The sequence below is a fragment of the Kogia breviceps genome, chromosome 14, assembly GCF_026419965.1.
Source record: "Kogia breviceps isolate mKogBre1 chromosome 14, mKogBre1 haplotype 1, whole genome shotgun sequence".
Taxonomy (NCBI): domain Eukaryota; kingdom Metazoa; phylum Chordata; class Mammalia; order Artiodactyla; family Physeteridae; genus Kogia; species Kogia breviceps.
Window position 1 is genome coordinate 23,672,348 of NC_081323.1, and position 216,990 is coordinate 23,889,337.

General features: G+C 44.0%; 4 protein-coding genes and 1 non-coding gene across 14 annotated transcripts; 2 read left to right on the top strand and 3 right to left on the bottom strand.

The window, feature by feature from the left end:
* Positions 1 to 7,090: 7,090 nt before the first annotated feature.
* Positions 7,091 to 95,657, top strand: TRPC4AP (transient receptor potential cation channel subfamily C member 4 associated protein). Of its 4 annotated transcripts, none has more exons than XM_067012110.1 (19): positions 7,091 to 7,377; positions 41,456 to 41,584; positions 44,391 to 44,507; positions 47,597 to 47,654; positions 49,621 to 49,676; positions 53,515 to 53,643; positions 62,302 to 62,509; positions 70,774 to 70,959; positions 80,903 to 81,069; positions 83,972 to 84,103; positions 86,462 to 86,520; positions 88,121 to 88,222; positions 89,413 to 89,496; positions 90,555 to 90,645; positions 91,727 to 91,867; positions 92,456 to 92,564; positions 93,188 to 93,300; positions 94,314 to 94,520; positions 94,725 to 95,657. In XM_067012110.1, the coding sequence occupies exons 1-19, from the start codon at positions 7,168 to 7,170 to the stop codon at positions 94,860 to 94,862; spliced, it is 2,436 nt and encodes an 811-aa protein (XP_066868211.1). In that variant the 5' UTR covers positions 7,091 to 7,167; the 3' UTR covers positions 94,863 to 95,657. The 4 variants fall into 4 exon arrangements, with proteins under 4 accessions (XP_066868211.1, XP_066868212.1, XP_058893990.1 ...); XM_067012111.1 differs by having other exon boundaries at positions 7,228 to 7,377; positions 80,927 to 81,069; XM_059038007.2 differs by lacking the exon at positions 7,091 to 7,377 and adding an exon at positions 17,856 to 18,131.
* On the bottom strand, positions 29,432 to 29,560 carry LOC131741905 (small nucleolar RNA SNORA11). Its single transcript, XR_009331260.1, has one exon. It is a non-coding gene; the product is annotated as a small nucleolar RNA SNORA11 (small nucleolar RNA).
* On the bottom strand, positions 91,783 to 119,321 carry MYH7B (myosin heavy chain 7B). Its single transcript, XM_067012112.1, is given in 45 exon segments — positions 91,783 to 93,318; positions 94,389 to 94,484; positions 94,749 to 94,825; positions 95,737 to 95,892; positions 95,969 to 96,106; positions 96,563 to 96,658; positions 96,741 to 96,845; positions 96,937 to 97,107; positions 97,192 to 97,323; positions 97,397 to 97,793; positions 98,238 to 98,353; positions 98,451 to 98,575; positions 98,704 to 99,053; positions 99,179 to 99,375; positions 99,466 to 99,584; positions 99,672 to 99,798; positions 100,471 to 100,860; positions 100,938 to 101,028; positions 101,337 to 101,482; positions 101,569 to 101,745; positions 102,402 to 102,644; positions 103,602 to 103,857; positions 104,643 to 104,779; positions 104,881 to 105,004; positions 106,800 to 106,917; positions 107,122 to 107,209; positions 107,635 to 107,711; positions 107,792 to 107,924; positions 108,017 to 108,196; positions 109,313 to 109,483; positions 109,667 to 109,816; positions 109,909 to 110,027; positions 110,328 to 110,466; positions 110,579 to 110,682; positions 111,312 to 111,410; positions 112,458 to 112,521; positions 112,656 to 112,748; positions 112,898 to 112,918; positions 114,981 to 114,983; positions 115,407 to 115,503; positions 116,574 to 116,601; positions 116,893 to 117,049; positions 117,536 to 117,679; positions 117,844 to 117,950; positions 119,216 to 119,321. Coding segments are annotated over 42 exon segments (5,832 nt in total). The 5' UTR covers positions 119,307 to 119,321; the 3' UTR covers positions 91,783 to 93,318; positions 94,389 to 94,484; positions 94,749 to 94,825; positions 95,737 to 95,880.
* An 18,265-nt stretch (positions 119,322 to 137,586) lies between these two features.
* On the top strand, positions 137,587 to 184,317 carry GSS (glutathione synthetase). 4 transcript variants are annotated; one of them, XM_059039061.2, is made up of 13 exons: positions 137,587 to 137,707; positions 140,541 to 140,675; positions 153,535 to 153,680; positions 155,995 to 156,070; positions 156,370 to 156,509; positions 157,212 to 157,328; positions 160,801 to 160,881; positions 160,979 to 161,056; positions 163,022 to 163,088; positions 165,753 to 165,947; positions 166,434 to 166,515; positions 167,952 to 168,141; positions 184,194 to 184,317. In XM_059039061.2, exons 2-13 carry the CDS (start codon positions 140,547 to 140,549, stop codon positions 184,306 to 184,308), a joined length of 1,416 nt encoding a protein of 471 aa, XP_058895044.1. In that variant the 5' UTR covers positions 137,587 to 137,707; positions 140,541 to 140,546; the 3' UTR covers positions 184,309 to 184,317. The 4 variants fall into 4 exon arrangements, with proteins under 4 accessions (XP_058895044.1, XP_058895045.1, XP_058895041.1 ...); XM_059039062.2 differs by lacking the exon at positions 184,194 to 184,317 and adding an exon at positions 172,733 to 172,997; XM_059039058.2 differs by lacking the exon at positions 184,194 to 184,317 and adding an exon at positions 169,033 to 169,601.
* On the bottom strand, positions 141,989 to 216,101 carry ACSS2 (acyl-CoA synthetase short chain family member 2). Of its 4 annotated transcripts, XM_059039121.2 has the most exons (19): positions 215,822 to 216,094; positions 209,452 to 209,647; positions 183,823 to 183,914; positions 183,501 to 183,604; positions 183,181 to 183,253; positions 182,827 to 182,902; positions 182,550 to 182,664; positions 181,720 to 181,758; positions 177,681 to 177,818; positions 176,196 to 176,366; positions 175,754 to 175,887; positions 175,421 to 175,553; positions 175,283 to 175,339; positions 175,007 to 175,087; positions 173,764 to 173,872; positions 172,231 to 172,299; positions 171,728 to 171,904; positions 171,078 to 171,152; positions 170,055 to 170,937 (listed from the first exon to the last, which is right to left on the bottom strand). In XM_059039121.2, the coding sequence occupies exons 1-19, from the start codon at positions 215,997 to 215,999 to the stop codon at positions 170,810 to 170,812; spliced, it is 2,145 nt and encodes a 714-aa protein (XP_058895104.1). In that variant the 5' UTR covers positions 216,000 to 216,094; the 3' UTR covers positions 170,055 to 170,809. The 4 variants fall into 4 exon arrangements, with proteins under 4 accessions (XP_066869361.1, XP_058895104.1, XP_058895105.1 ...); XM_059039122.2 differs by lacking the exon at positions 181,720 to 181,758 and having other exon boundaries at positions 215,822 to 216,101; XM_067013261.1 differs by lacking the exon at positions 183,501 to 183,604 and having other exon boundaries at positions 215,822 to 216,100.
* Between the last annotated feature and the right edge of the window lie 889 nt (positions 216,102 to 216,990).

The following is a 216,990-nucleotide window of genomic DNA, read 5'->3' on the forward strand; positions in this document are numbered from 1 at the left end:
ATAGCTGACTTACAAAATTACATAAGTTCCAGGTGTACAACATAGTGATTAGATATTTTTATACATTACAAAATGATCACCATGATAAGTCTAGTTACCATCTGTCACCATACAAAGTTATTACAGTATTACTGACTATATTCCCTGTGCTGTACATTACATCCCCGTGACTTATTTATTTTATAACTGGAATTTTGTACCTCTTACTCTCCCTCATGTATTTCATTCTTCCCCCCACCCCACCTCCCCTCTGGCAACCACCAGTTTGTTCTCTGTATCTATGAGTCTATTTCTGTTTTGTTATGTTTGTTCATTTGTTTTTTGTTTTTTGTTTTTTTTTTCGGTACGCAGGCCTCTCACTGTTGTGGCCTCTCCCATTGCGGAGCACAGGCTCCAGACGCGCAGGCTCAGCGGCCATGGCTCACGGGCCCAGCCGCCCCGCGGCATGTGGGATCTTCCCGGACCAGGGCACGAACCCGTGTCCCCTGCATCGGCAGGTGGATTCTCAACCACTGCGCCACCAGGGAAGCCCTGTTTTGTTTTTTTTGTTTCACATATAAGTGAAATCATATGGTATTTGTCTTTCTCTGTCTGACTGACTTCCCTTAACATAATACCATCTAGGTCCATCCATATTTTTACAAAGGGCAAGATTTCATTCTTTTTTGCGGCTGAGTAAATATTCCACTGCGTGTGTGCACATGGGTGTGTGTGTATACACACAAACCATATCTTTTTTTTTTAACATCTTTATTGGAGTAAAATTGCTTTACAATGGTGCGTTAGCTTCTGCTGTACAACACAGTGAATCAGCCATACGTATACACATATCCCCATATCCCCTCCTTCTTGGGTCTCCCTCCCACCCTCCCTATCCCTCCCCTCTAGGTGGTCACAAAGCACCAAGCTGATCTCCCTGTGCTATGCAGCTGCTTCCCACCAGCCATCCATTCTACATTTGGTAGTGTATATATGTCCATGCCACTCTCTCACTTCGTCCAAACCACATCTTTATCCATTCATCTATTGGTGGACATTTAAGTTGCTTTCATATCTTGACTATTGTAAGTAATGCTGCAATGAACATAGGCATGCATAATCTTTTCAAATTAGTGTTTTTGTTTTCTTCACATAAATGCCCAGAAATGGAATCGCTGGATCTTATGGTAGTTCTGTTTTTATTTTTTTGAGGAGTCTCCATACTGTTTTCCACAGTGGCTGCATCAATTTACATTCCCACCAACAGTGCACAGGGGATCCCTTTTCTCCACATCCTTGACCACACTTGTTATTTGTTGTCTTTTTGATGATAGCCATTCTGATAGGTGTGAGGTAATATCTCATTGCGTTTTGATTTGCATTTCCTGATGATTAGTGATGGTGAGTATCTTTTCATGTGTCTGTTGGTTATCTGTATGTCTTCTTTAGAAAAATGTCTATTCAGGTCCTCTTTCCTTTTTCAAAAAATTTATTAATTTATTTATTTTGGCTGCATTGGGTCTTTGTTGCTACACGCGGGCTGTCTCTGGTTGTGGCGAGCAGGGGGTACTCTTTGTTGCGGTGTGTGGGTTTCTCGTTGCGGTGGCTTCTCTTGTTGCAGAGCATGGGCTCTAGGTGCATGAGCTTCAGTAGTTGCAGCATGTGGGCTCAGTGGTTGTGGCTCGCAGGCTCTAGAGCACAGGCTCAGTAGTTGTGGTGCATGGGCTTAGTTGCTCCACAGCATGTGGAGTCTTCCCGGACCAGGGCTCGAACCCGTGTCCCCTGCATTGGCAGGCGGATTCTTAACCACTGTGCCACCAGGGAAGCCCCTCTTTCCATTTTTTAATTGGGTTGTTTGTTTTTGCATTATATTCATTTAATTTTCATGTAATATTGAATACATACAAAAGATTATATATTTCTTTTTTGAATTTTATTTTATTTTTTTATATAGCAGGTTCTTATTAGTTATCTATTTTATACATATTAGTGTATACATGTCAATCCCAATCTCCCAATTCATCCCACCACCACCCCACCCTGCCCCCACTTTCCCCCCTTGGTGTCCATACGTTTGTTCTCTACATCTGTGTCTCTATTTCTGCCTTGCAAATCGGTTCATCTATACCATTTTTCTAGATTCCACATATATGCGTTAATATACAATATTTGTTTTTCTCTTTCTGACTTACTTCACTCTGTATGACAGTCTCTAGGTCCATCCACGTCTCTACAAATGACACAGTTTCATTCCTTTTTATGGCTCAGTAATATTCTGTTATATCTATGTACCACATCTTCTTTACCCACTCATCTTTCGATGGACATTTAGGTTGTTTCATGTCCTGGCTATTGTAAATAGTGCTGCAGTAAACATTGGGGTACATGTGTCTTTTTGAATTACGGTTTTCTCAGGGTATATGCCCAGTAGTGGGATTGCTGGGTCATACAGTAGTTCTGTTTTTAGTTTTTTAAGGAACTTCCATACTGTTCTCCACAGTGGCTGTATCAATTTACATTCCCACCAACAGTGCAAGAGGGTCCCCTTTTCTCCACACCCTCTCCAGCATTTGTTTTTTGTAGATTTTCTGATGATGCCCATTCTAACTGGTGTGAGGTGATACCTCATTGTAGTTTTGATTTGCATTTCTCTAATAATTAGTGATGTTGAGCAGCATTTCATGTGCCTCTTGGCCATGTGTATGTCTTCTTTGGAGAAATGGCTATTTAGGTCTTCTGCCTGTTTTTTGATTGGGTTGTTTGTTTTCTTAATATTGAGCTACATGAGCTGTTTATATATTTTGGAGATTAATCCTTTGTCCATTGATTCGTTTGCAAATATTTTCTCCCATTCTAAGGGTTGTCTTTTCATCTTGTTTATGGTTTCCTTTGCTGTGCAAAAGCTTTTAAGTTTCATTAGGTCCCATTTGTTTATTTTTGTTTTTATTTCCATTACTCAAGGAGGTGGGTCAAAAAAGATCTTGCTGTGATTTATGTCATACAGTGTTCTGCCGATGTTTTCCTCTAAGAGTTTTTATAGTGTCTGCTCTTACATTTAGGTCTTTAATCCGTTTGGAGTGTATTTTTGTGTATGGTGTTAGGGAGTGTTCCAAATTTATTCTTTTACATGTAGCTGCCCAATTTTCCCAGCACCATTTATTGAAGAGACTGTCTTTTCTCCATTGCATATCATTGCCTCCTTTGTTGTAGGTTAGTTGACCATAGGTGCGTGGATTTATCTCTGGGCTTTCTATCCTGTTCCATTGATCTATATTTCTGTTTTTGTGCCAGTACCAGATTGTCATGATTACTGTAGCTTTGTAGTATAGTCTGAAGTCAGGGAGCCTGATTCCTCCAGATCCATTTTTTTCCCTCAAGATTGCTTTGGCTATTCACGGTCTTTTGTGTCTCCATACAAATTTTAAGATTTTTTGTTCGAGTTCTGTAAAAAATGCCACTGGTAATTTGATAGGGATTGCATTGAATCTGTAGATTGCTTTGCGTAGTATACTCATTTTCACAATATTGATTCTTCCAATCCAAGAACATGGTATATCTCTCCATCTGTTTGTGTCATCTTTGATTTCTTTCATCAGTGTTTTATAGTTTTCTGAGTACAGGTCTTTTATCTCCTTAGGTAGGTTTGTTCCTAGGTATTTTATTCTTTTTGTTGCAGTGGTGAATGGGATTGTTTCCTTAATTTTTCTTTCTGATCTTTCATTGTTAGTGTATAGGAATGCAAGAGATTTTTGTGCATTAATTTTGTATTCTGGAACTTTACCAAATTCATTGATTAACTCTAGTAGTTTTCTGGTGGCATCTTTCAGATTCTCTATGTATAGTATCATGTCATCTGCAAACAGTGACATCTCTACTTCTTCTTTTCTGATTTGGATTCCTTTTATTTCTTTTTCTTCTCTGATTGCCGTGGCTAGGACTTCCAAAACTATGTTGAATAATAGTGGCGAGAGTGGACATCCTTGTCTTGTTCCTGATATTAGAGGAAATGCTTTCAGTTTTTCACCATTGAGAATGATGTTTGCTGTGGGTGTGTCATATATGGCCTTTATTATGTTGAGGTAGGTTCCCTCTATGCCCACTTTCTGGAGAGTTTTTATCATAAATTGGTGTTGAATTTTGTCAAAAGCTTTTTCTACATCTGTTGAGATGATCACATGCTTTTTATTCTTTAATTTGTTAATGTGGTTTATCACATTGATTGATGTATGTATATTGAAGAATCCTTGCATCCCTGGGATAAATCCCTCTTGATCATGGTGTATGATCCTTTTAATGTGTTGTTGGATTCTGTTTGCTAGTATTTTGTTGAGGGTTTCTGCATCTATATTCATCAGTGATATTGGTCTGTAATTTTCTTTTTTTGTAGTATCTATGTCTGGTTTTGGTATCAGGGTGATGGTGGCCTTGTAGAATGAGTTTGGGAGTGTTCCTTCCTCTGCAATTTTTTGGAAGAATTCAAGAAGGATGGGTGTTAGCTCTTCTCTAAATGTTAGGATTCACCTGTGAAGCCATGTGGTCTTAGACTTTTGTTTGTTGGAAGATTTTTAATCACAGTTTCAATTTCATTACTTGTGATTGGTCTATTCATATTTTCTGTTTCTTCCTGGTTCAGTCTTGGAACGTTACACTTTTCTAAGAATTTTTCCATTTCTTCCAGGTTGTCCATTTTATTGGCATAGAGTTGCTTGTAGTAGTCTCTTAGGATGCTTTGTATTTCTGCAGTGTCTGTTTTAACTTCTCTTTTTTCATTTCTAATTTTATTGATTTGAGTCCTCTCCTTCTTTTTCTTGATGAGTCTGAATAAAGGTTTATCAGTTTTGTTTATCTTCCCAAAGAACCAGCTTTTAGTTTTATTGATCTTTGCTATTGTTTTCTTTGTTTCTGTTTCATTAATTTCTGCTCTGATCTTTATGATTTCTTTCCTTCCACTAACTTTGGGTTTTGCTTGTTCTTCTTTCTCTAGTTCCTACAGGTGTAAGGTTAGATTGTTTATTTGAGATTTTTCTTGTTTCTTGAGGTAGGATTGTATTGCTATAAACTTCCCTCTGAGAACTGCTTTTGCTACATCCCATAGGTTTTGGATCGTTGTGTTTTTGTTGTCATTTTTCTTTAGATATTTTTGATTTCCTCTTTGATTTCTTCAGTGATCTCTTGGTTATTTAGTAATGTATTGTAAAGCCTCCATGTGTTTGTGATTTTTATGTTTTTTTTCCCTGTAATTTATTTCTGATCTCATAGCGTTGTGGTCAGAAAAGATGCTTGATATAATTTCAGTTTTCTTAAATTTACCATGGCTTGATTTGTGACCCAAGATGTGATCTATCCTGGAGAATGTTCCATGTGTACGTGAGAAGAAAGTGTAATATGCTGTTTTCAGATGGAATGTCCTATAAATATCAATAAATCTATCTGGTCTATTGTGTCATTTAAAGCTTGTGTTTCCTTATTAATTTTCTGTCTGGATGATCTGTCCATTGGTGTAAGTAAGGTGTTAAACTCCCCCACTATTACTGTGTTACTGTCAATTTCCACTTTTATAGCTGTTAGCATTGGCTTATGTATTGAGGTGCTCCTGTGTTGGGTGCATATGTATTTATAATTGTTATATCTTCTTCTTGGATGGATCCCTTGATCATTATGTAGTGTCCTTCCTTGTCTCTTGTAACATTCTTTATTTTAAAGTGTATTTTATCTGATATGAGTATTGCTACCCCAGCTTTCTTTTGATTTCCATTTGCATGGAATATCTTTTTCCATCCCCTCACTTTCAGTCTGTATGTGTCTCTAGGTCTGAAGTGGGTCTCTTGTAGACAGCATATATATGGGTCTTACTTTTGTATCCAGCAAGCCTGTGTCCTTTGGTTGGAGCATTTAATCCATTCACGTTTAAGGTGATTATCGATATGTATGTTCCTATGACCATTTTCTTAATCGTTTTGGGTTTGTTTTTGTAGGTCCTTTTCTTCCCTTGTGTTTCCCACTTAGAGAAGTTCCTTTAGCATTTGTTGTAGAGCTGGTTTGGTGGTGCCGAATTCTCTTAGCTTTTCCTTGTCTGTAAAGCTTTTGATTTCTCCATCGAATCTGAATGAGATCCTTGCTGGGTAGAGTACTCTTGGTTGTAGGTTCCTCCCTTTCATCGATTTAAATATATCGTGCCACTCCCTTCTGGCTTGCAGAGTTTCTGCTGAGAAATCAGCTGTTAACCTTATGGGAGTTCCTTTGTATGTTATTTGTCGTTTTTCCCTTGCTGCTTTTAACAGTTTTTCTTTGTCTTTAATTTTTGTCAGTTTGATAACCTATATGTCTCGGAGTGTTTCTCCTTGGGTTTATCCTGCCTGGGACTCTCTGAGCTTCCTGGACTTGGGTGGCTATTTCCTGTCCCATGTTCCCATTTGCATTATAGGCGTCCCAGAAGGAGAAGAGAGTGAGAAAGGACCTGAGAAAATATTTGTACACATTATAGTGGAAAACTATGTCTTCAAATATTTTTTCAGGTCCTTTCTCTCTCTCTTCTCCTTCTGGGACCCCTATAATGCGAATGTTGGTGTGTTTAATGTTGTCCCAGAGGTCTCTTAGGCTGTCTTCATTTCTTTTCATTCTTTTTCCTTTATTCTGTTCCGTGGCAGTGAATTTTACCATTCTGTCTTCCAGGTCATTTATCCATTCTTCTGCCTCAGATATTCTGCTATTGAATCCTTCTAGTGTATTTTTAAATTTCAGTTATTATATTATTCATGTCTGTTTGCTTGTTCTTTAGTTCTTTAATTCTTCTAGGTCTTTGTTAAACATTTCTTGCATCTTCTCCATCTTTGCCTCCATTCTTTTTCCAGGGTCCTGGGTTATCTTCACTGTCATTATTCTGAATTCTTTTTCTGGAAGGTTGCCTATCTCCACTTCATTTAGTTGTTTTTCTGAGGTTTTATCTTGTTCCTTCTTCTGGTACATAGCCCTCTGCCTTTTCATCTTGTCTATCTTTCTGTGAATGTGGTTTTTGTTTCACAGGCTGCAGGACTGTAGTTCTTCTTGCTTCTGCTGTCTGCCCTCTGGTGGATGAGGCTATCTAAGAGGCTTGTGCAAGCTTCCTGATGGGAGGGACTGGTCGTGGGTAGAGCTGGCTGTTGCTCTGGTGGGCAGAGCTCAGTAAAACTTTAATCCATTTGTCTGCTGATGGGTGGGGCTGAGTTCCCTCCCTGTTGGTTGTTTGGCCTGAGGCGACCCAGCACTGGAGGCTACAGGCTCTTTGGTGGGGTTAATGGTGGACTCTTCGAGGTCTCATGCCAAGAAGTACTTCCCAGAACTTCTGCTGCCAGTGTCCTTGTCCCTGCTGTGAGCCTCAGCCAGCCCCTGCCTCTGCAGGAGACCCCCCAACACTATCAGGTATGTCTGGTTCAGTCTCCTATGGGATCACTGCTCATTCCCCCTGGGTCCTGATGCACACACTACTTTGTGTGTGCCGTCCAGGAGTGGAGTCTCTGTTTCCCCCAGTCCTTTCGAAGTCCTGCAATCAAATCCCCTAGTCTTCCAAGTCTGATTCTCTGGGAATTCCTCCTCCCATTGCCAGACCCCCAGGCTGGGAAGGCTGACATGGGGCTCAGAACCTTCACTCCAGTGGGTGGACTTCTGTGGTATAATTGTTCTCCAGTTTGTGAGTCACCCACCCAGCGGTTATTGGATTTGATTTTATTGTGATTGCGCCCCTCTTACTGTCTGAGTGCAGCTTTTCCTTTGTTTTTGGATGTGGGGTATCTTTTTTGGTGAGTTCCACTGTCTTCCTGTTGATGATTGTTCAGCAGTTAGTTGTGATTCCAGTGCTCTCGCAAGAGGGAGTGAGCGCATGTCCTTCTCTGCCATTTTGAACAAATCTGTTTGTTTTTTTGATGTTCAGTTGTGTGAGTTCTTTGTATCTCTTGGATGTTAACCCCTTATCAGACCTATTGTTTGCAAACATCTTCTCCCATTCAGTAGGCAGCCTTTTTGTTTTGTTGATAGTTTCCTTCTCTGTACAGAAGCTTTTTAGTTTGATGTAGTCCCATTTATTTATTTTTGCTTTTGTTTCCCTTGCCTGAGGAGACATATCCCAAACAAAAATATACTGTTAAAACCAGTATCAGAGATCATACTGCCTATATTTTCTTGTAGGAGTTTTACGGTTTCAGGTCTTATGTGTAAGTCTTTAATCCATTTTGAGTTTCTTTTTGAACATGTTATGACAAAGTTCATTTATTAGTTCTAATAGTTTTTTTGGTGGTATCATTAGGATTTTCTATATATAGATTCTATAGATATATCTTGTCATCTATGAACAGTGACAGTTTTACTTCTTCCTTTCCAACTTGGATTCCTTTTATTTTGTTTTCTTGTCTGATTGCTGTGGCTAGAACTTCCAATACTGTGTTGAATAAAAGTGGCAAGAGTGGGCATCCTTGCCTTGTTCCTTATCTTACAGCAAGTGCTTTCAGCTTTTCATCATTGAGTATGATATTGATGGTAGATTTGTCATATATGGCCTTTATTATGTTGAGATATATGCCTTCTGTACCCACTTTGTTGAGAGTTTTTATCGTAAATGGTTGTTGAATATTTTTTGATAGGCAAGAAGTAGATTTATAATTTAGGATGCTCATAAAGGATACAAGTGGGCAGGCAAGAGGGCTCTGCCCTGAGAACTAAGTGGGCTACATTTTTATAATCAAAGGAAAAGTGGGGAGGGGGAGAAGGCCAACTTCTTCCTCTTCCTTTGTAAAGATGTTGCAGGAAAATGGGGCACAAGAGGATGGTCATGTCTCAGGTCTCAGGCGAGGTCCTGGGACGGGCCATCAGGTGAGAGTCCTTGGCTTCACACAGGAAAGAATTCAAGAGTGAGCCATAGTAAAGTGAAAGCAGAGATACACATTCCATAGACAGAATGCAGTCCATCTCAAAAGGTGAGAGCAGGATTTCCCTGGTGGTGCAGTGGTTAAGAATCTGCCTGCCAATGCAGGGGATGTGGGTTTGAGCCCTGGCCCGGGAAGATCCCACATGCCATGAAGCAACTAAGCCTGCGTGCCACAACTACTGAGCTTGCGCTCTAGAGCCCACGAGCCACAACTACTGAGCCTGCACACCACAACTACTGAAGGCTGCGTGCCTAGAGCCCATGCTTTGCAACAAGAGAAGCCACCACAATGAGAAGTCCACATACTGCAGTGAAGACCCAACACAGCCAAAAATAAATAAATAAATAGATTCATTTTTTTTTTAAAAGTGAGAGCAGCCCTGGGAGAAACAGTCTCCAGAGAGTGTGGGCTGTCTCAGAAGGTGAGAGCAGCCAAATGGATGTTGAATTTTGTCAAAAGCTTTTTCTGCATCTATTGAGATCATCATATCGTTTTTATCATTCAATTTGTTTATGCATCACATTGATTTATGGATATTGAACCATCCTTTCATCCCTGGGATAAATCCCACTTGATCATGGTGTATGATCTTTTTAATATATTGTTGAATTCAGTTTGCTAATATTTTGTTGAGGATTTTTGCATGTTTATCAGTGATATTGGCTTGTAACTTTCTTTCTTTTTTGTGTGTGTCTTTGTCTGGTTTTGGTATCAGGGTGATACTGGCCTAGTAGAATGAGTTTGGAAGCATTCCTTCCTCTTCAGTTTTTTGGAATAGTTTGCAAAGGATAGGTATTAACTCTTCTTTAAATGTTTGGTAGAATTCACCTGTGAAGCCATCTGGTCCTGGAATTTTGTTTGTTGTGAGTTTTTTTTTTTTTTAAATTACTAATTCAATTTCATTACTGATAATCTATCTGTTAATATTTTCTGTTTCATCCTGATTCAGTCTTGGGAGGTTGTATGTTGATAGTTTACATTATGATTCATTCTTGGTGTTGTACATTATATATATGGGTTTTGACAAATGTATAATGATGTGTGTCCACCATTATAGTATCATACAGAGTAGTTTCACTGCCTTAAAAACCCTCTGTGCTCCACCTTTTCATCCCTTCCTCTCTCTAACCCCTGGTAATGACTGACCTTTTTACTGTCTCCATGATTTTGCCTTCCAAAATGTCATACAATATATAGCCTTTTCACATTGGCTTATTTCACTTAGTAACATGCATTTTAGTTTCCTCCATGCCTTTTCATGGTTCAATAGCTCATTTTTAAAAAATACATTGTCTGGATATATCAGTTTATTTAATCATTCACCTACTGAGGATATCTTGGTTGCTTCCAAGTTTGGGCAATTATGAATAAAACTGCTATAAACATCTGTGTGCAGGTTTTTGCGTGGACATAAGTTTTCAGCTCCTGTGGGTAAATACCAAGGAGCATGATTGCTGGATATTATAGTAAGAGTACATTTAGTTTTTTTTAAGAATCCACCAAAGTGTCTTCTAAAGTGGCTGTGCCATTTTGCATTTCTACCAGCACTGAAAGTTCCTGTTGTTCCACATCCTTGTCAGCTTTTGGTTGTCAGTGTTTTGAATTTTGGCCATTCTAAAAGGTGTGTAGTGGTATCTCATTATTTTGGGGGGGGAGGGAGGAGGGAGTTGTTTTGTTTTGTTTTGAGGTATAGTTGATTTACAATGTTGTGCCAATCTCTGCTGTACAGCAAAGTGACTCAGTTATGGTATCTCCTTGTTTTAGTTTGCATTTCCCTGATGACATTTGATGTGAAGCATCTTTTCATATGGTTGTTTGCCATCTGTGTGTCTTCTTTGATGAGGTGTCTGTTAAGTTCTTGGCCCACATTTTAATCAAGTTGTTGGTTTTTTTAAAATTGTTAAGTATTCTTTGTTTATTTTAGAAAACAGTCCTTTATTGTATATGTCTTGCAAATATTTCTCCCAGTCTGTGGCTTGTCTTTTCATTTTCTTGAACTCTCTCTTACTTTCACTGCAATTTATTTGTTGAAGAAACTGGGTTGTTTGTCCTATAGTTTCCCATATTATGGGTTTAGCTAATTGCATCCCTGTGGAATTGATTGTTTAATGTCTCTCTGGTGCTTTTGTTTTGGTAAATTGATATTAAGATCTAGAGGCTTAATCAGAGTCAGATTTTTTTAAAGTTTTCCATGTAGAATATGTCATCCTAAGAGCCATTTAAAAAAATATTTATTTATTTATTTATTTATTTTTGGCTGCATTGGGTCTTCATTGCTGTACGTGGGCTTTCTTACATGTAGCTGTTCAGTTTTCCCAGTACCACTTATTGAAGAGATTTTCTTTTCTCCATTGTATATTCTTGCCTTCTTTGTCATAGGTTACTTGACCATGTAAGTGTGGGTTTATTTATTTCTGGGCTCTCTTTTCTTTTCCATTGATCTATGTCTCTGTTTTTGTGCCAGTACCATACTGTTGATTACTGTAGTTTTGTAGTATAGTCTGAAGTCAGAGAGCATGATTTCTCCAGCTCTGTTCTTCTTTCTCAAGTTTGTTTTGGCTATTTGGGGTCTTTTGTGTTTCCATACAAATTTTAAAATTATTTTTTCTAGTTCCATGAAAAGTGCCATTTTATTTTGATAGGGATTGCATTGAATCTGTAGGTTGCCTTGGGTAGTATGGTCATTTTAACAATATTAATTCTTCCAGTCCAAGAACACATTATATCTTTCCATCTGTGTGTGTTGTCTTCAGTTTCTTTCATCAGTATCTTATGTATAGTTTTCTGCGTACAGGTCTTTTACCTCCTCTGGTAGGTTTATTCCTAGGTATTTTATTCTTTTTGATGTGATGGTTAATGGGACTGTTTCCTTAATTTCTCTCTCTGACAAAATGAAAACACAGCCTACTGAATGGGAGAAGATATTTGCAAATGACATGACTGATAAGGGGTTAATAGCCAACATATATAAACAGCTCATACAACTCAACATCAAGAAAAAAACCAACTCAATTAAAAAATGGCCAGAGGAACTGAGTAGACATTTTTTCCAAAGAGGAAATGCAGATTGCTAAAAGACACATGAAAAGATGCTCAACATCACTCATCATAAGGGAAATGCAAATCAAAACCACAGTGAGATATCACCTCACACCAATGAGAATGGCTGTCATCAAAAGGAACCCAAATAACAAACATTGGCATGGGACTTCCCTGGTGGCACAGTGGTTAATACTCCATGCTCCCAATGCAGGGGGCCCGGGTTCGATCCCTGGTCAGGGAACCAGATCCCACATCGTGCAGCAACTAAGAGTTCACATGCTACAACTAAGGAGCCGGTGAGCTGCAACTAAGGAGCCCACCTGCCTCAACTAAGGCCCTGTGCAACCAAATAAAAATTAAAAAAAAAACAGAAACAAATGTTAGCGAGGATGTAGAGAAAAGGGAACCCTCATACACTGAAAAGACAAACATGAAAGGGACTCTTTTATGAAAGACAGAGAAGATGAGGGGAGTCTTAGAGATTAAAAGACACTAAAGAGACATGGCATTCAAAAGCAATGAGTGATCCTTGATTGAATCCTGGATGTGGGGGGAAGACTCTATGAGACATTTTGGGGGGCAACTGCAGAAAATTGAATGTAAGGTAATATATCAACATTAAATTTTTTGGGTGTGATGGTGTCATTGTTATTAGGAGTATGTCCTTGTTCTTGAATGATAGATACTGAAATATTTGGGGTGTAGTATGATATCTGTAATTTACTTTCAAATGGTTTGGCAAAAAATGTGATATATGTATATATACACATGTAGATAGAGAAGAAATAGATAAAACAATGTTAACAATTGGTGAGTTTAATCAAGGATATATGAGTATTCATCATATTATTCTTTTAACTTTTCTGTAGATTTGAAAATTTCCCCCCCAAAAGCTGAGGGAAAATAAAATATTGCAAATAAGGTGCTTGGCCAACGGTAAATGCTGAAAGAAGGGTGGGTCTTACACAAGTGTATAAGCTCCATGAGAGCAGGGACTTTTGTTTCTTTTATTTAGCACCTACAGTAGTGCCTGGCAGGTGAAATGGTACTCAACAAACATTTTTGAAACAAATCCTTGAGAGATTGTACATTAGAAATGTAATGTGAAAGAATATAACCGTCAAAAATAACACCAAAGGACGATGCATGAACAGCTGTTTCCGTGGTCTGAATATAACTGTGCCAGTTGCTTTGATTAAAATGACTTTTCTATGATTAAAAAATATGATCTAAAAAAATTGCCCCAGAAAATCCATCTGCCCAGTTGAGTTTGGTAACTCATTTACAAGAAGTGATATTCTGTGTAGTATCAGCATGTTTGGTTAAGCCATTTGGGATTATTGTGGGGAAAAAAATTAGCCTATTAAGGAGCTTCAGTTTTTCTAACCCTGACCTAAATTGACATCCACTGGCCTCTTACGGGAGGGGTGCTCTGCCCTCTGGTGGTGAAAGACCCTCATCTGTTTTCTACAGAAAAGGCCAGCAGAACAGAGATGAAGTGGAGAGTACAGAGGTTTCTGGAAACCTATCTCCTTATTTCCTAGTCAGTAGTGACCTTAGAACTGAACTTGATGTGATCATTTTTAACCCAGTGAATAGCCAGCTTTGGGGAATGCCTGGGCCAGGCTGGGCTGAGGAAGTTTCAAATTTAGGAATGTAAAGTGACATTTGTAGTTGGGTCAAAACTGAGGTGGGAAGACTTGTTCCCAGCATGATGAGTGCCAAGGGAAACCTGAAGGGTCATTTGAACTGTAAGGTTTGTCAGGATACTGTCTCCTTGCTGTTACAAGGATGAGAGTATATTCCACCATATGCCTCAGGAAGAGCTCTGGGTGAAATCCTGGGGCTGTGCTTGCCCAGGGAAGGCTGGCTGCTGCACAGACGACTGACCAATGTCCAGCTTTGTGTCCCTGGAATGGATGTTTTTTCCTTTCTTTTTTTAAAAATTAATTAATTTATTTATTTTAGTTTTGGCTGTGTTGGGCCTTCGTTTCTGTGCGAGGGCTTCCTCTAGTTGAGGCGAGCGGGGGCCACTCTTCATCGCGGTGCGCGGGCCTCTCACTGTCGCGGCCTCTCTTGTTGCAGAGCACAGGCTCCAGACGCTCAGGCTCAGTAGTTGTGGCTCGCACAACAACAACAACAACAAAAAAGAATGTGTGGTGAGCACCTTCCTATCCAGTTATAGATATGTAATTTTTAAAATTTACATTTTAAATTATTAAAGTTATCTACGCTTATAATAAAATGAAAGGAATAGTGTAAAAGTTAGAAGAATGAATATTCTTTCCCTCCCTCCTAATTCCACTTCTCAGTGGTAACTGCTTTCAACTATTTTGTGCATAATCCTCCAGGTTTTGTAATGTATATGTAAATTTATATAAGTAGATGATTTTTTTCTTACACAAATGAGATTACATGATACACAGTGGTCTTCCATGAGGGCTTTTTTTTTTTTTGTGGTACGCGGGCTTTTCCCTGTTGAGGCCTCTCCCATTGCGGAGCACAGGCTCCGGACGCGCAGGCTCAGCGGCCATGGCTCACGGGCGTAGCCGCCCCGCGGCATGTGGGATCTTCCCGGACCGGGGCACGAACCCGTGTCCCCTGCATCGGCAGGCGGATTCTCAACCACTGCACCACCAGGGAAGCTCCATGAGCTTTTTTAACTTAACTGTGTCATGAACATCTTCCCATGTCAGTGTGTGTGTGTGTGTGTGTGTGTGTGTGTGTGTGTGTGTGTGTGTGTCCTATTCCTTTCGGTGACTGTGCAGTATTCTGCTGAGTAGATGAAACATGATTCATTTAACTAGTCACCTATTGATGGATATTCAGATTTTTCCAATATTTGATATATAAATATCTCACTGAATATTTTAGTAATACATCTTGGTATACTTGTTTAGCTGTTGCTAAAACATAAATTCCTAGAAGCAGATCAAAGTATATGAATATTTAATTTTATTTGAAATCTTAGTATTTTATTTTGTAAATGATGATGTTCAATGGCTCAAATATTCCATTATATTGAAACACTAGATTTAACTATGATCCTACTTTATTGTTACATTTTTTTCTATTTTTGCTTTCACAAATAATACAGTAGTAAGCATTTTTGCATTAAATCATCATCATATCAAATAATATCATTAGGGAGTAATTATCAAGTCAGAAAGTTTGGATTTCTTTATGACTTAATTCATATTGCTAAAAAATTTCTTTGCAGAAAGATATATCAGTTTATGTTCTCACCATCAACATTCTACTATTAATAAAATTGAGGGTGGGCATTTTTTACACATTTACTGGCCATTTATTTTTCTTTTGTGAATTACCTCTTCCTTTCTACCTATATTTCTATTGGGTTGTTTGGTTTTTTCCTTGATTTTTTAAAAAACATTTATTTATTTATTTATTTTGGCTGCGCCGGGTCTTCATTGCAGCATGCGGGATCTTTTTAGTTGCGGCATGCGGACTCTTAGTTGCCGCATGCGTGCGGGATCTAGTTCCCCGATCAGGAATCGAACCCAGGCCCCCTGCATTGGGAGCCTGGAGTCTTACACACTGGACCACCAGGAACCGTTTACCTTGATTTTTGTAGGTGTTCATGCATCTGTTCATTAATTTTTTTGAACCAATAAACAAATATTTGACCACCTACTATGTATCAAGTACTATTCTACGTGCTGGAGATAAATGCAGCAACGAACAAAGACCAAGATTATCCTCCAGTCAGGGGGAGGGGTGCAAAAAGTAAACAACTATGTCATGTGGAGATAGTGCTATAGAAACAAACAAAGCACGTAATAAGATGGTGAGTTTAAGGAGTGCAGTTTTTATATGGATAGTAGGGAAGATCTCTCCGTGAATAGAAACCTGGAGTTCATGAGGAAGCAAGCCATTCAGAGAGCTTCCTGGGGATAACAACTTCAGGCAGAGGGCGCAGTAAGTCCTTCATACATTCTGGATATTGACTGTTTCCCAGAATATCACTTGCCTTTTATGGTTGTTCATAGTGTCTTGTACAGAAAATTTTAACATTGTTAAGGTCAAACTTGTCAATCTGTTCCTATTCATGACTTCTGGGTTTTATGATTGAGAAGAACTTTTCTATCCTCAAATCGTAAAAGTATTCCCATAGATTAACTTCTCTTTCTTTTTTTTTGTAAATTTATTTATTTATTTTTGGCTGCGTTGGGTATTTGTTGCTGTGCGTGCGGGCTTTCTCTAGTTGCGGCGAGCAGGGGCTACTCTTCTATGCAGTGCATGGGCTTTTCACTGCGGTAGCTTCTCTTGTTGTGGAGCACGGGCTCTAGGTTTGTGGGCCTCAGCACTTGTGACACGTAGGCTCGGCAGTTGTGGCTCATGGGCTCCAGAGCGCAGGCTCAGTAGTTGAGGCGCACAGGCTCAGTTGCTCCACGGCATGTGGGATCTTCCTGGACCAGGGCTCGAACCCGTGTCCCCTGCATTAGCAGGCAGATTCTTAACCACTGTGCCACCAGGGAAGTCCCCACTTGTACTATTTTTATACGTTGGTTTTTAACATCAGATAATTTACATATCATAAATGTATGAGGTATAATTTACATATCATAAAACACCCATTTTGAGTGTGCAATCTAATGATTTTTAGTCAACTTAAGGTTGTATAACTATTACCACAATCCAGCTTTAGAACTATACTTTGATTTTGTTACATATAGCTTTTAGTATGTCTGAGATTCATTTTAGCTTGGTGTAAAGTTTAAGACCTAACTTTTTTTTTTCTTTGCCCATTGATTTGAAATGTCTCCCTTACCACATGCTAAATTTCCATGTACACCTGGACCTGATCCTGGTCTCCATGTTCCAGGGGTCATAAATAGGGTTTTATTTGGCCCATGGAGTTTTTAAAATTGAGTGATTTCACATAAAAACCCAGACTTTTGGCCTTTCTGGAAAAACTAGACAATTCAGCAACAATCTGCAGGAGGTGAGTAGAGACCACTCCTTGTAGATGGGTATGGGGATGGTGACCACAATCACAGTTTGCCAGAAACAGTCCCTTTACACGCCTGCTGTCCCCTTGTAATTAATGGCATCCTTTCATTCTTAAAAGTTCTGGTTTGGGCAGTAAGTTATGGGTCACAATCTCCACCATTCCTTATTGCATCACACCCAGCATTCCTCTTTCATTTATGTTACAAGACCCCCTCCCAGGAAGAAAAAAGGAGAGGAGATGCCACGATCCTGGCACAGAAGTTTGCCAAAAAAATGATTACCTGGGCTCAGAGTAGAACAGAACATACTATCTGGTGGGGAGAAATCAGGACAAGAGTCCTCTGACAGAGAATATGATGTCACAGTTTACCAATCCTTTGCCCTTCCATTATTTCATTTAACATCACAACAACCTACTCGGTTACACAACTTACCCAGTTTGTTGCTGTGCGTCTGTGTATGGATGTGCTGTCTTCCCTGTAACTCGCATTTCAAAACAGGGACCTACTTACTCTGCTCTGCTCACCACTGTTTTCTCAGGGACCATTCGGTGCTGGGCGCAGAGTTGGCCCCAAGGAACTATTTCCTGGCTGAATAGGCTCCCAAGAACTACTGACTGAATGAACTAAAGAGGAAATTGAGCCTCAGAGAGGTCCGTGGCGAGTCAGAGGCAGAAAGAAGCAGGCGGGAAATAGACCAGACAGCCTGATTCCTGGTCTGGAATCCAAGATCTTTTCCTAGCCAGTTGGCTGTAACCTCCCCAAATAGGCAAGAAATGGGAGAATGCACGCGCAGGGACCTGTCTTCGACCTTGGGGGATCTCACTGAAATGCTGGACGGAGGGGCCAGAAGGACAAGTGGCGCAAGAAACGCCACATCGCTCTCTCGCACCTGCCCTCCTGAGAGCAAGACTACATTTCCCAGCAGTCCCCGCGGCGCGCACGGCCCCTGCCACGCGGCTTGCACCTCCGCCGTAGGCCCGCTGGGGGCGCTGCGGCGACCCCTCCGCCGCCCCGTAGGAATCTCCGCGGCCCCGGGGCCGCTTGCTTCCTGTTTGTCGGACGAGGAGACATGGCGGCGGCGCCGGCGGCTGCTGGGTCTGGGGTCGGCCGAGGGCGACGGGCGGCGGCAACTGTGGCGGCTTGGGGCGGATGGGGCGGCCGGCCGCGGCCTGGTAACATTCTGCTGCAGCTGCGGCAGGGCCAGCTGACCGGCCGGGGCCTGGTCCGGGCCGTGCAGGTACGAAGCCGGCCCGGAGGGGCGGGGCGGGGTGGTCCGGGCGGGAGCTGGCGGGGGGCCGGGCAAGAGGCCTTTCCAGGCCGCCGCTGTACGGGCCCGACCCCTCTTGGCTGGCCGCGGGGCCTCCCTGTGGGCTGTCGCGACGCTGTCAGCCGCGGCGGGGCAGTGGGCAGCGGCAGGCTAGCGGCTCCGGGTTAGGGGCCGAGCAGGGCTGGGCTGCATCGGGCATTGATGGCGTGTACGAGTCCTAGGCCCAGCTCCTGGATCCTCCCTTCCTTGCGCCACGTCTGCACGTCTGGAGGACCCTGGGCGAGTTTGCTGTAGCCTCTACGGGCCGCGAGTTTCTTCCCCGTGACTTGGGCGGTGGGTCATCACTGCAAACCCCAAAAGGTTCCCAAGCCATCATAAATGTCATTCTCTCAGAGAGGCCTTTCCTAGACACAACCCTCCCCCTTCTAAAGTGGGTCCCTATTGTTATTCAGTTACAGCCCTGAATTCGTTCCGTTCACATTACTTTCTTAGTCTGTAATTACATATTTCTTTGTTGTCTATCCTTTTCCTCGCCTGTATCCCATGTTAGGCTGAGCTCCAGCGGGTGCAGGGACTATCTGGTTTGCCAGAGTAGAGCGTCATGGTAAAGAGCTAGGGCTCTGGAGTCAGGCCTGGATTCAGAACCCTGCTCTCTCTTGCTTGGGCAAGTTACGTTTCTGTGCCTCAGTTTCCTGATTTGTAAAATGGAGATGATAATTAGTAAACTACACGTTAAGGTGTTGTGGGCATCAAAGACAATTGTGTAAAGCGTTAAATGCATTTCTGGTGCACAGTAAAAAGCTGAAGAGTAATCAGTTAATATGAATGCTATACTGGGTATCTGGCTTATAATAGTGCCCAGTATATGTTTAGTATCTATTTTGAATGAATGAAGGACACTGCTTTAGGGTAAAGCAGTATGAATAAACCTAGGCTGCTCTTTCCTCTACTCCCCCCGCCCCCATGTTCCCAGAACGTACGTTGCAAACACACCTGTAAAGCATTAGCTTAATTTAAGGATAGCTTTTGCATAAAGAAACTTTTAAAGTAAATACAGGAATAGTAATAAAGTGATTGGTGGGAGTGGAGTGGGAATTGGGTAGATGAGGGAGAGAATGAGAGTGAGACTTTTCACAGTATAACTTTATATGTGAACTTAATTTTGAACCACTTCAATATTACTCATATGGTTAAAAGGACAGAATATAAGATAAAAACCAGGTGGTCTGTGTTTGTAAAGGGTTACAGATGAAGAAGCAGTTCTGAGTGAACAGTATTTTCCTGAACATCAGTTAACCATAGATGAGCAACTTTTTTCCCTTTGCATACTTCTCTATCTGCCTTAAGATTCTGGAAATACTTGCTCTATCCTTTAACCCAAAGACCCTTACTGAGCTGGGTATGTAGGGAACTAACTCACCTTTACTGAGCACATATTTTGGATCAAGCATTGTGCAAGGTATACAGTGTCTTTAATTCTCAATCTTTTGAATCAAGTGTCGGGACTCATCTCAACACAGATGAAGAAACTGAGGTTCAGAAAAATTAGGTAATTTGCTCCTAAGCACTCGTCTTGATAATCCTCTATGTTCTGAGGGCAATAGGGAGCCACGGAAGTTCTTTAACTTAATGAATGGGGAAATTTAGTACACTTCATTTGTTTCCAGTGCTGGATGACTTGGAATGGGAGGAGACTGAAGAAGCTCACCAGATAGAAGGTGCTGGAATGTTCTTGAGCCTGGTCTAGTCTGGTTATTGTGGTAATCAGAAGTTGTATACAGACAGGAATGGGAGCTATTTCAGAGGTTGAGATGGATGTACCTTCCCAAAACTATAGTGAAGATAAAGTGGGGAACTTCATCTTTCACATGTGTCCTTTCTTAGTCACTTTCTTTGATCACTTCCTTGCTACACCCCCACGTTGCAGAATAAATTATATCCTCACAAGTATTCCATAGCACAGTAAGCATATCCATTATGGCATGTGGTATACTTGGAAGGACCAGATTAAAATTTTTTTCTTTATGTTTTAAACACATAAAATTTACCTTCTTAATCATTTGTAAGTGTGCAGTCAGTAGTGTCAGGTATTCACATTGTTGTGAAACAGATATCCAGAATTTTTTCATCTCGCAAATCTGAAACTCAACCCATTAAACAACTACTTTTTTCCCCTCCCCCAGCCCTAGTAACCACCATTTACTACTTTCTGTTTCCATGAATTTGATTACTTTAGATACCTCATATAAGTGGAATCATACATTGTCTTTTTGTGCCTGGCTTATTTCACTTAGCATAATATCCTCAAGGTTCATCCATGTTGTAGCATGTAACAGGATTTCCTTGGAAAAGACCAGATTTTGAAGTAAAATGGACCTGGATTGAATCCTAGTTCTGTCACTTATAACTAGGTTATATTATTTAACCTCTCTGAACCTCAGGTGCATTATTTCTAAAATGGCTGTAGTAACATCTGCCTCATAGGGCTGTTAGGAGGAGTGAAATAACATGTCTAAAAAGCTTGGCCAGTGTGTGGCACATAGTAAATGTTCAGTAAATAGTTGCCATCAGCTCATAGCTATCAGAGTGGGCTTCTTGAGAGACTGTGTCTTATTTTTCTTTGTGTCTGCAGAGCCTGAAACAGCGCCAGTCACTTGATCTTCAGGACTCAGGAAATTGTTTGACTTGAAATACTGTATGTGAGGGCTCTGTCCTCCTCCTCGGTCCTGTCTCTTTGTATATCCAAAACAGTCCCATGGCTTTAAGGAGTTCTGGAGTCAGATTACCTAGGTTTGAGTTCCAGCTCTGGTACATACTTGCTATGTGTCTTTGGACAAGTAGCTTAATCTCTTTATGCCTCAGTTTCTTCTTTTTTTTTTTTTTTTTTTTTTTTTTTTTTTTTTTTTTTTTTTTTTTTTTTTTGCGGTACGCGGGCCTCTCGCTGTTGTGGCCTCTCCCGTTGCGGAGCGCAAGCTCAGTGGCCGTGGCTCACGGGCCTAGCTGCTCCGTGGCATGTGAGATCCTCCCGGACCGGGGCACGAACCCATGTCCCCTGCATCGGCAGGCGGACTCTCAACCACTGCGCCACCAGGGAAGCCCTCTTCATTTTTAAAATAGAGATAATCATGGGACCTAACCTGCTAAAGCTGTGGTAAGGACCAAGAGCGTTTATACATATAAAGCACTTAAAATGGTGTCTAAAATATAGTAAGCATGCTATAAAGATTAGCAACTATCGTTTTTAGCAAAACTATATTCTGATAGATCCTAAATCTGTATTTCCATCCTGGTTTCTCTCTTTAGCTCCAGTTGGATATATCCAGATACTTTCTTAGGATCTCCACCTAGGCATCTAATGCTCACTTCAAACTTAATATGGCAAATACAATTCCTGATTCCACTTCCACCAAACTTGATCTTCCTCAAGTCCCAAACGGAACTTGAGAGAAGGCTGGGAGAAGACCCCAGGCCACATGATTTAGAATGGGCCTGTCCTACTTGGATTTTAATGTTCCTTATTTTCATCTCTCCCTTTCAGTTTGACCTCTATCAAGGTAATAAATGCTGGTATGATGCTTTAGCATTTACAGAGCCTGTTCACATTTATCAGCACATTTGATCCCTAAAGCAAATCAGATCTTATAATCCCTTGCTTAAAACCCTCCAGTGGCATCCCATTGCAGTTGGAATCAAATCCAGATTCCTTTCCAGGGGTGCACAAGACTCTGCACGATCAGTAGGAATTGAGGGAAAGGGATAGACTAGGCAGAGCAACTCACACAGGTCGTGACCCACCGCACCTAGAGATATTACTTCAGTTTGGCAATCTGGTGACAGGCTAGGTTATGGCATCCTGTTTTGTTTACCAAATTTCCGGTCATTGCTTCCTTCATGATTTTTGGCATATCTAAATTCTACCTGAGTGTTACTTCATATGTATATTTTTAGATTGACTCTTTTTTTTTTTTTTTTTTTAAATCTCAATTGGCACAATTGTTTTAACCTTGTTCTGAGCATTAGCATTTGAAACCTAGTGGTTCAAGTCAAATACAGTCTTCCTTTGCCTGTCAAGGACAATTTGATATCTAAAACCCCGTAGATAGGATAAATTCTCATTAATTAAAAATATGAATAATATTTAAACAAAGTTTTTATATTTGCAAACCATAAAATTCATTCTTATATTAAAACAAATCCCATTAAAGTAGACACGTGCATTCATTGGTTAATGTTTGTTATCAGAATAATGTAACAGTGTATTTAATCTTCATTAATTAAAGGTATTTAATCTTCATTAATTATTCTTTAAGAAGGGTATTTACTTGCACTTAATACATTTTGAAGCATTAGATATTTTAGGACTAAACAAGTAAGATATACATTTTATGTTTGTGGAATTCAGCCTTTAATTATTTAAAAAGAAAAGCAGTAAAGACAAAAATAAGTCAATGAAAACTGTAAATGTCTGGAAGTGTCACATTCACTAAACAGGTTGACAGCTTTGGCAGCATGATGTAAGAGATTATCACTCCTGTAAACTGTCAAACCACAAGTATTCTGAGAGAAGAAACCCATACAACATCTGCCACAAATTCAACTTTGAAGATGCCTGGATGGTGGCTCTTTTCATCACAGTACTCAGCTGTTCACAAGGAAAACAAAATCCAGATGATTATTTTTATCTTATTTATTTATTTATAAATTTATTTATTTTTGGCTGCATTGGGTCTTTGTTGCTGCATGTGGGCTTTCTCTAGTTGTGGAGAGTGGGGGCTACTCTCCGTTGCGGTGCGCAGGCTTCTCATTGCAGTGGCTTCTCGTTGCGGAGCACAGGTTCTAGGCACGCAGGCTTCAGTAGTTGTGGCACGTGGGCTATAGAGCGCAGGTTCAGTAGTTGTGGTGCACGGGCTTAGTTGCGCCGCAGCATGTGGGATCTTCCTGGACCAGGGCTCGAACCTGTGTCCCCTGCATTGGCAGGCGGATTCTTTTTTAAAAAAATTAAATTAATTAATTAATTAATTTTTATTTTTGGCTGTGTTGGGTCTTCGTTGCTGCGCATGGGCTTTCTCTAGTTGCGGTGAGTGGGGTCTACTCTTTCATGGAGGTTTGCAGGCTTCTCTCATCACAGTGGCTTCTCTTGTTGCGGAGCACGAGCTCTAGGCACACGGGCTTCAGTAGGTGTGGCACACGGTTTCAGAAGTTGTGGCTCGCAGGCTTCAGTAGTTGTGGCTCACGGGCTTAGTTGCTCCACGGCATGTGGGATCTTCCTGGACCAGGGCTCTAACCCATGTCTCCTGCATTGGCAGGCGGATTCTTAACCACCACGGAAGCCCCAAATGTTTATTTTTAAATGAGAGTAAATGCCTTGTGAGACAAACTAGTAGTAGTAAAAGAAATTCCATGTGAAGTTGAATAATTTGAATACGATTTGGAGGATCTCTGGGTATCACGAACCTTATAACAAATAATAGCAGTGCCCCCACTTTTCACCCCCAAGTTCCACCCTCCCCAAGCAACCACTGCCCACACTGTAGCTGTTTTCTTTTGTAGGGGAAGAGTCCAGGAAACAGGAAAGCCAGCATTCTAAATAACATGCTTATAAGGCTATTTCTTGACTTTACAGTTTTAGAGATTATCTATTTTCTTCCTCTTATAGAGATTAGGATTTAATTCACAGCACCCTGTGCCACACATTTGGTCTCCATCATTCTCCTTATGTAGTTATATCAGTTTTGGCTGTTGGTGTTAAGTATTTACATTATGATGATAGTGATGAGATATAATTGTTTATAGCAGAGCCATATAGGATACAACAATTGTATTTGTTGTGTATAATTTGTTTTTCTTAGAGTTAAAAGCTGCCCTTTCTCCCCCTACTTTTTAAATTGAGACACAAATATAGTAGAATTCACCCTTTCAGTGTATAGTTCTACAAGTCTTGACAAGCACACACAGTTGTGTGGCCAGCACTACAGTTAGGATTTAGAAATACCCTTGTAGTAGTCAACCACTTCCCCACTGCCCTCCTTTGGCAACTTCTCATCTGTTTTCTATTCTGTTAATGCCATTTTACTGACTATCATAGAAATGGAATCATTCCATATGTAGCATTTTAAGTCTGGCTTCTTTCAGTAGTATAATCATCCTTATAAAATTTGCTTTTCTTTTTGTTTACTTACAATTTACTCCCAAATTCTAAAACTCCTACTTTTTTTTTTTTAAAAGAAATCCTTGGAACCCTCTGTCCTCCAATTTGGACTAGTTATTTGCTAGAACAGCTGAATTCTTGGGATTTCCCTTCACCAAATTCAGGGCATTTTATTTCTTTTTCTCATGTTTTGGATCTCTGTTTTCTGAATCCTGTTTTCCTTTTTCTTGGGGGAGTACATTCTCTGGTAGCCTCCTAAGAAAGCCTACATGGGAGGTAACTTTTTTTTAAAGCCTGTGTGTCTGAAAATGTCTTTTATTCTTATACTTGAGTATTTAGTTAAGCTGGGTATAGAATTCTAAGTTGGAAGTTATTTTCCCTTAAATTTTTAATGGCATTATATTATTCCATTGTCTTTAAGTATTTGGTGTAGCTGTTGAGAGGTTCTGTTCTGATTCCCTGTCCTTTGTGCATGATCTGTTTTCCCACTCCTCACTCCCTAAGCATTTTTAGGATCATCTCTCTTTCTGGTATTATGAAATTTAACTATGATATGCATTGATGAAAGTCTTTCTTTTTATTCATTGTGGGTATACTTTGTGTAGATATACATTAAAATATATAACAACTATAATAAAGTCATGTCTGTCACCTGACATTAATAACCCCCTCTGCAAAGTGATTGCACTAAGTGTTCTCTTCGGATCTTCCTATCTTTGAAAGACATTTTCTCTCCTGTGAAGTTCAGGCAGTGATTGCTTTGGAGAGCTTCATGGAATAGGTGAGACTTGAGTTGGTTCTGAAGAATGAGTAGAATTTTAACAGTAGCAGAGATATTTCTGACACTAAGAACACCACTGATGGGCTTCCCTGGTGGCGCAGTGGTTGAGAGTCCACCTGCCGATGCAGGGGACACGGGTTCATGCCCTGGTCTGGGAAGATCCCACACGCCACAGAGCAGCTGGGCTGGTGAGCCACGGTGCTGGGCCTGCATGTCCGGAGCCTGTGCTCCGCAATGGGAGAGGCCACAACAGTGAGAGGCCCGTGTAATGCTAAAAGAAAAAGAACACCACTGAGAAAGTCCTCATAACCAGCCATTAGAAGATGGAAGAGAAAGTGAAGTGTTTCTGTGGGACATAGGTGGGAGATAAGTTTAGATATTTGGGAATGGAGTGGGGAGGATAACTGACATTTATTGAGCGTACACAGTTTGTCATTGTGCAGATACTTGGGTTTTTTTTTAAAGTTTATTGTTAAATATTTTACCTACCTAAAGCTGTAATAAGTAATGCCAGTGTGTTACAATAATAAACATGTATCCACGACCAAATTTGAGGAGTTACCAATACGTTTAATGCCCCTTTCATGTCAGGCCCTGCCTTCCAGGGGTGCTTGTTTTGAGGAGATAACATATGCACATGTACAAAAGAGTTACAGAGAAAAGTAAGTCTCCCTTACAAACAGCTCATTACCACCTCTACTAGCACCCTCCAGTTCTACTCCCAGAGGCAGCTATGGTTTTGATTCCTTGTTTATCTAAGCTTAGGAAAGCAAATATTTCTCTATATGTTTGTCCTTACACAAGTGATACTGTACACACTGTTGTGCGTCCAGCTTTTTTCCCTTAAAATATATTTTAGAGATCGTTCCATAATTAGTACATACAAATTATTTTGTTTTAGGTGTTTACAAAACTTTTTGTGTTGAAATATACAAATAAAAATGCACAAAAAAAAACAGCCCAATGCAACTTCCAACATTGCATTTAGTCATACTAGTTTTCATGCTTTATGTAAATAGAATCAAGCTGTGTACTGAGTCTGCCTTCTTTCAGTCAACATTGTGAAATTCATCCGTGATGGGTGAAGCTGTAGTTCATTTTCATTTCTGTATAGCATTCTGTGGTATTAAACTACAGTTCATTCATTGTACTTTTGATGAGTATTTGGGATCTTTCCAGTTTTTGGCTATTGTGAATAATGCTTATGTGAATGTTCTTGTATATGTCTCGATGTATATATGCACAATTTCTTTTGGGTAAATACTTAGAAGTAGAATTGATGAGTTATAGGATATACATAGGTTCAGCACAGCAGCTGTTGCTGAACAGTTTCCCAAGTGGTTGTACTAATTTACAATCCCACCAGCAGTGTATATGAGTTGCTGTTGTTCCATGTTCTCGCTAACCTATGGTGCTGCCAGTCTTCTTAATTTTAGTTATTCTAGTGTGTGAGCAGTAGAATCTCATTATGGTTTTAGTTTGTGTTTCCCTCATGACTCATGAAGTTAAGCACCTTTTCAGAAGTTTACTGGCCATTTGGACATTCTCTCTTGTGGATTACCTGTTCAAATCTTTTGCACATTTTTCTGGTGGGGTTTTTTGTTCTTTTTTTTTTTTTTAATTGATTTGAAGTTCTTTTTATTCGCTGGATATGAGCCCTTTGTGGTGATGTTTTGCAGATATCTTCTCTTATTTGGTGGCTCGCCTTTTTAGTTTCTAAAAAGATCTTTTGATGAACAGAAGTGCTTTATTTTAATACGACTCATTGTATAACTGTTTTCCCTTATGGTTAGTGCTTTTTGTATTCTGTTTAATAAATCTTTGCCTACCCTTGTATTTATCTTCTAGAAGCTTTATTGTTTTGCCTTTTCCATTTAAACATACACTCCACTTGGAATTTATTTTTGGATGTGGTGTGAGCTTTTCAATAGAGATACCAAGTTGACCCATTATTTATTGAAAAGTCTTTTTTGTCCGTCCAGTGCTCTGTAGTGTTTGTTTTCACATCTGTTTCATGTCTGTTCTGTTTCTCTGGCCTGTCCATTTACCCTTACACTGATACCACATTGTCCTATTTTCTGTAACTTTATGTGTGTTGATTTTGGTTATAGAATATTGAATCAGAAGAGTAGCTTCTCCTACTTATCTTCAAGATTTCTTTGGCTCTTCTAGCCCCTTTGCCATTTCCATATACATTTTAGAATGAGCTTGTACATTTTTACAAAATATTTTGATTGGGATTGCCTTCAGTGTATTCAGTACAACACATTCATTCTCTCTCTCCTGCCCTTACTCCTCTTTTTCTCTGATCTGGTCTCCCTTAATCTCTCTTGATAATGTCTTATGTATGTAGTTTTCTATATAGTGGTCTTGCATAACTTTTGTTAGATTTATTCCTTGGCATTTGACATGATTTGATGGTATCGTAAATAGTGTTTTTAAAATTGCGTTTTCTCACTGTAGCTGTAAGATAAAAACAAGAATGATTTTTTTATTGCTTCAGCATTTATATTGCTTTTATATTTTAATACTTTACCTTTAGATTATTTTGGATTGTATATGTATACAGTCATCTGCGAATATCATATCTGCAAATGAAGCTTTTATACTTTCCAATCTTATATCTTTTTTTTTTTCTCTTGCCTAAATGTGCTGTTTGGGATGCTCCAGTACAGTGAATTAAATTGGCATATTCCTGATCTAAGAGGGAGAGCCTTAAACATTTAACCATTAAGTATGATGTTTGCTGAAGATTTTCTGTAGATACTGTTATTAGTTCACTTCTTTTCTGAGTTTGAGTTTATGATGTTGAATTCTATCAGAATGCTTTTTCTGCATCGAGATGTTCATATAATTGTTTTCCTTGTGTTATTAATGTGATGAATTACATTGAGTAAAATTTTCAAATATTAAACCAAATCTGAATTTGATTCAAAATTTCATCCTTTTTGTAGATTGCTAAATTTGATTCACTAATTTTTTTATTAGGATTTTTATCCTTCTGTGTTCATGAGTGAAAGTAGCCTATAATTTTCCTTTCAGTGGGTTTTGGTATCAAATTTATCCTTGCCACTAGACATAGCTTTAGTTGGACCCCACGAATTTTGATCTGTAGTGTTTTCAGTGTCATTTATTTCAGAATACTTTCAGATTTCTACTTGGATTTCTTCTTTGACCTATGCATTTTTTAGAAGAGGTATCTCTTAATTTCCAAACATTAGGGTTTTATAATTATCTTTCTGTTACAGATTTTAGGCTGACTGCACTGCAGTCGGGGAACATAGTCTGTATTTCAATTCATTTAAATATGTTGAAATTTGCTCTATGGCCTAGCAACTGGTCATTTTGTAAACGTTCTGTGTACTTGCAAAGAATGTGTAGCGAGTAGTTATTAGATGTAGTGTCAATTTCTGCAGTGAAGCCATCTGGGATTTTGATAGGAACTGCAATGAATCAATATTGAGGGTATTGCCATATTAGAAATATTAAGTCTTCCAATCTTTGAACGTGGATAACTTTCCATTTATTTAGGCTTTCTTTACTTCTTTAATTTCTTTCAATGGTGTTTTGTAGTTTCATTGTACAAGTCTTGTATCCCTTTTGTTAAATTTATTCATAAGTATTTTATTCTTTTTGATGATGTTATATATAGGATTGCTTTCTCTTTTTTTGAGATTAATTTGTGCTTTTATTTGCCAGTATAAATACAGTAGCCTGCAAATTTTTAATCTAAAAAGTACATTTTATATCACAATCCAACACACACACATATATAATATGTATACATATATAAAAGTGAAACAAAAGTTTTGCCAAAAATGTCTACCCTGCGTGTTAATTCTTTTTAAGAGTTTTTTTTTTTTTTTTTTAACCAAGACTGAACTGCCCTGACACATCATAATCACCAAAGTCCCTAGTTCACCTTAGGGTTCACTATAATGAAGTGAATAGTGTTGCATGTTCTATGGGTTTGGACAAAAGTATGATGACATAAAATCATTATAATGTCATACAGAGTATTTTCACCACTCATAAAAACTTCTGTACTCTGTGTATTCATCTCTCCTCTCCCCGCAAACTCCTGGCAACCATTGATCTTTTTATTGTCTCCATTGTTTTGCCTTTTCCAGAATGACATATAGTTGGAATCTATTTTTCTTTTTTCCTTGAAGAGAGGGGTTCAAAGCCCTAATGCCTATAAGACCACTCATGGCTCACCCACGCATGGAATGGACAGGCTCTAGGTGGCAAACTCCCCCACTAAATACTGTAGATTTCCTTCCAGTACTGAGCCCTGTCCCACTGGTCCTTCCTGGTAGCCACGTAAAAGTGCATGGGGATACATATTGGGTATTTGTTCATAGGAAGGCCACAAGTTTTGTGCCCCTTGTCACAGTGAACCCAGGTTCCTGTTGGGTGTGTTGTAAACACACGAGCCATTTCTTCAGACCCCTGCTCTGAGCACATCCATGGGATTGCTTTCTTATTTTTCACTTTTGGATTCTTCATTGCAGGTGTGTAGAAATTCAGGTGATTTTTGTATATTGATTTTGTATCCTGCAATCTTGCTGAACTCATTTATTAGCTCTAATTGTGTGTGTGTGTGTGTGTGTGTGTGTGTGTGTGTGTGTGTGTGTGTGTAGGGGTTCCTTAGTATATTCTGTATGCAAGGTAATAGCATCTGTAAATACAGTTTTACAAATTCCTTTTCAATCCGCATGCCCTTATTTCTTTTTCTTGCCTTGTTGCTCTGGCTAGAATATAGAGTACAATGTTAAATAGAAGTGGTGAGGATCAACGTCTTTGTCATTTTCTTGATCATTTTGGGAAATCCTTCAGGCTTTCACTTTTTTAAAAAGTAAAGTCCATACTTTATTCAGATTTCCCCAATTTTTCTTTTCTTTTTTTACTTGAAGTATAGTTGGTTTACAATATCATATTGTTTCAGGTGTACAACATAGTGATTCAGTATTTTTATGGATTATACTCTGTTTAAAGTTACTATAAAATAATGGCTATATTTCCCTGTGCTGTACAAAATATCCTTGTTGCTTATTTATTTTATACATAGCAGTTTGTATCTCTTATTGTCCCTCCCCTCTTTCCACTGGTAACCACTAGTTTGTTCTCAGTTCTGTTTTGTTATATTCATTCATTTTATTTTTTCTTTTATTTAAAAAAATTTTTATTGGAGTATAATTGCTTTGCAATGTTGTGTTAGTTTCTGCTGTACCGTGAAGTGAATCAGCTATATGTGTACATATATCCCCTCCCTCTTGGACCTCCCATCCCCACCCCCAAACCCATCCATCTAGGTCATCAGAAAGCTCCGAGCTGAGCTCCGGTGCTATACATCAGGTTCCCACTAGCAATCTGTTTTACACATGATAGTGTATTTATGTCAAACGTAATCTCCCAATTCATCCTACCTCCCCTTCCGCCCCATGTCCATACATCCGTTCTCTAGGTCGGCCCTTCTATTCCTGCCCTGCAAATAGGTTCATCTGTACCATTTACCTAGATTCCATATAGATGTGTTTTTCTCTTTCTGATTTACTTCACTCTGTATGACAGACTCTAGGTCCATCCACATCTCTACAGATGACCCAATTTCATTTCTTTTTATGGCTCAGTAATATTCTGTTACATATATGTACCACATCTTCTTTACCCACTCATCTTTCGATGGACATTTAGGTTGTTTCATGTCCTGGCTATTGTAAATAGTGCTGCAGTAAACATTGGGGTACATGTGTCTTTTTGAATTATGGTTTTCTCAGGGTATATGCCCAGTAGTGGGATTGCTGGGTCATACAGTAGTTCTGTTTTTAGTTTTTTAAGGAACTTCCATACTGTTCTCCACAGTGGCTATATCAATTTACATTCCCACCAATGGTGCAAGAGGGTTCCCTTTCTCCGCACCCTCTCCAGCATTTATTGTTTGTAGATTTTTTGATGATTGCCATTCTGACCAGTGTGAGGTGATACCTCATTGTAGTCTTGATTTGCATTTCTCTAACAGTGATGTTGAGCATCTTTTACTGTGCCTCTTGGCCATCTGTATGCCTTCTTTGCTGAAATGTCTATTTAGGTCTTCTGCCCATTTTTTGATTGGGTTGTTTGGTTTTTTTTTTAATATTGAGCTGCATGAGCTGTTTGTACATTTTGGAGGTTAATCCTTTGTCTGTTGCTTTGTTTGCAAATATTTTCTCCCATTCTGTGAGTTGTCTTTTTGTCTTGTTTATGGTTTCCTTTGCTGTGCAAAAGCTTTTAAGTTTAATTAGGTCCCATTTGCTTATCTTTGTTTTTATTTTCATTACTCTAGGAGGTGGGTCATAAAAGATCTTGCTGTGTTTTACGTCAGTGAGTGTTTTTCCTATGTTTTCCTCTAAGAGTTTTTGTGTTGTTTTTTTTTTTTTTTTTTTTTTTTTGCGGTACGCGGGCCTCTCACTGTTGTGGCCTCTCCCGTTGCAGAGCACATGCTCTGGACCTGCAGGCTCAGCGGCCATGGCTCAAGGGCCTAGCCGCTCCGCGGCATGTGGGATCTTCCCAGACCGGGGCACGAACCTGTGTCCCCTGCATCGGCAGGCAGACTCTCAACCACTGTGCCACCAGGGAAGCCCCCTCTAAGGGTTTTATAGTGTCCAGTCCTACATTTAGCTCTTAATCCATTTTGTGTTTATTTTTGTGTATTAGGGAGTATTCTAATTTCATTCTTTTACATGTAGTTGTCCAGTTTTCCCAGCACCATTTATTGAAGAGGCTGTCTTGTCTCCATTGTATATTCTTGTCTTCTTTGTCATAGATTAGTTGACCATACATGTGTGGGTTTATCTCTGGGCTTTCTATCCTGTACCATTGATCTGTATTTGTTTTTTGTGCCAGTACCATACTGTTTTGATTACTGTAGCTTTGTAGTATAGTCTGAAGTCAGGGAGCCTGATTCCTTCAGCTCCGTTTTCCTTTCTCAAGATTGCTTTGGCTATTCAGGGTCTTTTTTATGTTTCCATACAAATTGTATGATTTTTTTGTCCTAATTCTGTGAAAAATGCCATTGGTAATTTGATAGGGATTGTATTGAATCTGTAGATTCCTTTGGTTAGTATAGTCATTTTCACAATATTGATTCTTCCAATCCAGGAACACGGTATATCTCCCCATTTCTTTATGCCATCTTTGATTTCTTTCATCAGTGTTTTATAGTTTTCTGAGTATAGGTCTTTTTTCTCCTTAGGTAGGTTTATTTCTAGGTATTTTATCTTTTTGTTGCAAGGGTAAATGGGAGTGTTTCCTTAATTTCTCTTTCTGATCTTTTGTTGTTAGTGTATAGGAATGCAAGCAATTTCTGTGCATTAATTTTGTATCCTGCAACCTTACCAAATTCATTGATTAGTTCTAATAGTTTTCTGGTGACATCTTTAGAATTTTCTATGGATGGTATCATGTCATCTGCAAACAGTGACAGTTTTACTTTTTCTTTTCCAATTTGTATTCCTTTTACTTCTTTTTCCTTTCTGATTCCTGTGGCTAGGACTTCCAACTATGTTGAATAATAGTGGCCAGAGTGGACATCCGTGTCTTGTTTCTGATCTTAGAGGAAATGCTTTCAGTTTTTCACCCACACCATCACCAGAATGATGTTTGCTGTGGGTGTGTTGTATATGGCCTTTATTATGTTGAGGTAGGTTCCCTCTGTGCCCACTTTCTGGAGAGTTTTTATCATAAATGGGTGTTGAATTTTGTCAGAATCTTTTTCTGCATCTATTGAGGTGATCATATGCTTTTTTTCTTTAATTTTTAATATGGTATATCACATTGTTTTGCATATGTTGAAGAATCCTTGCATCCTTGGGATAAATCCACTTGATCATGGTGTATGATCTTTTTATATATATATATAAATTTATTTATTTATTGGCTGCGTTGGGTCTTCATTGCTGCATGTGGGCTTTCTCTAGTTGCAGTGAGTGGAGGCTACTCTTAATGCAGTGCATGGGCTTCTGATTCTGGTGGCTTCTCTTGTTACGGAGCATGGGCTCTGGGTTTGTGTGCTTCAGTAGTTGTTGCACTCAGGCTCAGTAGTTGTGGCTCGCAGGCTCTAGAGTGCAGGCTCAGTAGTTGTGGCACGTGGGCTTAGTTGCTCCGCGGCATATGGGATGTTCCCGGACCAGGGCTCAAACCCATGTCCCCTGCATTGGCAGGCAGATTCTTAGCCACTGCGCCACCAGAGAAGTCCCATGTCTGATCTTTTTAATGTGTTGTTGGTTTCTGTTTTCTAGTATTTTGTTGAGGATTCTTGCATCTATGTTCATCAGTGATATTGGTCTGTAATTTTCTTTTTTTGTGTGATATCTTTGTCTGGTTTTGGTATCAGGGTGATGGTGTCCTCATAGAAAGAGTTTGGGAGTATTCCTCCATCTGCAGTTTTTTGGAAGAGTTTGAGATGGATAGGTGTTAACTCTTCTCTAAATGTTTGATAGAATTCACCTCTGGTCCTGAACTTTTGTCCATACTTTATTCAGATTTCCCCAGTTTTTCTTTTTCTTTTTTTAATTGAAGTGTAGTTGATTTACAGTATCATATTGTTTCAGGTGTACAACATAGTGATTCAATATTTTTATGGATTATACTCTGTTTAAAGTTACTATAAAATAATGGCTATATTTCCCTGTTCTGTACAAAATATCCTTGTTGCTTATTTATTTTCTGCATAGTAGTTTGTATCTCTTATTGCCCCTTGCCTCTTTCCACTGGGAACCACTAGTTCACAGTATCTGAGTCTGTTTCTGTTTTGTTATATTCACTCATTTGTTTTATTTTTTAGATTCCACATATGAGTGATAATACACAGTATTTGTCTTTCTCTGTCTGACTTAGTTCACTAAGCATAATACCTTCTAGGTCCTTTCATCCTTTTTTATTGCTGAGTATATTGTATATTGATTTTGTATCCTGTAACTTTGTATTCTGTTGTATATATATACCACATCTTCTTTATCCATTTGTCTGTTGATGGACGCTTAGGTTGCTTCCATATCTTGGCTATTGTAAATAGTGCTGCTATGAACATTGGGATGCATGTTTCTTTTTGAATTAGTGTTTTCGTTTTCCTCAGATATATAGCCAAGAGTGGAATTGTTGTATCATACTGTAATTCTGTTTTCAGTTTTTTGAGGAACCTCTGTACTGTTTTCTGTACTGGCTGAAACAATTTACATTCCCACCAACAGTGTACTAGGGTACCCTTTTCTCCACATCCTCCCCAACATTTGTTATTTGTAGACTTTTTGATGATAGACATTCTAACATGTGTGAACTGATATCTTACTGTGGTTTTGTATTGCATTTCTCTGATGATTAGCAATGTTGAGCATCTTTTCATGTGCCTCTTGGCCGTGTTTATGTCTTCTTTGAAAAAAATGTCCATTTAGGTCTTCCACCCATTTTTAAATCGGGTTATTTATATTTTTCCTCTATTTGTTCTATTAAAATATAGTTGACTTACAATGTTAAGCTAATTTCTGCTAATTTGTGCTAATTGGGTTGTTTGTATTTTGGATTTGAGTTGTATGAACTGTTTAAATATTTTAGATATTAATACCTTATCAGTCATATATTTGCAGATATTTTCTCCCATTCAGTAGGTTCTGCCTTTTCATGTTGTTGATGGTTTCCTTTGCTGTGCAAAGGCTTTTAAGTTTGATCAGGTCCCATTTATTTATTTTTGCTTTTGTTTCTTTTGCCATAGGAGACTGGTACAAAAACATACTGCTATGATTTATGTCAAAGTGTGTTCTGTCTGTGTTCTCTTCTAGGGGTTTTATGGTTTCAAATCTTACATTTAGGTCTTTAATCCATTTGAGTTTATTTTTTATATGGTGTGAGAAAATGTTCAAATTTTTAAAAAATTTATTTTATTGAAGTATAGTTGGTTTACAGTGTTTGTTACAGATTTCATTGTTTATCATGTAGCTGTACAGTTTTCCCAACACCACTTATGGGGAGAGACTGTCTTTTCTTATTGTATATTCTTGTCTCCTTTGTTGTAAATTAATTGACCATAAGTGTGGGGGTTTATTTCTGGACTCTCTATTCTGTTCCACTGATCTGTGAGTCTGCATGTATGTGCCAGGACTGTGCAGTTTTGGTTACTGTAGTTTTGTAATATAGTCTGAAATCAGGGAATGTGTTACCTCCAGCTTTGTTCTTTTTTCCTCAGGATTGCTGTAGGAATACAAGGTCTTTTGTGGCTCCATATAAACTTTAGGAATTTGTTCTAGTTCTGTGAAAAATGCCATGGGTATTTTGATAGGGATTGCATTAAATCTGTAGATTGCTTTGGGTGTATGGACATTTTAACAGTATCATTCTAATCCAAGAACACAGGATATCTTTCCATTTCTATGTATCATCCTTAATTTCCTTCATAAGTGTTTTATAGTTTTCTGAGTATAGGTCTTTTATCTCCTTGGTTAAGTGTATTTCTGGGTATTCTTTTTGGTATGATTTTACGTGGGATTGTTTTATTGTTTTCTCTTTCTGATAGTTCATTATTAGTGTATATAAAAGCAACATATTTCTGTATATTAATCTTATGTTCTGTAACTTTATTGAATTAATTTATTCTAATAATTTTTTGGTGGAAATTTTAGGGTTTTCTATATATGGTGTCATGTCATCTGCAAGTAGTGACAGTTTTACTTCTTTCCTTCCACTGTGGATGCCTTTTATTTCTTTTTCTTGTCTGATTGCTGTGGGTATGGCTTCCAATACTACATTAAATAGAAGTAGCAAGAGTGGCATCCTTGTCTTCTTCCTGATTTTAGAAGAAAATCTTTCAGCTTTTCACTGTTGAGTATGATGTTAGCTGTGGGTTTGTCATAAATGACCTTTATTATGTTGAGATATGTTCTCTGTATACCAACTGACAAGAGTTTTTATCATGAATGTATGTTGAATTTTGTGAAATGCTTTTTCTGTATCTGTTGAGACGATCATGTGATTTTTTTTTTTTTTTTTTTTTGCGCGGTATGCAGGCCTCTCACTGTTGTGGCCTCTCCCGTTGTGGAGCACAGGCTCCGGATGCACAGGCTCAGCGGCCATGGCTCACGGGCCCAGCCGCTCCGCGGCATGTGGGATCTTCCCGGACCGGGGCACGAACCCATATCCCCTGCATTGGCAGGCGGACTCTCAACCACTGCACCACCAGGGCAGCCCCATGTGATTTTTTATTCTTTTGTTAATGTGGTGTATCACTGATTGATTTGTGGATATTGAACCATCCTTACATCTCTGGAATAAATCTCACTTTATCATGATGTATGATCATTTTTATTTATTGTTGAATTCGGTTTGCTAGTATTTTGTTGAGGATTTTTGCATCTATATTCATCAGAAATATTGGCTTGTAGTTTTGTTTTGTAGTGTCTTTGGTTTTGATATCAGGGTAATGGTGGCCTGGTAGAAGGAATTTGGGAGTGTTCCATCCTCTTCAATTTTTTGGAATAGTTTGAGATTAGGTATTATTTCTTATTTATATGTTTGGTAGAATTCTCCTGTGAAGCTGTCTGGTCCTGGACTTTTGTTTGCTGGAAGTTTTTTAAATTTAAAATTCAGTTTCATTCTTAGTGATCAAGCTGTTCAGATTGTCTGTTTCTTCCTGATTCAGTATTGGAAGGTTGTATGTTTCTAAAAATTTGTCCATTTCTTCTAGGTTGTCCAACTTGTTGGCACATAACTGATCATAATATTCGCTTGTGATTTTTTTGTATCTTTGTGATATCAGTTATTTCTCCTCTTTCAATTCTTATTTTGTTTATTTGGGTCCTCTTTCTTTCTCGCTAAAGGCTTAACAGTTTTGTTTTATCTTAAAAAAAAACTAGATCTTGGTTTCATTTATCTTTTCTATTGTTTTTTTGGTTTCTCTTATATATTTCCTATCTGATTTTTATTATCTCCTTCCTTTTGCGACTTTGGGCTTTGTTTGTTCTAATTCCTTTAGATAGTAGGTTAGGTTCTTTATTTGAGATTTTTCTTGTTTCTTGATATAGACCTGTATCACTATAAACTCCCCTCTTAGAACTGCTTTTGCTGCATCTCACAGATTTTAGAACATTATGTTTCCATTTTCATTCTTTAGGTATTTTCTGATTTCCTCTTTGATTTCTTCAGTGACCCATTGATTTTTTGGTAGTTTAGTTTAGTCTCTACCTGTTTTTGTTTTTTCCCCATTTTTCTTCTTGTAATTGGTTTCTAGTTTCATACTGTTGTGGTCAGAAAAAATGCCTGACATAATTATCTATGCACTTAAATTTGTTGAGACTAGTTTTGTGGCCTAGCATGTGGTCTTTCCTGGAGAATGTTCCATGTGCATTTGAAAAGAATGTATGTTCTTTTTTTGGATGGACTGTCCTGTAAATACCTATTAAGTACAACTGGTCTAATGTGTTATTTAAGACCACTGTTTCATTATTGATTTTCTATCTCAGTGATCTGTCCATTGATGTAAGTGGGGTGTTAAATCCCCTACTATTATTGTGTTATCGTCAACTTCTCCTTTTATGTCTGTTAACGTTTGCTTTATGTATTTAGGTGCTTCTGTATTAGGTGAATATATGTAAATGAGTGTTATATTCTCTGTTCTGTTGATTCCTTTACTATTATATAATGCCCTTCTTTTTTTGTTATATACTTTGCTTTAAAGTCTATTTTGTCTGATATGAGTATTCTTTCTTGTTATTTCCATTTGCATGAAATGTCTTTTTCCATCCCCTCACTTTCAGGTGTGTTTTTAGCTCTGAAATGAGTCTTTTATAAGCAGCATATAGATGGGTCTTGGTTTTTTATCCAGTCAGCCACCCTGTGTCTTTTGATTGGAGCATTTAGTCCATTGACATTTAAAATGATTATTGATAGGTATGTACTTACTGCCTTGTTTGTACTTATTGTTACTTTTTTTTAAACGATCAGGGCCTTCTTTCCTTTTTTAAAAAAAATTTATTTTTGGCCACGTTGGGTTGTTGCTGCACTTGGGCTTTTCTCAAGTTGCAGTGAGCAGAGGCTACTCTTTGTTGCAGTGCGCGGGCCCCTGATTGCAGTGGCTTCTCTTGTTTCAGAGCACAGGCTCTAGGCACATGGGCTTCAGTAGTTGTGGTGTGCGTGCTCTAGATCGCAGGCTCAGTAGCTGTGGCGCATGGGCTTAGTTGCTCTGCAGCATGTAGGATCTTCCTGGACCAGGGATTGAACCTGTGTCCCCTGCATTAGCAGGCAGATTCTTAACCACTGCGCCACCAGGGAAGTCCCTATTGTTACTTGTTTTCTGGTTGTTTTTGTAGTTCTCCTCTGTTCTCTTTTTCTTCTTTTAGTTTCTTCCTTTGTGGTTTGACAATTTTCTTTAGTGGCATGCTTGTGTTCCTTTTTCCTCTAGTGTTTGTGTATATTTTAGGTTTTGATTTGTGGTTAATATGAAGGTCATATATGTTGACTTGCAACTGTATTGACTTGTTTTAAACTAATAGTCATGTAAGTTCAAATGCATTCTAAAAGATCTACATTGTTTTACTCCTCTCCCTCACATTTTGTTTTTGATGTCATAGTTTATATCTTAATGTTTATCCCTTTATTGTTTATTATAGTTACAGTTGACTTTACAATTTTTTGTCTTTTAATCTTCATACAGCTTATTTAAGTGGTTGATCCTCAGCCTTTACAATATATTTGCCTTTCAGGCTTTCACCGTTAATTATGATGATAGCTGTGGAATTTTAATTAATGCTCTTTATCAGGTTGATTACATTGATTAGTTTTCGTGTTTGACCCAACCTTGCATTCCTGACATGCATCTTGCTTTGTTGTGTTGTATAATCCTTTTTACATATTGTTGGATTTGGTTTGCTGGCACAGCTGATCCTTGAACAATAAGTTTGAATTCCATGAGTCCACTTATATGTGGATTGTTTTCAATAAATACTTACTGCAGTACTACACGATCTGCAGTTGAATCTGTGGATGTGGAACCGTTGATACAGGGCTGATTGTAAAATTCAACTGTATGGGCAGTTGTCACCCCTAACGCCCATGTTGTTCAAGGATCAGCTATTTTGCTGGGCATTTCTCTGTTTATATTCATCAGAGATATTGTTCTGTAAGTTTTCTTTTAATGTCTTTGGTTTTGGTATCAGGGTAATAGTAGTCTCATAGAATGAGTTGGGACCTGTTCTCTCCTCTTGTTTTACGGAAGAATCTGTGAAGTATTTGCTAATTTCTCTTTAAATGTTCAGTCGAATTTACCAGTGAAGCATCTGGACTTGGGCTTTTCTTTGTGGGTAGTTTCTTTCCTTCCTTACTTGCTCCCTCCCTCCCTTTCTTCCTTTCCTATTAAATTACTAAATTTCATCACTTTAATTGTTGTAGGTATGTCAGATTTTCTGTTTCTTCTTGAGTCAGTTTCTGTTTTTTGTGTCTTTCTGGGAATTTGTATATTTCATCTAAGTTATGTAGTTTGTTGGCATGCAGTTGCTCCTAGTACTTCCTTGTAAACCTTTTTATTTCCTTAAAATTGGTAGTTTTGTCCCCTCTTTCATTCCTGAATATAGTTGAGTCAGTGTGAGTTGGTCACTAACTATTTTCAATATTGTTGGTTTTTCAAAGAACCAAATTTGATTTTGTTGATTTTTCTCTATATCACTTATTTTTGCAGTGATCTTTTTAATTTCCTGTGCTTGCTTTGGGTTTGGTTTATTCCTTTTTTTCTCCTAGTTTCTTATGGTGGAAGATAAGATCATCTGAGATCCTCTCTCCTTTTTAATATAAATGTTTATAACTATAAATTTGTCTGTAAGCACTGCTTTTGCTGAGTCCCATGAAACCATTATCGTCTTCTCTTTCTTTCCTTTCAAGGAAGGGAAAGATGTTTTTTCATAGCTTTGGTGCTTGCCTTGATTTGAGCTTGCTTGAGTATATAAAATTTCTGATAATCATTTAGACCTACGGAAGTGGTAATTTCCTATGGTTCACCCTAATACAAATTACTTTCACAAACATCTCATTACCTCCCATTACCCCTGTATTATCTTATTTTTGCAATCTAAGAAAACAAGCTCAGGAAGAATAATGTGACTTGTTCAAGGTCATAGGACTGATATGCATCCGGATAGGCTAAGATGTTATTGAAGACCTACATGTCCTGTAATAAATTACAGTGAACTTTTGATCTAATTGAGGGACAAGTGTACATGAAAATAATTGACTTCTGACACCTGATTATGCTGTGTTCCCAAAGTAGACACTGTCATATTGATTAATGAACCTGTCATTAGACTAGGCTATTGGTCATGCCTTCACACATTTATTTACTGAGTGTCTGATCTGTGCCTGGCATTTTTTGAGAGAAAGAAGGTGTGCACAATAAACACAGCTTGGTACCTACTCTGAAGGAGCTTGTGGTCTACAGGAGGGGGGGACAAAGGAGCCAGTAATTATGATACAATATGATAAATGTTAGATAAGGCCCCAGACTCTTAGAAAGGAGAGAGGGGAAGGGCTATCAAGGAAATTTTCTGGTTTTTTGGCTTGCATTTAGGAGAAAGAGCTTTCTGGGTAGAAAAAACCGGGAGGAGAAAGAAATTTCTGGGTAGAAAAGACAGGGAGGAGAAAGCTTTCTGGGTAGAAAAGACAGGGAGGAGAAGGAGCTTTCCAGATAGAAAAGACATCCAAAGATGTTCTGTGGCAGTAGAGTTCACCCTTGAACAATACAGGGGGTCGGGGCACTGACCCTCCACAGTTGAAAATTCTTGTATAGCTTTGAGTCGGCCCTCCATACCTGCAGTTTCCCTGTACCTGCGGATTCAACCAATCGTGGATTGTGTAGTACTGTAGTATTTACTATTGAAAAAACTCCCATATATAAGAGGACCCACACAGTTCAAACCTGTGTTTAAGGGTCAACTGTATATGGGTGTGTGTGTAAATAATTACCCCTCTTGCCCTGACCTTAGGTTTATTTTCTCCCTGCACAGGTGGCATACCATATATACAGGTACACAGCTCTGTAGGCAGGGGAAGAGCATGTGCAGAGAGGCACAGAGAGAGAGCATGTACATCTGGAGCCTAGAGCGGGCACTGGGAAAAAGATGAAGCTAGAAAGGAAAGTAGGTGATAGAATAGGAAGGGTGTGTATCACAAGCAAGGAGCTGGACTTTTATCTTGCAGGCTGTTGGGGAACTTCTGAACGTTTCTAGAAAGACCTTTGAATTATTTGTCCTGGGTGGGTTTGGGAGCCAGCTGCTCTCTTTTGCTGTATATGCTAGTAGTTCTTTCCTCACCAGTAAAATTTTCCTCTTTTTTTTTTTTTCTTTTGCCTCACAGTTCACTGAAACTTTTTTGACGGAGAGGGACAAACAGTCCAAATGGAGTGGAATTCCTCAGCTGCTCCTTAAGCTGTATGCAACCAGCCACCTCCACAGTGACTTCATTGAGTGCCAGAACATCCTCAAGGTAACTGTTAGGGAACTTGGAGGGACTGTATTCAGGGTCTCCAGATGATACAAGGTGTCTGTTTTTTTTCCTCTTCTTCCACCTACTTTTTAAAATAGCCTGTTTTTATTGCATAAGCTATAGAAAATTTGGGAAGTTCAGAAAAACTGCAAACAAGAAAATAAAAATTACCAATAATCCCCCACCACCCAGAGATAATCACCATTAAGCTTCCTGTGTATATACTTTTGGGTTTTATTCACATTTGTTTTGTATCATTGCTTGCTTAATTAAGGAGGCCTGTGCCCTGGGATTAGGTTACATTCTTTTTCAACAGGATTTAAAAGATCCCATTTTGCTGAAGGTTCAAGAAGTAGCCTTGTGGCTGTTGATAATTATGACTAGCATATAAAGATGAAGGGACTGGGCCTGGTGGTTGGGAGAGGTATGGAAAGAATGCATAGACATCTAGGACAGTTGTTCTCAATCTTGAGTGTGTATCAGAGTCACCTGGAAGGCTTGTTAAAACACAGAGTGCTGGGCCCTACCGGCAGAGTTTCTGATTTAGTAGGTCAGACTTCAGCATGGGGAGGTGGGTCCAACTTTGAATTTAGATTACTGGCTCTAATGTAGCTAAAACCCATGCAAGTTAACATTTGATCATAATGAAACGATATAATGTTTTTCAGAGGTGAAGTTCTGTTTATTATATCACATAAGAAGTCATTTAAAAATATAATAGGGCCAAAAAGTTTAGTCTGTACCTTTGAGAAGAGATGTTTTGGGACTTCCCTGGTGGTCCAGTGGTAAAGAATCCACCTTTACCACTGGCAGGACGTGGGTTTGATCCCTGGTCAGGGAACTAAGATCCCACATGCTGCAGGGCAACTCAGCCCACTTGTCACAACTACTGAGCTCGTGTGCCTCAACTAGAGAGCCTGTGTGCTGCAAACTACAGGGCCCACGTGCTCTGGAACCCGCATGCCACAACTACAGAGCCCGGGTGCCCTGGAGCCTGTGCAGCACAACTAGAGAAGAGAAAACCCGCACGCCACAACTAGAGAGAAACCTGCACACTGCAACGGAAGATCCCGCCTGCCTCAACAAAGATCCTGCATGCTGCAACTAAGACCTAACACAGCCAGAAATTAATTAATTAATTAATTAATTAATAATAAATCTTTTTAAAAAAAAGAGATGTTTTGTCTATACAACTTTTTTATAAGTTAAAATCATTCCCAAATAAAAGTTTAATTAAAAAAAAGACATTTTGTGTTCTTGATCTTCTCACAGTCTGATTAGGATAGAAATAATTATAGTGTCTTACACTTGTTTGAAAACATTTTGCAAGGAATAATGCATTATTTCATTTGATTCCTGCAAAATCTCTGAGATACGAGGTAGATGAAAGAGGGAAATTAATATTTTGAGTGCTTGCTATGTGATCATTTCTTTATGCACTCAGCAAATACTTATTTGAAATTTACTGTATACCAGGCATATTTAATTTTTATGATAACTCTGTGAGATGGGTGGTATTAGTGTATTAGTCCAAAATACTTTGATTGCAGGTAACAGTAACCCACTCAGATTAGCAAAAAAGATCTTTTATTGTCTCACGTAATCAGAAAGCACAGATGTGAACTGAGGGGCCAAATAGAGTTAGGCTGTCCATTTCTTATCTTGACATCTGTGTGTGGCCTCATGTTCCTCAACAGAAGTAGGGCTGTTGCCTGAGGAAGAGAAAAGGAGATACTGAGCAGGCAAATCCAGATGTCTTCTCCATTCCCTTTTTCACTTGAGAAAACAGACTCAGCATAACCTGCCCAAAGTCACGTGGCTATTATTGCTGTGAGCCCAGATTTGTCTTACTCCTAAAACCAGTTTCCATTGTACCATGTTGCCAGCAGAATTACATTCTAGTTTTATAAATGAGAGAAATGAAACCCAGAGAAAGTAGTTCAGTCACTTACTAATTATGTCATCTTGTACAGCTTTGTGATTTTGTTTTTCACCTGTAAAACTACACTCACTTCACTGAATTGTTTTAAAGATTAAATGGGCTAAAGTATAAAAACCCAGTGCTTGGCATATAATAGGTTATCCATAAGAGAGGGTTCTGCTTTTTCTTGATGTGTGGTACCTGGACCAACATCAGCATCACTTGGAGACTTATTATAAATGCACATTCTCAGGCCCCACCCCAGACCTATTAAATCAGAAACTGCAGGTGGGGCCCAGCAGTCTGGGTTTTAACAAGCCCTTCAGATGATTCTGATGCTCATCACTGTGTGAGAACTACTGCTCTAGCCCACTGTGTTCCATCCTCCCTCGAGGTTCCTGAGAAGGGAGCATAATGAGTAGGGCCCTATTATATTCTTCCTATCCTATCTCCTGTTTCACCCCAAATAGTTCTGCTTTCTTTTGTAAGCACAGACGCAGGAGCCAGGCTTCGTAGGTTTAAGTCCTGACTCTGTCACATACCTTGTATGACATTGACAACTTCTTTGTGTCTCAGTCTCCTTATCTGTAAAATTGGGCAGAGAAATTACTATTATATCATTGGGTTGTGAGGATTAAAGTAGGTAATAGATGAAGTACTTAGAAACATGCCTGGTACATAATAAGCGTTTAATAAGTTAGCTATTACTACTGTTACAACAACTTTTATTATATCAGCTTTTCTGTAAGATTTTTTTTTTTTTTATGGTTCATTGTCTTTGACCTCATGGGAGTTCAAGTTGTGACTAAAATGCAAACTGGTGTTTTGGTGTCTGGTTTGTGTTGGATACTAAACTGAATGTCTTTCTGTATCCTTTTTCACTAGGAAATTTCTCCTCTTCTCTCCATGGAGGCTATGGCATTTGTTACTGAAGAGAGGAAACTTACCCAAGAAACCACTTATCCAAATACTTATATTTTTGATTTGTTTGGAGGTGTTGATGTAAGTTGTTGTTTATTATTACTACTGCTACTTAATGGCTTGGGAATTTAACTCTTGAAATGGGAGGTAGGAAACATTTTAGAATTTATAGCAAACATTTCAGAATTTTCATCTTTTTATGATTTAAAAAAAATTTTTATTGAGTTATAATTTACATACCATACAGTTCACTTGCTTTACTCGTACAATTCAATGATTTTTGGTGTATTTACAGAGTTACAGAGTAACTATCACTACAGGCATAGCTTTTTTTTTTTTGGCCATGTGGGATGTGGGATCTTAGTTCCCCAACCAGGGGTTGAACCCACACCCCCTGCACTGGAAGGTGGAGTCTTAACCGCTGGACCCCCAGAGAAGTCCCCAGAATTTTCATCTTTAGAAGCTCAGTGGTATTCACATGTATTGAAGCACCAAAGCTTTTACACTAGAATAATTGATTTATGTAGATTGATCTGGTGGCACGGTGGTTAGGAATTCGCCTCCCAATGCAGGGAACGCGGGCTTGTTCCCTGGTTAGGGAACTAGATTCCACACACATGCCGCAACTAAGACCCAGCACAACCAAAAATAAATAAATTAATTAAATTTAAAAATATATATATATATATGTGTGTGTGTGTGTGTATATCCCCTTTTTTTTTAAGGTACAAAGTAAAAGGTATGTCTCTCTGGGACTTCCCTAGTGGTCCAGTGGTTAAGAGTCCACATTCCCAGTGCAGGGTGCCCGGGTTCAATCCCTGGTCAGGGAACTAGATCCCGCGTGCTGCAACGAAGATCCCGCATGTGGCAACTAAGAGCCAGTGCGGCCAAATAAATAAATTAAAAAAAAAAAAAAAAGAAAGAAAAGAAAAGGAGATCTGCATAAATTAAATGACTTCAGGGACTAGGATGAACTGGAGAGTGCATGCCTGCTTTTATGGGGAAATGACTTCCATTCCTATTGACCTTTGCCCTCAGGGATGTAGGAAATCTAGATTTTTATGTAGAATCTCCCGCTTTTCAGTAGATGTAGACCACATGAATTATGTCTGTGGGCCAGGTATGATCCATCACTTGGCATTCAGGGACTTTTAATTTATTCATTGACATAGTCCATCCTCTATTTGAAGAGAATTTATTTTAAATATAATAACCTATGTAGATGAATATCTTATACTTTTCTTGGATGACTGTGAAAAGTGGGGCATCTCTTTTCAAAAGCATTTGTGTAGTATGCCTCAAAACTTTAAAGATCATTACTCATTTTGCCCTGTTGTTTCCATTTATGTGAATCTCTCATGAAGACATAAGTCAAAATGAGATAAGGCTTTGTATACAAAGATGCTTAGTGTGGCATTATATATAATAGTTAAAAGTATTCATCAGGAGGAAGGTAGTTCTTGTTTTCTATAAAGTCAGTGGTGTTCTTGTTGATATTCTCTGTTATTTTCTATTCTCTGCTAAATTAGTTTCCATTCTAATCCTTATTACTTTTCTTCTGCTTGCTTTGGGTTTGTGTTGCACCCCTTTTTCCAGTGAACTGAAGTGAAAGATTAGGTTATTGGTTTGAGATAATTCCCTTTTTTTTCTTTTAAGAGAAATTTATTTTTTGCATTTTTATTGAAGTATAGTTGTTGTACAATATAGTGATTCACAATTTTTAAAGGTTATGCTTTGTTTATAGTTATTGTAAAATATTGGCTGTATTCCCCATGTTGTACAGTACATCCTTGTAGGCTATCTTAGACTTACTAGTTTGTACCTCCCACTCCCACCTTTATATTGCCCCTCCCCCACCATTGATAAGCACTAGTTTGTTCTCTGTATCTGTGAGTCTTCTTCTTTTTTGTTATAGTCACTATTTTGTTTTACTTTTTTTGATTCCACATACAAGTGATATACAGGGTTTGTCTTTCTCTGACTTATTTCATTTAGCATAATGTCTTCCAGGTCCATCCATGTTGCTGCAAATGGCAAAATTTCATTCTTTTTATGGCTGAGTAGTATTCCTGTGTGTGTGTGTTCCATGTGTGCTTGAGTAGAATGTATATTCTGCTGTTTCTGGGCAGAATGCTTTATAGCTGTCTGTTAGAGCTTGTTGGTTTATAGTGTTCAAGTCTTCTATATTTTTGGTAATACCTCATTGTCTATCCATTATTGAAAGTGGGGTATTATCCAGCTATTATTTTTGAATTGTCTCCTTCAGTTCTGTCAGCTTTTGCTTCATGTATTTTGAGGTTCTGTTGTTAGATGCATATATGTTTATAATTGTTATATCGTCCTGATAGATCGACCCTTTTATCATTATAAACTGTCCTTTGTTTCAACAGAATGGGTTTTTAAATACATATTTATTGTAAACAGTTTAAACAGAATTATGTGTTGTATTAAAAGAATGTAAAATGAAAAATGAATGCATATACTCCCCAGCCCCCTGTAGAAATCAGTATTAACAGTTTATGGTATATCTTTTGTGATTCGTTTTATAAACTTAATGTTTATAAAAAGAACACAAATATTCTAAAGCAAAAGAGGAATCATAGTGAAGATGTTCTGTAGCTTTTAAAAAATTAAAGCCACGTTGGACCCCAGAGATTAACTAACATTCTTTTTTTTTTTTTTTTTTTTTTTTTTTTTGCGGTACGCAGGCCTCTCACTGTTGTGGCCGCTCCCGCTGCGGAGCACAGGTTCCGGACGCGCAGGCTGAGGGGCCATGGCTCATGGGCCCAGCCGCTCCGCAGTATGTGGGATCCTCCCAGACCAGGGCACGAACCCATGTCCCCTGCATCAGCAGGCGGACTCTCGACCACTGTGCCACCAGGGAAGCCCTAACATTCTTATTTTTAAAAATTAGAGCCAAGGCCATGGAGGGACACTGACTTGCCCGAGTTTACATGGAGAATAGGTGGCTGAGCTGCAACTAGAACCCAGGTTTCCTGACTCTTGGTACAGTGCTCATTTCCCTGAACTTCACTGCCTTCTGCCTGTGTTGGTTGCAAGAGGGTCTTGCAGTACCCTGACGGATATTTGGGCCATGAGTTGTCATGGCAAAGATTGTTTTGTAAGTTGTGCTTTGAATTTTGAAGGTTTTATCCAATTTTTTTTTATAGCTCCTTGTAGAAATTCTTATGAGGCCTACAATCTCTATTCGGGGACAGAAACTGAAAAGTAAGTATACTTATCAGCCACTGGTACTCATTTCCTAACCTGCTGTTATGATGGTAATTCCCAGGAGTTTCTCTTCTTTCCCTTCCTAACTCTTAACAATGAGGACATGCCTTACATTTGGCTGTAGGACACTCTCCGCCCCTAACTAAGCAGCTCTCATTATTTTATACTTGGTAGAAATATGTCTAGTGCTTTAAAAGAAAGAGTGTGAAAACTACTGGGCTAAAAGAATTGCATCTTTGTAGTTTCTAATAGTCCTTGGTTTCAGCTTTTATGTTTTCTTTGCAAATTCTTATTTCTCATATAGTTAATTGAGAGAGTAAGGAAAAGCCTGGTAAGATCATTTGTTTTATTTTTTTAAATTATTGTCTTGTTTTTGTTGTTATAAAAATGATATAAGCTCTTTGTGAAAAGTTCAGTCATTACCAGAATGTGTATGGTAAAAAGTCAAAGTGTTTAGGGTAGCACATTATTTCTTGGACTGGTTGGTAGATATATGGGTATTATTCTATTATTATTCTCTATAACTTACACATGTTGCAAATATTATTTTTAGGTAGTCAGTTGATAATTTTAAAAAATGAGTAAACACACTTACTTTGGCATTAAAAGCCAGAGATCAGTTAACATCTGATGAATGCTCTACTACAAATATCACTTTTTTTTAATTAAAAAAATTTTCCCCCCAACATCAACATGACATACTATGTAAGGTCTTGTTTGTATGTGTAGTAGTAGTTAAGAGGATTCATATTCATCTTTTATGTCACAGCTTTGTATCCTATCTAAATTGGTCTTCATGTCCTCTACCCTCATAGCAGGTAGCATCTTGTAATTACTTGTTGGTGTATTTATTTATTCTCTCTTCCCCCACTAGATTTATAAGTTCCATGAGGCTTTGTCTGTTTTTTTTTTTGCTAACCACTGTATATTCTGTATCTGCTCTAGAGTGGATGCTGAATAAATATTTGATGAATGAGTGAATTCCAGTTCCCTTTGAAAATGAAAGGTCTAGAAGTACTGAGATATACTGATTTGGTGTTCCAGCCCGCTCTGAAGTCATGAGATAAATAAACCAAAAAGCCCCATAGGTTGAAAAGTGGTGATGAGGGATACAGGACATCTGCACTGTCTCAAGATTTATGTCAGATAACCCTTCTGGTCAAGCTAGCTTGGCAGGGCTGCCCACTGGGATCTTGGAGGGAAGCCTAACATTTTAGAGTTTGTGGCAGCATAGGAATGAATGGAAACAGTTTTTAAAAATAAAAGTAATGCCAAACAAAACACTTTATCCATGGTTCATACTCAGTTTTATCATCTCCCAGTTTTGAGGACTTGAAAATTTAGTTTCCTTTTTGTCATACTCTCCTGTTCCTGCTCACAGAGAAGTAACTAGTTCTTTATTAGTACCCAACGTAAATAACAACAGAACAAAACACGTTGAGTCTGTAGTAAAAATGACATCCTTGTTTGCTGCTAGTAGAATTTTCAGTGGAAATTTATAACAACAATCCAATTACTTTGGATTCTCATTATTCTGCTTTTGGAAATGTATCTTAGGGAACCAGTTCAACACAAGCATAAAAGGACTATATGTTATGTTGTTTATTTCTAGTCTATTTAAATAGCAAAATTTTTAAAACCCTGGATATAATTCTAATCAAGCTATAAAGGGAACTTTGCTTACTAAGTGATAACACCACAACAGGTTGAAATTATGAAGACTATGGAACGTAATAAGCATAATGCTATATCAAACCAAAAAGCAGTATGCAAATTGGTTTGTAGGCCCTCATGCGGGCACCATGAAACTCTTTGGTGAATAAGGACTGGAAGGAGGTATGCTAAAAGGAAAATAATCATCTTGGAGGGGATTATAAGGAACAATTCTTTGTTCAAAAATTCAGTTCTGTTACACTGTCTTTCCAATGAGAAAAATAACCGGTTATTCCCCTTTCACTTTCAGTAAGTGATGAAATGTCCAAGGACTGTTTGAGCATCTTGTATAATACCTGTGTCTGTGTAAGTATCCCTGCCATCAGGACCTCATTTTTCTCCCTACCACATCTGCAGTGCTTGAGGAGGGAAGATTTGAATGGGGGTGGTAGACATGACAGCTATCATCAGACATTGGAGAATTGGACTTATATGTGCCTGAGAACCATAACCAACAGGTAGAAATTATGGATGGCAAAATTTCCTATTAATTGAGCCATGGCTGCTTCAGCAGGTACTGAACTCCTCTAGCCCTTGAGGTGTCCAAGCAGAGATGAACAAAAAACTTGTTAAATGGCTACAAGCTTTGAAAGAGTGCCTGTGACCTTTTAGGATTCCTTTAAACCCTATTGTGCCTACTCCTTCGTTTTTATTGTTAGAAAACAAAACAAGAACCAGAAGGACCCACCATGTGTTGATCAGGACACCCAACTAGGTTGATCACTGAGTGGGAAAGAATGGTGAATAAAAGAAGCAATTTGGTGGAAAGAGCATAGCACTTAGTGCTAGAACTTGGTTTGGGGTTCTGGCTCTTGGCTTCATGCTTATTAATTCTCCTCCCTGTGCTTTAGTTTCTTATCTTAGTAGAGTGTAGTTGGTAATCATACATCATAGGGTTGTTGTGGGATTTAAATGAGATGATAGATGTGAAAGCACTTTGTAAAGCAATATACAAATGTTAATTTTTGTAAGACCCAGTACTTGTCTTTTGGGAACATATGTGGTAAACTGTAAAGAGTGAATCAAATACAGCAGAATGAAACAAATGCTGTTGTAGAAGTGAAACCTGTATGCAATGAAAACACAAAGGAACATTTAATTCCATTTCATTTCTTGCCTCATTCAAAAAAAGATTTCGGGCATCATTAGGAGTATGTAAGATCTACCAATATTATAAATTTAGAAGTAGGTATCCAGGAATTGGGCTGAACATAAAATCATCTGTACTGCGGATGGGGTACAAATTTGGGTTTAAGCCGATATCGTATATTAACGCATATATGTGGAACCTAGAAAAATGGTACAGATGAACCGGTTTGCAGGGCAGAAATAGAGACACATGTAGAGAACAAACATATGGACACCACGGGGGGAAAGTGGTGGGTGGGTTGGTGGTGGTGGGATGAATTGGGAGATTGGGATTGACATGTATACACTAATATGTGTAAAATGGATAACTAATAAGAACCTAATGTATAAAAAAATAAAATTCAGAAATTCAATAAATAAATAAATAGAACAGAAGCAATATTGTAACAAATTCAATAAACACTTTAAAAATGGTCCACATCAAAATAAAAGAATAATGCTACTATTAACATTTGTTCATATGCGTAAACTTGACTTAGCTAAGGGATGCCCAGATATCTGGTTAAGCATTTTTTTTCTGGGCGTGTCTGTGAGGGTGTCTCTGGAAGAGATTAGCATTTGAATCAGTAGATGCCCTCACCAATGTGGGTGACCACCATCCAATCCATTGAGACCCTGAATAGAGCAAAAAGGTGGAGGTTGGGCGAATTCACTCTCTGCCGGAGCTGAGACATCTACTTCCCCTGCCCTCAGACTTGGAGTTCCTGGTTCTTGGGCCTTTGGCTCCAACAGGGACTTACACTGTTGGTTCTGATTCTCAGGCCTTCGGTCTCTGACTGAATTTCATCACTAGTTTTCCTGGTTCTCCAACTTGCAGATGGCATATCAAGGGACTTCGCAGCCTCCATTAAAAAAAAAAAAATTGGGGTTTAAGCTTCTTAGCAACCAACACAAATAGGGAAATATGTTTTAACACAAAGTTCAGCATCCATAACATTGCTATGCAACAGAAATATAACACAAAACACTTAGGTTATTTTATTTTACCTTTAGGAATAGCATATTTATTAGTTCAGGATTGATATCTTTTTTTTTTTCTTTTTTTTTTTTTGGCTGCGTTGGGTCTTCATTGCTGTGCATGGGCTTTCTCTAGTTGCGTTGAACAGGGGCTACTCTTCGTTGCGGTGCATGGGCTTCTCATTGCGGTGCCTTCTCGTTGCAGAGCACAGGCTCTAGGCATGTGGGCTTCAGTAGTTGTGGTACGTGAGCTCAGTAGTTGTGGCTCACGGGCTCCAGAATGCAGGCTCAGCAGTTCTGGCGCGTGGGCTTAGTTGCTCCGCGGCATGTGGGATCTTCCTGGACCAGGGCTCGAACCCGTGTCCCCAGCATTGGCAGGCGGATTCTTAACCACTGTGCCACAAGGGAAACCCCAGGATTGATAACTTAAGATAAAAATCAGCATGCACAAAAACCTTGACAACATAAATGATAGGCTGTTTGAATAAAAAGAATTGAAAAGGGATAATGTAAAGCTTTGGACATAACTGTAAACAAACAAATAAGACATTAATGCTGAGTTCCTGAGCAAGGGAGATATGTCTTAGGGACATACAAATGAAAAATAGTTTAGGGGCCTAAACTGTCAGTAAGTTCAAAAGGATTCAGCAAAAACTATTGTCACCAAAAAGGCTAATGCAATCTTAGTGTAATAAACCTGCACTTTTAGTCACTGATTAGGCTATATATGGTATTTTGTGTTTGCTTCTGTGTATCACATTTTTAAAAGTATAAGAATGTATTATACCAATCTCTCGAGAATATTAGAGTATAATATAAAAATACTCCAAAAACAAGTGAAATAATCCATCACACCACCATACTTAGGTTATTTTCAATTTCCTTGTAGCCACGTTTTTTAGAAAGTAAGGAAAGAAGTAAGAAGAAATAGGTGAAGTTAATTTTAATAATGTATTTTATTTAGCACAGTGTGTCAAGAATATTATTCCAAAATGTCATCAATATAAGTAATTATTAATGAGATATAAGTCCTTTTTTTTGTATTAAGTTTTCAAAATCCAGTGTGTTTTTTACTCTCAGAGCACATCTCAGTTCAGACTAGCGACGTTTCAAGTGCTCAGTAGCCACATGTAGCTAGTGGCACAGGTAAGCACAGACAGACCCGTGAGATAAAAATAAGCTAATTGTTCAGGTAGTGCACAATTATTCTTGTAACTAAGGCCAGTAAGAAATTGTTCTTACAAAAAATGATATATGTGTGATATAATGACTCCATCATTGTCAGCTTCCACGTAGTTAATAGTCTTATGAGGCAGTCTTATGAGGCTGTTCGTTAATAATGACACCTAATGTTAATGATGTTCCAGCAAAACACAGTTCAGTTAAAAAAAGGAAGGAAGGGAAAGGAAAGAAAGGGAAGGAAGGAAGGAAAGAAAGGGAAAGAAAAGAAAGAAAAGGAAAGAAAAAGAGAGGGAAAGAGAAAAGGAAAGGAAAAAAAGAAGAAACAAAAACGTAAAGAACATAAGATGATATGGGCCAACTTTGTGCTGATCTGGCTTAAATCCAGGTTAGATGGAAACCTAGGGCTTTTAGAGTTGCAAACACCAGTGCCTCCAAGGATCAGGCAGAAAACAAGAAACGTTTGAAGTTACCTGTTTTGGAGTGGGGACTTGTGCAAATTGTGCCTAACCTGGAGTAAGCATATCCGATCTGAAGACTTAAAGTCAAAATTTAAAAGGTATTGCTGGCCAAATAAAACTTGGCCTACTGGGTGCTGGCTTGTAGCTCTTGATTTAGATACTAGGCAGTTACTAGGTTAAAAAACCTATGGTGGATATTATTTAAAAACTCCTCCCCAGAAAAATACATTTGTACACAGTATTTTATATATAGTTTTAGGGAATTAAGGGCTCAGCTAACAGTTCCTGATGTAGCATGGAATTGCTTTTCCAGTGTCTGGAATGGATATTTTGCCCTTCATATTTTATTTCGGGGTTATAACCTATTCTGCTCTTTCTCTTCTTCTCCCTTGCGATAGACCGAAGGGGTTACAAAGCGTTTGGCAGAAAAGAATGACTTTGTGATCTTCCTGTTTACACTGATGACGAGTAAGAAGACATTCTTACAAACAGCAACCCTCATTGAAGATATTTTGGGTGTTAAAAAGGTGAGCTGTATCCTCTAGCAGGTGAATGACCAGGTGGAGAAGAGTGCCTCAGACAGTTGGATTCTCAAACCTGAATAATGTACAGAACTCTTTTAAAGAAAAACTCCTAGTTTTTCTTGCCATACTCCTAGTGTTAAAATTATTTTTTTGTGTTACTTAAATATATTCACTCGGTTATACTACTTATACTAATAGGTCTTAAATGATTATAAAACCTAAACAAATATATTGAAATCAAGCTAATTATAAAACTCAAAAGCTCAGATTGACTTTGTGAATTTAATGTGTTAGCTAACGGTACTTTGCTGAAATCAAATTGTCCCTCAATCATTATGGTGCAAGACCTTTTTAGCATAGCTCTAATGCTGTATGCTGTATAATAACTCCGTTCTCCTACCACTTTTCTATATTTGAACTGTTGTGAAGCTTTCTTGTGATGATGTTTGACTTTCACTTATTACGTTCACCTCTATTTTTTCTCTTTAGTTTTCAACAGTTAAAGTTTAATTGACACCAACATAGGATAGCAAATACGAGCACTGAAATCCTGCCAGTTGGTCATAGGATGGACATTCAAATGATCCAGAATATGCTTTAAAAAAAAAAACCAAAAATACTATGATTGAAGTGAAAGCACTAAATTAAATAGTTGTCATCGAGAATTCACAGACCGCCCCCCCCCCCAACAGATCTATAGGCATGTTAGAGAATCACTATATTAGATTTTTAGTGTAATGCTTGTTAGGACCTGGCTTACTTCCCCCAGTCCTTGTCCCATGCCTCCATGTTGGTTGCAGGTTTGCAGATTTCTTCCTTGTACTACCGAGGAGGTAGGAGCAGCCTCTTAGATTTTCTGTTGCAGTGAAAAGAGTACCCATGTGCATTGTGGTGACCCCAGCTTTCATTTCTGTGTTTCTGCTGCACTTTCCCCAGGATCTGCTTGTTATTGCCCAGGCAGAAGATGCACAAGTGACCCATTGTCTGTAGGAATACATTGGAGATGTGTGCAGGTCCCAGACAGACCCTTTGTGCCCTTTGATGAAAAGGCTTTGTTATTTTTCCAATACTTGTATGCACCAGTGTGTGAGAAGGGGCTTCCAGGGCAGAAACTCCAGACTTCCTGGCAGTCTTAGCATAAGACTCTAGGATTGCTCCTTCATAACTTTTCCTGCTTGTCCCTCATGCCCTCTCCCTCCCTCTCATACCTTTCTGTGTTGCCAAAAATAGTGATGAGTTCTGCTAGACATTATGGGTAACTTAGTGCAGTTTGAAAGGGGGATAGACACCATAAGAAAGTGGGAACACAAGCCACAAACTGGGAAAAGATATTTGCAACCCATGCAAAAGATTGGTATTCAGAATTTATCATGGAGAATTCCCTGGTGGTCCAGTGGTTGAGACTCCAAGCTTCCACTGCAGGGAGCATGGGTTCGATGCTTGGTCAGGGAACTAAGATCCCACATGTAGTGTGGCACGGCCAACAAACAAACAAAAACAACAACCAAAAAAAACCCCAAAACAACAACCGAATTTATCATGAATTCTTGTGAATCAGCAAGGAAAAGACAAATGGCACAGTAGAAAAATGGGCAATGATAGGAGCAAGCATTTTACAAAGGAGAAACAAATGATCCATAAAAATAAGATGCTTAACTTCACTGATAATCAGAAAAATGCAAATAAGACCACAGTGAGAGAGCTCAAGAATGTGTATCACTGGAAACACTTACATTACTGCTGATACCTTTTTATATCAGCAGAATATATCTATTTTGTTTTCTAGTTGAACGTGGGCATACCCTGTGATCCAGCATCTAAGGAAGCACTGACCTGAGGGCTGAGGCATCAGTATTGTGGCCTGGGTAACCTGTAACCTATGCCCAGGCACACTCGTGGGGAAGCTCAATTCCAGAACAGTGATTCTTAGAAATAAAAACACTAAATTGAAGCCAAGAGAGTGTGAAATGAATTCAGTGGATCTACCAGCTAAATAGAAAAAATCAAAATGTATTGTGTAAGGGTATTGTTTAAGTTTTTGTTTCATATTTATACACATACATTCACCTGTGTATATTTACTGTGTTGTGATGAAAATTTATTTTTTATTCTTGGACATTGTCAGAATGGTTTGGAAGCCACTGCCTTAGAAGAACTTCTGCACATGTGCATCAAGAAACACATAAGAAAGGTTATAGCATTATTGGTTAAGGGCAAAAAACTGAAACCAGGTCTCTGATCCGTCAACAGGAAAATGGATAAATGTCCTCTATTCACACAATGGGATATTATACAATGACTGTTGCTGTAGGCAACAACATAGCTAAATCATAGAAATTATTGGTAGAAGTCAGATGCAGAAGATTGTGTATAGTATATCTTTTTTAAAAATAGATCTTTATTGGAGTATAATTGCTTCATAATACTGTGTTAGTTTTCTGCTGTACACCAGAGTGAATCAGCTATATGCATACATATGTCCCCATATCCCTTCCCTCTTGCGTCTCCCTCCCATCCTCCCTATCCCACCCTCTAGGTCATCGCAAAGCACCGAGCTGATCTCCCTGTGCTATGCTGCTGCTTCCCACTAGCTAATTATTTTACATTCGGTAGTGTATATATGTCGATGCTACCCACTTTGCCCCAGCTTCCCCCTCCCACCCCATGTCCTCAAGTCCATTCTCTATGCCTACATCTTTATTCCTGCCCTGCAACTAAGTTCATCAGTACCATTTTTTTTTAGATTCATTAGCATACTGTATTTGTTTTTCTCTTTCTGACTTACTTCACTCTGTATGACAGACTCTAGGTCCATCCACCTCACTACAAATAACTCAATTTTGTTTCCTTTTATGGCTGAGTAATATTCAGTTGTATATACGTGCCACATCTTCTTTATCCATTCATCTGTCGATGAACATTTAGCTTGGTTCCATGTCTTGGCTATTGTAAATAGTGCTGCAGTGAACATTGTGGTACATGTCTCTTTTTGAATTATGGTTTTCTCAGGATATATGCCCAGTAGTGAGATTGCTGGGTCATACGGTACTTCTATTTTTAGTTTTTTAAGGAACCTCCATACTGTTTTCCATAGTGGTTGTATCAATTTACATTCCCACCAATAGTTGCAGGAGGGTTCCCTTTTCACCACACCCTGTCCAGCATTTATTGTTTCTAGATTTTTTGATAATGACCATTCTGTCTGGCATGAGATGATACCTCACTGTAGTTTTGATTTGCATTTCTCTAATAATTAGTGATGTTAAGCATCTTTTCATGTGCCTTTTGGCCATCTGTATGTCTTCCTTGGTAAAATGTCTGTTTAGGTCTTCCACCCATTTTTTAATTCTGCCCATTTTTTAATTTAATTTTTTAATAATTTAAAATTGCAAATACTTTCTCCTATTCTGAGGGTTGTCTTTTTGTCTTGTTTATGGTTTCCTTTGCTGTGCAAAAGCTTTTAAGTTTAATTAAGTCCCATTTGTTTATTTTTGTTTTTATTTCCATTACTCTAGGAGGTGGGTCAAGAAAGATCTTGCTGTGGTTTATGTCAAAGAGTGTTTTTCCTGTGTTTTCCTCAAAGAGTTTTATAGTGTCTGCTCTTACATTTAAGTCTTTAATCCATTTGGAGTTTATTTTTGTGTATGGTGTTAGGGAGTGTTCGAATTTCTTTCTTTTACATGGACCTGTCCAGTTTTCCCAGCACCATTTATTGAAGGGGCTGTCTTTTCTCCATTGTCTGTTCTTGCCTCCTTGGTCGTAAATTAGGTGACCATAGGTGTGTGGGTTTATCTCTGGGCATTCTGTCCTGTACCACTGATCTGTATTTCTGTTTTTGTGCCAGTACCATACTGTCTTGATTACTGTAGCTTTGTGGTATAGTTTGAAGTCAGGGACCCTGATTCTTTTGTTCTAATTCTGTGAAGAATGCCATTGGTAGTTTGATAGGGAGTGCACTGAATCTGTAGATTGCTTTGGGTAGTATAGTCATTTTCACAATATTGATTCTTCCACTCCAAGAACAATAGTATATTTCTCCATCTGTTTATGTCATCTTTGATTTCTTTCATCAGTGTTTTATAGTTTTCTGAGTACAAGTCTTTCTCCTCCTTAGGCAGGTTTATTCCTAGGTATTTTATTCTTTTTATTGCAGTGGTAAATGGGAGTGTTTCCTTAATTTCTCTTTGTGATTTTTTCATTGTTGGTGTCTAGGAATGCCAGAGATTTCTGTGCATTTATTTTGTATCCTTCAGCCTTACCAGATTCATTGATTAGTTCTAGTAGTCTTCTGGTGGCATCTTTAGGATTTTCTGTGGATAGTGTCATGTCATCTGCAAACAGTGACAGCTTTACTTCTTCTTTTCCAATTTGTATTCCTTTTATTTCTTTTTCTTCTCTGATTGCCATGGCTAGGACTTCCAAAACTATGCTGAATAAGAGTGGTGAGAGTGGACATCCTTGTCTTGTTCCTGATCTTAGTGGAAATGCTTTCAGTTTTTCACCATTGAATATGATCCTTGCTGTGGGTTTGTCATATATGGCTTTTATTTGTTGAGGTAGGTTCCTTCTGTGCCCATTTTCTTGAGAGTTTTTATCATAAATGGGTGTTGAATTTTGTCAAAAACTTTCTGCATCTGTTGAGATGATCATATGGTTTTTATTCTTCAATTTGTTAATATGGTGTATCACATTAATTGATTTGCATATGTTGAAGAATCCTTGCATCCCTGGGATAAATCCCACTTGATCATGGTGTATGATCCTTTTAATGTGCTGTTGGATTCTGTTTGCTAGTATTTTGTTCAGGTCTATAATTTTTGTGTGTGTGATGTCTTTTTCTGGTTTTGGTATCAGGATGATGGTGACTTCATAGAACAAATTTGGGACTGTTTCTCCCTCTCCAATTTTTTGGAAGTATTTGAGAAAGATCAGTGTTAGCTGTTCTCTAAATGTTTGATAGTATTCGCCTGTGAAGCCATCTAGTCCTGGACTTCTGTTTGTTGGAAGATTTTTAATTACGGTTTCAATTTCATTACTTGTCATAGGTCTGTTTATATTTTCTAATTCTTCCTGGTTCAGTCTTGGAAAATTTTACCTTTCCAAGAGTTTGTCCATTTCTATGTGGTTGTCCATTTCATTGGCATATAGTTGTTTGTAGTAGTTTGTAGTAGTCTCTTATAATCCTATTTCTGCAGTGTCAGTTGTTATTTCTCCTTTCCTTTTTCATTTCTAATTTTATTGATTTGCGTCCTCTCCCTTTTTTTCTTTCTTTTTTTTTTTTTTTTTTTTTTTTTTTGCGGTACGCGGGCCTCTGACTGTTGTGGCCTCTTCCACTACAGAGCACAGGCTCTGGACGCGCAGGCTCAGCGGCCATGGCTCACGGGCCCAGCCGCTCCACAGCATGTGGGATCCTCCCGGACCAGGGCACGAACCCGCGTCCCCTGCATAGGCAGGCGGACTCGCAACCACTGTGCCACCAGGGAAGCCCTCCCTTTTTTTCTTGATGAATCTGGCTAAGGGTTTATCAATTTTGTTTATCTTCTCAAAAAAACAGCTTTTTTTTTTTTGGACTGGTCTAAATACATAAATTTATTTTCCCCCTTACCTTCCTTTCTTTGGGAAGAGGAAAAAGGAAACATTACTCTGTCTGCTCAGAGAGCAAGGAGAACAGCAGAACAGGTGAAGGGGGACTGAACTTACTGACTCTTCTACCTGCTTCTGTTCTCTCTCAGCCTGTATGTTGTCCTTATAGGTGAGTGAGAGATGTTAGGATTTCAGCATGCTGCTCCTTAACTGGAATGGGGCAAGAAATGCTTCAGCTGTTTTAATCAGTGACGTTTATTAACATGTTTCAAGTGGCCAAAGTGTGCAGCGAGCACAATACCCAAAGCAATTAGATCATTCCTTTTTAAGACCGAGAAACTTTCTCTTGGTTTGATCTACTCCAAAATACCAAATACACAGATTTTGGAATAAACTCAAATAAATTGTAATTTACTTTCACCCAAATTTACACATCCTCTACCTAAGGACAAAGTCACTGCTCTTCTAAAGATACTGAGGGGAAGTGGAGTAGCTCAAATGAGCCTGTAATTTAAAATCACAACCAGAGAAGAAACACTTCAAGCACAATGGGGACATTCCATTGAAGAGCCACATTCATTTGGAATGTTTGCTTTGAAAACAACTCTTCAGGGGAATAAAGAACCAGCTTTTAGTTTTATTGATCTCTGCTATTGTTTTCTTCGTTTCTATTTCATTTATTTCTGCTCTGGTCTTTATGATTTCTTTCCTTGTACTGACTTTGGGTTTTCTTTGTTCTTCTTTCTCTAGTTGTTTTACGTGTAGGGTTAGATTGTTTATTTGAGATTTTTCTTGTTTCTTGAGGTGAGATTGAATTGCTGTAAACTTCCCTCTTAGAACTGCTTCTGCGGTGTGCCATAGGTTTTGGGTCATCGTGTTTTCATTGTCATTTGTTTCTATGTTTTTGGGGGGTTTTTTGTGGGTTTTTATGCGGTATGCGGGCCTCTCACTGTTGTGGCCTCTCCCGTTGCGGAGCACAGGCTCCGGACGCGCAGGCTCAACGGCCATGGCTTACCGGCCTAGCCACTCTGCGGCATGTGGGATCTTCCCAGACCAGGGCACGAACCCGTGTCCCCTGCATCGGCAGGCAGACTCTCAACCACTGCGCCACCAGGAAGCCCTCTGTGTATTTTTTTTCAATTTCTTCTTTGATTTCTTCAGTGATCTCTTGGTTATTTAGTAGCGCACTGTTTAGCCTCCATATGTATAGTGTATCATTTTTACAAAGCTCAAAAATAGGCAAACTCAAATCATACAAAACTTTTTTAAAATGAAAAAACAATAATAAACAAAATTCAGGATAGTGGTTACCTCTGGCCGAGAGAAAGGGAGATGTAATAGGAAAGGCACACGTAGCTATTCACTTTGTTATGCTTTATAACATATGTTGTATCAAGTGTTAAATAAAAATTAAAATATAACACAAAGAAGTGGGCCTGGAGGGTTGGGGAGACCTGGTTTGCAACCCATACACTAAGTTGTACAGGGCTAAAGGAACAGATGAGCTGAAAGTCCCAGTTTCCAAAAATAACAATAGCTAACATTTGTGTACAGGGAAGGCAAAGGTGGAAGAAGCTGCTCCCAAATACCCCTTCCACAGCCAACCAGAAATAGGAGTGAGATTCACAAGGGCTTCTAGGAATCATTCATTGGTTCAGTACACATTTACTGAGACCTTCACTACCAGGTTCTCTGCACTGAGGCTGTGGAGAGGAGGTAAGACACACTCCTGCCTCAGGGCAGTGTCAGTTTATTTGGGAAGTTAGATGCAGGAACAAATAATTACAAGATCATGTTATATGTGCAGTGATAGAGAAATACCCAATCCAGTGGAAGTTAAGTACATTAGTGGGATGAAGGGTAGCAGGTATTATCAGAGGAATGTAAAGATGTTTCAGAAGGAGAGAAGATCATGTGATGTACAACATTTGTGGATATTAAGGAAGAAAGAAAATGAGAATATAACCAAATAACAAAAAGCATTTCATAAAATTCAGTACTCATTCATGATAAAAGCTAGGAATAGAAAGAAAATTCCTTAACTTGGTATTGGATATCTATTAAAACTTATAGCAAACATCAAACTAAACCTGAAATATTTCTAATAAGGAAAAAGAGAAGGTCTGCTATCACTGACTCTAGATAATTGGTTACATGGGCATGTACACGAGACACCTATAGGAATGTTCATTGCAACACTGTTTAATAGTGAAAAATTATAGTCCACCTAAACATACACATATTTTAAAAGGAGAATGATTGAATAAATTGTGAATTAAAACAATGAGAAATTATTGAAGTAGACTTACTTGTATCAGTGTAGTTGAATCTCATTGTTGACCGTGAAGTATCATTCACACTGTGCATGCAGAACAAAACCATGTATTTTTATTTTTTATTGAGGTATAATTGATTTACAGTATTATATTAGTTCAGGTATTCAAAATAGTGATTCAAAATTTTTATAGATTATTCTCCATTTAAAGTTATAAAATGTTGGCTGTGTTCTGTGCTCTACAATATATCCTTGTAGCTTATTTATGTTATACGTAGTAGTTTGTGAACAATACCATATATTTTTTGTGGAAATATTTGTAAGTGTGAAAACATGTAGAAACAATAAACAGAGTTCAAAATAATGGTTACATCTTGGGGGGGAATGAAGTGAATGCAACTAGGTAGGGATACACAAGGATCTTCAGCTATATTTGAAATATTTTATGTCTTGAAAACATCTATGGCAATTTCTGATTGATAAAACTTGAGTGGTAGGCTTTTTTTTTTTAGGCAAAATGGGGCATATGAGCAAAGGTGGAGAGTAAGAATAGTGGTCCTCAAAGGGTTTAATCCTCAAGCCAATCCTATGAGGTAGATTAGATTAGTCCCATTTGACAGAAGAGCAGACAAAAACTTAGGTTCCATGATTTACCTAGGGTTGTGCAGCTGCGAATTGTGGAGCTGGGGTTTGAACCTAAGTGATCTAGCTACCAAGCCCCATTCTTAGGGGAATGCAAAAGAGCAGCACATTCAATCTCAAATGACTGAGCATGGGGATTGTTTTATTTGTGTCTTTTGTAGGAAATGATCCGACTAGATGAAGTCCCCAATCTGAGTTCCTTAGTATCCAATTTCGATCAGCAGCAGCTTGCTAATTTCTGCCGGATTCTGGCTGTCACCATTTCAGAGATGGATACAGGGAATGATGACAAACATACGCTTCTGGCAAAAAATGCTCAGCAGAAGAAGAGCTTGAGCTTGGGGCCTTCTGCAGCTGAAATCAACCAAGGTAAAGTCTCTAAGTTGTCAGAATTTTGACATTGTAGTTCTGAGGTCCCTTCCTAAATCATCTAGCTCTTTCAGTATTTCTAGAGATTTGATCCATGTGAGGGCTCCTTGGGTCCACTTAGAGTATGTAAAATTTATATCTGTGTATCTCTTCATTATTTGGGGGGACCAAGTCCATAGCCATCAGACTTTTTAATAGATCCAGAACCTTAAAAAGTTAAGAACCATTATTTATCAGAATTAAAATTACATACCTTTTCTTCCACTGAGCCTTTTCTGGGCCTTTATCCTATATGATAGATACAGATATAGATACATGAGATAGATATATGAAATATATAGAGAGAGAGGGAGAGAGAGATACAGTCATACATCAGAGATACTGGGAGCTGGGTACCAGTATCTGCAACACTGCGATAAAGCGCATGTTGCAATAGAGTCACACAAACTTTTTGGTTTCCCAGTGCATATAAAAGTTATGGTTACACTATATCATAGTCTATTATGTGCAATAGCATTACATCTAAAAAAAGTACATACTTTAATTAAAAAATACTTCATTGATTAAAGAGCTACCCATCATGTGAGCCTTCAGAGAGTCATTAAAAAATCCCTTTGCCTCCATGTTGATGGCTGCTGACTCATAAGGGTGGTGGTTGCTGAAGCTTGGGTGGCTGTGGCAATGTCTTAAAATAAGACAACAGTGAAGTCTGCCACATTCATTGACTCCTGCTTTCATGAACGATTTCTCTGTAGCGGGCAATGCTGTTTGATAGCATTTTACCCACAGTAGAACTTCCTTCAAAATTAGAGTCAGTCTTCTCAAACCCTGCTGCTGTTTTATCAATTAAGTTTATATAATATTCTAAATCCTTTGTCATTTCAACAATCTTTTTTTATTGAAGTATAGTTGATTTACAATGTTGTGTTAGTTTCTGCTTTCCAGCAAAGTGATTCAGTTATATATATGTATACATTCTTTTTTAAAGTCTTTTCCTTTATGATTTATCACAGGATATTGAATATAGTTCCCTGTGCTATACAGTAGGACCTTGTTGTTTATCCATCCTGTATATAATAGTTTGCATCTGCTAATCCCCAACTACCGAACCATCCCTCTCCCACTGCCCCTCCCCCTTGATTGTTGATTGCATCAACAGTCTTCCCAGTATCTTTGCCAGGAGTAGATTCTATCTCAAGAAGCCCTTTCTTTGTTCATCCATACTCTTCATCTGTTAAAGTTTTATCATAAGATTGCATCAATTCAGTCCCATCTTCAAGCTCCACTTCTAATTCTGTTTCTCGTCTTGTTTCTACCACATCTGCAGTTACTTCCTCCACTGAAGTCTTGAACCCCTCAAAGGCATCCATGAGGGTTGGAATGAACTTCGTCCAAATTCCTTTAATGTTGATACTTTGACCTCTTGCATGAATCATGAATGTCCTTTATGGCATCTAGAATGGTGAATTCTTTCCAGAAGGTCCTTGTAGGGTTTTTACCCCCATCCTCCTTTCTTGTGACTTTGGGGGAGTTCTCATTTTACTAAATCATAAAATATACATTCTTAAAAACATGAATTTTATTATAACTAAATTATACCTCAAACCTAGTTTAAGTACATGCATACACCTACACTGACAAAAGCTAACGTTTGTTAAGCTCCTGTGTGTGGCAAACATTGAGCTAACTGCTTTACCTAGGAGTGATTTTGTTTAATCCTCCAAGCAGCCCTGTGAAATAGAGATTAGCATCCCCATTGCACAGTTTGGGAAACTGAGGGTCATACAGTTTCAGTAATGGATACCTGTGTGTGCTGAGGCACTAAGTAACTTTCGTCTTTTAGTTTCCCATTTAGGGAATCTGTTCTGGCAGGTTAGTTTTATCCTGTTGGTATCGATTACCTTCATGGACCTGTTTGTAAGCTGACAAGTAAAACCACCATTACCATCATCCTTGGGAAATGAGGTATTCTAGTCAGTTGGGTTTTTAATTAACTGAGGTTTAACCCCAAGCCTAGTTTTCATTGATTTGCAGGATTGAAAAAAAGAAGGCTTTATAAAATGTCAAGGTTCACTTTCGTACCTGTGTGGCTAACCCATGAGTTTATCTACATGTGATGTTAGTTTATAGCTTTTGGGATAAAGCTTTATTAAATGTTGTATTTTAGCACATGTTGTTGTACAGGGTCTAGTCCTTCCTGACTCTCTGCCCATAATTCCTATCTCCTTGTCCCCCCCACTTCACACACATTTTTCTCCAGTCAAATGCCCTAGGAAGACCAAGGTGAACATAATTAAATTACAAGTGGATGAGAAAGATCTTAGTCCTTAGTGTTGTCTATCTTTAATTGAACTCCAGTACTGAATACTTTTATTTTTTTATTCCTATTGGAGTATAGTTGATTTACAGTGTTGTGTTAGTTTCTGCTGTACAGCAAAGTGAATCAGTTATACATATACCCACTTTCTTTTTTTAGATTCTTTTCCCATAAAGGTCATTACAGAGTATTGAGTAGAGTTCCCTGTGCTATACAGTAGGTTCTTATTAGTTATCTATTTTATATATACTAGTGTGTATATGTCAATCCCAAGCTCCCAGTTTATCCCTCCCCCCCATCCCCTTGGTAACCATAAGTTTATTTTCTACATCTGTGACTCTATTACTGTTTTGTAAATAAGTTCACTTGTACCATTTTTTTAGATTCCACATGTAAGCGATATCATATGATATTTGTCTTTCTCTGACTTCACTCAGTATGACAATCTCTAGGTCCATCCATGTCACTGCAAATGGCATTATTTCATTCTTTTGTGTGGCTGAGTAATACTCCATTGTATATATGTACCACATCGTCTTTATCCATCCATCCATCGATGGACATTTGGGTTGCTTCCATGTCCTGGCTGTTGTAAATAGTGCTGCAATGAACATTGGGGTGCATGTGTCTTTTCAAATTATGGTTTTCTCTGGATATATGCCCAGAAGTCGGATTGCTCTATTTTTAGTTTTTTAAGGAAATAGAGGTATGTGTAATAGTCAGCTTTGGCTGTCATAAAAGGATAGCACAGACTGGGTGGCTTAAACAGCAGAAATTAGTTTCTCACAGTTTTGGAGGCTAGAGGTCCAAGATTAAAGTGCCATCAGCAGTGGTTTTTTGTGAGGCCTCTCTTCTTGGCTTGCAGATGGCCACCTTCTCACTGTGTCCTCATATGGCCTTTTCTCTGTACATGCACAAAGAGAGCTCTGGTGTCTCTTCCTCTTATGTAAGGATACCAATTCCTATCAGATTAGGGCCCCAGTCTTATGACCTCATTTAATTACCGCCCTAAAGTCTCTGTCTCCAGATATAGTCATATTGTGGATTAAGGCTTCAGCATATGATTTTTTGGGGGGACACAATTCAATCCATTTTAGTATGGAAAGCTGAAGTGTGTAGGATGTTGCCGAAAAGTTTTTATTTTATTTTTAATAAACTGCAGCTGTGAAATAGTTTTCTTGGCCAGCAAAATGATGTCTTATGCTATCTTCCTGGAGCTTAGATAATAAAAATGTTAGAGAACTTTTTAGGCTTCTCAGAAAGTACCAGTTATCTCTAGTGTTGATTCAGATAAGAACAAATGGATCCATCTGCAGGGGAAAAAAAATCACTCAAAATGTTAGTCAGATGTAGATGAAGCCACAGGCCTGGTAATTATCCATTTACAGGTGACACCAAGCTGATTTACAGAGCATATGAGCTAATTCAGAATCATCTCAGAGAGCCTAAACTGCAACAGGAAAATTTACAGGAGTGTTTGGGAAATACTAATGTTGTAACAAATAAGAGGAGAGAAGAGGTCTGCTTTTGCAGAAATTATTGGAAGTGTGGGTGTTTTAGCTGTCAACCTGTTTAACGTTAACCAACCGTGCATGTGGTAGCTACTGATAAAGCTGTGAGAAGTACAAAGACCGTATGATGCTGAGATGCCAGTCCCCTGAGATTGTGTATAAGTTGGTGAATATAATGGGCCAGTGAGTTTTTCCTGGGGAGAGAATCCAAAACTTCCATCAGCTTTTCAAGAGATGAGTGACTGACAAAAGCTCAGGAATCTCTGGGGTGGAAGTCAGTCTCAGAACCCTGAATACTGGGTAGGTTACATCTGAAGTGCTGTGTTTAGTGTGCAGGGTGTGAAGACTAGGTCTTAGGAACTGCCCTGTGAGGAACAGTTAGAGAAACGGGAGCTATTTACCTGGAGAAAGGAGGTGTGACTAAAAATCCATGTTTTTGAAATTTTCAAAATTAGAAATTTTTAGAAATCCCAACTCTTCATTTATTTAATTTATTTTGGGGGGAAAAATTATAGTTTCTGTTTGTTTGTTTTAAATTCACAAACTACAGAGGAACAGCAGGTGTACGGTAGAAAGTTTGTTCCCATCCCAGTGGTGACCTATTACCAGTTTCTCATTTGTCCCTCCAGGGATACTCTGTACGTGACCAGTTACGGGGGTGGAGGAGGGAAGAAGAGAAGACTGGCTCCTTTCTGTTTGTACTGATGGTGATGTATAATAAGCACCATTCTGCCCCTGGCTCTTTTCACTTAACTTTATCTTGCAAAGCATCCATTCCAGTACATACAGAATTATCTGATTCCTTTTTACAACTGGATAGTATTCTAGTATATGGGCGTAGCATAATTTATTTAACCAGTCCCCTGTTGATGGAAATTTGGTTTACCTCAAGTCTTTTTTCCTACAAATAACAGCCTTACGTGTAGAGTTTAATGTGCTGGATATTTGCCTTTTAAACTTTGACAAATATTAACAGATTTACCTTCCATAGAAATTACTAGTTCATCTTTCCACCCTGTATACCCTTCCCAGTACAGGGCCTATTTAAACTTGATATTTGTCAAACTTGATAAGGAAAAAAATGGTATCTCAAAAAAAAAAAAATCTATCTCAGTATATATATTTTTTAATTGAGGTGAAAGTCACATTTAAAAAGCCATTTAATTCAGTGGTTTATAGTACATGTACAATTTGTGCAGCCACCATCTAGTTCCAAAACATTTTCATCACCCCAAAAGGAAACCCTGTACACATTCAGCAGTTATTCTCCATTACCCCCAACCCCTGGCAACCATCTGCTTTCTTTTTTTTTTTTTTAAATTTATATATTTATTTATGGCTGTGTTGGGTCTTCGTTTCTGTGCAAGGGCTTTCTCTAGTTGTGGCAAGCGGGGGTCACTCTTCATTGCGGTGTGTGGGCCTCTCGTGGAGCACAGGCTGTAGACGCGCAGGCTCAGTAATTGTGGCTCACGGGCCCAGTTGCTCCACGGCATGTGGGATCTTCCCAGACCAGGGCTCAAACCCGTGTCCCCTGCATCGGCAGGCAGATTCTCAACCACTGCGCCATCAGGGAAGCCCCCATCTGCTTTCTGTTGATGGATTTATCTCTTCTGGGTATTTCATATAAATGAGATTTTAAAGATGTGATCTTTTGTATCACATATCATACCTCTTTCACTTGTGATGTTTTTGAGGTTCATCAGTGCTGTTGCATGTCAGTATTTCATTCTTTTTTATGGCTGAATAATATTCTTTATGTGTACGTACCAATTTGTGAAACATTGATGGACATTTGGGTTATTTCCACCTTTTGACTTGTGAATAGTGCTGCTCTGAACACATGCATACACAGGTATTTGAGCACCTGTTTTCACTTCTTTTGGGTGTGAACTTAGGATGGAATTGCTAGGTCATATGGTAATTCTATATTTAACTTTTTGAGGAAAAGTTAATTTCAATGTAGTTGGTTGTTTTTTTAAGATTGTTTTGATTTGGACCATTTTTAAAGTCTTTATTGAACTTGTTACAATATTGCTTCTGTATTATGTTTTGGTTTTTTGGCCATGAGGCACGTGGGATCCCAACTCCCTGACCAGGGATTGAACCGACAACCCCTGCACTGGAAGGCAAAGTCCCAACCACTGGACCACCAGGGAAGTCCCTCAGTGTAGTTTAATTCACCTTTTTTTAATTAATGCAGTCACACATTATTTTATAGTCACTTGCTAATTTATAGAGAATGGAAAGGGGGCTTAAGATGATTTGCCAAGCTCTGTGCTGGGACTAAATTCATATGACTTCATGTAATCCTCCTAACTACTCTGTTTTTATTTATTTTATTTTTAAAGAATTTTCTTTAATGTTGTATTCTTTTAAGGTTTACTTTAAAATTTTTTATTATGGGAAACGTCACACATATAAAAGCAGAGACATATATATGACCCTGTAACGATCCCCATTTACCTGTTACCTACCTTCAACAGTTATCAACTGATGGCCTGTCTTTATCTCTACCCTCATTTACTCCTACCGTCGTCACTTTGGATTATTTTGAAGCATATCCCAGACATTGTAAGATTTCACTTGCATATATTTCAGTGTTTCTATAAGGTAATTACTCTTTAAACCATATTGTACACTCCCAAATTAATACCTTGATATTTTGAAATATCTAGTTAGTTATTAATTTTTGATTAGATGATACATTTACATGATTCAGAAAATCTACAAATTAAAAAAGTTGTTCACTGAAAAGTACCCCTCCCACTGTATTCCCAGTGGTGTTATTCTCTTTGCCTTTGGCAAACCACTGTTTTCTATCCTTAAGAAGATTTAATGCATACACAGGCAAATACGTACAGGCATTAGCTTTATTTAAAGAAGGTTAAATTTTGGAGCCAAGATTTGAACCTGGATTCCCTGCCTTCAAAGTTTATTATATTCTTTATGCTGACCAGAATTTCTGTCTTACTCATCATTGTCAGTAAAATGGGACTGGTGCAAATAGGAGCTGGGTAATTATTCAGTTTCTTTCTTTACCTTAAAAAAAAGAAAAAAGGGCTTCCCTGGTGGCGCAGTGGTTGAGAATCCGCCTGCTGATGCAGGAGACACGGGTTCGTGCCCGGGTCCGGGAAGATCCCACGTGCCGCGGAGCGGCTGGGCCCGTGAGCCATGGCCGCTGAGCCTGCGCGTCTGGAGCCTGTGCTCCGCAACGGGAGAGACCACAACAGTGAGAGGCCCGCGTACCACAAAAAAAAAAAAAAAGAAAGAAAAAAAAAAAGAAAAGGCTTATCTTTTTTTTTCCTGCTAGTATGTGTGTGTTATAGGAAAATCAAACCATAGTTAAGTAGTTTTAAAAGAAGCATTTATATCCTCTTCTACTCAGGAACAGCCACAGTAAATACCTTGGTATATATCCTTCCATTCTTTACCTGTGTATATGTATATCATGTGCATACTTTAAAGAAGAAAACTTGAAAAATTTTAAAGAAAATGGGCTTAAGCCAATACTGTTTAATAATTTACTTCCTTGGGGCTTCCCTGGTGGCACAGTGGTTAAGAATCCGCCTGCCAGTTCAGGGGGCACAGATTTCGATCCCTAGTCCAGTAAGATCCCACATGCCACGGAGCAGCTAAGCCCATGCGCCACAACTACTGAGCCTGTGCTCTAGAGCCTGCGAGCCACAACTGCTGAGCCTGCGTGCCACAACTACTGAATGAAACCCACATGCCTGGAGCCCGTGCTCCACAACTACAACAAGAGAAGCCACTGCAATGAGAAGCCCGTGCACTGCAAGGAAAAGTAGCCCCTACTCACCACAACTAGAGAGAGCCCACGCACAGCAACGAAGACCCAACTCAGCCAAAAAATAAATAAATTTTTATAAAAATCACTAAAATAATAATAATAATAATAATTTACTTCCTTAACTAGTAAATTCAAACATCTTTCTGGAGTTGCTGTATAAAGATGTGTGTGTCATTGTTCTTAGTGTCTTTGTGTTGTATTCCACTGCATGGATGTATCATTTAATCAGTATGCTGTTAATGAACATATAGTTATCTCTATCTTTTTGCTGTTATAGAAGCCACACCAATGAACCTCTCTATACAGATATCTATGTATATATAATTAGTTATTTCTTTATGGTAAATCCCCAGAAATGGACCTCCTAGCTCAGAGACACACAGATTTATGGCATAAAGGTTATTCCAGTTTATATTCCCACCAGTAGATATGAGTCTGTTTCCCTGCACCTGCTAAAATTGAATTTGTTTTTATAACTTTATTATTATTTTACCTTGGGTTGGCATTTCATTTTAAAGGGAAGCTCTGACTAACTGCTGTCAGATTAAGGTGAGAAGCTGGTTGTTTGTTGAGTGATTTAGAGCTGGTATCTGTTTTGACATTTCCTCTTTTGTTCTTTCCTCGACAGCGGCCCTTCTCAGCATCCCTGGCTTTGTCGAGCGGCTTTGCAAGCTGGCAACTCGAAAGGTGTCCGAGTCAACAGGCACAGCCAGCTTCCTTCAGGAGTTGGAGGAGTGGTACACCTGGCTAGACAATGCTTTGGTGCTAGATGCCCTGATGCGAGTGGCTAATGAGGAATCTGAGCACAATCAAGGTACTCGGGATGGGTCTCCTGAGAGGTGGGGAGCGTTCCTGTGGGTTCCTAGAGCCATTCTTGACCTCTTTTCCAAGCAGAATAAGTTGAAATTTGCTCAAAGTAGAATTTCCCTCAGGGCAGTCCTGGATCATGATTGTTAAGACTTTTGATAGCCAGTGACAGGACCTCTTTGAACTCCCTTAAAGCAGACCTGATTTCAGGGACAGGGGCTTTGTTGCAGAACCCAAGGAATCGACTGGAAACATTACCGGAGCATTTCTAGGAACCCAGAGGGTTCTTCCTCTGTTTCCACTTCTTTCTACACGTTTCTTTAGTCTTATCTTTCCTCCATTCTGACAAGTAGGCTGCCTAGTAAATGTGTGGACTCCTAGTCTCATCTCCAGCTCCTTGGTGAACTACTCTGGCCTGTTTTGGGTGAGGTGCTAAACCCAAAGCATTTGACTCTGGGGTCAAATTGTACAAACCCAGGAATTCCCACTGGAATCATGCAGATAAAAGTGAAGGGAGGAGTTTTGTTCCTAGGATGGCAGTGTGTGGAGCTCCGTGGACCTGCTTGGTCAGTGAAACTAAACAAAGCCTGTATACAACAGCAGCAACAACAAACATCCACATAAAGTCTGTGGAAGTTGTTCTCAGAGTGTACAACAAGTGGGGAAACATTTCTTCCAGAAAATCTACTAAAATTTAGTGGGAACATTGAGAGCCTTTGACACTAGAATTTCTGCTTGATGCTGGTTCCACTCTGGACAGGTGTAGCCTAAAAGACAGGACTCCCTCAGCTTCCAAACAAGGAATACAGAATCTCACTGGAAGGGGCAGGCTACCAGCTTTTCTCATCCCTTCCAGCTTTGAGTGGAAGAGGCTAAATTCTTGATAAATATAGCCAAGAGGGCAGGGGCTCCTTTCTCCCTCCCTTCCCCCACCTCCCCTCCTCTTCCCTCCCCTCCCTCCCTCCCTCTTCTCAACTTTCTTGAGATATAATCAACATATAATATTGAGTAAGTTTGAATTGTACAATGTGTTGATTTTATACATTTATATATTGTAGAATGATTACCACTGTAGCAATAGCTAACACCTCTATCCTGTCACATAATTACCATTTCTTTTTTTCTGGTGAGAATATTTAAGATCTGTTTTCTTAGCAACATTCAATTATATGATATAGTATTATTGGCTGTAATCACCATCCTATACACTGGATACCCAGAATTTGTTAATCTTATAACTGCAAGTTTGTGTTCTTTGACCAATAACTCCCCATCCCCCACCCCCACCCCACCACTAGTAACCACCACTCTGTTTTTCTGAGCTTTTTTAGATTCTACATTAAATGATATCATACAGTATTTGTCTTTCTCTGACTTATTTGATTTAGCATAATGCCAGGGGCTCCTTCCCTCCACCCAGCTCCATACTGTACTCATAGTACAGAAGCTCTACTGAGGCCCAGTAGGCCAAGAATTCTATGGCCCTTATTGCCCTTGCCCCAGCTCTCTTGTAGGACAGAGGTTCCACCATGTAGGGAGAGGCAAGCTGAGAAGGCTATAGAGGCTACCTATCCTGCTCAGAGTAATAGCACTGAGATTTTGCCAGGGGGAGAGGTAATACGTAAGAACAGAATGTTGGGAAGTTTGAGCTCAAGGTCATTCTCAGAAACTGTAGATTTTGGTGGTAAGAAAATAAAAGGAGCTCTTTTTAATTGAGAACAAAAAGCCAAACCATATGCCAGCTAGTTCACCAGAGAGAACCAAGGATAGAGGTGGCTAAGAAGAACTTAAAGCTGAGGTCAAAACAAACCTCAGTCTCAAAAACTACCCCTGCCTGAATTTAATTGAATCAGACTTTGGAGCAATTTATGCCTCAAGGCATTGTCAAAAACAGTAGAGCATTCAGCCAGCAGTTAGTGGAGCCTGACAACTGAGTTTCATACTAGATGAGGCAGAAAGTTTAACAGAGATAGCAAGGAAAGAGCCAGACAAAGAGAGCCCTGCTAAAGCACTGTCATCCAGGGACACATGCCCAAGGCTGCGCTCTCTGCCAAATGGCCTCATCAGTCCTCAGAGAAATAGACTTTACTGAAATAGGCTAGCCAGGGCATTAAAACAAATAAACAAGAAAACAACCACAAGCCCTGAAAGAAGAAAGAGGGAAGAGTATCAAGAGTTGCTACAGTATTTACTTAAAATGTCCAGTTTTTAACAAAAATCGAGACATGCAAAGAAACAGGAAAGTATGACCCAAACGTAGGAGAAAGCAGGCAACAGAAATTGCCTGTGAGAGAGCCCACATACCAGAATTAACAAAGACTTCAAAGCAGCCATTATAAATATGGTCAAAGAACTAAAGGAAACTACCCTCAAAGGAGCAGTGATGACAATGTGTCATCAAATAGAGAATATTAATAATGAGATAAGAGGTATAAAAAGCCAAATGGAAGTTCCAGAGATGAAAAATACAATAACTGGAATGAAAAGTTCACTGAGAGAGAGAAAGGAACAGAAAAAAATAGAAATAATAGCTGAAAACTTCCCAAATATGATTAATGTACACATTTGAGAAGTTCAAAGAACTGCAAGTAGAATAAACTCAAAAGATTTACACCCATTCACATCATAATGAAAATGCTGACAGAGAAAATCTGGAAAGTAGCAAGGGAAAAATGACTCATCATGTTCAAGAGTATCCCAGTAAGAATATCAGCTTACTTCTCATCAGAAATGATAGAGGCCAGAAGGGAGTGGGATGACATATTCAAAGTGCTGGGTTAAAACTCAGCCAAGAATTACATCCAATAAAGCCTTCTTTCAAAAATGAAGGTGAAATAAACAGCTTCCTAGATAAACAATAACTTAGGGAATTCACTACTAGCAGACCTGCCTTAGGAGAAATACTGGCTGAAAGCAAGTTACCTCAGCCAGTAATTCAAATTGACACAGCAAAAAAATGGAGCATCAGTGATGGTAATTGTATAATAATAAAAGACAATATATGTGCATATTTCTTCTCCTTAACTAATTTCAAAAGCAATTGTATAAAACTGTGTTTATAGTTACATTGTTGAACCTATAACATATAGAAATGTAATATATTTGACAATAACAGGTCAAAGAAAGTGGGTGGACCCAAAGTTGTATTGGAGTAAGGAAATTGGACAAGGTGGTAACTCGAATTGACAGGAATCAGTGAAGAAAATCAAAATGGTAAATAAGAGGGTCACTATAGCAGACTCTGTAAATATTTACTTGCTCTCCTTTCTTTTCTCAGCTGCTTTAATGGACATAAAATTTTATAAAGTAATAATTATAACAGTGTATTGTGTAACAATGTATACAACGTATTGTACAGTATGTTGTATTGTTTGGCTTTTAGCATATGTAGATGTAGTATGCATAATAGTACAAAAAGGGGGAAGAGGGAACTCTGGGAGCCCTGGAATTAAGGTAATTTATATCTGAAAAAGAGTCTGTCGAGTTAAGATGTATATGGCAGGCAAGCCTTATAGCAACTGCTAAGAAAGTAACTTTAGAAATATAGTGAGAAAGTCATTAAAGGAATTACAGTGTTATACTAGAAAATATTTACTTAATGCAAAAGAAAGTATTAAAGGAAAACTAGAGGAATTTTTAAAAGTGAGCTATATAGAAGACAAAAAGTAAAAGGCAGAAGTAAATCCAACCTTTTCAATAATAACATTAAATGTGAATGGATTAAATAATTCATTCAAAAAACAGACTGTCATATTGGATTTTTTAAAAGATCCAATTATATACAGCCTACAGGATACACACTTTCTATTCAAAGGTAGAAATAGGTTGAAAGTAAACGACAGAAGATGATGTATCATGCAAAGGACAACCATAAGAAAACTGTAGTGGCTGTACTAAGAGTGACTTTAAAACAAAAATGTTATCAGAGATTTTAAAAATAGATTTTATAATAATATAAAAGGGTGAATCTATCCAGATATAACAGCATGTGTATCTAACAACAGAGCCAAAAATAAGTAAATGAAGCAAAACCAACAGATTGAAAGAGAGAAATAGGCAGTTCAACATAATAGTTGGAGACTTTAATAACCCATTTTCAATAGTGGGCAACTATTAGAAGATCAGCAAGGAAATAGAAGACTTGAGCCACACTATAAGCCAACTAGACTAAACTGATACATATATAGAACACTCCACCCAACAACTGTAGAGAACATATTCTTCTCAAGTACACATGGAATGTTCTCCAGGATGAACCATATGCTAGGCCTTAAAAAAAAAAAAAAGAACAACTCAGGAAAGTTAAAAGGATTAAAATTGTACAAAGTATGTACTCCAATCACAAGGGAGAGGTATTAGAAATTAATAGCAGAAAGAAATGTGGGAAATTCACAAATGTGTGGAAATTAAGCAATACATTTGTAAATAACTGATGGTTCAAAGATAAAATCACAAAAGAAACTAGAATATATTTTGAGATGAATGAAAATGAAAGCACAACATACCAAACTTATGGAATGCAGCTAAAGGATGCTTATAAATTTATAGCTGTAAATGCCTACGTTTAAAAAGAGCTCAAAAAATAACCTAACTTTCCACCTTAAATCATTGAAAAAAGAAGAGCAAACTATATTCCCAAAGCAAACAGATGAGAAGAAATAATAGGATTGGATTGGAAATTAATGAAATAGAGAATAGAAAAACAATAGAGAAAATCCACAAAACCAAAAGTTGGTGCTTTGAAAAGGTCAACAAAATTGACAAACCTTTAGCTACACTGACCAAGCAAAAAAGAGACAAGTTCAAATTACTAAAATCAGGAATGAAAGAGGGTATATTATAACCAACCTTACAAAGATTTTTAAAAAGGACTCTAAGAGAATACTATAAACAACTGTATGCCAATAAATTAGATAACCTAGATGAAATGGAAGAATTAGAGGAAAGATACAAACTCCTGCAACTGACTCAAGAAGAAAGAGAAAATCTGAACAGACCTATAACAAGAGATTGCATTAGTGATGAAAAACTACCCCAAAGACAAGCCCTGGCCCAAAAGGCTTCACTGGTTAATTCTACCAGCCATTTAAAGAAGTAACACCAGTACATCACAGACTCTTCCATAAAATATAAGAGGAAAGAACTTTTCTTAACTCATTCTCTGAAGCCATATTACCCTGATATCAAAATGAGACCAAAAGAAAAAAAGGCATCACAAGGAAATTACAGACTAATGTGTCTTACAAGTATAGATGCAAAACTGCTCAACAAAATACTAGCAAACAAAATACAGCAGCAAAAATGGATTATATACCTGATCAAGTGTATATACATAACTAAGTGGGATTTATGCAAGGTTGGCTCAGTATATGAAAAATCAATTTAATATACCATATCAATAGAACAAAGGACAAAAACTACATGATTATTTCAATAGATGCAAAAAAAGCATTTGACAAACTCCATCTTCATGATAAAAACATTCAAACTAGGAATAGAAGGGAATTCCTCAACCTGTTAAAAAGCATCTACAAAAAACCCACAACCAGCATTATACTTAACAGCTGAAGACTGAAAGCTTTTCCCTCACTAAGATCAGAACAAGACAAAGATATCTGCTCTTACCACTTGTATTCAACATTGTACTGGAGGTTCTGGCTAGGTAGTTAGGCAAGAAAAAGAAATAAAAGACGTCCACATTAGGAAGAAGTAAAACTATCTCTAGTCACAGATGATGTGATCTTTTATATAGAAAACCTAAGGATCCACTACAACACTGCTAAACCAATAAACAGGTTCATTCAACACAGTTTCAGGATGGAAGATCAGTATACAAAAATCACTTGTATTTCTATACAGTAGCAATGAACAAACCAAAAATGAAATTAAAGCAATTTCATTTAAAGGAGTATCAAAAAAGAATAATATACTTAGTGATAAATTTAGCAAAGAAATATAAAACTTATACTCTGAATGCAAAGTGCAAAACATCATTGTTACTGAAAGAAAGAAAACCTAAATGAATGTAAAGACAGCTTATGATCATGAGTCAGTATTGTTAAAGTAGCAATATTTCACACCTTGATCTACAGATCTATCTACAGATTGAACATGGTCCCTATCACAATCCCCACTGGCTTTTTGGCAGAAATGGACTAACTGGTCCTAAAATTTATTTGAAAATGCAAGGGGCCCAAAATAGCCAGGACAATCTTGAAGAAGAAGAACAAACATGGAAGACTTACATTTCCTAATTTTTCAACTTAGTACAAAGCTGTAGTAATCAAGACAGTGTGCTACTGGCATAAAGAGAGACATATACAATGAAATAGAATTAAGAGTTCAGAAATAAACTCTCACTTATGTGGTCGGTTGATTTTCAGCAAGAGTGCCAAGACCATTCAGTTGGGGAAACAATAGTCTTTTCAACAAATGATACTGGGACCATTAGCTGTACACATGCAAAAGAATGAAGTTGGACCCCCCTACCTCACATCATATATAAAAATGAACTCAAAAGGATCAAAGACCTAAACGTAAGAGCTAATCCTATAAAACGCTTAGAAGAAAACGGGATAAATCTTTATGACTTTGGATTTGGTGGTGGTTTCTTAGATGACACTAAAGCACAGGCAGCCAAATGAAAAATAGGTAAATTGGACTTCATTAAAATTAAAACCTTTTGTGCTTCAAAAAACACCATCAAGAAAGTGAAAAGCCGTAATGGGAGAACATTTTTGGAGGGTGGGGAACATTTTTGCCAACCATATATCTAATAAGGTACTTGCATCTAGGAGATATAAAGAACTCCTACAGCTCCATAATGAAAAGACAACCCATTTCAAATTATGCGCAAAAGATCTGAATAGACTTTCTCCAAAGAAGATATAAGAATAGTCAGCAAGAACATGAAAACATGCTCAGCATCATTAGCCATCAGGGAAATGCGAATCCAACCCACAGTCAGATACCGCTCCACACCCACTAGGAGATGGAGAAATCAGAACCCTCATTCCCTGTTGGTGGGCATGCAAAATGATGCAGCCACTGTGGAAAACAGTCTGTCAGGTACTCAAAAGGTTAAACATAGTTTCCGTATGACCTAGAAATTCCACTTGTAGGTATATACACAAGAGAAATGAAAACATATGTTTATGCAAAAACTTAGACACGAATGGTTCATAAGAGCAGATTTACTATAGCCAGAATATGGAAACAACTCAAATGTCCATCAACTGATGAATGGATAACAATGTGGTATATATATTGTATGTAATAGAATATTATACAGTAGTTTAAAAAAATGAAATACTGTTACATACTGCAACCTGAATGAACCTTGAAAACATTGTGCTAGAAACAAAAAAACACAAGTTGTATGATTCTATTTTTATAAAATGTCCTGAATAGGCAGTTCCATAGAGACAGAAAGTAGTCTAGTGGATGCCTGGGGCTGTACGGGCTTGGCGGGGAAATGGGGAGTGGCTGCTAATGCGAACAGGATTTCTTTTAAGGGTGATAAACATGCTCTAATATTGATTGTGGAGATGGCTGCACAATTCTGTGACTATATTAAAGGCCAATAAATTGTACGTTTGAAAGGGTTGAATTGTATGGCATGTGAATCATAGCTCAGAGCTGTTTTTTTTTTTTTTTTTAATGAGTGTGCCCCAGGGTACAGTACAGATATATGGAGGGTGGTACCCACTTTAATCAGTATTGTGGAACTGAAGAGATTTGGAGGGAAGCACAGGCCTCTTAAACTAGTTTTTCCGTCCTCATCCTTGGGAATCACCTTGTTACTAAGCTCTGGCCATTGCTTTCAGGACTGTGATTCGTGAAAATATTTATCCCAGAGTTTCTTGTCAGGCCTTTGCAAACCAGGCACCAAAAGTTGGCAGTGACTCGGCACAGTCCAGGCTGCCTGCATCTCTCTTTCTCCACAGACGTTCATTACTGAGGAGGGCTCATGCGCCACCTGCCGCCCCTGCTCCTTCCACAGACGTCCTCTCCCGCAGTCCCCCCCAGACCCCCAAGCTAGGCGATGAGGACGCTGAGGCGCTGGAGACTACACGGCAGGTGTGCAGCAGAGGTGCAGTTCTGCGTGATAGCTCTTCAGATTCTCTTTACAAATCAGTTGACTCTTAAACTGTTCTGGGAGCGGGGCCAAGGAGTCCCAAGACGTAAATTGAGTAATTATGGTTTTCCTCCCAACATGCAAGAAAAGATATGTGAATAGATAGAATTTTCTCAATTAGATTTTTTTCCAGTAAATTTTTCTTAGTCTTTGCTGGCTGTCACTTTCGTTTGCCATTAAGAGCTTGCAGATTAAAAGGAAGAAAACATATAGCAAGCAAGCATTAGCAAAAACTCAGAGTTCGTTTTCTCCTTCTGTTTAACACATACGTGTATGTTGGGTACATGTGCCCTGCATTTTTTAAGCACTTTCAACATATTAAATCATTTAATCTTTGCAACGTTGGTAAGAGATAGGTACTATTGCCATTATTTCTGTTTCACAGATGAGGATGGATACTGAAGCATAGACACATCAACAGACTTCCCCAAAGCCACCCAGCAGTCTGGCTCCGAGTCCTTAACCCCTGTGCTGCACTGCCTCTCTGTCATGCTTCGTTCAGCAGCTGGTCGTCTTTCAGCTTTTATATTAGTGATGTAACATGGCTGGAAAAAATAGTTCTAAGTCTGTAGGGTGGAGTAAGTTAGGTTTTTAGGTCATGATGTCACCATACAGAAATCATAACTACATGTACCTCACCCGAATATTTCTCATGACCACTGCTCTGTACCACATAGACTTTCTGGCCTTTTCAAAAGGCCTCTAGGGCAACAGTTCCAATAGGAGCTTAAAAGGACCTTAGTAGTTACTGATTCATCCTTTTACCTTAAAGATGAGGAAAACTAAGGGGAAGTAAATCCTAAGGTCTCCTGACTCTGACCTTTTAAAATAATAGGGGCCTAAGAGTGAGGCTTCCCAAGAATCAGGTGCTGGGCTTTCTTGTATCCTCCTTCACTCCTCACAGGAACTCTAGCCGACCACTGCAGCACTACTGTTCTTCCTGCTTACAGAGCACTTGAAAGCCTGACGAGGAGGTGACTTGCCCAGGGTCACACAGCCAGCAAGTTGTCGTTCCACAGCCCGCCCTCTGCCTTCATCCCTTTGCTCTGCCCCATTCCCGAGAGTACCCTCCACTGTGGCCTGCGTGACCGAGACTTTTTTGTTAACTGGGTAGTAGAGGAAATGAGATGGTTTACCTAAAGCCCAAAACCCAATGCCTGACACATATTGTGTCCCATGAATATTATGTAGCTTTTGCTGTTGTCGCTAGTAATGAAATTGGGTAAAATGAAAACCTGCTAGTAGATAATATGTTCATCTGTATCACTAGTATCGATTGTGATGCCTCGTCTGCCTTAGGAAACTTTCCATGGCTATTTGAAAAACAGGAGGGGAAAAAAATCTTCAAAAAGCATCCATTTTAGTCCTTCAGCAGTGCCCCCTTGTGGCATCTAAGCAGAGGGACCAAGTACTCGAGAGTCCTTTGTGACCTGAAGAGAATTTGACACAGTTTGCTGCTGGTCATCTGTCTGGGCACTTTTCTCAGGGTGGGCGCAGTGGGTCTGGCGGTGGCAGGAGAAGGGATTTGGGGGCAGGGCATGGATCAGGTTACTGGGTTGGCTGTGTCAGAGTATTTTTGCTGGGTGTTAAAAGCTGATGGGATAGAATTGCAGAGTCCATGTTCCTAAGTTTCTAAGCTTCCCTGATCCCAGTGACCTGGAGAGAGTTTTGTGGCTTTCAAAGTCTCTGTCACGGACTCAGGGCCCAGTCTGATGGCTCTGTTACCTCAGGTCTGTTCAGAGCAGGTTTGAGGGGCAGAAACATGTTTCCTCACGAGCAGTGATTGAACCCTCTTTCCTGGTGGCTGTCTCAGCCTCCATTGTGCTCCCTCCTCCAGGGGCTTCGGAGGAAAATGGCCTGCCTCACACTTCACCTAGGACCCAGCTGCCTCAGTCAATGAAGATCATGCATGAGATCATGTACAAACTGGAAGTGCTCTATGTCCTCTGCGTGTTGCTGATGGGGCGCCAGCGAAACCAGGTGGGCCCTTCCGCCACGTCTCAGAGCAGGAGGAGCCGCGGGCAGACCCTTCCCAGGCACTTGTTAGGCCGCCCCTCACAATACCTCTGTCTCTGCCCAGCAAAGCGAGGGGTTAGCTCCCTTATCCCTGTTTTACACATCAGGAAACCAGTCTGATTCCGGGGCTTATAGTCTTTCCACTGTACCTTGCTGTGGGCATCATTTCTAGACAGAGCATTGGTGCCCCGGGCAGGAGTGGGCGGCTTAGCCATGTTATCTGACCTTGTTAATGTGCAGACTAAAGGGTGGGTGTCTGCCCTGTAGATGCACTGGAGGAGTTGCCAGTCTGATGGGGGCTTGGGGTGGTGGGTCGGAACTGTGTCAAGTTCTGAAAACTAGGCAACTGCGGGGGGGCCCAGCCATGCTGAGGTTCCTTGAACCTTGAAGCAGTTCCAGGAGGGAGGAGCAAGGAGGAGGGGGAGGGCTCTAGAAGTATGCAGCACTCCTCAAGATGCGTAAGTGGCCCACTCGTGCTCCCTACGTATTCTCCTAGGGGTGAAATGAGGCCTGGGGGGAGGGGTGTGCTATGGGAAGGGGGAGCTGGGAGCTCAGCAGTCCTTGAGCACCTTTTTGAGTTAGGGACTGTACTCTCACACAGCCCTCTGTGAGGCGGGTCCCGTTATCACAAGTTTACAAGCGAGGAGCAATTTTAGAGAGGGTAGCAGGGAAAAGACTGGCTGAAAGATGACATTTGGCCCGGCAATGTCCTGAAGAAAGCGAGGAAGCCAGGCATGCTGACCCTCAAGGCAGCCTGCCAGTAGAGGGAGCAGGCCCAGATGGGAAGTAGGCGCGAGCCTGCGTGGTGGGTTGGTGGAACAGTAGGGAAGCTGGGGGATGGACAGGAACCAGCAGCGAGGAGAGGTGGGCTGAGGGGTTGTGCAGGGGCCAGGTCACATTGGGCTTTCATAGGCCATTTAAGGGCTCTTGTGTTTATACTCTGAGTGAAATGGGAAGCCATCCTCTGGCTGCTGTGTGAAAGAGCTCACAGTTGCTAGGACCAGCATGTTTGTGGCAGGAGTGGTGAGAGGTGCTTGCGTTCTGGATCTATTTTGAAGGTAGAACAGGTAAGATTTGATGATAGGTTAGATGTGGACATAAGTGGAGAGAGGAGTTAAAGGTAACTTCCTTACCTCTTTCCAAGCAGGTGGGAGGAATGGTTTGCCGTTTATTGACATGGTTAAGACTGGTGGGTAAGGATTGGAGGGGCAGACGTCTGAAGGGAGGAAGGGGAGGAGTTCAGTTTGAACAAGTTAGGTTTAGATGTCTGTTAGAATTGGCATTTGGCTTACCTGCACCTGGAGTTAGGGGAGAAGAGGGGCCTGGAGGTATAACTTTGGGCGTCATCACCCTGTGGTTGGCATTTAAAACCAGGATGCTGGATGCGATCCTGCCCTGATGTCCACAGCACTGGGGCTCCTTCCTTTAATATAGAATATATTTCTTACAAAAAATATTAGTCACGATGTCTTACCTGTGTTGAGTGCTTTTTATTTTTTGAGGCACTTTCGTAGTCATTCATATTTGAATTTGAGGTTATTTGGTAAGTTACACAGCAGGTGGTGACCTCTACCCCACTTGATGCTTGTGAAAATGAAGATACAAAAAAGGGCCCTGCTCTCAGTCATCTCAGGCATCGTGAGAGCCAAGATTTAAACTCTGCTGCCCTGACTCTTCTTTCTGTCCCCTCACCATGACAGTTCCCTGCTCCCTGAGCCTTCCTATTACCAAGTTTCTGTGAATCATTGTGGTCTTTAGTTAAACTGTGATTACAGCCACTGCTTCCCTGGGAGGGACCATCAGTTGGCCTCAGAACCCTGCCTTCCTGAGAACCAGTGTTACGCTGGTGTGTCCTCATTTGCACAGTCAGCATTAACTGAGTTCCTACTGTGTGCTCTAGGCACTGTGGGGACATGGATTCACAGACCCCGCCTAGACCAGGACAGCAGGGGGAACAGTTTCCCTGGCCAGGTCCCCCAGAAGGCTCCTCCTTGGAGTGACATTATTGTGCACTCGGGCCAGGTTCTCTGACCAGTCTTGGCTAAGTTGAAATCACTGGACTGGAAATGCTCACCAGATGTCATAAGTTCCATCCCTCTGGTGCTAATGAAAATAATCAATACAACAGTCATTTTTTCCAGCGCTTCCTGTAAGTCAGGCCCTGATCTTCCCCACATTACCTCATTCAGCCCTTTCAACAGCTTCATCAGCCCTCATTTTCCATCAAGGGACTCAGGCTTAAAGAAGAATGTTGCCCAGAGTCACAGCACTGTCAAGTTCTGGTCTCCCAAGATAAACACCAGCCTGTGGTGGGCGGGGAATGGACAGGCTTTCAGATCAGAACACCTGAGTTAGGGTGACATTTCCACCCCTGCCTTGGCCACATCAGTCCTGCTAAACTTTCCTTTCCTCTGTAAAATGGGAATTAGTAAGTACTGGTGCTGTGCTCTGCACTAGACATATGTTTTCTGACTTTATCCTTACAACAGCCCTGTAAAGTAGTAATAATTTTGTCTTATGTTATGTAAAAAATTATTTTAATAGATCAGTAGCTCACATAGTTCTGTATTAAAAGGTGTAAATGAGTATAAGTGAAGCCTTTCTCCCCTCTGATCCTGAACATTCAGGGTTCTCCCGTGAAGCATCTGATTTTACCAGTTATTAATTAATGTCTCCTTCTAGAGAGTTTAAAAGTATGTTTGTGCATAGTGGGAGTGGTGGTGAGGGTAGAGTAAGTGTGGCTGTTTTCTTTAAACCTCAGCAATGCTTTCTTCGTCCTGAAGCCTCATGGTACCTACCTGCCCAGGCTTTGATAGACCTTCACAGCACATTTGTCTTAATGCTTTTGCCTTCCTGCCCCATCCAGGTTCACAGAATGATTGCGGAGTTCAAGCTGATCCCCGGGCTGAATAATTTGTTTGACAAACTGATTTGGAGGAAGCATTCAGCATCTGCCCTTGTCCTCCACGGTCACAACCAGAACTGTGACTGTAGCCCGGTGAGCAGGGACCCTGGTGACAGATGGGCTTTACTTGCCAGAAGTAATTGTTTCAAGAACTGCTGTTGGCCCTTTGAAATCTCATTTTTTGAGTGTAGAGCAGAAACTGAAAGTCATAGCCTGTGTAACCCCATAATTGGAAGCCACCTTGGGGAAGGATCTGACCCCCACCCTTCACCTATCCAGAAATCCCTTTTGAGGCCCTCCAGCCAGCCTTCCCTTGTTCACCTCTGGGCAGGACACTCACTTTCCTCCAGAGAGCCACCTTCTCTACTACAGAACAGCAAGTTTTTCCTCATTCTGTTCTCTATCCCATTGTAATTTACATCCACTGATAGTAGGTTTGCCTTCCAGAACCACGCCAGTGGTCTGCCTCCAAAAAGGGCTTTAGGAGGTTTTCTCTTTTTTTAAGGGTCAAGGGCCCACCTTTGCTTGGTCTTTCTCACGGTGCCCTAGAGAGCACTGAACCGGGAGTCAGGAGCCCTGTGTGCCACTCAGCTTTTTGGGATAGCTTGAACAAGTCACTGAATCTCTGAGCCTCTGTTTCTTGCAAAAGAAAGATCATCGGCTATCAGCATGAGGGGGAAAGTGCCACACGGCCACCAGGCCCAGTGACATGGGTCCTCCCTGGTCTCTAAGCTACATTCTGGGGACTTTCCTCAGTGCTGTATCTTCCAGTTTACTGTTTTTCTCCTTGGCTTTGCCAGATTTACATCCATTTGAGTTAATTTCAAGTGAATATATTCTGCATTTCTAGACATTTTGTCTGGATCTTTGTCAAAAGCTACGTGGTCTTTTATTCATTATGTTAATATTTTGTTTTTCTGTTGCATTTTCTGTCTTTAATTTTACCTCTTTAATTATTCATAACATACTTTTTTATGGTCTTTTTTGGATTGCTCATGGGGTGCTACTTGTGTCTGAGTCTTCAGACTCACCTCGGGGAGGAGTGTTGCCTTGTGTTCTGTACTGTTTGTAGAAGTTCACCTTCGGGGGAGGGGGAGCTTGTTTTCCCTGTGAGTACCTGTGTACCCTGGGCCCTGGAAGTAGTCCTATAGAACATTTGGCTTTTGTGTGCCAGGTACTTCAGGGGGCACAGCATCCCAGGGCAAGGTTTCATTTTGAGTGTCTGCCCTCCCACTCTGGTAGTATGAGCCCAGGGTCCTCCTGGGGACCTGGTGGCTCCCCTCTACCACCAGCAGCACCCTGGCAGAGACAGGCTTCTTTGCCAGCTCCCTGGGCTGGTACGTGAGGTTTTTCTAACCCTTTTTTCACCAAATATATACATTCTGCAGGCTTTCCATGGGCCCAAGGTTCTGTCTGGTCCCTGGAGAGCACTGAAACCCAAGCCCTGGCCCGAATAAGTCTCATTTCCACTTCTCCACCCGCCCACAGTTGCCAGCCATCAGTTCTTATGCTCACTGCTCTGAACTCGGTCCTTTTCATTTCTGATTCTAGTGGAACTTTCTTCCTATGAACTTAGCCTCACATTTAAAATAATTTCAGTAATTTTTTAAAATTATCAGTAAATAATTTCACATTTAAAATAATTTCATTTTTTTAAGACTTTAAAAAAAATTAATTTATTTTATTTTTGGCTGCACTGGGTCTTCATTGCTGCCCGCGGGCCTTTCTCTAGTCACGGCGAGCGGGGGCCTGCGGTGCGCGGGCCTCTCACTGTGGTGACCTCCCCCGTTGTGGAGCACGGGCTCTAGGTGCACGGGCTTCAGCAGTTGTGGCTCACGGGCTCTAGAGCGCAGGCTCAGTAGCTGTGGTGCGTGGGCCCGGTTGCCTCGCAGCTTGTGGGATCCTCCTGGACCAGGGCTCGAACCCATGTCCCCTGCATTGTCAGGTGGATTCCCAACCACTGTGCCACCAGGGAAGCCCAATTTCAGTTATTTTTTTATCCAGTATGTTGGGGTGTTTTTTTGTTTTGTTTTGTTTTGTTTGCGGTACGCGGGCCTCTCACTGTTGTGGCCTCTCCCATTGCAGAGCACAGGCTCCGGACGCACAGGCTCAGCGGCCATGGCTCACGGGCCCAGCTGCTCCATGGCATGTGGGATCTTCCCAGACCGGGGCACGAACCCGTGTCCCCTGCATCAGCAGGTGGACTCTCAACCACTGCGCCACCAGGGAAGCCCTGTTGGGGTGTTTTTAATAGGAAGGGTCTACATTAGCTTAATCTGCTGTTGGCCAGATGTGGACAAAGGTTTTTCTGACTAAAAAAAAGTCCTCACTGTGTGCAAGGACAGGGGCTCAGAGAAGCAGAGTGACATCCAGGCTGTCACCAGGGCCTTTTGTTTTCTTTTGGAACATTGTGACTGTGGTTTTAACATCGAGGATGCACATGTATTTTAGGACATCACCTTGAAGATTCAGTTTTTGAGGCTTCTCCAGAGTTTCAGCGACCACCATGAGTAAGTACGAGCTGTCCCTGGGAGGAGAGTTGTTTTGCTGTCTTTTCTTCTCCCTTTGTCTCATCTCTGACCTCGGCTCAGGGGGACCTGGGCGCCGTGAGAGCCACTCTCACCTCAGGACAACCGCATGGGGCTGCACTTCCGTGATCAGCGGTGCCATTTGTGCAGCCCTTCCCCTTCCTTTATGCCAGGTCCCATACTGAGTTTTCCCTTGCCCCACAGGCACCTTGGAAGTGAGTGCGGAAGTTGCTGGCCCATTATTACCCTTGGGGTCAATACAGCTCTCAGCCGTCTGTCCCTCTGAGCCAGGAGCTTGGCTGTTTGCAGGGGCCAGCAGGAACCTCAGATGGCCAAAGTGGGCTGAGTATTGGTGTGTTGAGCAGATGGAATATTCTTCACCTGTACAAGGAGATGTACTCTCCCCCGTTTTCCTTGAAACACACTGCCCTCTTATTTTTACTGTCCAACCTTTGGTGGAGAATGTATTGGAGAATGATTCTCTGCTATAAGGAAAGTGAAGGGGAGGGGTAAATGGCAGCTGACCTTGGCGTTGGTGAGAGCTTGGTGAGCTGGAACACATAGGCAGCCACTGCTCAGCTCTTATCAGCTGTTGGTGTACAGGAAACAAGGCCCAGTGTTGCATAGCTTCTGAGTTTTTCCCCCAAGGAAAGCCAGAAATTAAGATTTATGTGAAAAGTCCTGATTTTTAAGTTCTGGTTTATATTCTTTTGAAATATTGTATAAGCTAATAGGACATGCCTGAGGACACATGTGACCTCAGGGGCCTTCACTTTGTAGCTTTTGTCTGGATCGTGTTGATCATCCTCTTTGAGAGGTTTTCTGTCTAAAGTCCTTAAGCTCCAGCAAGTATGTCAGCCCTGAAAAAGGGCACCAATATGTTCTGGATGTGTCCTTTTTTTCCTGAAGAATTGAGCCCCTAGCTTTCATCAGACTCTTAAATCTGATGGGTCGTGTTCACAGGCTTGGATTTTATATATTCTAAAGCAGTGCAAAAATGTGGGAGCATTTTTCATGGGAGTTACATGATCAGATTCCAGTTATCTGAAGATCATTCTGGGTGCTGTGTGTGGGATTGACTCCTATGGGGAGACCGTTTAGGAAGTTGGTTCTGTCCACATGACTTGGGTGACGAGAGGCCTGGATGTGAAAGGGAAAGGAGGGAGGGAGTGTCACAGCCGACTCAGGCCTCCTGGTGGGAATGCTGCAACAGGGCCAGTCCAGTCTTGAGGAATAAAATGATGAGTTTGATTTGGACATCACTTGAGTTGGAAGTGCCTTTGAGAAATTAAATAGAAATGTTCAGTGGCAAAAGAAAGGCCTAGAGCTGCTAAGGAAAGGGGCCTCATTAGTGGACGTGGCAGGCAGAGGGTGGGCATTGGGGCCAGGGAGACTCCCACAGCCTGAGAGCAGTGGGCTGCGTGCCCTGCCGCAGAATGCTGGCTCGGGGTAAGTGGCGTTGGGGGCGGGTACCCGGGGGCTTCTCGGATTCCCTCCACAGCAGACGGGCAGAAGACTAACCCAGTGTTGCTGCGGCAGCCACAGTTCCTGTCCTTTACCGCCTCCAACGCATTTATTTCAGGAACAAGTATCTACTGCTCAACAACCAAGAGCTGAATGAACTCAGCGCCATCTCTCTCAAGGCCAACATCCCCGAGGTGGAAGCCGTCCTCAACACTGACAGGTCAGCATGGCTGGGGTGCATCTGTGACCCACAGCCCACCCTGGTTTCCTCTGTGTCCCAGGGCTCCCAGATGGGTGCACACAGGTGTGTGTGCTTGTCCTTTCTCACTCACATGTAGCTACAGGGTCTTGAGGGCTCCTGTGTGCCAGGCACTGTCCTCCCATCACCTGCATTATCTCATTGGAGCCCCACAGCAGTCCTTGGAGGGAAGTGCCATCGTCACCTCCACTTTACAGACTGGGGAGCAGGGGCTCGGAGAGGTCACCTACCACAGGTCATATATACTCTGCTCTCTCCCTTGTCACTCAGCTTCATTGACATGCTCCTATCCTGCCCTCTGCCAAGTCCCATTAGCTGGGTTATACTTGCCTCACTTTCTAGAGCAGAGCAGGGAAGTCACAGGCTCACAGGGGTCAGGGCAGGGAGGACTGTATCTAGCAACAGGAGTTGTCATTCTCCAGCCTTTTTTGTTTGTTTGTTTGTTTGTTTTTACTTTTAAAGTAGCAGAAATCTTTGTTCAAATGAAACTGAATATAGTCCCACCCTAACACCTGTAGTGGGTGAATAGTAGAGCTGCTCTATTTGAAGGGGGAGTTTAAGGACCTAGACCTAGGACCTGCCTGCTTGGCCCTCTCTCCCCGATAATGCAACCTGAGTTGTTTCCTCACTTACTGTCTTTGCTTCCTAGACCAGGAAGTGGAGGCCCAGAACCTCAGGTACTTGTCCAAGGCCAGCTGGAGCTGAACCTGGGGCCCAGGGTACTCCCTGCCTCACCCTGTTGGCACCGACTTTGCCCCAACTGCTAGACTCTGTCATGGTATTTCAAACCCACTTTTGTTGTAAGCAGCCCTCTCTCCAGCAGTTCTGAGCCCTGTGTGACTCTGGTTGTGTTTTTGGCCTCTGATCACTTGTCAGTGAGTTTGGGCAGGGAAAGCTGCCCTGAGATGTAGTGAGAATACATTTGGCTATTCAGTTGTGAGACTGCAGGAGTCCTTAGGGTGCTCTGGACCCAGGTAGGGCAGGAGGACATCCTGTAGGTTTGGAAATGTCACCATGTTTTTTTTACCCACCTAACCCAGCAGAGACAGCCAACCCCAGGGCCCCAAGACACAGTCCTTCGGCCAAGTGAAATGTGGCCTGTCAGCCTCTCAGATCTGCCCCCAATATGTTCCTATCTTATTTTATTTCAGGAGTTTGGTGTGTGATGGGAAGAGGGGCTTATTAACTCGTCTGCTGCAGGTCATGAAGAAGGAGCCAGCTGAGTCATCTTTCAGGTAGATCTGGGACACGCACCTGCCACTCCTGAGGGCCCAGGAGCCAAGTGTTTCTTAAGTTGTTAGAATTACCTTCTTTAGTCACCAGCTTCTACCCTGGACATCTGGTTACTGTCAGGGAGAGGGAGTTTGCCATCTCCCTTGTGTTGACTCAGCACGTACTCACTAGCTTCTGCTGCGTGCCACCAGTGTGTTTCAAGAATTGACCAAGCATTCACCAAGCACCTGTTCTGTGCTGGTGCTGGACAGGTCGGGGAGAAATGGGAGCTACAGTCCCTGCCCACATGGAGTTGCCTGGGTTGTGAGAAATAAGCATGAAAAGAAACCTGTGTGGGGGTTGCAGTGTGGAAAGGCTCGGAGCCAGGACCTGCCCCAGGAGCCGTGGGAGCAAAGGAAAGGCTGGTGGGGTGGGTGCGGACAGGGAGGGCACCTCAGTTCCTTAGACTCATCTAAGTTGAGTCTTAAAGGCTGCAGACAGCAGTAGCAGGTGAGGGAGGGTGTGAGCTGTCAATAGGCTCCATCCCCAAGGGTCCCTTGTCAACTCAGCCTGCTTTGTCCTGACGTCCCTTTATGGATCCCAGCTCTGCCCTCCGGGGCCACTCAGTCAACATCAGCCACCTCTTCTCTAGGACAGCCCGTCAGAAGTGAGCTCAGTGGTCTGTCCACACATCTGTCAGGTTCCCTTATGCATTCCCGGCCCCTCGCTTCCATTTCCTCCTGTTCCTCTGAAGGGGTAGAGGCTAGAGTGTGTTTTCACACGTGATTCACAGGGCCAGCCCTTTGATCCTAGATGCTGCCTTCTCCAAGACACAGCTCCTTCCAGACGAACCACATGGAGGACTGTTCCCCCCTGAGCTGTCAGATCCCTGAAGATGGGGACCTTGATGTGTCCCCAATGCCTAGTGTGAGGCCCGATGCCTAGTAGATAGACGTTCAGTAAATGTCTGTTGGATAAATGAAAAGGCAACAGACATCTCCCAGCCCCTTGGTGAATAGAACATGGGCCAGAAGAGGGCAGCCTTAGCCACCTGGGCCAGGGGTCAACATTTGGGTCGCAGGTTTTGGCAAGCCCGGGCTGTGGAGAGTTTCCTCCGAGGGACCACCTCCTATGCAGACCAGATGTTCCTGCTGAAGCGAGGCCTTCTGGAGGTAATAGCCCGGAGGAGCCAGGGTGTCGGGTGTCCCTCTCCCCAGCCCCATGTGTTGCTTTCCTGTCCTGAGACCTAGACAGCTGGCAGAGCAGACCAGATCTCTTTATCGTAAAACGCCAGTGCAGATCGCCCTGGTACTTCCCCTTAGCTGTCAACTCTGGGTTCCCCATGGGTGCCTAATGGGTGATTGAGGGATCTGGGGGTGGCCATGGAGGATTATAGGAGTCTGTAAAGTTGCTCAGCAAGGCCTTTTGACCCTGAGGATATTTTGCTGCTGACTAAAAGTTAATTTCCCTTTATTGAAAAATGACCTCCAGAAAAAGCAAAGTTTACGAAGGGAGGTAGGGCAAAATGTCCAAAGCTACAATTGGTTAAAAAAAAAAAAAAAGGATACAAATAAGAAACTGACCCATGCATTGTTATAAAAATCCATAAGGAAAAGAATTGATCCAAATTGGTATATACAACTTCAAGAAAATAAAAATGAAAAAGGAAACAGTTTAGCTGTCATAGAAAACCTTCTCAAGGAGTTAATAAATTGCTGTATGTTCTTGACAAAAGTTCACTGACTTTAGTGTGAACTTCTTCTTTTGTTAACATAAAGACAAACCATGGGGTCAAAATGTGTCTCGTGTTCTTAAACCCTGTGCTTCACTTGAATGGCTTTGGTGCTCGGGCAGTGGCCAGTGTTATCTCTGGAGACGGCCACCTCCCTGCGAGCTGGAGAGCCTGGCTGTCTTGCAGACACTTTAGCTCGGACTTGGGCAAGCGAGAGAGGTGGTGGCTACATAGCCCAACCTCCCCCACCACCCGACTTCCTGGTGAGGTGTGTCAGGCCCGGCCCTGCCCTGGGAGCCACCAGCGTCCTCAGATGAGAATCTAGACAGGGGAGCAGGTTCCATCAACCTGGATGCTTGCTCGAAGCTAACGCCACGTGGTCTGAGCTATGTGCCAGGGCTGGGGGAGGCCGGCAGTGGGCAGCTTAGATGAGCGCAGCCTGGGGGCAGCAGCCATATGTGCCTGTTGGTCCCTGGGATCAGCCGCCTTCCTGCCTTCACCCTGTCCTCTCCCACCCCCAGCACATCCTCTACTGCATTGTGGACAGTGAGTGCAAGTCGCGGGATGTGCTCCAGAGTTACTTTGACCTCCTGGGGGAGCTGATGAAGTTTAATGTTGATGCATTCAAGAGATTCAATAAATACATCAACACGGATGCAAAGGTAAGTCTAACCCAGGGTTCCGTGGGGATTGCCACATCATCCACAAGTTATGTTGGAGCCCAGTCTTCAGGTGCTGGTCTTAAATTGGAGAGTCCTGAGGAGTCAGTGGGTAGTTGTCAACAAACATTCATTAGCCCTTGCTGTGTGCCGGGCACTGTGCTAGACCCTGGGTACACAGGGATGAAAGTCTCAGCTGCTTGTGGGCAGGTGGGCTTGGAAATGGGTCTGATGCAGTGTGCTGGGTGCCATGATGAGCCCCAGAAGGGCAGGACTGGGCCTGGTGTGTTAGGCTCACAGGATATGTGTGTGGCAGAAACTCAGCTCAGACAAGTTGAAGTAAAAATGACAGTAGACCCTTCAGTGCAAAAAACACTGGACATAGTGTCAGAAGATCTGAGTCGAGCTCTTTTGCTGGGACTGCTTATTAGGTGGTGAGGGCAGGGCACAGGTTTGTCCGAGCTTCATTCTTCCTGTTGGAAACAGCTGGGCCAGGGTACGGGGATACCCACTGCAGTGACTGCACGCCCTAGGCCTTGGCCATCTTCAGCCGAGAGCCCACCACCCCCGTCAGCCCAGCCTCCGCTCCAGTTCCAGGTGTTCCTGAAGCAGATCAACAGCTCGCTGGTGGACTCCAACATGCTGGTGCGCTGCGTCACTCTGTCACTGGACCGATTCGAAAACCAGGTGGACATGAAAGGTAACAAAAAGCCTTAATGCCAAAGTGAATCGGTCCAGTGTGGCTGCAATTGGTGTCAAACGCCCAGCCTCTAGCAAGGAGATAGAAATGTCTGGAAGTAGCTGCACCAAATACCCACGTGGTTGGGGTCAAGGCGGTAGCTCTCGGGGTGATTTTCTTGGCTTTACTTTTATCATCCATGCTTCCTCTGATGAGCATGTGTGACATTTTAATGGCAGGGGAAAAAAAAAAAAAACACTGTTGCCAGCAAAATGCAAAAAACAACACACACCCTTCCTCTCCTGGCCTGGACTTGCCTGGGATGAGAGGCCCCCAGGTTGTGAAGCCTGGGGAGGGCCTCTGGGAGAGGCAGTCCCGAACGTGACCGAAGGAAAAGGTGGAAGCAAACTCCTGGCAGGGGCTCTAGGGAGAACGCAGGCTTTAGCCGGGGTGGCAGAGCAGCTGGAGATTGTTCCTGCTGCAGCCAACCTTTTCTGTAGTTATTTTTGACAGTGGGGGCTCCCAGCTTCAGAGTCAGAGCCCAAGGGGGGCTTGACTAGAAGCCTGGGTGTCAGGCCCCGGGGGCCTGAGCCGTAGACCAGCTTCCACACCTGCTGCTCACACCTCTGCCTCTCTGTCCCTAGTCGCAGAGGTCCTGTCCGAGTGCCGCCTGCTTGCCTACATATCCCAGGTGCCCACACAGATGTCCTTCCTCTTCCGCCTCATCAATATCATCCACGTGCAGACGCTGACCCAGGTGAGAGGCCCTGCAGACCTGCCACAGGGAAAGGGAGATTGGAAGCAGTTACCCTCATCCCAGAGCCACCTTCACCCTGGAAGTGTTGGGTTGGCCAAAAAGTTCGTTTGGTTAATGAATACATTCAGTAAAGTTCTTGGTGAAAATGAAAAATGTGTCTTTTTACTTAAAACTGAACAAACTTTTGGGCCAACCCAATACATCTCCCGAGACCCATACCTTGGTTCCTGGGAACCCCTCCCAGCTATTCTGAGGACTTTTCTCCAATAAGGATCAGTGCCCCATTTTACAGAAGGGGCCTGGGGAGGGAGCAAGGCTCCAAGGTCACAGATGGTTTGGGGCAGAGTCAGGATGGGCACTGAGCTCTGACTCCCAGTCCAGTGCTCTCCGAGCCCAGCCTCCTGTGCAGACTTTGGGGTTGGACCTGATGTTGACTCCCACCTCCTTCAACAGATAGCTGTGCAGCTGACCCTTTTCCGAGCTTCACACCCCTCTTTTCTAAAATGGGGGTAATACTCAGAGGTTGTTCTTTCATTTCTTCATCTAACCTTTACTGAGGTGAGACCCTGGGCTGGGGATGCACAGTGAACGAAACAGTCTGAGACACTTCAGGAAGCTGCCTGTCTAGTGCTGAGTGAAGCGGAGTGGGACACCTGCATCTGATGCGTGCGCCCGCCGCCCCAGGGATCGAAGCTCCTGGGAAGAAGCGATGCCTGAGCTGATTCTGGAGGAAGAGTGGACTCTTAACTAGACTGATGATACCGTCCCCACCGGGCACATCCCAGGGTGGGGATGGTGGGGGGTGGGGTGAGGGACCAGGAAGGCACTTGGGCCAGGATGCCAGCATCGTTCCTCTCCCCAGTCCTCTCATCAGCTTTCTGCAGGGGCAGCGCAGTGCGTGGCCCCTGGACTCCGCCAGGGGCACCGTCCTCCCTGCCCAGTGGCACCCCCGCTCCACCGGGGCCCCTGGGGCTGCCGGCACGTGCGTGACCTGGATGGCCTGGTGCTTGCAGGAGAATGTCAGCTGCCTGAACACCAGCCTGGTGATCCTGATGCTGGCCCGACGGAAAGAGCGGCTGCCCCTGTACCTGCGGCTGCTGCAGCGGATGGAGCACAGCAAGAAGTACCCTGGCTTCCTGCTCAACAACTTCCACAACCTGTTGCGCTTCTGGCAGCAGCATTACCTACACAAGGACAAGGACAGCACCTGCCTGGAGAACGTGAGTGCCCCGCCCCTGAGGGGTGGCGGGTGGGCTGCGGACATGCAGACCCAGGGCCCCTCGGAGGGGCGTCTGGGGTCCCTGGTCCCCGTCTGGACCCTGTGGCCAGCAGCTCTTTGTCCCCTTACCAGGGCCCTCCCCACGGGGTGCTGGGCTTGACCCGGGTCCCACAGGCGCCCGCCCAGCCCCTCTCTCTTTGCCCAGAGCTCCTGCATCAGCTTCTCATACTGGAAAGAGACCGTATCCATCCTGTTGAACCCGGACCGCCAGTCACCCTCTGCCCTTGTCAGCTACATCGAGGAGCCCTACATGGACATAGACAGGGACTTCACCGAGGAGTGATCTTGGTCCAGGCCTCGGGAGGCTGCTGGGCCTGGGCCAGTGCGGGTGAGCGTGGGTACGTGTGCCTCACGCCCTGCCCTGTCCCGTCCCGTCCCCCCACCCTGCCTCCCTGCTGCTCTCCGCCTGCCCCAGGTCTTCAGGTACAGGCTTGGTGGGAGGGAGCGTCTAGAAGCCCTTGGCCCCTGGGTCTGAGGGCCCTGGGTCATTGGGGAGCCTCAGTTCCCTCAAGATCTCCATGACGAGGACAGGGACACTGTGCCCACCCTTCCATCAGAACCCTGGGGTCTCGGCCACCCAGAGGTAAGGGGACTTTTAAAAATAGCTCTGTCTGAGCTCCTGCCCGGTCTCTTGGCTGTCAGTCCTGGGGTGGGGAGGGAGATATGGGCACGCTCCCCCAATCTGTGAGCCAAGCTTGCCCTGGCCTTTGGACCCAGGCAAAGGCTTCTGAGCCCTTGGGCAGGGATGGGGGACACCAGAGAACGCTACCTTCCCCCAAGCCTGCCCATCTGTCCCTCCCTTCCTCCCTCGTTTTCCTTTAGCTCCTCTGGTTCTGTTTGCTCATTGGCCGCTGTGTTCATGGGTTCCCCCAGAAGTGGGAGGGGCCTTCTCTTTCCAACCCTTGGAGCACAGGGAGGCTGTGCCGGGGCCCCCCCGCTCCAGGGCAGCGTCTCCTGCCTGAGCCCACCCCACGCAGGAGCCTGCCTGGGAGCATACCCTCGGCCCCTCCGTGTGTTGCCAATTTATTAACAACAAATAAACCAATTAAATGGAGACTATTAAAGAATTTATTTTAAATGACTGATGTGGACCTGACTTTTGTCCATGAGACCATGTGCTCCCCTCCCCTTCTGAACCCCAAAGAATGAGAAGGTACCTGGTAGGAGCTGCAGACGTGGCGTTTATTCCGGGTGTAGCAGAGCTTGAGGTGGCGAGGCTCCAGCAGGGGTGGATGAAGAGAGGAGGGGACCAGGGTGGGGCAAACAGCGGGTGTCTCTCTTCAGAGCCCAGGGCTCGGGTGTCACTCCTTGTGCTAAGGGGAGAGGGGGTGCCTGGGTGAGCTGCCCCCCACGCGGAGGGCAGGGTGGGTGCCCCACACCACTCCTCACCTTGGGGCCCAGGGCGTCCCGGGTCCACGCCCACAGCTTGTTGGCCTGGGTTTCCGCCATGTCCGCCCGCTCCTCCGTATCATCCAGCTCGTGCTGGGCCTTGCGATACTTGGCCAGGTTAGTGTTGGCCTGCTGCTCCTGGGGGCACAGGCAGGCCTGCTCACCCTTTGGTCACTGAAAGGGTCAGCACCCCCAGAAGGGGCTGGCTTCTCCAGGTCCTCACCTCTGCTCCACCACCACTGCCCGCAGCCCTCCTCCCCCCTCGCCAGTACCCACAGCAGGAAGGAGGGGGTGGAGCCACTCCTTCCAGAGGTGCCCGTGTGCCAGACCTGGCTGGAAGGGGAAGGCGCATGCGGTCCCTTCAGAGACAGAGTTAGGTCTCACGTCTTGCCGGAGCTGTTAGAAACGTGTCTTTCTTCTCGCTGGGCAGTGGGGTCACTGTCCCAACCTACACACAAAGCCAACGCGGGGGAATCCACGGCCCAGCGATGGAGCAGGCCTGACCGGCTGCTGGCATCCCACTTGGCTGCTGAGCCTGGGGCCAGCTGTAGAAGTTGGGTGACCACAGGCATTCTCAGACCCCCATGCACTCACCGCCTCTTCACACTGACGTTTGTAGCTCTTGACCTTGCTCTGCAGCTTGTCCACCAGGTCCTGCATGCGAGCCAGGTTCTTCCTGTCCTCCTCAGCCTGGGCAGGCAAAGGGGATTCAGGTCTTGCCCGAACCAGGCCAGCTCCAGGGCTGCCCCCCTAGGTGGACCTGGTTACCCACCTGGAACGTGAGCTCCTTGACCCGGCGCTCGTGTTTCCGCACCCCCTTGAGGGCCTCGGCGTGCTGCTTCTGTTCTGCTTCGAGCTCAGCCTCCAGCTCCCGCACCTGCCAGCAGCCAGCCGGTGGGCCTGGTGCCCTCAGCCTGCCCTCGGGTGGCCCACCCTGCAGGGCAAGGCACTGGGAGGGCCGCACACACCTTGGCCTCCAGCTTCTGCACCTGCTTCTTCCCACCACGGAGAGCGGCTTGTTCTGCCTCCTCAAGCCGGGCCTGCAGCTCCCGCACCGTCTGCTCCAGCGTCTTCTTCATCCGTTCCAGGCGTGCGCTCGTGTCCTGCTCCTTTTGCAGCTCCTCTGCCATCATGGCTGCCTGTACGGGAGGAGGTGGCGTGGTCGGGGCTGAAAGTCCCTTCGGGCTCTGCTCGGGGCCCCCACGATCCCGGCCCAGCCTCACGTCGGTGATGGCCTTCTTGGCCTTCTCCTCGGCTTCCCGCCTTTCCTGGGCAGCCTCTTCTGCCTCCCCGCTCAGCTGGGCCAAATCCACCTCCACCTCTAACTTCTTCTTCTGGCTCAGGAGGCCTGTGTTCTGAGAGGGGGCAAGGCTTTAGAGTCGGCCTTCAGGCCCCCGCCGCGTGCATCCCTGTGACCCCCGTCCTCACCTGTGAATGCAGGAGGTTGAGGCGCTCGGTGGCCTCCCGCAGCTCCTGTTCAGCCAGCCGCCGGCTGCGCTCGCCCTGCTGCAGGGCGGCCCGCAGCTCCTCCAGCTCCGCGGCCAGCAGGGCGGCCCGCCGCTCCAGGGCCTGTGCCTGCTCATGGAGCTCGGCCGCCAGCCGCTGCTCCTCATCCCGCCCCGCCTGCGCCTCCTCGAGCTGGGCCTGCAGCAGCCGCGTGGCGGCCTGTGCCTCCGTGGCCTGGCGGGTGGCGTGGCCCAGCTGCAGCTCCAAGTCGTTGAGGTCGCCCTCCATCTTCTTCTTGAGCCGCAGCGCCTCGTTGCGGGCCCGAGTCTCTGCATCCAAGGAGGCCTGCAGGGACTCCACTGCCCGCTGGTGGTTGCGCCTGTAGTTAGGAGGGATGAAAGGAAGGGTCGTGGCCTGCGAGGGACCTGCTTACAGACACGCAGGGAACACTGGAGACGTGAAGCCCGTTGGGGAATAAGTGACTGATCTCTCTCCGGTTTCAAGCCCCTTGTGTCTGCCTGCCTGTCGCCCATCAGAGCAATTTCACAGGCAAGAGTGAGGCCCCAGAGCGGACAGACAGGGACTGAACTCTGGCTCTACCCCCACTGTGTAACCTTGGACAAGTCCTCTGGCCTCTCCAAGGTTCACCTCCAAACTGGACGATAGTCCCCACCTGAGAGGGTCGTGGGTATGGGGGCGTTAGGTGTCTGTGCCAGTCCCCCGCACAGTGGGGCTCAGCCAACATCACCTGACCTTCTGCTCTCAGGTGGTTGGGATGGGAGAGGCTGTCGGCCCGGGAAGGAGGGACAGCCCGACCCCGCACCTCAGGCTAGCGCACTCCTCGTCTTTCTCCGCCAGTTTCCGGTCCACCTCAGCCTTGACCTGGGAAAGCTCCAGCTGGATCCGCAGTATCTTGGTCTCCTCCAGCTCCAGGGCCCCCTGGGGTGCAGAGCAGATAGTATGGTGGTGGGGCCGTGAGTGTGTGTTGAGAGGGGAGGCCAGGGAGCAGCGGGTCAGTGTCCACCCCGCCCCTGACCTCGGCCTCCTCCAGCGCGGCCTGGAGCTTGCTCTTCTCCCCTTCCAGTGCCTTCTTGGCTTTCTCCAGCTCCTGGATGCTCTTCCCGCTGAGGCTGACCTGGTCTGTGAGGTCGCTGATCTCCTCTGCAGAGTGGACAGGGCGCTGAGGGGCCACCCCCATGGCTCATGCTCCAACCGCATCACCCTGTGTGACCCTGAGGGACTGACTCCCAGTGACCCCAGAGCGGCTCTGACCCTGGGGTGGGTCGTACCCTGCAGGTTCTTATTCCCCCGCCTGAGAGTCTCCAGGGCCTCAAGAGCCTCCTCGTGGCTGTGCCGCAGCCGGAAGAGCTCCGTGCCCAGGCTGCGGGCCTCCCTCTGGGCCGCTTCCAGCTCCCGCTGCATCTCCTCCTCCTGCCGCCGCCGCTCCTCCAGCGCCCGCTCCAAGTGCCGCAGCTTCTGGTCCAGCGCCGCGGCCGCTGAGGTCACCCGCTCCAGCTCCAGGGTCACGTCCTCCGACTCCGTCTGCAGCTGCAGCTTGGCCTTCTCCAGCGATGAGCACTTGGCATGAGCGGCCTCTACCCCCACCTCTGCCTCCTGCAGCCGCAGTGCCAGCTTCTTTCTAGGCCACGGGAGCAGACAGGATCTGGATGCATAGCTGAGCCCTGCATCTCCCCTCACCCCTGACAGCTCAGAGGTGCAGGCGCCATCCCTGTGTGGTGACGGCCTGGCCAGCAAGGCACTCACTTGGCCTCCTCCAGTTCCTCGGTCCTCTGGATGGCATCTGCCTCGTACTTGCTCCTCCACTGGGCCACCTCGGCGTTGGCCTTGGACAGCAGCCGCTGCAGCTCGGCCTGGGCTTCAGCCTCCTCCTCGTGCTGCTCCCGCAGGAGGTCACAGTCATGCCGCGAAGCCTGCACGGCATGGGCCAGCGTGCTCTTGGCCTGCAGAGAGCCCAGTGACCTCAGCATCGGGCTGGGCCACTGGCCCTGTGCCCACCCTGCCTGCTCTGTGGCAGCCAATGGCTGGCCCACCTTGCTCTCCTCCTCCAGCTGCCGCCGCAGTTCCTCCAGGCTCTGGGTGGCCAAGGCCTTCCCACGGCTCAGCTGGCTAATCAGAGACTCCTTCTCCTCCAGCAGGCGGCTCAGCTCCCCTGCAGGCCAAGGGGTGAGCCAGCAGGTCAGGTGGGTGAGGGGCAGCACCGGGCCCCGCTGTGGCCCAGCCAAGCCCCCGGCCTCACCACTCTCGGTTTGTAGCCGCCTCCGCTGGGTGCTGGCATTTGCCAGTTGCCGCTGCAGCTCCTCCACCTTGATCTTGGCCTCGCTCAGCTGATCTTCATAGGCCCGGCATAGCTTCTCTGCACTGGCCTGGGATCCGGGGTCAGAGATCAGAAAAAGTTTGTGACTCACAGGGCAGGATCTAGGGCTGCCAGTCAGAGACGGGGACCCGGAGTCGGGAACTAGCAGGCTAGACACGTGCCCAGGAATCAAAGGGAAAACAGAACCCCACGTTCAGGGTCGGAGATTCTATTGCTAGACTATGGCTTAAGAGATGAGTGTCAGAGGTGAGAGAGGGCTATACTAGTCCTAAGGCCAGTGGGTCAAGGTGAGGTTAGGATACTAGAGTCTGAAGTCAGCCGGGGACACTGGTCAGAGGTCAGCTGTCAAGCTTAGGTGGTACAAAGGTCAGGGGTCAGGGTTGGGTGCTGGGATTCAGGACAGGAACAGAGTCAGGACAGGTATGAGGTCAGAATTCAGAGGTCAAGGACTGAGAAGTTGGAATTGGATGCTGGGTCAAAAATCCCCTGGAGTCAGGGCACAGAGTTTAGGAGGTAGGGTTTGAGGTCAGGACTGGTGTGGGGTTCAGGCTGGGTGTCAGGTGAATGGATCAGGGGTCCCGATCGGGTGCAGGGCCAGGACTAGTATGGAGTCAGATTGGCAGTGGGTGGTCAGGGGTCAGCTGCTGGAGTCGAAAGGGGTTCAGTCAGGATAGGCTGCTAGAGTCAGGTCAGAGGTCGGGATCAGGAAGGAGGCAGACACCTTGCCGCGGGCCAGAGTCTCCACGCTGGCGCCCAGATGGTCCACCTCCATGCGGAGCTCGCTCTTCTCCTTTTCCAGCTTCTGCCACGCCCGCTGCAGACTGTCCGCCTGCTCGCCCAGCTCTGCCGCGCTCTCCGCCTGCTTGCGCCGCAGTGCAGCCACTGTGGCCTCGTGCCGCAGGGCCGCCTCCTCCAGTTCCCGCCGCAGCCGCCCCAGCTCGGCTTCGCGCTTCCGGCAGCCCTCGCGCCGCGCCGCGGACGCGCCGCCCGCCTCCTCCAGCCGCTCGCTCAGCTCCTCCAGCTCCCGGGCTGCCTCTGCCCGCTGCTTCTCCACGCGGGCCCGGGCCGCTCGCTCGGCCTCCAGCTCCTCTTCCAGTGCCTCCGCCCGAGCCTGGGGATGCGCAGGCGGCAGTGTCACCTCCGAGGGCCTCCGACCCGGGTCTCCGCCCACCCCAGTCCCCCGCACACCTGCAGCTGCTTGATCTTCTTCTGCAGCTGGGCCCCAAGGAGCTGCTCGTCCTCCACTCGAAGGTTCAGCTGACTCAGCTCGGAGTCCTTTCTAGAGGTCACAGGGTGGGCATGAGACGCCCCAGGGCCTATCCACCTGCCCGGGGCCCCTCCATACCCGCCCCCAGCACACTCCCTGACTGGGGCACCTCACCCGGAGCAGCCCTAAGTGACCTCATCCCTGTGTTCCCTCTCAAGCCCCGGCCCTAGATCCTGGCCCTTGGTGACCCCCTACACCCTAGGGTTCAACCTCTGCTGTGATGCAAAACCGACTAGAGTCCAGGGGGGTGAGAAGCGGGGTGCACTTCAGGAAGCCCCTCGTGGCCAGGAGGTCGGGGCTGCAGCCCTCCCCACGCCTACTTCTTGAGCTTCTCCTCCAGCTGCTGCTTGTCCTGGGCAGCGTCTGTCACCGACTCCTGCGTCAGTTTCAGGTCACCCTCGAGCTTGCGTTTGGCCCGCTCTGTGTCCATGCGCAGCTTCTTCTCTTGCTCCAGGGAGCACTCCAGCTGTGGGCAGGACGGGGTGGGTGGGCTCCGCACCATCCCCGCTGTCCCGGCCCCACCGCACAGCCGCTGCCGTGGCCCCGACTTACGTCTTCCACCTGCTGCTCCAGGCGGGCCTTGGCCTTGGCCAGCGCGCTCACACGGTCCTCCTCAGCCTGCAGGTCGCCCAGGGCCTGCTGGTGGGCCTCCTGCAAGGCCTTCCTCTCCTTCGTCAGCCGGGCCACCGACTCGTCCAGCGCCGCCATCTCCTCCATCAGGTTCTTCACCTGTGTCAGGGCCAAGGTCACCACGGGGATGCCTCCCCCGCACTCTGGTCCGAGCGGCCGCCACACCATGTCACAGCAACCGTCCCCTTCGAGCCGGGGAACCTCGGGCGAGTCACTTCATTCTGAACCTCAACTTCCTCATCCTTAAGGGGTGATTATAGCGTCCTCCTCGAGGGATTAATGAGCAAATGCTCACAAAGCCCTGTGCACAGTGTCCAGCCCAGAGTGAGAGATCAACAGACACCAGCTGTTTTGGAGATTCACAGGTGTTTAAGCAGCTGTTTCCCAGTCCTGCCTTCCTCGGGGAGCACCTGTGAGAACCTGAGTAAGCAGCTCACCCTGCTGAGCCCCATTTTCCCCTCCTGTATGAGGAAGTCAATACCCCAAGTCTTTGAACCACCTGGGCTCTTGGGAGGGTTCAATGAGGGAAGGCACCGGGGGGACACGGAGCTGGTGGATGACAATCACGAGCATTTGCTGAGGACCTACTAAGGGCGAGGCCCAGTGGCGAGCGCCAGCACAGGCTAGTTACACACTGAATCCCCACCCGCCCTAATGAGGGAAGTGCTATTAATGGCAGCATTTGACAGATGAGGTAATTGAGGCCCACAGAGAGGAAGACACCTGCCCAGCGCCACAGCCGGCCCGGCCCACACCTTATTCTCCGTGGCTTGCTTCTCCTTCTCGGCCTTGGCCAGCGTCAGCTCCAGGTCATCGACGTCCTTCTTGAGCTCTGTGCACTCATCTTCCAGCTTGCGCCGGCGGGCAGCCAGGTCAGCATTCACCTCCTCCTCGTCCTCTAGCCGCTCGCTCAGCTCCTTCACCTTCGCCTCCAGCTGCACCTTGGACTTGATGAGCAAGTGGCAGCGCTCCTCGGCATCCGCCAGGTTTTCCTGCTCCTGGAGGGGCAAACGGGGAGTGGGGCAGGGTCAAGGCAGCTGAGGGACACCAGGCCAGGCCCCGGAAAGCAAGTTCATGTGTCCCTGCAGAGGCTGGACACGTGCTCAGTTGGGCTCCGGGACCAAGGAATGCCGAAGACCTGCTCTTGGCCCTGAAGGCGTTCAAGTGTGGTGGGATAAGGGCTCAGGTAGAGGGATGGACGGGGCAGCAAGAGGGGAACGTTAGGCGGGCTGGGGGCAACCCAGAGTAAGGCCCAAACAAGGGCTCTAGCAGAGAAGCCAACGGCCAGCTCTGCCCACACTGGGCTGAGGGGGTGGGGAGAGCTCTGCACGGCCACAGAGGGCTCAGGTTCTCTGCCACCACTGTTTCCTCACTACCTGGCTGCATAACGTCTCCTGCTCTAGCAGCTGAGTTTGTGAGCACAGGCCTGTCTGTTCTCCCACCAATGTATCTCCAGAGCTTCCATGGGGCCTGACGCTCAAAAGTATTTGCTGAAGGAAGGAATGGCTCTGTGGACTTGGGGAGGATCCGGACCCTTGATCTCTACCCTCTGGTTGTTACTGTTACCTGCTGCCTGGGTTCCCGTGGCCCTTAACCGGAGAAGGGAGCATGGGGCTGTCTCGGGGATGGAGAAGAGGGGAGAGCTGGGGAGATGGGGCTACACTGTAGCTTCGCAGGAAGCCACCGGGGCACAAGGCGTGGGAGCGTTAGGACACGTGCATAGACTGGATGGGGAGGTTGGGAACATGGGAGGCTGTGCACAGGCCCAGGCCCATGAGCCTCCAGAATCGGAAGAAAGACCCGGGTGAGGCCTGAGCGCCCAGAGCACTCCAGGTCCGCCCTGGCTGGGGATCTGGTTATGGTATTTCCTCGGAGCGGCCTGCGGTTCTCTGAGGCGGGCTGGGGGCCGGGGGGCACCAAGTCGCTGAAGGAAACCCTGCCCCTCCCCTACTCACTGCCTGCAGCTGCAGGGCCAGGTCGTTCTTCTCCTGGGTGACACTGACGTGCGTCTCCTCCAGCTCCCGGTGCTTGGCCTCGGCGGTGGCCAGTGCCCCTCGCAGCCCCCGCAGCTCTGCCCGCAGGGCCGCCAGCTCCTCCTCAGCCTGTGCTGAGCGTAGTAGTGGCTTCATCTTGAAAAAGAGCTTCATCCATGACCAGTTCTTGACGGCGTTGAAGGCGCGGATGTTCCACTGGATGGTGAACAGGGCATCCCTGGGGAGGGGCAGCCACGGGTGGCCAGCAGCTTCAGTGCCGCCCCTTCATAGTGACAGCCCCGATGCTCCCTGAGCACCTACCCTGGGCCGGACATTGCACTGAGCACTTTAGCGTGGGACCTCGTTAACCTTCCCAGCAGCCTCTCAGGTAGGTCTTAATCCTCTGCTTTACAGGCGAGCTTGAGGGTGAGGCCCAAGGTCACACAGGTCTGCCTCCGGGGGCTGGAGCTCCGGAGCCCTGAATGGCCCCTGCAAGTGTCCTGAAGACACCAGGGGCGGTTAAGCCGCTGGGCTCTCATATAAGGTCAGACGGCCTGGGCTCACATCCCAGCCCCCCACCTCCTGCCACAAGCCAGCAGACGGGCTTCCTCTCTGCTCAGACACCCCCTCTAGTGAACAGAGACGATCATGGCACCTACCTCTCAGGACTGTCCTGTACTTTAACCGAGATAACTTCAAATAAAGTATCTTGCCCAGGGCTTGGCACTTAAGAGTCTTGGGAAACACTAGATGCCCTTATTACTACTCCAGACCACACTCTGGGATGGCCTGGAGTACAGGCAGGTTCTCTTACCCCAACTTCTGAGGTGAGGAAGTGGTAGCTGGGGGCTGCGGGGCACAAACCACAGCCTTGCCCCTTGGAAGGCACGCAGGCAGCCACGCGGTGAAATCTGACCCACAGGAGAGTATGACAGGGTTCAGAGAGCCTGGGTTCAGAGGGTTCTGCGAGCTGGGGGACAGTGGCTGTACCCCCGCATCCCCCCACCCCCTTCCAACACCCACCTGCCTCCAAGCAGGCGCTGGTACTCGAGGCGCATGAGGCGGCCCCGGCTCCATGCCTGCAGCAGTGTCAGGACCTTGGCCAGACGCTGGTCACGAAGCTCCTCCAAGACGCCTAGAAGCCCAGCCTTGAAGAACACCTGGGGTGTGGGAGGTAGGAGTAACCCTCAGTCGCCTGCGAGACCCCTGCAGTGTGACTGCCCACATCCGGCCCAGCGCCCTAATTCCCTTGTGCCCTGACCTTGGTGTGGCCAAGCTGGTACTGGGTGTGGTCGATGTCCAGCGAGGCCAGCAGCTTCTCCGTGGCCTTCCTGCTGTCCACGAAGGTGTTGTCCGGGATGGTGCTGGGGTTCAGGATGCGGTACCTGGGGGAGCAGGGACAGGCTGGAGAGGAGGGTGCTGGGCGGGGAGCCGACGACTGAAGAGGCTGGCCCCTCAGAGGCCGGAGCAGAGGCTCCAGAGGGGCACCCCCTGAACAGGCTGGCGGGGGACGGCCTTGTGACACTGGAGGACTGGGCATACTCGGCTTTAAAAGCTTGGGTAGCATTTAAATGCATTCAGTAGTTAAGTTCTTTAAGAGCCTGCAGCATTTACAGAAGGCATACATTTATGTATGCCCCAATCCAGCACTTGTATAATTTTTTAGTTTAAAATTTTTAATAATTTATCATTTTTTTCAGAAGGCCAAAAATAGTAAAGAAGGTGATGTGTTACAGCGTATCACAAACTGAAGAAACATTTGGGAGAGAATTCTAATCAACAAGAGCAAGGGTTCTGGCACATCCACTTCTAAAGGGGACACACTCGCACACGTGTACAGGGCTGTGCGGGTCAGGCTGTCGTGACCACACTGTGAAGGCAAAACCCTAGAAACACAAAAAGGCCCCTTACTAAGGGACTGATGAACAAAGCACGGTTCACTGGATTATGGGATATTTTACTGCCATAACAAAATGGATGCTGCTGCACGTGTCATTACATTTATCCAAAGCCCTAGAATGTACAACACCAGGAGTGAACTGTAATGGAAACTATGGACTCTGGGTGATTAGGATGGGTCAGTGTGTGCTCATCAGCTGTAACAAATGTCCCACTCTGGTGGGAGATGCTGATGATGGGGGAGGCTGTGCACGTGTGGGGGCAGGGGCTTATGGGAAATCTCTGTGCCTTCCCCTCAATTTTGCTATGAACCTAAAACTGCTCTAAAAAAAGAAAGTCTTAATTTTTTTAAAAAAAGGATGATGATGCAGACTTGTGTCTATTAATAAGGAACAATCTCCAAGACATATAGTTACGGGGAAAAACAAAGAGAACATGTGTGTGTGCACCCATGTGTATAATATTTGTATGGACACACAGGTATAACGGTCAGCGTGGATGGCCCCAGTTACTTCTGAAGGGGGAGGGAACTGTGTATAATTGCAGCCTGACAAAAATCAAACCTATAAAGGGAAGGCAGAGGGGCTGACAGCACGGACCGAGCGCTCACTTGGTGCCAGCCATTACATAAAGTCTAGTCTATGTGAACCCTCATTCAACTCCCAGATCTACCTCCAGCTCTGCCTGCCCCCCGACCCTTGAGCTCCAGACTAACAAATCCAATCTCTCCCTCAACTTTCCTATCTGCTGGAGACATTTCTTTTTTTTTTTTCCAGCCATGCTGTGTGGCTTGTGGGATTTTAGTTCCCCGACTAGGGATCAAATGCCCGGGCGCTCAGCAGTGAGAGCACGGAGTCCTAACCACTGGACCTCCAGGGAATTCCCTGCTGGAGACATTTCAAAGTTGACATATTCAAAGTAGAGCTCAATCCACTCTCCTCCTACTTCCCCACAAAATTTCTAAATTCCTATCTTGGTTCCTCAGTAAATCTACCACCAACTCCCCAGTTGCTCAGGCCAAACAACCAGAAGTCACCCTTGTCTTTCCTTTTTCTTTCTTATTCCACATCCAATTCATCCGTCGCAGGGCCTGTTGGCTGCATCTGAGCCTGTTCACTTCTCCCCCAGCCCACTGCCCAACCCCAGGTCTCAGCCATCAGCATCTCCCACTGGGATACCTTCTGGCCCCCTCCCCAGTGCCCCCGCCCCCTCCTCAGTGCCCTTCCACCCCCTCAGGCTGCAACTGGGGAGGAGCCAGGGCTGGGGCAGGGAGACACCCACCGCTGCCGGAAGTCAGCGTAAAGCAGCCTATTGGGGAATCCTTGTCGGCAGATCCGGATCCCTTCCAGAACCCCATTGCAGCGCAGCTGGTGTAGCACCAAGAAGGCATCCATGACCCCTGGACATGGTGGGGGTTAAAGGAAAAGACTAGAGGTCAACAGACACAACTTCATGCCCCAGAAAAGACAAGGAGTCCAGACACAGGGCTCACTTTGAGGCTGAGCAGGCCATGCGGAGGGGGCAAGACCCAGCTTCCAGTCTGCCCTGTCCCCTCCCTCCAGTGTGCCCCATGCCACCAACCCACCCTGGGGTGACTGACTACCTGGGGTCTTGTTCTCGTTGGGGACAATGCAACGGACAAAGTGGGGCCGTGTGGCCCGCAGGTTGGTCATCAGCTTGTTGAGGTTCTCCTGGGGGTGAGGAGAGGGGAGAAAGCACAAGAGGGCAGAGAAGCAGAATTGGAAACCGCAGTGGATGAGCCCCTTAAGGACTGCGCGGTAGGTGCCTAAGCATGTCTCTGCAGTGCTGCCCTTTCACTCTGCTCCTTGTGACCCTCTGCCCTCTTCTGTTTGACCGGGTCCCCGTTACCATCACTAAAGTCTTCACTCCCCCACCCAATCCTTGTGGCTCCGGCCCCATCCCCCCCAAACCCTGCCCAGGCAGCATGGGGACGGGAAGCAGCACAGACTTGCTGTGATGTTCACGTGGAGAGGAATTAAACATCACTGCAAGTCTTAACGGCCGCCCGCCCAGGGTGCAGGGGACAGAGCAGGGAGTCGGGACGGGGTGGAGGCGGCAGGGCGAGGGCCTGCACGAGGCCTAGACTGGGCCTCACCTTGTGTAGCTGGGACACCGTCTGGAATGATGCTGCCTTCCTACGCTTCTCTTTCACCCCAGACTTGGGGGGCTCGGCTAGGAGAGACATGGGACCAGTCACTCCAAGGGACATCCCTCTGTGAGTCCCCTACAGAATCTCATCCCTCTGTACTCACTAGAGCAGGAGCCAGCATGGTTCTCGTAGAGAGTAGCCAAGAGCTTGTTCTGCGACTTTTGGAAGATGGGGACCACCGTCTCATTCAGCGGATCCTTGTTTTTTTCCAGCCAGCCCACGATGCTGTAAGGCACCTGCCAGAGACCAGACGGGGGCTGAACCGAGGTGGGGGAACCCGGAGGAGGGAGGAGAGAGGTCAAGAGCTGGGGTTTCAACAGGCACCTACCACACCCGCATAGTGGACCACCTCAAAGTGGACCTGGTATTTGCGCTTCTTGTCAGGCCGTGGCTGCCGGAAATTGGGCGACTTTCCCGCGTGGTTATCACAGAGCTTGGCCTGGAAGCTGGCATCTGAGGCCTTGGGGAACAGACACTCCTCCTCCAGAATGGACAGGATGCCCAGTGGCTGGGGACAGGGCACAGCTTGAAGGGCCTCCATCAAGCCAGCCCATCCAGGCTGGGCTCGATCCCCACTTCCTGGAGCCCCTCCCTCTGGGAGCTTTCCCAGACCCTCCCACCTCAGCCATCTGCCCTGAGGGACGAAGAACTGACCTGCACCCAGGAGCCCTGTCTTCTAAGAAAGAAAGTTTGTGGTTTGGCTTCTAAGCCCTTTCTGCCCAACTTGCAGCTCTGAGTTGTTCTCTTTACTTATAAGAAGTGTGCAAACTCAAACCGGCATCCGTGGTCTCACACGTGGTACAGTCAAAAAAAGGCAGTTTTGAGTTCAAATTCTGGCTTCCTCACTTAGTAGCTATGGGGCCCTTAGACCTCTCTAAGCCTCAATTTCCTAACCTGCAGAATGGGGAAATGAATACTTTCATTGCTGTTATAACAGCAAAAGCTGTCAACCACCTAAATGTCCACTAGTAGGAGATTGCAGAAATGCACGAAAATCATCTGCTGCATGAACTACTGTGCCTTCTTCGACAAAGCACCATGATCAAAATACACTCTCAGAGAACAGGTAGGATGAGAAATGCATCTGTGTTCATAAGAGAAAAGAGATGCCCAGGATAAAGGACGGGGAGGAAACAGGTTGTGGTAGGCTTGGGGGACACATCTTTTCTCCTTTGTTTCTGATTTTTCTATTTTTCTTTGATTTTTCTTTCTTTCTCATCTTTGTACAATAGGGAAATATATGTAATGTTTTATAGACAAATAAACAAACACACCCTACCCTGCCCTGTAGTTCCGGACAGTTTTGAGGGTCCAAAGAAACTGTGGCTGCAACAGTGCTGGGATGCATGTTCACACACACACACACACACACACACACACACACACACACACATACTGCTCACCAACACACAATCACACTCAATTTCCAATACACCTAGTCACACACATGCACACATTTCCATTCATGTACATGTTACACACACACGTGCACAGCCATGCTCATACATGCACACACACATGCAGGCTTGCACATGCTCGCTCACACACAAGTGCACATTCATTCCTGCTCACCCACTGCACCCATGCCTTCCCTTCCTTGCAGTGACCTGGCCCCAGGTCTCACCTTCTCGATGAGGTCAATGCAGGGCTGCAAGTCCAGGCCAAAGTCGATGAAGACCCAGTCGATGCCCTCCCGCTTGTACTCCTCCTGCTCCAGCACAAACATGTGCTGGTTGAAGAACTGCTGCAGCTTCTCGTTGGTGAAGTTGATACACAGCTGTTCAAAGCTGTTAAACTATAGTGGGAGGCGCCCGGCTCAGCAGGCCTCCTTGTAGATGGGGACAAGGAGACCCACAGAGAACAGGGATGTGCGGGAGCTCACCCCGCTTCCAGGCAGACACCCAGGGCTCCTGTCCCCAACCCCCATGGTCCTCCACCCCAGAGAGAACAGAGCCTGGGGGTGTGGGCCTGCCCTCACCTCAAAGACCTCAAAACCGGCGATGTCCAGGACGCCGATGAAGAACTGACGGGGCAACTTGGTGTCCAGCGTCTGGTTGATCCGTGACACCAGCCACCGGAACAGCCGGTCGTAGGTGGCCTTGGCCAGAGCCCCCACGGCAAACACCACCTGGAGGCGCGGGGAGGCTGCTCTGGGACCTGGCAAGGAGGGGACCCTGCCCCAGCTGTCCCCAGGTGGGCCCCGGCCTGCCAGCCGCTCACCTACTCCACGCTCTGGCCCTTGGTCACATACTCGTTGCCCACACGCACTCGGGGGTGCAGAAGGCCTTTGAGGAGGTCTCCACTGCTGACCCCCATCAGGTAGGCAGCCTTGTCAGCACCTGGCAGGGCACATGGGTGAGATGAGGGGGAGGAGGCCAAGAACACGGGTACGTGGGAGCTCTACCGGCCTCAACTTAGGGTCATGAGAGGGAGGTTGGAAGAGGTCAAGTTCAGGGTCAGCAAACTGTACAGCTCAGGAGGATGAGGGTGTGGAATTGAGAAGTCAGGGTTTACAATCAGGGCCAGGTTAAGACTGAGGTCAAAGGCTGTGGACGAGGCTTAGGGTTAATGGTCATGGACTGGATGCTGGGATCAGGGTCAGGAGGATGACCAGGTCAGGCCAGGGTCAGGGCCCTCACTCTCGGTGCCGTCGGCCTCAGCCTGCTCCTCCCGCTGCTTCTGCTTGAATTTCATGCTGCCTAAGTGCAGGAGGGCCCCCACGGTCTTGTAGCAGGCGCACTTCTCATCCACGCTAAAGCCCAGGATGTCCATGGCCTGCTGCAGGTGGGGTGTGGAAGGCTCAGAGAAGTCTGGGCTCCTCCAGGGTTCAGCCGAGTGAAGGGCACTGGACCTGCTCCTCCACGTTTCCCCCCTCCCACCACAGACATACGTCAGTGGCCATGAGCTCCTCTCCGTCATTCATGCTGTCCACAGTGATGACGCCCTGGCTGCAGAAGTGGTAGTCATAGGGGTTCATAGACAGAAGCAGCATGTCTGGGGGACATGGGGCGGAGAAGGGCAGGTCGGCTGTGTTCACCCAGCTCTCCTCCATCTCTCCATCCCAGCGTGGTGGACCCTGGGAGCCAGCCCGGCAGGAGAGTGTAGGGCCCTCCCGAGACTTTGTAGCTTGAGTTTCTCTCCTCGACTCTCATGCCCATGGCTTCTCTTTCCTTACGGTTCTGAGAAATGAGCCTCGGTCCCTATGACTCACTCATCTTTTGACCATTGCGCAAGCCACCCCCTATGGCCCAGACCCTGTGCTGGGTGCTGCGGCCCAACGAGGACCAGATTCTGCCCTTGAGGGGCTTGCAAGAGAGGGGAGCTGGGCCTAGACAGAGCCATTGCTCCCCACTGGTGCTAGCTGGGGCCTCTCTAGTCTCAGGACAGCAGGAGAGACAAACTTGCCAGGGCAATGGTGCTAAGGGGCCCATTTCCTAGCATGAGGAGGAGAGGGCTCAACAAGAACTGGAAGTCCCAGGAAGGGGGTGGGTGGATAGAAGGGGCTCTGGGTCTCCAGGAAAGAAGGGATGTGATCTGACGGGGGCCGGGACAGGGCTGGGCAGCCCAACTGCCACCCAGACCTGTGGGCTCTGATTCCCACCCCATCTGCTGCTGGCCCTCACCCTGCAGCTCTGGCTTCTTCCCCGAGAGGATCTGGTAGTAGATGTGGTAGCCTCGCTCACCGGGCAGCTGGAAGATCACCCTTGACTTCTCCAGGAGATCTGGGGAAAAGGGAGGTGCTGGCCTAGTTTCCTGCGTGGGTAACCCCACTATGGCTGAGGGGCAGGGAGGAGGTGTCAGCCAGGGGCAGGGGTGTGTGTAGAGGTGCCGTGTCTGCACACACGCCAGCATGTGCAGAAGGGTGTCTCTCCATCAACGCACATGTCACGGTGTGGGAATGCATATGTTTGTACGTCTGTGTGTCTCTGTGTGTGGGTGTATTACGTAGCTGTCTGTGTATGGGTCTTGATTTGTCTATTCTTTCATCTGTGCTTTCATTCCACCATCCACAGACCACGCTACTTTCCTCCAGAGCACTGCTGGTGTGTCAGTGTGTCCACCGAGCAGAGCCTCTGTGTGTTTGCACATGGGTCGGTCGGGGCATGAATTATGACGTTCGCACCTATCACCACCTGCCCATGCCCATCCATCAGGATCTGGCCATGCACCCCAAGACGGGGAGCAGCCAGCGTGGGGGCCCCTCTATGCATGTAGCCTGGGCACCTGGTGTCTATGCAGCAGGTCTGGGTCAGGCGGGATGGGCAATGACCCCAGAGAGGCATTGGGGGAGGCTTCCGGGAAGGATGAGGACTCGAGGTGTAGAGATGAGGCCAGGGCAGGAGGGGCACAGGCCTGCCCTATCGAGGGCCAGAGAAAAGACTGGGATGGTGGGTGAGGGAAGGGCCCAGTCACAAGGAGCCTGACTGGCCAAATAAAGATTTGGGCCTCCATCTTAAGGTGATGGGATCTGGAAAAGGTTTTTAAGCCGGAATGCGATGTGGTCAGATTGGTCTCTAAGAAAAGATCACTCCGGCTGCAAGGAGATCCAGCAGAGGAATGGACAATGGAAGATTACATGGGGGCTGGGGGAATGTTCCAGGTGAGAGGTGAGGTGGCCTGAGCTCGGCTGTGGCCAGGGGATGAAGAGAAGCGCCTGGGACGGGTGGGAACCCCAAGGACTTGATGACAGACACTCAGTCTGAGCGGAAAGACGCAGGCCTGGGCCTGTTTCCCCATCCTCCCCCTCCCCCACCTTCTCCTAGACTCACAGCTATCAATATCCGCGGATGCCAGCTTCCCAGATGGACCAAAATGAATGCGGATGAACTTGCCCTATGGGCAGAAAAGCAGCCTCAGTTGGGGGCCCAGCCAGCGCTGACCTATTCGTCCAAGGCTCCCACCACCTTGTGTCTCCCGGCGACAGACCGGGCTCCACCCACACCTGGCTCTCCCACTGCGGCACTCACGAAGCGGGACGAGTTGTCATTCCGCAGGGTCTTGGCGTTGCCAAAAGCCTCCAGGGCAGGGTTAGCCTCAATGATTTGATCCTCGAGGGTGCCCTGGTGGTGGCAGGCCGAGGGCTCTGTCAGCCGGTGGTCCCGGGGTCTCGGCCCAGCCCAGACAACCCCTGGTTGGGAAGGGGAGGGGAGGGGTGTCCCCAGGACCTCATAATTGTTGCCTGCCCCACTCACACCAGCCCCATACCTACCCTGGTCTTCGTGGCCAGAAACTGCCAGGAGGAGAAGGAAGACAATGTTAGAGGGTGTGAGGTATCACCAGGCGGGAGCGGGCAGCGGGTGGCTAGCGGGACAGTGGGTGTTAGTCAACCAAATGTGTACACCCCCCCCTGCTGCAACCCCTCATGCCCGACCCTCCAGGGACTGTTAGAAGGAGAAATGCTAGAAAGTGGAGGAAACACGGCCCTAGTCAGGGGCTTGAGGCAGGGGCTGCGTCTGGGGGTCTCCTATTCACAGCCCCCCAAGCCCTGTCTCTGGCCTCCTCCATATCCCTTCATTTCCGAACATGCCCCAGGAAGTGACCCTGCCCCAAGCCCTAGAGGTTCCTGACTACAGTCTACTCCCCTTTAGAGCCCAGCTCAAATGCCCCTTCCTCTAGGAAGGCTTCCCTGATGCTCTGAGGCTGGAAGAGACCTCTTCCTGCCCAAACCTTCTGACCCCTCCCCTCCCTCTGTGACTGCGCTTCTTCACACTACTCCTTTGTATCGTGATGAGGTGCATTTTCATTGTACAGTTGTACACCAACTATTATTCAAAATAGCCCTGTCGGGGCTTCCCTGGTGGCGCAGTGGTTGAGAGTCCGCCTGCCGATGCAGGAGACACGGGTTCGTGCCCTGGTCCGGGAAGATCCCACATGCCGCGGAGCAGCTAAGCCCGTGAGCCATGGCCGCTGGGCCTGCGCGTCCGGAGCCTGTGCTTCGCAACGGGAGAGGCCACAGCAGTGAGAGGCCCGCATACCGCAAAAAAAAAAAAAAAAAAAAAAAATAGCCCTGTCGGGTGCATATTATTAGCTCTAATTTGCAAATGAGGAAACTAAGACTCAGAGCAGGAAAGTGACCTGCTCCAGATGGCACAGTAAGTCAGGGGCAGAGCAGACAACTGAGCCCAGGCATCCTGCTTTCCACGATGCCCGAAGCCACCCATATGTCTCATCTAGAGGGACTTGCTGAATGGAGGTGATCCTCCCCCCTTGCTCTCCTAGCCTCATCCTTGTCTTCCCTCCTTTTCCCTTTCCTTCTCTTCCCTACCCTGGATCCCAGCAGCCTGGGAAAAAAAGGGAGAAAAAGGAAGGAATAGATTCTGGAGAGACAGGTGCCATGCCACCTGTCCCACGCCAGGGGACTGTGGTTATTCACTCACCTCCAGGGAGCCCAAGACTTAAAAATACCCTTGAGGTGTTGCTGGGGAGACAGAGGCAGGAGAGAACTGGCAGGAGCCCCTCCCCCGAGCTCCACCCACACATTCAAGTCCAGGGCTTTTGAACAGGGCTCTCTTTGGAGATGTGGTCAATTTGGGGGCCGAGGGGAGGGAGGTTGATAAGGCTCTTAAGCTCCAGCAGCCATGGGCCCTGCGGGGCAGCCTTTCTCTCTACCTCCCCTGCCTGACAGCTCCTCCCAATCCCAACTCCACAATACAGGGCTCCTTTCCACCCAGCTGCCCCCTACCCCTGCCCCTCCCGGCTGCATCCCTGCCAGCTCCCTGCCCTCCATTCCTGTTCCTGGACCGAGACCCGACTTTCTGTAGCATCCTCAGAGACACTTTGGGAGTTGGGAAAATGGGGTGGGGGGGGGAGGGAGGAAAGAGTACCAAAAAGTCAACAGCAAAAACAAAACAACAAAAACAACCACCACACCAAAAAAACAAAACTGAAATAAAAAGAGAAAACAAGAAAATCAACTGGGAAAATAGGAAGAGGCAAAAAGAAAAAGAAAAAAACTTTAAATGGAAAAAAGAAAAGAAAAAGAAGAAAGAAAAATGTCCCAGAATAAACACAAGGCTCAACAGGACCAGGAGTAGGGGCTGTGCAGGAGGAGGCCTTGGGCTTCTGGAAAGAAAAGGCAACCCATTTGGGGGTAGGGGAGCACACACAGAGCTCTGAACAGCTGGCCCTGGGGCTAGGAATGAAAGTTGTACCTTGAGAACAAAAACAAAACAAAAAACTGGTTCCCCCATTGTTTCAGAAAATTTCAAAAACCATAAAAAAATCATGGGGTGCAAAACTGCCCCTTAACCTTGGCTGTTGGGAATGCCAAGTGCCCTTGGCTCTGGCTGAACCTGCTTGTTTGATTGACAGCAGGTAACTGTGTCTTTGGTGCATGAAAACCAAGAAAACAATTACTTCTTGGTAAAAGCAGCCTACCTGGTAAACTCTTTCAAAATATGAAGGTCATGATGAAAGGGAAAAAAATACATTAAATGCTTAGGAATAGCAATGTGGTCCCACCCCTGCTCTGTTCCAGATGGGAACAGTGAGGCAAGCCTGGAACCGCGTCATACAATGTGACAGAGAATGGCCACAGCCTCGCTGGTCGAGCCTTGCTCAGGCCAGAGTATGCCATAAGGGTGGGAGGCTCAGGCAGGGCTGGAGGCTCTGGGGAATCAACTTTTTAAAAAGAAAAAAAGAAGAAAAAAAAAAAAAGGAGAAGAAAGAAAAGGAAAACAGAAGCAGCAGGGAGCAGCGCCCACGTGGGCGAGTCTTACGGCCTTCTTGCCCAGCCCGTCTCCCAGGGCAGCGACGACGGCAAAGTACTGAATGACCCGCTTGGTGTTAACCGTCTTACCGGCCCCCGACTCTCCCCTTGGACGACACAAACATGAGTCACCAATGTCCATCTGGCTACTCTAACTCCTCCCATCCCCCAACACCCTACCCCACAAGCAGGGCCCCTCTGCCCTCCCCACACCCAGCTCCCAACTCAGGACCCACACCCCAACTCGAAACTCCTGAGATAAATTAGCCCTCAAAATTGTTTACAAAACAAGCCAACATAGACCATCCCAGTGAGATGAGAAAACACATTATGATGCCACTGTTTACTGAACACTAACTTACTGCCAGACACTGGGCCAAGTGCTTTACCTATATTGGCTCATTTAAGCCTCAGAAACCTGTAAGGCAGGCACCATTATCATCCGCTTTTGATAGATAAGGAAATGCAGCTCAGAGAAGTTATGTAGCTGTTTCTGCTGTGTGCCAGGTACAGACATTAACTCACTGACTTCTATAGCTCTGTGTGGTAGGTAAGTAGGATTGTTCTGTCTTTTCTGATGAGACTCAGAGCCCCAAGCACACCAGCAGGAAGTGGACCTGTGAGAACTTGAATACAGGTCTTTCTGGTTTCAAAGGCCTTGATCTTCACCAGCAGGCTGCACACACGCACACACACACACACACACACACACACACACACGAACGAACGAACGATGTCCATATTGGCTTGGCTGGATATAAACTTGGTATGTAAGAATTCTACCACTTACCAGTGAAGGCAAACAAAGGATTATAAATAAGATTCAGAAATATGGAGATGGTAAGGAGGAGGAAAGGGGTCTCCCCACTCCCCTTGAGCGAGAATCAGAACTCCCAAAAGATCAAGGTGGGAGAAGATTCCAGGCCCTAGGGACAGAGGGTATCAGGGCTGGTGATCAGTCTGGTACCCCCTTCCTGCCCACCAGCCATAACACATCTGCCCAGAATAGGGGGCAGAGAAAATGCTCTAATTTAGTTTCACCTGGGACACTGACTCGAGGCGGTAAAACCCCTGCCCTAAGCACTTTGTATTTAACCTTGGGAAACGATTTTAGTTCCACTCTCTTCCTGCCAGATGGCCAGCATTTCCCACCCCATCCCCAGAGCCCCACACTCACGTGATCAGCATGGACTGGTTCTCTCGGTCTGGAAGAAAGGGGAGGAGATAGAGAAGTTAGCCAAAGTGAGGGACCAGCCACAGGTGGAACACCTGGACTATCCTTGGCGTTGGGGCAGCCCCTCCATCACCCAGGGCCAGAAACGGGAAGGACCAGGTGGGACCTTCAGACTGCAGGCCAGCTCCCACTCAGAGAGACAGAAGGATTATGCTAGAGTGTACAGCAACATCAAAAGGAGGGCAGTGCAAGTGGAGGGAAGGGGGTCCTGGAGCCGGGGGAGGGGCCTCGGGTGGGAGAGAGGAGTAAAGGCGGCCCTTACTGCGCAGCATGTCATTGTAGGCGTTATCTGCCACCGCATATATGTGGGGCGGGGCCTCCGAGAGGCGCTTTCCCTTGTAAGCGGCTACCACGGAGGCTGTATAGATCGGGAGCCATTTGTAGGGGTTGATGGTGACACAGAAGAGGCCCGAGTATGTCTGAGGAGAGAGTGTATAGATAGGTTGTTGGAGGCCAAGTTCCCATCCCCAGGCTCTAGCCCTCGCAAAACTGTGACCCTTGCAAAATCCCCCAAGGAGCTGCTTAAGGTGCGATGCCACACCCTTTGTGGCCGCCCTAGCCCCGCCCTAGCCCTTACTCCTGCCCACAGCCCGTGGCCCCTTCACAGCCCCATTGCCCAGCCTCTGTGCTGCTGCAGCTCCGCCCCTACACTGCCATAGCCAAACCTCCAGCCCTACCTCTAGCCCCGCCCCAGCCAGTGGCCCCACCTCCACAGGCCCATGACATCACCCTACCCTGCCTCTAGCCCTGCTCCTCCACGGCACACAGCCCCGCCTCTCACTGCACACAGCCCCGCCCCTTCCCCGTTCTGTCCCCACCAAGCTGTGCCTCTTGCCCTAGCCCCGCCCCTGCTACTATGGCCCCACCCCATCCCACCCGTGGCCCCTCCCTGGCCCATGGCTCACATAGATCATCCAGCGAGCATAACGCTGGCGCAGGTTGTGCAGTACGGCTGCCTCGTTGAGGTGCGTCATCATGGCCATGTCCTCCAGCAAGTCGAAGCAGGGTGGGTTCATAGGCTGCAGTTCAGCTTCACGAACCGTCAGCACCTGCCAGGAAGGCCATATGGTGGGGTGACAGGTGGGCAGGAACAAACTGACCTCAGCCTCTCTCTCCCATACGCTCTCGGACCCCCTTTCATCCAGAGCACACTGGCCAGGAGCTACACCCGGGAAGGCGGAGGAGCTAATTCCGGGAAAAGGGGGAGCCAAACCTTCTGGTCTTTGGTCTCCACGTTGACTCTGCCCCCAGTAGCCTCGGATTTGACCTCAGCCTCCGCATAAGCATCCTGTTCATCAGGTACCCAGACCCACTTCTTCCCTGGGTTTCGGGGAGAGCATGGGGGTTTTGAGAAAGGTTGGCGCACATCCAGGGGTTGGGGACTCAGCTGGGGCTCCCAAATCGTGTCTGCAGAGCTGTGCCCCTCCTAGGAGCCCCTCTGTCAGGATGCAGGAGTACCCAGAAAAGATCCTTCCCGACACAGACTGCCAGAAGGGCAGAGCTGGGAGGGTCCCTAGAGATCTCAAAGAATTCCCTGACTGAGGTTACAGTCCCTCACAGCCCTGGATTACACATTTGGGTTCAGATTCCTGCTTCTGTTGTATTTGCCCTGTGACCTCAGGAAAATCCCTCATTCTCTATGGGCCTGTCCCTCAAAGGTAAAACATTATGGGCATGTCCTTAGTTCCCATATGGAGCAGCCCTCAATATCAGGCACTTAATTTTCAGTGGGTTCTGCCTCCCCCATTTCACTGAAGACTCAAACCCGGGTCTTGTAAGTCTGTCTTATGCTCCTTCCTGCCTGGCCAGCTGGCCCCGGAGCTCCAGGGAAACCATATTTCATGGTAGTTAAATGCACAGACTCAGGTGTCCTGCCACTTACTAGTCAAGTGCCTTAGGACCAGCTCCATAACTTTGCAGGCCCCAGTGTTAAAATGCAGATCCTCTTGTTAAGAAATTATTTACAATTTCGAGATGGTGATAGCAGAGTGTTAAATCGAGCATGAGGCCCCTCTGAGGGCGGTGCCCTGTGTGGCTGCAGAGATTGCACACCCATGAAGCTGGCCCTGGCCCTGGTCTCCATCTCCCCAGGTTGTTGAGATGATGCATGGAAAGTCATCTGCTCTGGGCCTGGCACACAATAAGCACTTGATACACATTGCCTATTGTTATTATTGTCCTATGAGCAAACCGGGTCATAAATAGTAGCTTTTATTCCTGTCCCTGATAAACAGAGGCTTTGGCGCTATGGAAAGCACTAAAAATAACTCCAGCACAGGTTTTATGGACATGTGGAGGCAGCCTGCACACATACCAATCACTCTCATCTCAGAAGCTTAAGGCTCCAGCCACAGACTGCAGCCCCAGGAGGCGGGTGATACTGTCCCATTTTACAGAGGAGCAAACTGAGGCTTGCTCACAGACATACAGTGATGTACACAGGCTCCCTGGGATTTTATCCTCAGGGCTAAAGCTGTCAGGCCAGAGTGCTCCTTCAGACCCGAACTGAGTGAGCCCCCTCCCCACTCCTGGTCTGAGTCCATAAGGGCTTCTCTGTAGCTGTGCCCCACTCTGCCCTCACTTACCATCCCACAGGACAGTGTGCACCTTCACCTGCTCCTGGTAGCCCTGGCGGAGGTAGCGGGCAGACTCCCCAAGTTCACTCACATCCATCATGGTATTGGCACTGAGAGGTGGAGGATGAGATCTTAGAGGTTCAAGGCAGTCCAAGGCAGCAGGCACTGGAAGATGGCAGTGACAGGGGAACTGAGGGACCAGGGGCCCCAAACTGGGGCATGATCGAACAACCCACAAGACCTAATGGTAGGTGATTCCATGGGGCTCCCCACTTCCCAACATACACACATACACACACACACACACACACACACACACACACACACACACACACACATTCTCTCTCTCTCTCTCTCTCTCTCTCAAACACCAGAGCATCCTCTCCCACAGAAATGGAGAGACTTGTGCCAGCCCACAGGCACCCTCACCCATCAGCTTGTCTGCCCTCCCTTGGGCTCCAACTCCAGTCCTGATCACCCACCTCAGCACCACGGTGAGGGCTGGGAGCTGGGCTACCCCTTTTATTGCCGCCGTCAAGGTCAGCGGAGGAGAGCTATGTCAGCAATCTCCACGTGTCACAGCCCCCCCGGCCTGTCCACAGGACACAAAAGGCAAATTCCCTTTTATCTCCACCAGCACGGCCCCTGGGCTATTTTTACCTCCCATTGTCAGGGGATCACAAAAGCAGAGAGAGACAGTCACTCCACTCAGAGGTTGAGACTCAGACCGACAGGGGCAGGGACAAGGCAGTGAGAGATTTGGGAAGACTGAGGTGCTGGGAGAGAGAAACTGAGTCACAGGGAGTCTGATACACCCAGAAAAAGGTCCACACCCCCAGAAGTGGAGAGCAAGAAGACTCAGGGAGGGCGACCACAAAATGCACTCTGGGACTATTTGGTCCAACCCTCTTTACACATCCAGAGAAACTGAGGCCCAGGGAAAGGAAAGCGCTAGCCAAACCTCACAGATAAACAGTGGCAGAGACCGAGTCAAAAAGAGAAACAGAGACACTAAGGCATCCCTCTCCAAGCACCTGGATGCTGTCTCTTCCCCACTCCCCCTCACCTCTATCCCCAGTTCTCTGAGGTCCCCTGGGGAAATTACACAAGAAGAAAACCAGACCTAGGACCATAGGCATAAAGGAATAATTTGGCTGAAAAGGAAGCAAATTGAGGAAATTTAGACCAATCAGGAGCCCCCTTCATAATGACATTTAAGATTCACAGGAAGCCAAGTTCCCACTCTTAGCCCCCTCCTACACCCTACTCATATCAGGGGTTCGGGGTGCTGACACTCAGTCTGCCTTCAGAATGTGTCAGGCTCTCCTTTTCTGTCACCCCATTCAGACCCTGGTGATGCCACAGAATCTTGGAGTCAGAATATCAAAGGATCCTGGAACCTTCGACACTGGACACAAAGAGGTCCACAGTCAGAATTCCAGCCAGACATTAGGCTGAGCTCACGAAAAGAAACCCTCTGCACCAACGGGCTACCAATTGCAAATATACAGACATATCTATATTCTATATGAATAATTTCAAAGATACATTTTCAACCATGAATAGTTCAAAACAGGCAAAACTAACGAATGATGATAAAGTGAAAAAGTGGTCCTTTGAGGGAAAGTAACAACGAGAGGAGGCACAAGAGAAGCTTCTGGAATGTGGGAAACACTCTATATACTGAGCTGGGCTGTGGTTACACAGGTGTGTTCACTTTGTAAAACTAATCGTGCTATACGCTTAAGATGTATGCACTTCACCGTATGTTACATGAAAACTTTGTTAAAAATGCATGGCCAAATTTGGCAATATCTATCAAAATTACAAATGCCCAGACCCTTTTAGTAATTAATCCTACAGATATTTCCCCATGTTACAAAATGATACAGGTGTCCTTTGGGTGGACATTTAGATTGTTCTCTTTTTGCCATTACAATCAGGGCTGCAGTGAATATTCTTGTACAGTCTGATGAATTTTCACAAAGTAAACACACTCTGTTCAAGAACCCAAAATTACCAGCGTCCCCATCAACCCTCTTTCAGTTATCACTCTCTCACCTACTATCCTGACTTCTAATATCACAGATTGTTTTGAAATTTATATGAATGGAGTCCTACATTATGTATTCCTTTCTTTTTTCTCTCCACATCATATTTGTGACAACATCATTCTGTTTTAATTCTCTTCATAGAACTTAGATTGTTTCTTCCCTGCCTCCCCCTCCCACCCACACCCACACCCAGTAAAGGGCAAGAGCTTGGTCTAGGCCCCCAGCACCTTGCAGAGTAGCTACACATAGTAGAAAGTCAATAAATATCTTGAAGTAAGAGAATGAAGCAAACTTGATTGATAGTTCAGATTACAGAGTTTTAATCTCCATATGGGGTGAGAGGCTAAGGAGCTGGGCTTGAGCAATTTATAGAAAGCCCAGAGGGTAGGGAAAACTCTGCTCCTGTTCAAAGATGCTAGGAAAGCAGGGCTTTGTGTCTAAGGCCCAAGCAATAGAACTGGCCTGGAGAATCAGATTCTCTAACAAGCCTAGCCTATACCAAATATAATGTGGGTCTGAGTTCTAGAATTACCTGCTCAGTGTAGAAACCTGGGGCTGAAAAAACAACCCAAAGAAGTGGGTCTAGAACTGCCCTGTAAGTTCGCTTCTAATACACCAGACACACCTTCCTGTTGAGATGAGCTCAGACAAACATGACAAAGCAGTGAGGAAACCCAAGGTGCACCTGAGAGATGCAACAAATGCTACAATCTGCAAGGACTTAAGGTACCAACTTTAAACACCTGAAGAGCCATGTTGGAACAGAGGGAGCCTGTGTGATTTGTGTGGCCCCAAGGGCAGAACAACAGTGCAGTTGCAAGGAAGCAGAGTTTGAAGATACACACGAAAAAGGACTTTTTCACACTTGGAGCCAATCAGCAATGGAAGAGGCTGCCTTGGAAGAAAGTGAGCCTGCCAAAAGCAAGGAAGAATCAAGTAGAGGCTGCACAGGGCTTGAGGCTTTGGACTGGATGCCCTCTGAGGTCTACTCCAACCTCAGGACTCCAGGATTCCAGGATTTTAGACCGTCTGGAAGCTTTGTTTCTTAACAACCACCCTCTCAACCCAACAAACCCACCCACTGTGTAGCCAGTATAGACAGCCCAAAGTCTTTCTTCCTGCCTTCTCTTCCCAATGTTATAAGTACAGAGACAAGACATATATGCACCTCAGTTTTAGAATGCTGGGTTGTTACAACCCAGGGTCATTAGGGCCCTGAAGTGCTAGAATCCTGGGGCAAAAGACTTGAAGCAAATATGACAAAATGTACAATGGTTTGTTATTATTTGTACTTCCCTGTACCTTTTGCATTTGTCCCTCCTTTGGGTTTGTTTGTTGTTTTATTTTTTATTTTAAAGATTTTTTTGATGTGGACCATTTTAAAGTCTTTTATTGAATTTGTTACAATATTGCTTCTGTTTTATGTCTTGGTTTTTTGGCTGCAAGGCATGTGGGATCTTATCTCCCTGACCAGGGATCGAACCCACACCCCCTGCATTGGAAGACAAAGTCTTAACCACTGGACCGCCAGGGAAGCCCCCCTGTTGTTTTTTTAAATTAAAGACTCCTAGGGCATTAGGAATCGGGAGCATCAGGGCTGGAGGGCTGGAAGGGAAATCAGCTTAGCTAAGGACACCAAGACCCCGATGGGGACAGAGGGAAGCCCAGGCCAGACTCCAGGATCCCACTCCGAAGGCAAGCTCTCTACCCTTGCACATGAAAACTGGGAAAGGAGAAAGCAACTTCAGGCAGGACCAGCATAAGGGCAGCTGGGTCACCTGCATCCTGGCCTGCAGTGTGTCCACCCTCCTGGGCTAGAGGGACTCTCCCTGGAAATCACTCAAAGAAACACCATCTTCAAGGGACTTAGGGTACTGACAGCCCCAGAAATGGCTGTCGGGGAGGGCTGGACCTCAGGCTTTCTAGTCTGTGTCTCCAGGCCCTCAGACCTAGGTGGCCCTGAATAGGTCTACCACTGCCCTCAAAAACTGATATGCTGTCCGCCAGCCCCCACTTACACAAGGGAACCTTGGGCCTGGCTAGGAAGAGAGTTGGAGGGGTGAAGCAGGAGTCAGGGAAGAGAGTAAAGTGGCCAAAGATAGAGATTGGAAGGCTTAGTATGTAGGAGGCTAGAGCCAAGCTGGGCACCAGGGTCTAGGTGTCCCCAATTTCTCTCCACCAAAGACCTCAGATCAGCAGTTGCCAAGAGTCCTGGAACCCACAGCTTAGTAGCAGCCAGACTGATGAGGCAAAGCCCGAAAGAGGCATAGTACCTCTGGCATCTCCTCTTCCAGCCCAAAATGTCAGTAGAGGAGCTGAGTATTGGAGAAAGCAAGGGCAGGCAGGTAGGCAGAGAGGATGTAATTTGGGAGCCACCCCAGCCCCAAATGTATCTGCCAGCAATGCACCCCAGTGCCTGGAAGTCCATCTTTGGATAAAGACATTGAAGGACTCTGTGAAGGAGGGAGGGACACATGAATTCAGTTCAATATGCATCTGACAGCTTCTCTTATGTGTCCAGGATGGGAACACAACACTCATTGTCCAGGAAAAAAAGCTCAAGGAGGATGTCAGAATGGAGGAGTTTGAAGGATAAAAGATTGTGGCACGTGCTATGAAGGCACCATGCAAAGTAGTGCTGTGGAGGGTAACGGGGGTGTAACTCTATTCAGGTTAGTCAGAGAGGGCCTCTCTGAGGGGGTGACATTTAAGGCAAGACCTGAAGGATAAGAGGGAACCGGTTAGGTGAAGAGCTGGGGGAAGGATATTCCAACCAGGAGGAACAGTAAATACAAAAGCCGTGAGGCAGAGCATAGCTTGGTGTGTCTGAGGCCCTGTCACAATGCTAGTGCCGCTGGGGTAGGAAGGTGCGGAAAGTTTTGCAAGGTGAGGTTAGACAGGTAGGCAGGGGCTGGGTCACCGGGACTCTTGTGGGACCTTATTCCAAGTGCGAAGGGGAGCTGTTAGCGCAGGAGAGTAAGTGGTGAAGGTTAATAATGATCACTCTGGCTGCCATATAGAGAATGGACTGAAGGAGCAAGAGATGCCACAGGCTGTGGCCGTCCAGGGAGAGGCACTGAAGGTAGAGGACAGGGGACGGAGAGCGTAAACTTGAACTCCAAGCCCAGAGCAGCCACACGGGCGTAAAGGGAGGTGAGGCTGGACGGAGCAGTGGGGACTGGATTGTGAATTCAAAAAGAGTCATGTACCAAAATGTTTATTGCAGCTCTATTTACGATAGCCAGGACATGGAAGCAACCTAAGTGTCCATCAGCAGATGAATGGATAAGGAAGATGTGGCACATATATACAATGGAATATTACTCAGCCATAAAAAGAAATGAAACTGAGTTATTTGTAATGAGGTGGATAGACCTGGAATCTGTCATACAGAGTGAAGTAAGTCAGAAGGACAAAAACAAATACCGTATGCTAACACATATATATGGAATCTAAAAAAAAAAAATGTCATGAAGAGATTAGTGGTAGGAGGGAATAAAACACAGACCTACTAGAGCATGGACTTGAGGATATGGGGAGGGGGAAGGGTAAGCTGTGACGATGTGAGAGAGTGGCAGGGACATATACACACTACCAAATGTAAATTAGATAGCTAGTGGGAGGCTACAGCATAGCACAGGGAGTTCACCTCTGTACTTAGTGACCACCTAGAGGGGTGGGATAGGGAGGGTGGGAGGGAGGGTGACAAAAGAGGGAAGAGTTATGGGAACATATGTATATGTATAACTGATTCACTTTGTTGTAAAGGAGAAACTAACCCACTATTGTAAAACAGTTATACTCAAATAAAGATGTTAAAAAAAAAAAAAAAAAAAAAAAAAAAAAAAAGCCAGATTAAGATTTGGTTCTTTATCCTGCAGGAGTTGGGGAGCCATCAAAGGCATTTTTTAATTTTATTTTTTTCATCAAAGAGCTCGGAGCAAGGGCATTTGACAGTGCGTTCAGATTTATGTGTTCACAAGAGCCCCATGACAGCTGGTGTGGAGGATGGACTGCAGGGGCGAGACCGGGGCAGGAAGACTTAGGAGGCGGCTGCCATAAGGGTCTAAATGCGAGGTGGTGAGGCCCAAAGAGGGGCCTCCACCCTGGCACCCCGGGAGGGTGCCCCTGCTCATCCAAAGCTTGTCCCCCTCCTGGGGCCATGGGCAGCTGCAAAGGGCCCGAGTGGGCCCCGGCTCTGATGCTTCAAGCAGAAAATAGGATGAGGGCAGCCAAAAGGCATCAGGGCTGTTTATCCGGTGGAGAGATGCCTCAGCATGGATTTATGGCTGAAAGGTTACTGGGGGGAGGGGATGGGGGGACCAGCTGTCCCCCATCCTCACAAAGGGCAAACAAAGGAGGGGACTATGGCCTCCACTGCAGCAAGAGGGAGAGAGGTTAGACACGTGAGGAATATGTCCTGACAGGCATCAGAGGATGAAAGGGCCCTTCAGGAATCATGCAAACCAACTCTCTCATTGGGCAGCTGGGGAAATGGAGGCACAGAGGAAGGTCACACAGTGAATTAAAGCTACGACTAGACACAGCAGCACAACGTCTTCCTTTCAAAGATCTCAGGAGTCTCCCAGAACATTCCCCAAAGCACATTCCTTCGACTGCCTCGGAAGAATCTGAGATGTGGCTCTCCCAGAGAGAAGTGTGCTTGTGTAGCCCTCCCAGAGCCCCAACCAGTCTCTGTGTTTACGGCGTTTGGTGGGAGCCTCCTGTATCTCTCAGGGGTCTTGGTCTTTCTGTGTTACCCTGTCTCTCTCTGCCCTCCAAGACTCTATTTCTTTGTCTTGGCCTCTGACTCAGTCTCTCGAGAGCTGAGCTAGGCTGGACCAATCTCCCACCCTCAGGGGGCCCTCACTGGTAAAGTACCCCCACGTAGACACCGCTTGGGCCCAGTGCCCAGGCTGGAACAGGTGACAGCAGCTGTGGATCTATCTATAGCTCCCTTGCCCTTCAATTGTTCCCAACATCAAACAATGGTTGGGCCCTGGATTAGAGGCACCCCCCAGCAGCCCTGCTGAAATGGATCCCGGCAGCAGGGGATGAGGCTCACGAGGGCCACACTGTGATCTCTCGTGTCTACTTCTGTTTGGATCTCCATGTTCCTACCTATAGCTCTGGGCTCTAAGGCCTTCCAGCTCAGAGGCTGAGTGAGTAAAGGACCGGTGGGTAAGGGACAGGGTATGTGTGAACAGCAGACGGTATACAGGCATGTGGGTGACACGTGGGTTTCCCTCCTTCTACCTTGGTTGACAGACACTCAAGAGCACTGGGATGCCAGTCCCATGAGGGCAGAGACCCAGTCTTTTTATTCTTTGCTGCAGACCAGCCTGAGCCTGGCCATGGCACGTGTTCGATATATAGTACATCTCTGACCTTGGCCCTTAGGAAGAGCAAGGCTGTGCTGTGTAGTGACATGACATAAGTGTGAACAGCAGTATGGAGCAGTGATGAAGAATACCTTATCTAGGGCTTCCCTGGTGGCGCAGTGGTTGAGAGTCCGCCTGCCGATGCAGGGGACACGGGATCGTGCCCCAGTCCGGGAAGATCCCATATGCCACGGAGCGGCTGGGCCCGTGAGCCATGGCCACTGAGCCTGCGCATCCGGAGCCTGTGCTCTGCAACGGGAGAGGCCACAACAGTGAGAGACCCGTGCACCACAAAAAAAAAAAAAAAGAAAAAAAAAAGAATACCTTATCTAACGTCAGATTGCCTGGGACTGAATCCTGGCTCTGCCAATTACCAGCCATGAAATCCTGGAAAATCACTTAACCTCTTAACCATGGAGATTCGTACAAAGTACCCACCACATAGGATTCTGATGAGCACTATATGGGTTAAAACATCCGAAGTGCTTAGAACAGTGCCTGGCACATGGCAGAGACTCATGATGTAACGTGGGTTCCCCTCACATTATATTATTATTTACATTATTGTTGTTACTTTCAAGATATCTCATTAAATGAAAAAAGTAAAGAGCAGAGAGGAATAGGTGGCTGGAGGCTAGGAAAGGGACAGCCTGACATTTTTTCCTTGTGTATCCTTTTATACCTTTGAAGTTTGAATCATGTCTATGTATTACCTATTTCTTAAGTGTTTGCTGAATGAATAAAGGTCGCTTCCAACATATCGACCCTTGAAAAAGCAAGCCCCTACTCTGTGCCAGAGGGGAGGGCCTGGAGGAGGGCGGGGCCTCAGGGTGTGGGCTCAGTGCCCTCAGCCCTGGGTCTGAATCCCTGGGACACCCTCTGTCCTCCAACCCAAAGGTGGACAAGATGTATCCATGCGAAATCATCCCAGAGCAAATTGTAAGCCAGAAGGAAGGCTTCCCAGTTTCTAGGCCAAGCAGCAGGGGTGGAAGGGGCAATGGAAAAAGGCTCCTGCCCTCTTCCCTGGCCCCAGCCCCCAACTCTTCAGCCCAAAGCTATTCTTAGAACCCAGATAATGCCAGCAGTTGCTGCTGCTCATATCAGCTTCCAGAACCACCCGGTCCTGAGAGGCCCAGTGCTGCCCCCACCCCCAGAACGCTGGCCTCTCTGCAAGGTATGGGCGTCCTGCTCGCTCTATCCACCGTATCCCGCAGGCCACTGCAGGTAGGTAAGAGGACTGGGTGGTGGGCCCCTCCAAGACTTCCCTTGCCAGGCAGCTGAGTGGATATAGGAAGGGCTGAAGGACACCCTAGGGCATGGGCTGACCCCTGGAGATCACCATCCAGATAGTCTGACCCGACCTCAGCCTCCAAACTATGCTCAGAATATGAACGAAAGGGCTGGGGGCTCCAGACATGGGTTAGCCTGGGGAGCTGGGGTGGGGGAGAGTGGAAACAGCAGCAGGAAGAAAGCCTGGGAGGATCAGTGTACGGGGAAGGGAGGATGCTAATAAAAAAGGAGGAAGAGATGGCAGAAGAGGCTCTTATAGCTCTGGCCCCAGAGTCAGACTGTCCAGCTCTGCCCCTTACTTGCTATGTGACCTTGACCTTTTCCTGTTGGAGCTTCAATTTCCATCATAAAATGGGCATAACCTTATTCCATTGGGTTGTTAAGCAGAGTCAAGGAAATAATGTATGTAAAGAGCTTAGCCTGTGCCTGATATATACAAGCCCTATGTAAACGTCTGACGACATTATCCTTGACTCTGTTTGAGCAGGCAATGGTCCTTTTTTAGCTTTGCGCCTGCAGGTACTAGGCTGGGCACATGTTGTCAGGACTGCCTCTTTGAGTCCTTGCTCTGCCATTTACAAGCTAAGTGACGGTGAGCTAGTTACTTAACCTCTCTGAGCCTTGGGTCCTTCTCTGCAAAACGGATATACGAAGAGTACTTGCCTTATAATGTTGCTGAGAGATATAAATGAACCAGAGTGCTTAGCCCATGGTAAGAGATCAACAGTGTGAACACGCCAGCCCTGCGGTAATGTGTATGTTGGGGTAGTCTGGTGGGGAAGCCTTGGGTCTGCCACTCTGGGGATGGAATTTGAGGTAGTGCCCAGGGCAGCCAACATTCTGGAAGAGACATCCTTGTGGGCATACCACATGGGAGGAAAGCCCCAGGGTCTTATAAGACCACAGCCACCCCACTGCCAAAATCCTGTGCCAAAGCCTTGGCCTTGCCTGGGGTCTCAGGTTCAAGACAGGCTTGTCCCAGCCTATGTCAGCTTCCTGTTTTGTTGAGTTCAACAAACACTCTCTGATGCCACCCAGATTGGGACTGGTTCTAGGCTTGCTCCTAAGGAGGAGTCTGTCTGGTAGAGTGGAGACTGGGGGAAGAACTCTCAGAAGACCAATTAGAGGTAGAGCGGGACAGTGGGGTGAGGTTGTGTCTCTGCCCTTGTGATCATGGTCAGTCAGCTTGGTAGGTGAAGGGCAGAGAGAGGCTCAATGAGTTAGGATTGGAAACCAACCCAAACGGTCTACTCTGGGTATCTTGAGGAGTGCAGGGAGACCCTGTGCTCTCCCACATCTCAGGGTATACTGCAAACCTCTCTGCGGATCTGCACTTTGCTAACTTAAGGGTGAGAGGTCTCCTTGAGCACAGCCCTCAGTGTTTTTTTTTTAATGGGTTGAAAATGTTGTTATTACAAATATCTCTCTTTTCCTACCTAATTCTTTGGGCCTTAAATTTCATTTTCCAACTGAAATTTTTGAGATAATTGTATAGTCACAATAATTTATAAGAAATAATACAAGACTTCCCTGGTGGCGCAGTGGGTAAGAATCCACCTGCCAATGCAGGGGGCACGGGTTCGAGCCCTGGTCCGGGAAGATCCCACATGCTGTGGAGCCACAAAGGCCATGCACCACTACTGAGCCTGTGCTCTAGAGCCTGCGAGCCACAGCTACTGAAGCCCGTGAGCCTAGAACCCGTGCTCCGCAACAAGAGAAGCCACCACAATGAGAAGCCCACGCACCACAACAGAAGAGTAGCCCCCGCTCGCCGCAGCTAGAGAAAGACCATGCACGGCAATGAAGACCCATTGCAGCCTAAAATAACTAAATACAACAAATGTATAACAACAACAAAAGAAAGTGTAAACTGGAATCACCCTATATTAAAAAAAAAAAAGAACCATCTTCCCCAGGGGCCTCTCACTCTGTTCCCTGCTGCCTTCTCCATGCCAGGCCCCGTGGATATTGTGACTTGTGTTTCTCACCTACCCAAGCCTGGGCAAGCTTCTCCTTTCTTTGCTGTCCTGGGTTTAGCTGGGCCAGGCTAACAATACAGCACAGTGCTTAAGAGTTCTGGAGTCAGACTGCTTGGGTACAGACCTTCAGTTACTCTGTCCCGTTGATCCTCTGTTCCTCATCTATAAAGCAGGAATAATAACAGCACCTACTCCACAGGGAATTAAATAATGCCTATAAAAAGAAAAAGGTACAATGCCTCGCATATGTGTTCAATACACAATCCTTACTATTATTTTCCTTATTATCATTATCATCATCCCCAAACTCAGTGAATAAATAAGGGAAATACTGGGACTTCCCTGGCGGTCCAGTGGTTAAGATTCTGAGCTTCCACTGCAGGGGGGCACACATCCGATCCCTGGTCAGGGAACAAAGATCCCGCACGGCATGAGGTGCAGCCAAAAAATAATAAAAATTAAAAACAAACAAAACAAAACATAACAAAAAACCAAGGGAAATACATACCACCAATACAGAGACCATGAGAAGGTCCTCAAGAAAGGGTCATTCCTAAGACCGTGGGACCCCATTCTCATCATTACACAATTTCCTTCTGGCTTCTCTCCAGCTCCCTCCCTCCTTGGTGAAAGTGTGGGGAGATGGAAGGGCAAGACTATAGCCTCTCCCCGGGGTAAGGCTCCCATTGCTGGTTTCAAGGTGACAACTGCCTTTCCCCATATATATAGAGTTGTTGGTCTCACCCAGTGCTTCCTACCTCCAGGGTCTCGCTACAAACAGCTGGCAGTCTAGGCCCAGAGCCCTGCCATCCTCTAGCCACAGGAAGAATAGAGGGTCATCTCCTCATCAAAGAGCTGAATGCATTCTACTTTCATGCCATCCTCCCAACCATGCAAATATTTACTGAAAAATAAACTTTGCTATTAATCTGGGAAATCCTAATGAGATATCATTTCACACCCACTAGCCTGGCAAAATCAAAAAAGCCCAACAATACTGAGTCTTGGTGAGGATGCCGAATAAGGACAATTCTAATACATTGCTGGCAGGAGTGCAAATTTGTAAAACCACTTATGAGAGTAATTTTGTATTATCTAGTAAATCTGAATATGCACATGACCTTCAACATACTACACAAGGAGGCACATATTAGACTGTTTACCTTTGTAATAGCAAAATAGTAGAGACAACCCCAAAGGATCATTCATAGGAGAAAAGGTAAATGAAATGTGGTATTTTTATGCAATGAAACCTATAGAGTAGTGAAAACAAATGAACTAGTTACTCTTATCAACATGGATGAATCTCCCAACATAAGGCTGAATGAGAAAATCAAGCTGTACAAGAACACATGTTACCATTTAAAGTCCCCCAAACAGGAAAAACAGTATCATATTTTTTTTAGAAACACACACCTAGTAAAAGGACTAAAAATGCATACGACCTACCTCGCACCATATACAAAAATTAATTAAAAATGAATCAAAGGCCTAAATATAAAAGCAAAACCCATAAATCTCACAGAAAAAGATAGGTGTAAGTCTTCATGATTTCGGATTAGGCAATGGTTTCGTAGATATGACACTCTAAACATAAGCAACCTAATAAAAAATAGATGAATTAGATTACATCAAAATTAAAACCATTTGTGCTTCAAAGGACACTATCAAGGGGTGGGATAGGGAGGGTGGGAGGGAGACACAAGAGAGAGGGGATATGGGCATGTATGTATATGTATAGCTGATTCACTTTGTTATACAGCAGCAACTAACACAACAATGTAAAGCAATTATACTCCAATAAAGATATTATTTAAAACCCCAATTTCTTCAATATAAAGAGGCTGCATAAAATACAGAGATATTTACCAAAAAAAAAAAAAAAGACAACATCAAGAAACTGAAAAGAAAACCCACAGAATGGGAGAAAATATTTGCAAATCATATATCTGATAAGGGTCTGGTATCCAGAATATATAAAGAATTCTTAAAACTCAATAATATTTTTGCCCTTAAAATGGGTAAAAGGTTTTAATAGACATTTCTCCAAAGGATATATACAAATGGCCAATAAGCACATGAAAACATGCTCAATATCATTAGTCATTAGGGAAATGCAAATTGAAACCATAATGAGATACCACTTCACACCCATTTGGATGGTCATAATCAAAGAGATAAGTGTTGGTGAAGATGTAAAAATTGAAACTCTCATACATTGCTGGTGGGAACGGTAAATAGTGCAGCCACTTTAGAAAACAGTCTGGCAGTTCCTCAAAAAGTTAAACATAGAGTTACCATATGACCCAGCAAGTCCACTTATATAACCAAGAGAATTGAAAACATATATCCACACAAAAACTTGTTCATAGCAGCATTATTTATAGCAAAAAGCAGAAACAACCCAAATGTCCACCAAATGATGGATAAACAAAATGTGCTGTATTCACACGATGGAATACCATACCATAAAAAGGAATGAAATATTGATTCATACTACAACATGGATGAACCTTGAAAACATTATGGTAAGTGAAAGAAGCCAGACACAAAAGACCACATACAGGATTCCATTTATAGTAAATGTCCAGAATAGGCAAATCCATAGAGACAGAAAGCAGATTAGTGATTGCTGGGGCTGGAGACAGGGAGGAATGGGGGAGTGACTGATAATGAGTATGGGGTTCCTTTTGGGGATGAAAATATTCTAGAATTAGAGAGTGGTGATGGTTGTGCAATCTTGTGAACACACTAAAAGCCACTAAATTGTACACTTAAGAAGGTTGAATTTTATGGTACATGAATAAAAAATGGCATAGAATAATAAACACCAAATTCAGGAGACTCTTAACTTCGTCAGAGGTTGGGGAGGTGCAGTTGTAGAGGGGCACACAGGGGACCTTCAGCTATATTAGCAGTTTTTATTTTGCAAGCGGGGTGGTGGGTATATATGGGTGTCTGTTATACTAACATTTATACTTTTCTCAATTTTTTATAATAAATAAAATTTAAAAGCATTTACTGAGTGTCAAGTAGGAACAGGCACTGGGCCACCTGGGTGGTATAATGGTGAGTAAAATTAGATTTCACCCTGACCAAAAGGAAGTAGATAAAAATAAGTAGTGGGACTTCCCTGGTGGTCCAGTGGTTAAGAATCTGTCTTGCAATGCAGCGGATGCCAGTTCAATCCCTGGTCAGGGAACTAAGATCCCACATGCCACAGAGCAACTAAGCCCTCGCACCACAAATGCTGAGCCCACGTGCCGCAACTACAGAGCCCATGCCCTCTGGAGCCTGCAGGCCACAACTAGAGAGCCCGTGCACAACTAGAGAGCCCACACGCTCTGGAACTCCCGAGCCACAACTAGAAAGAAGCCCGTGCACCGCAACGAAGAGCCTGAGCGCCGCAATGAAAGATCTCGTGTGCCACAACTAAGACCCAATGCAGCCAATAAATAAATAAATAAGTAAATACATTTTTTAAAAACCAACGGATAAGTAGTAAGTGGAAAAGAGGGGCTATAAGTAAGTCATCGCTCCTTTCTGGGCTCCTGTTTCCTCATGGATGAAATGAGAGCTGGACTAGAAGCTTGTTGATAGAAAGTCTCTGAGGATCCTGGGTGCGGAGGAGTGTCTCCCCTTTATCAGCCCACAGCTTCAAGAATTCATCATGCACGATGAGCACACAGGCCCTAGAGTCAGTCCTGGTGCCATCAATCACCCCAAGTGGGCCTAAGGCAAAGCCCAACTGAGTCTGTTTCTTCTCAGTAAAATAAAGACAGTAACTTCTCCCTCCCAGGATTACTGGGGCGTGTAAATGAGATAACACATGTAAAGTGTCTGGGACAGGCCTGGCACACAGTAAATCCTCAACACATGGAAGAGTCCTCCCTTTGATTCCAAAGGCATTTCCTGAGCAGCATGGCTGGGCCAGGCCTGTGGTAGGTAGGGGCTGGAAGACACAGCCATTCCACTCTGAACGGCCAAGCAGTGGCCCCCAGCCAGGTGTGGAGACAGCCTCATAATTCCAGGCAGAGTGATGTCATTGCTAAAAAGAGACAGCAGCCACGTGCACAAATGCAGACCTCCGTGCAATGCAGACCCTGGGACGACACAGATGTCCCAGTCAAGAGGCCCAGTCTAGGCTTGGCCAGAGGCCCTTACAGGGGGAAAGGCAACATACAAAGAGATTGGCCTCCATTCACACTGCAGTGCTGCCCTCCTTGCTTTTTTAAAAAACTAATTTAGACTCAAATGTTCCCACAAACCCAACAGAGTTTGCAATGGATTCAGAAGTCAGCTTTGGGAAGCCTGAGCTCGTGGCACATCCCAAGGTACATGTGTAGGTGCACAATGGCTAAGAGTGTAAAGCTGCATGATCTTTGGCAAGTCAGGGCATTTCTTCAAGCCTCCAAGTCCCCAGCTGTAAAATGGACATGATAACAGTACTCACCTCATAGGTTTGTGGTGAAAGTGAGATAACAACTGTAAAGCCAGCAGCCAAGTACCCGGCACTTAACGAGCAGATCAAATAAAGATTCGTTATTGCTAGAAAAAAACCCCAGAACAGATTCCATTTTGAAAGTGAGGGAAGTGAGATTCAGACGGGTGAGCAGTCTTGCCCACGGTCACACTGACAGTTTGTGGAGTCAGCATTTGAACTCAGGTCGGAGACATCAAAGTCTCAAGACATCATAAACTTGCTCTGCTCCAACATCTTCAGCAGGTTCCCTGATGTCCACTAAAGGGAATCCATCCTTGCCATGGAGGGAGGAACCAGCAAAGGCGTGAGGCCAGAAAGACCTCGGGCAAGTTCCCTAATCCTGGGTTCCTTGATCTGGGATCCCTGAGTAGGCCTGAAGAGGTCTCTGAATTCCTCCACATGGTCTGCTAAAAGTTTGTGTCTAATGGAGATTCTCAAAGGAGCCTATGGCCTCAAAAGTAACAAACGACTGACTTGACCTCACTTCCCATGTTTTCTATCCACCCAATGGAGATACAGTACCCACCTGGAAAGGCTGTGAGGGGATCAAATGAGATGGTTTAGGAGAAGCACCTGAAACATCCTAAGCTTTCACCTAATGTTGGTTTCTTTCCCTTCCTCCCTCCCCAGCTTATTTCCATCAGTCGGCAAATATTATTGAGTATCTACTATTCCAGGTGCTGGGGGTAAAGTGGTGACCAAGACAGATATTGCCCCTGTTTTCATGGAGCTCACATTCTAGTGGAGGGAAACACATAAAATTAATAATTTCAGATACTAATAAGTGCTATGTAGAAAATACATGGGAAAGTGTGATACAGGCTGATCAGGTGGGGATGTCATCTGAGGAGGCAACATCTGAATGACAAGAAGGAGCCACTTATGCCAAGATTTAGAGGAAAAGCATCTGGGCAGAGGGAGCAAGAAAGGCAAAGCCGGGCTTCCCTGGTGGCGCAGTGGTTGAGAGTCTGCCTGCCGATGCAGGGGACACGGGTTCATGCCCGGTCCGGGAAGATCCCACACGCCGCGGAGCGGCTGGGCCCGTGAGCCATGGCCGCTGAGCCTGCGCGTCCGGAGCCTGTGCTCCGCAACGGGAGAGGCCACAACAGTGAGAGGCACGTGTACCGCAAAAAAAAAAAAAAAGAAAAAGAAAAGAAAAAGAAAGAAATGCAAAGCCTTTTGCTGGAAACATCTTTGGCCAAGAGCCCCTCACTTCCAGTCCCACCACAGACTGGTTCCCCTTGAAGTCACATAACTTCTGAGGCTCAACTACCACATCTACAAAATGGGAATGAAAATACCTTACCTGCCACAATGTGAGAGGACACAACCACAGGGGTGTTAAGGTCTGGGATCCTCCCCAAATCTTACAAATAGGCACAGGATACACGTCACTTGGCACCCATCTTGGAAGAGGAGAACCTGCACAGAGAACCCCGGGTCATGATTTTTTTATCTTTAATTTCATGCTGCCCTAGAAATAGCTTCCTTTGTTCCTTGTTAGCCCGGTGGACTTTTTCTGGCACCTGGGGCCTATTATAGTAGTCACTGCTCCTTCAGACTCTCCCTTAGGTACAAAACCAGACAAAAGAGGGACATCATAAAATCACAGTTGTGGCAATAACCAGACCACCTATCCCTTCCTTACCACCAACAAGATTGGAAAGCTCAGGCTGTCCTGTAGGTAGAGAATGTACATACTTTATTATTTTTAAAATATTTATGTATTTATTTATTTTGGCTGCACTGGATCTTAGTTGCAGCACGTGGGATCTTCATTGTGGCATGTGGGCTTCTTAGTTGTGACATGAGCCCGGTTCGCCTGCATTGGGAGCATGCAGTCTTACCCACTGGACCACCAGGGAAGTCCCACATACTTTATTTAAGGAGTTGGAAACATCCTGTACCCTGGATTGGGCCAATGATTTATAATCAGTCAGAGTTCTCTCTCCTAAATATCTCTTTAATCTGTCCCCTTCTCTCTATCTTCTCGGCCCCACCACATCATCTCACACCTAACTACCTCTGAGATCTCTCTCTGGCCTCGGTCTCCCCACTTACAAACCATTTGCCATGCTGTAACCAGCACCTAACACACCATGTCTCCCTCTTCCTTAATATCCTTAGACAACTCATTGGACAAATGCTAAACTTCTTAACCTAGCATCCAAGGCTCCCTCCCCAAGACTGAGCTCCTAAAAGCCTACTCCAACACCCAGACCCTCCTCAGTATCTACACCAAACTCCTCATTGTCTCTAAAACAAGACTAGCCACATTCAGAATTATTTGCCTTCGCTGTTTCTGCTCCTGCTACTTGGTACACTAGCCCCTTTCCTGCCTCTAACCTCCACCCCTACTTCCTTCACTGTTTACACATGCTTACCTGTCCTTCAAGACCCCAAAAGCCTTCCGTACTTCCCCAGAAAAACACTGTTTACCTGTCTACCCTTTTAATCAGATGTGAAAGCCAGGGCTCTTAGTCATGGTTAATTCCCCAGAGCCCAGACTGATCAATTCAGTTTAATTAAAATTCATATCAGGTGCTTCAGAATGAGAAGAATCCTATCACAATCCAGAAAGAAGGAACAGTTAAAGAAGTGGGAAGCTGCCAAGGGGTGAGATGGAGGTAGGGATAAAAAAAAAATCTGCATTAAAAAAAAAAAACAAAACTGCACCAGATCCTGATGCAAATGATATTGGACATTTTGTGAAACACTAGATCACCCTCAAACGTTCCTAACTTTAAAACTGCTGGAAAAATGAAATTACTTTCCTTTTGCCATTAGGGCTTTTCCTGCAGCTGTCCCAGGGTTGGGGAAATCGGCTGTTCTTTGGGTTCCAACACTGGCTCAGCCTTTAACGTGTTATGGGACCCTGCGCTGGGCTCTGTCTCTGTCTCTGGGCCTCTATTACCACACCCACTACCACCAACTGTGTATCCCCAAGGCAGTGACTGTCCCACTCTGAGTATCAGTTTCCCCATCTTGCATCGGAAGTCAGCAGTTCTGACGCCCTACGAGCTTTAGCTTTGTAAACCCGTAGCTCCCGGCTAACCCAACACTACTCCTCCCTTCCTCCCCAACGTGCCGTTCCATAGCGGCCCTCACACGGACCGCCCCTTCCCAGCCACCGTCCAGCTCCGCTGCTCTTTAAGCCCTGCCCGGGGTGGGGTCGGGGGTGGGGTGGGGGTGGGGGTGGGGGTGGGTCGAAGGGGGCGCGCAAGCGCGTTGGATCACATCGAGGCCCCGCCCCATGAAGCTCCGGTAAAGGCGCGAGGGGGCCTGAGTACGGAGTGCGGCAGGACGACGAACGAGTAGGTTGGGGCACGGCAACGGCGGCCGGCAAGGGTCACGTTTCTTCGGGAGGAAGACCATGAGGGAGGGGGTCTGTCAGCTATTGGAGACCAGGAGATGTCGCAGCTCATACCCATGGCAGGGACCTGGAAGCTGGTGTCCAGTGAGGGGGTGGGGCTGGTGCTTCTTGATTGCAGATTTCCTAGATCTCCTGACTCCAGATTGTGCTGGTGTCAGGCACTCGGTGCCGGTGAGACTAGAGCCGGAGTTTGGTTTTTTTAAAACAACAAAAGTGGAAGCAATTAGAACCAAACTTTGCCCCTGGTGGGAGCGAGCGGGCCGTGAGGTGGGGCAGGCCTGGGCAGGAGACCGTGTTGTTGCCCCGAGCCTCACGCAGGCATTGGCCTCGCCCTTGGCTTTTAAGTCCGACCGGGGTTTTCTTGTGGGCGTGTTAAGGCTTCTGGTGATCTGTCTCCAGTATGTCATTCATTCATCATTCTTTCATTTAACATTCAGTGAATACATTAGTAGGCGCTGGAGCTAGAGAAGTGATCAAGACACACTATTCCCAATGATACAGGGAAAATTAATGGGCCGTAGAAAGAAGCCCTGGGCGGTAAACAGGGACGGCTTCTGAAACTAAGTCGTGAGCGGTGGTCGGAGTGGTGGGGATTGTCCCAAAGAGAGACGACAGCAAATGCCAAGGCCTGGAAGCGGGAGACTAGCTGGTGTGTCCTGAAGATACATCACTCCGAATCTGTTTCGTGCCTAGGGAAGAGATGGTGGTAGTCGGAACCACGCCTCCTAACGGTGAAGGTGGAGAAAAATCAAGGAATTCAGAGTACTGTATACTGAGATAGAATCCACAGGATTTGGGGAGAATGGGGTGTAGGAAAGACGTATGTACAAGGCTTGGGTGCCTGGGTCGGGTTCATCAAGAGTAGGAGCAGGGTATTCCCTGGTGGCGCAGTGGTTGAGAGTCCGCCTGCCAATGCAGGGGACACGGGTTAGTGCCCCGGTCCGGGAAGATCCCACATGCCGCGGAGCGGCTGGGCCCGTGAGCCATGGCCGCTGAGCCTGCGCGTCCGGAGCCTGTGCTCCGCAACGGGAGAGGCCACAACAGTGAGAGGCCCGCGTACCGCAAAAAAAAAAAAAAAAAAAAAAGAGTAGGAGCATTTTTATGGGGAGACAACAACACGTTCTATTCTGGTTCTATGGAGACTCTCAGTAAGCAGTTGTATATTCTCCGTTGAAGGTCAGGAAAAGCACTGCAGTGAAGTTATAGATTCGAGTGTCATCAGCAAAACAGAAATAAAGCCACAAGAAGGATTGAGACCGTAGAATGAGAAAAACAAAGGGCCCAATTAGCACTTCTCATAGTAATTATTTTTGTCTTATCTTTCTTTGCGTCTTCAGTCAGGGTCCTGGCATTAGATGCCAATCAGTGTTTATGCCAGCTAAACAAAACCCAACAGCAGGCGGAAATGATAGAATCCCAGAGTTGTGAAGAGATGGGGGCCAATGGAGGGTTCCATTGCTCTAATGTCAGAGTCACATGTTCTAGTCTTGGCTCTGCTACCAGCCTGCTGGTTGACCTCTGACAAGTCTTCTACCTGTAAAGTAGGTACAACCAAAACAGAAGCTCCCATGTATAGAGCTTCAAACACTGCTAAGGAACTACACACAGGTTTTTTTTCATTTAATCCACATGGTGACCTTATTTATAAAGGAAGTAATTATTATGGATTCAAACCCAGGTCTGAGGCCAACAGACTATCATTATTGGTCTAGCACCAGTTCTGTCATGGGGAGTGGGTGATGGAGCTGAATGTGATGGACGTTACTTGTCATTCTCCAGCTCTCTTCCTGGGACCACTGAGCTGGGCAGCCATGTTCTAATGACTGGTGTTTCCAGATTTTTATCCAGATTTTCTTACACCCCTGGGGCCTGCTGCAAAATCAGTGAGTGTCAAAGTGTGAGTTGGTTCACCCTGTGTGTCTCTGGCAGCCAGTTGTACTCCTCCTATTACATTGGGCACTTGGGTTTCAATTATTTCTATCCTGCTAATATGATTTCTCAAGAATATTTTCTGTCTTTTGGTTCTATGATGATAGATGTCCATACAAGGAATGTAATCATTTCCTGCTAGTGAGTTTGCCTCTGGTTAGTATGAGGGAGGAGTTCACATTATTTGCATTTAATAGTATTCCACAAAGAGCTCCTTTCCCCCACTCCCACATAATTTATTTGAAACCTGCCAACATGTGTTGTTGGAGCTAGAAGGGAAATTAATAATATATTGCAGTAGTTCCCATCCCAGGAAAATTTATTAAAAATACAGAGCTTCAGCCCTTCCCTCCCCTCAGACCTTTTGAATCAGAATCTCTAGTAGGGCCCAGGAATCTGTATTCTTTTCCAAGCTCTCCAGAATATTCAGCCGGTTTGGAAACCATGGTCTACCCCAGGCCCCTTGTTTCACAGGTAGAGAACCTGCAGCTCTGGGAGGAGAAAGAACTTGCCACGATCACATATGTTATTAGCGCCTCTTTCTCCAATGGAAAGCATTGGGCTGGGAGTCCAGAGACCCGAGTTCAAGTGCAGGTTTTACTAGTCATTACCTTGGGCAAGTCATTTCATCTCTCTGAGCCTCCGCTTCCTTACTGTGAGAATAAGGCCATCATTGGATTAGGACTCAAAAGAAAGAGTGTCAATGGAAATGCTTTGTCAAGCTTTCCATTTTGTGCTCATGGAAATTGTTAAGACCTGCCAGCCAGTATTCACTCCCCTGTACCACACTGCCAGTTGCTGGGCCCCAGGCCATGTGTCAGCCCTTCTCTCTCCTTCTGTTGCAGGTCGGGATGGCCACCGGCTGGGGGAGCCTCTTGCAGGATGAACAGCAGCTGGAGGAGCTAACAAGGCAGGCTGTGGACCGGGCCCTTGCGGAGGGAGTGTTGCTGAGGACCTCACAAGAGCCCAGCTCCTCGGATGTAAGCCCCTGACCCCTCCTCACAGCACTGACCACACTACTTGGATCCTACTAGGCCCCTGCCAGGCTGGAGGCAGCTCCTTTGGATTATCTATTTTTTCAATAACTAAAATTGATCTCTAGAAGTATGTAAAGTTAAAAAGCACCATGCTAGAGTAATCATATTTAAGTCTGGGGCTTGAAGTGTGACTTAGGTAAGTTACATAGCCTCTGTCAACTACAGTTTCTTCAAATATAAAAAGGAATAATAATGGGGCCTACCTCATGGAGTTGGTAAGAGAATTAGAAGGTAATTCATGTGAAGCACCTTGCCCAGTAAACTGTTAGTTTTTAAGGCCCCCTAGTCACACTGCGTTCCCTGTAATTAGTTTGTGGTATATCCTTCCAGGTCTTTCTCTGTGCGTTTACATACATATATATGTATATAAAGAAATACAGTTGACCCTTGAACAGTGCTGTGGTTAGGGGTGCCAGCCTTCTGCGCAGTTGAAAATCTGCATATAACTTATAGTCGGCCCTCCATATATGCGGTTCCTCTGTATCAGAGTTTCAGCATCCATGGATTCAAGCAACCTCAGATTGCGTAGTACTGTAGTATTCACTATTGAAAAATATCTGCGTATAAGTGGACTTGTGCAGTTCAAACCCGTGTTGTTCAAGGGTCAACTGTATATGGTTTTTAAAAGACAAATTGGATGATATATATTATGCTGTGATATATTTTTGTTTTCTTTTCATTTAACAATCTGTCTTGAACTCTTTCCAACTCCCTCCGTAAAGGTCAGCTTCATTCTGATGCATAGGATTCCAAGTGTGAATGGATCACAGTTTAGCTTTCCTCTACTGATGGTTATTCTGGTGATTTCTAATGTTTTATGACTACAAATAGCCCTACAGGGAACGTCCACATACATGCCTGTTTGGGCACCTGTATGAGTGTTTCTCTAGGGTTGATACATAAAAGTTGAACTGCTTAGTCTAAACCACATCTTTAAAAAAATCTCATCCTTTAAAAAAGAAAAACTTTTAATTTTGTGACTAACTAAGACATTTTCAGGCTTCAAAATTCAAAGTGTATAAGAGTTTACAGTTTAACCCTTCCTTCTACATTCCCTAGCCACTCAGTTCTCCGTCCCTGAAGGCAACCCGTGTTTTAGTATGTTTATTTTTTTAGTTAGTTTACTCATAAGAAGAAAATACGTATATATTCCTTTTCCCCATTTTTTACACAAAGAAGCATATTAGACAAGCTCTTCTAGCCTTAAAATATACCTTATGTTTATCCACATTAGTAACTAAGCCACATACTTTTTTAAAACAAATTTATAAATTTATTTATTTTAAAACAAATTTATAAATTTATTTATTGATTGATTGATTTATGGCTGCGTTGGGTCTTCGTTGCTGCACGCAGGCTTTCTCTAGTTGCTGTGAGCGGGGGCTACTCATCGTTGTGGTGCACGGGCTTCTCATTGTGGTGGCTTCTCTTGTTGCAGAGCATGGGCTCTAGGTGCGTGGGCTTCAGTGTTTGTGATACACGGGCTCAGTAGTTGTGGCTTGCGGGCTCTAGAGCACAGGCTTGGTAGTTGTAGTGCACGGGCTTAGTTGCTCTGCGGCATGTGGGATCCTCCTGGACCAGGGGTTGAACCCATGTCCCCTGCATTGGCAGGTGGATTCTTAACCACTGCGCCACCAGGGAAGTCCCAAGCCACATACTTTTATTACCAAGCCACATACTCTTTTGTCTCTGTGTGCCCAGAACCTAGTTAAGGGCCTGAGTGTCCAAATTCAATAACTGTTTACTGAGGCCCAAGTGAATGAGAATGGCTGTCACCTAAGGTAGGCTGATACTATAAAAAGTCTGCCTCTGGCTTTGGGAATATAATTGCATGGTTTGTGAACTTCAGATTTTGTGAACTTCTTGTGAGAACCCATGATGAAGCACCTTCCACTCCGAGATTTTATTTCTTCTGTTAATCAGTAGGTATTGTGTGCAGGTCCAACAGCTGGTCCTTCTGGAAGTCAATGGAGCCTAGAAAAGGCACAGTCCTCAGTGAGATTTCCAGTCCAGAGAAAAAAGACAGGAAATGTGTGTATGTGTATGTATGTGTGGGGGATTTCATTCCAAATCTTTACCAGGTGCCTGTTCTATGCCTGGCCATTCTAGGCACTGAAGACACAGGTGAGTCAGGCAGAGGTTCTGAACTCTGGAGCTCATGGTCTAGTTGGAGAATGTACCACAAGACAAAATTAAATAATGTCAGTTCTGGAGACTTCCATGGTGGTCCACTGGTTAAGACTTCACCTTCCAATGTAGGGGGTATGGGTTCGATCCCTGGTTGGGGAGTTAAGATGCCACATGCCTCGTGGCCAAAAAACCAAAACATAAAACAGAAGCAATATTTTAACAAATTCAATAAAGACTTTAAAAATGGTCCACATCAAAAAGTCTTTAAAAAAATAATAATGTCAGTTCTATGAGGAAATATAGGCCACGTGCTACACAATATTAGCTATCATTTATTGAGTATTTACTACCTGCCAGGCACTATTCTAAACATTTTGGAATCTCTAACTCATTTAATCCTCACCATAGCAGAGATGAGGAAACCAAGGCCCAGAGAAGTTAAGTAACTTCTCAGAGGTCATTTAAATGGTGGTATAATTGGCAGAGCCAGAATTCAAATCCAAGGAGTTTGCCTCCTGAGTCCATGCTCTGAAATTACATTTTTTACTGCCTCTCCCATGATACTGTATAGGTCACCTGGAAGAAGGATCAATTTATTAGTAGTATTTGAACTATATCTTTAAAGACAAATCGCAGAAAGGAACAGCATAGCAGAGGCCCCAAAGAAGGAAAAGACAAAACATGTTCAAGAGAATGCAGCTGAATGCAGGGGACATAAGTGGATATAGTGGGAAAGACTCAGGCCAAAGTCAGACAGCCAAGAGGCTTTGGGTACTGGGCAGAAGAAGAGTGTGAACTTCGTCCTGTAGATCAGGCCTACAGACCAGCCACGTGCAGATTAAATAGTTGGCTCCTGCAATGTTTAGAGAGTTAATTTATTTTTTTAAATACATGACCAGGGCACAAAATTCAAAAGGGTATTCAGTGTAGAATAAGTCCTTCCTCCAGTAATGGTTTTCCCTCCCCAGAGGCAAGCATTGTTAACAGTTTTTTCACCAGATTGTCTATAAAAGGTCAGAGCCAACATTTTTTTTTTGAAGTACAGTTGACTTACAATATTGTGTTAGTTTCAGGTATACAGCATAGTGATTCAGTATTTTTGCAGATTATACTCCATTATAGGTTATTACAAGGGAATGGGTATAATTACCTGTGCTATACAGTATAGTCTTATTGCTTATCTATTTTATATATAGTAGTTTGTTTCTGTTAATCCCATACCCCTAATTTGTCCCTCCCACTTTGGTAACCCCACATAGAAACCCCTTTGTTTTCTATATCTGTGAATCTGTTTTGCATATACATTCATTTGTATTATTGTTTAGATTCTATAAATAAGTGATATTATACAGTATGCTGATATCATACTGACTTACTTCACTAAGCATAATACCCTCCACTGTGTTGCAAATGGCAGAATTTCATCCTTTTTTATTGCTGAGTAGTATTCCATTGAATATACATACCTTGTCTTCTTTATCCATTCATCTGTTGATAGATACGTAGGTTACTTCCATATCTTGGCTAGTATAAATAGTGCTGCTGTGAACATTAGGGTGTATGTTTCTGAATTAGTGTTTTCATTTTCTTCGGCTATATAGCCAGGAATGGAATTGCTGGATCATATGGTAGTTCTGTTTTCAGTTTTTTGAGTAACCTTCATATTGTTTTCTATACTGGCTGAAACAATTTACATTCCCACCAACAGTGTACGAGGGTTCCCTTTTCTCCACATCCTCTCCAACATTTGTTGTTTATAGTCTTTTTGATGATAGCCATCCTGACAGGTGTGAAGTGATATCTCATTGTAGTTTTGATTTGCACTTCTCTAATTAGCGATCTTGAGCATCTTTACATGTGCCTGTTAGCCATCTGTATGTTTTCTTTGAAGAAATGTCTATTCAGGTTTTCTGCCCATTTTTTGATTGGGTTGTTTGTTTTTTTGATATTGAGTTATATGAGCTGTTTGTATATTTTGGATATTAACCCTGTGTCAGTCGCATCATTTGCAAATATCTTCTACCATTCCGTAGGTTGTCTTTTTGTTTTGTGTTATGTCAAAGAATGTTCCACCTGTGTTCTCTTCTAGGAATTTTATGGTTTCAGGTCTTACATTTAGGTTTTTAAACCATTTTGAGTTTATTTTTGAATATGGTATGAGAGAATGTTCTAGTCTCATTGTTTTACATTTGGCTGTCCAGTTTTCCCAGCACCACTTATTGAAGAGACTGTCTTTTCTTCATTGCATATTCCTGCTTCCTTTGTGGTAGATTAATTGACCACAGGTGCATGGGTTTATTTCTGGGCTCTGTATTCTGTTCCATTGATCTATGTGTCTGTTTTTGTGCCAGTACCATGCTGTTCTGATTACTCTAGCTTTGTAGTATAGTCTGAAGTCTGAGAGGATTATACCTCCAGTTTTGTTCTTTTTTCTCAGGATTGCTTTGCAATTCAGGGTCTTTTATGGTTCTGTATAAATTTTAGGATTATTTGTGCTAGTTCTGTGAAAAATGTCATGGGTGTTTTGATAGGGATTGCATTAAATCTGTAGGTTGCTTTGGGTAGTATGGCCATTTTAACAATATTAATTCTTCCAATCTAAGAGGATGGGCTATCTTTCCATTTCTTTGAATCATCTTCAGTTCCCTTCATCAATGTTTTTATAGTTTTTAGAGTATAAGTCTTTTACCTTTTTGGTTAAATTTATTTCTAGGGATTTTATTTTTTTGAGATTTTAAACAGGATTGTTTTTTACTTTATCTTTCTGATATTTCATTATTAGTATGTAGAAATGCAACAGATTTCTGTATATTAATCTTGTATCCTGCTATCTTGCTGAATTCATTTATTAGTTCTAATAGTTTTGGGGTGGAGACTTTAGGGTTCTCCATATAGCGTATCATGTCATCTGCAAATAATGATAGTTTTACCTCTTCACTTCCAATTTGGATACCTTTTATTTCTTTCTCTTGTCTGATTGCTGTAGGTAGGACTTCCAATACTAGGTTAAATAGAAACAGTGAGAGTGGGCATACTTGTTCCTGAATTTAGCAAGAAGGGTTTCAACTTTTCATTGTTGAGTATTACGTTGGCTGTGGGTCTGTCATAAATGGCCTTTATTATGTTGAGGTATGTTCCCTGTATACCCGCTTTGATGAGTTTTTATCATGAATGGATGTTAAATTTTGTGAAGTGCATTTTCTGTGTCTATTGAGATTGTTATGTGATTTTTATCCTTCCTTTTGTTAATGTAGTGTGTCACATTGATTGATTTGTGAATGTAGACCCATCCTTGTGACCCTGGAATAAATCCAGCTTGATCACAGTGTATGATCCTTTTTATGTATTGTTGGATCCAGTTTGATAATATTTTGTTGAGAATTTTTGCATCTATATTCATCAAAGATATTGGCCTGTAATTTTCTTTATTTGTAGTGTCTTTGTCTGGTTTTGGTATCAGTGTAATGGTGACCTCGTAGAATGAATTTGGGAGTGCTCCCATCTCTTCAGTTTTTTGGAATAGTTTGAGAAGGATAGGTATTTGTTCTTCTTTATGTTTGGTGGAATTTCCCTGTGAAGCCATCCAGTCCTGGACTTATGTTTGCTGGGAGTATTTTTATTACAAATTCAATTTCACTTCTAGTGATTGCTCTGTTCAAGTTGTTTCTTCTTGATTCAGTCTTGGCAGGCTGTACATTTCAAGAAATTTGTCTGTTTCTTCTAGGTTGTCCAATTTGTTGGCATATGACTGTTCATAGTATTCTCTTATGATTTTTTATATCTCTGTGGTATCCATTGTTATTTCTCCTCTTTCATTTCTTATTTTGTTTATTCAACATTTTTTAAAATCATGAAATTAAAAAGAAAAACTCTAGATACCCAGCTTATCTTGAAAAATCAGGTCAGTTGGCAATCCTATCTCACCTTCCTTCATGGCAGCAATTGGCTAGAGTGGAGTTATGACTGCCCCCTTTAGATAAGGTAGGAGTTCTTACTTCTGTCACTCTCTGTTGTATTGTTTTCCTGGCTGTGAAGATGAATGTTTATTGTCATGCATGTGCTATAGTTTTTCTTATAATAGAAGAATATGACTATGTCTGTGTATCTATCGAGAGTGAAAAGACTGTTTCAGCCTTTAGCCTATGGACAGCAGAGAACAGCGCTGTACTATTCATCCCAAATCCAAGTGGGCATAATGAGTCACATGGACAGAGGCAGAAGGAAGTCTTAACAGAAAAACTCTTTGGGAGTTTTTCATGCCACATGGGATTTGTTGGAGGAGTCAGAGTTCTGAGCTTTAAAACCAAGGAAATACCCCTCCAATTTTCACACATGCACTCAGCGTATGAAGTCACCCCTTACATATGTGCAATATTTCCCACTCTAACTCCTAAAGGCTTCAAGCTGAAAAAAACCTTACTCTCACAAACACCCTTCCTTAATTTTGTCTTAAATTGGTGCTGAGGATGGCAATTTGGGAATTACATAGAAAATTTTAATTGGATTTACATTAATTACCTGACATTTCTACTTTTAGAAATTTACAATTTATGAACCTTCTCACACACAATATGCCTAGAATGTATATTCTATGATGTTCACTGAAATGTCAAGGTGTAATGGAGGAAACAAAGGAAACCACCTTGATGTTCATAATAGAAGGCTAGATTCAATAAATTATGCTATATACAAAGAATGGAATACTATACAGCCATTAAAAAGAATGAGAGAGACCTTCAAGATGGCAGAGGAGTAAGACATGGAGATCACCTCCCTCCCCACAAATACATCAGAAATACATCTACATGTGGAACAACTCCCACAGAACACCTACTGAACACTGGCAGGAGACCTCAGACTTCCCAAAAGATATATTTTTTTTTTTTCCTTTTTCTCTTTTTGTGAGTGTGTATGTGTATGCTTCTTTGTGTGATTTTGTCTGTATAGCTTTCCTTTTACCATTTGTCCTAGGGGTCTGTCTGTCCGTTTTTGTTTTTCTTTTTCTTTTTTCTTAGTATAGTTTTTAGCCCTTGTTATCATTGGTGGATTTGTTTTTTGGTTTAGTTGCTCTCTTCCTTCTTCCATTTTTTTTTCTTTTTTTGAAAAATTTTTTATTTTTAATATATTTTTTTATTTTAATAACTTTATTTCATTTTATTTTATTTTCTCTTTCTTTCTTTTTTCTCCTTTTTCTTCTGAGCCATGTGGCTGATAGGGTCTTGGTGCTCCGGCCAGGTGTCAGGCCTGTGCCTCTGAGATGGGAGAGCCGAGTTCAGGACATTGGTCCACCAGAGACCTCCTGGCTCCACGTAATATCAAACGGCAAACGCTCTCCCAGAGTTCTCCATCTCAATGCTAAGACCCAGCTCCACTCAATGACCAGCAAGCTACAGTGCTGGACACCCTATGCCAAACAACTAGCAAGACAGGAACACAACCCCACCCATTAGCAGAGAGTCTACCTAAAATTATAGTAAGGTCACAGACACCCCAAAACACACCACTGGATGTGGTCCTGCCCATCAGAAAGACAAGATCCAGCCTCATCCACCAGAACACAGGCACCAGTCCCCTCCACTGGGAAGCCTACACAACCCATTGAACCAACCTTAGCCACTGGGGGCAGACACCAAAAACAACGGGAACTACGAACCTGCAGCCTGTGAAAAGGAGACCCCAAACACAGTAAGTTAAGCAAAATGAGAAGACAGAGAAACACACAGCAGGTGAAGGAGCAAGGTAAAAACCCACTAGACCAAACAAATGAAGAGGAAATAGGCAGTCTACCTGAAAAAGAATTCAGAGTAATGATGTAAAGATGATCCAAAATCTTGGAAATAGAATGGAGAAAATACAAGAAACGTTTAACAAGGACCTAGAAGAACTAAAGAGCAAACTAACAATGATGAACAACACAATAAATGAAATTAAAAATTCTCTAGAAGGAGTCAATACCAGAATAACTGAAGCAGAAGAATGGATAAGTGACCTGGAAGATAAAATAGTGGGAAGGGACTTCCCTGGTGGTGCAGTGGTTGGGAATCCACCTGCCAGTGTGGGGGACGCGGGTTTGAGCCCTGGTCCAGGAGGATCCCACATGCTGCAGAGCAGGTGGGCCCATGCGCCACTACTACTGAGCCTGTGCACCACAACAGAGAGTAACCCCCGCTCGCCACAACTGGAGAGAGCCTGCACGAAGCAATGAAGACGCAATGCAGCCAAAAATAAATAAATAAATTTATTTTTTAAAAAAATAGTGGAAATAACTACCACAGAGCAGAATAAAGAAAAAAGAGTGAAAAGAATTGAGGACAGTCTCAGAGACCTCTGGGACAACATTAAACACATCAACATTTGAATTATAAGGGTCCCGAAGAAGAAGAGAAAAAGAAAGGGACTGAGAAAATATTTGAACAGATTATAGTTGAAAACTTCCCTAATATGGGAAACAAAATAGTCAATCAAGTCCGGGAAGCCCAGAGAGTCCCATACAGGATAAATCCAAGGAGAAACATGCCAAGACATATATTAATGAAACTATCAAAAATTAAATACTAAGAAAAAATATTAAAAGCAGCAAGGGAAAAACAACAAATAACATACAAATGAATCTCCATAAGGTTAACAGCTGATCTTTCAGCAGAAACTCTGCAAGCCAGAAGGGAGTGGCAGGACATATTTAAGTGATGAAAGGGAAAAACCTAAAACTAAGATTACTCTACCCAGCAAGGACCTCATTCAGATTCAGTGAAGAAATTAAAACTTTACAGACAAGCAAAAGCTAAGAGAATTCAGCACCACCAAACCAGCTTTACAACAAATGCTAAAGGAACTTCTCTAGGCAGGAAACACAAGAGAAGGAAAAGACCTACAATAACAAACCCAAAACAATTAAGAAAATGGTAATAGGAACATACATATCAATAATTACCTTAAATGTAAATGGATTAAATGCTCCAATCAAAAGACACAGACTGGCTGAATGGATACAAACACAAGACCCATATATATGCTGTCTACAAGAGACCCACTTCAGACCTAGGGACACATACAGACTGAAAGTGAGGGGATGGAAAAAGATATTCCATGCAAATGGAAATCAAAAGAAAGCTGCAGTAGCAATTCTCATATCAGACAAAATAGACTTTAAAATAAAGATGATTACAAGAGACAAGGACACTACATAATGATCAAGGGGTCAATCCAAGAAGAAGACATAACAATTGTAAATATTTATGCAGCCAACATAGGAGCACCTCAATACATAAGGCAAATGCTAACAGCCATAAAACGGGAAATCAACAGTACCACAATCATAGTAGGGGACTTTAACACCCCACTTTCACCAATGGACAGATCATCCAAAATGAAAATAAATAAGGAAACACAAGCTTTAAGTAATACATTAAACAAGATGGACTTAATTGATATTTATAGGACATTCCATCCCAAAACAACAGAATACACTTTCTTCTCAAGTACTCATGGGAAATCCTCCAGGATAGATCATATCTTGGGTCACAAATCAAGCCTTGGTAAATTTAAGAAAAAATTGAAATCATATCAAGTATCTTTTCTGACCACAATGCTATGAGACTAGATATCAATTACAGGGAAAAAAATCTGTAAAAAATACAAACACATGGAGGCTAAACAACACGCTACTATATAACCAAGAGATCACTGAAGAAATCAAAGAGGAAATCAACAAATACCTAGAAACGAATGACAATGAAAACATGACGACCCAAAACTTATGGGATGCAACAAAAGCAGTTCTAAGAGGGAAGTTTATAGCAATACAATCCTACCTCAAGGAATAAGAAACATCTCAAATAAACAACCTAACCTTACACCTAAAGCAATTAGAGAAAGAAGAACAAAAAACCCCAAAGTTAGCAGAAGGAAAGAAATCATAAAGATCAGATCAGAAATAAATGAAATAGAAACAAAGAAAACAATAGCAAAGGTCAATAAAACTAAAAGCTGGTTCTTTGAGAAGATAAACAAAATTGGTAAGCCATTAGCCAGACTCATCAAGAAAAAAAGGGAGAAGACTCAAATCAATAGAATTAGAAATGAAAAAGGAGAAGTAACAACTGACACTGCAGAAATACAAAGGATCATGAGAGATTACTACAAGCAACTATATGCCAATAAAATGGACAACCATGAAGAAATGGACAAATTCTTAGAAAAGCACAACCTTCTTAGACTGAACCAGGAAGAAATAGAAAATATAAACAGACCAATCACAAGCACTGAAATTGAGACAGTGATTTAAAATCTTCCAAAAAACAAAAGCCCAGGACCAGATGGCTTCACACATGAATTCTATCAAACATTTAGAGAAGATCTAACACCTATCCTTCTCAAACTCTTCCAAAATATAGCAGAGGGAAGAACACTCCCAAACTCATTCTACGATGTCACCATCACCCTGATACCAAAACCAGACAAAGATACTACAAAAAAAGAAAATTAAAGACCAATATCTCTGATGAATATAGATGCAAAAATCCTCAACAAAATACTAGCAAACAGAATCCAACAACACATTAAAGGGATCATACACCATGATCAAGTGAGATTTATCCCAGGGATGCAAGGATTCTTCAATATATGCAAATCAATCAATGCGATACACCATATTAACAAATTGAAGAATAAAAACCATATGATCATCTCAACAGATACAGAAAAAGCTTTTGGCAAAATTCAACACCATTTATTTTAAAAAAACTCTCCAGAAAGTGGGCATAGAGGGAACCTACCTCAGTATAATGAAGGCAATCCTACTACTGGGCATATACCCTGAGAAAACCATAATTCAAAAAGCAACCATGGGCTTCCCTGGTGGTGCAGTGGCTGAGAATCCACCTGCCGATGCAGGGGACGTGGGTTCGTGCCCCGGTCCGGGAAGATTCCACATGCCGCGGAGCGGCTGGGCCCGCGAGCCATGGCCGCTGAGCCTGCGCGTCCGGAGCCTGTGCTCCGCAACGGGAGGGGCCACAACAGTGAGAGGCCCGTGTACCGCAAAAAAAAAAAAAAAAAGGTTCTGAAGAACCTAGGGGCAGGACAGGAATAAAGACACAGATGTGGAGAATGGACTTGAGGACACAGGGAGTGGGAAGGGTAAGCTGGGACGAAGTGAGAGAGTGGCATGGACATATATACATTACCAAATGTAAAATAGATAGCTAGTGGGAAGCAGGCAGATTGCACAGGGAGATCAGCTCCGTGCTTTGTGTCCACCTAGAGATGTGGGACAGGTAGGGTGAGAGACGCAAGAAGGAGGAGATATGGGGATATATGTATATGTATAGCTGATTCACTTTGTTATACAGCAGAAGCTAACACACCATTGTAAAGCAATTATACTCCAATAAAGATGTTTAAAAAATAAAATAAAAAGAATGAGAGTGCTCTATTTGAATGTATTCGGAAATGTCTCTGAAATATTTATAAAGCTAAGGACAGAACAATGTATGTATTATATGCTTGTGTGTGTGTAAAAAATAGAGAATATATGTATGTATACATATACATTAGTCTAGAAGGATATGTGAGACACTAGTATACCATTTGCCTCTGGGGAGGAGAAGGGCTAGGGTGGGAGTGAGATGTACTTTTCACTATGTATCCTTGTGTCTTTTTTGAATTTATATCATGTGTTTGTATTATCCATTTAAAATAATAATTTTTAAAAAAATAAATATATAAATGCCAAGTTCTAACACCCTTAACTCATACTACTATAATGACAAGCATATTAACTCAGAGGTTAGACTCAGGAATGCTTCATAATATAAGCACAAAGTCATAATATAAGTCACAAAGTCATCTTACCTTCTCTTACCCAAGTTCTAGTTCATTTGTTGTTGGAAATCTCAGAATGCATTATCCCCTTCTAAAAATAGTATTCTAGATGGTATTTAGGTTTCCTGACTCTGCCAAAGTCCAGAGAACTCAGAATGCAGCTGAACTCCAGGCCTGGCAACCTGGGTCACCATCTCCAATACTGAGGGGAAACCACTCCTGGCTCCTTCTCTGGAGACCAGAGTCCACTTCTGCTGCAGCCCTACCTGCAGGACTCTCCCTCTCCCCCAGCCACAAGGCAAGGGGACTGGGCTTGGATATGAACTAGCTAAGAGTATGTGTGTGTGCGTGTGTGTGTGTATGTATGGTGGTTGTTGTTTAGTAACATTCATGGTTCAAGTCCCAGTGTCACTTATTAGCTTTATATAATTTTGGACATGTTACTTAACCTCTCTGAGACTTAGTTCCCTTATCTATTTATTAGGTATAGATAATAATAGTATCTTTCTCATAGGGTTAAATGATGAATCCATGTAAAGTATTTAAAACAGTGCTGAGCACACAGTCAGTGCTCAATAATTTTTTGGTTTGTTTGTCTTCTAGACTTTGTAATATTTTATCTCTTTACATTAAAAAAAAAATCAGAAGCAAAATGGCCAAAAACAAAGTCTGCAAGTTCTCTTTATACCCATTCCTCGTCCTGTTCTCCTCCCTACCTTCCCAGAGGTAACCACTATTCTGTAGTTTGTGTGTCCTCAATAAATGTAGGGCACACTTTCCATGGGGTTATGTTTGCAGGAAGACAACCCATTCACAGGTGTTCAACCCATGCCCACTCTCTCTCCTCGATCAGGTGGTAAGCTATGCCCCGTTCACACTCTTCCCCTCACTGGTCCCGAGTGCCCTGCTGGAGCAGGCCTATGCTGTGCAAATGGACTTCAACCTGCTGGTGGATGCTGTCAGCCAGAATGCTGCCTTTCTGGAGCAAACTCTCTCCAGGTACATGGCAGTGGGGCTTTGGGGGCTGTGAGGTGCTAGAACCAAGGGATTGGAAGACTGGGGAGTCAAGAGCTATTACTCAGGCAGATGACTTGGTGGGGTGGGGGACAGGTACTCCCCAGGAGAAACAAAAATTTGTAGAATAGATGTTAGGAGACCTGGCTTCTAACCCTGGCACTACCACTTATTTATATGGCCTCAAGCAAGTTCCTCTCTTTCTCTGGGCCTCAATTTCTTCATCTGTAAAATGGGAGGTTGGCCTAAATCTAAGGTCCCTTCCAACACTGACATTGTGTGATTCTCTGACCCATGACCCCCCTGCTTTGAAGACTGAAATTTCCATTGTAATTAGGGAGAGTCAACCTAGTTTTAGAGAAAACAGAGGGCAGGAGGGGTTATGGGTTTAAAGTCAGATTTCCTACTTCTCTTAAGCAGTGACCCTTTCTTGTCACTTCAGGCCTCTTAATCTCTGGGTGGGACGGGGTGCAGACTGGGCCACACCCAGTTCACGAGGATACAGAACCCTTGAAATGACTCACTCTATTCCCCCGCCTCTGTCTCTTCTCCCTTGATCTTTTTTCCCCTTGAGGCCCTGGGGCAAGGGAAATTTCTTTATTTTAGAATTAAATTAGAATTAAATATATGTGTGTGTGTGTGTGTGTGTGTGTGTGTATGATTGCATGTCTCATTAATTTTTCAAAAGAAAAGAACTATTTTGTTAAACAAAATCTTTTTTTAAAAAAATATTTATTTATTTGGCTGCACTGGGTCTTAGTTGCGGCATGCGGGATCCAGTTCCCCAACCAGGGATCGAACCTGGGCCCCTGCATTGGGAGCTCGGAGTCTTAACCGCTGGCCCACCAGCGAAGTCCCCACAAAATCTTTTAAAAATGTGCACATTGGTGTGAGGGTGAAAACAAGAAAGGTTCATAATGGTAAGAAGTTTGGAAACCATTGACTTGGAGCTAAAAACCCACTGAGTCCTGAACGTACAAACCTTCCCACCACCTTTTCCTCAGATCTTTCTCGGGATGGGCCCGGCTTTTGTACCTGTGATTCTAGATTGTGGGAAATATGAGCAGCCTGATTTATGACCTTTATCCTAAAGCTGCAGTTATGTGTGAGACCTTCCCTGCAGCCCATCTCTTCAACCCGTCTTCCCTATTACCCTCTCCTCTGAAATACACACAAACCCTAGCCTGTAAGGGAGAAAAGGCCCAGGGTCACATGAGCTAGAATAGCAAACTAGGAGAGTCCCAGCTCAGGGACTCTCCTCTTCACCAAGGGCTGCAAAACCCCATGAGAGCTGGCTGGGGAGAGAGGAACTTCAGGGCAGGCCTGAGCTACATGGGCTCAGTGGGGCCCCTGTAACAAGATGAGCCTGAGAGTTAGGCTTGAGCAGGCATGCAGAGACCACCCTGAATCTTGAGAGGCAACAAGTGAGTTACCTGTGGGTGTTTCTTCCTAAGACTCCAGAAAACCATACTGGCTGGGTCCTACCTCATGTCACATGTCACAGTAGCACACTGGGCCATGATGATGAGCTAGCAGAGACATGGTCCCCATCCTCATGTGGTTTATAGTCAAATAGGAGAGACAATACTAGTCATCACACAAATAAAATGGAAAATTACAACTGCAATCAGTGTTATAAAGGAGAGGTCCACAGTGCTATCAGAGTGCACACCAGGGGGATCTGACCCAGATAAGGGTCAGAGGAAATGATATCATATAAGGACTGGTTGAAGAAAAAAATTAGGATATTTAGCTTGAGTCAGAAAAGCCTTTCGGGGCACAGGGCATAACTGCTGTCTTCTAATCTCTGAGTGCTGCCATGGAAGAGGTGGAAAAGACTTGTCCTGGGAGGTCCCAGAACATAGGGGAAGCTACAGAGAGTTAATGTTAGGTCAACTAGAAAGCTTACCAACTACAGAATGGTCATATCGTATGCCAGTTTTGAATTCTTCTTGGGACCACACACTGTGTTCAATTCTGTACATGTAATATCTCATTTACTCTCCACTACAACTCTCTGTTATAAATATAATTATATTCCCCTTCATTTTACAGATGAGCAAACTGAAGCGTAGAGGTGACATGGTTGTCTGAGGTTGCGCAATAGTGAGTGGTAGAGCTGGGATTTGAACCCGAGTCATCTGGCTCTAAAGCTGGGTTCTAAACCACTCTTCTCTACAGGGTTGGTGTGGGTGTTCAATTTTGAGCCAGTAGACCCAGAGAGGATTCAGGAGACAATGAAAATCCTTGACCTTTAATGTTCGATGTAGCCTAGAAAATACTCTGTTTCCTCTTTCAGCACCATCAAAAGGGACAACTTTACTGCTCATCTCTTTGACATCCACAAGCAAGTCCTGAAAGAGGGCATTGCCCAGGTAACCATTCCCCACTTACCCCAGTCTGGGACCTGCCCCTCCCATCTCATTCTCTTTTTTCTTTTTAACCAGAAGAATTTGGCCTAGTCCCTGAGCTCATGGGAATCTGCCTCTCATTGGTCCCCACTGGGTTTATATATTAGTGGCCAATCCTGGAACGTCCCAAAGAATGATTCCACTGGGTTTGGGAGTGTTAGCTGGCACCTCTGCATAGAGTTCATGGTACCTGTCTGCTCTGTGGCTAGGCCCTCAGAGTCAGCCCCTGGGCAAACGTCCTCAGCCTTCAGTTTTCCCCACAGACGGTGTTCCTGGGCCTGAATCGCTCAGACTACATGTTCCAGCGCAACACAGATGGCTCTGCGGCCCTGAAACAGATTGAAATCAACACCATCTCTGCCAGCTTTGGGGGCCTAGCCTCCCGGACCCCTGCTGTGCATCGGTGGGTCCCTTGGGCAATCCTGGGCACACTAGTGAGGTGTCAGCCTGAGGAGCCTACAGTCATAGGTGGGGGCAGGGATCTCCAACGCTGACTGTGCCTTCCTGGGCCTTGGGTCATGTGTTTCCACCTCGTAGCACAGTTTCCACTTGTAATTAGGTCTTGGTGTGTCAGAGAAAGAAGGGACCTCAGGGTTCATCTGGTCCTGCCCCTTCATTGTACAAGTTAGTATTCCAGGCAGAAGGAACAGTATCTGTGAGGGTCCTGAGGTAAGAAAGAGACCTGAAAGGAGGTCATAATCCAAGGCGGAGAGGGAACAGGGGCTTCCCTTCTGAGTGCTGGACCCTAGCAACATCCACTTCTAGTCAGTAGTGATGCTCCAGGTTGCTGTGATTGCACATGGTCTATAACTGGATTCCAGACAGTACCTGGGGCTCAGGGAAAGGGGTTTCAGTTCATTGGGAGGCTTGTGTGGAGTGGAAACACAGGGTCTCAGGGCTCCTCTGGGCATGTACACCACGGGCCAGGCTTAGGGCAGCCTAACACATTCCAGCCTGAGGTGGATCCTACAAGAGCATGATGGTAGGATGCTTTTTAGTGGTCAGCTGACTCTCAAAGTGATGTTCCTGTAATTGTCTATGAGTCACAGGCCGAAGGGTCTTCCAAGTCCTTCCAGTTACTAAGTAGGCATCTCTCTTTCAACAGACATGTTCTCAATGTCCTGGGTAAGACCAAAGAAGCTGCCAAGGTCCTCTCCAATAATCCCAGCAAGGGATTGGCCATGGGGATTGCCAAAGCCTGGGAACTCTACGGCTCAGCCAAGTAAGGGGAAGAAAAAGTGTCAGCAGAATCCTGCTTTAGATTCAGCATTCATGGATACAGCAACTTCTTTGCCTGACATCATTAGGAAATCATGAGGGAATTTTTCTTGAAATAGAAGCTTATACTTTGAAGCACCAAAATTATCTTAATGGAGTTTTGGGCTTCCTTCTTAAATAAGAGATGCTGATAATAATTTAATCTTTTCTCATTGGCTACAGGTGATCGTTGACAGTCAGTGATTGCACCTTGATGTAATGCAGGGGTGCTACCTAGAGTGAGAGAGGCATGTGAGGTTGTTAGCCTGCACTAATGGCCCCAGTTATTAGGCTTTATCCTCTTATTCTTTTTTTCATAGTTTTTCTGTCTGTTTTCCTCATAGTTTTTTTCTGTCTGTTTTCCTACTAACAGCTCTTACTTCTTACTGCTGTCACTTTGCTTGAATTTAGAATCTCCACTGCCATCCTTATACCTCCTTTCTGATTTGTTGTAGTTTGGGAAAGCAAATGATCTGTTATATTTGTGTCTAATGAGTGTGAGGGCCTCTTTGATGAGTAAATGCATAAACTTTGATTTAGGGATTTTATAGTATCTGTTTTAACTGTTCAGAGGCATTTTTTTTGCTTCCTTCCTATTTCTCAACCGTGTTCCAGATGTGTAAAGATGCTAAATGTTCCAGATATGACTTCTGGATAAGTGAGCGGCCACTGTACTGACAGTTATTGCTATGTTAATATAGCATTAATAGTTTACCCTTAATGAGCACCTACTAGTGCCACACTTTCTGCTAAGCTCTTCATATACAGGATCTCATTGAATCCTCATTTCAAACACTCTGAGGTAGATATTATTCATCTCCCCCATTTTAAAGATGAGGAAACTGAGGTTCAGAGAAGTGAAGTGCGTTGTTCAAGGTCAAGTGATGAGTTGGTGGTAGAGCCCAGAGTCCATCTCCCTCTAGAACCTGCATTCTTAATCACTTTATTGCCTCCAAGAGAGCCTCTCTGGGCTTGTTAAGCCTCACTAAGACTCAAGAAACCTCAGACTCTGAGCATTTGGAAGTCATCAGACAAATATTTTGTCAAGTAGAACTCTTGGCTAGGTTGTATTTTAAGAGTGAAGCCAGGAGATGGGTCAGCTAGGGAACTGCTGATAGACGAATGCTGCAGAGGGTTTCTCTAGCAAGGCTGTGAATAACATGGAGAGAAAAGACTTGTGTGCTCAGAATTAGGCACTGGTAGGTAGGAGCTGTGGGGTCCCTGAGCCAGGAGTGGATTCCCTCATTTTGAGAGTCAAATAGGCACTTCTGCTGACCCAAATATGACCTTTGCTAAAGTCTGTTCTTTTCCTTGAACATCAGTTTCCGAACTTGTAAAATGGGGGTAATAATAATACCTAAAAGGATGGTAGTGAGAATTAAATGAAATCATAGATTTGAAAAATGCTTTAAAAAAATTCAGTGAGGGTCATTATGTGGTACTTTCAATAATAACGATAATGATAGTAATAATTACTACCATTTAAAGAGTTTTGTTTTACAGAAGAGCAAACGGAGGGCTCAGAGAGGTTGAATAACTTGCCCAAAGTCACACAGTAAGTTCTAGTAAGTTTAGAACTCACATTTATCTGCCCCTAAAGCCTGTGTTCTCTCTACTACACTGTTCTTCTGAAAGGAATGGTCCCATAGTATAGACTGAAAAACTGAGGTGCAAGCATTTGTAGAGCAGATGAATTTTCATCAATTATCTCATAATTTTTTAAAGAATTTTTTTAAATTAAGCCTGGAAAATGAATTATGATTTCAATTTAGACATTTATTCAAACTCTTTCAAAATATAGTGTCTGTGGTTAGAATGAGTAGGGATAAGAAAAGGGAATTCTTGATATAAAAGGTTGGGAACTATGATCTATTTAACACCCTTATCTTATACATGGGGAAATCAGGGCCCAAGGAAAGAAACTGACTTACCCAAGGGTATACCATAGATCACTGGCAAAGCCAGCACTGGGACTCTGGAGTCCTCATTCCCAGTCAGCATGCTACTGCTACTTCACCTCCCTTAGCTGATAACTTTCCTAGACCTGCTGTCAAGGGACTGCTCAGAATTAAAGGCAGGAGGAGGTAGAATATGTTTTCCGAGTCTGAGTACAATTATTTGGCAGGAGGCTTCATTAACCAGAGCATGCAGTTCCACTTTAACCTACAACCTTTCCTCCACCTTTTCTTGGAGGTAGGCCAGCCTGGGCCAAGTGCCACCTCCCACTCATGAGCAGAGCAGATCAGGCTACAAAGTAAAGAGCAAGGTCATTGGCCCTCAGGACTCTCTCAGGGGAAGATGGCTTGTGAAAGCACCATTTCTAGGTCGTCTCCCAGATACCCAACTCAAAACCAAGACTGCTTAATGTCATGTCTGACCTCAAGAGATTTCAGGCAGGCCAGGCGAAGGGGCATACTAGGACCTGTGTTTTAGCTAAGTGGAAAGGAGTCAGGCAGAGTGTAGTCCCAAGATGTTCAGCTGAGGGAGGGAGAAGCAGAGATAGACAAGAGGCCAAGTATGGGAGGTCAGGAATCCACACTTAAAATCCTAAGCCAAGTCTGCCCACCCAAGAGCTCAGCAAGAAGCCTTGGGCACAGAGCAATACATCTACAGCAAAAATGGAGTTTGGTACTGCTGAGCAGTGACACTAAGAGAGTCTGGTGGGAGACACCTGGACCTGTTCTTGACAACTGAAAACAGCTTGGTTGGTAGCCAAACAGACAGTTCTTTGGCATTAGCACTTCCCTGAGTCCTCGAGCTCTTGCTCCTTTAAGAAACATGTGGGTAACCAGAAAGGAAAAGGCCAGGTAAGCCCCAGTGATCCCGTTAATACTGTGGGACCAAACGTGACCCTGTGTACCTCACAGAAATGTTGGGAGGCCCCAGGAGATAATGCCTTATTCATAGTTTTCTCTATAGTGTTTCTGTAGGATTCCGTTGAGGATTCCATTGAGCTACTCTTTTATTTTCTTTTTGAAAGAATCACACACTCTTTTATTATATGCTTCACAATCTAGCAATAGGGTCATTATCCCCTAACCCCCAGCATTGTTCTTTTACAAAATATTCTTCAGTACTCTCACCTCTTTATTCTTCCAGAAGAACTTGGAATCATTATGTCAAATTCTAAGAAAAAGTCCCCTTGGGTTTTTGAGATGGTTTTAAGTCTAAATTTTAATTTGCACAGAAGATTGACATCATTACAATATTTCATCTACCTACTGGAGAAGGGGCAGAGACATGTCCATTTTTTCACGTTTCCTATACTCAGGAAATAATGTGTTGTCACCTCAGGTGTCTATGCCTGAGGCAGTCCTGAGTAGAGAGAATATCTACTCTTTCAGGGAAGCCGTGTTCTCATTCTCACTTCTGAGGGGGTGGGATGGAGGGAAGACAAGATTTGTAGCCACCTTGGGCCACCTGTGCTCTTTCCCCAGCGCTCGGGTGCTACTGATTGCCCAGGAGAAGGAAAGGAATATATTTGACCAGCGTGCCATAGAGAATGAGCTACTGGCCAGGTAAGTCAAGGAGGGGAGACCTCCAGATATAGCCCCAGGACTGGGGAGAGCCACTCAGAACAGAGCATCCACTCTGAGCCTTGCCCATCTTTCCCAGGAATATCCACGTAATCCGGCGAAAGTTTGAAGATGTCGCCGAAAAGGGGTCTCTAGACCAGGACCGAAGACTGTTTATGTAAGTGTCCAGGGAGCATTCCCCAAGGATCCAATAGAGGGCTGATTTAGGAAACTCATCCTGCTGCCCACTTCCCCTAAATAATCCTTTCTTCTGGGAGATGTGATGGCTTGCTTCCTTCTGTCTGAACTTTAGGGTGAACTCTGAAAATATCCCACCATCCCAGGAAATTTTTGGAGAAGTCAAGTTCTGCTTCTAACCGGTTGTATCAGAGCTACTGACATTCTGGATAACCTTGGTTTTCATATGCCTCTGGGCTCCCAAAAGTTTTCTTGCCCTTCTTGACTAGTCAAGTCAGACCTGGGCAGTTGGGTTGGGCAGTCAAGGAGCAAGAGGAGTAGCCAGCTCATTCTTTGCTTGGTCTGGGAGTTGCTCTCTGAGGTCTTATGCAAGACCTCACAGGGCCTAGATTTGTGTTCCAAGCCAGGCCCTGTGCTTCCCTTCAGGGGCCACCACCAAGTGACTTCAGTATCACATATTTGGGTAGCATTGCTTACAGCACACATATTTGGACCTGGAAATGTGTGATTCTTAAAATTAAGAACTTCCTGGGCTTCCCTGGTGGCGCAGTGGTTGAGAGTCCGCCTGCCGATGCAGGGACACGAGTTCATGCCCCTGTCCGGGAAGATCCTACATGCTGCAGAGCGGCTGGGCCTGTGAACCATGGCCGCTGAGCCTGCGCGTCCAGAGCCTGTGCTCCGCAACGGGAGAGGCCACAACAGTGAGAGGCCCGCGTAATGCAAAAAACAAAAACAGAAACAGAAACAAAAAAAAATTAAGAACCTCCTGGCATTTCACAATACCACTTACTATTTTCAAAGTGTGCTTTTATCTTAACAAAACAGTCATTAATTTACTTTCCAGATAAATCAAACAATATCAAATAAATCAAAGAAAAGGGGAAGAAGTTCAAAAAGACAGTATGTGGCTTAACTAGATTCATATTTTGCATCTCCCCACCCTCACCCCCTACCATTTAAAAAAATCAGCTACTTTAAGCAGTGTAAATACAAGTGTGTTTTGCTATAATATGATTATATATAGCAATATGATTCTGCTGCTCAGTAATTTTGAGCCTACTTTTTAAAAATTTACCTAATTTGATTCTGGTTGCCTTCGGCCTTACTAGAATGACTCTAGATCTGGAATATTAGAAAGCATTCCCCACTGCATACCTCCATTGTTTAGCGGAAGCATTGATGGTGTGCGGGTGTCTACTTTCATACTTCCAATGAATCCCTGTTCAGGCTACCCCTGTGCACTGACTTTCAAAGAAGCTAAATGCATTTTGATGCACCCGGAAATAGATTGAACTACTGAATACATCAGGGTTTTTTTGTTTTTGTTTTTTTGCGGTACACGGGCCCCTCACCGCCGCGGCCTCTCCCGCTGCAGAGCACAGGCTCCGGACGTGCAAGCCCAGCGGCCATGGCCCACGGGCCCAGCCGCTCCGCGGCATGTGGGATCCTCCCAGACCGGGGCACAAACCCGCGTCCCCCGCACCGGCAGGAGGACTCTCAACCACTGCGCCACCAGGGAAGCCCTGAATACATCAGTTTTATTTTTATTTTTTATCTCTTATAAATTTATTTATTTTATTTTATTTATTTTTGGCTGCATTGGGTCTTCATTGCCGCACGCGGGCTTTCTCTAGTTGGGGTGAGCGGGGGCTACTCTTCGTTGCGGTGCAGGGGCTTCTCATTGTGGTGGCTTCTCTTGTTGTGGAGCACGGACTCGAGGCGCACGGGCTTCAGTAATTGTGGCTCACGGGCTCTAGAGCGCACGCTCAGTAGTTGTGGCGCACAGGCGTAGTTGCTCCACGGCATGTGGGATCTTCCTGGACCAGCTCTCGAACCCGTGTCCCCTGCATTGGCAGGCAGATTCTCAACCACTGCGCCACTAGGGAAGTCCCTGAACACATTAGTTTTAATTTAACACAACAGCTTTCTCCATCCTGTGTTTTAGGGACGGCCAGGAAGTTGCTGTGGTTTACTTCCGGGATGGCTACATGCCAAGTCATTACAGTCTACAGGTTGGTACTTTCTGTTAGACCATTCTTTGCCTCTGGGACCTACCATTGTTCTTCAGAGATTCAACTCAGGTGTCACAACAACCTAGGTTATTTCCTGAGCTCTGGTTTCAGTTCTTCCTCAGGGAACTTGCTGCTGGAACTTCCTATCCTCCCACAAGCTTTTTGCTGCCTCTCACTCTCTAAACACAATCTTCTAGAATCTGAATCCTCAGGAAACCACAATGCACCAGCCATTCACACTGTTTGTAGGGATATGCTGGTAAATGTGTAACAATAATCTTTCTATGGAGACAAGCCCCTATTTGTAGCATTTTCTGATTTCTAGGTTGTAACTACTCCCATCCTGGCCAGTTTCAAAGCTACCCATCTTAACATCTCTGAACAGAGCTGGGAAGAGATGGGTCCAGTCAGCTCTCACTAGCCAATGCAAACCAGTGCCACTACACCACTGACCATTTCCTTCTTGCCAACTCTTACTTCTCTTTTATCTGCATCAGAAAGTTTTTTATCTGCTGTCCATTCATGTTAACGACAGTAATGATAATATCACCTTAGCTTGCTATTCTACCAGGTAGTTTCAAAATTACATTCCACATCCACTATTTCATTTAATCCTTATAACCACTCTGTGAGGTGTGTAATTATCCCCATTATATAGATGGAGAAACTAAGGTTTGAGAGATGCATGTGCTTATCTAAGGTCCCACAGAGAGTTCCCAAACTTTCTGACTCTCAGTCCAGTGGCTTTCCTAGTATATCATTCTCCTCCCCCTGCCCTTAATCCACAGCATGGAGAAGCTAAGAAGCCCTACTTTCAGCTGGGAGAAGGTAAAGGAGAAAATAAGTTAGAAAATACCATAAGCAGTAGTCTGGGGGTCATGAGCATTTGGCTCTGCCTCTGTGTGACCAGGGGCAGGTTCCTGACCCTTTCTGGGCTCAGTTTCTATAAGGTGAGGAAAATACACTAGAAAATTGAGGGAGCTCCTTCCAGATTGATAATTCTTTGAATGTAAGATCCTCCCTAAGGCCCAGCTGTATAGGGATCTGCCTCTTGTCTCCTTTTCAGCCTCATTGCATGCCATCCCTCCACCTCACTCCCAGCTTGCAGCCACACAGGTTTGTCAATCCCACTGTCTATTGGGAAAATGTCCTGGTTCCAGGACAAGGGGTTTGGGGAAAGGGCCAAAGAAAACTTCATTGAGTTAACCAGGAGGGAAATTAGTGCATAAGGAGGAGAACATTTTTAGGAAACTGAGGAACTCAGACCAGTTTTAGACATGGGGTGAATCTGCTAAGCTTAGTGAATTGCTAGGTGACCATGAGCAAGGCCCTGCTCATCTCTGAGTTTTGCTTTCCCTACTTTCCACAATGGGGTACTTTTCTGGGTTTTTCTCTCCTATTCAGGGTACCTTTAACTCTACCCAGAACACTAGCCTAGTTGTTAGGTGGCTGGGGTTATTGGTGAAGACCAGGCAGAGATGCTGCAGGTGGACTAACTACATCAAAGAAAGGACAGCATGCGTGGGGGGTGAGAGTGGGATGGGGGGGGTGTTCCTCAGGCCATAGCCCTGATCCTGCTATGGGCAGTTTGATGTGTTCTGGCGTCAAGGACAGACTGTCCCTCTAGTGCCTGAGAATGGGGACTAGAGCTGGGACGCATGATCCTCTACTGTTTCCCTGCCTCTCACACCCTAAACTCCTGGCCCACCAGATTATTCATCCTGCGATTACTCACCTGCAGACCTTTGCTCATATTATCCTGTTAACCTTAATACCTCTTCCCCGTTGAGTCTCACCTGTCAGACTCTACCTGTCCATTCAATTTCACCTCATTAAACAACAATAACAAATATTTATTGAGCACCTACAAAGCTTCAGGCACTGTGTTAGACACTAGGGATACAACAGGAAATGAGACAGACAAGGGTCCTTATGGAGCTCACAGTTTGGTCAGGGAGATGGTCATCAGAAAGTAAACAAAAGTAGAAAAAATGGTTTTTTCTAGCTAGGGGAAACTCTTTAAAACAACAGGGTGAAAACACAGAGAATTATGGGGAAACCCACATTAAATAGGGTGGTTTGAGAAGATGACTTTGAGCCAAGATTTAAGGATGAGAGGGATCCAGCCATCTATCAGAAAAGCCAAAATGACAAGAATTCCAGGCAGAGGGAAATGCAGCAAATGCAAAGGCCCTGAGGTGGAAATGACATTTGTGTTTGAGGACTGACAAACCTGTGTGGCTGCAAGGTGGGAGTGAGGTGGAGGGATGGCATGGAATGAGGCTGAAAAGGAGACAAGAGGCAGATCCTTACAGGTTCTTATAGGCCGTGGTAAGGAGTTTGTATTTTATATGTAGTACAGCAGGAAGCTGAGCTCATAAACAAGTGTCCCATCCCTTTCAAACCTCTTCACCAGTTGTTCTACACCTTTTCACCTTTTGTCATTTTCCCTTTTAATTATAGTCATGTGTCATTGTGCTAGACCATAAGCTCCATAAGGGCAAGAATCCTGCATGATAGGAAGGGCCATACCTGCCTCACAAGGATGTTGCAATGACCTTGAGAGATAATGAACGTGAGGATACCTGGCACCTGATGGATGCTCATTAAAGGCCAACCAAAGTAAAATAAAGTAGAATTCCTTTTGGTTTCTTCTCTCTGCAGAACTGGGAAGCACGGCTGCTGCTGGAGAGGTCATGTGCTGTCAAGTGCCCGGACATTGCCACGCAGCTGGCTGGGACTAAGAAGGTGCAACAGGAGCTGAGCAGATCAGGCATGCTGGAGGTGTTGCTCCCCGGCCAGCCTGAGGCCGTGGCCCGCCTCCGTGCCACCTTTGCTGGCCTCTACTCACTGGACATGGTGCGTGCACAGCCCGCTTCTCCCACCACAGGCCCCCTAGGTATCAGGGACCCAGAGCCCAATGTGTTGCGGAGGCTGGAACTGGCACTGGGCTGGACTTGGGTCAGTGATGCTCTGAGAAAACCCCTAAAGCCCTGGGAAGGAGGGCTGGAATCCATTGTAAGCTCCCACAGCAAAGGTGGAGATGGGAATGGTAACCAGGGGAAGGGGCTGAGGTAGACGGCAAGAATTGAGGAATATCTGTACCCGTTTTCCAGACCTCCTGCTGCTCCTGAACTGTTGCCCAAGAAAGCTTGTTGTCACTGTACTCACTGCTACAGGGGGCTTGCTGGGGTCATATCCAGATAGTAGCATCCAGCCTAAAGGGGCTTATGGCTCTTCCTCCTCCTGCTCTTCCTCTGATGCTGCTCTACACAACCAGCAGGACCTTGGCTCCTGCCTCTTTGGCCCAAGACTGCTAGTGACTGCTTTCTTGCCTCCTGCCAGGGTGAAGAAGGGGACCAGGCTATCACTGAGGCCATTGCTGCCCCTAGCTGCTTCGTGCTAAAGCCCCAGAGAGAGGGTGGAGGTAGGTGGTTCCCCCTTTGCAGGGCTGCTCACTGAAAGGGGGCCAGCAGGCTGTCACCAGTGCTGATCTGCACTTGCTATGGGCACGGTCCCAGGCTCTGGGGGATACAAGAGGAACTGACACATGTCCCCAGCTTGGACAGTGTCCCAGGAGACCCTGTGGTCAAGTGCAGTGGAGCACAAGGGAATGTGTGAGGCGAACGTGATAACCACTACACTACAGAAATGCCCGTGCACAAGGGAATGTGATTAACCAGCACTGGAGGGTTTGGGCAAGTGTAGTCTGAGGTGCCTGTGGGTGAATTGTGGGGAAGCAGGATGGGGGCATATCAGGAGGTTGGATATCTTCCTGCTTAGTTTGAACTCCTTGAGGGCAGGGATCATGTCTGCCTCATGTCTGTCTCCTGACCCAGAGGAGATGGTTTTTGATCTTGGCCTTAAGGGTTAGGTAGGAGTTTCCCAGGTGGAAAAGGGGGAAGAGTATTCCATACAGAAGAAGCAACCTCAGGCATAGGCACTGGTCCATGAAAGTGTGGTATGTTTGGAGATTAATGAGTAACTGGTCAGGTTGGAGTGCAGTGTGGGAGGTGAGAGAAGGCAGGGATTTGAGTTGGAAAAGATGGTTTGGGACCTGATTATAAAGGACGTTGAATTATGTAGGAAATTGGATTTTATCCTAAGGGTAGCGGGAAGCCATTAAAGTTTTAAGTAGGGAAGGGACACATGATTGATCTAGGATCCATATTTCAGCCATGGTAGAGCATGTCCTGGAATGTAGGGAGACACTGGTGGCAGAGAGACCATAGAGGAGACTGGTATAGTTGTCCAGAGAGCAATGTAGAAGCCTGGGTTCATGACAAGTAATGGAGAGGGAGGAGTTACATGACTCAAGAATGCCTTTCACTTGATTGAGGGTAGGAAGGTCCAGGAGAACCAGAGTCAGGCAGAAGTAATGAGTTCTTTTTGGACATGTTGAGTTTATTTTGGGAGCCCATGGGATATCTGTGATGTCTAGAGCAGGGAGCTTTAGTTAGAGAGTGGGAGTAAACAAGTTATAGGATATAGATGAAGCCTTGGAAGAGATCTCCCTGAAAAAAAAAAAGTATATACATGGAGGAGAGAACAAGGGTGAAGGACTGATTCCTTGGAAACCCCAATATTTAAGAGGGGCAGGAGCCAGTTAGGAAGGCTCAGAAGGAACAGCCATAAACAGGTAAGAGAACCAGGGCAGGATGGTGTGGTGGAAGGTGTGTTCGCTTGTGTAAGAGCTCTCCTGTTAAGGTGACATTTCCTCCTTGGAAGCCAGGCCTGCCCTGGGTTCACTGAGCTGGTGTCAGGAACTGAGGTTCCTGACTTGCCCACATGGCGCTAGAAGTGGGAGCACAGGGTGGAGAAGGTGGGGAGAGGGTTCGGGGTGACTGCTTAGTGGAATTGCAGGTAACAACCTATACGGGGAGGAGATGGTAAAGGCCCTGGAGCGGCTGAAGGACAGCGAGGAGAGAGCCTCCTACATCCTCATGGAGAAGATAGAACCTGAACCTTTTGGGAATTGTCTACTACGACCTGGCAGCCCTGCCCGAGTGGTCCAATGCATTTCAGAGCTGGGCATCTTCGGGGTCTATGTCAGGTGAGCCAAGCAGTGTGTTTCCTTATCTAGTAAATGAGGCCAAGGATCCAAGATCTGCCCACCTCACAAGGCTATCAAATGAAGCCCAGATGAGAAGTGCTTTGAAACTATAAAGGAAATTCCAAGTAGTATCAAGATGGGTGAGAAAATAACCCTGGACTAGGAAACCCCAGGGAAGAAAAGAATTTGGGTCCAGTCCCAGGCCACTGGGGATTCTGGGAAAAGGTGGGATGGGCCAGCTAGAGGATACTCAGTGGCTTTGAAAAGCTGAGTGGCCCCTGGATTTGGATTTGAGCACTAAAGAATCAGGAAGAGGAAGACTGGGGAATTTGTAACAGTTCCTGGTCCCTCATACCACTTAACTGCAAAATACTCACACCACGGTCAGCGCAAGGAAGGAATTCCAGATCCTACCATGCTCCCCACCAGAGCCTGCCCTCTCTATTATCTTCCCCTCCAACCACTCTCCTTACAGCATCTCTGCCGGCAAGTTCCTCCCGAGCCCCCCACCCCAACCCCACCACAGCCATCTTGAGAGAGAGGTAGGGAAGGAAATTTACAGCTACAGAACAGGAAATGTGAGCCTGGCATCATGCTAAGTGCTGTTCCTGCTTTATTCAATCCTCATGACCATCTTGCAAAGTGAGAGGTATTATCCCTATTTTAAACTGAGGAAATTGATATTTAGAAAGGCTGAGTAACTTGCTCAAAGACACAGAGCTAACAATATCCAAGCTAGGATGCAAACCCAAATCTGATTCAAAAATTCTAGCACTTTCTCAGGTGTAGTCAGTCACCCATGTACAGCTCAGCTGGGACCAGTGAAGGTCTTGGGTTTGAGAACTGAGTCCAGGTGATGGAGTTGTGTGTCTCCTGCTCCCATTTCTATAGGCAGGGAAAGACACTTGTGATGAACAAGCACGTGGGACATCTGCTTCGAACCAAAGCCATCGAGCATGCCGATGGTGGTGTGGCAGCAGGAGTGGCAGTCCTAGACAACCCATACCCCGTGTGAGGACACAGCGAGGCCTGCCCAGACTTTACTCGAAAGACCTTCTATCCTTTGTACTTATCATTCCTCTCCTGGCTCTCCTGAGGGGCTGCCCTCCCCTTACCTTGGGAAGGTTGATCTCTTCTAGAGATTTCCAGGGTCTTCATGGAAGGGTCAATGCTGGGTACCTTCCCCACAGCTTTCCCATCTGAGAACCGGAAAAGCTATGTTTTCCCTTAGGTGCGATCTAGAGGCCCCTAAATCCTCAGGGTGTGGGTACAGCTGAAAAGAAGCTGATCTGAGGTAAGGGACCATAACACTGCCACCCTCCTGTTAGCCCATTGTCAGCCTTTCCAGCAAGTTCCAGTGTCTGACTTGGGATAGGACTGAGGGGTAGGAGGAAAAGGGTAGAGGGGCACAGCCTTTTCCCACCTCTGCCTTAAATAAAACTACTTTGCTGATTCTGTGATTCCTTGGTTTGTACATTTAGGGGAGGGAGAAGCTATAATCCGAGTCGGCCCACTTCAGGTAGATTGGAGCCGGGGAAGTAACTTGGCTGTAATCAGAGTCTCCCTAGCTCCTGACCCTATGGATAGGACCCTGAAATTTCAATCCTTAGTCACTCACTAATGCTCCCACAGGATCATAGGGAAGAGAGAAGGTCTCTAGCAGGAGCCCAGGAGGGAAGGCAACCACGATGGGATATCACAGTTGTAATTTTGCTTCATTTGCTTTCCTGATTAGCTCAGGAGCTTGTCAAAGGGCCTGGAAGCCCTGCCTAGCTCTGCCTAAACCAAAAGTTCTAGAAGGTGAATATTGGGGTATTCCTGAGGAAAACCACTCCCCTTCCCATCCCCCACACAAGTCAGAACAGCTAGCAAGTACACAGCCTGTAAGATAACCAAGAAAGCAAGTCACCACCTTCTTGAGGTCACAGACTTTATTCCTACAACCACAGGGCTTGAGTACAACAGGCAAGAAAAGAGAGCTTCGTCTGAGAATGTCTCTCATGGGCAAGACTCTGTTCAGGGGAGGGTGGGAAAAGAGGACAAGAAAATCAAGCTCCTCTGGTCCTAGGAACATAACACATTTACTCCTGCTAAGACACAAATGATCTGAAAACCCTCTGGAAACTGAGCCTGCCTGCACAGCCTCTGGAACAAATGGCAGACAAGCCATCTAGCACAAAAGGGAATTCAGACCCATAACAGAAGCAGCAAAGTGTTTAAAAAAATAGTAATCAGTTGTTCCAGAACTCACAAACAGGCATTTCTAAGGGCAAGTGCATGCCCAAAATAAGTACTGGTGCTTCCTGAGAGAGCTGACATAGCATTACAGAGTTGCTTCCCTGCTTCAGTCTATGCCCTCACTTGCCCACTGAACACTTAACTTGGGTTTGGGATATGACCTTCAGGTCCCTGTTCTGGGCACTAATGGCTCTCTGCAGTCTAGGCACACAGCAGCCCGAGGCTGACCTGGGCCCTGTCCCATCTGCCTGGCGGTCGCAGGAAGTTGCCTGCACCCAGAGGCAAAGCTCGTCCTCAGTTCCAGACAGCTCGTCGGGGAGGTGGTGTGGGTCAGCACAGGCCCTGAGTACTCCTGGATGGGGGCAGGGAGGGTGGGCAAAACTTTGGAAAGCCAAGCAGGGGGAATCCTGAGTAATGGGCAGGGTCCTGTTCACTGGATGGTCAGGCAACGTTGGCTGAAGAGCTGGGTGATGACGGATGGGTCAGCCACGGTGGACATGTCCCCCAGGTCGTGGTCATTCTGAGCGATCTTCCGAAGCACCCGCCTCATGATTTTCCCTGGGGGACCACAGGCTTCTGGTTACCTGGTGACAGCACTGACCCATTCCAGCCCTGCCAAAAGCTTCCATCCACACACACTCCACCACCACTGGGCCTTGGCCAATCCAGTTCCAATCCCTCAAGGCCTCTGAACATACCTGAGCGGGTTTTAGGCAAGCTGGGTGCATTCTGGATGTAATCCGGTGTGGCAATGGGGCCAATCTTTTCTCTAACTGTAACCAACAAATCATTATGCATTTTTTGAGTACCCTTAGCCAGGCTGCCCAAAACCAAGGCAGAGATGGCTTTGTTTCCAACCTATTTCCTCTTCAAGGTTTTGCCCACAATCATTCTCAGGCTCACTTCTGTCTTTCTCTCTTTTAACACATTGTCTCTTTACACTCTCATTTTATATTAATTCACCTTCATGGAACTCAAGCTCAGCCTGCTAGAGTTGAAATTCCACTTTACTAGCAGTATGGCCTTGGGCAAGAGATTTAACTTCTCTGAGCCTCAATTTCTTCCTCTTTAAAGTGAGAGTAACAGTAGGATCTATTTCATGGAGGTGATTATAGAGATTAAATAGATTAATGCATTTAAAGCACTTAGCTCAGTGGTGGCACGGAGAAAGAATTCTATAAATGTCAATCATTATTAACCTAGTAGAGACTGGGTGGGAAGAGGGTAGTTAGTCCCTAAGCCCCCTGGGGTCTGTTTGTGGTTTGAGAAGCAGCTCACTATAGCCCTTCCCCAGCAACCTGGGCCATCAGGACAGACCTGTCAATCCCTGCCCAGGGAAGCTCCTTACTCTGCTTCTTGAGCTCCTCAGTGAGGGTGGAGCTGAAGGTGTGGCCATCGCACAGGGTGACAAAACAGTAGAGGCATTCGCCCTTCACAGGATGAGGGTGGCCAACCACGGCTGCCTCTGCAACAGCCTCATGTTCCACAAGTGCTGACTCTACCTCAGCCGTGCTCAGCAGGTGTCCTTGTCAAGGGAAAGGAAGTGCCATGAGAGAGATCCCAGCCCCTGTTCCATCTGTCCCAATAAGGCAGTCCTGGTCTGGTCAAATGGGGAAGGCCTTTCATTCATTCCTCATAGGACATAATTCAGTTGCCCCACCATCCTGGTTCCACTGCTCCAGGTACATTTCAATGTTTATCACTCTTCTTCCAAAACCTGGGTCTAGAACTGAATGCTGTACTCCAGGCATGGTCTGGCCAAAGGATATCCTGGCTCTCTCAGAAGGCTTTGCCTGAGAGTTGCTGGGAAAGCAGGGTAAATAAGAAGGGAAAATGGTCCCTGGCCCTCACCAGATACATTCAGCATGTCATCAATCCTGCCAGTGATCCAGTAATAGCCATCCTGATCCCGCCGGCAGCCTGGGAAGAGAAGAAATATGCAACATAATAAGTACCCCACAGTGGGATACAAGATCCACGTTACCAAACTGCTACACCCACAGCAATAGCTTCCTAACAAGTCTTCCTGCTTCTGCTCTTGCCTACTGTGGTAGCAGGCTCCAGGATGGCCACACCGATCTCGACCTCCTGGTATTCAAACCCCTGTGTAGTCCTCTTTCTCAGTGTACTAGGGTTTGTCTTGTGATCAGTCGAATTTGACAGAAGTGATAGGATGTCATTTCTGAGATTAGATTATAGAAGACTGTGGCTTCTGTGTTGGTTGCATTCTCTCAGATTACTTGCTCTGGGGGAAGCCAGTGTCATGAGTAGCACTATGGGAAGGTCCATGTAGCAAAGAACTGAAGGTTCCTGCCAAAAGCCACTTGAGTGAGCTTGGACGTGTGTCTTCCAGGCTCAGTCAAACCTTCAGATGACTACGGCCCCGACCACAGGTTGACTACAACCCACGAGAAACTCTGAATGACAACCACCAGCTAAGCCACTCACAGATTCCTGGTCCTCAGAAACTGTATGAGATAATATAATATTTGTTGTTTTAAGCTGCCAGGTTTCGGGGTAATTTGTTCCATCGCAACAGATAACTAACATACTGACCTGAAGTCTATTCTCCATAAAACAAGCAAAGTTATTGTCTAAATAATAAATAAATTCTTATCACTTCTCTGCTTAAAACCCCTGATGGTCTCCCACTGTACACTGGATAAAATCCAAACTCCTCACCATGGCTCATGAGGCCCTATCTTATCTCCCTCTCCAACTTGATATAAAATTCTTCCCCTTGCTTACTACATTCCAGCTACACAAGCTTCAGTCTGTTCCTCAGACATTCTAAGCTTGTGTCTCGCTGGTACAGAACATACAGAACATTCCAGATTTTCCCATGCCTGCCTCCTTCTCACCCTTCAGGTCTCTGGTGAAATGTCACTTCAGAGAAACCTCTCACCATCCCATCTACGGTGGCCGTCCCTGCAGTATTTATTTGCTGAATTTATTGCCTGTCTCCCCTTATTAGAATGTAAGCCCCATGAGAGCTGTACTGTGCTTAGATAAGTACATGGACATAGTAGGTGGTCAATAAATATTTGTGGAAGAATGGATTGGTGGGTGGACACATGAGCAAACATAGGCTCCAGACATGAGGATACACATGACATAGTAATACATACTGCCATATGCTCCATCTCTTTCAGCCTAGCAGCAAGGGAAATAAGAACTTTTTCCCTCATACATCAGATCTCAGATGGCACCATGCTGAGTGCCTTCCTGCAACACTCATTCTTGTTCTTATAATCTTCTCTGTAGTTCTGACTGAATATTAGACACTGATACATAAGACACATCCCTAACCAACTCTTCTTGGAAATGAAAGCAGACAGTACGTATTTTGGTGGGAGGTTTGGGAAGGGGATAGCCAAGGCTTACCATCTCCTGTCACATAGTACCCGGGAAATTTCTTAAAGTAGGTGGTCTCAAAGCGTTCATGGTTCCCATAGACTGTGCGCATGATCCCTGGCCAGGGCTGCTTGAACACCTGGAGAGAGAGGAAGACACAGTGGTAACATCTGCTACACTATCTTACAGGAAGACAATTACAGCTTTGTCAAACCTTAGGAGAAATAGCCTGAATGCCATTCCTGAGAAGTAGGACAAAGTACAGGCTTTGGAGATAGACAATCCAGGCTTGGAATCCCAGCTGTGCCACTTACTAGCTGTGTGACCCCAGGTACGTAATGTTATCTCTCTGAACCTCAGGATCCTTATCTGTAAATTAGAGAAAATAATCTCTACCTCCCAAAGTTATTGTGAGGATTAAATTAATAGTATGTGGAAGCTGCCTTGCACAATGTTCTGTTGGTAATAAGCATTTAGTAAATTTGAGTCTCCTTTTAGGTAATCCCTCAGGGATGCCAGTCCAGTTTGATGCAAATGAAAGCAGTCATATAAAAATGTGGGACCCACATATAAGTAAGTAATCATTGCCCCAATCAATAATATCCTGTGGCAGCAGATTGACAGAATGGACGGAATTCTAGGCTAAGAGTCAGAAGACCTGGATTCAAGTCTTGCCCTTGTTACTAACTTGCTCTTAATAAAAATGAAGTGGGGTGGAGGGTGGGGGCTAATGATCGCCCCATAACTGTTAATAAAACAATCACAACAACAGCTAACATTTATCAAGCACTAACTGTTAGGTTCTGTGCTAAGTAAAGCCTTCACATGGATTATCTAATCAATCCAGCAACCACAGGAGACACAGGTACTATTATAACCCTGTTTTACAAGTGAGAACATTTAGGTTCAGAGGGGTTGGGTAACTTAACTAAGGTCACAGAAGAGGCAGAGCCAGGATTTGAACCCAGGCAGGTTGACTCTGGAGCCTATATGATTTTCCACAATGTCTTCCAGACCCGAAAAGGCACCATCAGGTATCTTTGAGCAGAGCCTAAGAACTTTGTGGGCCAAAAGGCAGAGAGGCAGGCAAAGTATCCAGAAGGATTCCCCCCTAGGGTCTCTCTGCAGATGATAAACCCTCAACCATGGAGCTTTAGCCAAAAGCAGCTACTGGGAAAGATTAGGTTCTAAGCTCTAAAGGAGAGTCCAGTACCCCTTTATGGACCCTCCCCCATGCCCCCTCCTCACTGACCCGCAAGGGCCAGGATCTCACCAGATAACCTTCAGCTTCACCTTCCAACTCTTCCCCAGACTCATTCAGGACTGCAGGAGCTACACCAAAGAATGGGAAGGTCTAGAAGCAAACAGGAGACAGGACCCACAGAGAGGAATGAGGCAACTATGACTCAACTCTCTACCTCTCCTAAGGAGCCCCAGAGCCCCAAATTCCTCACACATATCAGTCCAGTCCCCCACTCTCTACCTAGGCCAAATGCCCCAAGACTCTACTCCTGCCCAGCCCAGGACCAGCCAAGGGAACCTCACTCACAGCAGAACCAGGCTTCATGGGTGTGGCACCAGGGAGGGGGGTCAGCATATGGCCACCCTGTAGAAGTCAGAGATCAGGGGTTTGAGTCAGTCTTCCCACACTGTCCCTGAGCCCCAGCCTTCTGAACCCCTTACTCACTGTCTCTGTCTGCCAGAAGGTGTCCACAATGGGGCAGCGCTGGGCACCTACCACCCGGTGATACCACAGCCAGGCCTCAGGGTTGATGGGTTCGCCCACTGTGCCTAGCACCTGTAAGGATGCCCGGCTATGCCTTGGGCAGGGGAATGGGGAGAGAGGAAGGTTCTGAGCACAGAGCCTGGGAGCCAGGAAGACATGCACAGGCTCTTCTCCTGCCCCCTCCCCTATTCCAAGCCAGGGTGTTAGAACAATGGAATGGAAAAGACTGTGCACAAAAGGCCAGCACCAGCTCTGAGGGACAACTGTGGGGCAGCAGTTGGGAAGGGGTCTCACCTGGTAACAGGCTCATCTCCAAACTTCATGAGCAGGCGGATAGCTGTAGGTGCTGTGTAGAACTTGGTCACCTTGTACTTGTCCACAATACTCCATAGGCGGCTCATATCCGGGTATGTGGGAATCCCCTCAAACTGATCCCAGTAATGGCTGGTCATTTTTGGTCCTTCTCAATAGTCCCTCCATTCCCCTACCATCCCCTCAGGCTCAGCATTTTGCCATTTCTGACAAATCCATGGCTTCACTCCCTTACCAGACAAGCCAAGAGACCTTCCCAGTCAGGATATACAACCCCCTGAGAACTCCTCTTTCTCCAGGAAACAGGTCATTGTATAAGTCCCTCTGCCTCTAGACCAAGCGGCTTTGGGAGGTTGTCACCCAGGATCATCTTGTCCATCCCCTAAACAAACCAAGTAGCCCTGAGTCCCAGCACCCTTCTTACCAAAACACTGGTGGCACCGTTGGCCAGTGGCCCATAGGTGACATAGGAATGGCCAGTGATCCAGCCAATGTCTGCTGTGCACCAGAACACATCCTCCGCATGGAAGTCAAACACATACTTGAAGGTTGTGGCCACATAGAGCATGTAGCCCCCAACTGTGTGTACCACACCCTGGGGAGAAAACAGAGCCTCAGGTTGGGGCCTTGGGCTCACCCCCACTGACTACCAAATAGGCTGGACAGAACTAGAGTAAAAGCCTCCTCAGGGATTCTGGTCCTGACAGCATCCCTTTCATAGCATCCATCTCTCTTCCACCCTCTTTGCATGTTCCCATCTCACACCCCACATGTATTTATAGTCAGTCCATCATTCACACCCACACCCTAAGATGGTATTTCTGAACCACCCACATTACTCTCACATACATGAACAGTTCTAGTACACTCACATCTAATAGTGTCTCTATTATGTGTTTGTGCACACACACTCAATTATATGTTAATACAGTGAGAGTGGAGAAAAAAAAGATAATCTTCTTTGCTTACTCCATCAATACACCCTCCCTAGGAAAGAGAGGCCCAAATTGTGTCTCTAAAGGTCCACTGAGGAATATCCAAAGCATGTGGAGAGAATAATTTATGGATGGGTGAGTGGAAGGTAGAGTGACATATCTTTCAAGTCAACGGACAAGTCAGAGTTTTAAGTGTTTCCAGCTCCCACACTGTGCCCTGGGAGGTACTAGATGTTAACTGTGTGGCAAGTGGAAGGGGCTGAGCTCTAAGAGCTGTAGTCTAGAAGGCCAAGGGTGATCCCTGTGCCGACTCTGGGCCTCTTCCTCAACCAAACCACGTGGGTATGGGCAGGGAACACAGATGTCAGCCACATGGATTGATCCTTTCCTTCTTTTCTGGGCACCATGAAAGCTCCCACCCTGAATGTCTCACCCTGGGCCTCATCATCAGTGATTGAGGATTTATGTCAATTTGATTTAGAAAAGGTAACATGCCATTTCTTTTTTTTTTTTTTTAAGATTTATTATTTATTTATTTATTTATTTTATTTACTTTCTGTCTGCATCTGGTCTTAGTTGCGACATGTGGGATCTTCACTGAGGCATGCAGGATCTTTCATTGTGGCATGCGGGCTTCTGTCTAGCTGTGGTGCATGGGTTCCAGAGCACGTGGGCTCTGTAGGTTGCGGCACGAGGGCTCTAGTTGAGGCACGCGAGCTCAGTAGTTGTGGCACACGGTCTTAGTTGCCCCGTGGCATGTGGGATCTTAGTTCGAACCCGCGTACCCTCCATTGTAAGGCGAATTCTTTACCACTGGACCACCAGGGAAGTCCCTAACATGACATTTCTGAAACTCAGGGTTGTACAGTAAAATTCATGTCATTACATGCTTCCTCAGAAACTCACTTCTCACCCCTACACAGTGCATGTGTACACACACACACACACACACACACACACACACACACACTTGCCTTGGGTTTGCCTGTGGAGCCACTGGTATATAGGATGAAGAGTGGGTCTTCAGCATCACACCACTCAGGCTCACACTCATCCCCTGCCTCTTGCATGAGTTCATGCCACCACATGTCAACCCCTTCATTCCAGGAGATCTGCAGGGGGAAGAAGACAGGAATGGGCAGGGAGGAACTGTAAACAGCTCAAGCTGGGGGCAAAAGACACCCCTACCTAGCACCTGGAGGGGCCAGGGTGGGACTGGCAGATGGGGGTCCAGGGAGGGAGGAAGAGCCCTGCAAGGGTGGAATTGGGCAAAGAGAATAGAAGCGGAACAGGAGGCTTCTTTGGTACTTCCAACACCCTGCTTCAGAGCTACTCTCACCCGGCCTCAGGCTAAGGAAGGCCCCTCAGTTGGTCCTTTCTCATTCTTCAATTCCTAGCTTAAATGTCACCTTCTTGGAAGGACTTTCCTTGAACAGTATCTGTTAGGTTCCCATCCATACCCTCACCCCTGCTATTATTCTTTTTTTTTTTTTTTCCCACCACGCAGTGCAGCCTGTGGGATCTTAGTTCCCTGGAACCCCGGCCCTTAGCACTGAAAGCGTGGAGTCTTAACCACTGGACCACCAGGGAATTCCCACCCCTGCTATTATTCTTGATCACAGCACCTTATTTCTTTCCCACACAGCACATATTTCCAGTTATTTTATTTAGCTGTTATTTTATTTTGCTTGATTTCTGTCTCCCCAAGTAGATAGTAACCTCTATGAGTGCAATGGCATGTCTATCTTTCCCACCCCTCCCACCAAATCCCCAACACCTAGTAAAATGCCTAGAACTCAAAAGGCACTCAGTAAATTTTGTTGGATGAGTGAATATGCACACACAAGCCTACATACATACGTATGTACTTATGGGACTAGTGGCTCATCAGCAGGAATGTGGACACCACACAATTCAGAAATGCAGAATTAGTCAGAGCCACAGGTAAGGCGGGTACCTGGCCCCATTAGTTAGTAGCAAAAGAAGTCAACAGATCTTAGTCCACGCATCTTTTTCTGCATGTCTAGACATCATCCACATCTGGAGGTTCCTACCCCAACCCTGCCCCTGCCTTTACACCACTGGTACCAATGGGTTTCTCATAAAGACACTTGCTGAGGTTCCATTCAGCAGGAAACCTTGTTTTAAGTTGGTGGAAAAGGACCAAGGTGAATTTCTCCCAGTAGAGGGATGTCCCCCCATACTGGAGTGTGTTTGACAACTACTTCTGGATCTGTCATCCTGACATTTTTCTAAATTCTCCTTGAAACTGCTTTACTTTCCCAGTTATATCACCTGTTTGAAAAACCGGTCTTCTGAGTCTACTCTTTCCTGAGTGAAGTGTTCCCTGAATTTGTCCAAAAGTTGCACTGGATTTAGATTCCCAGTTCTGCCACTTCTTAGCTGTATATGACCTTGGGTAAGCCACTCTACCTCAAGTCACTCATTTTTAAAATGAGGATAGTCATTCTTGCCCTGATAGTCACAGGATTTGGGGAACATCAGAAGAGAACCATATTACCTAGTAAACATGAAGCCTTGGATTGTCCTGGGGGGTAGTGAAGACTGATGCAAGTCATGAAGGTGAGAAGTTATTTCAGTTCCGCTGAACTCCTCTGGGAGGTGAAATAAGAATGTGATGATGGGAACTACTGGGGGTTTGCTTCAGCTGTCACGAAACTCTTTCATATTCATTAGCTTATTCTGTGGCCCTGGCTGGCAGGTAGACATGATAGTGTAAGAGAAACACCCTACTCCCAGTATATGGCTCTATGGTAATTCACTGTGTCCATATTTTAAAACCCCAAAGTTTTAGACAACACATACCTTGATAAATTATAAAATTACACTCTCTCTGTACTATCTGCCCCTTACTCTGGGGAATTTGAAGCTTCTGGCACATAAGCATCATAAGAATCACAAGTCCAGGCCAAGAGAGGCACCATTAAGAAGAAAAAGAAAGAAGAGAGAGAAGCTGCCCACAGCTAGAAAACACAAAAATACACCCTATTTTTTTACTGGAATAGCCATATGGGTCTACACATACATTGTCACATGGATAATTTTTTTCCCACCAAATGATCTGCTTGAGATGAGGACATTAATGTATTTAAGCAGAAGTGCATCAAGAGTGCTTGGGCAAACGGCGCTGGTCTACAGTGCTGGTATGAATTGTCATAGAAAAGGCACTAGGTACAAGTAAGAGCAAAGCATAGTTACACTGTGGCAGTGAGGGGACTCTTGTAATCTTGTAAAACTGTTTCTTTTGTGGGTGTGGGTAAGAAGGGGTGGGGTGGGTACTCCAGGTGTGGAGCTGATAGCCGGCACCAGGAAGCAGGGTGAGCTCAATTAGTGGCACAAATGTTGGTTGTGAATTACGTGTATACTTATGAGGGCCCAGTGCTTTGAACCAGGAAAAGGTGTGAATTTTCTGATATAAGAATCAAGGAGTTGGCCTTTGTTATTGGACCAGAATAGCCTTAGGGAGGGCAGCTGCCAGGTGTGAGAGAAAAATATGAAGAAGTTCATAGTTAACATGGTTGAGGAAGGTACCTGCCAACTGTACCAGGCCCTCCCTTGAAGATTGCTTAAGGATGAAGGGGTTTGGAGCTCTGCCAAGATTTCTGCAGCTTTGACTGCAGTCCTCAGACCTGGACTTTGTAAGCCAATTTTTATGGTCTTTGGTTTTTTGGTAACTGGCTATTTTCACCTTCAAGAAACAAAAATCCAGGAGCCTGTGACCTGAGGGTCTCTGGTATTAAGAATTATAAGAGTCTGTTTCTTTTCTAGATTCCCTTTTAGAAATGCCAGCCTGTCTGCTATATTAGAAATGATAAAAGCTAACATTTATGGAGTAGTTACTATGTGCCAAACACCTTACATACATTGACAAAACCCTATCAGGTAGCTACAGTTTTATCCTTATTTTAGAGACGGGGACACTGAAGCAAGGGAGCCTAAGTAACTTGCCCAAGTTCCCACAACAGCAGGTGACAGAGCCAAGATTTGAACCCAAGTAGTCTGGCTCCAGATCCTATACTCTAACCACTAAGTTTGTTTCCTTTTTCAAGAGAAAAGTCTTAGATCCCTGCCTGAGTTTTAAGATGAAAGCATTGTCTCCTGGGAATCAGATCTGTCTCCACCATGCTAATGAGAATAGAGAAAAGGGGGATTATATTTACCATTAGCCTAAGAGGTAGATCATAGCAGATTTAGAGTAAGACACCCTAGGAGGATGGTAAAACTCAGAAGAATAGTGGCTTTTATGTTTTGTTTTAGTATGGGAAGCGGGTTCCTTTAAAGCATATACTCTCATCTCTCCATTACTGATAAGGGGATTGAAGCCCAGAGAGAAGAGGTGACTCATTCAAGGTCAAACAGCTAAAAATTGGTCTCTGGACTCCAAGCCCAGTCTCTCCCCTATACTAATTGGCTTTGAGTTCCCACTTAGAGATCTCCCTTCTTAGAACCACCTACAATGTAACTTTTGTTCAATTTAGCATTTAATTATATAAGAGTTTATAAATCCCAAAGTAGTTTATAAATATAGTTAGGAACCTTCTTCTCTGCTGCCCTATGTAAAACTTAGGTTTTCATTTGTAATACACATCTAACTGCCCAACTTGATGGTGAATTCCCAAGGTCAAGGTCTGTACCTCCTCTACCTGTTCCTCCTCCTGTCTCTCCTGGTTCTGCCTCAGCTAAGTGCACAGTAAAAACTTTCTCACAAGTTTACTTTGTCCTCTATCCCACAGTGGTCCTAAGCAGGAGGAGTGAAATGGAATGTCTGTTGCTACCTCTCTGAGATCCATGCTCTATGCCAATTCAGAGAGGTAGCAACAAGCATTTGGTTTCATGACCCTTCAGAGTGATTTAGATGGCAAAGGACCTAGGAGCAGAGAGAAGGGGGTTAGGTCTTGCAGCCACCTCAATGGGACAAACAGGCAAAGAGCAGATGGACACACAAACAAGCATGTAGGGAAGCAGTGCCCAAGGCAGTGCAGAGGTGGGTACCTGGGGCCAGATGCGCTTGGGTTTCTCTTTCAGCTTACCCTGTTAAGAGCCCATGGAAAGGGTGGTAAGCAGGGTCCGAGGATAGGGGAGTGGGAGGGAAAGGTCACTGTGCCCCAAACCTCTGGCTGCCTCTTTTCCCTCAGGCCCCTCTCTCACTGGTCCTCCCAGCCTCCATTTTCCTGACCCTCTTCACAGCCCCTATACACTCAGAACCCCTAATGCAGACAGGGGTCTCCAATCTTCCTAGACTAGACTGAAGTCTCTCTAGCCCTAAGACCGCTCGGAGCCCCTCAAGTCACAGAGTCTCAGGAACCTCTGTCCTTCAGGACCCTGAAGCTTTCATCCTTCATGCCCCTTAGACCTGGAGGCCACCACTGGGCTTTTCCATCAGAAGCATGTATCCAAAGCTAATGAGGGCCATATCTTGAGGGGCAGATCCTGGTCCTTCCATGGTGGGACCACACAGGTAGTCCACCCCAAACCACAGCCCAGTAATCAAGATGACTACAGATAGTCACCCAAGTCAGCCCATTTCTAACCCAAGCCCAAGCTCTGAACGTCCCTTGTGCCTATTAGAATACCCCAACGAGCACAGGAGTCTTCCTCACAATCTCTCATGCTAAGTTCCCAAGGTACAAGGGGCTCTCTACCTACATCCAAGGTCAAAGTCCCCCAGCTCCCAGCCAGCCCTGCCAGAGGAGCCATTCCTAGGATTGCTCCCAGATCCTCAGCATTATGATGAGGAAACAAAGAAGGACATCAGGAACTTCCTGGGCAGGAAGAGGGAGCCACTTTGAGCCCAGAGGAGGGCATAGAAGTACCAGACTCACCTGCACATCTGGGCATGGCCTCTTAATCGGGGGGGACTGGCTGGGAGAGTCACCTGTGCCCAGTTCTGCCCGCCCCAGGTGCTTGACCACAATGCAGCATCTCACTGGGAAACCCCTAGAGGAAAGAAAAGCCTGAAGTGGTGGGCTAGTTAGCTCAAAAGAGAATTTGGCAAGACCCACCCACATCCATCCTAGGGTAGGAAGGACAAAGGGGACCTGGCACTGGGGAAATGCCCAGTCAACTCAGAGCAGTAGCCAGCAGACCAAACACACTTACTTCTCCCGACACTTCTCCAGGGCCTCGTCAGCCAGCTCCTTCAGGTTCACAAGCTTTTCCCCCCTGTAGAAGGCATCTTTGGGGAGCAACAGACATTCCAAGCCTTAGGAAGGCACCACACTCCTAGCCCTTTATCCCTAGTGAGCACAATGTCCACAGTCCTCCTGGGTAGGCCTCTTGTCTCTGGCTCTTCCAGCTGATTTGAGCTGACAGAGGGTAGGCTGAGGTGGAACCAGGAGACGAAGGGTAGGCTGCCCCTACCCTTTATGCCGAGCAGTCCCAAATACCAACTAGCTGACTGAAGACCAAGACTTTGGGTGGGGGTTTTGGAGAAGGGGTGAGAGAAGTAGTCACCTGTAGTGATGAGAAGGCTGCAGCTGGAATCCAGGATCCGTTCACAAAGAGACTCTGAAGAGAAGCCCGCAAACTAGGGAAGGGAAGAAAGACTGAAGGAGAGGGCGACCCAGGGATCGAGTGAACAAGGAAAGGAGTCACTTATAAAACCTTCAGGGTCTCTAAGCCAAGGTCATAGAAGAAACTGGATAACTGATAAGGAACCTATGACATTCTAAACTCCTTAGTCTGGTTCTTAAGACCCTCCATCATCCAGGCCCAACCTACATCTCCTGAGCCCTATCCCCCACCAGGCCCCTTTTTCCAGCCCAAATTCCTACCACAATGGAGTGCAGAGCCCCAAGGCGGGCACACGCCAGCATGGCCACCACGAGCTCCGGTATCATGGGCATGTAGATGGCCACTCGGTCACCCTTGCAAATGCCTGCAGGTGAAGGACACAGACCAGGGACCATGGTGGACCCCACCTGCTGCTACGTGCTCCCTCTCATCCAGTTACCCACTGCCACACCCCCGCCCCCACAGCTCACCTTTTCGGTTCCTCTGTTACCAGATTCCTTCTATTCCTTGTCTACTTCCCCCAAGTCCTCAGATACCCCAAGGTTGGGCTTTTCAGTCCTTTCCCCATATCCCCACACTCACCCTGTTTTCGGAGAACATTGCTGAAATGACACACTTGAACCAGAAGCTCACGGTATGTGATCTGGGTGGTCTCCTCTGGCTCATTGCCCTCCCTGAGATACATCAGAAAGAGCCAGTCATTAGGGAGTATGACCTCTTCCCAAACAAAAAAATAGGAACAGTCATAAAATCCATTCAGTAACACCAAGGCCTGGGAATGTCCTGTGAGGGTGAGCCATCTGCCACCACACCTTGAGCTGACTGGTCAGATACATGGGCTTTACAAGGTATACTTTATTTACAAGCTGTGTGTCACAGGAAAATGCACTGCCATCTCTGAACCTCATTTAATTTGATAAAATGGGATGATGGTTTTCTCTCTTCCATCCTAGGCATGTATTAAGGAGAAGTTATATCATGGATGTGATTCTTCCTGAAAGTGATGTCAACACTGCACTGGTGTTACTCAAGTGGGGTCTCCAGATCACTTGTACCCAAGTCACCTAGGGAACTTGTTAAAATGCAGATTCCTGAGCCCAGACTTAGAATCACAATCACAACGTCCAAGAATCTGCTTCTTTACTACAAGCTGGTATAAATAATCAGTAGGTTATATATAAAATAAATAACTAATAAGGACCTGCTGTATAGCACAGGGAACTCTACTCAGTACTCTAATGGCTTACATGGGAAAAGAATCTAAAAAAGAGTGGCTATATGTATATGTATAACAGATTCACTTTGCTGTACACCTGAAACTAACACAACATTGTAAATCAACTATACTCCAATAAGAATTTTTTTAAAAAGAATCAGTAGGTAATTCTGATGCACATTTAAAGTTAAGACTCACTGCCCTCTATCAGCTGATTTCTACCTCCTCAGCCTTGCCTCCTACTCTTGTCTAGGCTTCAGCCTGGTTTCTTTCAGTCATTCTTTCATTTATTCATTTGCTTATTCAACTCCTATGTGCTATACATATGTATAGAAGAAGGCACTGATGAACAAGATAAGCAAGATTCCTGACAACATGGAGCTTATATTCCAATGATAGTGCAGGTAATATACAAGTAAAAAATATAACCAATATAATTTCAGATTATGATAAGCATTATGAAGGATATAAAGAATGACATAATAATGACTGAGAAATAATTTTCAAAAAGACATCTTAAGGAACTTTCAGACTGTATGCAAAGATTTAACTCTAAGAATATTCCCCTCAGTATTATTTTTCAATTTTATGATTTTAAAATAAGTAATACATACAAATGGTACTGCATAAAAAGATACGTAATGAGAAGTGTCCCTCCCACCCCTACCCTCCAATCACCCTGCCTCCTGGCAACCATTGTAACTACTATGTTGTGTAACTTTCCAGAAATAGTCAGTATGCAGACAAGGCCACTCCTAATAAGATGAAGGGTATAGGGCAACTGAACTAGTGGGGAGTAACCAAGAAATCACTTTGGAAGAAGGCTACACCATTAGCATCTTTCATAAGGTCCTTAGGATATTGTTGAAGATGGAAATTTTAAAAATGAATTTTAAAAACTGACTTTTAATGCTGTTCAGAAGAGAAATAAGTACTTCACAGTCCCCAACCAAGCACGGAATGGGGAGGTGGGAAAGAGCTGCTTCAACGATAGGACAGGCCTATTAGACAAGCATATATACATGCATTTATGTTTATGTATTCTCTTTTTTTCTATACAAATGATGGCATACAATACACACTACTCTGTATCTTGTTTTTTATTAAATATAATACACATCCAATAAACTGCACAAATCTTAAGTACAGAGCTTGATCATCTCACTTTCTTTTGAAATTTAACAATATATCTTGACATTATTTTCCATTAAGACTTACAGTGCTATTTCATTTTCTTTGTCATCTTCATAATGTTCCACTGTTTGTGTATGCCATAATTTATATTTAACAAATAATTATTTCAGTGAATATCTTTTTTAATATGTCATTTACTCACTTGAAAATATACCTGTAGGATGAATTAGTAGAAGTGAAATTGTTGAGTCAAAGGATATGTACATTTTAAATATTCATAAATATTAGAGGATAGCTACTTTAAGTAAGATGGTCAGGGAAGGCCACTCTCTGGAGAGATGATATTTGAGCTAAGACACAAGTAATGAGAGGTAGGCAACTATGTAAGGTCTTGGGAAGAGTATCCTGGGCAAAGAGAACATCAAAATTTGGAAAGGCACTGAGGCCTATTCAAAGAACAGAAAGGAAGCCAGTATGGCTGGAGAATAGTGAGCAAGAAGGGGGGTAAGAATCAGAGGTAGGCAGCAGCCAGATCACATAGGGCCTTGTAAGCATGGTAAGAAGTCTGAATTTTATTCTAAGTAGGTTCCACCTGGCTTCCCTTATACACAAAGTCCCATGTCCACATTCTTAATCATGCCATTGCCCCTGCTCTGAATGCCTTCCCACCTCCTTCAGGCTCCAGCACCACGTAGCCCCCCATAAAGGTCATTTTGCTCCCTCTTCCTTACTACCCAGAGTACTTATGAAGGAGGTAACTGAAACTCAGAGAGACGTAGTAACTTGGTCCAGGTCACACAATAATAAGTGGCAGAGCCAAGAATAGATCCTCAGGTCTTCTGATTTCAAGTCAGGACTCTTTCTCCTCATGCTGTGAAGGAAAGCGACTAGCAGGGAAGCCAGGCCTTTGGAGATTTCACAGAAGATTATCAGCTTCTTTCCAGTTCCTGGCTAGATGAGTTAGTTACTATCCTCTCCTTGGCTTAGCCCTCCTAAGGCTGAGAGGGGACAAGAACAGAGAGCTATCTAAAGTGGGAAGGAACGGGGAGAGAGGAAGCTGGCAAATGGCCCTGAAGGCCAGATGCGAAAAAGCCATTTCCAAAACTGGCTCACTGACGAGTGGCACACCAGAACATCTCTAGTTACAGCTAAATGCCAACATATACAACACACCCATGCATACCAGCTGACCTGTATGCATTCACATACATAAAATCATATATACTAATATAAAAACACTGTAGAAATACAAGCTGCTCATTTGCACACATAGGCACAAATAGCATAAGCATATGGACCTAGGCAAGTGTATGTATGTACCACACATTTATGTACCCACGTATGTGTACAGCTTGCCCCACCAGAAACTCTATCACATTATTCTGTTTCATTTTCTTCATGGAACTTTCTATGATTTGAAATTATCTCATGTATTTTTTTTTTTTTTTTTTTTTTTTTGGTGGTACACGGGCCTCTCACTGCTGTGGCCTCTCCCGTTGTGGAGCACAGGCTCCGGACGCACAGGCCCAGCGGCCATGGCTCACGGACCCAGCCACTCTGCGGCATGTGAGATCTTCCCGGACCGGGGCACGAACCCGTGTCCCCTGCATCGGCAGGTGGATTCTCAACCACTGCGCCATCAGGGAAGCCCTATCTCATGTATTTTATTCACTTGTATATTATCTGCATCTCTTACTGGAATATAAACTCCATGAAAACAAAGACCTTGTCTGTTTTGTTCATTGCTACATCCTTAGCACTTAGAATAGAGCCTGATACATAGAAGGTGCCCAGGAATATATAAGCACAAACCTATACAAGAACAGCTTACTTGAGCCCACTTCCAGTTACACACACGGAGTGTACCTCCCTCTCCCTGGCTCTGGGCTTAAGTTATACATTATTGATATAGGCACCTTACTCCTTCCAGTGTCTTCTTTCTCTGACATACACACCCAGCTGGGGCCCCTGGCTGGTTGGGAGAGGGGAGGGGACAAAGTACTAGTCTCAGCCCTCTTGGATGTTAAGAGATTTTTGCTTTGTGACCACCTAGAGGCGTGGGATAGGAAGGGTGGGAGGGAGATGCAAGAGGGAGGGGATATGGGGATATATGTATACATATAGCTGATTCACTTTGTTATACAGCAGAAATTAACACAACACTGTAGAGCAATTATACTCCAATAAAGACGTTAAAAAAATAAAATAAAAAGAACATCCAATTTAGTCTCCTAACTCCAAAGAAATCCAAAGAGGCCATTTGCTGTGCTCAAGGTCACATTGTACAATAGGTTGTGGCAGATCAGGGACTAGGACTCAGGGTCCGGGCCTCTTTCTTCTATACTGGGAGCTGCAAACTCAAAAATCAATAGGGTTCAGGGGCTTCCCTGGTGGTGCAGTAGTTAAGAATCCTCCTGCCAATGCAGGGGACACGAGTTTGATCCCTGGTCGGGGAAGATCCCACATGCTGCGGAGCAGCTAAGCCTGTGCACCACGACTACTGAGCCTGCACTCTAGAGCCTGCGAGCCACAACTACTGAAGCCTGTGCACCACAAATACTGAGCCCACCACCGCAACTACTGAAGCCCGTGTGCTGCAACTACTGAAGCTTGCATGCCTAGAGCCCATGCTCCGCAACAAGAGAAGCCACCGGATGAGAAGTCTGCGCACCCCAACGAAGAGTAGTCCCCTCTCGCCGCAGCTAGAGAAAGCCTGCGCGCAGCAATGAAGACCCAATGCAGCCAAAAACAAATAGATAGATTAATTTAATTAATTTTTAAAAAAGAAAGTGAAAAGACAACCCACAGAATGGGAAAAATATTTGGGAAGAAAAAAACACAAAATCTCTCCATTTGTGATAACATGGATGGACCTAGAGGGTATTATGCTAAATGAAGTAAGTTAAACAGAGAAAGACAAATACCACATGATTTCACTTATATGTGGACTCCAAAAACAAAATAAACAAACATAAGGAAACAGAAACAGATTCATACATACAGAGAACAAACTAAAGGTTGCCGGGGGGTGCTGGGCAGGGGGGAAGGATGGGTGAAACAGGCAAAGGACCGTAAGAGGTACAAACTTCCAGTTATAAAATAAAAAAGTCTTGGGGATGTAATGTACAGCACAGGGAATATAGTCAATAATACTATAACTTTTTATGGTGACAGATGGTAGCTAGACTTATTGTGGTGATCATTTTTGTAATGTATAAAACTATCGAATCACTATGTTATACACCTGAAACCAATATAATATTGTAAGTAAATTAAACTTCAATTTAAAAAAGGCTAGGTGAGGGCTTCCCTGGTGGCGCAGTGGTTGAGAGTCCGCCTGCCGATGTAGGGGACGCGGGTTCGTGCCTCTGTCCGGGAAGATCCCACGTGCCGCGGAGCAGCTGGGCCCGTGAGCCGTGGCAGCTGAGCCTGCGCGTCCAGAGCCTGTGCTCCACAACGGAAGAGGCCACAACAGCGAGAGGCCCGCGTACCGCAAAAAAAAAAAAAAAAAAAAAAAAAAGGCTAGGTGAAATATCAATATGTGTCAAGTGTAGAAAATGATATGTTTGGAATGTTTCATAATTTTAAAATTTGAATCATAAGTAAATAAAACCTTTTAATATATCTAAAAAAGAAAATAGCATATGTGCAATGACACTTAGTTTTGGGTGGACAATAGGGAGAGGTAGGGACTGGAAAACTGGAGAATACATGCTCTGGCAAGAAGAGGCATCTAGTACTTAAACTTAGTGTCTATTAACTTTGCCCTCTGGGAGTAAGGTCTCAATGTTGCCAATTATTTGTTTTTCAAAGAGGCCTGAAATCTGTTTCTAAATTTTTAAGTGTTGACAATTAATTTTTTTAAATTAATTTTTATTGGAGTATAGTTGCTTTACAATGTTGTGTTAGTTTCTTCGGTACAGCAAAGTGAATCAGTTATACGTATACATATATCCCCTCTTTTAGATTTCCTTCCCATTTAGGTCACCATAGAGCGCTTTGTAGAGTTCCCTGTGCTATACAGTAGGTCCTCGTTAGTTATCTATTTTATGACAATTAATTTTTAAAAGTTTTAAACACTGTGGTCAAACAAAACTGTTAATGAGAAATTTAGCTGATGGGCTACAGATTGGGAACTCTTGCTGTAGACCCAACTACTTCCCTCTCACCTGGAGGCCATATGGTATGGAACAACTCAAAGTATATAATCTTCTCATATTTTTCTTCCAGGAAAACTTCTGCAACTACCTTACCCTTATACTCTCCAAATTTTACTGTAATCCATTACTGATTCAAAATATATGTAGAATTAGACTACTTCCCTTCACATCTACTTCTACTATCATAGTCCAAAATCACCATTAGGTAAGTCAGATCATGTCATTCCTCTGCTCAAAATTCAAGTCCTCACACTGGCCTGCTAGTTCCTACACGATCTATTCCCTCATTACCTCTTTGTCCTCAAGTACTCCCATTCTCTCTTCCTCTCCCTCTCTCTCTGTTCCAGCCACACAGCCTCCACACTGTTTGGCAAAAACACCAAGCACACTTTGCCTCAGAGCTTTTGCCCTCTACTTGAGCATTCTTCCCCCAGATAGCCACATGACTTATTCCCTATTTTTGAGTTATTGCTCAATTGTTCGCTTCTTAGTGAGGTCATCCTTGACCACTCCATATAAAAGAGCACTTCTTGTCCACCCCGCAGCCCCAGGTGCTCCAAGGTAACATCTTCCACGAAGTCTTCCCTAGTTTCTCTTTTCCCCCACCTACCTCAAAGCTGAAAGTTCTTTTTTCCTTCTGAGTCCCTTTATCTCACTTTCCTTGTGATCTATTGGTTTACCTTGTATTGCATTTATTGGGGCCTTATCTTTCCCCTTATACCCTGGGTTCTTGAAGGGCAGGGATCATCTCTTCTTCGTTTCTGTCTCCTCTAAGCACAGTAGGCACAGTAAGTACTTAAGGTTCATGGTCAAATCATTGAAAAACTTATAATTGATTAACTACAGGGAAGACTAGGGCTCTCCTCTTAATATGAGAAGGATAGTCATTGGATTGGAGATTTTAGTTCCCTAGACTAGCAGAAAAGTAAGGCACAAGATAGGAGAAAAGAGCTGAGGAAAAAAATAGGTGGGGAAAACTGGGTTCTTCACAGAAGCATCAGAAGGCAGGATCTAACCTAGTGGGTTAGGTCTCCCAGAGGAGAAACATCCCAATGAGAGTAGTCAAACCTGTTATAAGAGGAAGACTGGACTGATCTGTTTAGCCTGGAGGTGAGAAGATACTGAGAGGCATGATAGTTAAGTCTCAAATATCTGTATCTCTGTTGCCTCCACCCTAGCAGAAGCCACCTTCATCTCTTGCCTGGATGACCACAATGGCCCCAAACTGGTCTTCTGCTTCACTCTTGTCCCCTTCCAATACATACATAAACCAAAATGACCTATTATAAACACAAAACAGACCACAGCACCTCCTGCTTAAAACCCTTTAGTGGCTTCCATTGCATGTAGAAGAAAATCCAAACTTTTACTATGCCTTGTATCTTTTCCAACTCATCCTATGTCATTGTCCCATTCTGCTTAATAGACTCCAAACACATTAGCCGTCTGACCGACAGAACATGCCATGTTCTTTTTCTATCTTTCTTGACTCTTCGAATGGTTTGCTCTACCTCATGTTTCAGATCTCAGTTTAACTGTCACTTCCTAGTGAGGCTTTCCATGACCACCTCAAGTAGCATTAGTCCTTCCTGTTATTCTTCATCACAAAACTGTTTATTTTTTTCATAGCATTTTTCTCAAGCTGTAATTATTTTATTATTTACTTATTTACTTTTTTTTTTTTTGCTAATTGTCTGTCTCCCCTACTAGACTGTAAGCTTCCTGAAGGCAGAGACCATGTTCATCTTGTTCACTGCTGAAGCCCCCATACCTTGCAAGGAACCCTGTATATAGTAGATGCTCAATAAATACTTGCTGAATGAATGAATGAACCTGAAGGATAATTATGGGAAAGAAGCAGACTAGCATTTTGTAATTATAAATGGAAGAGCTAGGTCAATTGGGAGAGTTCAATATAAGGAAAGCTTTTCTAAATGTCAGAGCTGTCCAGAAGCATAGGAGTGTGCAGGTTGGACCAGGGAAACCCTGACATCTACTTGATCATTCTTGACAGAGTGGGGTCCTTGGAATTTTCATTTTATAAGCAACCATGTGATTCATGTTCAGTGAAGTTTGAGATGACCTTTAAGGCCCTTCCAACTTTGAGATTCTTTGATTCTGTAAAATTAAGAAATAATGTGTTCTACGATCCATAAAGCACTGCACAAATGTGAAGCACTTAGATATAAGTATACCCTCAAGTCACTTTCCCTTTCACCAAGGGAGCAGGGAGTGGGAGCAACATAACTTGACCAATTAGCAGCTTAATGTTCCCTCTGGGTACTCCTGGTTGAACAGGGAAAAAGGCTGGAGGAGGAGGTGGGAGGAGGCAAATACCAAAGACTGAATCATAAATCACTTAGAATGCCAGAGGAGGATAGGGCTTTTGATGGTCACCACCCTTATTTACAGATGAGAAACCTAATGCACAGATGGGAAGTGATGGCCTCGAGGTTACTTAGCACATTAGTAGCAGCATTATTCTAAAGTAGAGCTATCCAATATGGTAGCCACAAGCCACATATAGCTATTGAACACTTGAAATGTGGTGGAGGAACTGAATTTTAATTTAATTTAATTTAATCTATTTTAAATAATAACAGTCACCCGTAGCTAGCTCTAGAGTCTTTATGTCTCTAGTTCAGGGCATTCTCCTGCTAAATGACATGGCCTCCAAAAGGGCAATGTTGTTTCCAAAACCAGAATTAGCACAAAGAGGAAAATCAAAGTGTAGGAGTCCTGAGAACTGTGGGGTTAAAGTCCACCAAATGTGGATTTTAGTATAGCTATGATCACCCAAGAGAATTGAAAACATATATCCATACAAAAACTTGTACACAAAGTTCGTAGCAGCATTATTCATTATATCAAAAAGTGAAAACAATCCAAATATACATCAACTGAAGAATGGATAAATAAAATATGGTATGTCCATACAATGGAGTATTATTCTGCATAAAAAATAATGAAGTACTGATACATGCTACAACATGGGTGAACCTTGACAAGATTATGCTAAGTAAAAGAAGCTAGACACAAAAGACCACATACTGTATGATTCTATTCATGTGAAATGTGCAGAAGAGCCAAAGCCATAGAGACAAAAAGTATGTTAGTGGTTGCCTGGGGCTGAGGCAAGGAAAGTTGAAAGAAAATGAAGAGTGATTGCTAATGAGTATGGGGTTTCTTTTTGGGGTGGTGAAAATGTTCTAAAATTGATTGTGATGATGGTTGCACAACTCTTTGAATATGCCAAAAATCACTGAATTGTACTTTAAATGGGTAAATTATATGCCATGAATTATATCTGAAAAATTTTAAAACTTACTGTGGTTTTGATTACAATTGCAAAAGGCACACAGATTAATCTGGGAAAAAAAGCAGACATCTATACATTATCTTCCTTTCCTGAAAGATTGTACCTTAGCACTATTCATTCATTCATTCATACTGTTCATTTATTCATACTGTCTCTTTCTATTTGCCTAATGACTTGGTACTTATTTGTTTTATTTTTAGCTTTATAGTCATATGTATACACCTGTTTCCCTCACTGGATTGTGAGTTCCTTAAAGGCAGGCAGCACATCCTTTTATCTGTTTCCTTCTCAGTGCCTAGCACAAAGTTTGACACACAGTGGGCACTTAATACATAATTGTGAAATGAATGGATAAAAACATGAACAAATAAATTCTGCTCACATGATCAGCCAGATCTAGGCTGATCAGAGTGAGAAAACATGGAAGGAAAGAGGGAATAGAGGATACAAATGAAGAAGACAGATGCTAAACAGGCAGTGGGAAACAGACACAGAGGGAAAATATTTAAAACTTATGGAATGGGATTTGGAAACATATCAAGAAGAGTTTCTTGAGCCCCTACAGTGGGCTCAGTTCTGGACTCTATGCCATAGAAGAGACTGGAAGAAGCCTTTGGATATGTGGTTCAGGCTGTGGGACACGTGCTTTGCAGTTTGAGCTATAATTACACCCTGTTCTCCTGCCAGCTATTTTCAGGCTTTGCTCCAGAGACCTTGTGCCTGTTCGCCCTGGCCATAGTGGCTTTGGTGACAGTTGGATTTCACACGTCTTCTCTGTTAAGAAGGCAGACCTGGGCCAGTATAGAAGGTAACCCTTTTCCCATTGCCTACATGCCTGCTTACAGGAGGGAAATCATACACATTCATTCCTACCATCCAGTTGTTCCTGGATGGAACAACTATGCTAGCCTTCCTCAAAACAAGTGAATGAGGGAAGCCCTCTTAGCTCCTTTATTATCACAGCATTTGGAATGCTGCCTTAAACAGGAATATGCCTGGGTTAGAAAAAGAAAGTGGGAAGAACAGCCAGGAACAACATACTACATGTACATCAAGTCTCTCAAGTATAACAGACACATGCAAAAATATTCACTTCAATGGTTCTTTGTTATTTAGGTAGATATTATAGTTTAACTCAGTAGTTATCAAGCTAGAGTACTCTATTCCTGTATGTACCTGAGCAGGAAAAGTTTTAAGAGAATAAGTGTCCAGAGACTCAACTTTCATATGTAATCTTTCCTAACATTGATCTAAGTTGGCTCTCCTTTCCCACTTTCGTTCTCCCACTTTATAAAAAAATGCCATCTCTCTCTCTTATCCCAAACCTTATTATGCCTATACAATGCTGAGGTTAAAAAAAAACTCTCCAGAGTGCCAAACAAAGGGACAGTTTGAAAATGCATAACTTCAGAGGGAGAGCCCCAAGAAAGCAAATCAGAGAGCTTTCATAAGAAATCAATATTGAAAGGAGTAACATCTTAATTGACAAACTCATGGCAAGTCTACTTGCCTTATTTCTCCTAGAATTATAATTCAGAAGTTAAATAGTTATCACAGGTCATATATTAGCTTAACTGTTTTAACTGAAAAAGAAGTTAGGCATTTTCTAACAAAGTAAATCTGATTTGGCTATGTTGACAGTGAGAACTGGCTGTTCAAATTAGGTAATATGATAAACATTTTCTATAAATTATATGAGCTAAATTTGCAGTTTCAAAATGTTGAAAAAGATATATAAAATAATACAAGTATACAATAAAAAACACATTGGAAATTAAATTCTTCGCAATTATTTAATATTACAATAAAATGTTTAAATGTGAATTGAAAACGTGTGAAGAGCAACATAATTTTTCAAAATTCTTTTAGGCATTAGATTACTAATCTAACTAATTATTTTTCAAAGACACCCTGCCACTGCCCACCACATCAGAAACATCTGAGGAGGTTTTAAAAATACAAGTCAGAAGTCTTACCCTCTGAAAATTCTGATTCAATAGGCTGGGTGGTGTCCAGGGATCTGGATTATTAACAAGATCCTCAGGTAATTATTTGGAGTCACCAGACCTAGATTATTGTTTACCCCTAATTCAATGTATGAACTTACACAAAATTTCCCCTCTTTTCTGAGCCTCTGTTTTCTTCTCTGTAAAGTATAAGATGGGAGGAAGGAGTCAAGAAGAGGGGGATAATCACTAATGTATCTTAGACTCCTTGATTATCATTTCTTCCTTTCAGAGGCAGGAGAATGGGTCTTAAAAGTCACTTTCAGAGAAATGAGATTTTACTTGGGAAAAAGAAAAAGAACAAACTTAGCTGAGGTAGATAACAAATAAATAAAAATAATGAAACCTGTATGCCTGCCTCACCGGTTTTTGTGTAGATCAAATAAGAATTCAGCTAATTCATTACATGAGTACAGTTCCCTCACCTGATCTTCACAGCTACTTTTGCAGTAGGTAGAACATGTATTATTATCCCTGTTTTAAAGATACAAGAAATCCAGAGGACATGGATTGCCAAGGCCACACAAGGAGAATTCAGGAAAAATCTGTAACTAGGTTCCAGGTTTCTAACTTCCAGACTAGTGTTTGTTCCACTAAACCAATTTGGATTATACCTAAATGAACATGGAGAAGCCTCTCTCCTAAGAATCTCCAGGAGTATTGTGAAGAAGTAGAGAAGACTCCCATCCACTTTGAGCTTTAGCCTATGGTCAAGATCATACCCACCAAGATCTCTTCAGTATTCTGAAGATTTTGAAAGATCCAAAACCTCAGGCAAAGAAGCCCACATATGTCTATATTCAGAGTCCTTGGCAATCAATGCTCAAGTGTCACAGGAGCACTTGTACACCCATTTGCTCCTAGAGACATGTCCCCACTCCCCCTGGAAAAAAGGAAAAACACATTATCCCCAACATTTACTTCCTAAATAAAATTCTGGCTCACAAGTAAAAATCTTGCCCCCATCGGGTTTTGAGCTCCGTGAGGACAAGGACCAGATTTCTCATGCTTATTGCACATTCTTTGTACTTTGTACAGTGCCTGATGCATTTCTATAAATATCCACAAAATTAATATTTTTCAAACCTGCTGTTAGAAGCTAGTGGATTGTCCATGGAGCATGACTATCCATAAATTGAACCCTTACCTGACCATAAGTTGCATTTACCTGGCATATATGAAAATTAACTCAAAATGGATCAAGGACCTAAATGTAACACCTAAACAATAATAGTCAAAGGAAAAAAGAATCTAACAACAACAACAACTCTGCTGCTAGAAGCTAATGGATTGTTTGTGGAGCATAGCTGTCCATACAAAAAAATTAGGTTTCTGTCAGTTTGGATGTCATATAAGACAAAACAGAAACAGACTCACACATGGAGAGAACAAACTAATGTTACCTTGCAGGGAAAGGGGTGGGTGAGGAGAGGAGCAAAATATGTGAAGGGGATTAAGAGGTACAAACTACTAGATGTAAAATAAATAAGCTATAAGGATGTAATGTTCAGCACAGGGAATACAGTCAATATTTTAATAACTTTATTTGGAGGATAATCCATAAAAATATCAAACTACAATATTGTAGTTTGAACACTTGAAACTAATATAATAAGTCAACTATACCTCAATAATAAAAATAATAAGAAAAAATATAAGACAGTAATCCTCAAGAGTAGCTGAAACTAAAGTTCAACAAGAGGCCTGTCTGACTGCTCATTTGGATAGATTTCCATGTATTAAAACATGGTCAAAAAAGAAACAAACACTGGTTTCAAAAATGAGCCTCTCATCAAAAATCAGAGGACTTCCCTGGTGGCGCAGTGGTTAAAAATCCGCCTGCCAATGCAGGGGAAATGGGTTCAAGCCCTGGCCCAGGAAGATCCCACATGCCGCGGAGCAACTAAGCTCGTGTGCCACAACTGCTGAAGCCCGTGTGCCTAGAGCCCGGGCTCCGCAACAAAGAGAAGCCACCGCAATAAGAAGCCCGCGCACTGCAACAAAGAGAAGCCCCTGCTCCGCAACGAAGAGAAGACCCCACTCACTGCAACTAGAGAAAGCCCGCACGCAGCAACGAAGACCCAACAGTCAAAAATAAATAAATTAATTAATGTTTTTAAGTTATATTAAAAATTTATTTTTAAAAAAAGATTGAAAAGATAGAATGTCAAGGCCATGAAAATCAAGAAAAGACTAAGGGACTATTCTAGATTGAAGAAGACTAAAAAGACATGACAGCTACACATCATGTGTAATTGTGAATTGGATCCTTCTGCCATTAAGGACATTAACAACTGCCAAAACTTCAGTGGAGTCTGAGGATTAGATAGTAGTGGTGTATTAGTGTTGATTTCCTGATTTTGATAGTTGTATTATTGTTATATAGGAGAAAGTCCTTGTTGGAAATACACACTATTCAGGGTCTGCATCTTACTCTCAAATGGTTCAAGAAAAAAGTTATTTGTATTGTACTTGCAACTTGCCTTTTTTTTCTTTAAGTGTTGATCCTGTTTTATTATCTGACTAGAAAATTAGACAATCCACCAGTCGGAGGGAATGGAGGAACTTAAACTTGCTCATCATTGCCAGCTCCAGCCCCACCCTGGCCCTTCTTGGCATTTCTTCCTCTTTGTGAGGCCTCCCGGTAAGGTGAGAAGAGGGAAAAGACAGAAGTCCTTCTGGGAGTCCTGGCAGACAATGAAGGACTCATGTTCACTACCTGCTTACAAACCCTGATATGGTGTTGGCAGATCAGCACTCAGGCATGGTGGATACAGTTGGCCAAGGCAAGCTTGAAGACCTCTCTAAAAAATCCTTGATTTTCAGACCCAGGTAATCCAGCTTTACCTTGCCCTCGTACAGCACCTGGATGCAGGTGAGTCACTGCAGCAGGGTGTTGCTTTCAAATAGAGGCGTTCAGCAGCGCCTCTTGGCCATAGTAAAGTTGACCCTCCAGACCTCACGTTTGTTCAGAGCCCATATTTGCTGATTAGCTTCAGCTCTTGGTTGAAGTGGGATTAGAAGGTCTCAGGGGGGTCACACACGTTTTGCTACAGATGCAGCACCAGGCCACTGGCATGTCAGCTCCACTCTCCTGTCTCTACCTAAGCACAGGCCCCAGTAACTGAGGAAGAGCTGTAATTGTAACTTTTCTATAAATTTAAGAATGTTTCAAAACTTTAAAGATTCATAATATAGACTAGAGAGGGCTCATAAATATAGGGCCGCAAATGCTTAGTTTAAATTTCATTCTGTAGGTAAGGAAAAGTCAGAGGTTCCTAGACTAAAGGCTCTTCCTCCATCTCAAAACTTTTTACCTACTGAACTCCCAAGCCACAGAGGACTGGAAATGGATGATCTTTGCCAGAGTGGCCACCCAATGATCAGTGCCTACTGCTTGCCAAATTATTAAAGTAAAGGAATGAGAGGCTAGTCCTTACTCTCATAAACTTAAAATCTTTAATTGGAGAGATCTAAACCACCCACCACATCAGGCCAATATTGGGAAACAGCAATCAAGGAGAACAAGAAAATGCAGGAGTAGGAAATCACCAAAGGAATGCAAAAGAAATAACTTAAGTGTGGTCAATCGTGAAACACTTCCTGGAAATGGTGGATTTTGAGCCAAGTTTGAGAAAAGAAGTCAAGTTCGTCAGAGGAAAGAAGGACATTATTTGTAAAGTATAGAAAAGTCATATGTGGCTGCCAGTCTTGGCCTCTCACTGTTGTGGCCTCTCTGGTTGCGGAGCACAGGCTCCGGATGCACGAGCTCAGTGGCCGTGGCTCACGGGCTTAGCCACTCCACGGCATGTGGGAATCTTCTCGGACCAGGGCATGAACCCGTGTCCCCTGCATTGGCAAGCGGACTCTCAACCACTGCGCCACCAGGGAAGCCCATTGCCAGTCTTGAATCCTTCTGCCTAACAGTGCCCTTAGACATGTGTAATATGTATGAGTATTAGCACCATCTCATAGTAATGCATCTTTTCAGTGTGTTTTCTTGTGTTTCATCTCAGCTAATCCTTGTAGCAATTTTTTGAGATTGGCAAGACAAGATTTGCTATCCCCATTTGAAAGGTCAGAAAACTGAGGCTCAGAAGGGTGTCATCACTTGCCGAAGGTCATAAAACAATGGTTGGGACCTCTGCCTGCAGATCCTCAGGTAGGCTTTCTGGGTGTTTGTTTTTTTTAATATATACATGATCAAGAGTGATCTTTTCAAAATGTAACTCTGATATGTCATATCTCTACTTGAAATTCTTCATTGGCTACCTAGCACTTGTCACAATTGCAATTTTATATCTCTGTGTATGAAACACAAATTTCTGATCCTCCTCCAAAGCTTCTCCTCCCAGTTTCTTCTCCAACTCAGCTAATGGAAATTACATTTTTCCAGTGCTCAGACCAAAAAACCTTTGTTTCTTGACTCCATTCTCTTATACCCCACATCAAGTTCATCAGCAAATCCTATTGGCTCTGCCTTCAAAATATTCCAAAATCTGGGGAATTCCCTGGTGGTCCAATGGTTAGGACTCCATGCTCTCACTTACAAGGGCCCGGGTTCAATCCCTGGTGTCTCAGGGAACTAAGATCCCACAAGTCACACAGTGCGGCCAAAAAAACAGAAATAAAAAATCTGACCACTTTTCACAGCTTCTACTGTTGTCTCCATTATTATATCTTATCTGAACTGTTGTCAGTGCCCCCTTACTGGTCCCCTTGCTATTGCCCTGTGCCAACCACCCACTATTCTCAAAGTAGTATGCAGACTATATATAGTAGATATTCAGTTTTAAAAAGTTGTTTCATGAGTGAACACATCTCAGCTAAGGAAAGGATGTTATTGCTGAGGTTTGCCATTTAATGTGTTTAGCCTTATAAATTATCATTATAAATTGTAGTCAACATTTCTAAAGCCAGCCCTAAACCATCTAAGTAAACTACTGGCTAGATAAGTGACAGATTATCAAAGAAGCTAAGTCTGTGAAGTAGAAGCATAGTGTCTATAACAAAGAATGTAAGTGTTCTTCTGTCCAGAACAAGTTACAACTATTTGATCTGGCGAAGTCACTTCCACTCTCTGAGCCTTCAGTTCCTCATCTGCCAAGTGTTCTTGTGAACTATACCTAGGTTCAAAAAAACAAGGGAACAATTATACACATACAACACAGAGGAGACATAGTTTATTATTAGAATAATTAGAAAAGTCTTAGGTATTATGGGAGACTGTAAATTGAGTGGTAGAATGTAGCTGTCAATGGGGCTAATGTAAGGTCAGAGCAAAGAATGGTGATAATTCCCTGTCCAGGGCATACCATAGGTAGAGTACTTAATAAATGATATTGGCCAACTAGAGTATGTATACAGGAGACCAACATGCATGAAGGAGTTGTTCAAGAACTGTATCATACAAGTAACCTGGGAATGTGGACTCAGGACTACCTCATCCATAAAACAAGAGCACTGACTATGTCAGGGGTTTTCAAACTGAGTTCTGCAAATCCCTAGAGGTTCCACACATATATCTCACAGGGACCACAGTGACAAAGTAAAGAAGCCAACAGAATATAGCTCTGGTCCTCCAATCTGTGCTTCAACCAGATCAGCTCTGCTTTTTTCCTGTTTTAGGAATGAGGCTTTGGCATAATGATAAGAATAGCTAACATACTGTTTGCCAAGCATTAAGCCCTTTACACAGATTATTCCAATTATTCCTCACACCAATCTAGGAACCGTTATTTTATTTTTTATTGTTTTTGGCTGTGTTGGGTCTTTGTTGCTGCGTGCAGGCTTTCTCTAGTTGCGGCGAGAGGGGACTACTCTTCGTTGGGGTGCGTGGACTTCTCATCCGGTGGCTTCTCTTGTTGCGGAGCATGGGCTCTAGGCATGTAAGCTTCAGTAGTTGCAGCACACGGGCTTCAGTAGTTGCGGTGGTGGGCTCAGTATTTGTGGTGCACAGGCTTCAGTAGTTGTGGCTCGCAGGCTCTAGAGTGCAGGCTCAGTAGTCGTGGTGCACAGGCTTAGCTGCTCCGCAGCATGTGGGATCTTCCCCGACCAGGGATCAAACTCGTGTCCCCTGCATTGGCAGGCAGATTCTTAACCATTGCCCCACCAGGGAAGTCCCTAGGAACTATTATTGTTCCCATTTTACACATGGGAAAACTTAGGTTTAAAAAGGTGAGGCAATTTGCTCAATTTGTGGGAGTAGTTACTGAAACCCAAGCATAGTCCAGATCCTGTCAATCACTATACATATAATATTATATTTGAATAAAAGGATTCTAATGCTTTTAGAAAATTGAAAATTACTGAACTAGATGATCTTCAAGGCATCTTCTAGATTTAGATATCTATAATTCTACATTCAGCCTGGCAAAGGGATACTGCCCTCAAATACCTGAAGGGATGTATTGTGGAGAAAAGAATGGAATTATTCTATGTGGCCCCAGAGCACAGAACTAAGACCAAGGGAAGAGGATAGAATGGGGATAAAGTTATACGGAGGTAATATATCTAAGAACTTTGTAACAGAGCTGCCTAACAATGGGATAGGTATTGTGTGAATTCTGTGGTCTTGGTAGTGTTCCAGAATCAGAATGATCACTTATGAGAATTGTTGGGGATGGAGATACTGGAGCTACAACTCCTGCTTTGTACAGGAAGTGTACCTCAAAGGTCTGGGAGTGAGAGTCTCAAATTCTCACAGAGGTTCGAGGTATCAGACGCTAGGGATCATTACCAGTGACCAAACTCTCCCATACCAAATCCAGGAAAAGGGAAAAGGCCCACCTTCAGCTCCAAGCCTTCTGTATTTACTGTTGTAAATGTGAGGCTTCCCTAAGGCAAGAACCCATGCTCCCACCAAACTACCTGCTCTCTTCAAAGGACAAAAGGCCAGTACTGGGTTCCTCCCCTTCCCCCACCCTCTCCTAGCTGCCTTGCCACTGACTGCAGTTCCCTACATTTGTGATAGAAATTCTGAAGGTCAGTGACAGAAGTAACTTTAACAAGTATCCTGTTCACCCCAGACAGTTTACCAGTGAGATAACAGCTCAGAAAAAGGTCATTATCTAAAGCCATTCTCATTAAATATTTACTTAATACACCGGTATAAGAAGTCAGCCCAGACACAAACTCAGGTAGCTGACATGGCTCAGGACACTGAGTCAGGCCTCAAGACAGTCTCCATTTATTACACACTTATTATTACATGTTAGTACATATATTAATGTATAACATATACTATTATTATTATAATACATTTATTATTCATATCCCACCTACTTCCAAAAAGTGACTAGTGACTTGGACAGCACAGCCTACTTGTTTCATTTTTATCACTTTAGGGAGTGGCTCTTTAAGGCATCAAGAGTCTGAAACTCAGGAGAAGTGACAGAAGAATATTAGACATCCACCTTTAACATGAAATCCTCCAGTCCTCCTCCACAATCTGCCCGCCTGATTCAAGTGGAGAAAGACTGTTCCCAGCAATAGTTATTTCTCCACATATCTCCCATTAGTTTAAAGTGTTTATGCTAAAGTGTTCATATTACCAGACAAGGGGATCAGATTCTCTTCCTCAGCTTCTTCATCCCTTCTAAAATCCTCCTCTTCTTTCATCATCTCAACAGAAGCCCAGCCTGCCTACTGAGTCACCATAGAGTCACTACAGGTTGCAACAGAACTTCTAAAAATGACTTCCTCTTCAGAAATAATCATAGAATCCTGAAACATCAGTGTCAGAAGGGACCTTGCAGAGTATCAGTAGTTCATCTCCCACCACTCCCACAAAGGGAAGGCCCAGAGAGGGGAAGAGAATAATGGTCTGAATGGTCTGAGGCCATCTTCTTTCTCAAATGAGTGTTTTTCCTTAGCAAGTACAGTTGACCCTAGAACAACATAGGGGTTAATCTGCACATAACTTACCGTTGCCTCTCCATATCCTTGATTCCTCCATATCTGCTGATTTAACCAACCACAGACCATGCAGTACTGTAGTATTTACTGTTGAAAAATATCTGCGTATAAGTGGACCCATGCAGTTCAAACCCACATTGTTCAAGGGTCAAATGGTATATTTGAATAAGTAAATACACTATTGTGAAACCAGTGGAGATACAGATGGAGGACAAAAAAGTCCCTCCCTTCCCATAGTGATCACCTAGTTCACTGAACTAGTGATCAACTAGTGATCATCTAGTTCACTGAAATGAACTCCAGAACATGGACCTAGATAATTAACAGAGTCCTTGGACATGAATGCTAAGACAACACACTCTAGGGCTCTGGTTTTCCATGTCACCTTGACAATCTTCTTGTCAGACCATGGGCTTATCTCAGCTTCCCAACCATCCCCACCTCCTCAAATACACACACTCACACATACCCCACCAGGATCTGGAGAGTTCTAAATATCATATTTTGGAATTCATACTCAGGAACATACAGGGATCCTGAGAGCAAAGCTTCTGTCCTAAAGTCACCTGCTTCTCAGAAGTTTCTAAGGAAGGACTGAATAATAGTCAGAGCCTGTGGAGAGATAATTCAATGATTTCAGCTGAGGTCGAAGGGGGAGATGGTATAGAGATAATGATAGCCATAGGCAACCCAAAGCAAAAAGTAGAAGGAATGGACTATACCAAATATTTGGGGCTTTGGAGATTGGGTTCCTCTCCCGGAATAACCTAGAGACTGAGCAGCTCATATAAAGCACCAGAATAACAGCCATCAACCACTCTTTCCACCCACTCCCCATAATCTCCCACTGTTTATTTAATCCTCCAATCTCCCATTGCCAGCATCCCTTTAACTCCTTGAGCTACCTCTAATATCTCTCACTATCTCTCCCTGAATGACCTTTCTAATAACTTTGTTACCGATTTCCTTCTCACACGTATACACATAAACCCCCACTAACACTTCTACCTGCCATGTTAGGGAGAAGAAAGTGCAAGAGAGGTTAAAACCAAAGTCTTGAGGGCAAATTTAGCCTCTGGATCAGATGACTGTGTGCCTCTGAAAGAGGTAAAGTGTTATATAGACTAAGGGGACCCTTGATTCTTCTCTCTCACTTTCTCTGTCTGTGCCCCCACCATCTACACACTGAGTTACCTATGTTGGTTTCTTTCCTCTAAATTACTCGAACATTTCATTGTTCAATTCCATTCCCACCAGCAATATCCCAGTTCAGGATTCTCTACCTTGAATAACAAAACTCTCAGTTTGGGCTTCCCGGGTGGCGCAGTGGTCGAGAGTCCGCCTGCCGATGCAGGGGACACGGGTTCGTGCCCCGGTCCGGGAAGATCCCACGTGCCGCGGAGCGGCTAGGCCCATGAGCCACGGCCGCTGAGCCTGCACGTCCGGAGCCTGTGCTCCGCAATGGGAGAGGCCACAACAGCGAGAGGCCCACATTCCGCAAAAAAACCCCACAAAACACAAAACTCTCAGTTCTCTGACTTTCCACTCTCACTTCCATATGAATCCAGATTAATCTTCTTAAACCCAGCTGTGACTGCATCATTCCCCTGCATAAAATCTTTTCATAGGTCTCCAAAATTAGTCAAGATGTCCCTTTCCTGGACCTCATCCACTGCTGAAGATAACCTTGACTCCTCTCTCTCACTCCTCAAATCCAATCCAAGTCAGCAAATTCCATGGGCTCTTCACTCAAAATAGATCCAGATTTTGACCACTTTTAACCACCTTCAAGCTACTACTAAAGTCTAAATCACCATCGTTATTCAGCTGGATTTCTATAATAGCCTCATAATTGATCTCCATGCTTCTATTCTTGCCCTTCTACAGTCTATTCTCAACACAAAGACAGATTCTAAACATAAGTCAAATCATTTTCACTTCAGTGCTCAAGATTGTCCACTGGTTCCCCATTTCACTGTGAATAAAACCCAAACGTCTTTCAAGGTTCTATACAATCTAGTGTCCTGCTGACCTCATTCCCTACTACTCTGTTTTTCTAGCTAATACTGCTTCAGCTACACTAACTTCCTAGCTAGTATTCAAATGCCCCAGGTAGCAGAACACTCCCATTTCAGGGCCTTTACACTTGCTCTTCCATGTACCTGGAATATTTCCCTTTCCCAACCCAGCTATGGGCATAACACTCTCCATTTCCTTCATATCTCTGCTCAAATATCACCTTTATCAGAGAGTGCTTCCCTTATCAATCCCCATTCTTCATTGTCATTCCTTTTTCCTTAAACTGCTTTGTATTTTTCTATAGCACTTATCACTACCTGTCACATATTTATTGGTTGGTTTATTGTCTGTCTCCTTAAGCTGGAATATAACCTCCATGAGGGCAGAGAGTTTGTCTGTTTGTTCAGAATACTTCCTGGAACATAGTAAGTTCTTAATAAGTATTGAATGAATAAATTGTTCCCTACATAAACCCTTTACTCTAGACAGACTTGGTCATCTCACTGTCCCAATATAATAATAATGGCAGCTAATATTTGAGTGCTTTCAATGTGCCAGAAATTGGACGCATGGGTTTGTTATCCTTTTTAATCCTGTTCAGTTGACAACTCCATGAGATAAAAATTATTTTTATCCACATTTCACCATTGAGAAAACTGAGGCTCAAAGAGGTTAAGTAACTTGTGCAAAATCATAAAGCTAGTTAGTGGCAGAAACAGGACTCAAATTAGGTTAGTCTGACACCAAAACACATTCTCCTAATTTTATGTTATACTGCCTCCCTGCAATGCTTTCTCCCTTCTGTGAACTATTTGTAAAAGTGGCTCTTTGCAATTTGACCCATAAATGCTTTCAGGCTGTTTCACGTAGGCCTGTCTGGTCTTCCCCAATAGAATGTAAATCTATTTTACATTCATTAAAGGGTCTGGGCCATTTAAACCTGAGGACACCATTTATTTTACATTTTTAAGCAAATTAATTTAAAGTTAATTTAACTAATATGACTAATTTCTCTTTTCACTGGTCACAGCTAAATACTGCACAGCTAGAATAATGAAGTACTGTTGACCCCTGAACAACACGGGTTTGAAATGCATGAATACATTTATATGCAGACTTTTTTCAATTGTAAATACTACAGTACTATGTGATCCACTTTTGGCTGAATCTGCGAATGTGGAACCTCGGATACAGAGGCTATGGAGGGCCAGCTATAAATTACATGCAGCTTGGATTGTGCAAGGGTTGGCACCTCTAACCCTCGAGTTGTTCAAGGGTCCACTGTAGTATCATATGGTAAAAAGAGAAGTTGACTAGGAGTGAGGATATCTGGAGATTAGTCTCAGCTCTGTCTCCAAGCAGGTTTATCACCCTTAAGCAAATCACTTAGCTTCTCTGATCCTTAATCTACCCATCTGTAAAGAGAGCTGGCCTAGATGGACTCTAAAACAGTCACTTCAAATTCTAAAAATACTGTTCTTCCATGAGTATTTACAATATGTCAAGCCAAAAGTAAAAGGCCAAATTCTTCCTTAATATTGTTCTATTTTGGCTTATTGGAATACTTTCCTAAGAGCACTATTTCCTTTGCGGATTATTTCAGTTATGTATGTAAGATATGCCCTAAAACAAGAAGTGACCTACAAATGTGGTTTTCTAATGCCATTATAGCTATCTAAATGCTTAGGTTGAAAAGAAAGTCATACTATGGCTCCATAAGAAGTATATCAACTGGAGCAAATCACTGAAAAGATGTCACTTTAAAAGCATTAATAGAAATTAGAGTGGGAAGAAGGTGGGCTCCAAGACAAAGGACAAAGGAGAAAAACAACACTTCAGAGAATAAATTATATGATAGAGAGTTTGAAAAAAAATTGAGTATATGATAAAGGCAAATAGTGCAAGAAAAATGGCAGGCGACTTTTAACTTCTCTGAAAAGAAAATCTTTACATAAAAGGAAGTGCAACTGTGACAGATTATTCTAACATAAACATTGATTTTTAAATTAACTAAAAAACAGAAGTATAATTATATTGAGAAGATAAGAGAAGGAAGCTGGAGGAGTATACAAATACTGAATTCTCATCTATCATAAAAGGAAGTCAATACTTTCTAAAAAAAAAGATGAAGAAATAGCAGTGTAAGCATATTATTTTTAAAATATGGAGGTAAAAAAAGGGAAGTAACCAAGTATCTGGCATGTTTGCACTTTACTTTCTTTTAACAAATGTGATTTATTTGTAGCTTGAGAATTAAATAATAATGGCCAGTGTGGTACTTGTCTCCACTCTTCTTACCCTTGTACCATAACACCTAACATAGGGCTGTGTACCCAATATCTTTAAAAATTCTTATTGGTTACGTGACCAATGTAAAAATGGAGTGAAAATGTCTTGTTATAGAGGTACAGAATTTTGCACTGGAAGTAAATGTAGAGATTATATAATCGAGTGCTTCCCAAATTGGTGTTCCATGGAATACTGCTTCTTTTGATGTTAATAGCATGCTGTAAAATGTGTTTGGGGCTCAAATAAACTTTAGAATTCCCATGTCAAAATTAATCAGGTGTCTTAATGTAGGACTTCTTGGAGTCTTTACTATATTAATATACATTGGGAATCCCACAAAGGTAATTTATTATGTAGTGCTTCTCAGTCTCATTTGTTTCATGAATCAAGAAGCCCCTGCTAATGTCTAGTAGTTAGTGAATGGTTCCTAGACCATTCTTGGGAGAACACTGATCTAATCTACTCCTTTCATTTTACAAATGTGGAGACAGGCTCTGTTCAGGTATGGATGGTAGGGGAAACTAAAAAGAAGGGCCTCAGCATTCTGCAGCAATATCCAGTGATTGGATAACTCTGGCCTGTGTTTTTCAGTCTTTCATCTTGCACTTGAATTATTTCAAACCAGGCAACAAATTTAGACAAAAGCATCTCCTCTGCAAATCTTTAAAGGTTTTTTTGATCCCTAAGGAACCTAGGAGGTGGGCCCAAGTATCAGCTGGAGCTCAAGCATAAAGTCCCAGGGCAGGAGCTAAACAAAGTCTCAACAGGCATAATAGGCCATGACTTTCAGTGGCAAAGTGACCCCAAACTGAACAATGGTAATGTGATAACAGACCACTCACATCTGTACGTTGTTTCCCAATGAACAAATAAATGCTTTTACAATATCATATTTGATTCTCATAACAATCTAGTGATAAAGACAAGGGTAGAATTATTACCCCCACTTTATGAATGAGGAAACTGACTTTCAGAGAGTTAAATGCCTTGCCTAGGGTTACACAGCAAGTGAATGGCACAGTTGGAATAAGAATCTGAGTTTCCTATCTCTCAGGTTAGGGCTTTTCTCAATATATCACACAAGCTGGGCAAATTTTTACTGACCACCAATCTAATTCTTCCATGAAATATCAACGTGCTCCTATTGGCTTACTTAAAAAGAAACAGATCAATTCCCAAAGTGCTCATGGTTGGTGGCAGAAGCAACATTCCAATAACTAGAACTTCAAGATCCTATTTCAGGTTCAGTTTTGTAACACCTCCTCTAAGCTATGTTGCTAGGAGAAGGGGAGGGGTCTCAGTTTCAGCTGGGGAGGCAGTGTGGCCTAGTGTTAAAAGCAAGGAATCAGACAGACTTGGGTTTGAATCCTGGCTCTACCAGTTACTCATGCTATGACCTTATTCACTATGAAGGACAGATGTGTGCTTCATTTCTTCAGCTATAAAATGGAGCAAAGAATACCTACTTTGCAAAGCTAAGTTGGGAGGCTAGTATAAGAAATTAAAAGGATAGTACAGTGTCATGGTTAAGAGTATAAACTCTGGAATTGTGGTATCGGGGTTTGAATCTTAGCCCTGCTTCTTACTAGTTGTATGACTTCAGATAAGTCATTTATCTACATCTCAGAATTTCAGTTTTCACATATGTAAAATGAGGAAAATAATGTATTCTTAGTTGCTGTGAGCATCAAATACGATAATATTTGCTAAGCACTTGAGCACAGTGTCTGGCATATAGCTCAATCAAAGGTAATGATGGTAACAGTGGTAGTGGTAGTGAAAAATCCAATATCCATTTTTCTCCCAAAGCAAGAATGAGAAAGAAAGCTACTTAGTACTGTTTGCTTCCATTTACCCTCTCACCTTGTTCCTCTCCAAGTTGAGAACACTAGACTAGAAGTCAGGACACTTGGTTTTGAATGTCATTTCTGTCACATTCTAGTTATGTGATTTTAGGGAAGCCATTTAACTTACTTGAGGTATTTTTCCTCACCTGAGACATTAAGTTAAGATACTTTGCTTATTCTTCTGGGTTGTTGTAAGCATCAAATGAATTCATGGATTTTTAAGGTACTTTGTGAACTATAAAACACTATATAAATGTGAGGATGACTTTTGATCTGCCACAGGCTATAAAATAGATGTTTTTACCAGTAAAAAGCAACTTTATCGCCAAGTTTTTTCTCGTAGACAATTCGATCCAGTACATTGTAGCAGATGTTGGTAGTTGCTCCTTTCATCCACTCAATAAAGATTTTCCCTTTAGTCGCATCAAAGTTGTACTGGAGGAATGGACCAGGACATGGGGTCTTCCAGTAAAATTCCTTGGCAATGTCTCCCCAAAACTCTGCAACAGAAAAGGAAGCCCAGACATCACTTAGCTTCTCAGACATATTTATCCTCAGGTGGCTTACCAGTCTATGCACAGGACCAAGTCACAACTTCTCTGCCCTGTACTCTAGGACCTACCACCTGGGTCCCTCCTCTACCTACCTATCAAATCTTAACACCCACTACACTCCTAAACCACCTTCTATTCCCATGGGCTGAATCTTGACTCAAATGTCTTCCCTCCCTTCTCAAAATTGCCACTCCATTTTTCACCATCTATTTAAATTGTAGCCACAATGCCTAGCACATTGTAGTCAATCAGTAACTTTTTAAATGAACTAATTAGTGGAAGGAAGAAATCCTTTACCCATAGAGCTTTCCACGACATAGGAGGCTTAATTTGTTCATTCACTCTCAGCAATTATTTAATGAGCATCTCTTTCTCCTACTACTACTTGCCCAAGTGTTACTTGCTAAGTGCCAGTTGCTTTAAGCTCCTTAAACGCATTATCTTATTTAGTTCTTACTACAACCCTAGGAGGTAGGCCTTATTTTCATTCTTATTTTATTGATTTGAAAATGGAGGCTCAGAGAGGTTAAATAATTTGCCCAAGGTTATACATTTACTAAATCACCATTTGAACTGCCCTGAGGAAGACATTGTTGTTAAAATCTGAAAGATGAATAGGAGTTTTTCTCCACTCCCCCACCAAGAAAGACATTACTATGGGACAGAAAAGAACCAAGGGTATGTTAAGAGGAACTCCCTTAGGCCAAAGCACTGAGAATTACAGAAAGAATAGCAGGAATTGATGCATAAACTGGGCAGATAACACAATCCTTCTAAGCATAAGGAATTGGCTATTTACCCTAAGAGCAAAGGAAAGCCATCATAGGAGTTTAATCAGGAGGACATGATCAGATTTATAATCTTGAAATATTTTCCTGGCTACTTTGGAGAAAAGGTGCTCAACAAGTTAAACATACAACTGCAGAACACCTAGGATAATCTCAGTACTGGATCAGGAGCTAGAGGAGAGAGAGACACTTAGAACCATAACAATGGAAGGAACTTTAGAGGTTATCACCCCCTCATTTTACTGATAAGAAATCAAATTTATAGAGGTAAAGTGACTTGTTCAAGCTTAGATGATTTAGTTTATATAATCTGATTAAAGAGATAAGACTAACAAAATATTTTTGAATATACAAGACAGAATATAATTGAACGCTAAATCACATGGAATACAACTTGCAATGAATCAAAGAAATCCAAATTAAATCAACCCCAAGGTGCCATTATATGCCAATAAAACTAGCAAAGACTAAAAGAAAGATTAAAGTCAATGCCTGAGTGGCCCTAGAAAACAGATACTCTTATATATGATAACAGCATTATAAGAAATTAGCACAATTTACTGAACAGCAGGGCAATGCCTGACAAGAATCATAACATTTTTAATACCCTTTCATTTGGTAACTTAACTTTGGGGAACCCACTCTAAGAAAATAATACCAAAGGAAAAAAAGAGATTACTCAAGAGATGTTTATACTAACATTATTTATAATAGTGAAACTAGAAACAACCCTAAAGCCCAATAATGAAAAAACTGATAAAAACTAGCAATACTGGTAGTGATAACAACAGAATACTACATGGCCATTAAAAAGGGAACAAATGGGTCTAACTCTAAAGTCCATGTTGTTACAACTACACTGAGCATGTGTGTATACTCAAAAATATTTTAAAGTGATAATTAGTAGGCATAAACTATGTAAAACTATATATGAACCACATTTATGTTCACCAACAAGGAGTGAAGAAAACTGAGTTTTATGATCACTTAGGTTTTTTTGTTTTGCTTTGCTTTGTTTTGTTTTGTTTTTTGGCCACGCCACGCTGCATATGGGATCTTAGCTCCCCAACCAGGGATCAAACCCGTGGGCCCTGCAGTGGAAGCTCAGAGTCTTAAACACTGGACCTCCAGGGAAGTCCATGATCACTTAGTTTTTGTTTTTGTTTTTTTCTGGTGGAGCTGTTGAACTCTGGATGATGTTTCTTTGGCACATATTCTAAGTACTGAAGAAGTTTAGAAGAGGAAAAGATGAAAATCGTCTGGGATGATCAGGGAATGCTCTGTGGAATTGTTGGGGTTTGACTAGGTAGAGAGGAACAGAAGGGAATGGGCAAAGGCAAGGAGATGGGAAAGGGACTTTTGTGTATCCAGTATATCAACAAGAATGACCTGTTGTAGAATGAGGGGTATATGGTAGGGAGTGGCAGAAGATAAGAATAGAAAGATGGGCGGCTTCCCTGGTGGCTCAGTGGTTGAGAATCCGCCTGCCGATGCAGGGGACACGGGTTCGTGCCCCGGTCCGGGAGGATCCCACATGCCGCGCAGCGGCTGGGCCCATGAGCCATGGCCGCTGAGCCTGCGCGTCCGGAGCCTGTGCTCCGCAACGCGAGACGCCACAACAGTGAGAGGCCCGCGTACCGCAAAAAAAAAAAAAAAAAAAAAAAAAAGAATAGAAAGGTGGGGTGGGCTAGTTATCCAGAGACTCTGAAAGAAAGGCAGAATTTTAATTTGAAGCTGTAGGAAATAGGGAACTATTTCAAGTTTTTGAAATGACATACGAAAGCAGTGTTTCCATAATATCAGGCTAATAGTGTTTAGATAAATCTAAATCTACCAGAAATACTGGAAATGAGTGAGACTAGTGGAGAGAGAACCAATTAGGAGGCTGCTCCCTTGAATTAAAAGGGTCTACGGGAATGGAAGAAAAGGTAACTTGAGAGAGATTTTGAAAGAGTATTTGACAGAATTTGGTGAAAGGCAGCCTGTGGATCAGGGAAGAGGGACAGCATAGCTATTGGGAGCACAGGTTCTGCAATCAAAACTACCTTGGTTCAAATCACAGCTCCACCACTAAGTACCTGTGTGACCTTGTGCAATTAAGTTAACCTCTCTAAGCTTCAGTTTCCTTCTCCATAAAATGGGGATAATAGTCTCTACATCAAATCAAACAGAATTTGTGCTTAGTAAGCAGTAAGCAATCTATAAATAAATAAGATATACAGACAGATAGGATTTGGGATGGTGCCATTGACAGGGATTAGAAAATTAGGGAGGAAAGCAGGTTTGGAAGGGAAAATTGGTAAATCTGAGTCACAGTCATATTAAATATGGTATAACAACAGGGTGTATCAATAAAATGCTCTACAGACCTACGAAATTTGAGACTAAAGCAAAAGTGAGATCCTGGATACAGAGCTAAATATGTAGAAAAGGAGTTCTTGTAACAGTAATAGCTCACCCCTGGGGAGAAGATATTTGCAAATCATATATCCAATAAGGGGTTAGTATTCAAAATATATAAAGAACTCATACAACTCAACAACAAAAAAACAAACAACCCAATTAAAAAATGAGCATAGGTGCTGAATAGACATTTTTCCAAAGACATACAGATGGGCAACAGGCACATGAAAAAATGTTCAATATTACTAATTATTAGGGAAATGCAAATCAAAACCACAATGAGATATCACCTCCACCCATTTGAATGGCTATTATCAAAAAGGCAAGAAATAACACGTGTTGGAAAGGATATGGAGAGAAGAAACCCTCATATATTGTTGGTGGTAATGTATATTGGTGCAGCCACTTTGGAGTATGGCGATTCCTCAAAAAATTAAGCATAGAACTATTATACAATCCATTATTCCACTTCTGAGTATTTTTCTGAAGAAAACAGAAACACTATTTTGAAAAGATATATGTACTCCTATGTTCATTGTAGTAGTATTTACAATAAATAGCCAAGATATGAAAGCAACCTAAGCGTCTATTGATAGATGAATAATAAAGAAGATGTGATATATAGATATATATTTATTATAGGGATATATGAATATTACTCAACCATAAAAAGAATGAAATCTCACCATTTCAGACAGTTAGACAAAGACAAATACCATATGCTTTCCCTCATATGTGGTATATAAAAAACAAACAAACAAAAATAAATGAACAAACCAAACTACACAAAAACAAACACGTAGATACAGAGAACAGATTAGTGGTTACCAGAGGGGATGATTGGGGAGGGAAAAATGAGTAAAGAGGGTAACTAGATGGTGATGGATGGAAACTAAATTTTTGGTGGTGATCACACTGTAGTGTATACAGAAGTAGAAATATAGCACTGTACACAGGGAACTTAAATAATGTTACCTCAATTTAAAAAAAAAAGCTCACCCCTGGGAAACAGATGAACTCATGACAGGAGAAAATATAGAGAGGGAAGAGAAGTAAAAAGAGGTCTGAGGTAGGAGGGGAGGGACAAATTAGGAGTTTGGGATTAACGTATACACACTACTATATGTAAAATAGATAACCAATAAGGACCTACTGTGTAGCACAGGGAACTATACTCAATATTTTGTAATAACCTATAAGGGAAAGAGTCTGAAAAAGGATATACATAAATAACTGAATGACTTTGCTGTATACTTAAAACTAACACAACATTGTAAATTAACTATACTTCAATTAAAAAAAAAAAAAGAAAGAAAGAAAAGAAAAGAAACATGCTTGGGACATCTAACCTGAAAGTGAACTTAGATTAGGGGGTGAGACTATAGATTAGATCACCTCTCTGAAAGCCAACCAGGCAGTCTCCATTGGAAAAATGAAGATATGATATTATTATAGGACCAGTATATTAATTGGTCTTTATATTTTATTCCTAGAGAATCCCAACAAAAACATGGTGTTATCCCAAGAAATCAGAATCCTGAAGTGGTTGGTGGATACAGGTGTGTGATATAAGTGTGTTTTATGAAAGTTCCACGTGATTGTGTTTTTATTTAAAGATATTGGCTCATTTCCCTATTAAAGGAAGCCTACTGTGAATTCTTTTATAAAGAGTAGAAACTTTTGGCAAGGAAAGAATTACCAACCAGTTGACTCTTTTAAGTGTAATATTTGTCTAAGGTGTGGTATACATTAATGAGCAGAAAGGCACTCTATGTAGGCAAATTCAGTCAATAAATATCTATATGAACACCTTAAAAAAATAAAAGAGGTCTGAGGACTCAAACTTGGACACTGCATGCAGCAATCAAGCACTCTACACTTGATTCATTCTCATCTTGCATTACTCAATAACTGCTTCATCCACTTTGTTCTTACTGTTATCATACTAACCACTATTTAGTGAATGCTACTGTGCATCAGGCACTCTATAATGCACACTTCACTTATTACTCATTTTTGCCCTCAAACGAAACTGTGAGGCAGGTATTATTACCTCTGTCTTATAGATAAAGAAAAGGAATTTCAGACAGGTTTTAAAATCTGCCTAAGACCACACAGTAAATGTGTGGTAGAGCCAGGATCTAAATCTAGATTTTTCTGAGTTTGATTCGGTGGCTCATGCTTGTCCCACTGCCAACATCATGCTGCCTCCCACATCGGCTACAGTTGTGACCCCTAACCCAGCTTGAGGGCACAGGTGGGGAATTTTCCCCACACATTCTTAAAGACATGGAACTACCTATCAGAATTTCTGAGTTATTACAATCTCATCCCTAATTTTTTTTTAAAGACAACGTTTTAGTGACTTGTTCAGTCTTATATGGTCGTTTCCATTGGGATTTCTGAAATACTAAATATAGATCTGAGACTCCATTACTAATTTGGGGACCCCGGGATGGGACCCTACTGCCCCTCAGCAGTGGAGACTAACTCACAGGTTAAAGGTGTCAGGAGGCACTGGGTGGGCTGGTCTGAAAAGCGGCAAAGAAAATTCTCTTTGTGGTCCGCCTCTCCTCAAGGCGCTCTGCGCCCTTAAGAACCCGCCTTTTCACCTGAGGAACTGTTCTCTTCTTAGTACACTTTCACTCTCCTCGTAAAACCTGCATCTCCTCACGAAACCCCCAAGACGCCAAAGAACCCCCCACTTTCTAGGGAACCCTCATTTCTTACAGGACCCTCCTTCTCAGAGAACCCCCCCTCTTCTCCCGGAACCCCTTTTCCGTCTCCTTAAAAGTACCGCAATTCTTCCCTCACAAAACCTCTATCTTCTCACGGACCCCTCAGTTTCCCAAGGGAACCCCCAACTCCTCCCTCTCCTGTGAGCCCCCCCACTTCTCTCCTCCCTGACGTCTCTCAGGCCCGGCCTCACCTCTCGGCTCCTCCAAGGAGCGCCTGTGCAGCTCGCGGTAGCGCTGCAGCGATGGGACGTGCGCGGAACGGCTGACCTCGGGCGGCGGAGACCAACTCCGCGCCCGGCTCCGGGCTCCAGCCTCCTCCCGGACCCCGCTTCCACCGCCGCTCCGGCCCCGCTCCTCGGGAAGCCCCATCACCTCAAGTTCCAAACACCGTAGCAGCCTTGGCGGTCTCAGCGGGCGGCCAGGAGGGGGAAAACAGGCCGACCGAGGGGCGGGGCCTTCAGAGAAGGGGCGGGGCCTGACAGCAGAGGCGTGGCTTAGGCATGTGGCGGGGGGGGCGGCCCGGAGGGGCGGAGCCATGCCTGGTGGAGGCGGGACCAGGGCTAGCAAAGAAACCGATAGGGAAAAGTCGAGCATTGCTTGGGGGATGGGGCGGAGCTGACTTGCGGAAGGGGTGGAACCGCAGCGTGAAAGCAGAAGGGGAGGGGCCAGGCGTGACGGGAGAGAGGGTGGGCCCATGGAGTGACGGGGAGTGGCGAGGCTGGCTGTGACAGGAGAGGAGGCAGGACCATGGAGTGACCAGGGTGGGGTGGGGTCTTGGAGTTACCGATGTGGAGTTAGATTAGGGCAGGGCACGAGCGGGAAAGAGCTGGGCTAACGAGCAGAGTTGGGCCAGGCCCATCGTGTAGCCGCCCCGCGGTCTCATTGCGCAAGCCTGTCACCCCACCGAGTAGAAAAGCCAGGTGGAATAGGGCCCTTTCCGAGTGACACCCTTACGCTCTGGGAACTATCCCCTACCCTGAGTAAGCTCAGAGTTTCTTCCACCCCTGAGGATAGGTCTTTACTTTCCCTGCGTCCACGAATTTCCATCCAGACCTAAAATGCAAAGACTCATTAAGTGAAGACTAGGATGCACCTTCAGTCGTTGGTAATAAACCCATTTCATTGCATAAATGGTAAACTCAGGGAAAGGGAGGACCTTGTACAAGGTCACAGAAAAAACAACGATCATAACTTGGGCCAAACCTAGGTCTCCTGACTCCAGGTGTTTTTACCGCCTCATCAGGCTGACGCTAAGGCTTGTGAAATGACAAAGTCTATGCAAGTAGAAGGAATCACTCACACCCTTCTTTCCTTCCCAGTCTCTTACTTCACCAAGAGACCCCTCTCCTGCCACACCTGG

Excerpts from the sequence above, each read along its gene's own strand:
- TRPC4AP (XM_067012110.1), top strand. The coding sequence starts at position 7,168 with ATGGGTGGGGCTGAGTTCCCTCCCTGTTGGTTGTTTGGCCTGAGGCGA. Across the intron at positions 53,644-62,301 it reads ATATTTTGGGTGTTAAAAAG|GAAATGATCCGACTAGATGA; the intron begins GTGAGCTGTATC and ends TGTCTTTTGTAG. Across the intron at positions 90,646-91,726 it reads TGAAGCGAGGCCTTCTGGAG|CACATCCTCTACTGCATTGT; the intron begins GTAATAGCCCGG and ends TCCCACCCCCAG.
- GSS (XM_059039058.2), top strand. The coding sequence starts at position 140,547 with ATGGCCACCGGCTGGGGGAGCCTCTTGCAGGATGAACAGCAGCTGGAG. Across the intron at positions 153,681-155,994 it reads CTGGAGCAAACTCTCTCCAG|CACCATCAAAAGGGACAACT; the intron begins GTACATGGCAGT and ends TTCCTCTTTCAG. Across the intron at positions 156,510-157,211 it reads CGGACCCCTGCTGTGCATCG|ACATGTTCTCAATGTCCTGG; the intron begins GTGGGTCCCTTG and ends CTCTTTCAACAG.
- ACSS2 (XM_059039121.2), bottom strand. The coding sequence starts at position 215,999 with ATGGGGCTTCCCGAGGAGCGGGGCCGGAGCGGCGGTGGAAGCGGGGTC. Across the intron at positions 182,665-182,826 it reads CTGGAGAAGTGTCGGGAGAA|GGGTTTCCCAGTGAGATGCT; the intron begins GTAAGTGTGTTT and ends TCTTTCCTCTAG. Across the intron at positions 176,367-177,680 it reads GCTCCACAGGCAAACCCAAG|GGTGTGGTACACACAGTTGG; the intron begins GCAAGTGTGTGT and ends TTTTCTCCCCAG.